Source organism: Bos indicus x Bos taurus, chromosome X (genome assembly GCF_003369695.1).
Source record: "Bos indicus x Bos taurus breed Angus x Brahman F1 hybrid chromosome X, Bos_hybrid_MaternalHap_v2.0, whole genome shotgun sequence".
NCBI lineage: Eukaryota > Metazoa > Chordata > Mammalia > Artiodactyla > Bovidae > Bos > Bos indicus x Bos taurus.
The window spans coordinates 102,411,245-102,699,602 of NC_040105.1; positions in this window are offsets into that span (position 1 = coordinate 102,411,245).

The following is a 288,358-nucleotide window of genomic DNA, read 5'->3' on the forward strand; positions in this document are numbered from 1 at the left end:
CACATCCTACTGAAATAGTCTATAACTAATACAAACTTAATAATTATTTGAGAGACTAAAAGAACCACAATGTATGTTTCAACTAAATAAGACAAAAAGGATAATATTCTATTTCTTAAACTTAAAGCACTTCTTTTAAGTGGTTATTTACATTTCACACACATTGTTGCTTAATTGAATTTAGCCTCCTGATAATTTTTTCCAATACCGTTAAGACAGAATACTGATTTATACATAGACTTCTTAAGGGGAATGCATACACTAATTATTTTGCTTCCTTTTTGGAAAGAGGCTGAACCTCAAAGGAAGAAATATAGAGTAGAATTTTGAGGATTTGGCCAATAGCACATTATTCTACTCCAATGAATGAACTATTGATCAGATCGCTAAGAATTTTAGCATGTTTAAGGCTGGCAGAGAAAGAATTAGGATACGATTGTACAGAATCTTGATGTTTACCCATAAACTTTATACTTTTCTCACAGGGGCATAACATGACTGATTAAAAACTCAACACTGGTATTTCACTAGAGCAACATATGTGTGTATTCAATCATCAATTAAATCCATCGTTTTCATTTTCATCCAAATCTGTTCTTCTTCCTGTCTTCCTTATTCTGTTTAATAATATCATCATTTAAGCTATATAAACCTCTACATTAGACTTATTTTTCTCTCATTGCTAACATTCACTTGCTTTGTAAAGTCCTGTCAATTATACTTATAAAGCAACCAATTTTCTTTCATCCTTATAATTACTGTCATATTTCAGACCATTATCTTCTCTTCAATGATTTTCTAATTGACTATCCTACCTGAAGACTCACCCCATCAAACTCATCCTTCATAACATAACTGTAAAGGGAGTGTTCTCTGGAACCATAGTGTCAGAGTTTATTACCCTGTTTCTGTCACTGCAGAGCAGATCAGATCAGATCAGTCGCTCAGTCGTGTCCGACTCTTTGCGACCCCATGAATCGCAGCATGCCAGGCCTCCCTGTCCATCACCACCTCCCGGAGTTCACCCAGACTCACGTCCATCGAGTCAGTGATGCCATCGATCCATCTGATACTCTGTCGTCCCCTTATCCTCTTGCCCTCAATCCCTCCCAGCATCAGAGTCTTTTCCAATGAGTCAACTCTTCTCATGAGGTGGCTAAAGTACTGGAGTTTCAGCTTTAGTATCATTCCTTCCAAAGAAATCCCAGGGCTGATCTCCTTCAGAATGGACTGACTGGATCTCCTTGCAGTCGAAGGGACTCTCAAGAGTCATCTTCAACACCACAGTTCAAAAGCATCAATTCTTCGGCGCTCAGCCTTCTTCACAGTCTAACTCTCACAACCATACATGGCAACAGGAAAAAACATAGCCTTGACTAGATGAACCTTTGTTGGCAAAGTAATGTCTCTGCTTTTGAATATGCTATCTAGATTGGTCATAACTTTCCTTCCAAGGAGTGTCTTTTAATTTCATGGCTGCAGTCACCATCTGTAGTGATTTTGGAGCTCAGAAAAATGAAGTCTGACACTGTTTCCACTGTTTCCCCATCTATTTCCCATGAAATGATGGGATCAGATGCCATGATCTTCGTTTTCTGAATGTTGAGCTTTAAGCCAACTTTTTCACTCTCCACTTTCATTTTCGTCAAGAGGCTTTTTAGTTCCTCTTCACTTTCTGCCATAAGGGTGGTGTCATCTGCATATCTGAGGTTATTGATATTTCTCTCGCTAATCTTGATTCCAGCTTGTGTTTCTTCCAGTCCAGCGTTTCTCATGATGTACTCTGCATATAAGTTGAATAAACAGGGTGACAATATACAGCCTTGACGTACTCCTTTTCCTATTTGGAAATAGTCTGTTGTTCCATGTCCAGTTCTAACTGTTGCTTCCTGACCTGCATACAGATTTCTCAAGAGGCAGGTCAGGTGGCCTGGTATTCCCATCTCTTTCAGAATTTTCCACAGTTTATTGTGATCCACATAGTCAAAAGCTTTGAAATAGTCAAGAAAGCAGAAATAGATGCTTTTCTGGAACTCTCTTGCTTTTTCAATGATCCAGCGGATGTTGGCAATTTGATCTCTGGTTCCTCTGCCTTTTCTAAAACCAGCTTGAACATCAGGAAGTTCATGGTTCACATATTGCTGAAGCCTGGCTTGGAGAATTTTGAGCATTACTTTACTAGCGTGTGAGATGAGTGCAATCGTGTGGCAGTTTGAGCATTCTTTGGCATTGCCTTTCTTTGGGATTGCAATGAAAACTGACCTTTTGCATTCCTGTGGCCACTGCTGAGTTGGACAAGTTATTTAAACTCTTTGCACCTCATTATCCTTATCTGAAAGATAGGAATCACAGTAATGTGTATTTCACTGGTTTATTCTAAGTACAAAAATACATAGCACATAGAATTGTGCCTGGCACACGGCAAAAGTTGCATATGCATGAGCTAGTGACAGTAGTAATAGTAATAAAACCTTTGTGACCCTATTAGTCCCCTGCTTAATTATTGCTAGGTCCACTTTCCTTATCATGGTACATAAGGCTTTTCACAAACTAAAACCAGCTGATGGATTCCATCTCTATTTCTAGCTACCAAAGAGCCTATATTCTAGCCACACTGAACTACTTAACATTGTCTGAACTAAACAGACAATTGGCAGAACTCTACATTTCTAGAATGTCATCTGGAAAATACTTATCTTTCCTTAAATATTCTCCTCTAGCATTGCCTACTATCTATAAACTTAGCTTACTTTGAAACAAAATATATTGGTTTTTTTTTTTTTTTTGCATCCTCCACAATGCTACTTTATATATTCTTCTAACATTTCCATGGGGTTACAAACAGTTGGACATGACTCAGTTTGCATGCACACACAATATTTATTTAACAGATTATTTAACAAATATTTCAGTTCAGTTCAGGAAATTAATTATCCTGCAGGAACTAAGGCCCCTATCCAAGAGGGGGATGGTAACTACATGCTAAGACCCTACAGCGGTCAGAACTAGAAGGCTGATGATTGAGATTTCAGGAACACCACCCTGTTACCTCAGTCAGTTCAGTTCACTCAGTCATGTCCAATTCTGTGATCCCATGGATTGCAGCATGCCAGGCTTCTCCATTCATCACCAACTCCTGGAGCTTGCTCAAACTCATGTCCATTGAGTCAGTGATGCCATCCAACCATCTCATCCTCAGTTGTCCCCTTCTCCTCCTGCCTTTAATCTTTCCCAGCAACAGAGTCTTTTCATATGAGTCAGTTCTTTACATCAGGTGGCCAAAGTATTGGAGTTTCAGCTTCAGCATCAGTCCTTCCAATGAATATTCAGGACTGATTTCCTTTAGGATGGACTGGTTGGATCTCCTTGCAGTCCAAGAGACTCTCAAGAGTCTTCTCCAACACCACAGTTCAAAAGCATCAATTCTTTGGTGCTCAGCTTTCTTTAGAGTCCAACTCTCACATCCATACATGACTACTGGAAAAACCATAGCTTTGATAGACAGACTTTTGTTGGTAATGTCTCTGCTTTTTAATATGCTATCTAGCTTAGTCATAGTTTTCTTCCAAGGAGCAAGTGTGTTTTAATTTCATGGCTTGCAGTCACCATCTGCAGTGATTTTGGAGCCAAAGAAAATAAAGTCACTGTTTCCATTGTTTCCCCATCTATTTGCTGTGAAGTGATGGGACCAGATGCCGTGATTTTAGATTTTTGAATATTGAGTTTTAAGCCAGCTTTTTCACTCACCTCTTTCACCTTCGTCAAGATGCTCTTTAGTTCCTCTTCGCTTTCTGCCATAAGAGTGGTGTCATCTGCATATCTGAGGTTATTGATATTTCCCCAGCAATCTTGATTCCAGCCTGTGCTTCATCTAGCCTGGCATTTTGTATGAAAAACACTACATAAGCAGGATGACAATATATAGGTTAGATATATTCCCTTCCCAATTTGAAACCAGTCTTTTTTTTTCATCTCCAGTTCTAGCAGTTGCAACTTGACCTGCATACAAATTTCTCAAGAGGCACGTCTGGTATTTCCATCTCTTTCAGAATTTTCCACAGTTTATTGTGATCCACACAGTCAAAGGCTTTGGCATAGTCAATAAAGCAGAAATAGATGTTTTTCTGTAACTCTCTTGCTTTTTTGATAATCCAGTGGATGTTGGCAATTTGATATCTGGTTCCTCCACCTTTTCTAAAACCAGCTTGAACGTCTGGAAGTTCACGGTTCATGTATTGCTGAAGCCTGGCTTGGAGAATTTTTAAGCATTACTTTACTAGCATGTGAGATGAATGCAATTGTGTGGTAGTTTGAAAATTTTTTGGCATTGCTTTTACTTGGGATTGGAATGAAAACTGACCTTCTCCAGTCCTGTGGCCACTGCTGAGGTTGCCAAATTTGCTAGCCTATTGAGTGCAGCCCTTTCACAGCATCATCTTTCAGGATTTGAAGTAGCTCAACTGGAACGCCATCACCTCCACTAGCTTTGTTCATAGTGATGCTTCCTAAGGCCCACTTGACTTCACAGTCCAGGATGTCTGGCTCTAGGTGAGTGATCACACCATCGTGATTATCTTGGTCGTGAAGATCTTTTTTGTACAGTTTTTCTGTATATTCTTGCCACCTCTGCTTAATATCCTCTGCTTCTGTTAGGTCCCTATCATTTCTGTCCTTTATTGAGCCCGTTTTTGCATGAAATCTTCCCTTGGTATGTCTAATTTTCTTGAAGAGATCTCTAGTCTTTCCCATTCTGTTGTTTTCCTCTATTTCTTTGCATCAATCACTGAGGAAAGCTTTCTTATCGCTCCTTGCTATTCTTTGGAACTCTGCCTTCAGGTGCTTATATCTTTCCTTTTCTCCTTTGCTTTTTGCTTCTCTTCCTTTCACAGCTATTTTTAAGGCCTCCCCAGGCAGCCATTTTGCTTTCTTGCATTTCTTTTCCATGGGGATGATCTTGATCCCTGTTTCCTGTGCAATGTCATGAACCTCCGTCCATAGTTCATCAGGCACTGTATCTATCAGATCTAGGCCCGTAAATCTATTTCTCACTTCCACTGTATAATCATAAGGGATTTAATTTATGTCATACCAAAATGGTCTAGTGGTTTTCCAGTTTCTTCAGTTTAAGTCTCAATTTGGCAATAAGGAGTTCGTGATCTGAACCACAGTCAGTTCCTGGTCTTGTTTTTGCTGACTGTATAGAGCTTCTCCATCTTTGGCTGCAATGAAGATAATCAATCTGATTTTGGTATTGACCACCTGTTGATGTCCATGTGTAGAGTCTTCTCTTGTATTGTTGGAAGAGGGTGTTTGCTACGAACAGTGCGTTCTCTTGGCAAAACTCTATTAGCCTTTTCCCTGCTTCATTCCATATTCCAAGGGCAAATTTGCCTGTTACCCCAGGTGTTTCTTGAATTCCTACTTTTGCATTCCAGTCCCCTATAATGAAAAGGACATCTTTTTTGGTTGTTATTTCTAAAAGGTCTTGTAGGTCTTCATAGAACCTTTCAACTTCAGCTTCTTCAGCATTACTGGTTGGGGCATAGACTTGGATTACTGTGATATTGAATGGTTTGCCTTGGAAATGAACAGAGATCATTCTATCATTTTTGAGATTGCATCCAAGCACAGCATTTCAGACTCTTTTGTTGACCATGATGGCTACTCCATTTCTTCTAAGGGATCCTTGCCCACGGTAGTAGATATAATGCTCATCTGAATTAAATTCACCCGTTCCAGTACATTTTAGTTCGCTGATTCCTAGAATGTTGACGTTCAGTCTTGCCATCTCCTGTTTAACCACTTCCAATTTGCCTTGATTCATGGACCTGACATTTCAGGTTCCTATGCAATATTGCTCTTTACAGCATCGGACTTGCTTCTATCACCAGTCACATCCACAAGGGGTATTATTTATGCTCTGGCTCCATCCCTTCATTCTTTCTGGAGTTTGTTCTCCACTGATTTCCTGTAGCATATTGGGCACCTACTGACCTGGGGAGTTCCTCTTTCAGTATCCTGTAATTTTGCCTTTTCATACTGTTCATGGGGCTCTCAAGGCAAGAATATTGAAGTGGTTTGCCATTCCCTTCTGCAGTAACATTCTGTCAGACATTTCCACCATGACCCGTATATCTTGGATGGCCCTACATAACATGGCTTAATTTCATTGAGTTAGACAAGGCTGTGGTCCGTGTGATCAGATTGACTAGTTTTCTGTGATTATGGTTTCAGTGTGTCTGCCCTCTGATGCTCTCTCACAACAACTACCTTCTTACTTGGGTTTCTCTTACCTTGGACGTGGGGTATCTATTCACTGCTGCTTCAGCAAAATGCAGCCACTGCTCCTTACCTTGGACGAGGGGCATCTCCTCATGGCCGCCCCTCCTGACCTTCAACGTGGAGTAGCTCCTCTCCACCCTCCTGCACCCGCACAGCCACCTCTCCTTGAATGTAGCGTTGCTCCTCTTGGCCGCCTCCCCTGGCCTCAGGCTTGGGGTAGTTCTTCCTGGCCGCCGCCCCTGACCTTGGACCTGGGGTAGCTCCTCTCGGCCACCGTCCCGACCTTGGGCAAGGGGTAGCTCACCAAGGCCACACTTCTGCGTGGTCCATCACAGCTGGCTGTCCTTAGTTAGGACAACAACACAGAGCATCCTATGGTATATAATGCTCCTAGAGGTAGATACACTATCAGATGCATCTGAGGCTCCAGGGAAAACAAAGGTCAAATCTTTCATTATTCCCCTCTGCTATAATCTATATGTGCTTAATAATAGCTTAAGACATTTGTCTTCAGTTCAGTTCAGTTCAGTTGTTCAATCTTGTCCAACTCTTTGAGACCCCATGAATCGCAGCACGCCAGGCCTCCTTGTCCACCATCAACTCCCAGAGTTCACTCAGATTCATGTCCGTTGAGTCAATGATGCCATCCAGCCATCTCATCCTCTGTCGTCCGCTTCTCCTCCTGCCCCCAATCCCTCCCAGCATCAGAATCTTTTCCAATGAGTCAACTCTTTGCATGAGGTGGCCAAAGTACTGGAATTTCAGCTTCAGCATCATTCCCTCCAAAGAAATCCCATTTGTCTTACAGTTTGATTATTATTGAGATGGGCATAATAAGAAGTCTCTCTCAGATGAAATATTATTATTCAAAAAATTTAGTCTTATATATAAAATCGTATTTATTCTGTTCATCCTATCGTGCTATTAAACTGTGGTTCAAAAATAACATCGTAGAAGTCAGGAAATGTCTATGCAACGTGCATTTTTGACAAGTGGTATATTTACAAGTATATTTGTCAGGCTTGTAACACTACTTAAAAGTCATATTTTTCATTTGTCTTAAAAGACAAATCCTCATATCAGTGTAAAAGTTACTTTGTACCTATTAATACATAAACACTGGCTTATAGAACATAAGCTACACTTTTGAAATGTAAACCCACACAAAACCTCATGAGTTCTACAGAATTTGAATAAGTACATTTCAATAAATTTAAGCCTAACATATCATTTTAATGTTCAGCTCTGTCTTCCTATCACAGAAATTATGAATAATCCTTTGGAAGGTTAGTTAACTTGTTTTTGTCACTGTCTGGAGGAATCCAGGTAATTGTTGAATAAAATGTGTGACTGGAAGGCAACATATATTAGTCACTTTTGAAAATTTAACCATAAAGACAATATTCTTTCTATCTAGGATGTAATAACTACCAAGATGGGCTTCCCAGGTTGGTAAAAAATCCGCCTGTCAGTGCAGGAAACACAAAAGACAAGGGTTCAATCCTGGGTCTGGTCGATCCCCTGGAGGAGGAAATTACAACTCACTCCACTATTCTTGCCTGGAAAATTCCATGGACAGAGGATCCTGGAGGGCTACAGTCCATGGGGTAGCAAAGAGTTGGACACATACCACTGAGCACAGCTGACTCACAACAACCTATTATTGAATATTTACTATGTGCCAGGCACAATACTAGGCATTTTTCACACCTTATTTTTAGATAAGAAATAAGAAAAACTTTATAAAATGGATATTATTATCCCAGGAAAGATATAAACATCTGAATGCAGAGGTCCAAAGAATTGCAAGAAGAGATAAGAAAGCCTTCTTCAGCAATCAATGCAAAGAAATAGAGGAAAACAACAGAAGGGGAAAGACTAGAGATCTCTTCAAGAAAATCAGAGATATCAAAGGAACATTTCATGTAAAGATGGTCTTGATAAAGGACAAAAATGGTATGGACATAACAGAAGCAGAAGATCTTAAGAAGAGATGGCAAGAATACACAGAAGAACTGTACAAAAAGGATCTTCACGACCCAGATAATCATGATGGTGTGATCACTGACCTAGAGCCAGACATCCTGGAATGTGAAGTGAAGTGGGCCTTAGAAAGCATCACTACAAACAAAGCTAGTGGAGGTGATGGCATTACAGTTGAGCTATTCCAAATCCTGAAAGATGATGCTGTGAAAGTGCTGCACTGAATATGCCAGAAAATTTGGAAACCTCAGCAGTGGCCACAGGACTGGAAAAGGTCAGTTTTCATTCCAATCCCAAAGAAAGGCAATGCCAAAGAATGCTTAAACTACTGCATAATTGCACTCATCTCACACACTAGTAAAGTAATGCTCAAAATTCTCCAAGCCAGGCTTCAGCAATATGTGAACCATGTACTTCCTGATGTTCAAGCTGGTTTTAGAAGAGGCAGAGGAACCAGAGATCAAATTGCCAACATTCGCTGGATCATGGAAAAAGCAAGAGAGTTCCATAAAAACATCTATTTCTGCTTTATTGACTATGCCAAAGCCTTTGACTGTGTGGATCACAATAAACTGTGGAAAATTCTGAAAGAGATGGGAATACCAGACCACCTGATCTGCCTCTTGAGAAATTTGTATGCAGGTCAGGAAGCAACAGTTAGAACTGGACAAGGAACAACAGACTGGTTCCAAATAGGAAAAGGAGTATGTCAACGCTGTATATTGTCACCCTGTTTATTCAACTTATATGCAGAGTACATCATGAGAAACGCTGGACTGGAAGAAACACAAGCTGGAATTAAGACTGTCGGGAGAAATATCAATAACCTCAGATATGCAGATGACACCACCCTTATGGCAGAAAGTGAAGAGGAACTAAAAAGCCTCTTGATGAAAGTGAAAGTGGAGAGTGAAAAAGTTGGCTTAAAGCTCAACATTCAGAAAACGAAGATCATGGCATCCAATCCCATCTCTTCATAGGAAATAGATGGAGAAACAGTGGAAACCGTTTCAGGCTTTATTTTTCTGGGCTCCAAAATCACTGCAGTTGGTGACTGCAGCCATGAAATTAAAAGATGCTTACTCCTTGGAAGGAAAGTTATGACCAACCTAGATAGCATATTGAAAAGCAGAGACATTACTTTGCCAACAAATGTTCATCTAGTCAAGGCTATATTTTTTTCCTGTGGTCATGTATGGATGTGAGAGTTGGACTGTGAAGAAGGCTGAGCACTGAAGAATTGATGCTTTTAAAGTGTGGTGTTGGAGAAGACTCCTGAGAATCCCTTGGACTTCAAGGAGATCCAACCAGTCCATTCTGAAGGAGATCAGCCCTGGGATTTCTTTGGAAATAATGATGCTAAAGCTGAAACTCCAGTACTTTGGCCACCTCATGCAAAGAGTTGACTCATTGGAAGACTCTGATGCTCGGAGGGATTGTGGGCAAGAGGAGAAAGGGACGACAGAGGATGAGATGGCTGGATGGCATCACTGACTCGATGGACGTGAATCTGGGTGAACTCCGGGAGTTGGTGATGGACAGGGAGGCCTGACGTGCTGCGATTCATCGGGTCGCAAAGAGTCGGACACGACTGAGTGACTGATCTGATCTGATTTAACAATGCTAATTGACAGAACAAGGATATGAATCCAGGTTTAGACACAGTGCCTACATTATCAGAATTCTACAATAAGCATAATCTAAATCAAAGAAATCTCCAACCAGTGATAATACATGTTTAACTTGATAGAACATGTTTATTTACAGGATGGTTGCAAAATGATGTAGCCAGTGCTACAGCACTGTTTGAAAGCACAGATCTATTGGTTACATAAAATCTTTTGATATACCCAGAAACTTCTGAGCCTGATTTTTATGTCTATTAGAAGACACCTAAATGCAGAGTTGAGCAAAATGAGTAAATAAAAGATTAAGTTTCATATAAATTATGAAATTATTGATACAAGATGAACCTAAGAAGTCCAGCACACCAGCTGGAACTAGTGTTGATAGATAGGTGTGTGATAAAATAGGCACTGGGCTTCCTCTAGAGATGCTGTATGGATGATTCTTCTAAAGCAGTTGTTCCTAACCTTTTTTTTTTTTTTTCCCCTTATGGAATCTTTTGAGAATCTAAGAGCTATGGACTCTTTCCACTGGGGAAAATATGCAAATATACAGAATTTTAAATAACATTACAAGGAGTGCATTTCCTTCCCAGGTGGCTCAGTGGTAAAGAATCTGCCTGCCCATGCAGGAGCCACAGGGGACACAGGTTCAATCCCTGGAGGAAGAAATGGTAACCCACTCCAGTATTCTTGCTTGAGAAATTCCACAGATAGAGGAATCCAGCAGTATACCATCCATCAGGTCCAAAAAGAATCAGACAAGAATGAGCGACTGAACAAGAACATGAGCCCACAAGGTGTTCATAGCCCTTCTGAATCCCATTTATGCCCTGGCAATATAGACTTAAGAATTCTTACTGTAGAAACCTCTCTGGTGGTCCAGTTGTTAAGGCTCTATACTTCCACTGCAGGGAGCATGGGTTCAATCCCTGGTCAGGGAACTAAGATCCCTATATGACAAAGCCAAAATAAAACCTCTTATTGTATAGCTCTTTTCTTCAGACACTTTCTTTGCAACAAGGATACTTGGACTTATTTGAAATAATAATAATTAACAATAATTAGAGCCGTTGCCTATCAATCTAATTAACAGAAAGATATTTTTACTTTATTATCATTATTATTTCTGAAAGGCATAGCTATCACAACACAAAGTTAAAACTGTATGTTGTGTAAGCCTAAGAAACCAGTTTAGGATAGTTCCTAAGTCTTCTTCTTGTCTCTGATAATGATTTCCCTCATTTTATTTGTAAGTATATTGTCATCTCCTAATCTCAGCTAGTTTAATATACGTAAAAGAGAAAGTATTCTATTCTACCTTCAAAAATATTTTGCAATCAACACATTTTCTTTAATCCAAAACATCGATTTTAGTTTCTACTTAGCTTTCAGTCATTTCAGTCGCTCAGTTTTTTCCTACTCTTTGCAACCCCATAGACAGCAACATGCCTGGCTTCCCTGTCCATCCCCAACTTCCAGAACTTGCTCAAACTCATGTCCGTTAAGTCTGATGACATCCAACCATCTCCTCTGTATTTACTTTTAAATATGGACAAATTAGTCTGGTTAAATAGAAAAAATGCAAAAAATTAAAAACTAAAACCAATTTAATATAATGTGAATAGTATGCTCTATGAATTGTCCACCTCATGAGCCATGAATGTGAGCTCTAGCTAAGATTCAAGGGTTAAGAAATTCACACGATGGGATAGAGACATTTGTAAAGAGTTTGACAGCTATGTGTGAGATAAAAGATACAGCTGCTTTAGTTTTGCTCAAGAACATAAACATGTCTATGAAATAACACTATAGGGGGACTCCAAGTAGATGCAGTCTATCTAGGTGTTAAAGGTCAAATGCTCAGAAGAGCAATTTTCCACTAAAAGTGTCTTAGTTTGATTGAGACACCCAGAACTTTGGTGAGACAGTGGTACAAGTTTTCTCCATGTTCTCATTAGATATATGGAGTCAGAATGAGAATCAAGGTGAAAAACGTGATTCTTGAACAAAATTCAGTATTAAGATGCTCATTTCAACATTATGATTCAGACTATTTTAGGCAAGTTATTTTCCCAAATGTTCTAGACACAGGAATAAAAGCCCACCATCTGCAGATAGTTTTGTTTAGCTTGTACAATATGCTTTGATGAACTTGAATGTCCTTCAATGTGCATTCACTCTCAATTTATCTCAGGCCCCACCACCATCTTATCACTTTATTCTCTCTCCTTCACCTTTTATGGTTATTTTCTTGGGTGTTGAAAGCATTTGAGTTTGAGACCCTATAGCTAGAGTGGAAAAATAATTATTAACACTTTCCTGATATAAGAATTCTTATTTATATAAGGATACTTATTTATTTTGTAACTAAAATACTTTACCTAAATATGAAATTGTGAATTAGAGCTGAAGGTGGGTACAACTCAAACGCTGATGAGATGATCAGTCAGACAACAAATATTTGTTTAGTGAGTGACCATTATTTTCTAGGCAACCCCAGGCATGGGGATAACATGCATCAAAGAGATACGCATGGTTCCTGTCCTCATGGAGTATCCAGTGTGGCAGCGAAGCTTTCAATGTAGAATCACTGAAATGATTAGAGAAAGCCTTAATAAGAAATCCAAAGTACATTTATAAAAAAAAAAATGCAAAAACGTACTGAGATATAGAAGCTACTTTGAGAGAAATACTATGGTCTGATTCAAGAGGAATGAATATTGGAAAAATATGACTTCTTCTCAAATTAATTGCAGCTGTAATACAATCCCAATCAAAATTTAAATAAGATTTTTATGTATTTTGACAAAATGATTCTAAACTCCACATAGTAGAGTGAACAGATAATATAAAATAAAAATTTAAAAAGTGACAGCATTATCAAAACATATTATAAAACTACAGTGAAACAGAGTAATAAAAACTCTTTTTATAATATTCAATTCTTGATAAATGAGGCATCACAAATTTTAGGGTAAATAAAGAATCATTTCAGAACAGTACTGTGATGATTGGTTAACTGTAAAGACAAATGATGTTACATTTTCTTCTCATAAGATATATCACAATGAAAATCCAGATGGTCTAAATAGTTGAATGTAAATCATCTAAATATAACTGGAAAATATAAAATATATAGAAAAACAAGTCATAAAAGAAAGAAACTGAACATTAATCCACCATCTGAATAGTAAGAGCACTATTTTTCTAAGATTAAAAACAAGGCAAGAAAGGAAAATGAATAGATTGGACTATACAGAAATTAAATTTCTGATTCTTAGAGAAGATGATTTATTAAGATGAAAAAAAACTGTTAAAACAAAAATGTTATAATAAAATTATATTAAAACAAAGAATGAAAATCTTAGCTTATATATGTATATAAATTCATGTATATATATACATGAATTTATATATATATATATATATATATATATATATATATATATATATAAGCACTGAAGGCCTCAATAGACAAATGAGCAAGAACATAAATTGATAGAATGTAAAATGTGAATGGGTAAATAAGATAAGAAAACACTTTCAACTTCATTATCAGAGAATTACTAATTGGATGTACTTGTTTATTAATTTAACAATATTTTTCTGGTGAAAATATTCAAGCATGGATTTAATAAAAGAAGATACACATTTTTGCTATATTCATTGGAAGGACTGATGTTGAAGCTCCAATACTTTGGCCACCTAATGCAAATAGCAGACTCATTGGAAAAGACCTTGATGCTGGAAAAGGTTGAGGGCAGGAAGAGAAGAGGGTGACAGAAGATGAGATGGTTTGATGGCATTACCAACTCAATGGACATAAGTTTCAGGAAACTCAGGGAGATAATGAAGGACAGGGAAATCTGGCATGCTGAAGTCCATGTGTTCACAAAGAGTTGGACTTGACTGAATGACTGAATGACAACAAATAAACTGGAACAATTTTTCCATAAGGCAGTTTGTCAATATGCATTAAGAATGATAAAAAGGTTCATATGTTTGACATTTTGCATCATGATATAGAAGCCTACAAAAAAAAAGATCAAATTGCCAACATCTGTTGTCTCAAAGAAAAAGCAAGAGAATTCCAGAGAAGCATCTAAATCTGCTTTACTGATTACTCCAAAGCCTTTGACTGTGTAGATCACAACAAACTGGAAAATTCTTCAAGAGATGGGAATACCAGATCACCTTACCTGCCTCCTGAGAAATCTGTATGCAGGTCAAGAAGCAACAGTTAGAACTGGACATGGAACAACAGACTGGTTCCAATTTGGGAAAGGAGTATGTCAAGACTCTATATTGTCACCCTGCTTATTTAGCTTATGTGCAGAGTACTACGAAATGCCAGCCTGGATGAAGCACAAGCTGGAATTAAGATGCAAGGAGAAATACCAATAACCTCAGATATGCACATGACACCACTCTTATGGCAGAAACTGAAGAGGAAGTAAAGAGCCTCTTGATGAAAGTGAAAGAGGAGAGTGAAAAAGCTGGCTTAAAACTCAATATTTGAAAAACTAAGATCATGCCATCTGGTTCCATCACTTCACAGCAAATAGATGGAGAAGCAATGGAAACAGTGAGAGACTATTTTCTTGGGCTCCAAAATCAATGCAGATGGTGACTGCAGCCATGAAATTAGAAGACACTTGCTCCTTTGAAGAAAAGCTATGACCAGTCTACACAGCATATTAAAAAGCAGAGAGATTACTTTGCCAACAAAGGTCCGTTTATTCAACGCTATGGTTTTTCCAGTAGTCACATATGAATGTGAGAGGTGGACCATAAAGAAAACTGAGTGCTTAAGAATTGATGCTTTTGAATTGTGGTGTTGGGGAAGTCTCTTGTGAGTTCCTTGGATGGCAAGGAGATCAAACCAGTCAACACTAAAAGGAAATCAATCCTGAATATTCATTGGAAGGACTGATGCTGAAGCTGAAACTCCAATAATTTAGCCACGTGATGTGAAGCGCCAACTCAGTAGAAAAGACCCCAATAACTGCAAAAGATTGAAGGCAGGAGGAGAAGGGGACAACCGAGGATGAGATGGTTGGATGGCATCACAGACTCAATGGACATGAGTTTGAGCAAGCTCCAGGAGTTGGTGATGGACAGACAGGGAAGCCTGGTGTGGTGCAGTCCATAGGTCCACAAAGGGTCAGACACGACTGAGTGACTGAACTGATAGAAGCCTACTGGGGCTTCCCAGGTGGTGCTAGTGTTAAAGGACACACCTTCCAAGAGATGTGTGTTTGATCACTGGGTTGATAAGATCCCCTGGAGGAGGGCATGGCAACCCACTCTGGTACTCTTGCCTGGAGAATCCCCATGGACAGAGGAGCCTGGTGGGCTGCAGTCCATAGGGTCTCACCGAGTCAGACATGACTGAAGCAACTTAGCATGCATAGAAGCCTATATTAAGGAACTAAACAGAAACAAAGGAAATCATCAGAGATGCTAGGATTAATTTCTCAAAGATGTTCTTTGATCCACTGTATATAATAGGAACACACTGGAAAGAGCAAAAATATTCAGTGAAAAGAAAATTCAAGTAAGTTATAGAACATTATATAATTATTAAAGTATTTTGCAAAGAGTTTTTAGTAACTTGGAAATAATGGCTAAAGTAATACCTAATAGTAACTATTGCATGCTGATGATGTTCCAGGCATTTTACTATGGGCTTAAAATACATTATTTCATTAAAGAAAAAATAATTTAATGGAGTTGGGGGAGTTGAGGACGGGAGTTGAATACAAAGTCAATATGGTATAACTTCAACAATATTACATATATAGAGAAAAAAAAAAGATTGAAAGAATATATGCACAAATACATTCCCAACATTTCTGGTTTATTTTTTATTTTTTTGTACTTAATTACAGTTAGAATTTCTTAAAGAAATATTTATATATTAACATAATCAGAAACAAACATAGAGATAATGACCATATAAATGTGATACCTCAGTAAAGAGACCTGCTTGACTCTGTTTCTTACCCTCTCTTATGCTCTGATACTTTCATCCTTAATTCATGTCCAACTACATCTATGCAGCAGAATTGAAGAGGTCAAATGTTATGCTTGTCTTCACACAATGTAGAGATTTATATTATATCATTTATTTTTGAATGTAATATAAACTGAATTAGTTAATATCTTATATGTGCTGTGCTGTGCTGGCTCTTCAGTCGTGTTTGACTCTTTGTGACCCTACCAACTGTAGCCTGCCAGGCTCCTTTGTCACTGGGATTCTCCAGGCAAGAATACTAGAGTGGGTTGCCATTCCCTTTTCCAGGGGATCTTCCTGACCCAGGGATAGAATGCTCATCTCTTAGATTTCCTGCATTGGCAGGCAGGTTCTTTACCCCTAGTAGCACCTGAGAAGCCCCAGTTAGTTTACATATGTAAGTAATAAAAAAAAGTCAAGTAAATGAATTCAATTCCGGATATTCTATCAACAAATTAAAACTAAGTATATATAATCCAGTTGCATTCATAGATGCAGAAACAGTGGAAACAGTGACAGACTTTATTTTGGGGGGCTCCAAAATCACTGCAGATGGTAACTGCAGCCATGAAATTAAAAGACCCTTGCTCTTGGAAGAAAAGTTATGACCAACCTAGACAGCATATTAAAAAGCAGAGATATTCCTTTGGTCCATCTAGTCAAAGCTATGGTTTTTCTAGTAGTCATGTATGGATGTGAGAGTTTGACTACAAAGAACACTGAGCACCAAAGAATTGATGCTTTTTTAACTGTGGTGCTCATGCTGTTTGCCGGGGACCAGCTCCGGCTGATCCAGGGTATTGGAAGGAGAGATGGCGTAGGCGAAGATCAGGAAATAATTGCTTAATTAAATGTTAATTAAGGATATAAAGAGTAATAGAATGAGGATAGCTCAGTAAAATTCAGTGAAGAAAAGAGGCTGAAATAAGGATAGCTCAGTGAGGAAATTCAGTGGAGAAAAGAGGCTGAATAATTCAGCCAGAAGGTAAGAGAAAGAACGACATGGTGAGACCAAGTTTTGGTGAACAAGGCCCGCACTTTATTTTCCAAAGTAGTTTTTATACCTTAAGTTATGCATAGAGGATAATGGGGGAAGGGGTAGAGTCAGGCAGCAAGCCATGCTTTCTTCCTGCAAACTTATCATATGCAAAAGCTTAGGTGATTTGCATCATCTTCTGGCCCGGAGGCCTGTTAACATTTTAAGACCCTTTCTTCAGAAAACTTATTTTTCTCTGAAGGTGATAAGTCAAGCGCCACCCTCCAAGAGCATTAGATAAAGTTGCATTCCTACAGAGCAAAGGTGTGGTGGGCTATAACAAGAAAAAGAATTAACTCAAGGGTCCCAGGTTACAAACATTAAAGCTACTACTTACACCAATTATATTAATCAATACACTGCCAGGGACACAGCAGGTAAGGGATATGGAAACTTAGCAGCAAACATTGGCCCAACAAGTGAAAATCCCTTCACCAATACAATTTCTAATCAATCTTTTAACTACTCAAAAGAATCTGTGTTTAGACAGTTTAGAACATCTCCTGCCTCTCACAGTTGGGAGGCTCTGAACAATCACATGTGGCCGGAAAAACCTATTCAGGCAGGCTAGAGGATTTCCAAAGGAGTTTGTAGGTTAAACACTGTCACACCCAGGAATTATTAACTGGAACTGTAAGCTAACTTTTTTTCAGAGAGAGGTAGTGGGGGACAGCCCCCTGTAAAGTCAGAGGTGTAGGTGAAAGCACAAAGCAGAAAGTAGGCAGACTCTGGTTTTGGGGGTATATGCTCGAGAATTTCCAGGGGGACTCCTGAAGCTCGATCCCGCCTTTGTGTATGCCGAGGCTCCTTCCTCATGACCTTTGTCATGGGCAGAGTTCCTCACTGGCTCCCAGAAGTGATAGAATTCCAGTTGAGCTATTCCAGATCCTGAAAGATGATGCTATGGAAAGTGCTGCACTCAATATGCAATATGCCGGCTCCCGGCAGCTGTTCATTGGGTTCTCAAGGCAAGAATACTTAAGAGGTTTGCCATTCCCTTCTCCAGTGTAGAATCCAGGTAGCTCAAACTACTGCAGAATTGCACTCATCTCACATGTTAGTAAAGTATTGTTCAAAATTCTCCAAGCCAGGCTTCAGCAATATGTGAACCATGAACTTCCAGATGTCCAAGCTGTTTTTAGAAAAGGCAGAAGAACCAGAGATCAAATTGCCAGCATCTGCTGGATCATCAAAAAAGCATGAGCATTCCAGAAAAACATCTATTTCTGCTTTATTGAGTACGCCGAAGCCTCTGACTATGTGGATCACAAAAAACTTTGTAAAATTCTTCAAGAGATGGGAATAACAGTCCACTTGACCTGCCTCTCTAGAAACCTGTATGCAGGTCAGGAAGCAGCAGTTAGAATTGAACAAGGAACAACAGACTGGTTCCAAATAGAGAAAGGAGTACATCAAGGCTGTCTACTGTCACCCTGCTTATTTAACTTATATGCAGAGTACATCATGAGAAACACTGGGCTGGAGGAAGCACAAGCTGGAATCAAGATTGCTGGAATCAAGATTGCTGGAAGAAATATCAATAACCTCAGATATGCAGATGACACCACCTTTATGGCAGAAAGTGAAGAGGAACTAAAAAGCCTCTTGATGAAAGTGAAAGTGGAGAGTGAAAAAGTTGGCTTAAAGTTCAACATTCAGAAAATGAAGATCATGGCATCTGGTCCCATCACTTCATGGGAAATAGTTGAGGAAACAGTGGAAACAGTGAGCTTTAAGCCAACTTTTTCACTCTCCACATCAGGGGCGGAGGCCGGGAGGAGCTACTCCATTCCCCCGTGCCCAAGGCCAGGGGCAGCGGCCAGGAGGAGCCACCCCATGTACGAGGCCAGAGGTGTCGGCCGGGAGAACCAACCCCATGCCCAAGGCCAGGGGCAGCGGCTGGGAGGAACAACCTCAGGTCCAAGCAGCCGTGGCTGCATGGGTGCAAGAGGGCGTAGAGAAGCTATCCCATGTTGAAAGTCAGGAAGGGTGGTGGTGAGGAGATACCCCTCATCCAAGGTAAGGAGCAGCAGCTGCACTTTGCTGGAGCAGCCGTGAAGAGATACCCCACACCCAAGGTAAGAGAAGCCCTAGTAAGATGGTAGGTATTGCAAGAGGGCATCAGAGGGCAGACACACTGAAACCATGCTCACAGAAAACTAGTCAATCTAATCACACTAGGACCACAGCCTTGTCTAACTCAAAGAAATTAAGCCATGCCCGTGGGGCAACCCAAGAAGGGCAGGTCATGGTGGAGAGATCTGACAGAATGTGGTCCACTGGAGAAGGGAATGGCAAACCACTTCAGTGTTCTTGCCTTGAGAACCCCATGAATAGTATGAAAAGGCAAAATGATAGGATACTGAAAGAGGAACTCCCCAGGTCAGTAGGTGCCCAATATGCTACTGGAGATCAGTGCAGAAATAACTCCAGAAAGAATGAAAGGATGGAGCCAAAGCAAAAAGAATACCCAGCTGTGGATGTGACTGGTGATAGAAGCAAGGCCCAATGCTGTAAAGAGCAATATTGCATAGGAACCTGGAATGTCAGGTCCATGAATCAAGGCAAATTGGAAGTGGTCAAACAAGAGATGGCAAGAGTGAATGTCGACATTCTAGGAATCAGCGAACTAAAATGTACTGAAATGGGTGAATTTAACTTAGATGACCATTATATCTACCGCTGCAGGCAGGAATCCCTCAGAAGAAATGGAATAGCCATCATGGTCAAGAAAAGAGTCCAAAATGCAGTACTTGGATGCAATCTCAAAAACGACAGAATGATCTCTGAATACGGAATGAAGCAGCGCAAAGACTAATAGAGTTTTTCCAAGAAAATGCACTGGTTCCAACAACACAAGAGAAGACTCTACACATGGACATCACCAGATGGTCAACATAGAAATCAGATTGATTATATTCTTTGCAGCCAAAGATGGAGAAGCTCTATACAGTCAACAAAAACAAGACCAGGAACTGACTGGCTAAGATCATGAACTCCTGATTATCAAATTCAGACTGAAATTGAAGAAAGTAGGGAAAACCACTAGACCATTCAGGTATAACATAAATCAAATCCCTTATGACTATACAGTGGAAGTGAGAAATAGATTTAAGGGTCTAGATCTGATAGATAGAATGCCTGATGAACTATGGAATGAGGTTCGTGACATTGTCCAGGAGACAGGGATCACGACCATCCCCATGGAAAAGAAATGCAAAAAAGCAAAATGGCTGCCTGGGGAGGCCTTACAAGTAGCTGTGAAAAGAAGAGAAGCGAAAAGCAATGGAGAAAAGGAAAGATATAAGCATCTGAATGCAGAGTTCCAAAGAATAGCAGGAAGGGATAAGAAAGCCTTCCTCAACTATCAATGCAAAGAAATAGAGGAAAACAACAGAATGGAAAAGACTGGAGATCTCTTCAAGAAAATTATAGATACCAAGGGAACATTTCATGCAAAGATGGGCTCAATAAAGGACAGAAATGGTATGGACCTAACAGAAGCAGAAGATATTAAGAAGAGGTGTCATGAATACACAAAATAACTGTACAAAAAAGATCTTCACGACCAAGATAATCACGATGGTGTGATCACTGACCTAGAGACAGACATCCTGGAATGTGAAGTCAAGTGGGCCTTAGAGAGCATCACTATGAACAAAGCTAGTGGAGGTGATGGAATTCCAGTTGAGTTCTTTCAAATCCTGAAAGATGATGCTGTGAAAGTGCTGGGGTCCAGCCCCGGCTGATCCAGGGAGTTTGAAGCGTGGACAGCATCAGCGAGGATCAGGATACAATAGCTTCAATTAGATATTAATTAGAGATATAAAGAGTAATAGAATAGCTCAGTAGGAAAATTTAGTGGAAAAAAGAGGCTGAGTAGCTTGGTTTATGCGGGAGACCAATAAAACTTCAAGACAAGAAGTTTGCAGCACTTACGTAGGCTGCAGGCGTCCTTCCTTTCTCCTGAAGGAGAGGAGACACTGAGGCCTCCCTGGTCAGATCTTAGAAGCCCAGGCAGAATTAGTAAGCTTGGTGGGTTCCACGCTCCAGATGGAGACTCAGCCAGAGTTTGAGAGAGAGAGCAACATGGGGAGACCAGTATTTCGAGAAACTGATCCCAGTTCTTTATTTTCCATGGTCTAGGTTTATACACTGAGATGTTATGCAAAAGTCACGCGGGGTCAGCAGTCCTGACTTTTATCAAAGTCAGGTGCTTCATACAAATGTATACAGAGGTCTTAGGGATGTTACATCATCTTCTGGCCAGGGGGCTTGCTGACAATTTATGACCCTCTCCTTGTGATGGCAGTCAGTCAACCAGGACACTTATTTCTCCAGGGGTGATTATTCTTAAAACAGACGCCACCCAAATAAAGTTACAGTCCTATATGGTGAGGGTGTAGTGGGTTTTAGTTAAGGAAAAGAATTTACTTAGCCTAAGGTCTAACGTGATTAATATCAAAGGTTAATACTTATTTCTTCTATATATTCATTAATGCGTATAAGGGCAGGGGATGTGGAGACTTAGCAGTCAGCATTGGCTCAACAAATGAAAAACCCTTCACCAATACAACTTCTAATCAGCCCACTATACTTATACTAATAGTTTTCTAGCTTCTCTAAAGAACCTGTTTTTAGAAGGTTTAAAGCATCTCGTGCCTCTCACGGTTGGGAGGCTGTGAGCAATCACATGTGGCCGGACAAGCCTGTCAGGCAGGCTAGAGAACCTTCAGAGGAGTTTGTAGGTTAAAACACTCTTGTCATGCCCAGGAGTTTTTATTAACTGAAGCTCTAAGTTAACTCCTTCTCCGAAAGAGGTGTTGGAGAACAGCCCCCCATAAAGTCAGAGGTGTAGGTGAGAGCACAAAGTAGTAAAGTAGGCAGGCTCTGGTTTGCGGGGTAGATGCTCAGGGATTTCCAGGGGGACTCCTGAGGCTTGATCCCGCCTTTGTGTATGTCGAGCCTCCTTCCTCATGACCTTTGTCGTGGGTGGAGGTCCTCCTGGCGGCTCCCCGCATGAAAGTGCTGCACTCAATATGCCAGAAAATTTGGAAAACTCAGCAGTGGCCACAGGACTAGAAAAGGTCCGTTTTCATTCTAATCCCAAAGAAAGGCAATGCCAAAGAATGCTCAAACTACAGCACAATTGCACTCATCTCACACGCTAGTAAAGTAATGCTCAAAATTCTCCAAGCCAGGCTTCAGCAATACATGAACCGTGAACTTCCTGATGTTCAAGCTGGTTTTAGAAAAGGCAGAGGAATCAGAGATCAAATTGCCAACATCCACTGGATCATGGAAAAAGCAATAGAGTTCCAGAGAAACATCTATTTCTGCTTTATTGACTATGCCAAAGCCTTTGACTGTGTGGATCACAATAAACTGTGGAAAATTCTTCAAGAGATGGGAATATCAGACCACCTGACCTGCCTCTTGATAAACCTGTATGCAGGTCAGGAAGCAACAGTTAGAACTGGACATGGAACAACAGACTGGTTCCAAATAGGAAAAGGAGTACATCAAGGCTGTATATTATCACTCTGCCTATTTAACTTATATGCAGAGTACATCAAGAGAAACGCTGGACTGAAAGAAGCACAAGCTGGAATCAAGATTGCCAGAAGAAATATCAATAACCTCAGATAAGCAGATGACACCACCCTTATGGCAGAAAATGAAGAGGAACTAAAAAGCCTCTTGACGAAAGTGAAAGTGGAGAGTGAAAAAGTTGGCTTAAAGTTCAACATTCAGAAAATGAAGATCATGGCATCCGGTCCCATCACTTCATGGGAACTAGTTGAGGAAACAGTGGAAACAGTGACAGACTTTATTTTTTTGGGCTCCAAAATCACTGCAGATGGTGACTGCAGCCATGAGATTAAAAGACGCTTACTCCTTGGAAGGAAAGTTATAACGAACCCAGACAGCATATTAAAAAGCAGAAACATTACCTTGCCCACAAAGTCTTTCTAGTCAAGGCTATGGTTTGTCCAATAGTTATGTATGGATGCGAGAGTTGGACTATAAAGAAAGCTGAATGCTGAAGAATTGATGCTTTTGAAGTGTGGTGTCAGAGAAGACTCTTGAGAGTTCCTTGGACTGCAAGGAGATCCAACCAGTCCATCCTAAAGGAGGTCAGTCCTGGGTGTTCATTGGAAGGACTGACATTGAAGCTGAAACTCCAATACTTTGGCCACCTGATGTGAAGAGCTGACTCATTGGAAAAGACCCTGTTGCTGAGAAAGATTGAGGGCAGGAGGAGAAGGGGACTACAAGGGATAAGATGGTTGGATGGCATCACCACCTCAATGGACTTGGGTTTGGGTGGACTCCGGGAGTTGGTGATGGGCAGGGAGGCCTGGCGTGCGGGGATTCATGGGGTCACAAAGAGTTGGACACGACTGAGCAACTGAACTGAACTGAACTGAACTGTGGTGTTGGAAAAAACTCTTGAGAGACCATTGGACAGTAAGGAAATCAAGCCAGTCTATTATAAAGGAAATCAGTCCTGAATATTCATTGGAAGGACTGATGCTGAAGCTGAAATTCCAACACTTTGGCCACCTGATGTGAAGAACTGTGTCATTTGAAAAGACCCTGATGCTGGGAAAGATTGAAGGTAGGAGAAGAAGGGGACGAGAGAAGATGAGATAGTTAGATGGCATCACCGATTCAATAGCCATGAGTTTGAGTAAACTCTGGGAGTTGGTGGTGAACAGGGAGGCCTGGCATACTGCAGTCCATAGGGTCACAAAGAGTCAGATATGACTGAGTGGCTGAACTGAACTGAACTGAACTGAGTCCTGTTACATTCATATTAGGAATATGCATATATATCTCATACATATTCAATACTAATAAGATAAAATTCAGTTATATTCATGAGAAACAAGTTCCCAATAATTTGTGATAGTTAATCTACATGGAACAGCTTCTCAGCTGCCCACTTATTTTATTAAATTTAAACTGCAGTGAAGTTTCCTTAAGGATAGCAAATTGCATCTGCTTTTTGATGTCTTCTTTTTGATCTGCTCTAAATAATAATCCCTACAATATATCTTATTATTGAATACACTGATACCAGTCTGTCATGAGAGTCTTTCAAGATTAAAATCTGTGTTTTCCACAATTTCATCTATAACACCACTTTCAATGTCCTAAAAAAAAAATTATGGACACAAAAAACTGTTTTCCAAAATTCTTACATTCAAGATTTTTCTTTAAACTTTATTATATAATAGATTCAGTAACTTCCCCACTTTGTCTATGAATTTTAATAGATAGTTGTTGTTTACTTGCTACAAGTATATGCAACTTATTTCTATATCTATAGATATGATACCTAAAAAGAAAAATCTTGGTACACCCAAATCAGATAATCCAAGTGTACATGATAAAAAGATATATCTATCTTTCTTAACTCTGTTCCCAGTATTCTAGAATCTCTGTTTGACTGACTTCTTGATGTGAATGTGTAGAACCTACCTGCTTGCATCTTTCCAGTCATTGGAGAAGTGTAGCTTCTAGACATTGAATTTTAGCACTTCAGTGCACATGGCCAGCATACTGATTCATCTTGATATATAGTCATTAGTAACTTCTTTTTCAAGAACATTTTGCTCTCTGATAAAATCTGGAGAAAAAAGATACTACTATTAAATTCACATTTTTTTTTAATTTAAAATCGTTTTCATCCTTGAAACATTGCACATAAGTTAAGAAATATATCTTCCATCCATTAATCCATTTTTTCTAGATCTTTTTAATTCATTTTTCTATCTGTCATGGTTCATTTTGAAATAAAACAACAACAAGTAAGTAATGACATGGCATCAGTATTGTGCAGGGGAAATCTGGCTAAAACTGGGCAGGCTGTGCATTGCTGCACCATATTCTAGAATCTGAAGCTCTCTTTACAGTCTTTATTTACTCTTATCGGTGTTCAGATATATTTAGGAGGACCTGAAATCCTGACTCAAGTTAGTCACATACACAAAAGACCTGCTAAACAACAAAATTCCAAATTATTAATTACCAATGATGAAATAATGACACAGGAAATAAGTATATAAATAAACGCTATATTAATTCATTACCCCCAAATGTCCCTGTATTCTGTACATTTTTTCTCCAGTAGGTCGCCAAACATTGGAAGTTAAATCATATTAGGTTATTATCTGAGTATAGAATCAGACAAAAGGAGTTAGATAAATCAATATTAAATGATAGGAGTTCAATATAATTTAATATATTCTTGCAAATGGAAGCAGAAATTCTCAAAGTCTAATGACTAAGATTCTCTTTTTCTTTGTTGTTCAGTTGCTCAGTCATGTCTGACTCTTTGCGACCCCATGGACTGCAGCACACCAGGCTTCCTTGACCTTCACTGTCTCCCAGAGTTTGTTCAGACTCATATCCATTGAGTCAGTGAAGGCATTCAACCATCCAGATTGGACCAGTGTTAGCCCCTATGGCTCACCATTTTATACAGTTATAATTTCCATATCCATAAGTGTTGATCTTAGGGTTGAAGATCAGTAGTTAAATAGAGTGGGAGCGCACTCACTATAACATATATTTCCTTGCTACTGTGCATATTTCCTGTTGTCATCAGCATTATCAGTCAGTGTCTGGTCAGGGAAATATAAATCACCATAGTATCAATGAAAAATTAATCCGTTGATCTAAGAAAGAACTGGAAAATTTTATTCAAACTAAATTTGAGGATTATAACTTAGGAAGAGCATCCCAGAAAGTTCTGAGCTCTGTTCCATGCATTAAAAGTCAAGACAAAGCTATAAGCTTTTTGAGATAGAGGGCTATACACTAAATGAGATATCATTGACAGTTTACACAACCCAGATCTAAGTGTCATCATGGTGGGTCATGTGACTTCTTACAAGATTCAGAAGAAATGTGGTCTTTTAATAAGCGTTAACACTGGGAGAATTCTGCTCTTTATGATTGAGCCGGTATTTCTGCCAATGGGGGAAATGTGGTTGATGCATAATGCAGATACACAAAGTACAGTGAGGGGAGAGAGGAGGCCAAAAGGCAGAGAAAACTTTTGTGTTTAAATCTTTCTTGTTTTTCCCTAAAATATGAAGTTTATTTCACAATAGCTTTTTCAAACAATGGAAATTCAATTTAGAGACCTGACACCAAGTGTTAAAAGAACTGAAAACCACAAAGGGCCCTAGGTAACACCATTTTGCTTCTCTAGTGTGTTAGTCACTCAGTCATGTCCGACTCTTTGCAACCCCCATAGATTGTAACCCACCAGTTTCCTTTGTCCATGGAATTTTCCAGGCAAGAATACCAGAGTGGGTTGCCATTCCCTTCTCCAGTGTATCATCCTGATGCAGGGATCGAACCCGGGTCTCCTGTATTGCAAGCAGATTTTCTACCTCTGAGCCACCAGGGGAGCCTAGGGATAAATTGGTTCTTCTAACCTTGGATTATTAGTGTGGGATGGAGGAATGTGTTTTTACAGTTGAAATGTCTCTGCTGATTTTTCTCTTGGCATATATATCCAGTTATTACAATATATTTTGTAATATGACAGCCACCTATTATCAAGGTATGAACTGAAATACTTTCCAATTAAAATCAATTTGAAAACGATTATCAATTTCCAAAGGTAATATTCATTGTCTAGCTGCTAAGTTGGTAGTTAAAAGTTTGGGAATATAATATTAGCTATAAAGAAGATCCTTTATCACGTAAAAGAAAACCTCACATAACCTTTGGTCTTTATGACTTCATTACACGAAGATCATTTATTGGAAGATGGGCATTTTATAATGGATAGCAAGGCTCAATAACTGAGCAATAGGCTTGAAAATTCTGGTAGGTAGCTTTAAGCTTTTATTTTGGCTAAATACTGACAATCCACCCTTGTTTTCTTGCCTGGAAAATCCCATGGTCAGAGGAGCCTGGTGGGCTACAGTTCATGGATTCTCAAAGAATCAGACAAGACTGAGCAACTGAGCACACAAATACTTTACTAAGTGACATTACCAGTTATTTTTAAATGTGCATTAAGCTAGATGAGGATGTTGGGAAAATATATATATTTTTGTTTAAATATGAAGTCTATAATTATTTCTACCTTTCATTCTCCTACTCACAAATACTTTGGACAAAATTAGAAAATGTCTCAGGAGACAATTTGGTTTCTGACATAGTTTTTTTTTTTTTCCATTTATAAATGATTATGTATAATTTCAAAATAAAGTCTAAAACATTTGGAGCTTTGCCTTTAATTGTTTTGTAAGTAGCCTAATTAATCTTGCAAGGCATGAATTTGATACCTTACAGTTTACCAATCTCAAAGCTTAAGGACACCTTATGGCAGGGATTGGAAACTCAAGTGCCTAAAGGAGTGAAACAAATATACTGAGTTAATAAAGCTATCAAGCACAGCTTTGTGTTTTTGTCCATAGGTGCAGATCTGCCAATTGTCCATGAGAAGTCAAAAATCCAAATACATATATAAAATCTCATGGTTTTTAAATGATAAAAAAGTCTAAAGTATTTTTTAAGCAGTATAATAAATAAAATATATTTGGTGGTTTTGATTTGGCCCACCGGCCACCAGTCACTAACTGTTGATAATGTACAGGAATAGGGATGCAGTAAGTAAACCAATAGCTCATGTCCCCAGGTGTCCTCCCTGAGGGACCATTATTTTGAGGGGGCAATAAGCCTCTTGCATTACATGAAACTAATACTCACTACATAGCAGATATTATGCTAGGTATTTCATGTGCATTATCTTATTTAATACACGCTTCTTACTCATTAGTAGTTATTGTCTCTGAAGAAACTTAAAAGACTATACAATTTGTCTTGTGCAAGTAATAAAATAGCAGAAAAAAAGACTCAAGCTGGATTTGACTGATTCCAAAGATTACATCTTAATGACTCACTCTACCATACTAGCTTTTAAGAACCCCAGGGTTATGATACACAAAAGCCTTACAGATTAGGGTAAAAATATTCTAGAGCTGGCTGGAAGGAAGGTGAATGATGAGAAAATGGTTGTAAGGAAGAAGAGTAAACAGAAGGAGGAGTAAACAGAAGGAGAAATAAACAGAAGTGTGATTTCAACATCATCACCTATAATCTTTATTTTCCACTCACCCAATTTTATCAGAGACCTAGAGACTCTATCAGCTACCACTCTCCTCCTTGTATCTTTGACTTCTTTCTCTATAATCTCCATCAACATTCAATGCCTACTCTCTCTTATTAAATGAAGAATGATAGTAACAATAACACCTTTGACTCTTCTCCTTCAACTACAGCTCTATCTCCTGTCCTTCATAGCCAAACTTGTAGAATTATCTATTTGTGTTCTTTGTTTCCATTTCCTCACCTATTATACATGATTTAACCCATTTAGTTGATTTTTGTTCCCATTTTTCCACCAAAATTTCTCATACTAAATTTACCAATGACATTTATATCACTATATTCAATCTAGTTGCTCCAGTTTTGACCTCTAAGCATTTGACAGCATTTGATATAACACTGTCTTCACAAGATATTCTCTTCCCTTGACTTCTATTTCCTGAACTTCCTCTTACTTCTTTGTATGTCCTTCTCAGTGCCTTTTGCCAGTTCATCCTCTTTTAGATATGACCCTTAATTGGTAAAGTACCTCAAGACTCTATGTTAGGCTTTATTTTCTTCATACACTCACCATTATTCCTTGGCCATCTCATCTACTCTCATGGCTTTATACACCATCTATATGTTGATATATCTCAATATCATACCCCAAGTTCACCTTCCTTGATTAGTATGCATAACTGCCTACTTAACATTCCTACTTGGATAATTCATGTAGATCTCAAACAGACAAAACCAAAATTTAACAGTTCATCTCTTTCATGTTATTTTCCTCCTAAATCTTTCCCAACTACAGAAATACATCATTATTCATCAAATTTGCTTGAACCAGAAAGCTGAAAGTCATCCCTGATATCACCTCCTATTGTCATACTCTTTACAACAAATTACTCAACCAAGTGCTATTGATTCTATTTCTGAATTATTTCTTAACACTGTCCATTTATCTTAGCCCACACTAATAGCAGTCTAGTCTAACCACTTATCCCCCACCTATTCAATAGGCCTCAATTCGTATCCCTGCATCCATATGTTCTTTGCTTATTGTTATGTTATTTATGTTTTCATGATTGATAAGATCAACCTCATAAGATTATGGATACCTGAACATTTATACAAAGATAAGTAACAAAGGTAGCATTAAACTAACCATTTCCAATTAGACTTCTTGCCTTCCAATTAGACTTCTGTCTCCTAATTTTTAAAAAGACACAGAGAACTAAGTCATCTAGTAGGAGAAGTGAAGTAGTGTATGTCTGTGGGTCTCTACGTTAAAGGCAAGAGCTTCAAGGTATCACTCTGTCAAGTCTCCATTATATTGGCCTCAGAAACCTTAGTGGGAGAAAGAACAAGCAATAGAGTTAACTAACATGTAAGGCCACCAAAACTGTAATTCATAGAGACTTGGGAGGCCATGTTTCAGGAGTTAAGAGTATATGTATCTGAAAGTGATAAGGAAGCCTGACACAGCCTACAGGAATAGGGGAGAGTACAATGGCAGCAGCGAAACTGAATCATACATCTCAGGATACAATTTCTTTAGGATAAATCTTTATAATTGGAATTTATGGGTCAAGTGTATGTGATTTATAAGGTTTTTGTTAATATTCCTAGATTTCCATCAAAAAATTTTGTGGTAATTTATAATCTCACCTGGAGAAAGCAGTGGCACCCCACTCCAGTATTTTGCCTGGAAAATCCCATGGATGGAGGAGCCTGGTAGGCTGCAGTCCATGGGGTCACTAAGAGTCGGACACGAATGAGTGACTTCGCTTTCACTTTTCACTTTCATGCATTGGAGAAGGAAATGGCAACCCACTCCAGTGTTCTTGCCTGGAGAATCCCAGGGACAGGGGAGCCTGGTGGCTGCCATCTATGGGGTCACACAGAGTCGGACACGACTGAAGTGACTTAGCATAGCATAGCATAATCTCACCAGTAGTATATAAGAATATCCATTTCACATACAATATTTGAAATTAAGAAACTGAGTAAAAATAAATTCTTGCCTTTTGCTCATGGCTATGGTTTCACTGACTATATTATTTTATCTCCAGCTATTCTTAAAAAATCCTGTTATTTTTTGCTTAGCTATAGTCTTACAATCATTTCCATATAAAGTAATGGAGAAATAAAAGCTGTCATTTTTGAATGATCACAATATTCCATGTACTATTGTGAAGTATTTCATTAACTTAAAGAATTCTCAAAATAGCCTGGGAAGAAGAAATAAAGCTATTTGTCCACAATCTCTGATAGTAACTGGTAGAGCAAGAATATCAACTTGGATAATCAGACTCCAAATCCTGTGCTGTGGAGCACTGTGCTATTACTATCAGTTTCTCTCTTTCATTATGAAAGATATAACTATAGGATCAGTGGGAAAGTCTATCTATATTCAAATATTTATTATTAAATTGTTTCAGTCCTTGGGCCTATTATAAATTAAATTTGCTCTATAGTAGATGTTCATAGTAACTAATACAAATCAAGAAATGCTGAATGGTCACACTATTTCTAAACAAATTCATCTTCAGTTTTACATATAATTTCCATATAGTTCCTATTTTAAGATATTATTTATTGCATGTGGCAGTTATTTATATCATTTGACAATTCTAAATTGTCCCAATTATAATTATGAAAATCACATAGACAAATATTTGGATATAATTATAATGGGGATGGAGAAAGTAGTCTCATCAATATTACCATACACTACTAAATTACTTTCAACAATTAATTTTAAGACTTTATCCAGTCTCAAGCATTATTGTCCTTATATTGCTAATATATGCTAGAGCTTTTTGGTTTTAAACTGACAATAGGGGAGGAGCCAAGATGGCGGAGGAGTAGGATGGGGAGAACACTTTCTCCCCCACAAATTCATCAAAAGAGCATTTAAACGTCGAGTAAATTCCACAAAACAACTTCTGAATGACAGCAGAGGACATCAGGCACCCAGAAAAGCAACCCAACTCTTCGAAAGGAGGTAGGAAAAAATATTAAAGACAAAAAAAAGAGACAAAAGAGGGAGGGACGGAGTTCCGTCCCGGGAAGGGAATCTTAAAAAGAGAGAAGTTTCCAAACACCAGGAAACCTTCTCACTGCCGAATCTGTGCCGAGCTTTGGAAGCACAGAAGGCAACATAACAGGGAGAAAAAATAAATAAACAATTAAAACTCGCAGATTGCGAGCCCTACGGTAACTCCCCGAGCGCAGGATCGGAGAAGCAGTGCAGACGCCTGCATCCGCCATTAGCAAGCAGGGGCTGGGCAGGGAGGCGTGGCGCGGGCTACATCGCTGAGAGTAAGAATCTGGCCTGAATACCCTGAGAGCTATCTGAGCGAAATAATTTGGGCTAGCAAACCAGACTGTGGGATATCTACCACGCAAAAAGCCAGCCCTAACCTAAGACCGCCAGGCCCACACACAGAACAAAGGACTGAACAGAGATAGCCGGCTGCAGACCTTCCCCCTCCGGTGACAGGCAGCCAGAGCCGGAAGGGGGCAGCCCCAGAGAGACATTATCTATAAAACTGTAAGCAGGCTTCTTTGCTAACTAAAACTTCTTGGGGGTCTGGACGGTCAACATCTGCCTGAGAAGGTGCGCCGGTTTTACACCCAGATAACCGAGTGGCAGGGAGGCGATAAGTTGCAGAATTGGCACTCGCCAAACACCTCATCACCTGAGCTGCTCGGACCTAGGAAGAGCACAAAACGCAGGCCCAACTGAGTCTGCACCTCTGAGGACTACCCGAGTGCCTGAACCTGAGCGGCTTGGACCTGGGAGGTGCATGCAACCCAGGGCCGGCCTCGGATTGTTCCCGGCGGAACAACCTAGAGCCCGAGCAGTGTGGGCAGGGTGGCTACATGCGCCGTGAGCGGGGGCAGACCCAGGGTGGCTGAGGCACTGCGAGCACACACCAGTGTTATTTGTTTGCAGCATCCCTCCCTCCCTCCCCACAGCGCAACTGAACAAGTAAGCCTAAAAAAAAAAAAAAAGTGTCCTCCACCATCCCCTTTGTGTCAGGGCGGAAACCAGATACTGAAGAGACTAGCAAACAGAAGAAGATATAACAGGGAAACGCCTTGGAAGCTACAGGCAATAGATCAAAACCCTGTGGTTACTATGGACTACACAGGAAGGGGCCTATAGATCTTGAGAAATATAAGTCTGACCAAGGAACTAGCCAAAAATGAACTGAACCCACAACACCCACAACAAAACCAAGAAAGTCCTAGATATATTTTTATTATTTTTATGATCATTCTTTCTTTTTTTTTAATTAAAAAAAATTTAAGTCCTCTATTGTTCCTTTAATTTTCACTTTTATAACCTATTACTTTGCAAAAAAAAAAAGACCCTATTTTTTTCTTCTTCAGCAAACTTCATATATATATATTTTATAATTTTTTGACCTTGTTTTTTTTTTTTTCTTTTTTTCTTCTTTTCTTTAACATTGTATATCTGAAATTCCAAACTCTACTCTAGATTTGTAATTTATGCTTTTTGGTATTTGATATCAATTTTGTACCTGTATTTTCTTTATAATTTTTGTGACATTGTTTGTTTTCTCTCTTTATTTTTCTTCTTTTTTTATTTAACATTGTATTTTTGAAATTCCAAACTCTACTCTAGATTTTTAATTTTTGCTTTTATGTATTTGTTACCAATTTTGTACATTTAAGAACCCAATCTTCAGGACCCATTTTCCACTAGGGAGCGAAATTACTGGCTTGACTGCTCTCTCTCCCTTTGGACTCTCCTTTTTCTCCACCAGATCGCCTGTGTCTCCTCCCTAACCCCTCTCCACTCTACCCAACTCTGTGAATTTCTGTGTGTTCCAGACAGTGGAGAACACTTAGGGAACTGATTACTGGCTGGATCTGTCTCCCTCCTTTTCATTGCCCCTTTTATCTCCACTCTACCCAACTCTGTGAATTTCTGTGTGTTCCAGACAGTGGAGAACACTTAGGGAACTGATTACTGGCTGGATCTGTCTCCCTCCTTTTCATTGCCCCTTTTATCCTTCTGGCCACCTCTGTCACCTTCCTCCTTCTTCTCTTCTGTATAACTCCGTGAACATCTCTGAGTGGTCCAGTTGTGGAGTGCACATAAGGAAGTGACTACTGGCTAGCCCACTCTCTCCACTATTGATTCACCTCATCTCATCTGGGTCACCTCTAACTCCGTCCTCCCTCTTCTCTTCTCCATGTAACCCTGTGAACCTCTCTGAGTGACCCTCACAGTACAGAAACTTTTCATCTTTAATGTAGATGTTTTATCAATGGTGCTGTATGGAAGGAGAAGTTTTGAAACTACTGTAAAATTAAGACTGATAACCGGAAGCAGGAGACTTAAGTCCAAACCCTGAATCCAGGGAACTCCTGACTCCAAGGAACATTAATTGACAGGAGCTCATCAAGTGCCTCCATACCGACAATGAAACCAAGCACCACACAAGGACCAATAAGTTCCAGGGCAAGACATACCAAGCAAATTCTCCAGCAACAAAGGAACACAGCCCTGAGCTTCAAGATACAGGCTGCCCAAAGTCACCCCAAAACTATAGACATTTCATAACTCATTACTGGACATTTCATTGCACTTCAGAGAGAAGAAATACAGCTCCACCGACCAGAACACCGACACAAGCTTCCCTAAACAAGAAACCTTGACAAGCCACCTGTACAAACCCACACACAGTGAGGAAATGCCACAATAAAGAGAACTCCACAAACTGCCAGAATACAGAAAGGACACCCCAACTCAGCAATTTAAACAAGATGAAGAGACAGAGGAATAGCCAGCAGATAAAGGAACAGGATAAATGCCCACCAAACCAAAGAGGAAGAGATAGGGAATCTACCTGATAAAGAATTCCGAATAATGATAGTGAAATTGATCCAAAATCTTGAAACTAAAATGGAATCACAGATAAATATCCTGGAGACAAGGATTGAGAAGATGCAAGAAAGGTTTAACAAGGACCTAGAAGAAATAAAAAAGAGTCAATATATAATGAATAATGCAATAAATGTAATCAAAAACACTCTGGAGGCAAAAATAGTAGAATAACAGAGGCAGAAGATAGGATTAGTGAATTAGAAGATAGAATGGTAGAAATAAATGAATCAGAGAGGATAAAAGAAAAACGAATTAAAAGAAATGAGGACAATCTCAGAGACCTCCAGGACAATATTAAACGCTACAACATTCGAATCATAGGGGTTCCAGAAGAAGAAGACAAAAAGAAAGACCATGAGAAAATACTTGAGGAGATAATAGTGGAAAACTTCCCTAAAATGGGGAAGGAAATAATCACCCAAGTCCAAGAAACCCAGAGAATCCAAAGAGGATAAACCCAAGGAGAAACACCCCAAGACACATGTTAATCAAATTAACAAAGATCAAACACAAAGAACAAATATTAAAAGCAGCAAGGGAAAAACAACAAATAACACACAAGGGAATTCCCATAAGGATAACAGCTGATCTTTCAATAGAAACTCTTCAAGCCAGGAGGGAATGGCAAGACATACTTAAAATGATGAAAGAAAATAACCTACAGCCCAGATTATTGTACCCAGCAAGGATCTCATTCAAGTATGAAGGAGAAATCAAAAGCTTTTCAGACAAGCAAAAGCTGAGAGAATTCTACTCCACCAAACCAGCTCTCCAACAAATACTAAAGGATATTCTCTAGACAGGAAACACAAAAATAGTGTATAAACTCGAACCCAAAACAATAAAGTAAATGGCAACGGGATCATACTTATCAGTAATTACCTTAAACGTAAATGGGTTGAATGCCCCAACCAAAAGACAAAGACTGGCTGAATGGATACAAAAACAAGACCCCTACATATGTTGTCTACAAGAGACCCACCTCAAAACAGGGGACACATACAGACTGAAAGTGAAGGGCTGGAGAAAGATTTTCCATGCAAATAGGGACCAAAAGAAAGCAGGAGTAGCAATACTCATATCAGATAAAATAGACTTTAAAACAAAGGCTGTGAAAAGAGACAAAGAAGGTCACTACATAATGATCAAAGGATCAATCCAAGAAGAAGATATAACAATTATAAATATATATGCACCCAACACGGGAGCACCACAGTATGTAAGACAAATGCTAACAAGTATGAAAGGAGAAATTAACAATAACACAATAATAGTGGGAGACTTTAATACCCCACTCACACCTGTGGATAGATCAACTAAACAGAAAATTAACAAGGAAACACAAACTTTAAACAGTACAATAGACCAGTTAGACCTAATTGATATCTATAGGACATTTCATCCCAAAACAATGAATTTCACCTTTTTCTCAAGTGCACATGGAAGCTTCTCCAGGATAGATCACATCCTGAGCCATAAAGCTAGCCTTGGTAAATTACAAGAAATAGAAATCATTCCAAGCATTTTTTCTGACCACAATGCAGTAAGATTAGATCTCAATTAGAGGAGAAAAACTATTAAAAATTCCAACATATGGAGGCTGAACAACACGCTGCTGAATAACCAACAAATCACAGAAGAAATCAAAAAAGAAATCAAAATTTGCATAGAAACGAATGAAAATGAAAACACAACAACCCAAAACCTGTGGGACACGGTAAAAGCAGTCCTAAGGGGAAAGTTCATAGCAATACAGGCACACCTCAAGAAACAAGAAAAAAGTCAAATAAATAACCTAACTCTACACCTAAAGCAACTAGAAAAGGAAGAAATGAAGAACCCCAGGGTTAGTAGAAGGAAAGAAATCTTAAAAATTAGAGCAGAAATAAATGCAAAAGAAACAAAAGAGACCATAGCAAAAATCAACAAAGCCAAAAGCTGGTTCTTTGAAAGGATAAATAAAATTGACAAACCATTAGCCAGACTCATCAAGAAACAAAGGGAGAAAAATCCAACCAACAAAATTAGAAACGAAAATGGAGAGATCACAACAGACAACACAGAAATACAAAGGATCATAAGAGACTACTATCAACAATTATATGCCAATAAAATGGACAACGTGGAAGAAATGGACAAATTCTTAGAAAAGTACAACTTTCCAAAACTCGACCAGGAAGAAATAGAAAATCTTAACAGACCCATCACAAGCACGGAAATTGAAACTGTAATAAAAAATCTTCCAGAAAACAAAAGCCCAGGTCCAGATGGCTTCGCAGCTGAATTCTACCAAAAATTTAGAGAAGAGCTAACACCTATCCTGCTCAAACTCTTCCAAAAAATTGCAGAGGAAGGTAAACTTCCAAACTCATTCTATGAGCCCACCATCACCCTAATACCAAAACCTGACAAAGATCCCACAAAAAAGAAAACTACAGGCCAATATCACTGATGAACATAGATGCAAAAATCCTTAACAAAATTCTAGCAATCAGAATCCAACAACACATTAAAAAGATCATACACCATGATCAAGTGGGCTTTATCCCAGGGATGCAAGGATTCTTCAATATCCGCAAAACAATCAATGTAATACACCACATTAACAAATTGAAAAATAAAAACCATATGATTATCTCAATAGATGCAGAGAAAGCCTTTGACAAAATTCAACATCCATTTATGATCAAAACTCTCCAGAAAGCAGGAATAGAAGGAACATACCTCAACATAATAAAAGCTATATATGACAAACCACAGCAAACATCCTCAATGGTGAAAAATTGAAATCATTTCCTCTAAAGTCAGGAACAAGACGAGGGTGCCCACTCTCACCATTACTGTTCAACATAGTTTTGGAAGTTTTGGCCACAGCAATCAGAGAAGAAAACGAAATAAAAGGAATCCAAATTGGAAAAGAAGAAGTAAAACTCTCACTATTTGCAGATGACATGATCCTCTACATAGAAAACCCTAAAGATTCCATCAGAAAATTACTAGAAATAATCAATGACTATAGTAAAGTTGCAGGATATAAAATCAACACACAGAAATCCCTTGCATTCCTATACACTAATAATGAGAAAACAGAAAGAGAAATTAAGGAAACAATTCCATTCACCATTGCAACGGAAAGAATAAAATACTTAGGAATATACCTAAAGAAACTAAAGACCTATATATAGAAAACTATAAAACACTGGTGAAAGAAATCAAAGAGGCCACTAATAGGTGGAGAAATATACCATGTTCATGGATTGGAAGAATCAATATAGTGAAAATGAGTATACTACCCAAAGCAATTTATAGATTCAATGCAATCCCTATCAAGCTACCAATAGTATTCTTCACAGAGCTAGAACAAATAATTTCACAATTTGTATGGAAATACAAAAAACCTCGAATAGCCAAAGCGATCTTGAGAAAGAAGAATGGAACTGGAGGAATCAACCTACCTGACTTCAGGCTCTACTACAAAGCCACAGTTATCAAGACAGTATGGTACTGGCACAAAGACAGAAATATAGATCAATGGAATAAAATAGAAAGCCCAGAGATAAATCCACGCACATATGGACACCTTATCATTGACAAAGGGGGCAAGAATATACAATGGATTAAAGACAATCTCTTTAACAACTGGTGCTGGGAAATCTGGTCAACCACTTGTAAAAGAATGAAACTAGAACACTTTCTAACACCATACACAAAAATAAACTCAAAATGGATTAAAGATCTAAACGTAAGACCAGAAACTATAAAACTCCTAGAGGAGAACATAGGCAAAACACTCTCTGACATACATCACAGCAGGATCCTCTATGACCCACCTCCCAGAATATTGGAAATAAAAGCAAAAATAAACAAATGGGACCTAATTAACTTAAGAGCTTCTGCACATCAAAGGAAACTATTAGCAGCACATCAAAGGAAACTATTAGCAAGGTGAAAAGACAGCCTTCAGAATGGGAGAAAATAATAGCAAATGAAGCAACCGACAAACAACTAATCTCAAAAATATACAAGCAACTCCTACAGCTCAACTCCAGAAAAATAAACGACCCAATCAAAAAATGGGCCAAAGAACTAAATAGACATTTCTCCAAAGAAGACATACAGATGGCTAACAAACACATGAAAAGATACTCAACATCACTCCTTATCAGAGAAATGCAAATCAAAACCACTATGAGGTACCATTTCACACCAGTCAGAATGGCTATGATCCAAAAGTCTACAAATAATAAATGCTGGAGAGGGTGTGGAGAAAAGGGAACACTGTTACACTGTTGGTGGGAATGCAAACTAGTACAGCCCCTATGGAGAACAGTGTGGAGATTCCTTAAAAAACTGGAAATAGAACTGCCTTATGATCCAGCAATCCCACTGCTGGGCATACACACTGAGGAAACCAGAAGGGAAAGAGACACGTGTACCCCAATGTTCATCGCAGCACTGTTTATAATAGCCAGGACATGGAAGCAACCTAGTTGTCCATCAGCAGACGAATGGATAAGAAAGCAGTGGTACATATACACAATGGAGTATTACTCAGCCATTAAAAAGAATACATTTGAATCAGTTCTAATGAGATGGATGAAACTGGAGCCTATTATACAGAGTGAAGTAAGCCAGAAGGAAAAACATAAATACAGTATACTAACGCATATATATGGAATTTAGAAAGATGCTAACAATAACCCAGTGTACGAGACAGCAAAAGAGACACTGATGTATAGAACAGTCTTATGGACTCTGTGGGAGAGGGAGAGGTTGGGAAGATTTTGGAGAATGACATTGAAACGTGTAAAATATCATGTAAGAAACGAGTTGCCAGTCCAGGTTCGATGCACGATACTGGATGCTTGGGGCTAGTGCACTGGGACGACCCAGAGGGATGGTATGGGGAGGGAGGAGGGAGGAGGGTTTAGGATGGGGAACCTCTGTGGCGGATTCATTTTGATATTTGGCAAAACTAATACAATTATGTAAAGTTTAAAAATAAAATAAAATTAAAAAAAAATAAACTGACAATAGTGATGACTAGCATACCTATAATATTTCCCCAAACACTGTTTTGCTCTCCATACTAGCCCCCTGAGGTATGTCTATTATTGTTATTATCTTAATCATTATAGACAAGTGATTCCTTAGGCGATTCAGCTAATGAAGTGATAAAACCAAGGTTTAAATTCATTGTTTCAAAGCCCAAGCTCTTTCTTCAACAAATATCTGCTTTTCCTCAACATTTTAAGGAGCTGGCCACCTCATGTGAAGAGTTGACTCATTGGAAAAGACCCTGATGCTGGGAGGGATTGGGGGCAGGAGGAGCAGGGGACGACAGAGGATGAGATGGTTGGATGGCATCACAGACTCGATGCACATGAGTTTGGGTGAGCTAGGGGAGTTGGTGATGGACAGGGAGGCCTGGCGTGCTGTGATTCTTGGGGCGCAAAGAGTCGGACATGACTAAGAGACAGAACTGAACTGAACTGAACAAGCAACAAAATAATCAAATATGAAGCAAAAGAGCTGACTAATGATGAATCAGTAAATCAAATTTCAAACACTAAGTAATCCTCATATGACCTCAGACATGGTGGCATGGTAGATTATGAGAGTTTTACTTGAGGACATGCTGTGTTCCTTCTCCAACAAGAACACCTACCTCATTGTGTGATTCAATTGGAAATGAGGAGAGCAGCCAGTATTAATCAAGCTGTAGAGAATTTTTTTTCAGCTTGCTTTTTCTTCAAAGTAGAGCAATTTCCTTGGTCATTTCTTTGTTCTTTTTTCTGCATTATATGATTGCCTTTGGGGCGCTACATACTGAAGAATTGTTATTGAATTGGGCATAAGCTCTTAGTGCAACGTTTTCAAACCAACAGACCATTACAGATTAGTATTTGTTTCAGATTTAGTGATCAAAGAATGACACTGAACATTTAATACATTTTCTTTGGTTGACTGTTCCTAATACCTATACTTCCATAAGTGGTTGGCTGTAGGCTGCCTGGATAAAAAGAACTTTAGAACTGGACAAGAGCTTAGGGAGTACCCAATACTTCATATCTGCAACATTATTCCTCATATCTAATATTTGATTTTGTCTTTTAACTGTCGTTTGAGATAAAGTTTTGGAAATTTTCTACTTCATCAAAAATAACTATAAGAAATATGTACAGAACTGAATAAAACACTCAGGACAGTGGTTATAAACATTTATTACAGTAATAAATTTTACTTTTTTTTGTGATTTTGATTTAATCAAATTTTGCTAAAACAAAATATATAAACTCTTTTTATAAAGTGCATTCTATTTTGAATATGCACACAAAATAAGTATAGTACTAAAAAAAGACCTTGAAATCATCTAGTTGAAGAGTTTTCAAACCTTTTTTCCTATCTCAATGTTTTTGGCAGTGATTCTCAAAAACTACTACACTTCTCCACAGTGCTAATCATAGGGAAATGCAAGTCAAAACCACAAGGAGAAATCAACTCACATTTGTTAGAATGGTTATTGTCCAAATAAAAGAAATAATTTCTGGAAAGGATGTGGAATAAAAGAAAGCCCCACCCATCAACAGAAAAATGGATTAAATATTTACTAAGCCTAGCTCCACTCATTAGAGCAAGACCCAGATTCCACCACAGTCAGTCCCTCCCATCAGGAAGCTTCCAAAAGCTTTTTATCCTTATCTGTCAGAGGGCAAACAGAGTGAAAACCAAAATCACAGAAATATAACCAAACTGATCACATGGATCATAGCCTTGTCTACTCAAAGAAACTATGAACCATGCCATGTACGGCCACCCAAGATGGATGGGTCATGTTGGAGAGTTCTGACAAAACATGGTCCACTGGAGAAGGGAATGAAAAACTACTTCAGTATTCCTCCCTCCCATGAACCATATGAAAAGGCAAAAAGATAAGATAGTCTTCCTAGGTGATCATGCAAAGAAATAGAGGAAAACAATACAATCAAAAAGACCAGAGATCTTTTCAAGAAAATTAGATATACCAAGTAAATATTTCATGCAAAGATGGGCAGAATAAAGGACATAAATGGTATGGACCTAACAGAAGCAGAAGATATTAAGAAGAGGTGGCAAGAATATACAGAAGAACTGTACAAAAAAGACCTTCATGACCCAGATAACCACGATGGTGTGATCACTCACCTAGAACCAGACATCCTGGAGCCCGAAGTCAAGTTGGCCTTAGGGAAGCATCACTATGAACAAAGCTAGTGGAGGTGATGGAATTTCAGCTGAGTTATTTCAAATCTTAAAACATGATGCCGTGAAAGTACTGCATTCAATATGCCAGGAAATTTGGAAAACTCAGCAGTGGCCACAGGACTGGAAAAGGTCAGTTTTCATTCCAATCCCAAAGAAAGGCAATTCCAAAGAATGACCAAATTACCACATGCTTGCACTCATCTGACACACTGGCAAAGTAATGCTGAAAATTTTCCAAGCTAATTTTCCAAGCTAGGCTTTAACAGTACCTGAACCATGAACTTCCAGATGTTCAATCTAGATTTGCAAAAGGCAAAGGAACCAGAGATCAAATTGCCAACATCTGTTGTATCATAGAAAACGCAAGACAATTCCAGAAAAACATCTACTTCTGTTTCATTGACTAAACTAAAAACTTTGACTGTGTGGATCACAACAAATTGTAGACAATTCTTCAGTTCAGTTCAGTCGCTCAGTCATGTCCGACTCTTTGCGACCCCTTGAATCACAGCACGCCGGGCCTCCCTGTCCATCACCAACTCCCGGAGTTCACCCAGACTCACGTCCATCGAGTCAGTGATGTCATCCTGTCATCTCATTCTCTGTCATCCCCTTCTCCTCCTGCCCCTAATCCCTCCCAGCATCAATGTCTTTTCCTATGAGTCAACTCTTCACATGAGGTGGCCAAAGTACTGGAGTTTCAGCTTTAGCATCATTCCCTCCAAAGTAATCCCAGGGCTGATCTCCTTCAGAATGCACTGGTTGGATCTCCTTCCAGTCCAAGGGACTCTCAAGAGTCTTCTCCAACACCACACTTCAAAAGCATCAATTCTTCGGTGCTCAGCTTTCCTCACAGTCCAACTCTCACATCCATACACGACCAGAGGAAAAACCATAGCCTTGACTAGACGGACCTTTGTTGGCAAAGTAATGTCTCTGCTTTTCAATATGCTATCTATGTTGGTCATAACTTTCCTTCCAAGGAGTAATTGTCTTTTAATTTCATGGCTGCAGTCACCATCTGCAGTGATTTTGGAGCCCAGAAAAATAAAGTCTAACACTGTTTCCACTGTTTCCCCATCTATTTCCCATGAAGTGATGGGACAAGATGCCTTGATCTTTGTTTTCTGAATGTTGAGCTTTAAGCCAACTTTTTCACTCTCCACTTTCACTCTCATCAAGAGGCTTTTGACTTCCTCTTCACTTTCTGCCATAAGGGTGGTGTCATCTGCATATCTGAGGTTATTGATATTTCTCACGCTAATCTTGATTCCAGCTTGTGTTTCTTCCAGTCCAGCATTTCTCATGATGTACTCTGCGTATAAGTTAAATAAGCAGGGTGATAATATACAGCCTTGACGTACTCCTTTTCCTATTTGGAACCAGTCTGTTGTTCCATGTCCAGTTCTAACTGTTGCTTCCTGATCTGCATACAGATTTCTCAAGAGGCAGGTCAGGTGGTCTGGTATTCCTACCTCTTTCAGAATTTTCCACAGTTTATTGTGATTGAGATGGGAATATGAGACCACCTTACCTCCCTCTTGAGAAACCTGTGTGCAGATAAAGAAGCAACAGTTAGAACCGGACATGGAACAAGGGACTGGTTCCAAATTGGGGATGTAGTATGTCAAGTCTGTATACTGTCACCCTGCTTATTTAACTTTTAGTGCTTCCCTGAAAGCTCAGTTGGTAAAGAATCCACCTGCAATGCAGGAGATCCCAGTTCAATTCTTTCTTTAGGAAGATCCACTGGAGAAGGGATAGGCTACCCACTCCAGTGTTCTTGTGCTTCCCTTGTGGCTCAGCTGGTAAAGAATCTGCCTGCATTGTGGGAGACCTGGGTTTGATCCCTGTGTTGGGAAGATCCCCTGAAGAAGGGAATTGGCTGAGCCACTTTCACCTTCACTTATTTAACTTCTATTCCCAGTACATCATGTGAAATGCAGGGCTATATAAAGCACAAGCTGGAATCAAGATTCCCGGGAGAAATATTGATTACCACAGACATGCAGATGGCACCATCCTTACAGCAGAAAGTGAAGAGTAACTAAAGAGCCTCTTGATGAAAGTGCAACAGGAGAGTGAAAAAGTAGGCTTAAAACTCACCATTCAAAATACTAAGATTATGGTATTCGATCCCATCACTTCATGACAACTAGATGGGGAAACAATGGAAACAGTGAGAGACTTGATTTTCTTGGGCTCCAAAATCACTGCAGATGGTGACTCCAGCCACGAAATTAAAAAAAAAAAAAAAAAAAAAAAGCTTGCTCCTTGGAAGAAAAGCGTATGGCCAACCTAGACAACATATTCAAAAGCAGAGACATTAATTTACCAAAAGATCTGTCTATTCAAAGCTATGGTTTTTCCAATAGTCATGTATGGTTGTGAGAGCTGGACTATAAACAAAGCTGAACACCTAAGGACGGATGCTTTTGAACTTTAGTGTTGAAGACTTTTGAGAGTCCCTTGGACAGCAAGGAGATCAAACCAGTTAATCCTTGCCGAGGACCAGCCCCGGCTGATCCAGGGTATTCGAAGGGGAGACGGCGTCGGCGACTATTTATTTATTTATCAAAGATATAAAGAGTAATAGAATGAGGATAGCTCAGTAGGAAAATTCAGTGGAGAAAAGAAGCTGAGTAGCTTGGTTTACGCGGGAGACCAATAAAACTTCAAGACAAGAAGTTTGCACCACTTACGTAGGCCGCAGGCGCCCTCTCGAATAGCGGAAGGTGTCTCACCCTAGACACCTTCTCGAGTGGGTCTTAGAAGCCCAGGCATGATTAGTAAGCGTGGTGGGTTCCGCGCTCCAGATGGAGACTCAGCTGGAAGTTAAAAGAAAGAATGACATGGGGAGACCAAGCGTTGGTGAGCAAGGCCCATAGCTTTATTTTTAACAGGGGCTTTTATATCCTAAGTTACACATAGAGGATAATAGGGGATGCAAAGTCAGCAGTCTTTGATTCTTATCAAAAACCAAGGTTTCTTTCCTGCAAATTTATCGTATACAAATGGTTTAGGTGATTTACATCATCTTCTGGCCAGAAAGCCTACTAACATTTTATGACTCTTGACAAGGACTTATCAACAAAGACTTATTTTCTCTAAGAGTAATTATTTTAAGGTTTGGCACCATCTTCCAAAGATAAAATTGCATTCCTATAGGGCGGATGTGTAATGGGCTTACAACAAAGAAAGAATTTATTACCTTAAGGGTCTAAAGTTACTAACACCAAGGCCACTACTTATTTTTTACTATATACCAACTATTAATTAATACACATTCAAGGATACAATTCAGGGGATGTAAAAACTTGGCAACAAGCATTGACTCATCAATGAAATCCTTTACTAGTTTATTCTGACAGTTTTTAACTCTCTGAGAGGCTCTAAGCTATTTGAATATCTTAAGCTTCCCGTGCCTCTGGAGGCTAGGAGACTGTAAACAATCGTATGCACAGCTGCAGGAGTCCGGGTAAACTTGTCAGGCGAGTTAGAGAGCCATCTGAGGGGTTTGGATTTAAACACTCCTAATTGCCCAGGAACTTTATTAATTGGAGCTGTAAGTTAACTCTTTGACAGAGAGAGAGCGAGATGGTGGTAGGGGACAGCCCCCAGTAAAGTCAGAGGTGAGAGTACAAAGCAATAAAGTAGGCAGACTCTGGTTTTTGGGGGGAAAATGCTCGAGAATATCCGGGGGGACTCCTGAGGCTCGATCCCGCCTTTGCGTATGCCGAGCCTCCTTCCTCATGACCTTTGTCACGAGTGGAATGCCTCACCGGCTCCCCACAAATCCTAAATGGAATCAGCCCTGAATATTCATTGGAAGGGCTGATGCTGAAGCTGAAGCTCCAATATTTTGGCCACCTGATGTAAAGAACTGAATCATTGGAAAAGACCCTGATGCTGGGTAGATTGAAGGCAGGAGGAGAAGGAGACAACAGAGGGTGAGATGGTTGGATGACATCACCAACTCAATGGACATGAGTTTGAGCAAGCTCTTGGAATTGGTGATGGACAGGGAAGCCTGACATGCCTCAGTCCATGGGGTCGCAAAGAGTTGGACATGACTGAGGGACTAACACAGTAGAGAAACAAATGGAAAAGTGGTGTTACCTATAGACTTTGTGGTTTTCAGTTCTTTCAACACTTGCTATCAAGTCTCTAAATTTAATTTCCACTGTTTAAAAAAGCTATTGTGAAATAAAATTCATATTCTAGGGCAACACAAGAAAGGTGGCTGGATGGCATCCTGACTCAATGAACATAAGTGTGAGCAAGCTCCAGGAGTTGGTGATGGACAGGGAAGCCTGACATGCTGCAGTCCATGGGTTTGGAAAGAGTCCGACATGAATGAGCAACTGAACTGAACTGTACACCTTTGGTGGGAATGTGAATGGTACTACCATTATGAACCACAATATAGAGTTTTCTCAAAAACTGAAAACTAGAGCTACCATATGATTCAGCAATTTTACTTCCAAATATGTATCCAAAGGAGATTAAACTACTATCCTGAATAAATATCTGCACCCACATGTTCATTGCAACATTATTTACAATAGTCAAGACATGGAAACAATTTTTGTCCATTGATGAATGAGTGTTTCTTATTTTAAAGTATACACACAGAGAGGAATACTATTTAGCTCATAAAAATAAGGAAATTCTGTCATTTGCAACAATATGTATGGACTTTAAGGGCCTTATTCTAAGTAAAATAAATCAGACAGAGAAAAACAAATACTTTTGATATCATTTATATGATGAATCAAAAAAAAAAAAAAAAAAAAGAACTGAACAGATTGGTAGTTGCCAGAGACAAGAACTGGAGTGAGGATGAAATGAGTAAAGGTGGTTGAAATATACAAACTTCCATTTATAAGATTAATGATTCTGGGGATATAATGTCCAGCATGGTGACTACAATTAAAAATACTGTTTTGTAAAAGCTCCCATCACAAGGTAAAAATATTTCTAACTATGTGACATGATGAATATTAACTATATTTATTGTAGTAATCTTTTCACAATATGTACATACATAAAATCCTTATTAAGTACACCTTAAACCAATACAATATTATATGCTAATTACATGTCTAGAAAACTGGGAAAATAATAGACTGTCAAAAAGTTAAACTCACATGCAACAGCCTAGTAAACATGACACTGATTTCTTAAAACAGTCTGAGAATCTTTAATGATTACTCCCTGTCTGCTTGTTCAGGCAAGTAACACTCACTGATGGCCCAAATGCTAAATCTGTATTTATCTACCTCTCTTCGCCTTGTCATTTTTTTCTCTGTGGTGTAAACTGCCTAAACAATTGGATTTTAAGAGATACTTAGCCAACTTATAATTTAAAATACATATATTAAAATAGCTAAAGAACCCATATTTTTCGTGAGAAAGTATCAGAAGCCATGATTATGAGCGGCAATGCCATTTAGGTATGTATTTTGAAAAACCTCAGGGTACTTCTGATACATCCCCTGAAGTGTTATAGCCAGTTTCCATATAAGATTCAAAGATTTAGTTTAACTTCCTTAATTTTTTGAACTAGAAACTGAGGTTCAGAGAGATGAAATGATTTACTCAAACAGCTGTTTTTGAAAATCAGAGTTAAGCCCTTTTCAATATACCATATTGAAACTCCCTATTCAGATATTCATGACTCACAAAAGCTATTTCCTATCCTCCCCAATCTTGCATATTCTTTAGTAACCACTATGGTTTGGGTCAGATTCTGGTATATCACGTGTATTAGAAGAGGATACACTGTCTCCCCAGACCAGAAGACTAATCTTTATCAGCCTAAGTCAATTACTGTTATTTGATTCCCTTTAATCATTCATTTGGAGAAGGCAATGGCACCCCACTCCAGTACTCTTGCCTGGAAAATCCCATTGGTGGAGGAGCCTGGTAGGCTGCAGTCCATGGGGTAGCTAAGAGTCGGACACAACTGAGCGACTTCACTTTCACTTTTCACTTTCATGCATTGGAGAAGGAAATGGCAACCCACTCCAGTGTTCTTGTCTGGAGAATCCCAGAGATGGGGGAGCCTGGTGGGCTTCTGTCTACCAGGGGTCTCACAGAGTTGGACACGACTGAAGTGACTTAGCAGCAGCAATAGCAATCATTTATTGGGAAAGTCACAGTCAATGAGCCAGATGGAAAATTGTACACAGGTAGCTTTTGGGAAAGTTGTTCTCACTCTTAACAGGGATCATAAGGAAGTTTGAGGATATATTAATATCTGCAGTTGCAGCAGCCATTCTGTATTTCAAATACAACAAGCCTAAAGACAAAAGCCAATAAGGTTAAAAAAAAATTGAAGATCATAAAAATATTGAAGAATATGGATTTTTTTTTGCAGACATTGTAGAGTCACTGAACTAACCAATCTTGAAACCACCATATTTCCAGAATTCTTGTTTAGTGAATTAATAAATCTCTATATGATTTACACATTATTTGACATAAGTCTTCTGTGCTTTACTATTTAAAGCATCTTGAATTGGTTTTTTTAGTACTTGGAGTCAAAATAGTTTTGAATACACAAGCTCCAATACTTTGGCCACCTGATGTGAAGAACTGACTCATTGGAAAAGACCCTTATGCTGGGAAAGATTGAGGACAGGAGGGGAAGGGGCGACAGAGAATGATATGGTTTGATTGCATCACCAACACAGTGGACGTGAATTCGAGCAAACTCCGGGAAAAAGTGAAGGACTGGTAAGTGTGGCATGCTGCCATTCATAGGGTTACAAAGAGTTGGACACGACTGAGCAACTGAACAACAACAAATTAGAGGGTTAGAACGTTTATTTATACTTAAAAAAAAGAAAACAATTCTGCAATGCAATATGGTGGAGGGAGAGGACAGTTAATATTAAAGACTAATTAATAAAGACCTTGTTGACTACAGTTTGGGGTCGGGATGACTTGGGAGAATGGCATTGAAACATGTATAATATCATATAAGAAACAAATCTCCAGTCCAGGTTCGATGCAGGATACAGGAAGCTTGGGGCTGGTGCACTGGAATGACCCAGAAGGATGGTATTGGGAGGGAGGTGGGAGGGGCGTTCAGGACTGAGAACACATTTACACCCGTGGCAGATTCATGTTGATGTATGGCAAAACCAATACAATATTGTAAAGTAATTAGCCTCTAATTAAATAAATATATAAAACAAAAAATCATTTTTTTCAATCAAAACAGTGGAGCAATCAGAAATGAAAGTAACTGGAAACCACCATCACAATATCAATTATCTATTGCTTATATTTCCAAATGCCCTGCATTTCTGTAGGTCTTGGACTTACTAACATCACGCTGGATTAATTAAAACAAGATATCTTGAAAGAAAAAAGACCTTGTAATTTAATATGTGTTCCTTTTGAGAGAACATGAGAACTCCAAGAAACAGCTCCTTTAATATAATTTTAATGCTAACAGCAAAGAATATCAATGAGATCTGCAAAGGTTATACTTCTAGGTTTAGTAGTGTTGCTTATCATTATTAAAGTAAAATGAATCTCTATAAAATTTTAATTTTATGCTTAATTGGCATTTTGAAATTTTAAAATTTATCTTCATTACCTTGTATTGCTATGCATCCTTATCCTCTGGCTAAAATAGCCTTGAAATTTGTATACTTCTGTATTTTGTCTTGTTAGTTCTATGCTTGAATAGATATGCAAATATATAATCTGAGATCTGTGAAACTCTTTGCTTCTTCTGTTCTTCCAAGTTGCACTTGAATTATCCAAGACCATAGAGAAAACATCTGAGAAAGATCACAAAACCTTTTCAAATCCTTGAGCTACACAGGGAATCTCAAGACTCATATGCACCAACGTAATATCCAGAGCCTCCAAATTTTCTCTCTTGTAAATATGAACTCTTCTAAATTATAAGATATTGTATAGAAGTGGCTATAAAAAGTGAGCATACCTACCCTGGAGTATAGACTCTACATTGATAGTGTGATTGAAATGTGTCAGAAAGAGTCTCCAACCACCCTAATATCTCTCTATTTGCTGCCATAGGATCTAAAACATCACTGTTACAATAGTTATTGCTCATAACTATTCTCTTTCTTAAAGCCAAAAATTATAAATTAACAATATAGACATTAGTTGATCAGTGGCTAAAATAAAGAATAAATGAGATAAAAAGAATGTGCATCTATCTGTCTATATATGTGTACACACATTTATATTACATATATAACTGAATCACTTTTCTATACACTAGAAATTAACACATAACTGTAAATCAACTACCAGTTCAGTTCAGCTCAGTTCAGCCGCTCAATCGCGTCCAACTCTTTGCGACTCCATGAATTGCAGCACGCCAGGCCTCCCTGTCCATCACCAACTCCCAGAGTTCACTCAACCTCACATCCACTGGGTCAGTGATGCCATCCAGCTATCTCATCCTCTGTCACCCGTTCTCCTCCTGCCCCCAATCCCTCCGAGCATCAGAGTCCTTTCCAATGAGTCAACTCTTTGCATGAGGTGGCCAAAGTACTGGAGTTTCAGCTTTAGCATCATTCCTTCCAAAGAACACCTAAGACTGATCTCCTTCAGAAAGGACTGATTGGATCTTCTTGCAGTCCAAGGGACTTCCAAGAGTCTTCTCCAAGAATACAGTTCAAAAGCATCAATTCTTGGGCACTCAGCTTACTTTATACTACAAATTTTACATCCGTACATGACTACTGGAAAAACCATAGCCTTGACTAGATGGATCTTTGTTGGCAAATGTCTCTGCTTCTCAATATGCTATCTAGGTTGGTCATAACTTTCCTTCCAAGGAGTGAGTGTCTTTTACTTTCATGGCTGCAATCACCATCAACAGTGATTTTGGAGCCCCCCAAAATAAAGTCTGACACTGTTTCCACTGTTTCCCCATCTATTTCCCATGAAGTGATGGGACCAGATGTCATGATCTTTTTTTTTGAATATTGAGCTTTAAGCCAACTTTTTCACTCTCTTCTTTCACTTTCATCAAGAGGCTTTTTAGTTCCTCTTCACTTCTGCCATAAGGGTGGTGTCATCTGCATATCTGAGGTTATTGATATTTCTCACAGCAATCTTGATTCCAGCTTGTGCTTCTTCCAGCCCAGCATTTCTCATGATGTACTCTGCAGAGAAGTGAAATAAGCAAAGTGATAATATACAGCCTTGACATACTCCGTTTCCTATTTGGAACTAGTCTGTTGTTCCATGTCCCATTCTAACTGTTGCTTCCTGACCTGCATATAGGTTCCTCAAGAGGCAGTTCAGGTGGTCTGGTATTCCCATCTCCTTCAGAATTTTCCACAGTTAACTGTGATCCACACAGTCAAAGGCTTTGGCATAGTCAATAAAGCAGAAATAGATGTTTTTCTGGAACTCTCTTGCTTTTTCCATGATCCAGTGGCTGTTGGCAATTTGATCTCTGGTTCCTCTGCCTTTTCTAAAACCAGCTTGAACGTCTGGAATTTCACAGTTCACTTATTGCTGAAGCTTAGCTTGGAAAATTTTGAGCATTACTTTACTAGCGTGTGAGATGAGTGCAATTGTGCTGTAGTTTGAGCATTCTTTGGCATTGCCTTTCTTTGGGATTGGAATGAAAACTGACCTTTTCCAGTCCTGTGGCCACTGCTGAGTTTTCCAAATTTGCTTGCATATTGAGTGCAGCACTTTCACAACATCATCTTTCAGGGTTTGAAGTAGCTCCACTGGAATTCCACCACCTCTACTAGCTTTGTTCATAGTGATGCTTTCTAAGACCCACTTGACTTCACATTCCAGGATGTCTGGCTCTAGGTGAGTGATCACACCATCGTGATTATCTTGATCCTGAAAATTTTTTTTGTACAGTTCTTCTGTGTGTTCTTGCCACCTCTTCTTAATATCTTTTGCTTTTGTTAGGTCTGTACAATTTCAATCCTTTATCAAGCCCATCTTTGCATGAAATTTTCCCTTGGTATCTCTAATTTTCTTGAAGCGATCTCTAGTCTTTCCCTTTCTTTTGTTTTCCTCTATTTCTTTGCATTGATCACTGAGGAAGGCTTTCTTTTCTCTCCTTGCTATTCTTCAGAATTTTGCATTCAGATGCTTATATCTTGCCTTTTCTCTTTTGCTTTTTGCTTCTCTTATTTTCACAGCTATTTGTGAGCCCTCCCTAGACAGCCATTTTGCTTTTTTTTCCATTTCTTTTCCATGAGGATGGTCTTGATCCCTGTTTCCTGTACAATGTCACAAACCTTCATCCATAGTTCATCAAGCACTCTATCTATCAGATCTAGGCCCTTAAATCTATTTCTCATTTCCACTGTGTAATCATAAGGGAATTAATTTAGGTCATATCTGAACGGTCTAGTGATTTTCCTTATTCTCTTCAATTTAAGTCTGAATTTGGCAATAAGCAGTTCATGATCTGAGCCACAGTCAGCTCCCGGTCTTGTTTTTGCTGACTGTATCTAGCTTCTCCATCTTTGGTTGCAAAAAATATAATCAATCTGTTCTATACATCTCTGTGGGAGAGGGAGAGGGTGGGTTGATTTGGGAGAATGACACTGAAACGTGTATAATATCCTTTATGAAACAAATGGACAGTCCAGGTTTGATGCATGATACAAGATGCTTGGGGCTGGTGCACTGGGATGACCCAGAGGAATGGTATGGGGAGGGAGGTGGGAGTGGGGTTCAGGATGGGGAACAGGTGTATACCTGTGGTGGATTCATGTTGTTGTATGCCAAAACCAATACAGTATTGTAAAGTAATTAAAAATAAATAAATAAATAAAAGAATAGAATCAATCTGATTTCAATGTTGACAATCTGGTGATGGCCATGTGTAAAGTCTTCTCTTGTATTGTTGGAAGAAGGTGTTTGCTATGACCAATGCGTTCTCTTGGCAAAACTCTATTAGCCATTGCCCTGCTTCATTCTGTATTCCAAGGCCAAATTTGCCTGTTACTCCAGGTGTTTCTTGACTTCCTACTTTTGTATTTCAGTCCCCTATAATGAAAAGGACATATTTTGGGGGTGTTAGTTCTAAAAGGTCTTGTAGGTCTTCATAGAAGCATTCAACTTCAGCTTGCTTCTTCAGCATTACTGGTTGGGGCATAGACTTGGATTACTGTGATATTGAATGGTTTGCCTTGGAAACGAACAGAGATCATTCTGTCGTTTTTGAGGTTGCATCCAAGTACTACATTTCAGACTCTTTTGTTGACCATGATGGCTATTCCATTTCTTCTAATGGATTCTTGCCCACAGTAGTAGATATAATGGTCATCTGAGTTGAATTCACCCATTCCAGTCCATTTTAGTTCAGTGATTCCTAGAATGTTGGCATTCAGTCTTACCATCTCCTGTTTGACCACTTCCAGTTTGCCTTGATTCATGGACCCGACATTCCAGGTTCCTGTGCAATATTGCTCTTTACAGCATCAAACCTTGTTTCTATCACCAGTCACATCCACAACTGAGTACTGTTTTTGCTTTGGCTCCATCCCTTCATTCTTTCTGGAGTTATTTCTCCACTGATCTCCAGTAGCATATTGGGCACCTACTGACCTGGGGAGTTCCTCTTTCAGTATCCTATCATTTTGCCTTTTCATACAGTTCATGGGGTTCTCAAGGCAAGAATACTGAAGTGTTTTGCCATTCCCTTCTCCAGTGGACCACATTCTGTCAGATCTCTCCACCATGACCTGCCCATCTTGGGTTGCCCCATGGGCATGGCTTAGTTTCATTGAGTTAGACAAGGCTGTGGTCCTAGTGTGATTAGATTGACTAGGTTCCTGTGAGCATGGTTTCAGTGTGTCTGCACTCTGATGCACTCTTGCAGCACCTACCATCTTACTTGGGTTTCTCTTACCTTGGGTGTGGGGTATCTCTTCAGGGCTGCTCCAGCAAAGCACAGCTACTGCTCCTTACCTTGGAAAAGGGGTATGTCCTCACCGCTACCTTTTCTGACCTTCAACATGGGATAGCTCTTTTAGGCCTTCCTACTCCCATGCAGCCACTGCTCCTTGGACGTGGCAGTTGTGACCGGCACACTTAAGCACGGGCGGCTGCAATCGGCACACTGAAGCACGGGTGGCTGCGACCATTACTCAGTCATTAAAAAAAGACATTCGAATCTGTTCTAATGAGATGGATGAAACTGGAGCCTATTGTACAGAGTGAAGTAAGCAAGAGAGAAAAACACCAATACAGTATACTAACGCATATATATGGAATTTAGAAAGATAGTAATGACAACCCTGTATGCAAGACAGCAAAAGAGACACAGACGTATAGAACAGTCTTTTGGATTCTGTGTTTGGGGAGATGATTTGGGAGAATGGCATTAAGACATGTATAATATATAAGAAACGAATCACCAGTCCAGGTTTGATGCAGGATACAGGAAGCTTGGGGCTGGTGCACTGGGATGACCCAGAGGGATGGTATGGGGAGGGAGGTGGGAGGGGGGTTCAGGATGGGGAACATGTGTACACCTGTGGCAGATGCATGTTGATGTATGGCAAAACCAATACAATATTGTAAAGTAAAAATAAATAAATAAATACATATTAAAAAATAAATAAAACTAGCTTGAACATTTGGAAGTTCACGGTTCACGTATTGCTGAAGCCTGGCTTGGATAATTTTGAGCATTACTTTACTAGCGTGTGAGATGGGTTCACCTGTGCGGTAGTTTGAGCATTCTTTGGCTTTGCCTTTATTTGGAATTGAAATGAAAACTGACCTTTTCCAGCCTTGTGGCCACTGCTGAGTGCTCCAAATTTGATGGCATGTTGAATGCAGCACTTTCACAGCATCATCTTCCAGAATTTGAAATAGCTCAACTGGAATTCCATCATGTTCATTAGCTTTGTTCATAGTGATACTTTCTAAGGCCCACTTGATTTAGTTTTCTGAATATTGAGCTTTAAGCCAACTTTTTCACTCTCCTCTTTGTTGTACATCAACGGTAGCTACATCAATTTACATTTCCACCAACAGTACACATGTTCCTTTTTCTTCACATCCTTACAAACACTTACTTGTCTTTTTGATGTGAGTCTCTTTTAGGCAGTATATATATATATGGGGTCTCGTTTTTGTATCCATTCAACCATTCTATGTCTTTTGATTGGAGGATTTAGTCCATCTACATTTACAATGATTATTGATACACATGTACTTTGGCCATTTTGTTAATTATTTTGGTGTTGTTTTTGTAATTCTTTTTTGTTCCCTGACCTTGGAGAAGTGGGCTTACTCAGAAGACGTTCTATATTCCTAACAGTGTACTTCCTTCTGGTCACCAGAGCTGTATGCTCTCGTTGTACCCCTTATATGTGTTGCATGGGCCCTTCTTTTGTGGCAGGTTGACTACTGTGGTCAGTCTATTAGGAATTTCTGGCCCCTGGTCCTGAGTTGTGTAGAGACTGTTAGCTATTGGCGAGTAGGAACCGGGTCTCAGGTAGGTGGTTGTGGATCTGGGGCCCTAGATATAGTGTATGCCTCCTGCTGGGAGTAGCTGGTTCCTGACACAGCTGGTTACAGGGCCTGTGGTATCCCAAAACTGCTGTCATCCCATTGGTGCATGGGACTGTGGCCCAGGGAGTCTCTGGGCTAGTGTCTAGCACCAGCTCACTGGTAGGTGGGAGCTGGTTTCTGAGGAAGCTTTGAATTCTGGGGGTCCTAAGGCAGATGGTGGGTGGGGCTGTTTTGCTGCCCAGCTAGCTGATTGGCCTGAAGTGTTCTGGTGACGGTGCTGGGAAAGTGAGATTCTTTCGCTAAAATCTAGAGGGAAGGTTCCAAAATGGAGTTTGTTACCACCAGTATCCCATTGTAGAACTATCTCCCCAGAATGGTTGCCACAAGTGTCTATGTTACCAGGGTGAGTTCTGGTTGACTGTTGCCTCCTTGGGAGCCTCTCAAAGAGACCCAGAGTCCTTTCAAATTACTGCTATTTTCTAAGTCAGAGTATGTGAGATTCTGTGTGCACTCTATAAGAATGGAGTTTCTATTTGCTACAGTTCCCTACCTCTCTTGAAAGGAAGCCCCATTAACCTTCAAGCCAAGGTATTCTGAAGGTTCACCTTCCAGGTTCAGGCCCCCTAAGCTGGAGACTCCATTGTAGGATTTGGACCCTTCACTCCTTGGGGGGACCTCTGCAATTATAACTATTATTCCACTTGTGGGTCACCCACCCAGTGGTTTGTGTCTCGACCCTACCATGACTCTGCTCCTCCTACCCATCTCATTGTGGTTCCTTCTTTATGTCTTTAGTTGTAGACCTTCTTTGCCAATATTCAAGTCTTTCTCATCAATACAGCAAGTCCCCTACATATGAACAAGGTCCATTCCAAGAGTGTCTTTGTAAGTCCAATTTGTTCTTAAGTCCAACAAAGTTAGCCTAGGTATCCAACTAACACAATTGACTATATAACACTGTGCTGTAATAGGTCTATAATACTTTTCATACAAATAATACATAAAAAAGAACACAAAAAATAAAGCATTTTTAATCTTACAGTACAGTACCTTGAAAAGTACAGCATTATATTACAGCAGCTGGCATGTGGAGCTGGCATCAAGTGGACAGGCAAGAAGAGTTACTTACTGGAGAAGGGAGATGTTAGATCTGAAACATTGTCAGAAACAGGAAATGGGTCACAAACTGCAATTTAACTCACACCTGATGTTGATGGAATGTGTGTCCTCATCTTTGAAATCTTGCAGCTTAAAGGTTCAAGTGTAAGAGACTTACTATTGTGATTTGTAAATAGTTGCAATTTTGTGTGCCTGTGGGAGGAGGTGAGCTCAGGGTCTTCCTACTCCACCATCTTGGCCATTCCTTAGTATCTCAATAGATTTTTTTTAATTGACAAAATCAACATCTATTCATTATAAAATATGTCAAGTAGTAACAGAAGGAAATTACTTCAATATACTAAAGGCCATATAGGAAAATATCACAATTAACATCATTCTCAAAGGTCAAAACCTGAAAGTTTTTCCCCTCAACATCAGGAAACAGACAGTGGTGCCCACTCTAAGCATTTCCATTGAATATAGTACTAGAAGTCTTAGCCAAATAAATTAGAAGTCTTAGCCAAGAAAGGAAGAAGTATAATTACCTGTTTTTAGATGACCTGATCTTTTAAGTAGAATACCCTAACAACTCAAAATAATATGTTAGAAATAATTTAAAAAATAAAAAATTTTGAAGGACATAAAATCAACATTTAAAGGCTAGTTGAGCTACTGTACACTAACAAGTAAATATCTAAAAAGGAAATAAGAAAAAAATAATCCCATTTACAATAGCATCAAAAAGAGTAAAACATTTAGAACTAAATAACCACAGAAGTGAGAAACTTGTATAGTGAAAATTATAAAATGCTGGTAAAAATTATTTTAAAGATAAAAATATATAGAAATACACCTATGTTCATGGATTTTGAATATTAACATTGTTAAAATGTCCATACTACATAAAGCAATCTACATTTTCAATGTATCTGTACCATCACCCCAATGGCATTTTTACAAAAATATAAATATAAATATAAATATATATATATATATATATAATTCATATAGAAGCATAAAGGATCCTGAATAATTAAAACAATCTTGAGAAAGAAGGGTAAAGTTTGAATCATCTTCTGATTTTGAAATAAATTATGAAGATACAATAATTTAAACAATATATTACTAACATGAAGACAGACAGATAGACCAATTGAACAGAAGAGAGACTCCAGAAATAAGCCCATGCATACACAGTCAACTGATATTTAGCAAGAGAGCCAAGAAAATACAGTAAGAAATGACAGTCTCTTCAACAAATGGTGCTAAGAACACTGGATCAGATCAGATCAGATCAATCAGTCGCTCAGTCCTGTCCAACTCTTTGCAACCCCATGAATCGCAGCACACCAGGCCTCCCTGTCCATCACCAACACCTGGAGTTCACGCAGACTCATGCCCATCGAGTCAGTGACGCCATCCAATCATCTCATCCTCTGTCGGTCCCTCCTGCCCCCAATCCCTCCCAGCATCAGAGACTTTTCCAATGAGTCAACTCTTTGCATGAATTGGCTAAAGTACTGGAGTTTCAGCTTTAGCATCATTCCTTCCAAAGTAATCCCAGGGCAGATCTCCTTCAGAATGGACTGGTTGGATCTCCTTGCATTCCAAGGGACTCTCAAGAGTCTTCCCAACACCACAGTTCAAAAGCATCAATTCTTCAGTGCTCAGCCTTCTTCACAGTCCAACTCTCACATCCATACATGACCACTGGAAAAACCATAGCCTTGACTAGACGGACCTTTGTTGGCAAAGTAATGTCTCTAGTTTTGAATATGCTATCTAGGTTGGTCATAACTTTCCTTCCAAGGAGTAAGTGCTTTTAATTTCATGGCTGCAGTCACCATCTGCAGTGATTTTGGAGCCAAGAAAAATAAAGTCAGCCACTGTTTCCACTGTTTCCCCATCTATTTCCCATGAAGTGATGGGACCGGGTGCCATGATCTTCATTTTCTGAATGTTGAGCTTTAAGTTAACTTCTTCACTCTCCACTTTCACCTTCATCAAGAGGCTTTTTAGTTCCTCTTCACTTTCTGCCATAAGGGTGGTGTCATCTGCATATCTGAGGTTATTGATGTTTCTCCCAGCAATCTTGATTCCAGCTTGTGTTTCTTCCAGTCCAGCGTTTCTCATGATGTACTCTGCATATAAGTTAAATAAGCAGGGTGACAATATACAGCCTTGACGTACTCCTTTTCCTATTTGGAACCAGTCTGTTGTTCCATGTCCAGTTCTAACTGTTGCTTCCTGACCTGCATACAGATTTCTCAAGAGGCAGGTCAGGTGGTCTGGTATTCCCATCTCTTGAAGAGTTTTCCACAGTTTATTGTGATCCACACAGTCAAAGGCTTTAACATAGTCAAGAAAGCAGAAATAGATGTTTTTCTGGAACTCTCTTGCTTTTTCCATGATCCAGCGATTGTTGGCAATTTGATCTCTGGTTCCTCTGCCTTTTCTAAAACCAGCTTGAACATCTGGAAGTTCACGGTTCACATATAGCTGAAGCCTGGCTTGGAGAATTTTGAGCATTACTTTACTAGCATGTGAGATGAGTTCAATTGTGTGGTAGTTTGAGCATTCTTTGGCATTGCCTTTCTTTGGGATTGGAATGAAAACTGACCTTTTCCAGTCCTGTGGCCACTGCTGAGTTTTCCAAATTTGCTGGCATATTGAGTGCAGCACTTTCACAGCATCATCTTTCAGGATTTGAAATAGCTCATCTGGAATTCTATCACCTCCACTAGCTTTGTTTGTAGTGATGCTTTCTAAGGCCCACTTGACTTCACATTCCAGGATGTCTGGCTCTAGGTCAGTGATCACACCATCGTGATTATCTGGGTCATGAAGATCTTTTTTGTACAGTTCTTCTGTGTATTCTTGCCATCTCTTCCTAATATCTTCTTCTTCTGTTAGGTCCATACCATTTCTGTCCTTTATCGAGCCTAGGCCTTACACATAGCTGTGCAAAGAAGAGAAGTGAAAAGCAAAGAAGAAAAGGAATGATATAAACATCTGAATGCAGAGTTCCAAAGAATAGCAAGAAGAGATAAGAAAGCCTTCTTCAGCGATCAATGCAAAGAAATAGAGGAAAACAACAGAATGGGAAAGACTAGAGATCTCTTCAAGAATACTGGATATCCACATGCAAAAGAATGGATTCAAACTTTATCCTACAATATGTAGAGATCAAATCAAAATGAATGAAGGACTTAAAATAAGACCTGAAACTGTAAAACTCCTAGAGAAAAAATTGGAGAAAAATTCTTGAAGTTGGCCTCTCAATGATTTTTTGAATACAACATCAAAAGCATGAGAAACAAAAGCAAAGCTAATCATTAAACGAATACTATTTCTAACTAAAACGCTTCTCTAGAGTAAAGGAAATTATCAGTTTGTAATGCAAACCTACAGTATGGGAGAAAATATTTGCAAATCATATATATCTTATAATGAGTTAATACCCAAAATATATAAGGAATTCATACAAAGTCAATAGCAACAACAACAAAAATAAAACCAAGAACAACCACAAAAAATAAAATTAAAAAGGCAAAGGACCTGAATTGACATTTCTGCAAAGAAGACATACAAATGGCCAACCGGTATGTGTAAGTGTGTTCAACATCATTAATCATTAGGGAAGTGAAAATGAAAATCACAGATACTACCTGACACTGTTAAAATGGTGATTACCTGAAACAAATGAACAAATAAAATGATATAAAAATTGTTGCTGAGGATGTACAGAAACTGGAATCCTTGTGCCCTGTTACTGGGAATGTAAAATGGTACAGCCATTGTAAAAATAGTATATTTTTTACACAAAAAATTAAAAATAGTACTACCATATGATGTAATAATTCCACTTCTAGGTATATTTACAAGAAATGAAATCAAGATCTGAAGAGATATCTGTACTCCCATGTATTTTGCAGAGCTATCCACAATAATCAACATATGGAAACAACACAAGTGTCTATTTAGATGAGTGGATAAAGAAAATGTGATATATGCATACAATGGAATATTATTTAGCCTTCAAAAGAAGGAAATTCTGTCATACAAAAAACATAGATTAATCTCAAAGATATTATGGTAAGTGCAATAATCCAGAAGCACATGAACAAATATTATGTGAGGAATTCAAAATAGACTCATCAAAGCAGAAAGTATAATTGTCTTTCTGGGAGCTGAAGAGAGGGGCAAATAGGGAGTTGCTCTTCAATAGGTATAAAGTTTCAATTATATAATTGAGTTCTACCAATCTTCAAAAAATAGTTTAACAGTATGCCTATAGTTTAACAATATGTATTGCACACTTAAAATTTTGTTAGGAGGGTAGGTATTATTTTAAGTTATACTTACCACAATAAGGTAAAAAGAAAAAAAAATCCTCAGTTGAATGCAAAGTGAGTTGTAAAATACAATTTGACAAATTTTGGCCACTAAATCAGGAATAAAGTAATGGTGTCATTTCTCATCATTCCTATTCAGCATTATAATGGAAGCCCTAGCTAATATAATACAGAAAAAGTAAAGAAAAATTATACAGACTGTTAGGAAGAAATAAAAATGTTTCTCTGCAGATGATATGATTATCTGTGTAAAGAATCACATGAATCAACAAAAAATGTCTTGGAACTAATTAACATTTAAGAATTACAACAAGGTTGCAGAATACAGGATTAACATACTAAAGTCAATCATTTTTCTGTATACCATGAACAAATTGAAATTTGAAATTAAAAATAGGATACCAAAATCAACCCTGAAAGTTCACTGAAGAACTGACATTGAAATTGAAGCTCCAGTACTTTGGCCATCTAATGTGAAGTGCCAACTCATTGGAAAACATCCTGATGCTGGGAAAGATTGAATGCAAAAGGAGAAGGGGGGTGACAGAGAATGAGATGGTTGGATAGCTAGCATCACTGACTCAATGGATGTGAGTTTGAGCAAACTTCAAGAGATAGTGAAGGACAGGAAAGCCTGGCCCACTGCAGCCCATGAGGTCATAAAGAGTCAGACATGACTTAGCAACTGAACAACAACAACAACAGTAGCACACAAAACATTGAAATACCTTGGTATAAATCTAACAAAATATATACAAGATCTACATGAGAAAAACTATAAAACAAGTGAAAAAATTTAAAGATCTAAGTAAATGAAGAGATATTCCATGTTCATGGAGGGAAAGGCTCAATATTGCTAAGATTCCAGTTCTTTCCAAATTGATTCTTAGATTCAACACAATGTAATCAGTCTCATTAAGTTGTTTTGTGGATATGCATATTGACAATTTGACTCTGAAGTTTATATAGAAAGGCAAAAGACCCTGATTACCAACACAGTGTTGAAGGAGAACAATCAAAGAGTGCTATGGTCTGAAATATTTGTCTCCTCAAAATTCACATGCTGAAATCCTAATTCCAAATATGATGGTGTTAGAAAGTGGGGCCTTTGGGAGATGATTAGATCATGAGGATGGAGCCCTCTTGAATAAGGTTAATGCTGTTATAAAAGAGATTTCCTAGCGCTCCATAGCCCCTTCCACTATGCTACGAGGAAACGAAATGTCTATAACCTGGAGAGGGTGCTCACTACAACCTGATTATGCTGGGGCCTTGATCTTGGACTTCTAGCTTCCAGAACAGTGAGAAATAAAAGTCTGTTTATAAACTACCCAGTCTATAGTATTCTGTTATAGAAGCTCAAACAGACTAAGAGAGAAGGCTAACACTACTTAACTTCAAGACTTTAAAAGCTACAATAATGAACACAGTGTAGTATTGGTGGTGGTGGTGGTGGTGGTGGTGTGTGTGTATTCAGTCAGTCAGCTGTGTCTGACTCTTTGGGACACCATGGTATTGGTGGAAGAGTAGACAAATAGATCAGTGCAACAGAAAGACACACACACACACACACACACACATATATATATATATACATATTACACTGAAATGTGGCCAATTGATCTTTGAAAAATGAGCAAGTAAATTCAGTGGATAAAGGGAAGTCTTTTAAAATAAATGATGTCAGAACACTTGGGAATACTTAGGTTAAAAAAAAAAGTATCTAGACACAGACCTTACACATTCCATGAAAATTAACTCAGATTGTATCATAACTGTAAAATGAAAAACTAGCAAATAACATTGGAGAAAACCTAGATTTCCTTGGGTTTGGTGATGACTTTTTAGATATGACACCATACCATGAAAGAAAATACTGGATAAATTGAATTTTACCCTATGAAAGACACCATTAAGAAAATAAAAATACAAGCCACAGACTGGAAGACAGTATTTGCCAAATAAATATCTGATAAAGATCTTGTATCCAAAATATACAAAGAATTCTTAAAATTCAACAGTAAGAAAACTCAGTTCTTATGGTAAATAATATAGAAAAGTGCTCAACATTTTGTCTCTTCAGGGAATTGCAAATTACAGTAGCAATTAGATACCACTACATACCTATTATAATGGGTAAAATCAAAAATTCTACCAACACTAAATACTGGCAAGACTGTGATGCCACGGGAATTTATTCATAGCTTGTAAGAGCACAAAATTATACAAGCCACTTAGGAAACAATTTGGCAGTTTCTTGAAATATTAAATATACTCTTACCATATGATCCAGCCGTCACTGTCCTTGATATGCACTCACTCAATAAGTTGAATACATGACCACAAAGAAACTTCCACACAGATGTCTATAGAAACTTTATTAAAAATTCCCCAAACTTGTAAACAAAGATGCCCTTCAATAGATGAATTGATAAGCAATCTGTGCTATAGTCACAATAAAAAGAAATGAGCTATCAAGCCACAAAAAAAAAAAAAAAAAAAAAAGACATGGGGAAAATCTGAATGCATATTGTTGAATGAAAGAAGTTAATCTGAAAGTTTTCATATTGTATGATTCCAACCATATGGCATTTCGGAAAGGCAAAACTATGAATACGGTAGAAAAAGCCATGGTTATCAGGGGTTTGTTGAAAAGGGAAGGATGCATAGATAGAGCACTGGGGATTTTTAAGGAAGTGAAAATATTCTGTATGATACTATAAAGGTGGATATATGACATCATACTTTTGTCCAAATCGATTCAATGTACAAGAAGAGTGAACCTTAATGTAAACTATGAACTTTAGTAATACTATATCAATATTGGTTCATCAATTGTAATAAATGTAGCACATGAATGAAAGATGTTAATAATAGAGAAAACGGGGAGTCGGAGGCGGGGGGCCGGGCAGATGGAGTAGCATACAGGTGCTCTCTGTAGATTATGCTCGTTTTTTAGTAAGCCTAAAACTCCTCTAAAAAATAACTTATCTATTAATCTATCTATGGGCTTCCCCAGGGACTCAACGGTAAAAAATCCGCCTGTCAATGCAAGAGACGCAGGAGGCCTGGGTTCGATCCTTGGGTAGGGAAGATCCCCTGGAGGAGGGGATGGCAACCCACTCCAGTAGTCTTATCTGCAGAATCCCATGGACAGAGAAGCCTGGCAGGCTACAATCTATGGGGTCACAAAAAGTCAGGCACAACTGAAGCAACTGAGCATGAATGTGTATGTGTGTGTATATATATATATATGTGTGTGTGTGTGTGTGTGCTCAGACGGTAAAGCGTCTGTGTGCAACGCAGGAGACCCAGGTTCGATCCCTGGGTTGGGAAGATCCCCTGGAGAAGAAAATGGCAGCCCACTCCAGTATTCTTGCCTGGAAAATCCCATGGGCGGAGGAGCCTTGTAGGCTACCGTCCATGGGGTCGCAAAGAGTCGGACACAACTGAGCGACTTCACTTTCACTTTCATACACTGTGTGTGTGTGTGTGTGTGTGTGTGTGTATTGCAATATATATATTGCATCTTTGGCTTCTTTAGATGATTAGCTATGATTTATCCTAAAATTTAGAGAGCAGTTTTTCCCTATTTCTTCTGGTTTTAAGACCATAAATCATTTTAATCAAGATGTTTTTATACATCATCAGTCTCTTGGTTTAGTTGTTTATAGTCTTCTATAGGCCAATATGACAAATTTGGCGATCTTGAAATCTAAGCAAAAGGTTTATAATAATCAGTACTATATTTCCCTGTGTTTATTTTGCTCTGTTTGCATATTATAAATGTGGCTATACTACTACTCTTTCGACGTTTAGCTTTGTATTTCATGTCATTCAATATCAACTACAATGATCAAAAAGGAAAATAATCAGTGTATCTTTTCAATTTTCCTTTCTCAGTTTATTCATTTTGTCTCACATAATCATTAGTTAATATTTAAAACCTTTATAGGATTCACTTGATTATGACTCATTTTTTTTCTTTCAATTAACAAGACCATGATGAAAAATGACATGCTTTGGACTATGGCATTGAATTTGAAAGGCTTTGTTTCTAGTCTTGGTCTTTATGCAAATGATCTTATTAACCTTGAACAAGAAACTTTTATTCTGTTTCTAACCTTCTGGGAAATACAAATGTCATGTACCTGGTAATTAGTGTCTACTTCATAGCTTTTCTATCCATAATGCTTCTCAAAATAAAGCCTATAGAGATATGAATAGTCTTAAGTAACCTGTAATCTTGCTGCAGTCAGTTTTACTGTGTTTTGTGCATTATAGATAGGTCTTTATATTATCCTAACTACATGCTTGTGTCTCATATATTTATTTTTTCCCTGCTGCTTTCCAAAATCAATTTGATATGTGGACAGGGACTGTTGTGAGTTTATCTCACTTTGATCAGACTCGAGAGGAGATCATTGTGCACTTACACAAAAGATGCTATTGCTTGTGCTTAATTTTTTTTAATGTTATCCTAGGATTAACTCAATAAGGAAAGGAGGGGGGGAAATGTACTTTTAAAATAAGATTGCCTAACATGCTCTAGAGCAAGAGTCAAACTCATACCTACAGAGATCATCAAGGTTTCAGCTATCCAGATATGTAACAATTTTGAGTAGTGGGACTGTGACAAATTGAGTCACAAGCCCCATGTAAAGGTGGTATGCACTACTCTATCCAAGTTGATTGCTTCCATGAATGTCAATATTATTGCATGTTCTTATTTTTTCAAAACAAGCTGAAAATGCAATTTTAAAATTTAAAATAATAATATTTTTAATTTTAAGATAAATTTTACATATATTTGAGTCAAACCAAACAAACCAGTGAGCCAGACTCAAGTCATAAGCTAATTTCAGATTTTAATCTACTTTCACAATATTTTTTTAAGTTTGAAACACACGTTTTCTGCTTTGAAGTATGAATATAATTGAGGCCTGTATAGTCACATAAATTGCTAGGATGTAGCTACAGTGGAATGAGGACTGATTTCTCTGTCTTACCATATCTTTGTACTGGAAGAATTTCATAAAGAATAAAAAGAGCCTGAACTTAACAATAATGGATTTTTAACATAAACAAATATCTAAAAGAAATTACATGCTCCTGATGAAATATCAGATCAGATCAGTTACTCAGTCGTGTCAGACTCTTTGCGACCCCATGAATCGCAGCAGGCCGGGCCTCCCTGTCCATCACCAACTCCCGGAATTCACCCAGACTCACGTCCATCGAGTCAGTGATGCCATCCAGCCATCTCATCCTCTGTCGTCCCCTTCTCTTCTTGCCCCCAATCCCTCCCAGCATCAGAGTCTTTTCCAATGAGTCAACGCTTCGCATGAGGTGGCCAAAGTACTGGAGTTTCAGCTTTAGCATCATTCCTTCCAAAGAAATCCCAGGGCTGATCTCCTTTAGAATGGACTGCTTGGATCTCTTTGCAGTCCAAGGGACTCTCAAGAGTCTTCTCCAACACCACAGTTCAAAAGCATCAATTCTTCAGCGCTCAGCCTTCTTCACAGTCCAACTCTCACATCCATACATGACCACAGGAAACACCATAGCCTTGACTAGATGGACCTTTGTTGGCAAAGTAATGTCTCTGCTTTTGAATATGATATCTAGGTTGGTCATAACTTTCCTTCCAAGGAGTAAGCATCTTTTAATTTCATGGCTGCAATCACCATCTGTAGTGATTTTGGAGCCCAGAAAAATAAAGTCTGACAGTGTTTCCACTGTTTCCCCATCTGTTTCCCATGAAGTGATGGGACCAGATGCCGTGATCTTCGTTTTCTGAATGTTGAGCTTTAAACCAACTTTTTCACTCTCCACTTTCACTTTCATCAAGAGGCTTTTTAGTTCCTCTTCACTTTCTGCCATAAGGGTGGTGTCATCTGCATGTCTGAGGTTATTGATATTTCTCCTGGCAATCTTGATTCCAGCTTTTGTTTCTTCCAGTCCAGCGTTTCTTATGATGTACTCTGCATATAAGTTAAATAAAAAGAGTGAGAATATACAGCCTTGACAAACTCCTTTCCCTATTTGGAACCAATCTTTTGTTCCATGTCAAGTTCTAACTGTTGCTTTGTTTTAATATAATTGATCCTAAATATGCAAGAATAGAAATGAAAAGATTTTCTCTCCCTGAGCCTCTATTCCTACTTCCCAGAAGTATCCATTATCAAGTCTCTTACAGATCCTTTCACAGATTTTATTTTTACAAATAGATTCCTATAATGCATTCTGCTTTGCAACTTAATTTCTCTTAATATCAATATTTATTGGCCATGTTCCATATCATATAATATACATTTACTTTCACTCGTTTTAATGGTATGCAACTGTATGCTTGTAACCATAAATTTACTAAATCAGTCCTCTGTTGATAGACATTATTTTTTATTAGTTTTTTTCTTAATGATTACAAGTACAAAAATGCTATGCTGAAAATCATTTTATGTATATGCTGGCAGACTTTTGCCTGCATATATATAAGATAAATTCCTTACAGAAGGAGAGTATGCATTTTTAAAAAGATGCGTGTTGCCAGATTGGGATTCAGAATAGGCTACAGAAATTTATATTCCTGGCACAGGTAGATGAGTGGTATTTCTTCACTCTCATGCCAATATTTCAGAGTAATCTATCGGCCATGAACATTGTGTATGCCAGGGGCATCAATCAGTATGTCTTACATAGGGAATGAAGAAAATTATCTAATCCAGTGAGTTGTTCAAATGAGGTCAGTTAAAATAGCTTCAAGTATTTAATCCTCTTTATGTCATGTGTTGATAGTTTTTCCCCACTGAACTCTGAATCAAGTAGAATAATCTTAGATAATCTCAATGGAAGTCACACATATAAACTTTCACAGACCTTTGCATGTCCGAATTAAATGCCTTTTGAATAAAATTAAAATTCAGAGGGAAACTGTAGGAATATCTTCTTCATAAAGGCAAAGAACATATGTAATTGTCGTATGAAGATGTCTTAACAGCACTCTAATAAAATAGGCAAAGGACATAAAAGGAGAATTTCCAAAAGAAAAAATACAGCTGACAAGAAATATAAGAAATTATATTCACTCAAGTTAATAACTACAGCTACTCAAATCTACCATGTTTTACTTATAAAATTCTTAAAGGTGAAAATAATTGCTATTTCTCAGTGCTCATGACAATGTAGTGAGAAGATATCATAAATTGGTACAGCAAGCTGTAAAACTTCAAGCCTTTTCAGTATCCAGATTTAACCTGAATTTCCCTAGGCTTCAAAGCCAACTGGAATAAGCAAGTCACAGTAGCATCATGACTCAAATTTTCTTGCCTTTAGGTTCTTACTTATTCAGATTTTTACTCCAGTTCACTGCATAATCTGTCTGTCCTCCACAAGCACTTCTGAGAGTTCCCAGGCAGTGTTTCTTATGCATTCAAAAATGAGAACATATGCTATATACATTTCCTCTTCTATCAGATTTCCACTGGAATTCCACCATATCCAATCAGTGTAGGAGGTAAATAACCACCATCTTCAAAGAATGTTCTGTTTTGTTTTCCTCCTCCTGACTTATTTCACTCTGTATAATAGGTTCCAGGTTCAATGTATGGCAGAAACCAAAGCAATATCGTAAAGCAATTCTTCTTCAATTAAAAATAAATAAAATTTTAAAAAAGGAAGAAAAAGAATGCTCTGCTTTGGAGAGTGCTGCATATACTTTCAAGAAACAGACTCCAGAACTCAGCAATAAAAATGACGACCCAGAGGGAGGGTAGGGGAGGGAGGAGGGAGGAGGGCTCAGGATGGGGAACGCGGGTATACCTGTGGCGGATTCATTTCAATATTTGGCAAAACTAATACAATATTGTAAAGTTTAAAAATAAAATAAAAATAAAAATTATTATTTATAAAACTATTAGAAAATCATCCCATACTATGGATCCCCTCATCCTGCTATTATACCTTCTTATGATAAGGAGATGATGTTGAAAAGGGATTACTACAAAGAAGGCGAAGTATTTATTATGTGATACAGATTTTGACCCTGGGAGTCAAGGACAGTTTTCCAAGAAGTACAATTGAGCATCCTAGTTTGGTTTTATGCACACATATCTAATTATAATTTTAAACTGGTTTAATTTTTCTGTTGCTAACAGTAGACTCTGATGTAACTAGGTTTATGTAAAAAATGAATCATGTTTAGGTCAAAATTAACAGCTTATATCTTCTTTTCATAGGAATATCAGAGAAAGGGTTTACTCCTTAATGCAATTTCGGGAAAAAAAAATTGGCAAGATGAGTACTGAGGAAAACAGTGAGAAGATCAAATATAGAATTTAATATATAGAAATACCTACAATAAATTGTCAGATACAGAAAAAATACATTTAGATATGAAATTCATAGGTTTCTAAGATTTTCTGTTTGGTTAGTGACAACTCTTCTTTTTTGTTATATCATAGTAGATAATGATGGTATTTCCATCAGTGAAACTAAACTAAAATGTATACTTGATAAATGTCTTGGCTCTAAAATTGAATGATCCAATAATTTTCAGGCCTAAGAAAAGTAACTCTAATCTTGAGTGATTTCTATCCCTTCCCCAAACCCCCAAATCTGCTTGTAACTAAAATATTTGGGCCAAAACTGTTTGCAACTAGAATTAAAATTAAAATATAGGAATGTTAGAACCATTAAACTATTTTAAACTATTTTAATTTTTATATTCTTAAGCATTTTCTTATCCTTTCTGGGCCAGGTGGAATTATCCTCGAAGAAAAATATGCAAAGGAAAGAAATCTTAAGAAGTAATTCTTTTCTGTAAACTACATGTAAGCTACCTTAGAAGATTATCTGGAATTCAATAGTTCTAATATTTTCTTACAATTAGATAGAATGCTTTAAAGGCAATAATTACAGTCCAGATGATTGCTTGTTAAGTCTTGCTAGTGCCAATTTCCAGAAATATTAACAAGAACCAAAAATGTCATGTACTTAAGAGTGTAAAACTGTAGAAAAGCAACTTATTTATATAAATTTGTACATTACAAGAGGGAAGGTAATGCTTATCTTACTATTGTTGTTAAAGTAACAACTGAAATCTAACCAATTACATTACTAATGGGTGGAAAAGTACAATGTGTAATTTGATAGAAGAAAGCCCTAATCATCTTGCTCCACGCTTAGCAAAAGTAGAGACTTGTACATCACCAAAAGGAACTGACAAAAGAAAAGGTCTAAATATTTGGTGGAAGCCACAATTCAGCGGCATGCTTTGATTTTCTACAAATGAACTATATAAACCAGAAGAGCAATATCTAAGTTTGAGATCCCCCCCCCCCCGCCAACTTTCTGATACCTGTGTTTAAAATAGGGGATCAAAATCTTACCATTTTGCTGGGTTACCAGATATATTGAATAGGGCCTAGATAGGCTCAGTTTTATTATTAAAATAGTTCTTTTTTATGTATATGCATCCTTTATACCAAAGCCATTTTACACTTTATCTGCATTCCTATATACTGCATAAGTTAATGAATAGAGGGTATATCAGTCATACAAAGTTGCTTCTTTATTCTTATCCTGATATTTTTACTAGGTATCTTCTAAATCAAAATGGTAGGACATAACCACTCTATATAGCCTACAAACTACAAAATAGGAAGGGAAACAGATCCACATTAATGTCCCTTAGTTAATACTTCTCTGGATGGGTGATGTTGCACAGCAAACTGACATGTGTGCTGTGCTTAGTCACTCAGTTGTGTCTGACTCTTTGAGACCCTGTGGATTATAGCCCACCAGGCTCCCCTGTCTGTGAGGTTTCTCAGGCAAGAATACTGGAGTGGGTTGCCATATCCTCCTCAGAGGATTTTCCCAACCCATGGATCAAACCCGTGTCTCATGTCTCCTGCATTGGCAGGCGAACCCGTGTCTCATGTCTCCTGCATTGGCAGGCGGGTTCATTTGCCACTAGTGCTACCTGGGAAGCCCAATCACACTGCAAAATTAAAGACAGCTTTTGTCAGGGCCTTCATGTGGAAATAACTTCCCACCAAAGGAATTTAGCAAAGAAACATTTTTATGTCTAAAACATAAGTCAGAACACAAAGCCAGCAAAGAGAATGAACACAAGGAAGGCAAGAAGCTAAATAAAGCTGGGAGACAACAAACAGCAAATCCATATAAGGCCTGCATTTCACATATTTAAGGATACCATCTATGTTTAAAAGGCTTTTCCCTACTCTGGTACAACAAGCATTCCACTGTGTGGATAAGGCACTTGGGACACAGATGAGTGTGGTATGGTGTGTGCCTCAAGGATTTTACAGTCAAATCAGAAAAGATGATCAAAATCACATGGGATCAATAAAGAAGAATGCTGCCAACTATATGGTCCTTAGGAACACACAAAAAAGAGACATTTCTCCCCTGATTTGGCAGTCCAGGGAAAGCTTTCTAGAGTAGGTGGTATCTTAGTGGAATCTTGAAAGATGAGCAAGCGTTATCCAGAAAGCAATTTAAAGATAGATAGGGAGATGACAGGCTTCCCAGGTGGTGCTAGTGGTAAAGAACCTGTCTGCCAATGCACAAGACATAAGGGACGTGGGTTCGATCCTTGGGTCAGAAGAGCGCCTGGAGAAGGAAATAGCAACCCACTCCAGTGTTCTTACCTGAAGAATCCCATGGACAGAGGAGCCTGGCAGGCTACAGTCCATGAGATCACAAAGGGTCAAACACAACTGAAGCGACTAAGCATGTAGGGAGATGAAGAAATCATAACATGTTTGAAAACCATAAGAAGTTTGAAATTAGATCATCAAAGATGAGACAGGGAAGGGTGAGATATAAGATTGGAGAAATATGGAAACAGATTTTTAACAACCTGGAATAGCAAGCGAAGAATGTGAGGTTTTATTTTGTAAGCAGTGAAAAACCCCAGAATTATCCTAAACACAGAGTAGTATGATCAGTTTTGTATTTACCTATATTCGTATGATGATATGTTATTGTGGGAGGAGTTTGTAATTTCCTGAGTTCTGTCTCGTCACAATAAAAATTCGAAGCAACGGACGGACCAGCATTATAGCTCTTGGATGGCCCAGTGTCACAGCTCCATATTACGGCTCAGTTTTATTCAGAAAGTAAAGGAAAATACATCCTCGAGGCGTGAGGAAATGCCAACCCAAAAGACGTGAAGAGAAGAGAGGCACCCAGCCCAATGTTGGCTCCTTTTCTTTTGTTTTTTTTCTCCTCCCCCTGGACCAGCCCTATGTAAACTGGGCTAGCCAAGTGTACTCTTTCTTTTACCTGAGGTCCTCACTCCAGTCCTTGGACCTTTCTTTGTTCTATTTTTGCAGGTTTTTCTCTTCCTTCTCTTTTAGCCACCACCATTGTGGACTTCTTTTTCCTATTCCAACTACTTAACATTCCCCCCTCAAGAGACAGGAAGCCCAATTCTTTGGGAATAGGGGCATCCATGTATTTCTGGCTACTTTCTGCTGCAATGGGATGGCGAGGGGCATTGGGCCACCCCCTCTTGCTAGTCTCAAGCCTGAGAGTCCAATAAGTCCTATAAGTGTCCATCTAAGGGTGAGTGATATTTTCTATGGTCAACTATAGTTTTATATATCTTTGTTGAATTGGCACTGCATGTTGTAGGTTGTTGACCTGGGCAGAAACAAAAAGGGTTAGACAATTGACAATACATGGGGCAATCCTAAGAAACATCAATATGGTGATAACAATGACTAGGAGGATCATTCAGTTCAGTTCAGTTTAGTTCAGTTGCTCAGTCGTGTCCTACTCTTTGTGACCCCATGAATAGCAGCATGCCAGGCCTCCCTGTCTATCACCAACTCCAGGAGTTCACCCAGACTCACGTCCATCGAGTCAGTGATGCCATCCAGCCATCTCATTCTATGTCGTCCCCTTTTCCTCCTGCCCCCAACCCCTCCCAGCATCAGAGTCTTTTCCAATGAGTCAACTCTTCGCATGAGGCAGCCAAAGTACTGGAGTTTCAGCTTTAGCATCATTCCTTCCAAAGAAATCCCAGGGATGAACTCCTTCAGAATGGACTGGTTGGATCTCCTTGCAGTCCAAGGGACTCTCAACAGTCTTCTCCAACACCACACTTCAAAAGCATCAATTCTTTGGCACTCAGCCTTCTTCACAGTCCAACTCTCACATCCATACATGACCATTGGAAAAACCATAGCCTTGACTAGACGGACCTTTGTTGGCAAAGTAATGTCTCTGCTTTTGAATATGCTATCTAGGTTAGTCATAACTTTCCTTCCAAGGAGCAAGCATCTTTTAATTTCATGGCTGCAATCACCACCTGTAGTGATTTTGGAGCCCCCCAAAAATCAAAGTCTGACACTGTTTCCACTGTTTCCCCATCTATTTCCCAAGAAGTGATGGGATCAGATGCCATGATCTTCATTTTCTGAATGTTGAGCTTTAAGCCAACTTTTCACTCTCCACATTCACTTTCATCAAGAGGCTTTTTAGTTCCTCTTCACTTTCTGCCATAAGGATGGCGTCATATGCATATCTGAGGTTATTGATATTTCCCCCAGCAATCTTGATTCCAGCTTCTGTTTCTTCCAGCCCAGCGTTTCTCATGATGTACTCTGCATATAATTTAAATAAGCAGGATGACAATATACAGCCTTGACTTACTTTTTTCCTATTTGGAACCAGTCTGTTGTTCCATGTCCAGTTCTAACTGTTGCTTCCTGACCTGCATACAGATTTCTCAAGAGGCAGGTCAGGTCAGGGTCATTAGCCAACTCCAAATTCCCCCTCACCAGGAGGAAGATCTCCCAAAAAGAGACTGTTGCCATCCCAAGAACTCTCCAGCTTGTTCTTTGAGATTCTGTAGGGTATGAATTTTTTTTGAGGACTGTGAGACTTTCTTTAACTTAGCTGGAGGGATTCAGCCAGAAACAACACATCTCATTCAAGATGGCTCAAGTCTCTCCTTGTTCAGGGAACAGGAGATCTATCTCTTGTCTGTTTTGAAATACAATACCTGCCAATATGTGTTGGCTCTTTAGAGCTGTCCTGAGAAATTTTGTCATTAGAAACTTAATTTTGGGGATGTTCATTAGAATGACACTCATTTGCAGTCCTCAGTAGGTAGCTGAGATCTCCCAGGAGCTCACAGGTGTATTGAGTGTCCTCTTCTGTTTTCTTCCATGGCTCGACTTGTAAGTAATGAATCCAGGAGTCATGTCCTGGTACCTTGACTGATGTGGGGGTAGAAAGTATTACAGGGTAGAGGCCCTTCCATGTGGGCTGGAGATGAGCCTTTGGGGGCCCATCTTTCTAGACTTTAATTAGAACTTGAGTTCCTGGAGCATATAGTGGTGACTCCTTACAATCTTTTGGGTTCTGGTTGACACACCATAAGCGTATATCCTTTTGGAATTGCCCAATGGTTATGGTATAATATCAGAAGGTCTGGGTCTCTGGATCTAGGAAGAGGTCATTGACATAAACGAAAGGTCTCCCACACAGCATCTCACAAACACTAAGACCAACCTGTTCCTTAGGGGCAATACAGGTGCAGAGGAGATCTATTTGTAGAGCCTCCTTCCATCCCAGAGATGTCTCCTGGGTTATTTTTTTTATTGCTAATTTTAAGAATTGGCTGGCTCTTTCTACTTTTCCTGAAGACTGAGGCCTCCAGGAACAATGGAAATAATAAGTAATGCCCAATGCTTTAGAGACCCTTTGGGTGACCTTAGAAGTAAATGATGTCCAATTGTCACTTTGTAATGACCTGGGCAGAACAAATCTTGGAATGATTTCATGAAGCAGGTTTTTTCCCACCTCCTCAGCCTTCTCAGTCAGGGTGGGAAAGCGTTCAATCCATCCTGTGAATGTATTTATCATGACTAATAGGTATTTATACCCTTGAGAAATTGGCATCTGGGTGAAGTCCATCTGCCAGTCCTCTCCTTGGTAAGTCCCAAGTCTTGGACAGGTTGGGCCAGCTGTGGTCTTTGAGCTCCTTGAGGGTTGTTTAATGGGCAAGTGGGACAAGAGGAGACCACTTGCCTTACAGTTGTTTGGAGGCCTGTTCCTCTGAAGAATCTTTCTAGCAATCTTTAGAGGGCCTTTTCACCTAAATGAGTGGTGGCATGTAAGGAGTTAACCAACTTCCATTGGAAGTTTCCAAGAAAAAAAAGGTTCCTTTTGGAACCACCCCATATGATCTACTTGAAAGCCCTCAGTCTTAGTCTCACCTTCAGTATATGAAGGTGTTTCTGGCAAATTAGTCTGTGGAACTAAGCTAGCAACCCCTATTAGATCGTTGTTCTATAACACTGCTCTCTTAGCTGCCTGATCAGCTGCTTGGTTCCCTCATGCCACTTTCGTGCTCCCTTTTTGGTATCCTTTACAATGGGAGACTGAAACCTCAGTGGGCAGATGAACTACCTCCAAGAGCCTAAGGATTTGATCATCATATTTGATTGGGGACCCTCAGGTGGTCAAGTGGCCTCTTTCTTTTCAAATGGCAGCATGTGCATGTAGCACCAGAAAGACATACTTGGAGTCGTGCAAATGGTTGCTCTTTTTCGTTTTCTCAGCTCTAAAGTTCAAGTCAGGGCTATAAGCTCAGCTAATTGGACTGAAGCACCTGGTAGCAAAGGTTTAGACTCTATGTTCCCCAAATTAGAAACTACTGCATATCTGGGTCTTATTTTCCATCCAAGACAAAGCTACTTCCATCAGTGTACCAGATTTCCTCAGGATTTGTCAGAGGATCTTCCGACAATCCCTCTCAGGGCTTTGTCCAGTGGTCCAAGGTTTCTAGGCAAGAGTGAAAGGGGATAGATCCCTTGGGGGTAGTCAGAAGGGTGGCAGGTTTAAGATCCTCAGAAGGGGACACAGTCAGGCCTAGATTTTCCACCAGTACTACTTGATATCTGAGGATTCTTTGATCAGACATCCATAAATGGTGTCTCCCATTCTAGAGTTGTTTCACTTGGTGCCTGGTAAAAATAGCTAGTTTGCCCCCAAGAGAGAGTTTTAAAGCATCTTCTATCTTGAGATCAGTGGAGAAATAACTCTAGAAATAATGAAGAGATGGAGCCAAAGCAAAAAGAACACCCAGTTGTGGGTGTGACTGGTGATAGAAGCAAGGTCAGATGTTGTAAAGAGTAATATTGCATAGGAACCTGGAATGTTAGGTACATGAGTCAAGGCAAATTGGAAGTGGTCAAACTGGAAATGGCAAGAGTGAATGTTGAAATTTTAGTAATCAGCAAAATAAAATGGACTGGAATGGGTGAATTTAACTCAAATGACCATTATATCTACTACTGTGGAAAAGAATCTCTTAGAAGAAAAGGAGTAGCCATCAGAGTCAACACAGGAGTCCCAAATGCAGTACTTGGATACAATCTCAAAAACGACAGAATGATCTGTTCCTTTTCAAGGCAAACCATTCAATATCATGGTTGCTGCTACTGCTGCTGTTAAGTTGCTTCAGTCGTGTCCAACTGTGTGCAACCCCACAGATGGCAGCCCACCAGGCTCCCCAGTCCCTGGGATTCTCCAGGCAAGAACACTGGAGTGGGTTGCCAATTCCTTCTCCAATGCATGAAAGTGAAAAGTGAAAGTGAAGTCGCTCAGTCATGTCCAACTCTTCACGACCCCATGGACTGCAGCCTACCAGGCTCCTCCGCCCATTGGATTTTCCAGGCAAAAGTACTGGAGTGGGGTGCCACTGCCTTCTCCGAATATCATGGTAATCCAAGTCTATTCCCCGAACAGCAATGTTGAAGAAGCTGAAGTTGAACAGTTTTATGAAGATATACAAGATGTCTTAGAACTAACACCCCAAAAATATGTCCTTTTCATTATAGGAGATTGGAATGCAAAAACATGAAGTCAAGAAACACCTGAAGTAACAGGCAGATTTGGCCTTGGAGTACAGAATGAAGCAGGGCAAAGGCTAATAGAGTTTTGCCAAGACAGCACATTGGTCATAGCAAACACCCTCTTCCAACAACACAAGAGAAGATGCTACACATGGACATCACCAGGTAGCCAACAATGAAATCAGCCAAAGAGGGAGACGGTCTATACAGTCAGCAAAAACAAGGCTGGGAGCTGACTGTGGCTCAGATCATGAACTCATTATTGCCAAATTCAGAGTTAAAATGAAGAAAGTAGGAAAAACTACTAAAGCATTCAGATCAGATCAGATCAGATCAGTCACTCAGTCATGTCCGACTCTTTGCGACCCCATGAATCGCAGCACGCCAGGCCTCCCTGTCCATCACCAACTCCCGGAGTTCACTCAGACTCATGTCCATCGAGTCAGTGATGCCATCCAGCCATCTCATCCTCTGTCATCCCCTTCTCCTCTTACCCTCAATCCCTCCCAGCATCAGAGTCTTTTCCAATGAGTCAATTCTTTGCATGAGGTGGCCAAAGTACTGAAGATTCAGCTTTAGCATCATTCCTTCCAAAGAAATCCCAGGGCTGATCTCCTTTAGAATGGACTGGTTGGATCTCCTTGCAGTCCAAGGGACTCTCAAGAGTCTTCTCCAACACCACACTTCAAAAGTATCAATTCTTTGGCACTCAGCCTTCTTCACAGTCCAACTCTCACATCCATACATGACCACAGGAAAAACTATAGCCTTGACTAGACAAACCTTTGTTGGCAAAGTAATGTCTCTGCTTTTGAATATGCTATCTAGGTTGGTCATAACTTTCCTTCCAAGGAGTAAGCGTCTTTTAATTTCATGGCTGCAGTCACCATCTGCAGTGATTTTGGAGCCAAGAAAAATAAAGTCTGACACTGTTTCCACTGTTTCCCCATCTATTTCCCATGAAGTGATGGGACCGGATGCCATGATCTTCATTTTCTGAATGTTGAGCTTTAACTTCTTCACTCTCCACTTTCACCTTCATCAAGAGGCTTTTTAGTTCCTCTTCACTTTCTGCCATAAGGGTGGTGTCATCTGCATATCTGAGGTTATTGATATTTCTCCTGGCAATCTTGATTCCAGCTTTTGTTTCTTCCAGTCCAGCGTTTCTCATGGTGTACTCTGCATATAAGTTAAATAAACAGGTGACAAAATACAGCCTTGACGAAATTTTTTCCTATTTGGAACCAGTCTGTTGTTCCATGTCCAGTTCTAACTGTTGCTTCCTGACCTGCATACGAATTTCTCAAGAGGCAGGTCACTTGGTCTGGTATTCCCAACACTTTCAGAATTTTCCACAGTTTATTGTGATCCACACAGTCAAAAGCATTCAGGTATGACCTAAATCAAATCCCTTACAATTATAGAGTGGAAGTGAGAAATAGATTTAAGGGACTAGATCTGATAGAGTGCCTGATGAACTGTGGATGGAGGTTCGTGACATTGTACAGGAGACAGGAAACAAGACAATCCCCCAAAAAAAGCAACACAAAAAAGAAAAATGGTTGTCTAAGGAGGCCTTAAAAATGGCTATGAAAAGAAGATAAGGGAAAGCAAAAGAGAAAAGGAAAGATATAACCATTTGAATGCAGAGTTCCAAAGAATAGCAAGGAGAGATAAGAAATCCTACCTCACTGCTCAATGCAAAGAAATAGAGGAAAACAGTAGAATTTTAAAGGAAAGACTAGAGATTTCTTCAAGAAAATTAGAATACCAGGGGAACATTTCATGCAATGATGGGCTCAATAAAGGACAGAAGCTGAAGATTTTAAGAAGTGGCAAGAATACACAGAAGAACTGTACAAAAAGGATCTTCATGAACCAGATAATCAAGATGGTGTGATCACTCACCTAGAGTCAGACATCCTGGAATGTGAAGTCAAGTGGGCCTTAGGAAACATCACTATGAACAAAGCTAGTGGAGGTGGTGGCATTCCAGTTGAGCTATTTCAAAACCTGAAAGATGGTGCTGTGAAAGTGCTGCACTCAACATGCCAGCAAATTTGGAAAACTCAGCAGTTTTCCAGGCCACAGGACTGGAAAAGGTCAGTTTTCATTCCAATCCCAAAGAAAGGCAATGCCAAAGAATGCTCAAACTACTACACAATTGCACTCATCTCACACACTAGTAACGTAATGCTTAAAATTCTCCAAGTCAGGCTTCAGCAATACGTGAACTGTGAACTTCCAGATATTCAAACTGCTTTTAGAAAAGGCAGAAGAACCACAGATCAAATTGCCAACATCTGCTGGATCATCGAAAAAGCATGATAATTCCAGAAAAATATCTATTTATGCTTTACTGACTATGCCAAAGCCTTTGACTGTGTGGATCACAATAAACTGTGGAAAATTCTGAAAGAAATGGGAATACCAGTCCACCTGACCTGCCACTGGAGAAATCTGTATGCAGGTCAGGAAGCAACAGTTAGAATTGGTCATGGAACAACAGACTGGTTCCACATAGGAAAAGGAGTACGTCAAGGCTGTATATTTTCACCCTGCTTATTTAACTTATATGCAGAGTACATCATGAGAAACGCTGGCCTGGATGAAGCACAAGCTGGAATCAAGATTGCCGGGAGAAATATCAATAACCTCAGATATGCAGATGACACCACCCTTATGGCAGAAAATTAGGAAGAAGTAAAGAGCCTGTTGATGATAGTGAAAGAGGAGAGTGAAAAAGGTGGCTTAAAGCTCAACATTCAGAAAACTATGATCGTGGCATCTGGTCCTATCATTTCATGGCAAATAGATGGGGAAACAGTGTCAGACTTTATTTTTTGGGGGTTCCAAAATAGCTGCAGATGGTGACTGAAGCCATGAAATTAAAAGCATATTAGACAGCATATTAAAAAATAGAGACATTACTTTGCCAACAAAGGTCCATCTAGTCAAGGCTATGGTTTTTGCAGTAGTCATGTATGGATGTGAGTGTTGGACTATAAAGAAAGTGGAGCACCAAAAAATTGATGCTTTTGAACTGTGTTGTTGGAGAAGACTCTTGAGAGTCCCTTGGACTGCAAGGAGATCCAACCAGTCCATCCTAAAGGAGATCAGTCCTGGGTGTTCATTGGAAGGACTGATGTTGAAGCTGAAACTCCAATACTTTGGCCCCCTGATATGAAGACCTGACTCATTTGAAAAGACCCTGATGCTGGGAAAGATTGAAGTCAGGAGGAGAAGTGGATGACACAGGATGAGATGGTTGGATGGCATCATCGACTCAATGGAGATGAGTTTGCATAACCTTTGAGAGTTAATGACGGACAGAGATGCCTGGCATGCTGCAGTCCATGGGATCATGAATAGTTGGGCATGAGTGAGCGACTGAACTTATCTGCCTTGATCAGGATTGCAATAGCTGCAAGATTTCAAAGGCAGGGAAACATCTCTTCCCAATAAGGGAGGAGGACACTTAGGAAGCACCTGAGAAACTGGTTGGAAAATATTTGTCAATCCCAGTAACAAAGAAGTACTTGGGTGAATCTTTTAGTAATTGTTTTTTCTGTAGCACCCAAAATGATATAAGTTTGAGAGAAATCTCCGGAGTAGGAGGTCAGGGCAGTGTAGGTAGCCCCTGGGTCAACCAATAAATTCTCAGACCTACCTGCCACATCCAGTTGCACCCTTGGCTCTAGCCCCATGATGGTTATCTGTGACAGGCAGGCTGACTGGAGTGGGCTGCTTCAGTCCTGTTGAACCATTGTGAGGGAAGGCTTGACACTTGACCTTAAGGTTCTTAGGTCCCGAGAACAGAGTACCACCCAATGTCTCAATTGTTGGCATTTTAGCAAGCTGTTTTAGGAGACCTGTCACAGTTTGGACACTCATTGGACAGGCCCAATGCCCCGCCTGTATACAGATTAGGCCTTTGCCTCCTGCTTTGTCCTTCAAGGATTCGGGGTTTGCCATAGGGCTTCCCTGGAGGGCAGCCAGCATCTAGGCATGCCTTCTCTCTCTTTTTTCTCCCTTTCCTGAGCCTCAGCCTCCCTCTCCTGTTCTCTGTTATAAAAGGTATTGGTGGCTGTCTGGACCATCTCATCTAAAGAAGAAGCAGGGTCCTGCTGCTGTAGGTGTTGTAACTTAATTCTGATATCTGATGCACATTGGAACAGGAATTTGTCCTTTAAAATCACCTGTCCCTGATAAGAGTCTAAGTCCAGATTGGTAAACTTTTTGAGGACCTCTTTTAGCCTTTCCAGAAAGGTGATGTGGTTCTCGTTGGGCTCCTGAGTTATTGCTGAGAACCGGGCATAGCTGATTACTTTTTGCTGGGATGCTTTCAGTCCTGGTTTCACACAGATTAGAAAATGATCCCTACCCAGACGTGCTTAGGGTCATTATAATTCCAATTAGGATCTGAGGAGGGGACTGCAGTTTCCCTTACTGGGTATTTATTGCTTGATATGTGAAGCCCCACAGCATATCTTCAGGCTTCCTTTAAGACCTTAGCATGCTCAAGGTCAGATAATGTTTGACTACATATGATCATGATGTCCTTCCATGTCAAGTCAAAGGCCAAGGTAATGTGTTGGAATGTATCTATATATTTGCCTGGGTCATCTGTATAGCTTCCCATGTCTTGTTTATCTGTCTTAGTTCTAAGAGGGAGAAGGACTTATGGGCCCAGATTGGTCCGAATTTTCCTCCAGTTTCAACTAAGGGAAATACTTGAGTTGTCTTTTGTGGAGGGAGTGCTCCCAGATATGGGGGCACGTTTGGATACAAGGAAGGAGCACCAGGCACCTCGGGAGCCATGGGAGGTGACCCTTCATGGTGGGGTTCTTTCTCTTGGTTGTCTGTGCCTAACACCATTTGCCTAGTAGGCTCACTTTTAGGGCATACAACAATCCCATACTTAAGACAGAGTTTCTTCACATCTCTTAGTTGGAAGAAAATTTGAACGTAGGGGATCTCTGTCCATTTCCCTTGTCTTTTGCAGAATAAGTCTTTAGGATGGTATTGTAACTTAAACTCCCATCTTCAGGCCAGTGTTCTTGTCCCCCAGAGGAGACCATGTCCATGCAGTGGCACAAAGTAATTTTAAGCAACTTCTCCTTAGAGTTAGAGGATCAAACAGTTTCCAATTATCAAGGATGCATCTCAAGTGCATCTGTTGGGAAGTGGATTGGTTATTTCCCATTGGAAAGACAGTGATGACAGGGAGGAAAAGAAAAAGAAAAAAGAAAATACCAATAGGCCTCCTTCAATTTCCATGGGTGGACTTCCTTAGGGGTGAGTCATTTTGAAGCTTATCCTACCCAGTACTGTTGCAACCTGCAGATCCCCAGGCAAGCTGAGGCATGACAGCCTCAGGGAGATTGAATCTCCAGGCAGGTCGAGGCAGGTCGGCCTCCTGGGACCCCTGGACTAGCAGATCCCTGAGCAGGTTGAGGCATGACAACCTTTCGAGGGCCAGGTCCTAGGCAAGTCAAGGCAGGTCAAGCTCCTGGGACTCCCAGACTGGAGTTGGGCATCCCCAAGGTCTCCAGCATGACCAGTGTTGGGTAGGATTAAGGGGTTGTAATTTTAACTCATTACCAGTTTATTCACCACAGATGGGAATAGATATCATGATGTAAAGCAATCCAGGCCTGGGCCATGAGACTGGGAACTTAGTGAAGCAGCCATAAACCTTATCCTTTTATTGCTCTAAGGGAATGAAAGTTACTGATTTCCTCCCCAAGTCCTCCATAAGAGCAATTTAGGGTGTTTCCAATAGTAAACATTTCATTGTCATAGAACCACTTTAGGTAATAACAGAATTAGTGACAAAGGAGTGGATAATCTGGTCCTGTTAGAGGCATTAAGAGTATTTTAATAACAAGCTGGGTGGAGCTATGTTGCCTACAGGGGGCAGGGTGTTGGTTGTAGGAGTTAGTAAGTGACTTAAGAACAAACTGATAAGAAGCAACAGACCAGATATTCCATAAAAGTGGAGTGGAGATTTGATCTGGGAGTATGTTTGTAACTTTAGAAGGGTGATAAGGGTTTGGGCCCAAACGGCCTGCAGGGCTAACTCCAAAAGTGGCAAACATTATCCCTGGAAGCCCAAATGCCCTTGAAGGAATGCCACCAACAGATGGACTTCTAGCAGGCATTGTGTGCCTGTCACCTGCCCTTGCGGGTTCACTGAAGGATGCTGTTGTTGCACATGTTGTAGGAAACATGGAAGATGAAGGCCTAACTATCTAGAGGGATTGAATATTATATTGTATTTCCATCCCAAGGGCCAGCTATTTTCTGATTGTCCCTCCAGAAGATTGTAGAGGCAACATTGTAGGCATGCATGGGGCTCAGGAAAAGAGCATGAAACAGGAGGGAAGGGGGCGGGGCACAACTTTTGAAAGAATGATATAGCCCAAGGGCATAACATGAACTGATTAAAATCAAATGGGTCCGAGATGACAAGTCAAATTCAACTAAACCTTGATCCCCAATCTGTAAGCTAAATGTCACACTCAGAGGTGGCAAGAACTGTGGTAAGGCACCGTCAAAAGACAGAAGAGTATGTTGTTCCCCAATGGTTGGGATGATCTTCCCACTCGTTAGCATATGAATTCACCCAGCTTTTGAAAACTAGCCACGCCACATTCCATGGCCACAGCACTTGCTCTCTGTGATGGCCCACACCCTGTGGAGTGTGCTCCTCTCTAAATCCAAACAATCCACCTCTTACCTATCATTGTGTCTCTCACTGAATATTTGCAATGAGACATCAGAGCCTAAATGCCATTAGGTCCTGAAGCCAGGCACCATGGGTTTTGGCTGGGCTCAAGTCCCAGGAGAGAGAAGCTGAAGGACAGGAGGAAAAAACAGTGATAAAAAATATGCGGAGGAATCCCCTTCATAACCTGCTGGAAAATCTGCTAAATACCTGACCTCTGCTCAAAGTTTTCATTAGCCTGATCCTTGGCACAAAGAAGATTAAGGACAGAAGAACCCCCACCAACTTGGGCAACAACTACTGGGGCCCAGCAGATAGTGGAGCCTTTGGGATACAAAAAGTCCCTCAATTGCACCCACTGCCACTCGCCTATTTGCCTTCATTCTGTTAGGCATATGTCCTTCCACCATAGGAGCGAGGACCTCCTACCTTAACCGGAGGTCTTCTGGAATTTAAAACTGAGCCAAGCGAGCTTTCTGCTGAGTTTGTTTTTTGCTGTCCCAGTTTCCAGTATGCTGGGCTTTTTGTCACTTTCCCTGTGCTGGGTTTTCATCATGTTCATCTTCCACCACAGGAGCTTTTGCTGAGTTGGGCTCCTGTTGTGCTTGGCCTCCTCCTTGTGGGGACTGAGCGAGGTTGTTTTAGCCAGGTTAAATCTGAGAAATGGCACCATAGATGTGGGGGAAGTTTGTAATTTCCTTGGTTCTATCTTGTCGCAACAAAAATTTGAAGCAACAGAGGGACCAGCATTACAGCCCTTGGATGTGTTAGGTAGTTAGAATAGGAAACAGGAGTCCAGAATGGCAGTGGCTAAAAGGCAAGGAAGGGAAAAGCCTGCGAAAATAGAACAAAGGAAGGTCCGAAGACCTGAGTGAAGACCTCAGGTAGAACAAACAGCATTTTTGGCTAGCTCAATTTACATAGGGCAGGCCCAGAGGGAGGGGGAAAAAAAACATATAAAAAGGGGAGCCAAAGTTCTCTCTCTCTGTTTCTCCCTCTCTCCCTCGCGTTGGCGCACTTTTCTCTTTGTGTCTTTGTGTCGACATGCCCTTATGCCTCAAAGATGGATTTTCCTGCTATTTTATAAATAAAATAGAGATATAACATGGAGCTGTAACACTGATTTGTCTAGGAGCTATAACACTGTCTGTCCAAGACCTGAGAGCTGTGATGTGCCAAGGGCTTTAATGTCCGTCACTCCAAATCTTTGTTGTGATGAGACAGAACCCAGGAGCATACACTCACCTGACATCTATGGTGTCATGACTCGGGTTTAACCTGACTGAAACAACTTCGGCATGGCCCCCGCAAGGAGGAGGCCAAGCACAGCAGGAGCCCAACTCAGCTAAGCTCCCGTGGTAGAAGCAGAACACGAAGAAAACCCAGCTCAGGAGAAGTGACAAGAGGCCCATCATGCTAGAAACTGGGACAGCGAAAAACAAACTCAGCAGAAAGTTCATGTGGCTCAGTCTCAGATTCCACAAGACCTCCGGTTAAGGTAGGAAGTCCTCACTCCTATGGCTGGAGGGACATATGCCTAACAAAATCTTAATTCCTTTACAATCTCTTGTTTCTTGTTTCCTTGAACCCCCCGTGAACAGGAGGGCATCAGTGGGCGCAATTGAGGGTTTCTGGAGAGGCTACTCTTTGGTATGTCCTAAAGGCACTATCTGCTGAGCCCCAGTAGCTGTTACCCAAGCCAGTGGGGGTTCTTCTGTCCTTACTCTTCTTTGTGCCAAGGAACAGGCAAATGAAAACTGGGAGCACAAGTCAGATATTTAGCATATTTTCTGGAAGGCTATGAAGGGGATCCTTTGGCATGTTTTTCCCACTGCTTTTTCCGCCTGTCCTTCAGCTCTCTCCCAGTACTGGAGCCTGGCCAAAACCCATGGTGCCTGGCTTCAGGACCTAATGACATTCAGGCTCTGATGTCTCATTGCAAAAATTAAGTGAGAGACAAAGTGATAAGTAAGAGGTGGATTTGTTAGGATTCAGAGAGAAGCTACACTCTTCAGGGTGTGGGCCATTGCTGAGGGCAAGGGCTCGGGCCATGGAATGATCCCTGGCTAGGTTTTGCTAGGGAGGTGAATTCATATGCTGATGAGGGGGAGGATCATCCAAACCATTGGGGAACCACCTCCTCCTCTGTCTTTTGACAGTGCCTTAGCACAGTTCCTGCCACCTTTGGGTGTGTCATTTAGCTTACAGATTGGGGATCAAGGTTTAGTTGAATTTGACTTGTCATCTTGGACCCAGCTGATTTTAATTGGTTTATGTTATACCTTTGTGCTATGTCACTCTTTCAAAGGTTATGCTCTGCCCCCTTCCCTTCTGTTTCATGCTCTTTTCCTGAGCCCCATGCAGGCCCACAATGTCACCTCTACAATCTTCTAGAGGGACAACCAGAAAATAGCTGGCCCTTGGGAGGGAAATACTGTATAATATCCAACCCCTCTAGATATTCAGCTCTTCATCTTCCATGTTTCCTACAACATGTACAACAGCAGCATCTCTCAGTGAACCTGCTAGTGTAGGCGACAGACACACAATGCCGGCTAGAAGTCCATCAGTTAGCATCCCTTCAAAGGCAATTGGGCTTCCAGGGATAATGTTTGCCACTTTGGGAGTTAGCCCTGCAGGCCGTTTGGGCCCAAACCCTTATCACCCTTCTCCTAAAGTTACAAATATACCCCTGGATCAAATCTCCACTCCACTTTTATGGAACATCTGGTGTGTTGCCTCTTAACAAATGTGTTCTTAAGCCAATTACTAACTCCTACAATCAGGACCCTGCCCCCGTGTAGACAACATTGCTCCACCCAGCCTACTATTAAAATACCTTAATGTCCCTAACAGGGCCAGATAGCCCACTCCTTTGTCACTACTTCTGTTATTACCTAAAGTGGGTCTATGACAACAAAATGTTTATCACTGGAGACACCCTAACCTGCTCTTATGGAGGACTAGGGAAAGAAATCAGTGACTTACAATCCCTTAGAACAGTAAGAGAATAAGACTCATGACTGTTACACTGTTTCCCAGTCTCAGGGCACAGGCTCATATTGCTTTACATCATAACTATTCCCATCCATGGAGAACAAACCAGCAATAAGTTAAGATTACAACCCCTTAATCCTACCTAGCCCTGGTCATGCTGGAGACCTTAGGGACACCCAACTGCAGTCTGGGGGTCCCAGAAGGTCAACCTGCCTTGACCTGCCTAGGGATCTGGTCCTTGAAAGGTTGTCATGCCTCAACCTGCTCGGGGATCCTCCAGTCCAGGGGTCCCAGGAGATCGTCACGCCTCAACCTGCCTGGGGACCCAATTCTCGGGAGGCTGTCACGTCTTGACCTGCCCGGGGATTCGGTCTCCAGGAGGCTGTCACACCTCAGCTTGCCTGGGGATCTGCATCCTGATCCGGGGATGCCTGGCTCTCAGGTTGCAACAGTACTGGGTAGGATAAGCTTCAAAAAGACTCACCCCTAAAAAAAAAAAAAAAAAAGACTCACCCCTAAGGAAGTCCACCCATGGAAATAGAGGCCTATTCGTTTTTTTTCTTTTTATTTTCCTCCTTGTCATGACTGTCTTTCAGATGGGAAATAACCAATCCACTTCCCGGCAGACACCCTTGAGATGCATCCTTGATAACTGAAAGCTGTTCGATCCTCTAACTCTAAGGAGAAGTTGCTTTAAATTCTTTTGTGCCACTGTGTGGCCACAGTATCCACTAGGGGACAAGGAACACTGGCCTGAGGATGGGAGTTTAAATTACAATACCATCCTGCAATTAGAATCATTCTGCAAAAGACAAGGGAAATGGTCAGAGATCCCCTATGTCCTAATTTTCTTCTGACTAAGAGATATGAATGAACTCTGTCTTAAGTATGGGATTGTTGTATGCCCTAAAAGTGAGTCCACTAGGCAAATGGTGTTAGGCACAGGCAACCAAGAGAAGGAACCCCCCATAAAGGCTCACCTCCCATTCCCCCAAAGAGACTGGAGCCTTCCACAGCTCCTGAGATGCTTGGTGCTCCTTCCTTGTATTCAAACGTGCCTTCATATCCAAAAGCACCTCCTTCACAAAAGCCAGCTCGAGTATGTCCCTTAGTTGAAACTGGAGGAGAATTCAGACCAACCCGGGTCCATAAGCCCTTCTTCTTCTTAGAACCAAGACAGATAAACAAGATGGAAGCTATACAGTTGACCCAGGCAAATATATAGATACATTCCAACATATTATCTTGGCCTTTGACTTGACATAGAAGGACATCATGGTCATATTTAGTCAAACTTTATCTGACCCTTAACATTCTAGGGTCTTAAAGGAAGCCCGGAGGTATGCAACAGGGCTTCACATGTCAAGTGATAAATACCCAGTAGGGGAAACTGCAGTCTCCTCCTCAGATCCTAATTGAAATTATAATGACCCTAAGCACATCTAGGAAAGGGATCACTTTCTAATCTGTGTGAAGGCAGGACTGAAAGCAGCCCAACAAAAAGTAATCAGCTATGCCCCGTCCTCAGCAATAACTCAGCCCAATGAGAACCCCATTGCCTTTCTGGAAGGGCTAAAAGAGGCCCTCAAAAAATTTACCATTCTGGACTTAGACTCTTACCAGGGACAGGTGCTTTTAAAGGACAAATTCCTGTCCCAATGTGCATCAGATATAAGAATTAAGTTACAACAGCTACAGCAGCAGGATCCTGCTTCCTCTTTAGATGAGATAGTCCAGACAGCCACCAATACCTTTTATAACAGAGAACAGGAGAAGGAGGCCAAGGCCCAGGAGAGGGAGAGAAGGAAAGAGACAAGGCATGCCTAGATGCTGGCTGCCCTCCAGGGAAGCCCTATGACAAACCCCAAGTCCTTGAAGGACAAGGCACAAGACAAATGTCTAATTTGTAGACAGTCGGGGCATTGAGCCAAAGAGTGTCCAAACTGTGACAAGTCTCCTAAAACTGCTTGCTACAAATGCCATCAACTGGGACATTGGGCAGCACTCTGCCCTTGGGACCCAAAAGCCTCAAGGTCAAGAACCAAGCCTTCCCTCACAATGGCTCAAGGGGACTGAAGAGGCCTGCTCCAGCCAGCCTGCCTGTCACAGATAACCATCACGGTGCTGGAGCCAAGGGTGCAATTGGATGTGGCAGGTAGGTCCGAGAATTTCTTGGTTGACATGGGGGCTACCTACTCTGTCTTGATCTCCTACTCCAGAGCCTTCTTCTCCCAAACCTGTACCATTTTGGGTGCTATAGGAAAAACAACTACTAAAAGATTCACCCAAGTGCTTCTTTGTTGCTGGAATGGACAAATATTTTCCCACCGGTTTCTGGTGGTCCCTGAGTGTCCTATTCCCTTAATGGGAAGAGACATACTCACTAAACTGGGGACCACCCTTGTGATGGGAAGTGTTTCAGCCCCTGGAACCCTACAGCTCCTGGTTACTACTGAAGAATTAATTACACATTCTCCAATAGAGAGGGACCAAAAACTATGGAAGGACAAACTTAAACCCCAGGTGTGGGACCAGGGGATTCCTGGATGAGCCAACCAGGCTGAACCGGTCATCATTGTCCTCCAAGATGCCACCCGGTTTCCTAACTGGAAACAATATCCCCTCAAAAGAGAGGCTCAGGAGGGACTACAGCATTGAATAAATAAATTCCTTGCTTGTGGGCTATTGGTCCCCACCAATTTGCCACGTAACACCCCAATCGTCTCAGTAAAGAAAACGGACGGACCCTGGTGAATGGTTCAAGATCTCTGGATCATAAATGAAGCTGTAGTCTCCCTCCATTCCACAGTACCCAATCCCTATGTAATCTTGGGGTAAATCCCATCCAGTGCCAAGTGGTTTACAGTCTTGGATCTCAAAGATGCATTTTTTTGCATACCACTGGCTAAAGAATCCCAATGTCTTTTTGCATTTGAGTGGGAGGCCCCAGGAGAAAAACACCAACAGATGACTTGGGCAGTATTACCTCAGGGGTTCAGAGATAGTCCCCACTTGTTTGCACAGGCCCTTACCTAGGATCTCCTAAACCTGGACCTGGGACCTAATGGGAAAATATTACAATATGTAGATGACCTACTAATCTGCTCTCCAGATGAGAAAAGTGCCCAACAACATGCAATTCAGGTTCTAATTTTTTTGACAGAAAGGGTATATAAAGTCTCCCTTGCTAAGGCACAGATGGTCGGGACAAAGGTCACTTACCTGGGAGTTCAGATTGCACACGGGTGCAGGAGGCTGTCTTCTGATCGGGTACAAGGAATCTTCCAGTTGCCCTCCCCCACAACTCGAAAACAATTGTGAGCTTTCCTGGTGCTAACTGGGAATTATAGAATCTGGATACTCAACTATGGTCTAATTGTCCAGTCTTTATATGAAAGCTTAAAGGGACGGGATGATTCAATCCCACTAATGTAGGGAACTCCTCAAAAGAAGGCAGAGGTTACACTAAAACAGGCCTTAACTCAGGTACCTGCCTTGAGGTTGCCAGACACAGAAAAAGCATTCCAACTTTATGTCCATGAAAGAGAGAAAATAGCCTTGGGAGTGTCAACTCAAAGGTTGGGATCTGAGCCCCAGCCTGTAGCTTACTTATCCAAGAGGCTAGATCCAACAGCCTGAGGCTGGCCCCCCTGCCTTCGGAATCTTGCAGCTATTGCAACCATGATAGAAGATGCTTTAAAACTCTCTCTTGGGGGCAAACTAACTATTTTTACCAGCCACCAAGTAAAACAACTCCTAAATGGGAGAGGCCATTTATGGATGTCCGATCAAAGAATCCTCAGATATCAAGTAATGCTGATGGAAAATCCAGACCTCACTATACCTCCTTGTGAGGTTTTTAACCCAGCCACTCTCCTGCCTAACCCAAGGGCTCTCTCCCCTTTCACTCCTGTCTAGAAACTTTGGACCACTGGACAAAATCCCAAGAGGGATTGGCGGAAAATCCTCTGACCAATCCTGAGGAAATCTGGTACACTGATGGAAGCAGCTTTGTCTTAGACGGAAAGAAGAGCTGGATATGCGGTAGTCTAAAACTTTGAGACTCTCAAGCGTCTTCTCCAACAGCATAGTTCAAAAGCATCAATTCTTCGGCGCTCAGCCTTCTTCACAGTCCAACTCTCACATCCAGACATGACCACTGGAAAAACCATAGCCTTGACTAGACAGATATTTGTTGGCAAAGTAATGTCTCTGCTTTTGAATATGCTATCTAGGTTGGTCACAACTTTTCTTCCAAGGAGTAAGCTTCTTTTAATTTCATGGATGCAGTCACCATCTGCAGTGCTTTTGGAGTCAAAACAAATAAAGTCCGACACTATTTCCATGTTTCCCCATCTATTTCCCATGAAGTGATGGGGCCAGATGCCATGATCTTCGTTTTCTGAATGTTAAGCTTTAAGCCAACTTTTTCACTCTCTTCTTTTACTTTCATCAAGAGGCTTTTTAGTTCCTCTTCACTTTCTGCCATAAGGGTGGTATCATGTACATATCTGAGGTTATTGATATTTCTCCCGGCAATCTTGATTCAAGCTTGTGCTTCTTCCAGCCAAGGGTTTCTCATCATGTACTCTGCATGTAAGTTAAATAAGCAGGGTGACAATATACAGCCTTGAGGTCCTCCTTTTCCTATTTGGAACCAGTCTGTTGTTCCATGTCCAGTTGTAACTCTTGCTTCCTGACCTGCACATAGGTTTCTTATGAGGCAGGTCAGGTGGTATGGTATTCCCATTTCTTTCAGAATTTGCCACAGTTTATTGTGACCCACACAGTCAAAGGCTTTGGCATAGTCAATAAAGCAGAAATAGATGTTCTTCTGGAACACTCTTGTTTTTTCGATGATTAAGTGGATGTTAGCAATTTGATCTCTGGTTCTTCTGCATTTTCTAAAACCAGCTTGAACACCTGGAAGTTCATGGTTCATGTATTGCTGAGGCCTGTCTTGGAGAATTTTGAGGATTATTTTACGAGAGTGTGAGATGAGTGCAATTGTGCATTAGTTTGAGCATTCTTTGGCATTGCCTTTCTTTGGGATTGGAATGAAAACTGATCTTTTCCAGTCCTGTGGCCACTGCTGAGGTTTCCAAATTTGCTGGCATATTGAGTGCAGCACTTTCACAGCATCATCTTTTAGGATTTGAAAGAGCTCAACTGGAATTCCATCACCTCCACTAGCTTTGTTCATAGTGATGCTTTCTAAGACCCACTTGACTTCACATTCAGTATGTCTGGCTCTAGGTGAGTGATCACACCATCATGATTATCTGGGTCATGAAGACCTTTTTTCTACAGTTCTTCTGTGTATTCCTGCTACCTCTTCTTAATATCTTCTGCTTCTGTTAGGTCCTTACCATTTCTGTCCTTTATCGAACCCATCTTTGTATGAAATGTTCCCTTGGTATCTCTAATTTTCTTGAAGAGATCTCTAGTTTTTCTCATTCTGTTTTTTCCTCTATTTCTTTGCATTGATTGCTGAGGAAGGCTTTCTTATCTCTTCTTGCTATTCTTTGGAACTCTGCATTCAGATGTTTATATCTTTCCTTTTCTCCTTTGCTTTTCACTTCTCTTCTTTTCACAGCTATTTGTAAGGCCTCCCCAGACAGCCATTTTGCTTTTTTTTACATTTCTTTTCCATAGAGATGGTCTTTGTCCTTGTCTCCTGTAAAATGTCATGAACCTCCGTCCATAGTTCATCAGGCACTCTATCAGATCTAGTCCCTTAAATCTATTTCTCACTTCCACTGTATAACGATAAGGGATTTGATTTAGGTCATACCTGCATGGTCTGGTAGTTTTCCATACTTTCTTCAATTTATGTCTGAATTTGGCAATAAGGAGTTCATGATCTGAGCCACAGTCAGCTCCCGGTCTTGTTTTAGTTGATTGTTTAGAGCTTCTCCATATTTGGCTGCAAAGAATATAATCAATCTGATTTCGATGTTGACCATCTGGTGATGTCCATGTATAGAGTCTTCTCTTGTGTTGTTGGAAGAGGGTATTTGCTATGACCAGTGCATTCTCTTGGCAAAACTTTATTAGTCTTTGCCCTGCTTCATTCCGTATTCCAAGGCCAAGTTTGACTGTTACTCCAGGTATTTCTTGACTTCCTAGTTTTGCATTCCAGTTTCCTATAATGAAAAGGACATCTTTTTTGGATGTTAGTTCTAAAAGGTCTTGTAGGTCTTCATAGAAAAGTTCAACTTCAGCTTCTTCAGCATTACTGGTTGGGGCATAGACTTGGATTACTGTGATATTGAATGGTTTGCCTTGGAAATGAACAGAGATCATTCTGTCGTTTTTTAGTTTGCATCCAAGTACTACATTTCAGACTCTTTTGCTGACCATGATGGCTACTCCATTTCTTCTGAAGGATTCCTGCCAGCAGTAGTAGATATAATGGTCATCTGAGTTAAATTCATCCATTCCAGTCCATTTTAGTTTGGTGATTCCTAGAATGTTGACATTCACTCTTGCCATCTCCTGTTTGACCACTTCCAATTTGCCTTGATTCATGGGCCTGACATTCCAGGTTCCTATGCAGTATTGCTCTTTACAGCATCAGACCTTGTTTCTATCACCAGTCACATCCACAACTGGGTACTGTTTTTGCTTTGGCTCCATCCCTTCATTCTTTCTGGAGTTATTTCTCCACTGATCTCCAGTAGCATATTGGGCACGTACTGACCTGGGGAGTTCCTCTTTCAGTATACTACCATTTTGCCTTTTCATACTGTTCATGGGGTTCTCAAGACAAGAATACTAAAGTGATTTGCCATTCCTTTTTCCAGTGGACCACATTCTGTCATCCCTCTCCACCATGACCCACCCATCTTGGGTGGCCCCATGGGCATGGCTTAGTTTCATTGAGGTAGAGAAGGCTGTTGTCCTAGTGTGATTAGATTTACTTGTTTTCTGTGATCATGGTTTCAGTGTGTCTGCCCTCTGATGCCCTCTTGTAACACCTACCATCTTACTTGGGTTTCTCTTACCTTGGATGTGGGGTATCTCTTCACAGCTGCTCCAACAAAGCGCAGCCCCAGCTCCTTACCTTGGACGAGGGGTATCTCCTCACTGCCACCCCTCCTCATCTTGAGCGTGAAATAGCTCCTCTAGGCCTTCCTGCACCTGTGCAGCCACCACTCCTTGGACTTGGGGTAGCTACTCCTGGGCATCGCCCCTGGCCTTGGGCAGTGGGTAGCACCTCCTGTCCGCCGCCCCTGACCTCGGACATGGGTTAGCTCCTCTCAGCTGCTCCTGTGCTGTCGCAGCCTGGCACTTTCGGCCACTGCCTCTGACCTCGGATGTGGGGTAGCTCCTCCCGGCCACTGCCCCTGACCTCTCCCAGTGTAAAGGACACCAAAAAGGGAGCACAGAAGTGGCACGAGGGAACCAAGCAGGTGATCAAGCAGCTAAGAGAGCAGCATTGCAGAACAATGACCTAATAGTGGTTGCCACCCTAGTTCCACAGACTAATTTGCCAGAAACTCCTTCATATACTGAAGGTGAGACTCTTAAAGCTAAGAGTGAGAGCTTTCAGGATCATATGGGGTGGTTCCAAAAGGAGGGACTCTTTTTTCAGCCTGGGAACATCCAATGAAAGTTGGTTATTTCCTTACATGTCACCAGTCATTTAGGGGAAAAGGCCCTCCAAAGATTACTAGAAATATCCTTCAGAGGAACAGGCCTCCAAGCAAATATAAGGCAAGTGGTCTCCTCTTGTCCCACTTGCCAATTAAACAACTCACCAGGAGCTCAAAGACCCCAGTTGGCCCAGCCTGTCCAACGACTTGGGGCCTACCCAGGAGCGGACTGGCAGATGGACTTCACCCAGATGCCAGTTTCTCAAGGGTATAAATACCTATTAGTCATGATAGAGACATTCATAGGATGGATTGAAGGCTTTCCCACCTGAACCTAGAAGGCTGAGGAGGTGGTAAATAAAAACTGCTCCATGAAATTAGTCCAAGATTTGGTCTGCCCAGGTCATTACAAAGTGACAATTGGACGTCGTTTACTTCTAAGGTCACCCAAGGGGTTTCTAAAGCATTGGGCATTACTTATTATTTCCATTGTGCCTGGAGGCCTCAGTCTTCAGGAAAAGTAGAAAAAGTCAACCAATTCCTAAAATCAGTGATAAAAAGATAACCCAGGAGACCTCCCTGGGATGGAAGGAGGCTTTACCAATAGCTCTCCTCCACACCCGTATTGCCCCTAAGGGACAGGTTGGTCTTAGTCCTTATGAGATGATATATGGGAGACCTTTTGTTTATGTCAATGATCTCTTCCTAGATCCAGAGGTTCAGACCCTCCAGTCTTATACCATGGCCACTGGGCAATTCCAACAGGATATACCATTGTGGGGTATGAACCAGGACCCACAAGATTTCTAAGGAGTCACCATTGTATGCTCCAGGGTCTCAAGTCCTAATTAAAGTCTGGAAACATGGGTCCCCAAAGACTCATCTCCAGCCCACATGGAAGGGCCCCTACCCTGTAATACTTTCTACCCCCATGGCAATCAAGGTTCCGGGACATGATGCCTGGGTTCACTACTCACATATCAATCCATGGAAGAAAACAGAAGAGGATACTCAATACACCTGTGATTCCCTGGGAGATCTTAGATACCTATTCAGAACTACAAATGAGTGCCATACTAGTGAACACCCCCAAAATCTGGTTTCTGGGGATAAGATTTCTCAGGATAGCTCTAAAGAGCCAACACAGCTTGACAGAGATTGTACTCCAAAACAGACAGGAGATAAATCTTCTGATCCCTGAACAAGGAGGGACTTGAGCCATCCTGGTGATGGGAATTTGGAGTTGGCTAATGCACCTACTAGTGCTTGTTGTGCCATATTGATGCTGCTTATGATTGCTCCATGTATTATCAATGGTCTAATCTGTTTTGTCTCTGCCCTGGTCAACAAGCTACAACAAGCAATGCCAGTTCAATAAAGATATTAAACTACAGCCGGCCATGGAAAATATCACTCACCCTTAGATACCCCTATAAAAATTCTGAGGCCTGAGACTAGCAAGAGGGGGAGGCCCAATGCCCCTTGCCACCCCAGTTGAGCAGGAAGTAGCCAGAAAAGATCTCGATGCCCCTATTGCCAAAGAATTGGGCCTCCCATCTCTTGAGGGGGTAATGTTAGGTAGTTAGAATAATAAACAGGAGTCCAGAATGGCGGTGGCTAAAAGTCAAGGAAGGGAAAAGTCTGAGAAAATAGAACAAAGGAAGGTCAAAGGAAGGTCTGAGTACCTGAATGAGGACCTCAGGTAGAACAAACAGCACTCCTGGCTAGCCCAATTTACATAAGGCAGGCCCAGGTGGAGGGAAAAAAACAAACAGACATATAAAAAGAGGAGCCAAAGTGCTCTCTCTCTCTCCCATGCGCTGGAGTGCTCTTCTCTTTGAGTCTGTGGGTCGACATGCTTTCACACCTCAAAGATGGATTTTCCTGCTATTTTATAAATAAAATAGAGCTATAACATGGAGCTGTAACACTGATTTATCTAGGAACCATAACACCGTCTTTCCAAGACCCGAGAGTTGTGACGTGTTGAGGGCTTTAATGTCTGTCACTACAAATCTTTGTTGTGATGAGACAGAACCGAGGAGCATACACTCGCCTGACAGACAGACCTGTGTCACAGCCCTTGAATGGACCAGTGTTACAGTTCCATGCTACAGCTCAGTTTTATTCTGAAAGTAAAAGAAAATACATCCTCAAGGAGTGAGGGAGTGCCAACCCAAAAAACGTGAAGAGAAGAGAGGTCCCTGGCCCAAATGTGGCTCCTCTTTTTATATGTTTTATTCTTCTCCCCCTGGGCCTGCCCTATGTAAATTGGCTAGCCAGGAGTGCTGTCTGTTTTACCTCAGGTCCTCACTCTAGTCCTTGGACCTTCCTTTGTTTTATTTTCATGGGCTTTTCCCTTCCTTGTCTTTTAGCAACTGCCATTCTGGACTCCTTTTTCCTATTCAAACTACCTAACATTATGATGGATGGATTAGAGAGGAAGTGGGAAAAGTAGTTAGTATGTTCTTACAATACTCCATAAAAGAAGCAGCTGAATTTTGCTAATGGAAGTAAAGGTGAAGAGGATGAGAAGAGTCTGAAATACACAGAAATAAAATCAAATACAGTAGATATTGATTGGATGTCAAGAGAAAGACTAGAATGAACCCAGGGTTTCTTATGTTAGTAATTAGATGGGTAGGGAAGCCATTTACCGTGGTCTAGAATGCAGAAGCAAGAATAGTTTTAAGTAATGATGTGAGAATTTCAGATTTGAATATTTGGAATTTGAAGAACCCATAACTTATATTGAAGTGCATACCATCAATAGGTTGGTTATATATATATATATTTGAGCTCAAGAAGGAGATTAACATTGGAGATAAAGATTTTAAGAATTATCCATTCACATTCTTTTTAAAACTGTGGAAATAAATAAGATTTGTCAACTACAAATTGGGACTTGCCAAGATCATTGCTGATGACTAAACAACAAAGGCATTTGCCATCTGCTTCCGTGGAGACTGAACCCTGCACTGTTGCAGCTGTTGACCTTCAACACCCTCTGAGGGAGTTCAGGGTGGAGTAAGGCACTCTGTGTTCCAGGCAATCTGGTGGTACAGGTCTTTAGATAAATGTTTTAGGAACAGATTTTATGATCTCAGTTCTTGCATCTCCTCATATCTAGAAAAACAATAAATCCCTTCTTGGTGACATCAGATCCCAGTGACTAGCAGAAAACTTTTTCTAAAATGAATGCTTAATGCTAATGACTCCCCCCCCTTCACCAAATCCTATATACTGACCTTCCCCTACTACCCCTTTGAAGCAGTCTCTCAGAGTTATCTGATGTGCTGCCTCCAAGACTGCAGTTCTCATTTTGCCCCAAATAAAGTTAACTCACAACTCTCAAGTTGTACATCTTTTTAGTCAACAGATTGAAAGAGAAAAGCATTTTTATATAGGGAGCCCTGGGCAATCCCCATGGTTAAAAGGAGAGAAACCCATGAAGGTGAACAAGAAGAAACTACTAGAAAAGTAGAATAAACTGGGAAATGAAGAGTTAATGAGAATAGGGGAGGAAAATACAAAATGCAAGAGAATTCTAGCAAGACAATGGAAAATGTCCCCTTAGATAACATAGCAATCACTTGAAACCCTTTCAAGAGTAATTGTTGGTAGCGTTGTTGTTAGTGGAAGTTAGATTGTTGTGGCTGAGAAGTAATGGAACTTAAGGATTAAAAGATGATGTGAAAATTACAATTTGAAAAGTCTGACTAAGAAGAGAAGGAGCAATAGGACAATGGCTAGAGTAAAATATATCATCATGAGATGGTTATTTGTAAAAATATCTTTGAGGAACATGAAATTCACCAATTTAAATGAGCAATCAAGTGGCATTTAATACATTTACAATGTTGTGCAACCACCATCTAGATACAGATGTATCTAGTTTCAAAACATTTCCATCATTGCAAAGAAAAATCCCTTAACCATGAAGCTGTTTTGCCCCATTCCTCTATCTGCTAACCCTTGAGAAACACCAGTTTGTATTCTCCCACTATTGGTTTATCTATTTTTTTCATTTAATATAAATTCAGTCATATAATATGTAACCTTTTGTGCATTATTTCTTTCACTTAACATTTGTGAGGTTTATCTGCATTGTAGCATGTATCAGTACTTTATTCTCATGGCTAAATAATATAAAAATTGGAGGTATATACTATAAATTGTTTATCCATTCAAATAGTAATAGACATGTAGGCCACATACACCTTTTGACTATTGTGAATGGGGCTGCCATGAACATGTTTGTCATATATTTGTTTAATTACTTATTTTTAATTTCTTAGGATATGTACCTAGGAGTGGAAATCCAGGGTCATATGGTAATTCAATGCTTGACTTGTTTGAGGAACTGCAAATTGTTTTCCAAATTGGAAAGGAAGAATTAAATTACTTCTGTTCATAAATAACATGGCATTTTATCTAGAAAACCATAATAACAGCACAAAAAAGTGTTAGAATTAATAAACAAATATAGTAAATTTTCAGGATAGAATATCAATATACAAAATCAGTTGCATCTCAATACAACTCTAAATGGATTAATGATTTAAATGTAAAACTTGAAACTTTAAATTCCTAGAAGAAAACATAGAGACAAACCTTTTTAACATTGCTCTTGGCCATACTTTCCTCATATGATATCAAGAGTTCACGAACATAGACAAGTGGGAGAAAATAAACTAAAAGTCTTCTACACAACAAAGGAAACAAAATTCCAATCTTTGTAATAAAAGAAAATATTTGAAAACCATGTATTTAATATGGGACTTAATATCCAAAATGCATAGGGAAATCATACAATTCGATAGCATTAATGCAAATAGCTCAATTTTATAAATGGGCAAATAAATTGAATAGATATTTATTCACAGAAGATGTACCAATTGTCAACACATAAGTGAAAGGTGTTCAAATCAAGGAAATGCAAATTAAAAGGACAATAAGATATCACCTCAGACTTATTAAGATAGTGATTATCCTTAATAATAATAATAATGATAATATAACTATTTTAAAAGATAAGAAGAAAAGATATCTCTTTTAAACTGTTGGTAAGAATGTAAACCGGTGTTGTCATAATGACAAATAGCATGGAATTGCCTTCAAAATTTTAAAATATAATTACCGTATGACCTAACAATCACACTTCTGGGTGTATATACAAAAGAACTCGAATCAGTATCCAAGAGATATCTGAACTCTCATGTTCAGTGTAGAATTATTTACAATAGCCAAGAGGTAGAAACTAAATAACCATCAGCAGATGAATGACTCAAGAATATATGACATATATGTTCAGTTCAGTTCAGTCCTTCAATCATGTCTGACTTTTTGTGGCCCCATGGACTTCAGCACGCCAGGCTTCACTGTCCATCACCAACTCATGGAGCTTGGTCAAACTCATGTCCATAGAGTTCGTGATGCCATCCAACCATCATAAACTCCATTGTTCCTTTCTCCTCCTGCCTATAACCCTTCCCAGCATCAGGGTCTTTTCCAATGAGTCAGTTCTTCACATCAGACAGCCAAAGTGTTGGAGTTTCAGCTTCAGCATCCAATGAGTCAGTTCTTCACATCAGACAGCCAAAGTGTTGGAGTTTCAGCTTCAGCATCAGTCCTTCCAATGAATACTCAGGACTGATTTCCTGTAGAATTGAATGCTTTGATTTCCTTGTAGTCCAAGGGACTCTCAAGAGTCTTCTCCAATACCACAGTTCAAAAGCATCAATTCTTTGGTGCTCAGCTTTCCTTATGTTCCAATTCTCACATCCATACATGACTTGAAAAAGCCATACCTTTGACCAGACGGACCTTTGTTGGCAAAGTAATGTCTCTGCTTATCAATATGCTGTCAAGGTTGGTCATAGCTTTTCTTCCAAGGAGCAATTTAATTTCATGGCTGTAGTCACCATCTGTGGTGATTTTGGAGTCCCCCAAAATAAAGTCCCTCACTATTTCCACTGTTTCCCCATCTACTTGGCATGAAGTGTGGGGACCAGATGCCATGATCTTAGTGTTTTCAATGTTGAGCTTTTAAGCCAACTTTTTCACTCTCCTCTTTCACTTTCATCAAGAGGCTCCTTAGATCTTCACTTGCTGCCATAAGGGTGGTGTCATCTGCATATCTGAGGTTATTGATATTTCTCCTAGCAATCTTGATTACAGCTTGTGCTTGATCCAGTCCATCGTTTCTCATGGGGTACTCTAAATATAGGTTAAATAAGCAGGATGACAATATACAGCCTTGATGTACTCGTTCCCCAATTTGGAACCAGTCTGTTGTTCTGTGTCCAGTTGTAACTGTTGCTTCTTGACCTGCATACAGGTTTCTCAGGAGGAAGGTAAGGTGCTCTGATATTCCCATCTCTTGAAGAATTTTCCAGTTTGTTGTGATCCACACAGTCAAAGACTTTAGCATAGTCAATGAAGCAGAATTAGATGAACTTCTGGAATTACCTTGCTTTTTCTATGAACAAACAGATGTTGGCAGTTTGATCTCTGATTCCACGGCCTTTTCTCAATCCAGCTTGAACATCGGAAGTTCTCTGTTCATGTACTGTTGAAGCCAAGCTTGGAGAATTTTAAGCATTACTTTACCAGCATGTGAGATGAGTGCAATTTTGCAGTAGTTTGAGCATTCGTCTTTCTTTGGGATTGGAATGAAAGCTGACCTTTTCCAATCCTGTGGCCCCTGCTGAGTTTTCCAAATTTGATGGCAAAATGAGTGAAGTACTTTCACAGCATCATGTTTTAGAATTTTAAATAGCTCAAATGGAATTCCATCACCACCATTAGCTTTGTTTGTGGTGATGCTTCCTAAGGCCCACTTTACTTCACATTTCAGGATGTCTGGCTCTAGGTGAGTGATCATACCATAGTGGCTATCTGGGTCATGAAGATCTTTTTTTGTATAGTTCTGTGTATTCTTGTCACCTCTTCTTAATATCTTCTGCTTCTTTTAGGTCCATATCATTTCTGTCCTTTATTGTGCTCATCTTTGCATGAAATTTTCCCTTGGTATCTCTAATTTTCTTGAGGAGATCTCTAGTTTTTACTATTCTATTGTTTTCCTCTATTTCTTTGCATTGATCACTGATGGAGGAAGATCACAAAATGAAGAAGGGCAAAGGCTCATAGTGTTTTGCCAAGAGAATTCACTCATCATAGCAAACACAGTCTTCCAACAAGAGAAGACTCTACATATGGACGTTACCAGATGGTCAATACTGAAATCAGATTGATTATATTCTTTGCTGCCAAATATGGAGAAGCTTTATACAATCAGCAAAAACAAGACCTGGAGCTGACTGGCTCAGATCATGAACTCCTTACTGCAAAATTCAGGCTTAAATTGAATAAAGTAGAGAAAACCACTAGACCATTCAGGTATGATCTAAACCAAATCCCTTTCGATTATACAGTGGAAGTGACAAATAGTTTCAAGGGATTAGGTCTGATAGGGTGCCTGAAGACTATGCACAGAGGTTCATGACATTGTATAGGAGGCAGTGATCAAGACCATCCCCCAGAAAAAATAAATGCAAAAAGGCAAAATGGTTGTCTGAGGAGGCCTTACAAATAGCTGAGAAAAGAAGAGAAGCTAAAGGCAAAGTTGAAAAGGAAAGATATGCCCATTTGAATGCAGAGTTCCAAAGAATAGTAAGGAGGGACATATGTACAATGGAATATTATTCAGCCTTCCAAAAAGGAAATCCTCCCTGTTGTGACAACATAGATGAACATGGAGGACATTATGTTAAGTGAAATAAGCCCGATACAAAAGCACAAAAACTACATTATATCACTTTTATGAAGAATTTAAAATAGTCAAGGTCCTAGAAGCAGAGAGTAAAATGGTGGTTTCCAGGAGCTGGGAGAGGGGGAAATGGTAAGTCAAAAAATACTAACTTTCAGTTTATATGAGATGAAGAAGAAATGGAAATCTACTGTACAACACAGTTCCTATACTTAAGAGTACTGTATTATATACATAAAAGTTTCTTAACAGGGTAGATTTCATTTGTGTTCTTATAATAACAGTAATAGGAACAATAATAATAAATCAGTTGGCTAGGCTGTTTACCAGTCTGCTCTAGCCTTCTTTTCCTGCTTGAATTGATACCAGATATCAGATACAGATAAAAATTCGGAGTCATCTCAGGTCTTTTCTGAACTTGTGTCCTGCATTGGACATATTTGTGACTTTTTAAATTCCAAAACTTTTAGAATATAATAATTTCCTGAATAACCTCTCTCCCTAGCTTTTATTTTTCCCCAGCGAGTACATTATGGAGTTCATTGTCTCAATGGTCACCTTTGCCCCAAGTAAACACTGACTTTTATTTTAACTTACAATATTTTTGAACAAAGCACTTAATTGTAAATTTTGCCTTTTCTCAACCCTGAAGGCATTCAAAGTTAGGCAAAACATAGACCAAGTGCCTAGTGCCATTTCAGGTAGCCTCCTGACTGGTTAGAACAAACAAATAAGAACTTGTGTATAAGAAATGCACTTTTCTTTGGAACCAGGGACTGGGGTTCTACACTTGGAATTGTGACTGGATGTCTTCAAGACCATCTCTGACCTAAGGGCAGGGTAAGGAAAAATCAAGTAAAATGCCTCAAAACTTTCTTAAGACTTTAAGTTGCCTATTCATTGATACAGCATTCACTTGGTTGCTATAAACCTCTGATTGCTTTCCAGAGTTCTGACAAAGTTGGGTTTGACTGTTTCTACTTTTTTTTTTCCTGTGGAGGGACTGGAGTTTGGAGCTGCCTATTCTGCAATTTTACTTATGCCACTCCCCATGAGAAACTTTACTTTGAAATGGAAGAAACCTGAGACTATTTTAAAGCTCAATGAGAGAATCAATGGAGAGGTAAATATTGAATATAGAAAAGAGGAGGTGATAATTGATGAAGAAAGTTACCAGAAAAGCTGAGAGCTAAAGTGTGAAAAACTATAAGGCATAAAGAATTGCAGCTCTTTTGATTGATATGTGATCTTAAACAATTTTATTTTAATAAAGGAATTAGATGGAGGTATGAAGAAGTTGAAAGCATTGCTGACCATATATTATTAATAATTTTAAAGAATTCTCAAGGGAAAGGTTAAAGATTTGTGGGGGTGGAGAGTTCACTAAATGATATTTCTGAAGAGATAAGAGTTTACTAAAAATTAAATTAACAATATGTTGTACATAAAAAATTTAAAGTTTATTGAAATTTCATTTTTCCTTGAAAGAATAACAAAATATAACCACAGAATGTGTTGCATTCAGGTTGGGGAGAGTATAGAATAGAAAGTATACTCATAAACCCTTTGTGGGGTATAAATATTTAGAAGCAATCCAGTTTCGATCCTAATTTAAAATGTGTTCTCCCTTTGACTCAGCAATTATATTGTAGGAATCTCTATTCTTGCAAGCTTACACAAGAATATGTGTATAAGGATATTCACTTCAGCCTTTGTGTAAGGCAACAATTTTAAGACTACATAACTATCCAGAAATATTGAAGAGGAAAAGTTGAAATTTTACATAACCTCCTGCCTGTTCTTCCCCTGTAACTCAGCTTGCTCCTTGCAAAGTCTGGATCACGTAGGTCATGTAGTCTCAGAAAGTGGGGAGTTGCAATACTAGCAACTGGAGCTTATCTCACTCAGCCGTGTCCTTCTCTTTGCAATTGTCCAGCCCTGTTAACCTGCTTAATCATGCCTTCCCGTGTAAAGGTCAGGCATCCCCCTCCCCATCTTGACTGCTGTTCCTGTGCACAAAACCCCTTAGTTTAAACCAGCCTTTTAGAGGGGGAGGTCCTAAGATGGCAGAGGAATAGTATGGGGAGACAACTTTCTCCCCCACAAATTCATCAAAAGAACATTTGAACGCTGAACAAATTCCACGAAACAACTTCTGAATGTTGGCAGAGGACATCAGGCACCCAGAAAGGCATCCCATTGTCTTTGAAAGGAGATAGGACAAAATAAAAAAGATAAAAAGAGAGACAAAAGAGATAAGGACAGAGAGGCATCCTGGGAAGGGAGTCTTAAAAAGAGAGAAGTTTCCAAACACCAGGAAACACTCTTACTGGCGGGCCTGTGGCAAGTCTCGGAATCACAGAGGGCAACATAAATGGGAGGAAAAATAAATAAATAATTAATCAGAGCCACAGATTATGTGCCTAATGGCAACTTCCAGCAGAGAAGCAGCCCAGATGGCAGCATCCACCACTTTAGGGTAAGGACCAGGTCTGAATGCCCCGAGGGCAATCTGAAGGAATTGGCATGAGATAGCAATCCAGACTGTGGGATAGCCAGGGAGAGAGAGGAAAAAGAAAAGAAGAGAGAGAGAGAGAGAGAGAGGACAATCCTGTGAAAAGCCTTAAGCTAAGACACTGCCAGGCCTGCTCACAGAAAAAAGGACTGAGCAGAGCTAGCTGGCTGAAGACCGGCCCATCCCCAGCCAGAGACAGGCATGTGGGGGCAGCCAGAGCCAGAAAGGGGCAATCATGGTCCCAGAGAGGCATCCTCTACCAAACTGCAAGTAGGCTTCATTGCTAACCAAGACTTCTTGGGATTCTGGATGGTTGACATCCACCAGGAGGGTTATAGCCAGAGATCAGCTCCCCAAAAGAGACACGTGGCACACCTGAGAAGGCACGCCCATTGTACACCAAGAAAACTGAGTGGCTGGGATGGGGGAGGAAATAAGATGCAACCCTCACCTGGGGGTGACTGTGCTCGCCAAGCACCTGATCACCTGAGCTGCTCAGACCTGGGAAGGGCACAAAGCGCAGGCCCAACCGAGTCTGCACCTTTGTGAAGTACCCAAGAACCTGAACCTGAGCAACTTAAACCTGGGAAATGGATGGAACCCAGGGCCCATCTCAGACAGTTCCCGGCAGAGCAATCTAGAGCCTGAGAAGTGTAGACCATGAAAGCACACATGCTGTGAATGGGTGCAAACCCAGTACGGCTGAAAGACTGAGAGCACTTCCCACACACCAGTAATATTTGTTTGCAGTGTTTTTCCCTCCCTACAGCATGACTGAACAAGTGAGCCAAAAAACGTGACCACCATCGCCCCCTTGTGTCAGTGCAGAAATTAGACACTGAAGAGACCAGCAAACAGAAGAAGGTAAAAAAATAATAAAATAAACAGAGGGAACAACTTTGGAAGTGACAGGTGAAACAGATTAAAACTCTAGTTAGCATCAATTACACTGGAAGGGGCCTATACATCTTGAGAAGTATAAGCTGGATCAAGGAACTATCTAAAAATGAACTGACCCCACACTGTCCACAACAGTTCCAGAGAAATTCCTAAATATATTTCTACTATTATCATTTTTAATTATTATTTTTTTAAATTTTAAGTCCTCTATTACCCCTTTAATTTTCATTTTTATAACCTATTATCTTGTAAAAAATACCATTTTTTAAAGCAAGCTTCATATATATTTTTTATAATTTTTGTGACTTTTTTTTTAATATTGTATTTTTGAGAATCTAACTTCTACTCTAGATTTTTAATCTTTGCTTTTTGGTATTTGTTATCAATTATGTACCTTTAAGAACCCAATCTTCAGTAATCATTTTTACTTGAGAGTGAGATTATTGCCTTGATTGCTCTTTCTTCTTTTGACTCTCCTTTTTCTCCACCAGGTCACCTCTATTTCTTCCCTCCCTCTTCTCTTCTCTACCCAGCTCTGTTAATCTCTTTGTGTGTTCTTGGCTGTGGAGAGCACTTAGGGAACTGGTTACTGGCTAGATCTGTCTCTCTCCTTTTGATTCTCCCTTTTCTCCTCCTGGACACCTGTGTCTCCTTCCTCCCTCTTCTTTTCTCTGTGTAACTCCATGAACATCTCTGGAGGGTCCAGACTGTGGAGAGAACATAGGAAAGTGATTACTGGCTGGTTTGCTCTGTCCCTTTTGATTCTCCCACTTCTCCTCCTGGTCACCTCTATCTCTCTCCTCCAACTTCTCCATGTAACTCTGTGTACCTCTCTGGGTGTCCCTCACTGTGAATAAACTTTTCATCATTAAGCTACATGTTTTTATCATCATGCTGTATATAAGGAGAAGTCTTGAAGCTACTGTAAGAATAAGACTGAAAACCAGAGGCAGGAGGCTTAAGTCCAAATCCCAGAACACCAGAGAACTCCTGACTCCAGGGAACATTAATTGATAAGAGCTCATCAAAAGCCTCCATACCTACACTGAAACCAAGCACCACCCAAGAGCCAACAAGTTCCAGAGCAAGACATACCAAGCAAATTCTCCAACAACACAAAAACATAGCCCTGAGCTTCAATATACAGGCTTCCCAAAGTCACACAAAACCCATGGATATCTCAAAACTCACTACTGTACACTTCATTGAACTGCAGAGAGAAGAAATCCAGCTCCACCCACCAGAACACTGACACAAGCTTCCCTAACCACGAAACCTTGACAAGCCACCCGCCCAACCCCACCCACAGTGAGGAACCTCCACAAGAAAGAGGAACCACAAACTGCCAGAATATGGAAAGGCCATGCCAAGTACAGCAATATAAACAAGAGGAAAAGGCATAGAGATATTCAGCAGGTAAAGGAACAGGGTAAATGCCCACCAAACCAAAAAAAAGAGGAAGAGTTAGGGAATCTACCTGATAAAGAATTCCAAATAATGAAAGTGAAAATGATCCAAAATCTTGAAAACAAAATGGAGTCACAGAGAAAGAGCCTGGAGACAAGGATTGAGAAGATGCAAGAAATGTTTAACAAGGGCCTATAAGAAATAAAAAGGAGTCAATATATAATGAATAATGCAATAAATTAGATCAAAAACACTCTGGAGGTAACCAACAGTAGAATAATGGAGGCAGAAGATAGGATAAGTGAGGTAGAAGAAAGAATAGTAGAAATAAATGAAGCAGAGAGGAAAAAAGAAAAAAAAATAATTAAAGGAAATGAGGACAACATCAGAGACCTCTGGGACAATGTTAAACGCCTCAACATTCGAATCATAGGTGTTCCAGAAGAAGAAGACAAAAAGAAAGACCATGAGAAAATACTTGAGGAGATAATAGTTGAAAATTTCCCTAAAATGGGGAAGGAAATAGTCACCCAAGTACAAGAAACCCTGAGAGTCCTAAACAGGATAAAATCAAGGCAAAACACCCCAAAACACATATTAATCAAATTAACAAAGATCAAACATAAAGAACAAATATTAAAAGCAGCAAGGGAAAACAACAAAGAACACACAAGGGGATTCCAATAAGGATAACAGCTGATCTTTAAATAGAAACTCTTCAGGCCAAGAGGGAATGGCAGGACATACTTACAGTGATGAAAGAGAAAAACTTACAGCCCAGATTACTGTACATAGCAAGGATCTCATTCAAATATGAAGGAGAAATCAAAAGCTTTACAGACAAGCAAAAGATGAGAGAATTCAGCACCACCAAACCAGCTCTCCAACAAATGCTAAAGGATCTTCTCTAGACAGGAAACACAGAAAGGGTGTATAAACTCGAACACAAAACAACAAAAAAAGGCAACAGGGTCATACTTATCAATAATTAGCTTAAATGTAAATGGGTTGAATGCCCTGACCAAAGACAAAGACTGACTGAATGGATACAAAAACAAGACTCCTATATATGTTGTCTACAAGAGACCACCTCAAAACAAGAGACACATACAGACTGAAAGTGAATGGCTGGAAAAAGATATTCCACAGAAATAGAGACCAAATGAAAGCAGAGGTAGCAATACTCATATCAGATAAAATGACCTTAAAGTAAAGGCTGTGAAAAGAGACAAAGAAGGACACTACATAATGATCAAATGATCAATCCAAGAAGAAGATATAACAATTATAAGTATGTATGCACCCAACATAGGAGCACTGCAATATGTAAGGAAAATGCTAGCAAGTATGAAAGGGGAAATTAATAATAACACAGTAATAGTGGGAGGCTTTAATACCCCATTCACACCTATTGATAGATCAACTAAACAGAAATTTAACAAGGAAACACAAACTTTAAATGACACAATACACCATGTAGACCTAATTGATATGTATAGGACATTTCATCCCAAAACAATTAATTTCACTTTTTTCTCAAGCGCACATGGAAACTTCTCCAAGAGAGATCACATCCTGGGCCATAAATCTAGCCTTGGTAAAAAAACTGAAATCTTTCCAAGCATCTTTTCTGACCACAATGCAGTAAGATTAGATGTTAATTACAGGAGAAATACTATTAAAAATTGCACCATATAGAGGCTGAACAACATGCTGCTGAATAACCAAAAAACCGCAGAAGAAAAAAAAAACAAATTAAAATATGCATTAAAATGAATGAAAATGAAAAATCAAAACCCCAAAACCTATGTGACATGGTAAAAGCAGTGCTAAAGGGAAGGTTCATAGCAATACAGGGTTACCTCAAGCAACAAGAAAAAAGTCAAATAAATAACCTAACTTTACACCCAAAGCAACTAGAAAAGGAAAAAATGAAGAACCCCAGGGTTAGTAGAAGGAAATAAATCTTAAAAATTAAGGCAGAAATAAATGTATAAGAAACAAAAGACACCATAGCAAAAATCAACAAAGCTAAAAGCTGGTTCTTTAAGAAGATAAATAAAATTGACAAAGCATTAGCCAGAATCAACAAAAAACAAAGAGAGAAAAATCAAATCAACAAAATTAGAAATGAAAATGGAGAAATCACAAAAGACAACACAGAAATACAAAGGATCATAACAGACTACTATCAGCAAATATATGCCAATAAAATGGACAGATTTGAGGAAATGGACAAATTCTCAGAAAAGTAAAACTTTCCAAAACATAATCATGAAGAAATACAAAATCTTAACAGACCCATCACAAGCACGGAAATTGAAACTGTAATCAGAAATCTTCCAGCAAACAAAAGCCCAGGACCAGATGACTTCATAGCTGAGTTCTGCCAAAAGTTTAGAGAAGAGCTAACATCTATCCTACTCAAACTCTTCCAGAAAATTGCAGAGGAAGGTAAATGTCCAAACTCATTCTATTATCATCACATAATACAAACACCAGACAAAGATGCCACAAAAAAAGAAAACTACAGGCCAATATCATTGATGAGCATAGATGCAAAAATCTTTAACAAAATTCTAGCAAACACAATCAAACAACATATTAAAAATATCATACATCATGACCAAGAGGGCTTTATCCCAGGGATTCAAGGATTCTTCAATATCCACAAATCAATGTAACACACCACATTAACAAATTGAAAGATAAAAACAAAATGATTATCTCAATACATGCAGAGAAAGCCTTTGACAAAATTCAACATAGATTTATGATAAAAACCCTCGAGAAAGCAGGAATTGAAGGAACATCAGTTCAGTTCAGTCCCTCAGTCTTGTCCGACTGTGACCCCATGAATTGCAGCATGCCAGGCCTCCCTGTCCATCAAGAACTCCCGGAGTTCACTCAAACTCATGTCCATCGAGTATGTGATGCTATCCAGCCATTTCATCCACTGTCGTCCCCTTTTCCTCTTGCCCCCAATCCCTCCCAGCATTGGGCACCTACTGACCTGGAGAGTTCCTCTTTCAGTGTCCTATCATTTTGCCTTTTCATACTGTTCATGGGTGCTGGGGTCCAGCCCCGGTGGATCCAGGGAATTCGAAGCAGGGACGGCGTCGGCGAGGATCAGGAAACAACTGCTTAATTAAACTTTAATTAAGGATATAAAGAGTAATAGAATAAGGATAGCTCAATGAGGAAATTCAGTGGAGAAAAGAGGCTGAATAATTCAGCCAGAAGGTAAGAGAAAGAACTACATGGTGAGACCAAGTTTTGGTGAACAAGGCCCACACTTTATTTTCCAAAGTAGTTTTTATACCTTAAGTTATGCATAGAGGATAATGGGGGAAGGGGTAGAGTCAGGCAGCAAGCCATGCTTTCTTCCTGCAAACTTATCATATGCAAAAGCTTAGGTGATTTGCATCATCTTCTGGCCCGGAGGCCTGTTAACATTTTAAAACCCTTTCTTCAGAAAACTTATTTTTCTCTAAAGGTGATAAGTCAAGCGCCACCCTCCAAAAGCATTAGATAAAGTTGCATTCCTACAGAGCAAAAGTGTGGTGGGCTATAACAAGAAAAAGTATTAACTCAAGGGTCCCAGGTTACAAACATTAAAGCTACTATTTACACCAATTATATTAATCAATACACTGCCAGGGACACAGCAGGTAAGGGATATGGAAACTTAGCAGCAAACATTGGCCCAAAAAGTGAAAATCCTTCACCAATACAATTTCTAATCAATCTTTTAACTGCTCAAAGGAATCTGTGTTTAGACAGTTTAGAACATCTCATGCCTCTCACAGTTGGGAGGCTCTGAACAGTCACATGTGGCTGGAAAAACCTATTCAGGCAGGCTAGAGGATTTCCAAAGGAGTTTGTAGGTTGAAACACTGTCACACCCAGGAATTAACTGGAACTGTAAGCTAACTCTTGTTTCAGAGAGAGGTAGTGGGGGACAGCCCCCGTAAAGTCTGAGGGTATAGGTGAAAGCACAAAGCAGAAAGTAGGCAGACTCTGGTTTTGGGGGTAGATGCTCAAGAATTTCCAGGGAGACTCCTGAGGCTTGATCCCGCCTTTGCGTATGCCAAGCCTCCTTCCTCAAGACCTTGGCCAGGGGCGGAGCTCGCTCCCCGCACATGGGGTTCTCAAGGCAAGAATACTGAAGTCGTTTGCCATTCCTTTCTCCAGTGGACCACCTTCTGTCAGACCTCTCCACCATGACCCTCCTGTCTTCGGTGGCCTCACAGGGCATGGCTTAGTTTCATTGAGTTAGACAAGGCTGTGGTCCTAGTGTGTTAGATTGACTAGTTTTCTATGGTTATGGTTTCAATGTGTCTGCCCTCTGATGTCCTCTCGCAACCTACCATCTTATTTGGGTTTCTCTTACCTTGAACGTGGGTTATCTCTTCAGGACTGCTCCAGCAAAGCGCAGCACCAGCTCCTTACCTTGGATGAGGCGTATCTCCTCACTGCTACCTCTCGTGACCTTGAACCAGGAGTAGCTCCTCTAGGCCCTCCTGCATCCATGCAGCCACCTCTCTTGGCCACTGCCCTTGACCTCGGACGTGGAGTAGCTCCTCCCGGCCAGCATCCCTGGGCTCGGAGGTGGGGTAGCTCCTCTTGGCCACGCTTGTGTGCCGTTGCAGCCACCTGCGCTTGTGTGCCGTCGCAGCCGCCCGCACAATGGAACATACCTCAACATAATACAAGCTATATATGACAAACCCACAGCAAACATTATCCTCAATGGTGAAAAATTGAAAGTGTTTCCCCTAAAGTCAGGAACAAGACAAGGGTGCCCAGTCTCACCACTACTGTTCAACATAGTTTTGAAGTTTTTGCCACAGCAATCAGAGATGAAAGAGAAATAGAAGGAATCCAGATTGGAAAAGAAGAAGTAAAACTCTCACTGTTTGCAGATGACATGATTCTCTACACAGAATACCCTAGAGACTCCACCAGAAAATTACTAGAGCTAATCAATGAATATAATAAAGTTGCAGGATATAAAATTAACACACACACATCCCTTGTATGCCTATACACTAACAATGGGAAAACAGAAAGAGAAATTAAGGAAACAATTCTACCACCATTGGAACGAAAATAAGAAAATACTTAGGAATATATCTACCTAAAGAAACAAAATATCTATACATATAAAACTATAAAACACTGATGAAAGAAATCAAAGAGGACACAAATAGATGGAGAAATATACCATGTTCATGGATCAGAAGAATCAATATAGTGAAAATGAGTATACTACACAAAGCAATCTATAGATTCAATGAAAATCCTATCAAGCTACTGACAGTAGTTTTCAGAGAACTAGAACAAAAAATTTAACAATTTGTATGGAAATACAAAAAAATCCTTGAATAGCCAAAGCAATCTTGAGAAAGAAGAATGGAACTGGAGAAATCAACCTGCCTGACTTCAGGCTCTACTACAAAGCTTCAGTCATCAAGACAGTATGGTAATGGCAAAAAAACAGAAATATAGATCAATGGAACAAAATAGAAATCCCAGAGATAAATCCAGGCATGTATGAACACCTTATCTTTGACAAAGGAGGCAAGGATATACAATGGAGAAAAGACAATCTCTTTAACAAGTGGTGCTGGGAAAACTGGTCAACCACTTGTAAAAGAATGAAACTAGAACACTTTTTAACACTATACACAAAAATAAACTCAAAATGGATTAAAGATCTAAATGTAAGACCAGAAACTATAAAACTCCTAGAGGAGAACAAAACAAAACACTCTCTGACATAAATCATAGCAGGATCCTCTATGACCCACCTCCCAGAATATTGGAAATAAAAGCAAAAATAAACAAATGGGACCTAATTAAAATTAAGTCTTTGCACAACAAAGGAAGCAATAAGCAGGGTTAAAAGACAGCCTTCAGAATGGGAGAAAATAATAGCAAAAGAAGCAATGGACTAAGAATTAATCTCAAAAATATACAAGCAACTCCTGCAGCTCAATTCCAGAAAAAATAAATGACCCAATTAAAAAAATGGGCCAAAGAACTAAACAGACATTTCTCCAATGAAGACATACAGATGGCTAACAAACACATGAAAAGATGCTCAACATCACTCATTACAGATAAATGCAAATAAAAACCACAATGAGGTACCATTTCACGCCAGTCAAAATGGTTGCTGTCCAATAGTCTACAAGCAATAAATGCTGGAGAGGGTGTGGAGAAAAGGGAACCCTCTTACACTGTTGGTGGAAGTGCAAACTAGTACAGCCACTATGGAGAACAGTATGGAGATTCCTTAAAAAACTGGAAATAGAACTGCCTTATGACCCAGCAATCCCACTGTTGGGCATACACACCGAGGAAACCAGAATTGAAAGAGACACAGGTAGCCCAATGTTCATCGTAGCACTGTTTATAATAGCCAGGACATTGAAGCAACCTAGATGTCCATCAGCAGACGAATGGGTAAGAAAGCTGTTGTACATACACATAATGGAATACTACTCAGCCATTAAAAAGAATACATTTGAATCAGTTCTAGTGATGTAGATGAACCTGGGGCCTATTATACAGAGTGAAGTAAGCCAGAAAGAAAAACACCAATACAGTATACTAACACACATACATGGAATTTAGAAAGATGATAATGATAACCCTATATACGAGACAGCAAAAGAGACACAGATGTATAAAACAGTCTTTTGGACTCTGTAGGAGAGGGCGAGGGTGGGATGATTTGGGAGAATGGCATTGAAGCATGTATATTACCATATATGAAATAGATCACCAGTTCAGGTTTGATGCATGAGACCGAGTGCTCAGGGCTATGCACTGGGATGACCCAGAGAAATGGGATGGGGAGCAAGGTGAGAGGGTGGTTCAGGATGTGGAACACATGTACACCCATGACAGATCTATGTCAATGTATGGCAAAACCACTACAATATTTTAAAGCAATTAGTTTCCAATTAGAATAAATAAATTTATATTAAAAATAATAATAAAAATTTAAAAAACAGCCTTTTAGCAGCTAGTTTTTCCAACTATAGTCTGTCTATAAAAACTCTGTAACCCCTGTGCTGGGGCTCAGAGGTTGGAGTGTTAACTCCTCTGGGCCCATTAGCATTATAAACCTGAATTCTCCAACACTCCGAGTATGGTGCTTGGTTTCTCAATTACTAGTTTCTGCAACAATATAAGTAAAAAATTACCCACAAACCTGATGTGTATGTAGTTGGATCCTACATACTGTAGTGTGTATGCCTCTGTGTACATGTTGCTTTAAGCCCAGATGACTGAAAAGATCCATGCCAAAACTTTGTCATTCATCCTAGGGTTTTAAAATGGGGAAGGATTATTTTCACTGCTTACTTTATTTGTATTTACATACTTTTATTTTCACAATGACCATGGCTTACTTTTCAATTAAAAAATGATACTTTATATTGCAAATAAAATTCACAATGCATAGCACAGTATCTTTATGTTACCCATCATCAACCCCAAAGGGATACATGAATTGTCAAGCCTTCTGATGAGAAGTATAACATGGCAAGATGACTGACCCAAGCTTACATTCTATGAAGAAATACTAGACTTTAAGAAAAGCTTCCATTTGTTGAGAAGTAAGCTTTTCTTTTATTTCCCTGTTTCTTTTTTCATGTCCAAACAGAATGAAAGGATTAAGCTTATTTGGTATGTATAAAGTTCTTTATTCAAAATACAGTTCTTTTTCAAAAAACAGTGGTATTTTCTTACCACTGCATAATAGTTTTCCAATTTCTTAAATAAATATTCTATGTGCCTAGCATGTCATTTTCCTTCAGCTGTGTTAACACGTGATTTTTAACACTGAGTTTACAGAATATGGCATTTTCTGTTTCTGGTCATTTTCGCATATATACTGTGGGAGTGCATGCATTCTTTAAGAAATAAAATATATAATTCAGGACTCATGTATATATGTATTACGTTGCTCCCTGTATTCGGATTCAAAACCACTCCTACATGTTCTAGAAATCATTGATTTCTGCAAGTAGATAATTCCCTGAGCATTTTGTGGGGTAACATTTTACTGATGATGTCATCCTATACCCACATAATCGGTTTTTCTGAAGCAGTTCTGCTGAACAGACGGGGCTTATATCACTGTCTGCAGCAATGGAAGAGATTTTTTTTTTTTTTTTAACTTCTCTGAATTTTTTTTAGGTATGATTTGGAGATCAAATTATCTCTCTTCCCCAGCTTTCTTGTTACCATCTGCAGTCAGTATACATTATGCACAGCACAAATCATCCCCAGTTCCCATTTCATTTGTGCACTTTCTCATAATGAAGGACAAAATTGATTTCAGAGTCATTGAGAGGGGCAGCTTTAGAAATTGATATTAGTTGAAGATTTGAGTGTGCTTTGTTCCCAAGAGTGGAAATTAGTTATCAATTTTGATTAAAATCTGTAATAGTTGCAATAAAAATGAAGCAAATTTACTTAAAAAGATAAATTGATTGTCTCTGTCCAAGAAACTGCCCAAATAAACAGAACCTATTTTACTTAAATATTTTCATGTTAATGTATTTGTACACATAAATCTTATACTTACAGGTAATTTCAGAAGCACATTATATGTATAGATAAAAAAGCACTTATTCCAGAAACTATGTACAATTTATGTGCACACAGGAAATTACTACACAATATTCACTTCAGGAATCTGTATTTTGAGAGAAGACAATGTCATAGATGAATGCCCTGCAAATTATTCTATAGTAAACCTGGAGAAAGTCAAAATGAAAATATGATATCAGAATTTTTAAAAAATAACCATGAAATCCCTACAAATGCTACAGCACACCTATATTTCTTTGATGTCAGCATTCATGAATTATAATTTATATATAAGCATGGACTTATTCTTGTCAGAGCTCAAATATTATTAGATCATTCCAATCCGACTTTTGCCATGCAAATTGCTAATGCAATATCATAGCTAAAAGTTACATAAAGCCACCAGAGTACTACTATTATAAAACTGTAAAAATGCAGAGTTACTCAAATCAGAAGCCATTTATAACTCTGCTATTTCAGCTAAAATACATTACAAATTTTCCTTTTTTGACCAAGTTGAGGAAATATATATGTACTATGAAGATGACACCTTTTACAAGGAATAAACTTTTAATATTTAGGAATTAGATTCCTGTATAAGGATTATTAATGATGGTAAGGTAATCAGTCCTTGATCTGTCATCTCCCAAGTTCCCTTATGCTACTCAATAAAAGACAAAACTAGCAAAAGTATTGAAAACAAAAGATTTGGAACAATTCAGTTGCTTGCCAGGGTATGGGGTGAACTCCAACTAGCTTTCACACCAGGGGAGCTAGGCAGACAAAAGTATATATTGGTTGTCTAAATTAGTCCACCACTGAAGAAAAACAGCACAGAGAGCAAAGGTGTAGTCTTTTACTTTGCCCTCCCCAGCCCACGCCTGTCTTACTTACCCATAGGTTTGTAGCAGTCATCTGTTCAGACAGTTCCTAAAACAGCCAGAACTGCTTCATTCTCACAAGCCCAAAGGTTACTTTCTCTCTGCATCGATTTAGAAAGAATAATATATATATACAGCACATATATAAGGGCCATAGAAGCAGAACACACTGTTAATTAATTACAGCTTTTCTACATATAGTAAAAGAAGAATGACATACAATCTAGTGTATAAATTGCTCCCCTCATAAGAAAAAAAACAACAAATAAATGAATAAAACTCTGCAGTGAATATACTGCAATGTTTCCCTCAGTTCAATAGAGCTGTGTCTTTTGGTAGCCTACTGCCCTGCCACTCACTAGCTATATGGCATTGATCAAGCTGTTTAACCCTTCTGAGCATGTTTCATCTTTAAAACGAATATAAAATGACTCTCAGTTGTATGTGAACATAGAGAAATATATATTTAAGTGCCTAACATAGAATTTGGTTTATAAGTGCCCAATAAATATTATTCTCCCTTCTTGTGACATAAACTAATAATATTTGCAAGATTGTTGGGTGTATAGTTTATGTTGGACATGAACTGTGATCCAATAATCTCACTTTGCAGAATCTAGCTTAAGGAAATAATCAGATTTTTAAAACTCTTATCTCATATAGATGCTTCCTGCAACATGATTCAGAATAGTACAATGTAAATATTCTAAATAGCAAAAATAGACAAATATGATGAAATATAGAAAGGCCATTAAAAATATGATTGTGAGAAGTTTTCAGTAGCATGAAAAAATGTTAAATTTGTAATGTTGAAAAGTAATATAAATATTTTATACAAGGAAAAATGCATTACAAATAACAGAAAATAAAATAGTAAAATGTTAATGTTTGCTTTCAGTGGTAGGAAATAGGGTTATTGTATTCAGATAAATACTTTCCTGTTATATTCAAATTTTCTAGAATAAAGATATATATTTTACTTTTACAATTAAAATTCTATTTAAATAAATGCAGGAGAATAGAAATTATTTGTCTCAGAGTATGATTTTACCTGCATTTTACTCTAAACACCTGTATTAGTCTACTAAGACTGCCATAACAAAGTACTACAGATTGGGTGGCTTAGTCCTGGAGGCTATAAGTCCAAGATCAAGGTGTTGGGAGGGTTGGTTTCTTCTGAGGTCTCTCATATTGACTTGTATATGGCTGTGTCCTAATTTCTTCTTATTATATGGACACTGTTCATATTGCATTAGATTCATATTAGATTAAGGCTAACCCTAATGATCTCATGTTAACAATGATTTATTTAAAGACTATCTCCAAATCCAGTCACATTCTAAGATACTGGAATTTAGGACTTCAAAATAATGTATTTGGAGGAACATATTCAGTCCATAATAACACTTATTAGATAATTTACCTGACCTAATTTTTTACTTCATAAAGAAGTCAATTATAAGAGACAAAGTATAGATAACATGATTTACTGAAGTCAACAGATTTGCTTTTTTATCCCAACTCTGTCACTTGGTAACTATAAGACTTTGGTCACGATAGTCAAGCACTCTGAGTCTCAGCTTCCTGACCTGAAAAATGGGGGTTATAACATGTCTTATAGGTTTCTTGTGAATATTAAAATACTTTACATAAGGCAAATATCAAAATATCTAATAAAAGCAAATATTAAACAAATTTGACTTCCTTTTCCTTTTCTCCCTTTAGTGAGGACTGCTTCAATATCATCTCAACTGGAGACATTTTTCAAATTCATCCTTTTTTTCCTGACCTTTTTCTCAGAGACAAAACCCTCTATCCATGTTCTCAGTTCCACTAACTCCAGTCCCCATTGTTGCTTGACTCCATAAAAATAAATTTGAATTCATATATCAGGTCTTTCACTCACTGCCTGTGTGATCTTGGGATAGTCAGTTAACTTCTCTGAGTTCATTCCTCATATGTAGAATGAGGGTAATGATACCTATCTCATAGGTTTGTTGTGCCTGGAATTGTTATCCAGCTTCTGTAAATATTTTGCTAAAATAATATTGATAATAAAAACATTTGTTGAGCATTTATGTATTATATAGTGTGCCAAATATTTTACATATTTTGTTTGATGGAATTTTAACAAGAACTGTACCACATGGCTTAATACATTATTTTTTATTTTGTGTAACTTACAGTAACATGGCCTTTTCTAGCCTTTAGCCAAATAAATTTTATTAATGAAAGAGTAAAAAATTGACATTAAAATATCCAGAAAATAAAGTGCAAGCATTCTTGATATATATATTTCATTCCCACATTTAATACAATGTTATAGAAATATTTTCTTGTAAGAATGAAGAATAACATTTCTATATTCCCTGATGTCCTCACTTCTAATGAAAGAACAAAAGGCAGCCTGGGTCATGAGAGATCAGCATCACAAGAGTGGAAAGTTAGAAAAAGTGTTAAGGATATAAACCATTCTTTGTTTATCTAAAAATTAGTTATATTCAGATACATATATACACACAGAAGCAAAAGGTGTTCTTTCATTGATGTTGGACATTTTAATTTTTTCTGCATTTTTTTCAGCTTCTATTTTTCTTCCATCAAAATATCCTTCTGGGGTCCATTCTCAATAATGAATATTTATTATGAGGATAGTAGACAAAATAAAATTTAAATTTTAATCTGTCATTCTAAATAACAGAGGTGTAGCTCATATATTGTTTTCAGTTCAGTTCAGTTCAGTCACTAAGTTGTGTCTGACTCTTTGCTACCTCATGGACTGTAGCAGTCCAGGCTTCCCTGTCCATCACCAACTCCCAGAGCTTACTCAAACTCATGTCCATAGAGTAGGTGATGCCATCTGACTATCTCATCCTGTGTCATTCCCTTCTCCTCCTGCCTTCAATCTTTCTCAGCATCAGGGTCTTTTCCAATGAGTCAGTTTTTCGAATAAGGTGGACAAAGTTTTGGAGTTTCAGCTTCAGCATCAGTCCTTCCAATGAATATTCAGGACTGATTTCCTTTAGGATGGACTGATTGGATCTCCTTGCAGTCCAAGGGACTCTAAAAGTCTTTTCCAGTCTGTTCAAAAGCAGTTAATAAGACAATGGCACCTGCCATTTTGGATATTATGTACCACCCAAATGACATTGTGTTGAAAAGGAAATATGCAAACTGTGCATCTTTCTGCACAGTGCAAATATTTGAAGACTAATACTGACCACAAGAACATCTTAAGGAAAACTAAGTTGCTTTTTCAGTTCATCTTCTGTCTTCACTTTGAGCTCATAGTAAAAGCCTTAGTAACACACTTCTTCAGCAGTGACTAATTTCTTTTACCTCTTAAATATCTTTTATATATATTCTCTACTCTATTCACACCATCCTCCATGATTCAACCACCATGACATTTCTAAAATTCGAAGCATGTGCCTACCACATTTAAAACTTATTAATCACCCTTCTCACCACCATTACCTTTAGTATAAATTTCAAATTCTTCAGCTGGCAAGGAAGGCCCTTCATGTTCTCACTCCTGCAAATCTCACTTGCCTTTCCTTTGTCTCACCATGCTGTTTTCACAAAAACTCTTTGCCTCAGCTCTTTTGAACATGTTGCAATGCTGTCCTTCAGATGTCAGAATGGCTTGTATCCTCAAATACTTTTCTAGTCAAATACTTTGTTCCAGGGCTCAGGACAGGGTGAGTCAAACAAGGCATCCAGGACACAAAATTTAAGGAAATGCTCACTTTCAGGCTTGTATAATTGCAAGATTAACAACTGAGAGTGAGTGCCTCCTTAAACTGTATGCTTTAAGTGACTCCCATTCCTCAACTTAGTACCAGCCTTCTCAGTTACACCCCTTAACCACTCCATGGCTCAACTGTTACCAAACACAAGTTCATGTACCTGGTGTACTATGAGGCCAAACAAATTTAAAGGTCAGAGTGAGAAAGTTTTGTTGCAGGACCAAGCAATGAGAACAGATGGCTCATGTTCAAAACAACAACAACAAAACCCTAACTCCTCAACAGTTTTCAGAAAAGCTTTTTTAAAAGGCCAAGTAAGGGAAGGGTGTCCCAAGGTATGTGATCAGCTTGTGTACAATTCTCTGATTGACAGTAATCAATCCTTAGGCACCATAAGGTCTGGGGGCTACTGCTAATGATCAAGTATTTCCTTTCTTCCACTTGGTGGTGGTTTTAGCACCTGAAAAACTCAGGAAAGAGGCATCATGTGTTGTTATCTATGTAGTTCAGAGAGGAGCTAAAATAGAGGATATGGGGGAGAGGTCTGTCCCAGAAAGGGCTCACAGGGTCCTTCTCAGTTACACAACATATCTTCCCCACCTTTTTTTTAATTTCCTCATGGAATTAATCAACTTGTGACATATATATTTACTTACAAATTTGTCAGTTTTTTCTGCCTCCAATACAATATAAGCTCTATGAGAACAAGACTTTTAAGTTTTATAGTGCTGTGTATCTAGTGCATAGGATACTGTCTAGAACATAGTAAGTACTCAATACATATTTGTCAAATGAAGGTAGTGCAAATCTACTTGTAATTTCCACAATCCCTTCTCTACCACTTAAATATGCTGTTCTATCTGATCTCATTTCTTCACAGCAAATAGGAGGAGAAAAAATGAAAATAGTGACAGGTTTTATTTTCTTGGGCTCCCAAATCACTCTAGATGGTGACTGCAGTCATGAAATTAAAATTTGCTTGCTCCTCAGAAGGAAACCTATCACAAACCTAGACAGGATATTAAAAAGCAGAGACATTACTTTACCAGCAAAGGTCTGTAGAGTCAAAGCTATGGTTTTTCCAGTAGTCATGTGCAGATGTCAGAGTTGGACCCGAAAGAAGGCTGAACACTGAAGAATTGATACCTTTGAACTGTGTTGTTGGAGGAGACTCTTGAGAGTCCCTTGGATTGCAAGGAGATCAAACCAGTCAATCCTGAATACTCATTGAAAGGAATAATCCTGAAGCGTCAATATTTTGACTACCTGATGTGAACAGCTGACTCATTGGAAAAGACCCTGATGGTAGGAAAGATTGAAGGCAGGAAGAGAAGGAGATGGACGACATAGGATGAGATGGTTGGATGGCGTCATCAACTCAGTGGACATGAGTCTGAGCAAACTCTGGGAGATAGTGAAGGACAGGGAAGCCTGGCGTGCTACAGTCCATAGGGTCTCAAAGACCCACACGCAATTTAGTGACTGAACAACAATAACAACTTCCAGAAATGCCTTCCCTACCTCAATATGTCAGGTTAACTCCTACAAGCTCTTGTGAATTGACTCAAGTCACTTTCTCTTGGAAGCCTTCCCTAACTTTCATTAAGCTTAATTAAGTTCCCTTTCAGCAACACTTAATACTGTCACAATGTATGATGACTGTGTGTCTTGTCCATAGTCCCAACTAGACTGTGATTTCCTTGAAGGCAGTGAATCCCTGACCAGGTCAGCTTGGTATAATATAGTGTCTGAAGACACTGAGACAGAAGCTTGCATTCTGACTTAGCTACTTGTTCAGTGGACAAATCACTTAATCTCAGTGCACATCAGTCTCCTTATCTGAAAAAATGAGGACAATTATGCAAGCCTTATATAGAGGTTGTGAAGGTAAAATGAAGATGTGTACATAAAAAAGCTTAGCATTTTGCCCAACATATAATACTCATTTAAAAATGGTAAATATTATTTTCTCAACCACCCCTCACAAGCACTTAAAAGAATCCCAGTTATAGGGTAGGTGCTCATATGTGTTTAAATCAAGGAATAGCTTCTTCACACTGTATTTACAGGTTGTTGTAATTGTTCAGTCACTCAGTTGTGTCTGACTCCTTGTGACCCCATGGAATGCAGCATGCCAGGCTTCCCTGTCCTTCACCATCTTCTGGAGCTTGCTCAAACTTGTGTCCATTGAATCAGTGATGCCATCCAAACATTTCATCCTCTGTCATCCCCTCCTCTTCCTGCCTTCAATACTTCCCAGCATCAAGGTCTTTTCTAATGAGTCAGGTCTTCTCATGAGGTGGCCAAAGTATTGGAACTTCAACTTCAGTATCAGTCCTTCCAATGATTATTCTGCACATGTCCTCACAATTTAACATTGTAGATCTTCCTTTGCATGGTATTCTAGAGTCAGCTCATCCCAGCTTACAAGAGCTTGAATGTGTGCATCTCTTCTCAATTCTGTGTTTAATATTGTCTTATTATTAGCTTGAAGTCAACAATGATGGGAGAATTTACACAATGTAAATCATTAAATGTTATAAATTAGGGCTTCCCCTTTCCCCTCCCAAATCAGTGTATTGGTCCACCTTTGGTCAGCAATATAAGAAGGAATAGTGAAGATAGTACAGATGATAATGAGTGGAATTTATATAAATTGTGGCAAAGTCTACTAGACTACTACATGTCCAAGTCTAGGTAAGATAATAAGATCATCTAGGTAAAAAACATTGGCTTTTTATAATTCAAATATATTGTAACAAAAAGCATGTTTAACAAAGAAGCAAAGTGAATCATGCTAGACATATTAATTATATGGCGTCTGAAAAGGAGTAAAATTTGTTTAAAGGTAAAATAGCATGATGTGATGAGTTTATAAAATCTCCCTAGGAGATATCTGTGTGATCTAGAGCTAGAGAAGAATATGGCATTTGGGTTTCAGGTAATACAGAAATACTGTCTCTCTTGATTAAAATCAATTATCCAGGTCTGATGAGTTTGAAGGCCTTTCTAGAAGCATAGTATAATGGACACTATAGTAGCCATATCACTCTCTAATCTCAAGCCTATCACTTGACTTAAACCTATCACTATCAAAATAGATCACAAATAAAATGGGATAAGATTTTATGTCTTGGTGAGACAATTGTGAGGATCAAATGCAATGGTGTTTTGAAAAATTTTTGATGAATCTTAACATGCTAATTTAAATTATTAATATGATGATGAGGCTGTGACTGATTTTATGGTCTTTGTTTCATTTTACTATCAGATTAATTGTCTGCTGAATTAATTTCTGCCTCACTAGGAGGCAAGCTGGTAAAATTGGTAATGACTAATGAACTCTGTTAAGAAAGCTGAGCACCGAAGAATTGATGCTTTTGAACTGTGATGTTGGAGAAGACTCTTGAGAGTCCCTTGGACTGCAAGGATATCCAACCAGTCCATTCTAAAGGATATCAGCCCTGGGTGTTCTTTGGAAGGAATGATGCTAAAGCTGAAGCTCCAGTACTTTGGCCACCTCATGTGAAGAATTGACTCATTGGAAAAGACTGTGATGCTGGGAGGGATTTGGGGCAGGAGGAAAAGGGGACGACAGAGGATGAAATGGCTGGATGGCATCACTGACTCGATGGACGTGAGTTTGAGTGAACTCCGGGAGATGGTGATGGACAGGGAGGCCTGGCGTGCTGTGATTCTTGGTATCACAAAGAGTCGGACGTGACTGAGTGACTGAACTGAACTGAACTGAATGAACTCTGACAATAAATATTGGCATTATAAAAATAAAATATACTCAATCTACATCAATTTTATTTTTTAATCATAGTGACCAACAGAGACCTCAGAAGTTCTCTCTTTATAGCCGTTGGTTGAGAGAAATTATTCTTCTATCATGATATCTCTAATACCCCCTTCGAATAGTAGTTCTGAAAAGGGAAGTGGAAAGAAAATTACTTGTTGGAAGAAAGCCTCATTGCTCCCTTATACTGCAATGTTTTTAGCCATATTTATTGTAGATTTTGTCAGATTATAAAAGAATTGTAGATTTATTGGAGAGCTGACTTTAATTCCACTTGTCTTTGTTGCAAAAATAGTCCCTACCTTCTCATAGTTTCCCATCTAAAGCAGGCATCAGTGATTTAGAATAGCTATACAAACACTAAACCTGATCATAAAGGAAGGGAATGTAGTTGGTGTGTTATTATACAGAGAAACAGGATAAGCAACAGAACCAACAAAAGAAAAAAGAATTTCTCATTTAGATTTTGCATTACCTAGGAGCCTGACTTCTGGTTCAATACTCAGCTCTGTTACTGGCACAATACACTGCCTTGGGCAAATCACTTAATCCCCTGTGTGCTTGACTCTGTGAAGAGAGTGAAGAAAAGACACAGCTTAAAGTTTATGCAACACTTAAGATTCCTGAAAGCAGAATGTGACAGCACATTCACACACACACACACACACACACACACACACACACACACACACACACATATATATATATATAAAATGCAGTGGCTTAAAATATTGATTAAAATGCAACAGCATTTGTCTAATGTCTTCTGAATTATGTCAAAATTCAGATACCTTCAAAATCTCTGGCATAGTAATTATCTTTGATAATTATTCCCCATCCAGTCTCCAGTCGTTTTTTTTTTTTTTTTTTAATCAAAGAAGCTTTAAAAATCAAGGACAGATCAATTGATCGAGATTCATAAAGTCTTCCAAGTGAGGTAAAGATAATTCTTGCTTTGTAAATGGAAAATGATTAAGATCAGAGTATTAATAGAAGGCTACAAAACAATATGAATTTCTGTCAAAATTCTCATGCATATTTTCTGCAAAGATTTAGAAAAAATAGAATCCCATGGATGAGTAATATTAGTATATACAATGTTATTTGGAATTATTGTTAAATTGTTCAGATCACTAAGGTACTTTTCAGTAAATTACAACCATTTTGCCAGTATAGTAGAATCCTGACACTGAATGCTTCTCAGAGCATTCAGTTTGTGTAGGACAAACCACCATGAGTTTCCTACTATATTTTAATGTTTTCAGAAAATATTCATATGTCATGTGTTAACATATATGATTTTAACTTTTACATACCATGGCTTATAAGACCATTTATAGTGGGTAGGCATCTAGTTTCACTGCTACTTACGAGTTGTACCGGTGTAAAATGCCTTACTCTTTTGGTGAAACATAATCCTAATTATTCTCTAAACTATAATATTTAATCCCTTTTAAAAGTATTCTTTCAAAATTCACAAAAAAAGCAGTATGTAAAAATAAGATACAAAATAGTTATTTTAGCTGCCTTAAGGCAGCATCATATTCTCACAATCCCAGAAAGACAGTGCTTAATCCTTGCCATCAGAATCTCCAGAGAAGAAGAAATTACAACTTTTCTTTAAATTACGTACAACTGATCAAGTTTCCACTCTATAGTCTTTGGAGCTGAATGCAGGGAGACTAAGTATGGCAGTTTGAAATTTCTAGCCATATTCAAACCCAAACTAATAAGTCTAGAACTTGACAATAAAATAACATGTGTCCCCAGTGACAAGATGAATTTGTTTCATGAATTCCGATATAATATCCTTACACATAAAATGGCAAAATCTTGTTTTGGTAAATCTGGTTCATTTAGTAGAAACAAGGAAGCTATAAGACACATACCAGAAAAGCCTAATTTAGAGGATTATCCTAATGGTGTAAAGCAAAGAAAAATCACAACTGGTTTTCCAAGATGCAGTACAAATAACAGTTCTCCAAATGCTTCAAAGTTTCCTTTTTATCCACAGAACAAAGAATAACAGTGAGTAAATGACACATGCATGTCAAGATTCAGATTTCATCAATATGATTGATGCTTATTTGCTTTAGTCTAAACCAAGGATTCTTAAAAAAAAATTCTCCTTTAGGCATGAATGCTAGATTGGCTTAACTGATAACTTGGGAGTAGTTTCATGTACAAAATGTATTCACTGCTTCTTGTATTTATTCATTCATTTGAAACAGTTTTGAGGCAGTCTCGACATTTATTACACTTAGAATTTTACATAACTGTCATGTTTATAATTTCTTCTTTTCCATTCCATCTATATTTCTTTATCCTTCCGCCAGTTCAGTTCAGTCACTCAGTCGTGTCCGACTCTTTGAGACCCCAAGAATCGCAGCACGCCAGGCCTCCCTGTCCATCACCAAATCCCGGAGTTCATACAGACTCACGTCCATCGACTCAGTGATGCCATCCAGCCATCTCATCCTCTGTCGTCCCCTTTTCCTCCTGCCCCCAATCCCTCCCAGCATCACAGTCTTTTCCAATGAGTCAACTCTTCACATGAGGTGGCCAAAGTACTGGAGTTTCAGCTGTAGCATCATTCCTTTCAAAGAAATCCCAGGGCTGATCTCCTTTAGAATGGACTGGTTGGATCTCCTTGCAGTCCAAGGGACTCTCAAGAGTCTTCTCCAACACCACAGTTCAAAAGCATCAATTCTTCAGTGCTCAGCCTTCTTCACAGTCAAACTCACACATCCATACATGACCACAGGAAAAACCATAGCCTTGACTGGACGGACCTTTGTTGGCAAAGTAATGTCTCTGCTTTTGAATATGCTATCTAGGTTGGTCATAACTTTCCTTCCAAGGAGTAAGCGTCTTTTAATTTCATGGCTGCAGTCATCATCTGCAGTGATTTTGGAGCCCCCAAAAATAAAGTCTGACACTGTTTCCACTGTTTCCCCATCTATTTCCATGAAGTGATGGGACCAGATGCCATGATCTTCGCTTTCTGAATGTTGAGCTTTAAGTCAACTTTTTCACTCTCCACTTTCACTTTCATCATGAGGCTTTTTAGTTCCTCTTCACTTTCTGCCATAAGGGTGGTGTCATCTGCATATCTGAAGTTATTGATATTTCTCCTGGCAATTTGATTCCAACTTGTGTTTCTTTCAGTCCAGCATTTCTCATTATGTACTTTGCATATAAGTTAAACAAGCAGGGTGACAATATACAGCCTTGATGAACTCCTTTTCCTATTAGGAACCAGTCTGTTGTTCCATGTTCAGTTCTAACCATTGCTTCCTGACCTGCATACAAATTTCTCAAAAGGCAGATCAGGTGGTCTGGTATTCCCATCTCTTGAAGAATTTTCCAAAGTTTATTGTGATCCACACAGTCAAAGGCTTTGGCATAGTCAATAAAGCAGAAATAGATGTTTTTCTGGAACACTCTTGCTTTTTCCATGATCCAGTGGATGTTGGCAATTTGATCTCTGGTTCCTCTGCCTTTTCTAAAACCAGCTTGAACATCAGGAAGTTCATGGTTCACATATTGCTGAAGCCTGACTTAGAGAATTTTAAGCATTACTTTACTAGCATGTGAGATGAGTTCAATTGTGCAGTAGTTTGAACATTCTTTGGCATTGCCTTTCTTTGGGATTGGAATGACAACGGACCTTTTCCAGTCCTGTGGCCACTGCTGAGGTTTACATATTTGCTGGCATATTGAGTGCAGCCTTTCACAGCACCATCTTTCAGGATTTGAAAGAGCTCAACTGGAATTCCATCACCTCCACTAGCTTTGTTTGTAGTGATGCTTTCTAAGGCCCACTTGACTTCACATTCCAGGATGTCTGGCTCTAGGTCAGTGATCACACCATCGTGATTATCTGAGTCATGAAGATATGTTTGTACAGTTCTGTGTATTCTTGTCACCTCTTCTTAATATCTCCTGCTTCTGTTAGGTCCATACCATTTCTGTCCTTTATCGAGCCCATCTTTGCATGAAATGTTGCTTTGGTATCTCTGATTTTCTTGAAGAGATCTCTAGTCTTTACCATTCTGTTGTTTTCCTCTATTTCTTTGCATTGATTGCTGAAGAAGGCTTTCTTATCTCTTCTTGCTATTCTTTGGAACTCTGCATTCAGATGCTTATATCCTTCCTTTTCTCCTTTGCTTTTTGCTTCTCTTCTTTTCACAGCTATTTGTAAGGCCTCCCCAGACAGCCAGTTTGCTTTTTTGCATTTCTTTTCCATGGGAATGGTCTTGATCCCTGTCTCCTGGACAATGTCACGAACCTCAGTCCATAGTTCATCAGGCACTCTATCTATCAGATCTAGGCCCTTAAATATATTTCTCACTTCCACTGCACTTTGATGGAGCAGCAGTGAAGAGATACCCCACGCCCAAGGTAAGAGAAACCCATGTAAGATGGTTGGTGTTGCAAGAGGGCATCAGAGGGCAGACACACTGAAACCATACTCACATACTCATACTCACTAGTCAATCTAATCACAGTAGGACCACAGCCTTTTCTAACTCAATGAAACTAAGCCATGCCCATGGGGCAACCCAAGATGGGCAGGTCATGGCGGAGAGATTTGACAGAATGTGGTCCACTGGAGAAGGGAATGGCAAACTACTTCACTATTCTTGCCTTGAGAACCCCATGAACTGTATGAAAAGGCCAAATGATAGGATACTGAAAGAGGAACTCCCCAGGTCAGTACGTGCCCAATATGCTACTGGAGATCAGTGCAGAAATAACTCCAGAAAGAATGAAGGGATGGAGCCAAAGCAAAAACAATACCCAGCTTTAGATATGACTGGTGATAGAAGCGATGCTCAATGCTGTAAAGAGCAATATTGCATAGGAACCTGGAATATCAAGTCCCTGAATCAAGGCAAACTGGAAGTGGTCAAACAAGAGATGGCAAGAGTGAATATCAACATTCTAGGATCAACGAATAAAAATGGTCTGGAATGGGTGAATTTAACTCAAATGACCATTATATCTACTGCTGCAGGCAGGAATCCCTCAGAAGAAATGGAGTAGCCATCATGGTCAACAAAAGAGTCCAAAATGCAGTACTTGGATGCAATCTCAAAAACGACAGAATGATCTCTGTTCGTTTCCAAGGCAAACCATTCAATACCACAGTAATCCAAGTCTATGCCCCACCGAGTAATCCTGAAGAAGCTGAAGTTGAACGGTTCTATGAAGACCTACAAGACCTTTTAGAACTAACACCCAAAAAAGATGTCCTTTTCATTATAGGGGACTGGAATGCAAAAGTAGGAAGTAAAGAAACACCTGGAGTAAAAGGCAAATTTGGCCTTGGAATAGGGAATGAAGCAGGGCAAAGACTACTAGAGTTTTGCCAAGAAAATGCACTGGTCATAACAAACACCCTCTTCCAACAACACAAGAGAAGACTCTATTCATGGACATCACCAGATGGTCAACACCGAAATCAGATTGATTATGTTCTTTGCAGCCAAAGATGGAGAAGCTCTATACAGTCAGCAAAAACAAGACCAGGAGCTGACTGTGGCTCAGATCATGAATTCCTTATTGCCAAATTCAGACTTAAATTGAAGAAAGTAGGGAAAACCACTAGACCATTCAGGTATGACCTAAATCAAATCCTTCCCCCAATATACTGTTATTTTCATCCCACTCTTTGTCTAAACCTTTAATCAGTCACTTTATACTCAGTAAGGGAATCATCCAAATAATCATCTCAACTGTTTTAATTCTATTGCTTATGTTACATATCACCCACTCAAGACATCATCATAAAGCAGTTTTTAACCATACATCTTAATTTTCTAGGAAGTATAAAAAGCTTCCCGTCACTCCTACATACACACAACTATTCTCATTCCCATTCATTCTCTCTGTCTCTACTTCTCTCTCTGCCTTCCACCCTTCCTGCCTCTCACCATCTTTTTATCTCTCCCCAAGAAGTTCTCTTATAAGTTGTGTTGGGAAAGATTATTTTCCAGAGGTACTAATAGAAAATCGGACAAATAATGTCTTAAATATGTAAGAGTCTATTTTTCTCACTTAAAAAGTTATCAATAAGTAAACAGTCCAAGGTTGGTAATGTGGCCTCACTATGCCAAGCTGCCTCCCTTTCTCTGCATTGTTAACTACAGGCAGATGGATAAGGGAAAAATACTCACTGCAGGTGAGTCTCTCTCTCTCTCTCTCTCTCTCTCTCTCTCTCTCTCTCTCTCTCTCTCTATATATATATATATATATATATATATATATATAATAAACAGATATATCATATCTATATATGATATATACATATATATATATCAGATAAACAGTAGCTCTCTTGGAAGACAGCTTGGGTAAAATTCTGCATATATCTCACTAGCCAGAATAAGGTTACAATGGCATGCCTAATGGTAAGGGGGTCTGGTAAATGTATTAATAGCTTTCCTTCCTGAAAATGAAAAACACACTATGTCAGTACCCCCCCCCCAAATATAGCCCTATTAGCAAGGAAGAAAAGAAGAATTTTTAAAAGAATTGATATTAGATAGGCAATTAGCAACAGTTCTTACAAAGATCAGAGAAAAAAATAGCTTAGTCCTCCAAAACATACAAGAGGTTCAGTTAAGAATGAAATATAGTTTTTACTGGGAAAAGAACTTGTCAACGGACTGAGCAAGGGATGTTTTCCTCTCTTAGTTCTCTATTTTTTTTTTAATAGATTAGAAAATGTGAGATTGAGATTAGAAGTCCTAAAAATTGGCCTATGCTGCTCTTGGTGTATAATACCTCCTCTAAGCTACTATTAACATAACAGAGGGAAATGGAAGACAGATCACCTACTTCTTCATATATTTTTCTAGTTATTATGTTGCTTCTTTCAAGTTATGGACAATTTGTAAATATATGAACATTTAAAAAATATTCTCTAATTTGGCCATGACTGATTATAATCAGCATGAAAGATGAGAACCTAACACTGAACCTCAAAGATAAACAGGACCATGATATGAAGAGAAGAGGCTACTCCAAGTATAGGAAACAGGTTTATAAAGGGCTCACACTTACACAAGACCTTGAATTTTCTGATTTAACATTTGTACATGTCTGATTTCATCCACAAGCTTCAATCAAAGAATGATGTGATACAGAAGAAAGAAAATAGAAATGTCATACACCAATCCAGAATCCAAAGCATCATTACTCACTGGCAGCAGGCAGCATTCATAGCTCCAGTGCTACCTGGGGCAGTCCAAAAATCTGTAGGCACTGCATGAAATAAAAAGAGGTCACATCCCTGCTATTTCCTGTTCCCATTAAAGTAACTGAAGACAAATTTTTTCTTGCTAACTAGTACTCTCTGCTTATCAGAATTTATGGTCCATTATTAATTGAATAGTTTTATAGAATGGATGTGTTATATTAGAACACTGAAAAGGTCAATGTTTTAGTTGTTGATATTTTCTACAGAATATAATTCTCACCTATTTTAATGAGTGATAGAACATTTAGTGTGACTAATGCCTAATACCTAATAATAATGATTATGACCACTGTGTTAAAATATGAACAGTTCATTTCTCTGACAACAAAGCACTAAGAACATACCAAAGGCATAATGCAAAACAATGACACGGGTGCTCTTAATGGTATCTTAATGGCCTCCAGCATTGCATACATGCAGGGGGAAAGCAAGGTTATATGGCAGATTTATAGAATACTAAGATTTGAGCAAACACTTTTTTTTTTTTTTTATCAAACCACTCCAAATTCTACAAAGTAAAAATGACAATATGGCAGACTTCAGCACTTTGACAAATTTCATTGTAGAATAACCTGTCAGTAAGATGAATTCACTAATTTATTAAACAAACATTTCAGTGTTTATTATAAATAGAATATTGTACTCATGAATTTGGGATAATGAGTGTGAGGTGGTGTTTATATCCCAAGAGAGTGGATGAGGATAAGAGTGAAGTAGTAGATGGCTACATGCAGAGGTTTATTAATGGTAATACACAGAATATGTTGTGGCATGATTCAGATCCCATTGAGCATAAATATCCTCAGTCTTTCAGGCTAAAAGTGTTTAAAATACTCATCATGTTACCAATTCAGATCTGGGCCAAATATGCCAGGGTCAACTTGTGTGTGGTTAGTGGGCCGACTCAGTAAAGCCAATCTACTGACACAAGGCTGTGGTGAAGGAAAGTTCAGAATTTATTTTAAGGCACCATACAAGAAGTCCAGTACAGCTGGTGCTCAAAAACCTGGAACTCCCTAATGAGTTTCAGGAGAGCATTTTTAAAGGCCAGGTGAGGGAGTGGGGTATGTGATCAGCTCATGCACAATTCTCTGATTGGTTGATGGTGAGGTAACAGGGTAGTGTCACAGGAATTAACATTATCAGTCCTCAGGATCCAGTAGGTCTGGAGGCTAAGTGTTCTTGGTCATCAGGTAGTTAATTTCTTTCATTTGGTTGGGGTTTTCACATCTGTAAAACAACTCAGGAAATGTGCATCAGACGCTGTTATCTAGGTATAACAGTAAGGCAAGGAGCTAAAGCAGAGGGCATGAGGAATGGCCTATTCCAGAAAGGATCTTATTCTGCTACACTCCTATCACCATGGTACCAAAATACTGATGAAATACAGAACTTAGACACAATACAAAGTGCTCAAATAGACAGCCAAAGTAAAATTAACATTCTTAGGTGAATGGTACAAAAAATGGTATTGGGTGCAACACGCTTGATGGAAACAGAACCTCTGAGGTAATTGGATAAATTAGAAGTAATTGAATAAAGATGTGGTCTAAAGTAAGGTTTATGCAAATTCATAAGTAAAAACTGAGATTAAAGATCTTGGACTTATCAATCCCAATGTGACAAGAAGGGCATGCAACTCAGTAAAAACTATCTGTTCCTTGAAAAAGAACCTAGGCACAACCAGATTAGAAGGTATTATATTCATCACATGGTTGACATCTCACAAAGTACTTTGTATGATCGTTGTGGTGAAAGTGAAATTTGTTCAGTCGTGTCCGACTCCTGGCGACCCCATGGACTGTATAGTCCTTGGAATTCTCTAGGTCAGAATACTGGAATGAGTAGCAGTTCCCTTCTCCAGGGTATCTTCCCAACCCAGGGATCAAACCCAGGTCTCCCACATTGCAGGCAGACTCTTTATTATCTGTCATAAAGAACAGACTTTTGGACTCAATGGGAGGAGAGGGTGGGATGATTTAAGAGAATAACACTGAAACATATACATTACCATATGTAAAACAGATACCTAGTGGGAGTTTGATGTATAATGCATTGTACCCAAAGCTCTGTGACAACCTGAAGGGATTAGGTGAGGAGGGAGGTAAGGGGGGTAGTTCAGGATGCAGGGGGGGGAACACATGTATACCTGTGGCCAATTCATGTTGATGTATGGCAAAACCATCACAATATTGTAAAGAAATGATTATCCAATTAAAATAAATAAATAAATTTAAAAAATACTTAGTTTGGAGAACTATATAATACGCACAGGGACAGTCAAACTCAGTTTAACAACGCTTTTGTCTTCAAAAAAACAAAAACCCACATAAGTATTACTGATAGAGATAAAGAAAGACTACATAGTATTCATATAAACAGCCAAACTCAACAAAACCATTATTTTTTTTTAATTGCATGTTTTTGGTGGATATGGAGTCCTAGGCTGGATTAACACTTCTATTACAGACAAGGTTCTGGTTTCCAGGACTAGCCAAATAAAGTAAGAATAATCTTTTACAGATTTTGTCACCAAGGTTAATTTTTGTTTGTATATGCTAATATTAGACTATGTTTTACGGAAAAATTCTTTTCAATTTTTTGTGTCTACCTTTTGGTCCAGAAGTATACTTCTAGGAATCTGTTCCACTGAAAAGCCTACACAGGTGCACAATTATATATACATACAGATTTGTGCATTTTTTACACCATTTGTAATAGGGACAGCATGGGAGCAATCTGAATGCATATCAATGATGACAATGAAAGAGGAGAGTGAAAAAGTTGGCTTAAAGCTCAACATTCAGAAAACTAAGATCTTTGCAACTGGTCCCAACACTTCATGGCAAATAGATGGGGAAACAGTGGAAACAGTGGCTGACTTTATTTTTCTGGGCTCCAAAAACACTGCAGATGGTGATTGCAACCATGAAATTTAAAGACGCTTACTCCTTGGAAGGAAAGTTATATATAAATTTGTATACTGTACAAATTTAAGAAATAATTCAGTAGATCTATATGTACTAAAGAATGCTCAAACTACTGCACAATTGCACTCATCTCACATGCTAGTAAAGTACTGCCCAAAATTCTCGAAGCCAGGCTTCAGCTATATGTGAACCATGAACTTCCTGATGATCAAGCTGGTTTTAGAATAGGCAGTGGAACCAGAGATCAAATTGCCAACATCCACTGGATCATGAAAAAAGCAAGAGAGTTCCAGAAAAACATCTATCTCTCCTTTATTGACTATGCCAAAGCCTTTGACTGTGTGGATCACAATAAACTTTGGAAAATTCTTCAAGAGATGGGAATACCAGACCACCTGACCTGCCTCTTGAGAAATCTGTATGCAGGTCAGGAAGCAATGGTTAGAACTGGACATGGAACAACAGACTGGTTCCAAATAGGAAAAGGAGTACATCAAGGCTGTATATTGTCACCCTGCTTGTTCAACTTATATGCAGAGTACATCATGAGAAACGCTGGGCTGAAAGAAACACAAGCTGGAATCAAGATTGGCACAAGAAATATCAATAACCTCAGATATGCAGATGACACCACGCTTATGGCAGAAAGTGAAGAGGAACTAAAAAGCCTCTTGATGAAAGTGAAAGTGGAGAGTGAAAAAGTTGGCTTAAAGCTCAACATTCAGAAAACGAAGATCATGGCATCTGGTCCCATCACTTCATGGGAAATAGATGGGGAAACAGTGGAAACATTTTCAGACTTTATTTTTTTTAGGCTCCAAAATCACTGCAGATGGTGACTGCAGCCATGAAATTAAAAGACGCTTACTCCTTAGAAGGAAAGTTATGACCAACCTAGATAGCATATTCAAAAGCAGAGACATTACTTTGCCAACAAAGGTCCGTCTAGTCAAGGCTATGGTTTTTCCTGTGGCCATGTGTGGATGTGAGAGTTGGACTGTAAAGAAGGCTGAGCGCCGAAAAATTGATGCTTTTGAACTGTGGTGTTGGAGAAGATTCTTGAGAGTCCCTTGGACTGCAAGAAGATCCAACCAGTCCATTCTGAAGGAGATCAGCCCTGGGATTTCTTTGGAAGGAATGATGCTAAAGCTGAAACTCCAGTACTTTGGCCACCTCATGCGAAGAGTTGACTCATTGGAAAAGACTCTGACGCTGGGAGGGATTGGGGGCAGGAGGAGAAAGGGACGACAGAGGATGAGATGGCTGGATGGCATCACTGACTCGATGGACGTGAGTCTGAGTGAACTCCGGGAGTTGGTGATGGACAGGGAGGCCTGGCGTGCTGCGATTCATGGGGTCGCAAAGAGTCGGACACGACTGAGCGACTGAACTGAACTGATATGTACTAAAATAATAACATAACCGAGGTAAAGTACTAAGTGAAAATAGCCAAACTTCAAGTAGCAAAAGAAATACTTCCTTTCTTTGTCTCTCTCATGCACATACACACAAATACACATCTCAAATCTGATACATATGTGTGTGAGAGAAAGGGGAGACAGAGAGATCTGAGTGGTAAGTGACAAATTACTTTGCATATTTCTTATTTCATGAATTTGTGGTTTGACTTATTTTAAAAGAAACATTTATTATTTCTGTAACTAAAATTATTTAACTGACACAAGTTATTTTGCAAATATCCCAATAAATGATTCCTTTTTATATAGTTTTTCATTGGTCTCTAAGGAGTATATGTCCACATGGGTGCAGTTTCACATGAGTTTACATACACGTATGTTTTACATATAGCCTAAGCTCAATAAACATATGAAAGTATGAGTAAATACACAAAAGAAATGCTCAGGGATAGAACTAAGGAAAGAATAAAATGTTCAGAATTATTGTTTTTATTTAATGAGTTAAAACAGAGTATCCATTATTTTATTTTCTGAAATAGTGTAACTTCCTTTACTTGAATATTCTATCAGACCAAAAAAAAAAAATCAAAAACAAAAAAGACCCTTTTTTGGTTCAGGAGGTATTTTCTTGAATTTTAAATGAAGCAGTTGAAATTATTGACGAAGATATGATTATATACTTATTTTACTTCTGAATCTTATAAAGTCTATTATTCCTTTAAGCAAAATAGCACAGGAAAATTATTTTTATCATAGATGTTTTATCCTCTTTACAGAAAAACATATTTCTCACTGTTCCTATTGTCTCACATAGTTATAAATCCTTTGAACAAATGACTTTGGGATTTCTGGTTCTCTTCCAGGTTGTGGATATAGTACACAGTGTAATATTAATGATTCTAACTGAGATTAAGTTGAGTCATTTGCCTAGCACATTTCATCATTAGTCCAGTAGCATTCTTAGCCATTCTCTGCAGTTCTATCATCAGACACTAATTAAAATATTCTAAGGATAGGTAAGACTTCATTTTTCCTCAAAGTTTCTGCTTCAGAAACTTATTTAAATATATTACTCAAATTCATAGTTTTAAAATACCATCACTTTTAACCCACTCTTATTCAAAGATTTCTAATCACCTGTTTTTATATTTTCATATTTCCCTTGTACCACAAAGTTGCTGCTGTTTTGGTTATGGGATAAAATTGAAAGTGAAAGTGAAAGTGTGTCCTCAGTTGTGTCCTACTCGTTGCGAAACCATAGACTATACAGTCCATGAACTTCTCCAGGTCAGAATATTAGAGTGGGTAGCCGTTCTCTTCTCCAGGGGATCTTTCCAACCCAGGAATTGAACCCAGATCTACCACAGTGCAGGCGGATTCTTTAACAGCTGCGTCACTAGGAAAGTCCCATTATACATAAAAATAAAGGCATATATATATACATATATATATATATATAAATGAAGGAAATACTGGTTTGTGGGACAAAAATATTCAACTTATATATCTTGCAGTATAGAAACAGTTGTTGTCACTCAAGTATACAGAGCATTGCTATTTTTTTCCTCTTTCTTCCTTTAAGGGTAAAATAGAAATAGAAATAAAATATGACAGTGCAATTCTGAACAAAATTTTTGTCTACCAATTGGTTTACCTGCATGTGAATATTTTATCATCACATTTTCTTAGTACAATCACACCACAAACACAGGGAAAATTTACAGCTGTGAATTGCTAGAATATTTTCTAAACTATTATGTGAAAGATGCTTATAACAGTACAGTAGGAGGGACAGTATGTCTGCTCTGAAAGCCATTTGCCTACAGATGGTTTCATTTTACTCAGTGGCTTTAAAACAGGGATAATGATGTGGAAGATCATGCATTTTTCTAGTTACATTTACACATTTATTGGAAGTAGTTCAGATTTTCCAATTTATATAGGGTTTCTATAGTATTTTTATTCCTGAGAGAGATGTTCATAGGAAAAATTTTTACTTAAGCAATTTACTTGTTGAGAGGAAAGTTTCAGAAAAGGGAAGGGACTAGAAAGGCAAAGCATGTCTTTAATTATAAATCACAACGTTGAAAAGAGGTGAGCTGGGGGAGGAATAGCAAAAGTGGGGTAAGGGCATCTTGTTTGTGTGTCAAATACAAAACCCCAGGAGGGAATGATGACGCCATCAGAAATGCACCTTGCTGCTGGCTCTCTGACCTCTCATTTTCTCTGGAGCATATTCAGTATCCCCATAACACACAAAGCAAATTTTCTTATCTTGTTCATGGTAAAAATACAAGCAAGCAGAGTATAAGAAGAGAAGGACATGAGCACAAAGACCAATTTGTGAAGAGAGCAATCATGCCCTTCACTTAATATGCCAAGTACAAAAGGCCTGTTGTTTTCCTTTGTTTTATTCTCACTCCTTCTGCAACAATAGATAGATTTTTTTAAGTATGAATTGTCTGTTAGTATGGATGGTTAGTTTGTACACATATGTTCATAGATTATGTATATGTATTTTAGAGCAATGAAATTTTTGAAAGAATAATATATTTATATTTTTTCTACTGTTTATTTGCTAGAACTTTTTCTTGCTTTAAAATGGATGCCAGGACCATCAACAACATTCTGAATATGCAGAAATTCCCTACACACATAAAACTGTACTTGTGGTAGTTCTTCTTTTTAATAACTTAAACATGTATGTGATTGGAAAGGAGACTCTAGGTAGTGCCCTGGATAACTCCTAGAAGTCCATTCAATTCTCTTGAAGGTTTATTTTACCTTTATCATTAGAAGGCAGTTTACAGATTTCTTAAAGAGCCAACAGATGGCAGCCAAGACTTTCAGATTAGCACAGAAATTTTATTTGCACAATTATCCCCAAGCAGCAATTACATGTCTAAAGACAGAGCTGTCATTTTTAAGCCCAGCAACCTTAAAACTGTTAAAGTATTTTTTTCAGGCAAAAATAATAATTAAAAAAAGTCTCTTTGCTTTTAAAGGATCAAGCCCAGCTTCAGTTTCATAGTTAAAATTTCCTTCTTGTGCGTTTATGTAAGATTTACTAAAAATGATAAACATACCCATATAACATATTTTTTTATTTGCCAATTGAAACAAGAACCAAAATGCACAAGATTTCAGTAAGCCTCACATTTCCATTTAACATAAAACTTCGAGGAGTGCTGCAGTTATGGGAGTTAGTTTTCAGTCCATTTTCCTAAAACTTAAAGAGTGCTGCATTTGCCAAGAGGTTTACATTAGACTGTAATATTAGAAAAATCTGACTTCTGGCACAAAATGATTATTAATATTTTTAATATACTCAGATGAACTCCTTAGAATAAAAATTATTGAGAAAATTAATGTCTATCATCCATTTAAAATGTTCACATCAGTTTATTATGCTCAATGAGTCTCAGCTGAAATACATTTGCAAGGGGAAAAAAAATCACCTGCCAAAGACCATAATACATTTCAAGTTGGCTTTGAGAGGGGGAACTTTTCTATTAGTCTCCAGTATTACTTCATGTCAAAAATATATTACAGGCAATTCTCAATTATTCAGAAATGTATTATCCAGGCCTTTTGTCTGGATTTCTTTATCATCCTACTACCTAACAAATGAATATTTTAATTTATTTAGCTATTAAAATATCTGAAAGTACTTGGGTCTCAACCACTTCCTCATAGTCATTCACTACTTTCCCTGAGCTACCTCTAAAACTTGTAGTTCTATTATGCCTCTCAACAAGTTGACTGAACTTGTTTACATATCTGTCTCACCATCATCAAAACTGTGAGTTCCAGGAAAAATTATGTCATCCATTTCTATATTGCCATTGCTAAGCAAGTAGTTGAAATTCAGAAATAAAGTGAAACTGACTCAAACAACGTGACTTCTTTTCAACACTAGTACTAAATGTTCATTATATTCCGAGCACTTTATTAGGAGATTTAGGAAGATGCAAAAGAAATGGAAAACTTTCTCTGCCCTAGAGATGATAATCATCTTTTAAAATACAGGCTTGCTTAAGAAAAGGTACAAAAATCATTATTTTTTAAAATATAAATTTATTTATTTTAATTGGAGGCTAATTATTTTATAATATTGTATTGGTTTTGCCATACATTGACATGAATCCACCACTGGTGTACACGTGTTCCCCAGTGTGAACCACCCCCCCCACCTCCCTCCCCATACCATCACTCTGGGTCATCCCAGTGCACCAGCCCCGAGCATCCTGTATCATGCATAGAACCTGGACTAGTGGCTCATTTCACATATTATATTATACATGTTTCAGTGCCATTCTCCCAAATCATCCCACCCTCACCCTCTCCCACAGAGTCCAAAAGACTGTTCTATACATCTGTGTCTCTTTTTGCTGTCTCGCATACAGGGTTATCATTACCATCTTTCTAAATTCCATATATATGCATTAGTATACCGTATTGGTGTTTTTCTTTCTGGCTTGCTTCATTCTGTACAATAGGCTCCAGTTTCATCTACCTCATTAGAACTGATTCAAATGTATTCTTTTTAATGCCTGAGTAATACTCCATTGTGTATATGTACCACAGCTTTCTTATCCATTCATCTGCTGATGGACATCTAGGCTGCTTCCATGTCCTGTCTATTATAAACAGTGCTGCTATGATCATTGGGGTACACCTGTCTCTTTCAGTTCTGGTTTCCTTGGTGTGTACGCCCAGCAGTGGGATTGCTGGGTCGTATGGCAATTCTAGTTCCAGTTTTTTAAGGAATCTCCACACTGTTCTCCATAGTGGCTGTACTAGTTTGCATTCCCACCAACAGTGTAAGAAGGTTCCCTTTTCCCCATACCCTCTCCAGCATTTATTGCTTGTAGACTATTGGATAGCATCCATTCTGACTGGCATAAAATGGTACCTCATTTTGGTTTTGATTTGCATTTATCTGTAATGAGTGATGTTGAGCATCTTTTCATGTGTTTGTTAGCTATCTGTATATCTTCTTTGGAGAAATGTCTATTTAGGTTTTTGGCCCATTTTTTTGATTCAGTCGTTTATTTTTCTGGAATTGAGCTGCAGGAGCTGCTTGTATATTTTTGAGATTAATTCTTTGTCAGTTGCCTCATTTAGTATTATTTTCCCCCATTCTGAAGGCTGTCTTTTCACCTTGCTTATAGTTTCCCTTGTTGTGCAGAAGTATTTTTTAAATTTTAATTAGGTCCTATTTGTTCATTTTTGCTTTTATTTCCAATATTCTGGGAGGTGGGTAAAAAAAAATCATTCTAAACACAAATTATTGTGATGCAAATAAATATGCAATTTTAAAGAGCTACAAAGTTTGGGCCAGCTATCTGGAACAAGAGTCAACAATCAAGGCCAAAGTTCAGATTTTGGTTGTCAGGTGGTAGTTTAAACCTTTTTGAGGGATGAAATCTCTGAACTGTTAAAAGATCAAAGATTATACCTTGAAGGGCATCCAGAATTAGAGAGCAGAAGAAATAAAGGGGCTAGCAGACATCAAGAATACAACAGACTGAGAAATATAAAAACAAGAGAGCAACATCCTAGAAGCAAGTGATGGCAAGAAGTTTTAAAGAAGGCATGGTAATAGAGAGATCAAGAACAGCTGACACTAACTGTAAAGAAAAAGAGGGATTAAGCACGATTGCCTAGGATGAAATCCCTAGCGGATGAACTTAGAACAGCTTTTGGTGATTTGTGAAGAGAAGATAACCACTTAGCAGAGAACTGATGCAAGTTTTTTTTTGTTGTTGTTTTTGTTTGCTATTTTTTTCTGTTTCTGTTTATGGGTGTATTTCATTTGCTTCTTTTCTTCTCTCTTTTTTGGGTTGTTTCAGAGAATTTTACCTAGATAAATAAACACAATTAGATATCCTGAAGTGGTGTACAATGAAAGAGAAATCAAACCAGCTTATTGTGTATCATCTATGGCCTTCTTTACAACTAAAGCAAATAAAAAGGGCTTTCTGTTTTAATGTAAAAGTCAGAAAAATGTGATAATTTTTTTTGGTCTCTTTAATATCACACACAGCTACAAGATTTCTAATTACAATAAGAAAAAATTGATATTGGTTTACACATATCCACTTATAAACATAGTGAAAGTGTTAGTCACGTCCAACTCTTTGTGACTCCATAGACTGTAGCCCACCAGGCTCCTCTGTCCATGGAATTCTCCAGGCAAATACCTGGGGTGAGTTGCCATTCCCTTATCCAGGGGATCTTCCTTATCCAGGGATCATACCAAGTTCTCCTGTATTGGAAGTGGATTCTTTACCATCTGAGCCACTCAGGCCATTGTAATAAAAAAGCATAACAATTCCACCTAAGTTCTTAATACTTTTTAGTTTTCACTTATAGACAACGCTGAAGTTGTTCCACTGTACACAATTATTTGTGTGTGTGTGTGTCTTGTTTTACATTTGTTGAAATTTAAGTTTGTGGTTAAAATGAGTCAGTAAATCTATTAACATTGCTTATCCATAATAAAAATTTGGTCTCTACAAATTAACTTAAATATCTACATGACTATTAACATACCTTTTATAAGAAACAGAAAAGGAACACAGAAAAAGTCATTATCTTTTTTTGTTTTTGCAAGACCTAGTAAGAGTAACAATGTCTATTCTGGTCCTCATCTCCATCTTTTGTGAAAGCTCTAGATTTTAAAGGTTCCTCCCAGCTAAATCTGAGTTATCAGAGGTTATATCATGTGTATTAATAAAATAGTTTTCTTATCTACCAATTATCACTACCCATTTCCTTTCTGTCTTCTATAGTTGCCCTCCAGTGCTACAACTACAGTCACTGCAGTATAACCTACTTCTCTGGTTTAGCTCCCTACTCAGGCTAATGCACCTACCCCTTTCCTCCAAGGGCAGTCATCACAAAATAGTGCTCTACACTTAGCTCCCACTTGTGTTTCCCTCAGTGTTGACTATAGCATATGTTCTCAACTCCTATAATGATCTGAGTAAAGCAAGTCCTTTAGAATTGATTCACTTTTTATAGCCCACTCTCTGTGATAACTGGGCATGAATTTGTGGGAACTGTGCTGTAGAACAATCTGGGTGCAGGTGCCATGCTTCACTCAAAATCCTCTTCTTTCTTCAAAGTGGGCAATTCTTTTAGAGTTTATGGTTCAGTTCTCAAGGCTTTGTTTCCAGGGAGAAGGGTTATTTCTTAAGAAGTCTCTTTCCTCATCCCTCACACAAACAAGAACCTAGTGGTCATAACATTAGCTTTGGAGGTATATCTTTTTTCCTGAACTGAAGGCTACTTATCTATCAATCTAGAATAACTATTACAATGTAAAGTACACTTAGTAGCCCTCAATTTCATTACTCTAATCTCTCTTCCCTTGATTTTCAGTGGAATTTGAATATGCAAACAACATCCAAAGAAAGGTGCAGAGATTTGCAGAGCAGGGAAAAAAAATAGAATTTTGCTGATGCAACTGAGCATATGCCCTTTAGAAAATTCTATGTAAGTAAATGTCATTACATATTAGCAAAATTGCCAAAGTAGGGAATTTCAGTAGTAAAACCAGGATTTGCTTGCTGGAACAAAATAGAAATTCTTCTAAACATTGCTGTATATTTTGTGAAATATTAAAAAAAATTCTAAAATATATTTTAAAGGAAACTGTTTTATTAATTAATAACGTAGAAAAATGCTGAATAAACTAGAGCTTGCCCTTACATTTAAGAACTCTACAAATGGTCAAAGAAATGAGAACAGAAAACATGTTAAGCCCTTCTTTGCATCTAGCTACTTTATATTTCCTCTAGCTACTCAATAAACATTAATGGATGAACGAATGTAGAAATGAATAAATGAATGATTTTAAAAGTATGCTAACAAAATAGTGGTTGAAATACTTGATACTGAAGTGTATAATGAATATCCTTTCACTTTTTTTGATACTTATTCTGTTTCTGAGGCAGGAAATGCTCTTCTTCCATCCTTTGATTTTCTGGTGGGTGTGCAGATAATTTTGCCTTTTCATACTGTTCATGGGATTCTCAAGGCAAGAATACTGAAGTGCTCCCTTCTCCAGTGGACCACGTTTTGTCAGAACCCTCCACAATGACCTGTCCATCTTGGGTGGCCCTAAATGGTATGGCTCATAGCTGCATTGAGTTAGACAAGGCTCAGGAGGGCCTAGAGGAGCTATCCCACAGTGAAGGTCAGAGGGGCAGTTGTGAGGAGATAGCCTTCGTCCAAGGTAAGGAGCAACGGCTGTGCCTTGCTGGAGCAGCCGTGAAGAGATACCCCACGCCCAAGGTAAGAGAAACCCAAGTAAGATGGTAGCTGTTGCAAGAGGGCATCAGAGGGCAAACACATTGAGACCATACACACAGAAAACTAGACAATCTAATCACACTAGGACCACAGCCTTGTTTAACTCAATGAAAGTAAGCCTTGCCCGTGGGGCAACCCAAGATGGGCGGGTAATGGTGGAAAGGTCTGACAGAATGTGGTCCACTGGAGAAGGAAATGGAAAACTACTGCACTATTCTTGCCTTGAGAACCCCATGAACAGTATGAAAAGGCAAAATGATAGGAAACTGAAAGAGAAACTTCCCAGGTCAGTAGGTGCCCAATAGGCTACTGGAGATCAGTGGAGAAATAACTCCAGAAAGAATGAAGGGATGGAGCCAAAGCAAAAAGAATACCCAGCTGTGGATGTGACTGGTGATAGAAGCAAGGTCTGATGCTGTTAAGAGCAATATTGCATAGGAACCTGGAATGTCAGGTCCATGAATCAAGGCAAATCGGAAGTGGCCAAACAGGAGATGGCAAGAGTGAATGTCGAAATTCTAGGAATCAGCAAACTGAAATGGACTGGAATGGGTGAATTTAACTCTGATGACCATTATATCTACTACTGTGGGCAGGAATCCCTCAGAAGAAATGGAGTGGCCATCATGGTCAAGAAAAGAGTCCGAAATGCAGTACTTGGATGCAATCTCAAAAATGACAGAATGATCTCTGTTCGTTTCCAAGACAAACCATTCAATATCACAGTAATCCAAGTCTATGCTCCAACCAGTAGCACTGAAGAAGCTGAAGTTAAACGGTTCTACGAAGACCTACAAGACCTTTTAGAACTAACACCCAAAAAAGATGTCCTTTTCATTATAGGGGACTAGAATGCAAATGTAGGAAGTCAAGAAACACCTGGAATAACAGGCAAATTTGGCCTTAGAATATGGAATGAAGCAGGGCAAAGACTACTAGAGTTTTGCCAAGAAAATGCACTGGTCATAACAAACACCCTCTTCCAACAACACAAGAGAAGACTCTATTCATGGACATCACCAGATGGTCAACACCGAAATCAGATTGATTATGTTCTTTGCAGCCAAAGATGGAGAAGCTCTATACAGTCAGCAAAAACAAGACCAGGAGCTGACTGTGGCTCAGAACATGAACTCTTTATTGCCAAATTCAGACTTAAATTGAAGAAAGTAGGGAAACCCACTAGACCATTCAGGTATAACCTAAATCAAATCCCTTATGATTATACAGTGGAAGTGAGAAATCGATTTAAGGGCCTAGATCTGATAGATAGAGTGCCTGGTGAACTATGGAATGAAGTTCTTGGCATTGTACAGGAGACAGGGATCAAGACCATTCCCATACAAAAGAAATGCAAAAAAGCAAAATGACTGTCTGGGGAGGCCTTACAAATAGCTGTGAAAAAAAGAGAAGTGAAAAGCAAAGGAGAAAAGGAAAGATATAAGCATCTGAATGCAGAGTTCCAAAGAATAGCAAGAAGAGATAAGAAAGCCTTCCTCAGTGATCAATGCAAAGAAATAGAGGAAAACAACAGAACGGGAAAGACTAGGGATCTCTTCAAGAAAATCAGAGATACCAAAGGAACATTTCATGCAAAGATGAGCTTGATAAAGGACAAAAATGGTATGGACCTAACAGAAGCAGAAGATATTAAGAAGAGATGGCAGGAATACACAGAAGAACTGTACAAAAAATATCTTCACGACCCAGATAATCACGATGGTGTGATCACTGACCTAGAGCCAGACATCCTGGAATGTGAAGTCAAGTGGGCCTTAGAAAGCATCACTACGAACAAAGATAGTGGAGGTGATGGAATTCCAGTTGATTTATTCCAAATCTTAAAAGATGATGCTGTGAAAGTGCTTCATTCAATATGCCAGAAAATTTGGAAAACTCAGCAGTGGCCACAGGACTAGAAAAGGTCAGTTTTCATTCCAATTCCAAAGAAAGGCAATGGCAAAAAATGCTCAAACTACCACACAATTGCACTCATCTCACACGCTAGTAAAGTAATGCTCCAAATTCTCCAAGCCAGGCTTCAGCAATATGTGAAATGTGAAATTTCTGATGTTCAAGCTGGTTTTAGAAAAGGCAGAGGAACCAGAGATCAAATTGCCAACATCTGCTGGATCATGGAAAAAGCAAGAGAGTGCCAGAAAAACATCTATTTCTGCTTTATTGACTATGCCAAAGCCTTTGACTGTGTGGATCACAATAAACTGTGGGAAATTCTGAAAGAGATGGGAATAGCAGACCACCTGATCTGCCTTTTGAGAAATTTGTATGCAGGTCAGGAAGCAACAGTTAGAACTGGACATGGAACAACAGACTGGTTCCAAATAGGAAAAGGAGTATGTCAAGGCTGTATATTGTCACCCTGTTTATTTAACTTGTATGCAGAGTACATCATGAGAAACGCTGGACTGGAAGAAACACAAGCTGGAATCAAGATTGCTGGGAGAAATATCAATAACCTCAGATATGCAGATGACACCACCCTTATGGCAGAAAGTGAAGAGGAACTAAAAAGCCTCTTGATGAAAGTGAAAGTGGACAGTGAAAATGTTGGCTTAAAACTCAACATTCAGAAAACGAATATCATGGCATCTGGTCCCATCACTTCATGGGAAATAGATGAGGAAACAGTGGAAACAGTTTCAGGCTTTATTTTTCTTGGCTCCAAAATCACTTCAGATGGTGACTGCAGCCATGAAATTAAAAGACGCTTACTCCTTTGAAGACAAGTTATGACCAACCTAGATAGCATATTGAAAAGCAAAGACATTACTTTGCCAACAAAGGTCCGTCTAGTCAAGGCTATGGTTTTTCCTGTGGTCGTGTATGGATGTGAGAGTTGGACTGTGAAGAAGGCTGAGTGCCAAAGAATTGATGCTTTTGAAGTGTGGTGTTGGAGAAGACTCTTGAGAGTCCCTTCGGCTGCAAGGAGATCCAACCAGTCCATTCTAAAGGAGATCAGCCCTGGGATTTCTTTGGAAGAAATGATGCTACAGCTGAAACTCCAGTACTTTGGCCACCTCATGCGAAGAGTTGACTCATTGGAAAAGACTCTGATGCTGGGCGGGATTGGGGGCAGGAGGGGAAGGGGATGACAGAGGATGAAATGGCTAGATGGCATCACTGACTCGATGGACGTGAGTCTGAGTGAACACCGGGAGTTGGTGATGGACAGGGAGGCCTGGCGTGCTGCAATTCATGGGGTCGCAAAGAGTTGGAAATTACCGAGCGACTGATATGATCTGATCTGATCTGTAGTCCATGTGATCATTTTGATTAGTTTCCTGTAATTGTGGTTTTCATTCTGTCTGCCCTCTGAGGGATAAAGATAAGAGGCTTATGGAACCTTCTTGATGGGAAAGACTAACTGTGGGGGAAATTGGATCTTGTTATTATGGGTGGGGCCAATCTCAGTGAATCTTTAATTTTCTGTTAATGGGCATTTCTGAGTTCCCTCCCTGTTGTTTTACCTGAGACCCAAATATGGTGGAGGTAATGAAGATAATGTTGCTCTCATTCAAAAGGCCCCGTGCATACACTACCCCACTCAGTTCCCTCGACCCTGAAACAGGCCACTACCAACTCATACCTCTGCCAGAGAATCCTGGACCCTCATAGGCAAATCTATGTCAGTCTCTTGTGGGGTCACTGCTGCTTTCTCTTCAGTCGTGGTGCACACAAGATTTTGTTTGTACCCTCCAAGAGTTTGTTTCTCCAGCCTCGTGCACGTTCTGGCAGCTCTATATGGGGTTAATGGCAACCTCCTCCATGAGGGTTTATGCCACACCCAGGTCTGCCTCACCCAGAGCCCCTGCCCCTGTAGCAGGCCACTGCTGAGCCGTACCTCTGCAGGAGACACTCAAATACTCAAAGGCAGGTCTGGCCCAGTCTCTGTGGGATCTACAATTAGCATATGAAATTACCTAGCCCATAAAAAACTAACCATGCCACATTCCATGGCTGCCACACTCACCCTCTGCGATGGCCCAAACCCTTGGAGTGTGCATTTCTCTGAATCCAAACAAATCTACCTCTTACTTATTGCTGTGTCTCTCATTGAATTATTTTTGCAATGAGCTTCTGAGCTTCATTAGGTCCTGAAGCCAGGCACAGTGGGTTTTGGCTTGGCTCAAGTCCCGGTAGGATACAACCAATTGACTAAGCATAGCACAATCCATGGCATGTAGGTTTGAGTCCCAATCTTTGGTAAACAGATTCAAACACAACTTTCAGAAATGGAATGAAGATGACCTGCACAATACTTTGTAAGTGGTGGAAGAGATGGAGAGGAGCTGAAGGATGGGAGGGAAAAGCAGTGGTGAAAACAGGTCAAGGAATCACCTTCATAACCTGTCAGAAAATGTGCTAAATATCTGACCTGTGCTCAGAGTTTTCAATGACCTGATCTTTGACACAAAGAAGATTAAGGACAAAAGAACACTCACCACTTGGGCAACAGCTATTAGGGCGCAGCAGATACTGGAGCCCTCAGGACACATGGAGGAGTAGCCTCTGTCAGAGAATGAGATGACTGGATGGCATCACCAACTCAATGGACATGAGTTTGAACAAGGTCCAGGAGTTGGTGGTGGACAGGGAAGTCTGGCATGCTCCAGTCCATGGGGTCACAAAGAGTTAGACATGACTGAGAGACTGAATGGAACTGTGCAGATAATTAACCCACCCTCTTAGACTGAAAATTGAGCAAAGTGACAAAGGGTGGTAAGAGTAGGACATACATGAATCTGGAGCTCAGGAAAAAAGCTTGTCAGAAGACATTCATCACTGCACAACTGGTAGATGAAACCATGGATATGGAGGTCATTGCCTAGGCAAAATGTGTGAGAGAAATGAAAAAAAAAATGAAGTACAAAAGGTTAGTATTTTAAAAGTGTGATTACAAATCCTGCTGAAAATAGAATTTTCCTGCATACTCTCATATGGCAATGAATATTGAGAATAAAAACAAGTCACTCAAGTATATTTATAACATTTAAAAATATTGTTGAGGGGGGCTACCCTGAGATGGTGGAGGAATAGGACAGGGAGACCACTTTATTCCCCACAAATTCATCAAAAGATTATTTGAATGCTGAGCAAATTCCACAAAACAACTTCTGAACGCTGGCAGAGGACACCAGGCACACAGAAAGGCAGCCCATTCTCTTTTAAAGGAGGTAGGACAAAATATGGAGAAGGCAATAGCACCCCACTCCAGTACTCTTGCCTGGCAAATCCCATGGATGGAGGAGCCTGATGGGCTGCAGTCCATGGGGTCTCTAAGAATCAGACACGACTGAGCGATTTCACTTTCAATTTTCACTTTCATTCATTGGAGAAGGAAATGGCAACCCACTCCAGTGTCCTTGCCTGGAGAATCCCAGGGATGGAGGAGCCTGGTGGGCTGCCATCTATGGGGTAGCACAGAGTCAGACACGACTGAAGCGACTTAGCAGCAGCAGCAGCAAGACAAAATATAAAAGACAAAAAGAGAGACATAAGAGTTAGGGATGGAGACCTGTCCCAGGGAGGGAGTTGTGAAAGTGGAGAGGTTTCCAAACATCAAGAAACCCTCTCACCAGCGGGTCTGTGGGGTTTTGGAATCTCAGAGGGCAACATAAGCGGGAAAAAAAAAAAAAAAAACTACAGAATACTCGCCTAACCACAACTCCCGGTGGAGAAGTAGCCCAGATGCTTGCGTTGGCCACCAGCAAGCAGGGGCTGAACAGGGAGGTGCAGGTTGCATGCTTAGGGTAAGGACCGGGCCTGAATGCCCTGAGAACAATCTGAGGGAGCTAACGTGAGATAGCAATCCAAACTGTGGTTTAATCAGAGAGAGAGAAAAGAAAAAAGAGAGAGAGAGAGAACTTTCCAGTGAAAAGCTCTAACCTAAGACAGAGACTGGTCTGCTCATAGAACAAAGGATTGAGCACATACCAGAGGAGAGCTATCCAGCTGCAGAACCGGCCCATCCCCTTGTCAAAAGCAGTGAGGCAGGCGGTAACAGCCAGAGCTGGAACGCAAGGGGCAATCTCGGCCCCAGAGACATATCCTCCATCAAATTGTGAGCAGGCTCCCAGTTGCTAACCAAGTCTTCCTGGGATCCTGGACTGTTGACATGCACCAGGAGGGTCGCAGCTTGAAATCAGCTCCCCAGAGGAGATACATGGCACACCTGAAATGGCACTTTCACTGCAAACACAGGAAACGGAGCAGCTAGGAACGGGGAGGTGATAAGACGCACCACACATCGGGGACAGTGTGCTCTCCAAGCATCTGGTCACCTGAGATGCTCAGACCTGGGAAGGGCACAAAACACAGGGCCAACTGAGTCTGTGCCTTTGTGGGATGCCCAAGAACCTGAACCTGGCTTAGACCTGGGAAGTGCACACAACCTGAACCTGGCTTAGACCTGGGAAGTGCACACAACCCAGGGCCCACTTTAGACAGTTCCCCTACAGAGCAACATGGAGCCTAAGCAGTGTAGATTGGGAATGCACACACGCCATGACTGGGGGCAAACCCAGTGTGGCCCAGATACTGGAGCACTCCCAGCACATGCCAGTGTATTTGTTTGCAGTGTTCCTGCCTCCCCACAGCACAACTGAATGAGTGAGCCTAAATAAAGTGACCACTTTCGCCCCATTGTGTCAGGGCAGAAATTAGACACTGAAGAGACTTGCAAACAGAGCAAGCAAAAACAAAAAAAGAAGAGGGAACCGCTTTGGAAGTGACAGGTTCAAGAGATTAAAACCCTGTAGTTACCATTGACTACATTGAAAGGAGCCTATAGAACTTGAGAAGTATAAGCTGGAACAAGGAACTATCTGAGCATGAACTGCCCTCAACACCTCCAGAGAAATTTCTAGATATATTTTATAATTATTTTAATTTAATCTTTTTTATTTTAAGTTCTTTATTAGTCTTTAATTTTCGTTTTATAACCTACTGTTACCTTGCAAAAAAACCTATTTTTAAAGTAAGTTTCATATATATATATATATATATATATATATATATACATATATATATATATATATATACACGCCAGAGTCCAGCTCCAGCAGCCAGGGATTCAACCTGAAGAGATGGACGTTGTCAGTGATGATGATGTAGCCTCTGACTCATAGTATGGGACTACATGCATATTTCAAGCTTCAGGTTTTCTTTTATACTTTGACAAAAGCATTAGGTCAGAGGTTTGACATTTTTAGTTTCCTCCACCCAGATGTACTGTACTTAACTTGTGATTACATTGTAACTCATGCTACATTCCTCAGTTTATTTCTTATCTTTCTAAATCCTGTTTGCCCCTAGCATCTTAAGATCATTATCTACTAACAATTCTTCTAGCTATTCTTAATTAATCCTAAGCCTTAAACTCAGCAAACTTCTTTTGCCATAAACATTCCCCTCACAAACAGTTCTCAGATAATAATCCTTCCTGTGGCCTCAAGCTGCTCATCCTGGAACAGTCTTTGTAAAGATCCTTGCACAAATGTCAATGGTTATTTTATAGGTATTTTCTGGGCACAACTGTAGAAGGCTTTGTCCTTTCTCATGCTTCTCTCAAGCACCTTAACATTCTTTCCAGCCAACTCAACCAAAGAAAGGAAAGAACAAGTCAGAATCACAAGGCCTAACTCCTTCATCCCAAGACTGTGCCTGCAAGATGAGGAGAGGGGGTTGGGGCCATGCCTCCATTTTGTCATTAATGCCTAATGCAGCTCCTGACATCTCCCCCTTTCTTATTTTTTAGAGCATAAGTATGAAACTCAGTAGATAAAGCAGAGACACTTTGGTTAAGTATTCTGAAAAGGCACGGGGCTATTACACAACTCAGAATCATAGGCATAAGCACATGGCCACATGAATCATTATTATAACAAAGGATCCATGGGAAAGATATCCCTCCAGATTTTCAAAGAGGGAATTAGAAAGCCATTGAGAGGAAAAGTCAGACTCCACCTGCTTCATATTCTGAATATCCTGATGTAACTTATAAATATTAATACTAAAATCTGAATGATTCCAGACGCCTAAAATATGATTCCTAATGTGTTCTCAAGAATGTACAGAATCATTCACTTGTAGAGGGGGAACACACATCTATTTAATTTCAGCATGGCACCTTAAAGACAACTTAATTTTTAAATTCGTAATTTCTTGCCCTATAAGCAGGACTGCTACTTTTAAAGCATTGACCTTATTTTCTATTTTCCTGTCTATAATTTCCTGTGTAGTAAGAGCTACGGAGACATTTCTGGACAGCTGATCGACAAACGAGGCAGTATATATTTCTCTTGACAGGGCAACAGCAGAAACTGTAACTTAAGCAATTATGGCAATCAAGGCAATTATTCCCACAATCAGAGCTGCAATGAATCTCTTAGGTGGAGAAATTAAGCCATTAAATTCATACAAAACTTTCAATGCATAATCATCAAACCATTGTCCCTCTAATTTTACAGGAACCATCAAATATGGTGGTTGCTTTACAATCATCACAGCCTTATAATTACTATAATCATTCCCATCAACACAATTTGATATAAAACAATCCACACCTTCAACATTATAAACAGTTTCTCCTTCAAAACTCTCCTTCAAAACTTCTCAACTCATTCTGATTTCTGGCCAACAAAAATGCATATGGAGAATGTGTGCAGGCCCATACAATATATCTTTGTTCATTTAAAGGTCTATGTAAAATCACAAGTGCCATAGCAGCCAATGCTCTCCATAGTTCAGGCTGCATGGGACCTTTTCCATTGAAACTCACTAAAGGAGGAACCCATCCATTAACTTGCTACCTAGTAATTGCTAAAGGATAAGGAATGAATGAATCATTCCATAGGGATCTATGAGGTTCTTAAAAAATCAAGTTCAATTGTTGATCCGAAAGATAGGGACACCCCGATTCAGTCAGAAAATGTCTGGTGGCAACAGTGGGAATAGATAACTTTATGGCATACATGCATTCTTTCCAACAAGGAAAGCCAGAAATTCTGCTTATGCTTTCCCAGGCCTATAGTCCTTGTTCATCAGAATCCGGAGGAGGGAGTGCACAGCTCAGAAAGTCCTTTAAATGAGGGGCTGCCTGTTTTATGGCATCATATAGTCTTCCCTGCGCCCCTGGCATCAGCAGCTGTAAGGACCAAAAGTCTCTTTTGCCATCACTTCTTGGAGAATCAGTAAGCATGCCTTTTAAGGAAGTGCTAACACATCCATTCAACACCAGAGCTGATCCTTGTAAGGAGGAAGGTATAGCAAAGCAAAAAGGTGGATAAACGGACACGCCTGAAAAATTGAAGGGAGCGCTGACCACTGTTTTAGCATTATTAGGATAGATAGACCTCTGCCCAAAAGAAGAGTATCATTAACAAAAACACAAATGGGCTCATTCATCCAATCAACAGGCTGGAAAGAAGGTGGATTAGGCAAATAGGCCCAATGAACCTTTTCTGCACTGGAAGGCCTCGGCTGACAAGCCAACACAGCAAGCATAGCCACAAACATTACCATAGGAGTGGCCTCATGTCTCCCCCTTTCTATTAATTCTTCAGCCTGTTGAGCGAGATGTTTCAGCTGGCCCCTAGTTGGCACCATGCTGGAGGTAGTTGCTTGAGTATGATGATGGTGATGAGATGGAGCAGAATACGGTTGGACTTGATTAGCATGTCTCTCCTGAAGCGCCAGGTGCCTGAAGCGATGTACTAGCGGTAAAGCCTCAGGTGAAGGGTCACTCACCCTTGGGCTTCTCCTTGGCTCCCTCAGGTCCAGACTCAACGAGCTTCTGATCTCCCCATCTTTCCTCGGTCCCAGGCTCCAGGACCCCAGAGATCTCAGTGACCTCAGGGGTCTTTGTGATCCTGGAGGTCTCATGGGACCAGACACGTTGAATTAGTCTTTCAGGAATCCAAACAGGAGAAGTGGAATCCTGTGGAAACACACAAGCATACCCTCTCCCACAAGTTAGCAACGCATCTGGCCCTCTCCATTCTCCTGTAAGGAGTTCTTTCTACTTGACCAAAGGCAGAGTCATAGCCCCTTCAGGAATCCAGTGTCTCATCATTGCAGTCTGCCCCTGTGTGTCCATGTTTAAATGATTAATTAGAAACAAAGCATGGTGTAAAACATGATGTGAAAAGGAATACTTAAATTCTTCCTGCCTTAGTTTAACTATCTGATTTTTTAAAGTCTGGTGTGCCCTTTCCACTATGGCTTGGCCTTGGGAATTAACTCCTAAAGGTGGAGATGGATTAAATGTTGGGCAATTTGGACACAACTATTTGTCTGGCTGCTTCCCTAGGGATATGAAACTCATACCTTAAATGAGCTGCATTTTGATGGTGAATTTTGTGAAAATTTTTGGCCTTGTCAATCTTTTAATGTAAGTTTAAAGCAATTACTTTAGTTAATGCATCTGCCAAAGCATTTCCTTCATGCAAATGGCCGGGCAAGCTGGAATGGGCTCTAATATGTCACAAAAAAATATTTTTTTCTCTATGTTTAATCTCCTCCTGTAAATCAGATAACAAGGAAAAAATGGTAGTTTAGTTTTCTGGAATATTAGCAGTCTCAATATGGGGAAACAACCCTACAATATATCAGGAGTCAGTCAGAAGATTGAAGGTACAGTCTCTTAAATGTTGAAAAGCCCAAATAACCACCCTCAACTCAGCTCTCTGGACCAATGTCTCTTCAGTTACCTGAACATGGGATTTTCCATCAATAATTGTGACTGCTTTACCGTTAGAGGAACCATCTGTGAAAACTAAAATTGCCCCTTCCAAAGGTTGAATAGAAAATTTCTTCAGAAAAATCAGTGGATGTGCTTTCAAAAAGTGCAAAAGGGGGCTTGAGGGCAAATGAAACAAAATTTGACCCCTGAAATCTATCAGGGCAACTTGCCAATCATCACTATTTTGTAAAAGAAATTGCAGTTGATCATTATTGAATGGAATCACTATATTTGCTACTTCCATTCCAAAAAGTTCCACACTTCTTTTTCTACCTTTTAGAAATTGTGCCACCAAACTGGGATAAGACAAAACTATTTTTCTTGGCATCAGTGGTAGATGGAGCCATTCCAATGGGCCTTCTTGCCACAAACATTTGGTAGGTGTATGTTCCGTGGTGAGAATAATTAAATCCCATTCTCTGGTAATATTATTCCTAATTAACTGATCATTTAAAGCCTCATCCACTTTAACAAGAGCCGATTCGGTCTTACTAGTCAATTCTCTCTTAGAACTGGGATTAGGATCGCCTTTTTTTTTTTTTTTAATTTTATTTTATTTTTAAACTTTACATAATTGTATTAGTTTTGCCTTTTAAGAAATCAAACAGAGGATTTAAATCTGCAGTGGTCAGTTTTAAATGTGGGTGTATCCAATTAATATCCCCTGGAAATCATTTAAAGTTAGTAAACAATCTCTCCACAGCTGCAAAGGGGCATGACTCACAGTATGGGTACTTAATACCCTCCCTAAATAAGAGAAAGGAGGATTTACTTGTATCTTACCTGGAGCTATCTTTAAACCCCAGTTTTCCAAGGCCTCAATAAATTCAGATAAGATTTCTTGCAACAAAGCTCTGTCCTTATGAGCTGCCAAAATATCATCCATATAATGTATCAAATACAGATCTTTATACTTTCCTCTAACATTTTGCACAGCTTGGTCTACAAATTTCTGACACAAGGTGGGTATATTTTTCATTCCCTGAGACAAAACCTTCCATTGAAATCTTCTATAGGGCTGTTTAAAATTAGCTGAAGGGAGACTGAAGGCAAACAGCCAGGGGGATGGTAAAGAAACAATCCTGTAGATCTATGACTATCACATTATATTGAAAAGGCACAGCTACTGGGGAAGGGAGGCCCGACTGGAGGGCCCCCATGTCTTCCATAGTTGCATTTATAGCTCTCAAATCTTGTAACAATCTCCATTTTCCTGATTTATTCTTAATGACAAAACTGGAAGTATTCCAGGGGCTATTAGAAGGCTCTATATGGCCCGCTGCCAGTTGTTCCATAATAAATCCTCAGCTGCCTGCAGCTTTTCAGCTGTTAAGGGCCATTGCTCCACCCATACCGGATCATCAGATTTCCAGGTAATAGGGTCAGCAGCAAAAAAAACAGCCTCTAGGATAAATTTGAATATCCCAGATATTCTCTATTCGTGTTAGGAACTGCCTCTAATGGAGAAGCAATTCCCTGATGATCTTTACCAAGCCTCTTATCAGGATTATACCTCATTTGCAGCATTTGATTAGTAACCTTTCCATCTGGGCTGTTTAAAAGCATTCCCATCTGAAATAATATATCTCTCCCCCATAAAGAAAAAGGTAGTGAAGGAGTCACATATGGACAAAAGGTGCCTTGTGCCCCCTTTTCATCTGACCATGTCAAAATTTGTGAGCTCTTAGCAACAGAGGATACTGACCCTATTCCTACCAATCCAGCATTGGTCAGATGTGTCAGCCAGGATGAGGGCCCATCTTTTCCAGCAATGCAAGAGACGTCTGCTCCAGTATCTAACAGCCATGACATTTTATTTTCTTGAATTAAAACATCTTTCAAAGGCTTAGAAGCTGTAATTTCCTGCACCCCAAAAGCTAGATCAATGGATCTGAATCCTCTGGGGTCCCTAGCTTGAGAAATCAAGGTTTTTCTTGTCTGATAATAAGGTAAAAACAAAAGCTGTGCTATTCCTTTACCTTTATTAATTTGCACAGTTCTGGCAGGTGGCAAGATCAAAACTTTATTTTCCCCAGTATAATCATAATTTACTACACCAGTTCAGTTCAGTTCAGTCACTCAGTGGTGTCCGACTCTTTGCGATCCCATAAATCGCAGCACGCCAGGCCTCCCTGTCCATCACCAACTCCCGGAGTTCACCCAGACTCACATCCATCAAGTCAGTGATGCCATCCAGCCATCTTATCCTCTGTCGTCCCCTTTTCCTCCTGCCCCCAATCCCTCCCAGCATCACAGTCTTTTCCAATGAGTCAACTCTTCGCATGAGGTGGCCAAAGTACTGGAGTTTCAGCTTTAGCATCAGTCCTTCCAAACAAATCCCAGGGCTGATCTCCTTCAGAATGGACTGGTTGGATCTCCTTGCAGTCCAGGGGACTCTCAAGAGTCTTCTCCAACACCACAGTTCAAAAGCATCAATTCTTTGGCACTCAGCCTTCTTCACAGTCCAACTCTCACATCCATACATGACCACAGGAAAAACCATAGCCTTGACTAGACGGACCTTTGTTGGCAAAGTAATGTCTTTGCTTTTCAATATGCTATCTAGGTTGGTCATAACTTTCCTTCCAAGGAGTAAGCATCTTTTAATTTCATGGCTGCAATCACCATCTGCAGTGATTTTGGAACCCCCCAAAATAAAGTCTGACACTGTTTCCCCATCTATTTCCCATGAAATGATGGGACTGGATGCCATGATTTTCAGGCACTACCAAAATTCCTTGAAGAGAGAGAGAGCGCTACACCCTAGCACAAGCCCTACAATGCCCTCAGGCAGGGGGCCAGCCACTCCTGTTGGAATCAGACTAACCAATACATCAGGGTTGGTTAATATTGTTGCCATGGTGGAACTGAGGTCCAGTCCTGCACTACCTGAGGTTGCTCTAAGGAGTTCCGAGACGGAACAAAGGGAACAAAGGGATTCAACGCAACTGCCCTTATGGTTGTCTGGGGCCGGGGCTGCCCCTTCTGCCCATTTCCCTGAAACAGGGAAAAGTTACTTTCTTGTACTTGGAGGGTGAGCGTAGTCCCATTCTTATGAAATTTAGATCTACAGTCTTTTGCCCAGTATTTCTGGCACTGGGGGCAAAGTGCCTTTGGGGGGTTGGTATTTGTCTGTATTGTCAAGGCTTGTTTTCCCTGCTTGGCAGGACATTTCCAGCAAAAAAGCCCCATTTGGCCACAAGAAAAACATTTTTTATTTGTAGAATCATTTCCATTAGGATTAATCTTTTTTTTTTTTTTCTTTAGCCTGGGTGAGGCCCCTCGAGGGGGTTTTCTCCAAGGAGCAGGCTCTGTATATTGTGCATGCTTCTGCTTTAAAAGCTCCATTGTTTTTTTTTTAAAAAACTCTTTAATCTTTCTGAGCCTTAGGCAATGCTCTGGGAGGCTTTGGGGGCAAAGTGGGGAACTCCTAGGCCCTGGGAGGCACAAGCGGAGGTGGTGGTGATTGTCTTGAACCAGAAAGTAGTGAATAAATTTTTAAAGGTTTGCGTAGAGGGGGAGGGGGCTCGCCAGTGCACCTGGCCGCAGCGTCCTGTAAGCCCTCTCCTTCTTCGGGAAGAAGTCTCGAGGGAGGAGCACAGTCTCCCTCCTTTTCTTCATCAATGGCAGAAAATATGATCTGCGCAGAAGGTGGAGACCCACCATCGACCACTATAGCTTCCCCCATAAGCTATCTAACAGCCTCATGATGGGAGTCCAGGATGTTTCTAATCATATTACACAGAGCAAAAGAATCTACAGGAACCTTTTCTGGCCCATGCAAAGTATAAAACAAACGTAGAAATTTAGACAGCCTTCCTGTGCTTACTTTAACGCCTCTGCCTCTATGGGCTAACATATGAAGTAATATTTCAATAAACATTTGTCTATTCTTAGATGCAGAGAAACCCATTCTTCTAGAGAATATTCTTATTCATTCTGTACCCTCCTCACCCTGCCTAAACTGCAGAGGGGTGCCAGTCCCCCACAGGTACAATCCTAAGTGTCCTGCGTTACAATCACAAATTACTTACTATTCAGTGTCCCCTGTTTGGGTGCCACTTGCCGGAGTCCAGCTCCAGCAGCCAGGGATTCAACCTGAAGACACAGATGGTGTTGGTGACAATGACATAGTCTCTGACTCATAGTATGGGACTACCTGCTTATTTCAAGCTTCAGGTTCTCTTTTATACTTTGACAAAAGCATTAGGTCAGAGATTCGACATTTTTAGTTTCCCCCACCCAAATTTACTGTGCTTAACTTGTGATTACACTGTAACTCATGCTACATTCCTCAGTTTATTTCTTATCTTTCTAAATCCTGTTTGCCCCTAGCATCTTAAGATCATTATCTCCTAAAATGGCTTCTAGTTATTCTTAATTAATCCTAAACCTTAAACTCAGCAAATTTCTTTGCCAGAAACATTTCCCTCAAAACAGGTCTCAGATAATAATCCTTCCCATGGCCTCAAGCTGTGGCCTATGTGCTCATCCTGGGGCATTCTTCATAAAGATCCTTGCACAAATGTCAATGGTTATTTTATAGATTATTTTCTGGGCACAACTGTAGAAGGCTTTGTCCTTTCTCATGCTTCTCTCAAGCACTTTAACATTCCTTCCAGCCAACTCAACCAAAGAAAGGAAAGAACAAGTCAGAATCACAAGGTTTAACTCCTTCATCCCGGGACTCTGCCTGCAAGATGAGGAGAGGGGGTTGGGGCCATGCCTCCATTTTGTCAGTAAAGCTTAATGCGGTTTCTGACATATATATATATATATATATATATATACACACACACACACACATATATATACATACACATTTTTTAGTTTTTCTGATTTTGTTTTGTTCCTTTTAAATATTGTATTTTTGAGAGTCTACCCTCTATTCTAGATTTGTAATCTTTGATGTTTAGTATTTGTTATCAATTTTGTACCTTGAAGAATGTAACCTTCAGTATCCATTTTTACTTAGGAGTGCAATTACTGCCTTGATGGCTCTCTCCACTTTTGACTCTCCTTTTTCTCCTGCAGGTCACATCTATCTCTTCCTGCCCCCTCTCTTCTCTATCTAACTCTGTGATTCTCTTTGTGTGTTCTGGGCTGTGGAGAACACTTAGGAAACTCATTGCTGGCTAGATTTGTCTCTCTCCTTTTGACTCCCCCTCTTCTCCTCCTAGTCACCTCTATTTCCTTCCTCCCTCTTCTCTTCTTTATGTAACTCTCTGAACCTTTCTGGGTGTCCCTCACAGTGAAGAATCTTTTCACTATTAACCTAGATGTTTTTACCATCTGTGCTGTATGGATCGAGAAGTCTTGAGGCAACTGTAAGAATAAGACTGAAAGCCAGAGGCAGGAGGCTTAAATTCAAAACTTGAGAATACCAGAAAACTCCTGACTGCAGGGACCATTAACTGACAAGAGATCATCCAAAAGCCTCCATACCTACACTGAAACCAAGCTTTACCCAAGAGCCAACAAGTTTCAGACCAAGACATACCACACTAATTGTCCAACAATGCAGGAACATAACCTGGAGCATTAAATTACAGGCTGTCAAAAGTCACATCAAGCACATAGACACCTCAAACATCAATACTGGATACTTCAGAGAGAAGAGATCCAGGTCCAACTACCAGAACACTGAAGCAAGCTTCCCTAAAAATCTAGAGTAGAGGTTAAACTCTCAAAAATACAATATTAAACAAAAGGGGGGGTAGTCCTAAGATGGCGGAGGAATAGGATGGGGAGATCACTTTTTCCCCCACAAATTCATCGAAAGAACATTTGAACACTGAGCAAATTCCACAAAACAACTTCTGAATGCTGGCAGAGGACATCAGGCACCCAGAAAGACAGACCATTGTCTTTGAAAGGAGGTAGGAAAAAAAATATAAAAGATAAAATGAGAGACAAAAGAGGGAGGGACAGAGATCCATCCTGAGATGGAGTCTTAAAAAAAAAAAGTTTCCAAACACCCAGAAAAACTCTCAGTGGAGAATCTGTGGTGAGCCTTGGAATCTCAGAGGGCAACATAACTGGGACAAAAAATAAATAAATAATTAAAACCCACAGATTACATACCTAAGGCAACTCCCAGCAGAGAAGCAGCACAGACACTTGCATCTGCCACTAGCAAGTGGGGGCTGGGCAGGGAGTCGTGGGCTGCATCACGTAGAGTAAGGACTGGGCCTGAACGCCCCAAGGGCAATCTGAGGGAACAAACTTGAGATAGCAAAACAGACTGTGGGATAGCTATACCACAAAAAGCCCTAACCTAAAACACTGTCAGGCCTGCTCACAGAACAAAGGACTGAGCCAAGTTAGCTGGCTGTGGACCAGTCCATTCCCCCCCGGGAGACAGGCAAGCGAGGGCAGCCAGACCCAGAAGGGGGCAATCACAGCCCCAGAGAGGCATCATCTACCAAACGGCAAGCAGGCTTCATTGTTAATCAAGACTCCTTGGGATTCTGGGCGGTCGACATCTGCTGGGAGGGTCACAGCCAGAGATCAGATCCCCAGAGGAGACACAGGGCACACCTGAGAAGGCGCGCCCATTGTAACCCAGAAAACCAAGCGGCTGGGACGGGGAAGGAGATAAGTCACAGCTCGCCAAGTACCTGGTCACCCGAGCTGCTGTGATCGGGGAAGAGCGCAAAACACAGGCCTAATCAAGTCTGAGCCTTTATGGAGTACCCAAGAACCTGAACCTGAGTGACTTTGACCTGGGAAGTGCACTCAACCCAGGACCAGCCTCAGACAGTTCCTGGCACAGCAATCTAGAACCTGAGAAATATAGACTGGGAAAGCACAGACACCGTGAGTGGGGGCAAACCCAGTGTGGCCGAGACACTGGGAGCACTCCCCACAGATGCCAGTGATATTTGTTTGCAGTCTTCCTCCCTTGCCACAGCATGACTGAACAAGTAAGCCTTAAAAAAATGACCACCACCGCCCCCTTGTATCAGGGTGGAAATTAGCCACTGAAAGGACAGCAAACAGAAGCTAAAATAGAGGGAACCACTTCAGAAGTGACAGTTGCAATAGATTAAAACCCTGCAGTTAGCACCAACTACATAGGAATGGGCCTATAGATCTTGAGAACTGTAAGCCGGATCAAGGAACTATCTGAAAATGAACTGACCCCACACTGTCCACAACAATAACAAGAGAGAAAGTCCTAGATATATTTTTACTATTTTATATATATATATATATATATATATATATATATATATATATTTAATTTTTAAAAAATTTAAGTCTTCTATTACTCCTTTAATTTTAATTATATATATAATTTTTGTGACTGTTTTTTTTTTCTTTAATATTGTATTTTTTAGAATTTAAACTTTACTCTAGATTTGTAATCTTTGTTTTTTGGTATTTGTTATCAATTTTGTACCTTTAAGAACCCAATCTTCAGTACCCATTTTTACTTGGGAGTGAGATTACAGGCTGGATTGCTCTCTCTGCCTTTGGACTCTCCTTTTTCTCTACCAGGTTGCCTCTATCTCTTCCCTCCCCCTTCTCTTCTCTACCCAGCCCTGTGAATCTCTTTGCATGTTCCAGGCTGTGGAGAACACTTAGGGAACTGATTACTGGCTGGATCTGTCTCTCTCCTTTTGATTCCCCCTTTTATCCTCCTGGCCACCTCTATCTCCTTTCTCACTCTTCTCTCCACTGTGTAACTCCGTGAACATCTCTGAGGGGTGCAGACTGGGCAGAACACATAGGGAAGTGATTACTGGCTAGCTTGCTCTCTCCTTTTTTGATTCCCCCTCTTTTCCTCTTGGTCACCACTATCTCCCTCCTCCCTCTTCTCTTCTCCATGCAACTCTGTGTACCTCCCCAGGTGTCCCTCACTGTGAAGAAACTTTTCATCATTAACCTAGATATTTTATCATTGGTGCTATATAGATGGAGAAGTCTTGAGGTTACTGTAAGAATACGACTGAAAACCAGGGGCAGGAGGCTTCAGTCCAAATCTTGAGAACACCATAGAAATCCTCATTCCAGGGAACATTAATTGATAGGAGCTCATCTGACGCCTCCATACCTACACTGAAACCAAGCACCAACCAAGGTCCAAAAAGTTCCAGAGAAAGACATACCACACAAATTCTCCAGCAACACAGGGACATAGCCCTGAGCTTCAATATACAGGCTGTCCAAAGTCACACCAAACCCACTGACATCTCAAAACTCATTACTGGACACTTCAGTGCACTCCTGAGAAGCGAAATCCAGCTCCACCCAACAGAACATCAACACAAGCTTCCCTAACCAAGAAACCTTGACAAACCACACATCCAACCCCACCCACAGTGAGGAAACTCCACAATAAAGAGAACTCCACAAACTGCCAGAATACAGAAAGGCCACCCCAAACACAGCAATATAAACAAGATGAAAAGGCAGAGAAATACCCAGCAAGTAAAAGAACAGGATAAATGCCCACCAAACCAAACAGAAGAGGAAAAGATAGGGAATCTACCTGATAAAGAATTCCAATTAATGATAGGGAAAATGATCCAAAATCTTGAAAAAAAAAATAGAGTTACTGATAAATAGCCTTGAGACAAAGATCGAGAAGATGCAAAAAATCTTTAACAAGGACCTAGAAGAAATAAAAAAGAGTCGGTCAATAATGAATAATGCAATAAATGAGATGAAAAACACTCTGGAGGGAACTAAGAGTAGAATAATGGAGGCAGAAAACAGGATTAGTGAGGTAGAAGATAGAATGGTAGAAATAAATGAAACAGAGAGGGAAAAAGAAAGAATTACAAGAAATGAGGACAACCTCAGAGACCTCTAGAACAATGTTAAATGCCCCAACAATCGAATCATAAGAGTCCCAGAAGAAGAAGACAAAAAGAAAGGCCATGAGAAAATACTTTAGGAGATAATAGTTGAAAATTTCCCTAAAATGCAGAAGAAAATAGTCACCCAAGCTCAAGAAACCCAGAGAGTACCAAAAAGGATAAACCCAAGGCAAAACACCCAAAGACACATATTAATCAAATTAACAAAGATCAAACACAAGGAACAAACATTAAAAGCAGCACAGGAAAAACAACAAATAACACACAAGGGAATTCCCATAAGGATAACAGCTGATCTTTCAATAGAAACTCTTCAAGCCAGGAGGGAATGGCAAGACATACTTAAAGTGATGAAAGAAAAGAACCTACAGCCCAGATTACTGTACCCAGCAAGGATCTCATTCAAATATGAAAGAGAAATCAAAAGCTTTACAGACAAGCAAAAGCTGAGAGAATTCACCACCCAACCAGCTATCCAACAAATGCTAAAGGGTCTTCTCTAGACAAGAAACACAGAAAGGGTATATAAACTCGAACCCAAAGCAATAAAGTAAAATGCAATGGGATCATACTTATCAATAATTACCTTAAATGTAAATGGGTTGAATGCCCCAACCAAAAGACAAAGACTGGATGAATGGATACAAAAGCAAGACCCCTATATATGTTGCCTACAAGAGACCCACCTCAAAACAGGGACACATAGAGACTGAAAGTGAAGGGCTGGAAAAAGATATTCCACACAAAGAGAGACCAAAAGAAAGCAGGAGTAGCAATACTCATATCAGATAAAATATACTTTAAAACAAAGGTTGTGAAAAGAGACAAAAAAGGACACTACATAATGATCAAAGAAACAATTCAAGAGGAGATATAGCAATTATAAATACATATGCCACCAACATAGGAGTAGTGCAATATGTTAGACAAATGGTAACAAGTATGAAAGGGTAAATTAATAATAACACAATAATAGTGGGAGACTTTACTACCCCACTCAAACCTATGGATATATCAACTAAACAGAAAATTAACAAGGAAACACAAACTTTAAACTATACAATAGACCAGTTAGACTTAATCGATATCTATAGGACATTTCACATAAAAACAATGAATTTCAACTTTTTCTCAAGTGCACATGGAAACTTCTCCAGGAGAGATCATATCCTGGGCCATGAATCTGGCCTTGGTAAATTCAAAAATTTGAAATCATTCCAAGCATCTTTTCTGACAACAATGCAGGAAGATTAGATGTCAATTAGAGAAGAAAAAATTTTAAAAATTCCAACATATGGAGGCTGAAGAACATGCTGCTGAATAACCAACAAATCACAGAATAAATTTTAAAAGAAATCAAAATATGCATTAAAACGAATGAAAATGAAAACACAACACCCCAAAACCTATATGACATGGTAAAAGCAGTGCTAACAGGAAGCTTTATAGCAATACAGGAAACAGGAAAAAAAAAAGTCAAACAAATAACCTAACTCTACACCTAAACCAACTAGAAAAGGAAAATAGAAGAACCCCAGGGTTAGTAGAAGGAAAGAAATCATAAAAATTAGGGCAGAAATAAATGCAAAAGAGACAAAAGAGATCATAGCAAAAACGAACAAAAGCTGGTTTTTTGAGAAGTTAAATAAAATTGACAAACCATTAGCCAGATTCATCAAGAAACAAAGGGAGAAAAATCAAATCAATAAAACTAGAAATGAAAATGGAGAGATCACAACAGACAACACAGAAATACAAAGAATCATAATAGACTATTATCAGCAATTATATGCCAATAAAATGGGCAACTTGGAAGAAATGGGGAAAAAAAATTCTTACAAAAGTAAAACTTTCCAAAACTGAACCAGGATGAAATGGAAAATATTAACAGACCCACCACAAGCATGGAAATTGAAACTGTAATCAGAAATCTTCCAGCAAACAAAAGCCCAGGACCAGACGGCTTCACGGCTCAATTCTACCAAAAATTTAGAGAAGAGCTAACACCCATCCTACTCAAACTCTTCCAGAAAATTGCAGAGAAAGGTAAATTTTCAAACTCATTCTATGAGGCCACCATCACTGTAATGCCAAAACCTGACAAAGATGCCACAAAAAGAAGAAAACTGCAGGCCAATATCACTGATGAACATAGATGCAAAAATTCTTAACAAAATTCTAGCAATCAAAATCAAACAACATATTAAAAAGATTATACATCATGACCAAGTGAGATTTATCCCAAGTGAGATTTATCCCAGTGATGCAAGGATTCTTAAATATTTGCAAATCAATCAATGTGATATACCACATTAACAAATTGAAAAATAAAAACCATATGATTATCTCAACAGATGCAGAGAAATCCTTTGACAAAATTCAACATCCATTTATGATTAAAAACCCTCCAGAATTCAGGAATAGAAGGAACATAGCTCAACATAATAAAATCTATATCTGACAAACACACAGCAAACATTATCCTCACTGGTGAAAAATTGAAATCATCTCCCCTAAAGTCAAGAACAAGACAAGGGTGCCCACTCTCACCACTACTATTCAACATAGTTTTGGACGTTTTGGCCATAGCAATCAGAGCAGTAAAAGAAATAAAAGGAATCCACATTGGAAAAGAAGAAGTAAAACTCTCACTGTTTGCAGATGACATAATCCTCTAAATCGAAAACCCTAAGGATTCAATAAGAAAATTACTAGAGCTAATTAATGAATATAGTAAAGTTTCAGGATATAAAATCAACACACAGAAGTCCCTTGCATTCCTATACACTAATAATGAGAAAATAGAAATAAAAATTAAGGAAACAATGCATTCACCATTGCAATGAAAAGAATAAATTACTTAGGAATACATCTACCTAAAGAAACAAAAGACCTATATATAGAAAACTATAAAACACTGGTGAAATAAATCAAAGAGGACACTAAGAGTTGGAGAAATATACTGTGTTCATGGATCAGAAGAGTCAATATAGTGAAAATGAATATACTACCCAAAGCAATCTATAGATTCAATGCAATCCTTATCAAACTACCAATGGTATTTTTCACAGAACTAGATCAAATAATTTAACAATTAGTATGGAAATACAAAAAACCTCGAATAGCCAAAACAATCTTGAGAAAGAAGAATGGAGCTGGAGGAATCAATCTGCCTGACTTCAGGCTCTACTACAAAGCCTCAGTCATCAATACAATAAGATACTGGCACAGAGACTGAAATATACATCAACAGAACAAAATAGAAAGCCCAGAGATAAATCCACACACCTATTGACACCTATTCTTCGACAAAGGAGGCAAGAATATACAATGGAGAAAAGACAATCTCTTTAACAATTGGTGCTGGGAAAACTGGTCAACGACCTGTAAAAAAATGAAACTAGAACACTTTTTAAGACCATACAAAAAAAATAAATTCTAAATGGATTAAAGATCTAAACGTAAGGCCAGAAACTATAAATCTCCTAGAGGAAAACATAGACAAAACTCTCTTCGACATAAATCACAGCAGCATCCTCCATGACCCACCTCCCAGAATATTGGAAATAAAAGCAAAAATAAACAAATGAGAACTAATTAAAATTAAAAGCTTTTGCACAACAAAAGAAACAATAAGCAAGATGAAAAGACAGCCTTCAGAATGGGAGAAAATAATAGCAAAAGAAGCCACAGACTAAGAATTAATCTAAAAAATATACAAGCAACTCCTGCAGCTCAATTACAGAAAAATAAGTGACCAATCAAAAAATGGGCCAAAGAACTAAACAGACATTTCTCCAAAGAAGACACACAGATGGTTAACAAACACATGAAAAGATGCTCAACATCACTCATTACAGAGAAATGCAAATCAAAACCACAATGAGGTATCATTTCACGCCAGTCAGAATGGCTGCTATCCAAAAGTCTACAAGCAGTAAATGCTGGAGAGGGTGTGCAGAAAAGGGAACCCTCTTACACTGTTGGTGGGAATGAAAACTAGTACAGCCACTATGGAGAACAGTGTGGAGATTCCTTAAAAAACTGGAAATAGAACTGCCATATAACCCATCAATCCCACTGCTGGGCATACACACCGAGGAAACCAGAATTAAAAGCGACATGTGTACCTCAATGTTCATCGCAGCACTGTTTATAATAGACAGGACATGGAAGCAACCTAGATGTCCATCAGCAGACGAATGGATAAGAAAGCTGTGGTACATATACACAATGGAATATTACTCAGGCATTAAAAAGAATACATTTGAATCAGTTCTAATGAGGTGGATGAAACTGGAGCCTATTATGCAGAGTGAAGTAAACCAGAAAGAAAGACACCAATACAGTATACTAATGCATATATATGGAATTTAGAATGATGGTTATGATAACCCTGTATGCGAGACAGCAAAAGAGACACTGATGTATAGAACAATCTTTTGGATTCTGTGGGAGAGAGCAAGGGTGGGATGGTTTGCGGGAATGGCTTTGAAACGTGTGTATTATCATATGTGAAATGGATCACCAGTCTAGGTTTGATGCATAATACAGGGTGCTCGGGGCTCGTGCACTGGGATGATGCAGAGGGATGGGATGGGGACGCAGGTGGGAGGAGGGTTCAGGATCAGGAACACATATATACCAGTGGCAGATTCATGTTAATATATGGCAAAACCAATACAATATTTTAACATAATTAGCCTCCAAAAAATAAATTAATTAATTAAAAATTAAATAGAGTAAAAACAAAATCACAAATGTTATAAAATATATATGATATTTACCTTAAAAACAGGGTCTTTTTTTGCAAGGCAATATTAGGTTATAAAAATGAAAGTTAAAGGAGTAATGAAAGACTAAAATTTTAAAAAAATTAAAAATTTATAAAATGATAATAGTAAAATCTATCTAAGGATTGCTCTGGAGCTGTTGAGTGCACTGTGGGTTCAGTTCAGTTTCAGATAGTTTCTTGTTCCAGCTTATACTTCTTCTCAAGGTGTATAGGCCCCTTCCAATGTATTTGGTGCTAACTACAGGGTTTTAATCTGTTACACTTGTCACTTCCAATGCGGTTCCCTCTGTTTATTTTGACTTCTTCTGTTTTCAAGTCTCTTCAGTGTCTAATTTCTGCCCTGACACAAGAGGGCAAAAGTGGTCACTTATTTAGGTTCACTTGTTCAGTTGTGCTTTGGGGAGGGAGAAAAACTGCAAAGAAATATCACTGGCATGTTGAGGAGTGTTCACAGTGTCTGGGCCACACTGGGTTTACCCCTGCTCATGGCGTGCATGCTTTCCCTGTCTACACTGCTCAGGCTCCAGGTTGCTCTGCAGGGGAACTTTCTAAAGTGGGCCCTGGGTTGTGTGCACTTCCCAGGTCTAAGCCACACACATTCAAGTTCTGGGGTACTCCACAAAGGCACAGACTCGTTTGGGCCTGCACTTTTTGCCCTTCCCATGTCCGAGCACCTCAGGCAACCAGGTGCTTTGAAAGCACACTCTTCCCAGGTGTGGCGGTGAGTCTTATCACCTCCCCCATCCCAGCCGCTCGGTTTCCTGGGTGTGCAATGGGAGCTCTGTCTCAGGTGTGCTGTGTGTCTCCTCTGGGGAGCTGATCTCTGGCTGCCACCCTCCTGGTGGATGTCAACCGTCCAGGATCCCAGGAAGACTTGGTTAGCAACTAGGGGCCTGCTCACAGTTTGGGAGGATGCCATCTCTGGTGCGGAGATTGCCCCTCTCCCTCTGGCTCTGGCACTTGCTTGCCTGCCTCTCTGCCTCTGGTGGTGGGTGGGCCAGTCCGCAGCGGGCTAGCTCTCCTCTGGTATTCTCTCAGTCCTTTGTTCTGTGTGCAGACCCGGCAGTGCCTTAGGTTAGAGCTTTTAGCAGGAAACTTCTCTCTCTCTCTCTCTCTCTCTCTCTCTTTTTTTTTTTTTCCTCTCTGGCGAACCCAAACCATAGTTTGGGTTCCTATCTCACCGTAGTTCCCTCAGATTCCCCTCAGGGCATTCAGGCCTGGTCCTTAACTTAAGCAATGCAGCCCATGCCTCCCTTTTCAGTCATCACTTGCTGGTTGCTGATACGAGAGTCTGGACTACTTCTCTGCTGTGAGTTGCCATTAGGCATGTAATCTGTGGATTTCACTTATTTATTTATTTTTCCTCCCCATTATGTTGCCTTCTGGCAGTCCAAAACTCCCCACAGACCCGCCAGTGAGAGGGTTTTCTGGTGTTTGGAAACTTCTCCTCTTTTAAGACTCCCTTCACAGGATGGGTCTCCATCCCTAACTCTTTTGCCTGTCTTTATATCTTTTCTATTTTGTCCTACCTCCTGTGGAAGACAATGAGCTGCCTTTCTGGGTGCCTGATGCCCTCTGCCAGCATTGAGAAGTTGTTTTGTGGAATTTGCTCAGCGTTCAAATGTCCTTTAGATGAATTTTTGGGGAGAAAGTGGTCTCCCTGTCCTATTCCTCTGTCATCATAGGACTTCCACCACTGCTGGAGCCTTTAATACCCCCACTCACACCTATGGATAGTTCAACTAAGCAGGAAATTAGCCAGGAAACACAATTTTAAATGATTCACTTGACCAACTAGACCTAATTGATATCTATAGGACTTTTCACCCCAAAACAATGAATTTCACCTTTTTCTCAAGTGCATGTTGAACCTTCTCCAAGATTGATCACATCCTAGGCGATAAATCTAGCCTTGGTAAATTCAAAAAATTTCAAATCACTCCAAGCATCTTTTCTGATCACAATGTGGTAAGATTAAATGTCAACTAGAGGGGGAAAAAAAACCCTATTAAAATATAAACATATGGAGGCTGGATAACCAACATATCACAGAAGAAATCAAAAAGGAAATCACAGTATGCATATAAATGAAATAAAATAAAAAAATAATACCCAAAACATATGGGATTCAGTAAAGGCAGTGCTAAGGGGAAGGTTGATAGCAATGCAAGCTTACTTCAAAAAACAAGAGAGAAATCAAATAAATAACCTAACTCTACACCCAAAGCAACTAGGAAAAGAAGAAATGAAGAACCCCAGGCTTAGAACAAGGAAAGAAATCATAAAATTTAGGGAGGAAATACATGAAAAAGAAACAAAGGAGACTATAGCAAAAATCAACAAAACTAAAAGCTGGCTCTTTGAGAAGATAAATAAAATAGACAAACCATTAGCCAGACTCATCAAGAAACAAAGGGAGAAGAATCAAATCAATATAATTAGAAATGAAAATGGAGAAATCACAACAGAAAACACAAATACAAAGGATCATAAGAGACTACAATCAGCAACTATATACACAAAAAAATGGACAACTTTGAAGAAATTAACAAATTCTTACAAAAGTATAACTTTCCAAAACTGAATCAGGAAGAAATAGAAAATCTTAACAGACCAATCACAAGCACAGAAATCGAAACTGCAATAAAAAATCTTCCAACAAACAAAATTCCAGGACCAGACGTCTTCACAGGTGAATTCTGCCAAAAATTTAGAGGAGATCTAACACCTCTCCTATTCAAACTCTTCCAGAAATTTGTAGAGGAAGGTAAACTGCCAAACTCATTTGATAAGGCCACCATCACCCTGATACCAAAACCAGACAAAGATGCTGCAATAAAAGAAACTACAGGCCACTATCACAGATGAACACAGATGCAAAAATCCTCAACAGAATTCTAACAAACAGAATCCAACAACATATTAAAAAGATCATACATCATGACAAATGGTCTTTATCCCAGGGTTGCAAATATTCTTCCATATTCACAAATCAAACAATGTGATACACCACATTAACCAACTGAGAGATAAAAACAATATGACTATCTTAATAGATGCAGAGGAAGCCTTTGACAAAATCAAAATCCATTTATGACATAAAAAAAAAAAACCTCCAGAAAGCAGGCATAGAAGGAACATGCTGCTGCTGCTGCTAAGTTGCATCAGTCATGTCCGATTCTGTGCGACCACACTGACGGCAACCCACCAGGCTCCACCATCCCTGGGATTCTCCAGGCAAGAACACTGGAGTGGGTTGCCATTTCCTTCTCCAAGAAGGAACATATCCCAACATAATAAAAGCCATATATGATAAACCCGCAGCAAACATTATTCTCAATGGTGAAAAATTGAAAGCATTTCCCCTAAAGTCAGAAACAAGACAAGGGTGCCCCCTCTCACCACTATTATTCCACATACTTTGGAAGTTTTAGCCACAGCAATCAGAGAAGCGAAAGAAATAAAAGAAATCCACATTGGAAAAGAAGAAGTGTAACTCTAACTGTTTGAAGATGACATGATTCTCTACATGGAAAACCCTAAAGACTCCACCAGAAAATTACTAGAGCTAATCAATGAATATACTAAAGTTTCAGGATATAAAATTAACACACAGAAATCCCTTGGATTCATGTACACTAACAATGAGAAAACAGAAAGAGAAATTAAGGAAACAATTCCATTCACCATTTCTAGAAAAAAAATAAAATACTTAGGAATAAATCTCCCTAAAGTAACAAAAGACCTATATATAGAAAACTATAAAACACTGATGAAAAAATCAAAGAGTACACAAATAGATGGAGAAATATACCATGGTCATGGATCAGAATAATCAATCTAATTAACAGAATATACTACCCAAAGTAATCTACAGATTCAGTGCAATCCCTATCAATCTAACAATGGTATTTTTCACAGAACTAGAACAAATAATTTCACAATTTGTTTGGAAATGCAAAAAACCTCGAATAGCCAAAGCAATCTAGAAAAAGGAGAATGGACTGGAGGAATCAATCTGCCTGACTTCAGACTATACTACAAGACACAGTCATCAAGAAAGTATGGTCCTGGCACAAAGTCAGAAATATATATCAATGGAACAAAATAGAAAGCCTAGAAATAAATCCATGCACCCAGTGGAGGTGATGGAATTAAAGTTGAGCTATTTCAAATCCTGAAAGATGATTCTGTGAAAGTGCTGCACTCAATATGCCAGCAAATTTGGAAAAGTCAGCAGTGGCCACAGGCCTGGAAAAGGTCAGTTTTCATTCCAATCCCAAAGAAAGGCAATGCCAAAGATGCTCAAACTACTGCACAATTGCACTCATCTCACACACTAGTAAATTAATGCTCAAAATTCTCCAAGCCAAGCTTCAAAAATAAGTGAACCGTGAAATTCCAGATGTTCAAGCTGGTTTTAGAAAAGGGAGAGGAACCAGAGATCAAATTGCCAACATCTGCTGGATCATCAAAAAAGCAAGAGAATTTCAGGAAAAAAAAAAAAACACATTAATTTCTGCTTTATTGACTATGCCAAAGTCTTTGACGGTGTGGATCACAATAAACTGCGGAAAATTCTGAAAGAGATGGGAATACCAGACCACCTGACCTGCCTCTTGAGAAACCTATATGCAGGTCAGGAAGCAACAGTTAGAACTGGGCATGGTACAACAGAATGGTTCCAAATAGGAAAATGAGTACTTCAAGGCTGTATATTGTCACACTGCTTATTTAACTTCTATGCAGAGTACATCATGAGAAACACTGGGCTGGAAGAACCACAAGTTGGAATCAAGATTGCCGGGAGAAATATCAATAACTTAAGATATGCAGATGACACCACCCTTATGGCAGAAAGTGAAGAGGAACTAAAAAGCCTCTTGATGAAAGTGAAGGAGGAGTTTGAAAAAGTTGGCTTAAAGCTCAACATTCAGAAAACTAAGATCATGGCATCTGGTCCCATCACTTCATGGGAAATAGATGGGGAAACAGTGGAAACAGTGTCAGATTTTATTTTCTGGGGCTCCAAAATCACTGCAGATGGTGACTGCAGCCATGAAATTAAAAGACGCTTACTCCTTGGAAGGAATGTTATGACCAACCTAGATAGCATATTCAAAAGCAGAGACATTACTTTGCCAACAAAAATCTGTCTAGTCAAGGCTATGGTTTTTCCTGTGGTCATGTATGGATGTGAGAGTTGGACTGTGAGGAAATCTGAGCTCCGAAGAATTGATTCTTTTGAACTGTGGTGTTGGGGAAGACTCTTGAGAGCCCCTTGGACTGCAAGAAGATATAACCAGTCCATTCTAAAGGATATCAGTCCTGGGTGTTCTTTGGAAGGAATGATGCTAAAGCTGAAACTCCAGTACTTTGGCCACTTCATGCGAAGAGTTGACTCATCGGAAAAGACTCTGATGCTGGGAGAGATTGGGGGCAGGAGGAGAAGTGGACAACAGAGGATGAGATGGCTTTATGGCATCACCGACTCGATGGATGTGAGTTTGAGTCAGCTCCGGGAGATGGTGATTGGCAGGGAGGCCTGGTGTGCTGCAATTCATGGGGTCACAAAAAGTCAAGCACAACTGAACAACTGAACTGTACTGAACTGATGGACACCTTATCATTGACAAAGGAGGCAATAATATACAATGGAGAAAAGACAATTTCTTTAACAAGTGTTGCTGGGAAAACTTGTCAGCCACTTATAAAAGAATGAAACTAGAACACTTTCTAACACCATACAAAAAAAAAAAAAACTCAAAATGGATTGAAAATCTAAATGTAAAAGCAGAAATATAAAACTCCTAGAGAAAAACATAGGCAAAACAGCCTCTGCCAAAAATCATAGTAGAATCCTGTATGACCCACCTCCCAGATTAATGGAAATAAAAGCAAAAATAAACAAATAGGACCTAATTAAACTTAAAAGATTTTGGACAAGGAAGGAAACTTTAAGCAAGGTGAAAAGACAGGCTTCAGAATGGGAGAAAATAATAGCAAATGAAGTACCTTACAAAGAATTAATCTCAAAATATATAAGCATCTCATGGAGTTCAATTCAGGAAAAATAAGCGATCCAATAAAAAAAATGGGCCAAAGAACTTGACAGACATTTCTCCAAAGAAGATATTACAGATGGCTAAAAAACACATGACCAGTGCATTCTCTTGGCAAAACTCTATTAGCCTTTGCCCTGTTTCATTCCGTATTTCAAGGCCAAATTTGCCTGTTATTCCAGGCGTTTCTTGACTTCCTACTTTTGCATTCCAGTCCCCTATAATGAAAAGGACATCTTGTTTGGGTGTTAGCTCTAAAAAGTCTTGTACGTCTTCATAGAACCGTTTAATTTCAGCTTCTTCAGCGTTACTGGTTGGGGCATAGAATTGGATTACTGTGATATTGAATGGTTTGTCTTGGAAATGAACAGAGATCATTCTGTCATCTTTGAGATTGCATCCAAGTACTGCATTTCGGACTCTTTTCTTGACCATGATGGCTATTCCATTTCTACTGAGGGATTCCTGCCCACAGTAGTAGATATAATGCTCATCTGAGTTAAATTCACCCCTTCCAGTCCATTTTAGTTCGCTGATTCCTAGAATGTCAATGTTCACTCTTCCCGTCTCCTGTTTCACCACTTCCAATTTGCCTTGATTCATGGATTTGACATTCCATGTTCCTATGCAATATTGCTCTTTACAGCATAGGACCTTGCTTCTATCACCAGTCACATCCACAACTGGGTACTGTTTTTGCTTTGGCTCCATCCCTTCATTCTTTCTGAAGTTACTTCTCCAGTGGTCTTCAGTAGCATATTGGACACCTACCGACCTGGAGAGTCCCTCTTTCAGTATCCTATCATTTTGTCTTTTCATAGTGTTCATGGCGTTCTGAAGGCAAGAATACTGAAGTGGTTTGCCATTCCCTTCTCCAGTGGATCACATTCTGTGAGACCTCTCCATCATGACCAGTCCGTCTTGGATGGCCCCACAGGGCATGGCTTAGTTTCATTGACTTAGACCAGGCTGTGGTCCGTGTGATTAGGTTGACAAGTTTTCTGTGATTATGGTTTCAGTGTGTCTGCTCTCTGATGCCCTCTCACAACACTTAGCATCTTACTTGGGTTTCTCTTACCTTGAATATGAGGCACCCTTCATGGCTGCTCTAGCAAAGGGCAGCCGCTGCTCCTTACCTTGGACGAGGGGTATCTCCTCACCACCGCCCCTCCTGACCTTCAACGTGGAGTAGCTCCTCTCCACCCTCCTGCACCCATGCAGCCACTGCTCCTTGGACATGGAGTTGCAAAGATGATGCTGTGAAAGTGCTGCACTCAGTATGCCAGCAAATTTGGAAAACTCAGCAGAGGCCAAAGGACTGAAAAAGGTCAGTTTTCATTCCAATCCCAAAGAAAGGCATTGCCAAAGAATGCTCAAACTACCACACAATTGCACTCATCTCACACGCTGGTAAAATAATGCTCAAAATTCTCCAAGCCAGGCTTCAGCCGTATATGAACCATGAACTTCCAGATGTTCAAGCTGGTTTTAGAAAAAGAAGAGGAAGCAGAGATCACATTGCCACCATCCGCTGGCTCATGGAAAAAGCAAGAGAGTTCCAGAAAAACATCTATTTCTGCTTTATTGACTATGCCAAAGCCTTTGACTGTGTGGATCACAATAAACTGCGGAAAATTCTGAAAGAGATGGGAATACCAGACCACCTGACCTGCCTCTTGAGAAACCTATAAGTCAGGAAGCAACAGTTAGAACTGGACATGGAACAACAGTCTGGTTCCAAATAGGAAAAGAAGTACGTCAAGGCTGTATATTGTCACCCTGCTTATTTAACTTATATGCAGAGTACACCATGAGAAATGCTGGACTGGAAGAAACAAAAGCTGGAATCAAGATTCGCGTGAGAAATATCAGTAACCACAGATATGCAGATGACACCACCCTTATGGCAGAAATTGAAAAGGAGCTAAAGAGCCTCTTGATGAAATTGAAAGAGGACAGTGGAAAAGTTGGCTTAAAGCTCAACATTCCGAAAACTAAGATCATAGCATTTGGTCCCATCAATTCATGGGAAATAGATGGAGAAACATTGGAAACAGTGTTGGATTTTATTTTTCGGAGCTCCAAAATCTCTGCAAATGGTGATTGCAGCCATGAAATTAAAAGATGCTTACTCCTTGGAAGGAAAGTTATGACCAACCTAGATAGCATATTCAAAAGCAGAGACATTACTTTCCCAACAAAGGTCCGTCTAGTCAAGCTATGTTTTTCCCAGTGGTCATGTACGGATGTGAGAGTTGGACTGAGAAGAAAGCTGAGCACCGAAAAATTGATGGTTTTGAACTGTGGTGTTGGAGAAGACTCTTGAGAGTCCCTTGGACTGCAAGAAGATCCAACCAGTCCATTGTAAGTGAGATCAACCCTGGGTGTTCTTTGGACGGAATAATACTAAAGTTGAAACTCCAGTACTTTGGCCACCTCATGCAAAGAGTTGACTCATTGAAAAAGACTCTGATGCTGGGAGGGATTAGGGGCAGGAGGATAAGGGGACAACAGAGGATGAGATGCCTAGATGGCATCACCGACTCAATGGACGTGAGTTTGAGTGAACTCTGGGAGTTGGTGATGGGCAAGGAGGAGTGGTGTGCTGCAATTCATGGAGTCACAAAGAGTCGGACATGACTGAGTGACTGAACTGAACTGAACAAACACATGAAAAAATGCTCAACATCACTCATTATCAGAGAAATGCAAATCAAAACCACATTGAGGTACCATCTCATGCAGTCAGAATGGCTGCTATCAAAAAGTCTAAAAACAATCAGTGCTGGAGAGGGTGCAGAGAAAATGGAACCCTTTACACTGTTGGTGGGAATGCAACATAGTACAGCCACTATGGAGAACAGTTTGGAGATTCTTTAAAAAACTGGAAAGAGAAATGTCGTAATACCCAGCAATCCCACTGCTGGGCATACACGCTAAAGAAACCAGAATTGAAAGAGGCACATGTACACGAATGTCCATCCCAGCACTGTTTACATTAGCCTGGTCATGGAAGCAACCTAGATGTCCATCAGAAGACGAATGAATAAGAAAACTGTAGTACATATACACAATGGAATATTATTTAGCTATTAAAAATGCATTTGAATCCGTTCTAATGAGGCAGATGAAACTGGATCTTATTATCCAGAGTGAATTAAGTCAGAAAGTAAAACACCAATACAGTATATTAATGCATCTATATAGAATTTATAAAGATGGTAACGATGACTCTATATGTGAGACAGCAAGAGAGACACCTATGTAAAGACCAGATTTTGGACTCTGTGGGAGAAGGCAAGCATGGGATGATTTGAGAGAATAGCATTGAAACATGTATATTACCTTATGTGAAATAAATCACCAGTCCAGGTTCAATGCATGAGGTAAGGCACTTAGGGCCAGTGCACTGGGATAACCCTGAGGGATAGAATGGGAGGGATGTAGGAAGGGGGTTCAGGATGGGGGACACATGTACACCCATGGCTGATTCACACCAAACTGTGGCATATACCACTACAATACTATAAAGTTAAAAAAAAAAAAGAAAGAAAAAATAACTTTATGATATATCTATTCTGTGGAACATTGTGCAGCTGTGAGAAAGGATAATATAACGTTATGCTATGGACTGGCCTCTAAAGCAAAATATAAAATAATGCTCATCAACTGCTTCCATTTGTATGCAAAAATAATGAAAAGGATATTTTCATTAATATAACAAAATGGAATATAGTGGGCTGGCCATAAATTTCCTTCAGGGATTTTTCTAAGATGGTATCAGTTCAGTTTGGTCACTCTGTTGTTTCTGACTCTTTTTGACTCCATAGACTGCAGCACGCCAGACTTCCCTGTCCATCACCAACTCCCAGAGCTTGCTTAAACTAATGCCCATGGAGTAGGTGATGCCATCCAACCATCCTATCCTTTGTTGTCCCATCTCCTCCTGGCTTCAATCTTTCCCATCATCAGGGTCTTTTCCAATGAATAAGTTCTTTGCATTAGGTGGCCAAAGCATTGGAGTTTCAGCTTCATCATCAGTCCTTCCAATGAAGATGGTATGGAAAAATTAAGATAGTAAGATGGTATGGAAAAGTCCAAATGAACTTTTTGGCCAACCCAATGCTATATGTCAGGCATCACACTAAAGATTAATCTCAGTTAATCTTTAAACAAATAATAAATTCACATGGCATTTCTGTCTCCATTTTACAGATGAGGAACCTAAGGCTAAGAGGTCAGAAAACCTCCCCAAATTCATCAAATATTTATTGAGCACTTAGTATATTCCAGACATTCTCCTAGGAGCTGAGGATGTATCAGTGAACATACAAGGATGTTTGCCTTATGGTGCTTATGTCCTAGTGAGGAGAGATGGGCAATAAAAACAAACATAATAAATAAGTTAATCATTAACATTAGAATATGATATGTGTTATGAAAAAAATGGAGCAGGGCAAGGGGAATTGGAAAGGAATATAGGGTTGGCAGATTTCTATTTTTAATAAAATAACCAGAGTAGGTCTCAATGAGAAGGTGGCATTTGACTTTAGGCCTAGAAGGAGGTAAGGCAGCGAGCCATGCTGATATCTGAATGAAGAATATTTCAAGCAGAAAGGACAGCCAATCCTAAGGCCCCGAGACAAGAGTGTTAGAACAGCCAATGTTGCTGGAACCAAGTGGACCAATGAAATAATATCTAATCCAGGAATCAACAAAGTTGGTTTTTTTTTTTTTTTTCCTGTAAAGGACAAAGTAGTAAATATTTTAGATTCATGACCATATAGTCTATGTCACTACTCAACTCTGCCTGTGGCATGAAAGCAGCCATAGACTATATGGAAATGAATGAGAGTAGTTGTGTTCCAATGAAGCTATTTATGGACACTGAAATTTGATCTTTATATAACTTCACATGTAACTAAACATTGTGTTTGATTTTTTTCAAATATTTAAAAATATAAAAAAAAAATTCTTGGGTTGTATAAGAACAGACCACAGACTGGATTTGGCCTAAAGACAATATGTTGCTAACCTAGATCCAGGAGATGAGCTCAGAGATATAATAGCATAGAGGGAAGGAAATAATGGTTTAATGGCTCTCCGAGCTTCTTCTAGTTTTTTTTTTTTTCTCTCATTTTCCTCTCACAGATACTCATGTTAATAAAAAGTATTTCATAAGCAATCCTGTTTTTGTGTTTTGGCATTTACTTCTCAAACGACCCAAACTGGCAAAAGTGGGGCCAGGAGTGGTCCAAGAAAGCAAATAGTAAGGTATGGATTTGGAACAGTCTTATCTAGCATCTGGGAGCAAAGAGAACAACTAGTTAGTAGGTAATCACATATAGTCACTGGGACAAGATGGTGACTCAATCACTAAATATTTTACCATGGTTGTCTTAAGAAAATGTCCCAATCTCCATTGGGACAATGGAGAATATAATGATGTAAACATGGAAAAGTCTTAGTCCATTTATGCTGCTATAGCAAAGTACCACAGGCGGAATAGCATTTAAACAACAGAAATTTAGTTCTCACAATTCTGGAAGCTGTAAGCTCAAAATCAGTGTGTCGGCATGGTAGAGTGAGAGTCTTGTTCCAGGTTGGAGATTTCTTACTGAACCTCACATGGAAAAGGGGACAAAGTAGTTCTCCTGGGCTTCTTTCATCAGAGCACTAATTTTATTCTTGAGGGCTTTACCCTGATAAACTAATCACCTCCCAAAGACCACAACTCTATAGCACCGGGCATTTGGATTTCAACATGCATTTTGGGGGAACACAAATATTTAGACTAGAGCAAATGCCTACAAGAATAGCAGAGCTGGCTGGTTAATAGTAAGTCATATTGACACTTTGTAAAAGGATAAAAAGAGACTAAGGACCATTAACAAGTAATTAATACTTAAGTATTACAGCCATAGGCCTCTGGTCATTTTCAAGTACTTAGCTCTTAGGTAGAAGGGGAGACAAAAATGAGTGGCAGGATGAATATCTAATTATTATGTTTACATAACTTTTATTGAAGGCAAGTCAGTTATGGAAAAGTCAAGGCCTTGATAGAAAAAAAAAAAAAAACCTGAAATCTCTGAACCTTTAAAAGAGCGTATCTGGATATATGCCTTTAATGCTGTTGGGTCTACAGTTGGTGGACCCCAAAAAATTCTGTGGCCCTGAAGACATGGCCTAGCTTTCTTCTGTAAAATCTAGCACTTCCCCTGTGCTAGAGGACAATGATAAGAACTATTTTTCACAAAGCAACCAGTGAATATTCTCAGAAACTGCCGACATCTCCTGTCCTGATTATCAGGATGATAACAGATTGAATCCAAGAATAATGCAGCTGAGAACATGTTGGGCCTTCAAAGAAAGAGAAAAGGTCATAAAGAGTTACAGAAAGTACCTATGTTCTGCAAGATCCAGTGAGTACTCCTCAGATAGGACTTGGAGAGTGTTTTATCTAAAGAGGCTGGAATGTAAGACTGGATATGCAAGAATTAGTTATCCTGTGAGCAATTCTTTGGGAAATGGGCTTTAATATCCTAGCAAGTATCCCAGGGAATGAAGGACCTCTTTTCTGATGGTGATTCTTAGAAACATAGAGAAAACAATGTCCCATGATGAAGAAGTGGAGATGACTAAGGCTCTCTCACATAAAATAGAGGAAGAAATACAAAGTCTCAGGGAGGTGAGCAGAATGAAAAGACTATATTCCAATATGCCAAAGGACCCAGCTGAGGATGATATGAACCCAGCTGAGGATGATATGAATGACCCAGAGGATAGACCATTCCACCAATGTCACAGGAATATACTGGAGAGAGGGGCACCAACCACACTAAAAAGTATAGTGATGGGTCTCCTGTGCAGAGTAGGGATGATGATAGGAAAAGTGGTCACAGAACTGGGCTGGTTAGTATCCATGGGGATGATAAGGTCCTGAAATAACAGAGTAGGGCATGGCTTAACTGCCAAATGCCACAGCAAACAACAATATTACAATGGCAACTAGGAAAGCTTTACTCATAGTGAGTTTTGAATTTAGTTAATAGAGGCAGGTAGATGAACATAAGAGTGGAAACACAGTGTATAAAATTTTTTGAATCACACAGTAATGCTCACCAGAAAATGCTGGGGTCCAGCCCCGGCTGATCCAGGGTATTAGAAGGGGAGATGGCATCAGCGACTTATTTAAATATTCAACAAAGATATAAAGAGTAATAGAATGAGGATAGCTCAGTAGGAAAATTCAGTGGAGAAAAGAGGCTGAGTAGCTTGGTTTACGTGGAAAATCAATGTAACCTATGACACCAGGTTAGCTCTAACCACGGAGGCCACAGGCGCCCTCTTGAATAGCAGAAGATGCCCCACCTTAGACACCTTCTGGAGTGGGTCTTAGAAGCCCAGGCAAATAAATGGTCGCAGAGGACCTCTGCGCTCCAGGTGGAGACTCAGCCAGAATGTGAAAAGAAAGAATGACATGGAGAGACCTAGCTTGGGTGAGCAAGGCCCGTAGCTTTATTTTCAACAGGGGCTTTTATACCCTAAGTTACACATAGAGGATAATAGGGGATGTGAAATCATGCAAAGTCAGCAGTCTTTGATCCTTATCCAAAACCAGGGTTTCTTTCCTGCAAATTTATCCTATACAAATGGTTTAGGTGATTTACATCATCTTCTGGCCAGAAGGCCTATTAACATTTTATGACTCTTGACAAAGGTTTATCAACCTTAAGACTTATTTTCTCTAAGAGTAATTATTTTAAGGTTTGGCGCCATCTTCCAAAGGTGTTAGAAAAGTTGCATTCCTATAGGGCAGAGGTGCAGTGGGTTTACAACAAAGGAAAGAATTTATTACCTTAAGGGTCTAAAGTTGCTAACACCAAGGCCACTACTTATTTTTTCTACATACCAACTATATTAATTAATACACATTCAAGGATACAATACAGGGGATGTGGAAACTTGGCAGCAAGCATTGGCTCATCAATGAAATCTTTTACTAGTTTTATTTTGACAGTTTCTAAATCTCTGAGAGGCTCTAAGCTATTTGAATATCTTAAGCTTCCCGTGCCTCTTGAGGCTGAGAGACTGTAAACAATCGTATGCATAGCTGTAGGAGTCCAGGTAAACTTGTCAGGCGAGTTAGAGAGCTATCTGAGGGGTTTAGATTTAAACACTCCTAATGCCCAGGAACTTATTAACTGGAGCTGTAAGTTAACTCTTTGTCAGAGAGCGAGATGGTGGTGGGGGACAGCCCCCAGTAAAGTCAGAGGTGAGAGCACAAAGCAGTAAAGTAGGCAGACTCTGGTTTTTGAGGGTAGATGCTCGAGAATATCCAGGGAGACTCCTGAGGCTCGATCCCACCTTTGTGTATGCCAAGCCTCCTTCCTCATGACCTTTGTCATGAGTGGAGTGCCTCTCACCAGCTCCCGGCAAGAAAACATCCACCACAGAGAGGCACTGAACAGCCAAGTACTCAAAATGAGTACAGTAGTAATGTTAACCACTCAGTGGTGTCCAACTCTTTATGACCCCCCCAGACTGTAGCCCACCGGGCTCCTCTGTCTTTGGAATTCTCCAGGAAAGAATTCTGGAGTGGATAACCATTCCCTTCTCTAGGGGATCTTCTTTACCCAGGGATCGAACCCAGGTCTCCCATATTGCAGATATATTCTTTACTATCTAAAGAATATGGTAAGGGAAGCTCACAATGACTGTACCAGTTGATATTAATTAGCCTTTATCATCAGCCAGCTCACACTTAAACAATGGACACATGGATATCCACTTACCAAAACTAATCTAACATGGCCTCTGAATGTCCAAACACTGAGCAGTAGGAACCAAACCTGAAACCCCTGTATGGCACTATTTACTAAGGAAATCAAATTGAATATATTTGACTCCTTTCATCTTGGAAGGACCAGCAGTTTATCTTCACAGGAATAGATAGCTATTCTGGGTATAGGTCTTCTTTTCTTGCTCTCAGAGCCTCAGCCTGCACTACTACTTATAGGTTGGCAGAATACCTGCTCATGGCAAAAATTCCATATACCATAGCATCTGACCAGATGACTCACTTCACAATGAAAAAGGTGCAGTAGCATGATCAATATACCTCACTATCCATAAGTAGCTGAACTCAGAATTATGGACTTGGTTTATGAAGGTGTAACTGAAGCATGAAATCTAAGGCAAAACTTTCAAAGAATGGAGTGCCATACTTCCAGATGCAGTGTATTCATTAAATCAGATACCCCTATATGGTTTTATGTACCCAGTAGTAAGAATACTTCCCAGGTGGCACTAGTGGTAAAGAACCCATTTGCCAAGGCAGGAGATGTAAGAGACTTGGGTTCAGTCCCTGGGTTGGGAAGATCACCTGGAGGAAGGCATTGCAACCCATCCCCGTATTTTTACCTGGAGAATACCATGGAAAGAGGAGTCTGGTGTGTCCATAGGTTCACAGAGTCGGAGATGACTGAAGCAATTTAGCATGCACCCATGCACAGGAAGAATACATGGGTCCTAGGACCAAAAGATAGAATCAAAAGTGGGTTCACTTACCATCACTTCCAATGACCCATTATGGGATTTTGTGATTCTTGCCCCCACAACGCTGGACTCTGCAAGTTTAGAGTCTGGTCACCAAAGAAGGTATTTTGCCAGGGGACACAATAAAAGTTCCACTGAACTACAGATTGCAGCTGCTACCAGGACACACTTACTTGCACCTAGGAAAAAGGAGGCAAGAAGAGGAGTCACATATCTTGGCAAGTATCATTGAGCTTAAACAGCAGAGCTTCTTTTATGAAATGGATAACAGGAGGAATGTATGGAGAAATCAATTGATCCATGAATTGGTCAATTGGAAGGTCCCTCCCTTCACTTCCTTGATCCATCAAAACTCTGAGCAGACAAGTACAGAAGTTGAAGACCGAGGAGACCATTATCATCAATGGTCCAGACTCCTTGAGAATGAAGGTTTGAACCCCACCATTAAGACCTGCAAAAGTAATTCAGGAGGGTGAAGGGAATTTAGAGTAGAAGAGGAATAGGATGCGTTTCAGATGTGGCCCAAAGATCAATTGCAGAGTCTGATGGTGAAGTTCATCCCACTAACCTCTGTATTCTAAGTTTCCTCTCAGATAGAGAGCATAGGAACTATAGATAAGCTTCTTCTCATACATGTGTGGAAGAGTAGAGGTGTGGGCCCAGAGGTTGACTGTGGTAACCAAGAGAATGCATCTTCTAGATCTCTACTACAGGGTGCATTGTTGATCAAGAGGCCCATCTACTCTGTCTGGAAATACATGACAATGTTTAGGCCAAGGCCCATAGTTTCCAAGGGCTTATCCCAGCCAGTGATTGAGTACAGCTGAGAAACTAAAGCAGGCCTGTCTCTAGGAGATGTGGGCCTCTTATAATGGGCTACTTTGGATTCAAGATTTCTTGACAGCTTTGTGAAACTTTCCTTGAACTGCATTACAGTTGAAAATGCTTCCACCTGACCTCCTTCCCTTCCTTCCCTCTTTTCTTAACTGGGAGTCAGACTTCCATAGTCTGTCAGTGTCCTTATGGACTATCAGTTTTTCCAGTCACTACCATCTCCCTCCCTGCTTTTTCTAAGGGACGTTTCCTTTGATAAATTTCTTACATGGTTGAATCCATCTTGGTGTCAGTTTTCTTGGAGGACCAGCTGTAATACACTGTGTAACCAATAGGATACTGCAGAAATAACAGAGTGTGATATCTGACACTAGGATCAAAACAAGTATTATGACTTCTACCTTGCTGTCTCTTGGATCATTAATTCTAAGTAATGCAGTTAATTATATCATGGAGATACCCTAGCAGTCTTAAAAACAGAGCAAGTAAGGAAAAGTTATAGACTTTCATTCACAGGTAGCACTGATTTGTCTGCCATATGAGAAAGCCATATTGGAAGAGGATCCTCCAGTTTTAGTCAAGCTTTCAATAGACTACAACCCCAGCAGACATATTTACCACAGCTTCATGAGAGATCTTGAGCCAGAAAGACACAGTTAAACCCCTCCCAAATCACATTCACCATTGCAACGAAAAGAATAAAATACTTAGGAATATATCTACCTAAAGAAACTAAAGACCTATATATAGAAAACTATAAAACACTGATGAAAGAAATCAAAGAGGACACTAATAGATGGAGAAATATACCATGTTCATGGATTGGAAGACTCAATATAGTGAAAATGAATATACTACCCAAAGCAATCTATAGATTCAATGCAATCCCTATCAAGCTACCAACGGTATTCTTCACAGAGCTAGAACAAATAATTTCACAATTTGCATGGAAATACAAAAAACCTCTAATAGCCAAAGCAATCTTGAGAAAGAAGAATGGAACTGGAGGAATCAACCTGCCTGACTTCAGGCTCTACTACAAAGCCACAGTCATCAAGACAGTATGGTACTGGCACAAAGATAGAAATATAGATCAATGGAATAAAATAGAAAGCCCAGAGATAAATCCACGCACCTATGGACACCTTATCTTTGACAAAGGAAGCAAGAATACACAATGGATTAAAGACAAACTCTTTAACAAGTGGTGCTGGGGAAACTGGTCAACCACTTGTAAAAGAATGAAACTAGAACACTTTCTAACACCATACACAAAAATAAACTCAAAATGGATTAAAGATCTAAACACAAGACCAGAAACTATAAAACTCCTAGAGGAGAACATAGGCAAAACACTCTCTGACATAAATCACAACAGGATCCTCTATGACCCACCTCCCAGAATATTGGGAATAAAAGCAAAAATAAACAGATGGGACCTAATTAAAGTTAAAAGCTTCTGCACAACAAAGGAAACTCTAAGCAAGGTGAAAAGACAGCCTTCAGAATGGGAGAAAAAAATAGCAAATGAAGAAAATGACAGAGAATTAATCTCAAAAATATACAAGAAACTCCTGCAGCTCAATTACAGAAAAATAAACGACCCAATCAAAAAATAGGCCAAAGAACTAAATAGACATTTCTCCAAAGAAGACATACAGATGGCTAACAAACACATGAAAAGATGCTCAACATCACTCATTATCAGAGAAATGCAAATCAAAACCACTATGAGGTACCATTTCATGCCAGTCAGAACGGCTGCGATCCAAAAGTCTGAAGCAATAAATGCTGGAGAGGGTGTGCAGAAAGGGAACCCTCTTACACTGTTGGTGGGAATGAAAACTAGTACAGCCACTATGGAGAACATTGTGGATATTCCTTAAAAAACTGGGAATAGAATTGCCATACGACCCAGCAATCCCACTGCTGGGCATACACACCGAGGAAATCAGAATTGAAAGTGACACGTGTACCCCAATGTTCACTGCAGCATGGTTTATAATAGCCAGGACATGGAAGCAACCTAGATGTACATCAACTGATGAATGTATAAGAAAGCAGTGGTACATATACACAATGGCATATTACACAGTCATTAAAAAGAATAGTTTGAATCAGTTCTAATGAGGTGGATGAAACTGGAGCCTATTATACAGAGTGAAGTAAGCCAGGAAGAAAAACACCAATACAGTATACTAACGCATATATATTGAATTTGGAAAGTTGATAATGATAACCCTGTATGCGAGATAGCAAAAGAGACACAGATGTATAGAACAGTCTTTTGGACTCTGTGGGAGAGGGAGAGGGTGGGATGATTTGGGAGAATGGCATTGAAACATGCATAATATCATATATGAAATGAATCGCCAGTCCAAGTTCGATGCATGATACTGGTTGCTTGGGGCTGGTGCACTGGGACAACCCAGAGGGATGGTATGGGGAGGGAGGAGGGCGGGTTCTGAATGGGGAACCCGTGTATACCTGTGGCGGATTCATGCTGATGTATGGTAAAACCAATACAATATTGTTAAGTAATTAGCCTCCAATTAAAATAAATAAATTTATATTAAAAAAACTGTGTGCAACAGCAAATACTTTTAATTACTTTAAGCTGCTAAATTTAGGGGCAATATGTTGTGTGTTCAATAGACAATATACCTTGAAGTGATATACTCTTTTTTTAAGTGATGTAGATTCAGAAACAAATGACCATAAATATATTCTCTTGTTCATAAGTAAGGAGGTGAGAAGATGATTTCTATATAAGTTAAAATCCATAGGCTAATTCAAAATTCAGTACACCTTTAATGAGTGAATTCTTTGAGTGCTGTTACAATGGTCTCAGATAAAATTTTTATATTAGAACTGTGAATTTAAAAAAATCTTATTTAAGAATAATAAACATTTCTATATGTAATTTCCCATCAAGCTTAAGGTCTTGTTAGCCTACAATTATTCAAGGAATACACTCTGGATTTCCCATAATGATCATGTATTGATTTTTCAAGAACCAATGCCCAATCAGTAAAACATGCCAGTAGGAAATGGTAGCTTAAAGAAAAAGGCATATTATATAGTCTTAGGATGAAAGAGCGAGAGAGAGAGTGAAACTAATGACTTCTTTGTATTCCTCAGACAGCCAGAGAGGTAGGCTGGAAAATGGATTTCAGCAGTCTTCACCACTAATCTTCAGTTGGCATGCTTTAGTGCCATTCCCGTCTATCACACAAAACCCTTTATATGTCCATGGGGAAAAAAGTCACATTTCACACTCAGAATTGATTGCTGCTATCCAGAAAGAGCAATGAAAGTGTAAGCAACACTGCATAACTTCTAAATTAAAAAAATCTCATTTTAGTATAATTGATATATAAATGACTGACATTTAAACAAATGTTTCAAAATAGTTCTGAATAATTAGAAGCCATTACCAATTTATGGAAGCTCTGCTATTTTTATTCTTATGTTAGCCTTTTCATCTTTAGCAGGGTTCTCAGTGGGGAGGAAGATTTTGCCCCCTGGAGACATTTGTCTATATATAGAGATAGGTTTTGGTTGTCGGAGCTGGGGAGAGGGTACGACTGACATCTAGTAGGTAGAAGTCAAGAATGCCAATAAACATCCTACAATGCACAAGATAGCCCCCAAACGCAAAGAATGATCTGTTCCAAAGTGTCAACAGTCCCCAGGTTATTAAATCCTTAATTAAAGAGTCTGTGGTACGGTGTGATTCAGGTCCAACTCTTTGTGACCCCATGGGCTGTATCCTGCCAGGCTCCTCTGTCCATGAACTTTCCCAGGCAAGTAGAGTGGAGTGGGTTGTTGTTTCCTTCTCTGAAGAGTCTAAATATTCTCTTTAAGTTGTTTTTGAAGGCAAGCACAAAAGTTAAAGCTTACTCTCAATTGAGCTTTAGTAATTTAGCTGACAAGTGTTCTATAGATTAAAAGGGTAAACAAAAGTTACCACTATGAAGTCTATTAGATAAAAATGTTCAACTTTCTGGAAAAAGTTGAAAGGTATGCTAAACAGATGAAGGACTAAAATGAAAAAAAAAATATCAGCTGATTGTGGTTGTTTTCACAACCTATTAATCACAAAGTTGATTTTTTTAAAATTTATTTATTTTTAATTGAAAGATAACCACTTTACATTAATGCATTTGTTTCTACCAAACATCAACATGAAACAGCCATAGTTTTACCTATGCCCCCTCCCACCTGAATCTCTCCCACCTTCCTCCCCATCCCACCCCTCTAGATTGTTACCTACCAAGCCCTGGTTTGAGTTCCCTGAGTCATACAGAAAATCCCCATTGGTTATCTGTTTTAAATATAGCAATGTGTGTTTCCATGTTACTTTCTCCATTCCTCCCACCCACTCTTTCTTCCCCTCCCCAGCTATGTCCATTAAGTCTGTTCTCAATGTCTGCATCTCTATTCCTATTCTGCAAAAGTTCATGATTTAAAACCATACAAATTTATTTCTCACAATTTCGTAGGTTGGAAGTCTGACCCAAGTCTCACTGTGACAAAATGAAGGGGTTGGCAGGGCTGTATTTCTTTCTGGAGGCTCTAGAGGAAAACCCTTGCCTTTTCCCGCTTGTAGAGACCACCAGTGTTCTTTGGTTCATGGCCCTTTTCCTCCATTTTCAAAGCCAGCAAAGGCAGGGCAAGTCATTCTCCCATAGCATCATTCTGAACCCTTCCTTTGCCTTCCTCTTCCACATGTGATTACATTGGTGCCACCCAGATGATCCTTAACTCCTCTCTGTCATGTAATGTCACATATTTATAGATCCAGGGGAGTTAAGACATGAACATCTTTGGAAGGGACATTATTCTACTTAACACAATATCTAAAGAAACCTGAAATATTAGATGGTTCAGCATTTACCAATGAGTATAATAAGAAGGTAGTTTGTGTTCAACAAACTCTCAATTAGCTGTTTTGATATTATACTTAAAAACCAATATGCCAACCTTGATCTGATTAACTCCTTGGTTGTAAGTCCAAACAACTTTTTCTTACAGAGAGAAACACACTCTAACTTATTAAGTTCCAATGAGTGAATAGTGCAAATATAATCTCTATATAACTGAAGGAGGGCATGGCAATCCACTCCAGTATTATTGCCTGGAGAATCCCCATGGATAGAGGAGCCTGGCAGACTCCATGAGGTCACAAAGAGTCAGACACGACTGAGTGACTAAGAACAGCACAGTCTCTATATCATATTGAAATCAGAAACTATCTTCAACTTTTGAACTTTGTCCTCTATTTTGCTGTAAAATTTGTTAATGCTGTCATAATTGTTTCTCTATCTCTTTCATATCAGCTTCTCTAAGTTCATCTTATTAGGGAGGTTGATACCAGAGGAAAAATCCCTCCAGACTGCTTTATATTTCTAGAAATAATCCATGTAACATCTCTTTCTGTTATATTGGTCTCTGTGGACCTAAAAATATTACAAAGATGTTTTTAATAAGGGGAAAAAAGTCATGTGTTAATGACTGACATCTGCAATCATAATAAAAAATATCAAAGAGGCAAAGAAATATCTGTGTTGTAAAAGACTGTAATTTTTCCAGGTTCCAGGTCTATATGCAATTTCCTCCTTCTTACACATCAGATAATCCAACATGAAATGCCTCAGGATGGTCATTATTGGTAAGTTATTGTGTGATCTCAGTTCAAAAATTACCAGACTAGAAACAAATTGTCTAGGTCCAGGAGAAAAATAATAATAAATAGCTCTTAGGTGTTAATTTCTCTGTTACTCAGAGCCACTGAAAAATGGATGAAATGACAGTTCTTACAATTTGTCTATCTGAAATTATGATTCAGACTTTCAAGGATGACTTCTTGACTTTAAATATCATAAGAAAATAATTAGAAAGTGTTTTCATGTGTTCTTCTATATACCATTTTGAGTCTTTTGGAATAAAAGTACTTGTCCAAAAAACAAACAGATGCTATCATAAACTCAACCCCACATAAAGTTACATATCAGCAGAGACATAGACAAACTCACATCTATGGTATTAGTGTCAGAAATTCATTTGGTGTGCACCATCACAAATCTATCAACTCACTCATATTAGTAAAGAGATATATTGCTCATAAATGTTTATGACATGATGTACATTTCTATATAGGGCAGTTGGTGGCTAGGCTCTTTTTTTAAAGAACAGAGAACAGTCAACAGGACATAAATGACAGTGCTGATAGATACTTTTACAGCATCTACCTCTGTGTGCTGCTGATGCTAAGTCACATCAGTTGTGTCCAACTCTGTGTGACCCCATAGACAGCAGCCCACCAGGCTCCTCCGACCCTTGGATTCTGCAGGCAAGAACACTGGAGTGGGTTGCCATTTCCTTCTTCAGTGCATGAAAGTGAAAGTGAGGTCACTCAGTTGTGTCCGACTCTTTGTGACCCCATGGACTGTAGCCCACCAGGCTCCTGCATCCATGGAATTCTCCAAGCAAGAGTACTGGAGTGGGTTGTCATTGCCTTCTCCACTGACTCTGTGTACATATACTGAATTTAGTGATTAGAAACACATTGGAAGAAAACATGCACACTTCATTATCTGGTATAATTGGTATTGGACATACTATCTAAGCTAGCTTTTATCATACTGTCAGAACCAATGAATATCAAAGACAGTTTCAAACTGAAATAAATGCACTTCAGCAATAACTGCTTCAGGAGACAGTGACTTTACGTAATTCAATATTCCTATCTTGGAACAATTATGTTAGCAGCAAGTTGTTCTTACCTTGGCTAGACAGCATGACATTGGTGTCATCCATTCTGTCAGAGCGACCTTCTAGAGATGTTAGTAGGTTTGTCATGGCCATTTGTGTGATCAACTTTTGACCTCTCTGAAAGAACTCTTCACGGAACCAAATCATTTCTGTAATCATTGGTGTTAGCTAAGAGAAAGGTTTAAGACTAAGGGCCAAAAATTTGTGAGATAGCCTCCATTTTAGGAAATAAATCTGTAACTCCCAAATGGTGTTGCCTGCCAACTTACTTCAATAGCAATTGGCCAATTACCAATTATTAGGACTTTTTTAAAAAGACAGAACAAACGACTGATACCACAACCTGAATAGGTCTGATCTTGACACAGTTTCTATGTGATATCTCCATTTAAAAAATGACTTCATACTCTATTTTCTCCTTGTTCAATATTTGCTATTTTATCAAAAAGCTAAACTATACTGGGAAAAAAATCATGATATCTCTATAATCAAATGGTTTCCATTTAGTCATTTGTCACTTCTCCAATAAATATTTGGATTTAGTTGCTTTTCCCATTTAACTACAGATATGTGATAAGATTGTATTAGAAAATTAGATAAGTATTTAAATATCCATGTATTTCTAAAGACAGACTTTGAAAGATTCAGATCAGGACAAAATATTGACTTTTTAAAATTTTACTAACTATTATATAGTTAGTAATATATTAGTTATATTACTAACTATTCTATCTTGACCCATAGGCCAGTATCCATGTACATCTCATATTGGTATTAATCAATATTTATTTCAACTCTTTCCATTACATTGTCTATTTTGTTCATTAAAATGTAAAACATAAACATAGGTAGTCCCCACTATAGTGCCTGACACATAGTAGGTGATGAACAAACTTTACCTATTTTCATTTTTACACATCTATATACAACTGTTGACTAAAAAAAATGCACAACTTAAAAGTTGAGGATTATGTTTTAATTGGAAGCCGTGCTGAGGACTTAAGCCTAGAAAACAACCTCACATATAGCTCTGAGGGACTGCTCCAAAGAGGTAAGGGAGGAGCCAGGATACATAGGAGATTTTGCAACAAAAATCAGGCAGTCAGAACATGCAAAGATACTGTAAGTTGGAGAAAACCAGACATCTCAATGTAGTGCTTTTCTATGTATGGGAAGATGCAAGAGTCTGGGCTCATTAAAATCATTCTTTCCGTATGCACCTTACCTATCCACAACAGGCTTCCCTGGTAGCTCAGCTGGTAAAGAATCTGCCTGCAATGCAGGAGAACGCAGTCCAATTCCTGGGCCAAGAAGATTCCCTGGAGAAGACACAGGCTACCCACGCCAGTATTATTCTTGGGCTTCCCTGGTGGCTCAGACAGTAATGAATCTGTGTGCAATGCAGGAGACATGGGTTAGATTCTACTCTTCTCCATCCTGAATCCCCTCTGGGGGCACAGTTGGGACTGCTACAGTGGCTGATGGCTTGATAGCTACAACATGCTTTGTTTGCTGCCATGGCAGGCAAAAGTTTTCTCCACACAGCCTTAAGTTAGACATATGTCTTATCAGATGACTCACTTAGACAGCAAATGTCATGCAACATTACTACAGTATTCATCCTTGACCACGCCATCCACATCATTTCCCAAGATATATATATATATATATATGTGTGTGTGTGTGTGTGTGTGTGTGTGTGTGTGTGTGTGTACAGTGGTTTGAATTGGAGTAGGAAAACAATGAAGCACTACTAGTTTAGTTAACTTTGTCAAGCATCATGGTAAGCCCTTCACATACTGCTATAGGTTAAATGTTTGTATCCCAACCAGAATTTATATCTTCAAAACCTAATTACTGATACAGGACACCCAGGTGTGACCCCTGAGTTGGGAAGATCCCCTAGAGAAGGGAATGGCTACTCACTCCAGTATTCTTGCCTGGAGAATTCCGTGGTCAGAGGAGCCTGGAAGGCTATAATCCATAGGGTCGCAAAGAGTCAGACAGGACTGAGTGACTAACACACACATACACACACACACACACACACACACACACACACACACACTTGTACTAGGAACAGGCATAGGCAGATGTAAAATCTCCTAAAATGGGGGTGGGGATGGGACCTTTGGGAAGTAATTGGAACACATGCATATAACCCTTAAGATTGGATTAGTGTCCTTATAAGAAGAGACAGAAGAGAATTTGCTTTCTCTCTCTCTCTACTCTCCATCCTGTAAGTGTGATACAGGATGTCCTGGCACTTCAATCTGGTGTTTCAGAATGGCAAAAAATAAATGTTTGTTTAAGCCACTCAGACTACAGTGATTCTGTTATAGCAGCTCAAACTAAGACACATACATTATGACATTTAATACTCACAAAAAACCTCAATGAGTTTGGTCATATAATTAATGTCATTCTACAGATAAAGAAACTGAAGCACAGAAAACATCAACAGCATGCCCATGATCACATAATTTGATCAGCAGGTTGAGTATGTGACATGAGCTTCTGCCCATAGGACCTCTAAATCAAGCCAAGTCAAAGAGAAAGTCTAACAACTATAGCCACCTTTTTCAAATCATGTCTGATAAATTGTTATAATGTGAAGTGACAACTACTCCCAACTTCTCCATGACATTAGGATAACATTAAAGTTGTAATAAAAAGACAAGTCAAAGCATGTCTTCTATTTTTTATATGCCCTGGTTGTCTGCGGTGGGATGTTTTTACACAGAAGAGTTTCAACAAGTTCATGTGCCTTAATATCTTTGAGGGCAGAAGTAGGTTCTATCGGATAGACAAAACAATGTATTGAGTACCTACTCTATTCATAGTCCTATACTTAACCTTGTGGGAAGGAATAAAAAAGTATAGACACAGTTTGTATCAGTTTGTATAAATTCAACAATTTGATTGAATGAAAACTGATAGAAACATTTGCAAATATGTTTCCTTTTGAGGCACTAAAATTGTATTATCTTTCATGTCAGCCACATGAAACATTTGACTATTAAAGACATAAACATGTGGCTAATGCCACAGCTGACATATACTATTTTGCTTCTATTGGGTTCAGTTCAGTTCAGTCACTCAGATGTGTCCGACTACTTGTGACCCCATGAATCGCAGCACACCAGACCTCCCTGTCCATCACCATCTCCCAGAGTTCACTCAAATTCATGTCCATCAAGTCAGTGATGCCATCCAGCCATCTCATCCTCGGTCATCCACTTCTCCTTCTGTGCCCAGTCCCTCCCAGTATCAGAGTATTTTCCAATGAGTCAACTCTTTGCATGAGGTGCCCAAAGTACTGAAGTTTCAGCTTTAGCATCATTCCTTCCAAAGAACACCCAGGGATGATCTCCTTTTGAATGGACTGGGTTGGATCTCCTTGCAGTCCAAGGGACTCTCAAGAGTCTTCTCTAACACCACAGTTCAAAAGCATCAATTCTTCAGTGCTCAGCTTTCTTCATCAGTTCAGTCACTCAGTCGTGTCCGACTCTTTGTGACCGAATGAATCGCAGCACGCCAGGCCTCCCTGTCCATCACCAACTCCCAGAGTTCACCCAGACTCACTTCCATCAAGTCAGTGATGCCATCCAGCCATCTCATCCCCTGTCGTCCCCTTCTCCTCTTGCCCCCAATCCCTCCCAGCATCAGAGTCTTTTCCAGTGAGTCAACTCTTCACATGAGGTGCCCAAAATACTGAAGTTTCAGCTTTAACATCATTCCTTCCAAAGAAATCCCAGGGCTGATCTCCTTCAGAATGGACTGGTTGGATCTCCTTGCAGTCCAAGGGACTCTCAACAGTCTTCTCCAACACCATTGTTCAAAAGCATCAGTTCTTCAGTGCTCAGCCTTCTTTACAGTCAAACTCTCACATCCATACATGACCACAGGAAAAACCATAGCCTTGACTGGATGAACCTTTGTTGGCAAAGTAATGTCTCTGCTTTTGAATATGCTGCCTAGGTTGGTCATAACTTTCCTTCCAAGGAGTAAGCGTCTTTTAATTTCATGGCTGCAGTCATCATCTGCAGTGATTTTGGAGCCCCCAAAAATAAAGTCTGACACTGTTTCCACTGTTTCCCCATCTATTTCCCATGAAGTGATGGGACCAGATGCCATGATCTTCGCTTTCTGAATGTTGAGCTTTAAGCCAACTTTTTCACTCTCCACTTTCACTTTCATCAAGAGGCTTTTGAGTTCCTCTTCACTTTCTGCCATAAGGGTGGTGTCATCTGCATATCTGAGGTTATTGATATTTCTCCCAGCAATCTTGATTCTAGCTTGTGTTTCTTCCAGTCCAGCGTTTCTCATGGTGTACTCTGCATATAAGTTAAATAAGCAGGGTGACAGTATACAGCCTTGATGTACTCCTTTTCCTATTTGGAAGCAGTCTGTTGTTCCATGTCCAGTTCTAACTGTTGCTTCCTGACCTGCATACAAATTTCCCAAGAGGCAGATCAGGTGGTCTGGTATTCCCATCTCTTTCAGAATTTTCCACAGTTTATTGTGATCCACACAGTCAAAGGCTTTGGCATAGTCAATAAAGCAGAAATAGATGTTTTTCTGGCACTCTCTTGCTTTTTCCATGATCCAGCGGATGTTGGCAATTTGATCTCTGGTTCCTCTGCCTTTTCTAAAACCAGCTTGAACATCAGGAAATTCATGGTTCACATATTGCTGAAGCCTGGCTTGAAGAATTTCGAGCATTACTTTACTAGCACGTGAGACGAGTGCAATTCTGCGGTAGTTTGAGCATTCTTTGGCATTGCCTTTCTTTGAGATTGGAGTGAAAACTGAGCTTTCTTCATAAACAGATGTTATTCTTAAAATTAATTTCACTAGTTTCTTTTTATTTTTTTTAATGTGGTAAATACTAGACAATGTAAAATTACATATGTAACTCATGTTCAATTTCTATTGGAATGTATTAAGACTGAAACATGATATAAAACACACAGAACTGTATTTTGGTGTTGGTATGATAGTAATTTCATGACCAGTTCTTTCATTTTTTTTGTTTTGTTTGTTGCTCACTTGGAACCTGTGTGTGCATGATTGGATGGTATTCATTAGTACCCCTTATGTATTTTGTAATAACTTTATACTCTTCATCATGTGCTCCTTTCCAGAGGATTAGGCTTTTCTTATATTTATGGAAGACTCAGTTACCACAAATCAGGGAAAGCAAGGCAGGAAAACAAATGTCTTAACTACCTTAATCAGTTACTGTAGGTTTTTAACAGGAGGATGGAATCTTGTGTTCATTTCATTACAGAACAGTCCTGATCCATAATCCAGTCATGATTTTTCTAGTTTATTACAGAGAATCAATTGTTCTTTAAGTTATGCTGTGATGGGGCCGTGCTGTTTTGCCTAATTCCAAATAGAACACAGTCATTATGAAAGTGAGAGGGCAGTTGTTTTGAATTGAATCCATACTCTGTTGCTTACTCAGTGGGGATATAACATATAACATAACTGAATAGTTTATTCTCTTTCATATTATGTTTATTTCTATTAGTTTCAAAACAATAGTCAATTATATTCATTACATTGAAGGATATAACTTAGTTTAATGGAAGTCTGAAGATAACAGGGCTTCCTATCATATCATCACACACAGTATTTATTGAGAAATCTAAATGTGCCAAGAGCAAACAACAAAAATAAACACAACAGAATGTTTGAAGTTTGCAGTGTATGGTTGTGTAAATTCAGTAAAGATAGAAATCTGTGTAGAAACTTTAATAAAATACACAACTGCATGACAGATTATGGGGTAGTGGCTAGGAGCATGGACTTCAGAATCAAAATATTTGAGTTTTAGTGCTGGCTCCATGACCTCCTAACTGTCTGAACTTTGGCAAGTTATATATCTATAAAACGTGTCTTAAAGTTCCTTATTTGTCAGATCATGTGTATAATAGGACCTAATTATAGGACTTATTGTAGAGATTGAGGCAATGCATCTAATAGGGTATACAAAGCATAGCACCTGGCCAAAATGTATTCCTTACTCAGTGTTAGCTATCATATCATTAAGTGAAGGGGAACATTGATATAATACATTTCAAGCTATATATAACATGATCAGATCAGGACTGCAACTGGTTAATAGGAAGTAGCTTCATTTTGAAATAAATATATCTAAAACAATTATATGAATTCCTATACTTTATAGACCCTGAACCATACAACTCAAGACCTGATTACTACTGACTTATATTATTTTCTCCTTGTTTAATTTATGTATGGCTCTTTTCTGGCTTTTAAGAAGCATCTTAGGAAATATGTCAGGCACACCATAATAGAGGCAACACAACCAGGTATTGGTATACTTCGGTAACCTTCTGAATTTGATTAGAAAATGTAAAACTTTCAGCTCAACTTTTTCCCTCTTAAACGAATCTTTTCTAGTCCTTCAACATACTTACTTATGTTGTACAACCATCTTACTGCAAACATGGCCAGTGTGAGGGTTCTGACAACCTATTTATAAACATACATGTTCCTTCCACATTTGTGCTTCCTGCCAGTCAAGATGATCTTGCTGTTTTGTTTAAAATCTATACTTGAAAAGAGAAATGTGTCATTAATCATCTTTCTTTCCATCCAAATATTTCTGATCTTTTCCTTACACCTTTTCTTCTGTTGTTTTTAAATACATGTTAACTACTTTTTTATGATCTTCTGTTACCTAATACTGCTTATTGACTTTCAATCATTTTACATTTATTTTTAACAAAGTCAAGTTATTTTTGAAAACTATGTTATATTTGAATTTTTGGCTACTGTGCATACCTGACAGCAGCTATACACTTAATAAGTATTTCTTCTGCTTTTCTTCTTCTACTTATAAATTTTAGACTAGATCCTCATGAATGCATAAACATAAAGTACTAAAGTAGCAGTCTCATGTTTTAGTGTGCATGTAAGCTAAGTGGACGTCTTATTAAAATACAGACTCATGGTACCAATCCCCAAGGATTTTGACTCAACTTTAGGCTCAGCCCCAGAAATTTCCACCTTAATAGGCAGACCCCAACTGATTTTAATACAAGGAAGCAATTTATACAAGGAAGACACTTTAAAAACCATACTTTAAAAAGCATGTATGGTTTAAAAAGCAAGGTATGTTTTATCTCCTAAAACATACCAAGTTGAAGAAAGCAAAAATATAGTCACATATCAGTCTCATAAGCCTTTCTTTCTCATTTTCATATATACTATTTTCACATATACTATTCTCCCCTGGACTTTACTAGCAACTACTGTAATGTAATAAGCTATACATATTCCTCCATCACTCTGATTTTTCAAAAAAAGCTGAGAAGAAATGAGGAAGGATATTGACTGATTTTTGTGTTGTTTATCAGTTTGAGGTTTTTGTTTTTGTCTATTTGGTTAACATTTAATGATTGCTTACTATTTGCAAGCCATCATGATAGATCATTGCCTAGACCTACTATCACATTTAATATTCACAGTGATCTAGTGAAATATGTGGTATTATAAGCTCTGTTTTATGGATGACAACTAAGTTTAAGTTTGCCTTACCCTATCTGAACATTCCAAAATCCCAGATTGCAAAATTATCTAAAAATGTGTTCTTTAGCACAAACATCATGATATTCACTATCTCTCAGTTTTAAATTGATGGGAGTAAATTTCTGGTACATTCCAGAATTTTAGTGCAGGAAGGAAAGAGTAAAATAAAGAATTGAGACAAAATAGCTGTAACATAGAATATTTGTTAAATTTGGTGTGCAAAAACTCCATTTGAGAACAATTGTAGATATATCAAAAGGAAGTTTATTTATTTTGGATTCTAAAACAACAAACTGGGAGAAAATTGATCACAAATCAAATTATTGAAATGATTTAAAATTTTTCTTCTCTATGCACAGGTCAAATCCATGTATAACAACTTTGATAATTCAAATCTTACCACTTATTATAATTTTATGGCATTGAACATAGTTTGCAACAAGCAGGCTAATTAATGTTTTCACATAATGTGCAAAATTTGTACTTTGTAGTTATTTCTGTGAAGACTGAATTCCAGCTTTGCTCTGGGCATGGTGACATGTAGGGATGTCCTCACATAAGGCTAAGGGATTTTCCTGAAAGGGGAGACCCGTTTTACAAAAGACCTGTGTGATGGAGAGGGAGGTGGGAGGAAGGTTCAGGATAGAGGGACACATGTGCACCCATGGCTAATTAACGTAGATATATGGCAAAAACCATCACAATATGCAAAGTAATTATCCTCAATTAAAATAAATTAATAAATAAAAATAAAAAACTAATAATTTTTGTAGACTTAAAAAAAAAAAAAAAAAGAAAGACCTGTTTCCAGGAAGAGTTGGGTGGAATTCAGCGTGCAAATCCACATGCCCTTTAAAGAAGACAAAGTCAACCCTTCCTAGTGCATCTTTACCCTGTGGACTGATCCATTTGGGAAGTCTGTGTATGTAAGAGTTTGCTGAAAGCAAGGCAGAGACTGAAACAAATCACTGTAGGCACCTGCATGTAGCTGTGATCAGATGCGCACACAATCTGTGTTGTGTGAATTCTATAGGATGAGTCATAAGTGAGGCTGGTAATTACAATATAAATATACATACCAGTGTTTTTTTCTTCCCTTGTAAAAGATTAATGAGCATGACCTCCTCTCAAAACTTCATTAAATAAGGATTAGGTCATCAGGGAAAGCAGTAGTTTGTTTCTTTTTCCAAAGTCTGCAAGTTAGAACTGGTTTCTAAACAATTCAGGCCAGTGTAGCTGGAGGAGGTTGGCAGGGAGGGGCTGAAATGGCTACAGTGAAGACTAAGGAAGGTGGGAGCAAAGTAAAAACATGGGAAAAGAGAGAGAAGGCAAGAGCAGGTGATATGGGACCCAGGGAGGCCCCAAAGAGCCTTGTTCCTCAAGCAGAGGAACTCCAAAGGTGCAGGGAAAGCTGGGGTTTCTTCCTAGGCCCCCCCAGGCCCAGTCCTTAATCTCAAGCTGATGCTTGTAAATAAATGGAAATATTAGCCTCTGGAGATGCTGCTGGGCCCTGCCTTAGGCTCTGGGTGGCCATGTTAGTTAATTCTGGAAATAACAGAGGCAAGAGAGAGCAGGCTGCAATTCTGGTGAGGATTTCAGCCTCGGGGAGCTGACTTTGGTTCTCTTCTCCTTCCCCATTTCCTTCCCCTGCACAATGGTCCATGACAAAGACTGGAATTCCTGGACCTGTGCAGTCTGAATGGGCTTAAGAGAAGCAAGACCCTCAGGATGCCCAAGCCCTGACCTGGGACAGGTCCACTGGGTGACTTGCCTGGACAGGGAGGCAGCCACTGACAAGAGCTGCCCACAGCAACTGCAGAGCAGTTGGGGCTTGTGCAAGCATGTATAAATGCCTCCATGACACACAAATGATGTGCTGAGAGCCACAGTCACAGATACAGCAGAAGATAAACATTTAGGAACAGTCCACAGCAGGGGCTGGAGTCTCTGGTCCCAAGCAGGTGGGAGCACTGGGAAAGTATTCAGGAAGGTCTTCGGGGAGGCTCAGTGGTTTCCCTTGGCCAGAATCTCATCAGGAAGCATGACATTTCATTTTCCCGATTTGGAAGTAGGCTTGGCTCCCAGATCATGGACCAGTGTAGGGGCCACCCAAAGTAAAGAAAATGCCCACATCACTTGTTGGAGATTGAGTCTGAGCCCAGGTAGGGTATTTGAAATCTGAGGTCCCCTCTCTGGGAAGGAGAAATCTAGATAAGGCTGTGACCAGAAGAAACCAAGTCTGGACAGTGCCCAGGAAGTACAGCAGAACTGTGGGCCAACCCTGAGCATCCTGCTTAACGCCCAGAGTCCTGCTAGCATCCTACTTGGAGAGAGAGTTTCCTCTGATGCCAGGTCAGGTGAACAGGAACCAGGGTTTGGGGAATATAAGACATTCCCTTATAAGGTAAGGAACATAAGACAGAGGCTGTCCCTATCACTCTGCACCTGATGTGTTCCCAGTGACCTTTGACCCCAGTGTGGTCAGAAAAAGCAGCTGGTCCAGGTAGGGAATGAGGGTGAGGGATGGAAGGCAGGGGCACTGGGTGTGTAGACATCGAACGGGGAAGCCTCTCTGGGACTCGGCACCAGCTGGGGCTGAGAATGCAAAACTCCTACAAATAACTGCTCTCTTCACCTCTCCAGTTGGACTTATTAAGGGTGAAGCAGCAGAGGACTGGGGAGGGATCATTTTCTACAGGATGCTATGCACGTGCTATATAATCCAACACACACACACATATACTCATAATCCAGCAGCCCGCATCTCTCATCGTGGTGGACAAACTTAGCTAGTGCCAGAGGAGAGGGAATGGAAAAGGATGTCCTAGAACTTTCTCCTCCCAGAACGCCCAGTTCTCAGGGCTCAGACCAGAGTGTATCACGAGTGGAGGCCAGCTGTAAGGAGCCCCCAGAAGTCATCTTGGTCAGGGAGCTTTCTGAATGGCTGAGTGGAGGTGTGGGAGGTAGGCAGTGAGGAAAAAGAAATGAGGTGGTCACATAACAGAAGGCGGCAGAAATGGACAAGCAAGCATGCCCCAGAGAGGTCCAGAGTGCAAATGCCATGCATTTCCAAGCAATGTGCATGTGCTGTGCTAAGTTGCTTCAGTCGTGTCCAACTCTTTTTGACCCTATGGACTGTAGCACATCTGGCTCCTCTGTCCATGCAGATTATCCAGGCAAGAATATGGGAGTGGGTTGCCATGCCCTCCTCCATGGGATCTTCCCGACCCAGGGATTGAATCACATTTTTTATATCTCCTGATTGGCAGGCAGGTTCTTTACCACTAGGGCCACCTGGGAGCAATATGCAAAAGTGCCCAAACTTCGACAGTCTTGGGGTGGGGCCTCTGAGAATAGATGTTTGCAAAGGAACAGCTGAACCCCTCGGCCAGATCTCAGGACCACCACCCTTCAACTGTTCCCTCCACTAAGCTGGCACTCAGCTCTGCATCACTGCCCCATCTTTTGCTGTAACCTACCATGCAGACATCTAAAGAGCCCAGGACTGCTGCTTGTCAAGGAGAATTGAGAGCAGATGGTGTCAGGCACATAGACAAGCACACACAGACTGGTCCCATGAGCCTGCCAGCATGAACCTTTTGCCCTAGTCTCCACAGCCCAGGGGCTCCACATTCAGTGTAATTTTCCTGTCTCTACCATCCCCTAGGCCCCACTGATCAACTCTACGTCTTCCTGGAGGGTCCCCTGGGTTTGCAGCCTTGAGGGAGTGAACAGGCATAAGTCTAGGCTGCGGGGAAGTCACTGGGCTTAGGGATCGAATGCTCCTCTCGTGCATTAGCAGGTGGGTTCTTTACCACTGAGCCACCAGGGAAGCTCTCTTAAGGTTAGTTGCTGCTGCTGCTGCTGCTGCTAAGTCGCTTCAGTCATGTCCAACTCTGTGTGACCCCAGAGATAGCAGCCCACCAGGCTCCCCCATTCCTGGGATTGTCCAGGCAAGAACACTGGAGTGGGTTGCCATTTCCTTCTCCAATGCATGAAAGTGAAAAGTGAAAGTGAAGTCACTCAGTCGTGTCCGATTCTTAGTTACCCCATCGACTGTGGCCCACCAGGCTCCTCCATCCATGGGATTTTCCAGGCAAGAGTACTGGAGTGGGGTGCCATTGCCTTCTCCGCTTAAGGTTAGTGGTACCTGCTAATTGTCAGAAGAAGGAGGGCATAAAATGCCATTGCCTTCTCTGCTTAAGGTTAGTGGTACCTGCTAATTGTCAGAAGAAGGAGGGCATAGCAACCCACTCCAGTATTCTTGCCTGGAGAATCCCCATGGACAGAGGAGCCTGGCAGGCTACAGTTCATGGGGTCACAAAGAATCGGACAGGACTGGGTGACTAAGCACAGAACAGCACAGCACACATTTGTCAAAAAACAGTGGCTTATTTTCCTTCCTCATTCAACTTGGCCTCTCTGCTGACTTTAACACTGCTAATTCTCTTTCCATTCAAGAAATAAACTAGTGCAGTGCTACCAGGCCAGCTAGGCAACCTTACCCTCTAATGGTACGTCTCTGGCCTCCTAAGCTGGTAGAGGTCAGAGTAGGGGAGGAGAAGTGGCTTGGGAGCTGAGGCAGCTGAAAGCTGTTCCCTTGTCCAATGGTCACAGCTCTGTAGACCTCCAGAAATGTCCAAGGTGAGACAGACAGTGGTTTTGACTTGGCAGTTTCTCCAGTATGTCTACTGTGAGCTTGGTGAAGCTTCCCCCACTGATTTAAATTGCTATCCAAACTTTAATATATTCTCTAAGTCTGAATGAATATGGCACTGTAAATAAGGAGAGAAAGCAAAGGTCAGATTTGGGTGATATTTGACGTAGAAAACTCAGGAATTGATAATGAGAGTAGGATGAAAGAAAGCAAAGTTATGTGAGGTTTGTACCTTGTGAGACTGAATGAATGGGTGACATTCTTAATCAAGTCTGATAGTATAGGAAGAAGGTTATGTTTAGGATAGAAGATAATTTTCTTCTGTTTCAGTATGTCACTATGTCTTTTGGAATATTAAGTTGGAGATGTGAAATAGGCAGTTAGTTATATGAATCTAGAACTTAGTATAGGATGTGAGCTGGTATTTGGATAACCATCAGCTTGTTGATAGTAAATGAAGCCATTGGAACAATTTGGATAACCTAGGTTGAGTGTATGTATAAATATAGATATAGATATAGATATAGACATAGATAGATCCGTAGATAGATAGTCAGAGATAACCCAGTAATGATTCCTGGGAAATTCCAAAATTTGAGGAATTTGCAATGAGAAGTAACAAACTTAATTGAAAAGTATGGTCAGAGTGGTAAAAAGAAAATCCAAAATAGTACCATATATGAAAACAAAGGGAATAATTTCTTGAATGGAAAAGGAATTAGCAGTGTTACATTCAGCAGAGAGGCCAAGTTGAAAGAGGAATGAAAATAAGCCACTATTTTTGACAATTAGCTGGTACCAATAACCTTAAGGGGATTTCTCTGGTGACTCAGTGGTAAAGAACCTGCCTGCTAATTCAGAAGATGCAAGTTCGACCCCTGCATCAGGAAGATCCCCTGGAGAAGGAAATGGTAACCTACTCCAATATTCTTGCCTGGGAAATCCCATGGACAGAGAAACCTGATGGGCTACAGTCCATTGGGCCACAAAAGAGTCAGATATGACTAAGGAACTAAACAACAGCAACAATAACCCTAAGAAGAATTTACATATAGTAGCTGAGGAAGAAGCAATATTCTAATCTTTTGATACTAATATTAATATCATTGTCTTATATATCATATGCCTCATGTCTTCACCCTTAAATATTTATTCCTAACAGATTCATGAGTTATATTACTAATAGCACTTTATGATATTCAGCCTCAGAGAGGTGAAAACAATTGCACAAGAGGTCATTCAGTTAGTGAATGCTGGGGTCAAACCAATTTCTTTATTGAAAAAGCCTTACTCGAATTCACAAACATCAGTTTCTTTTCTATCCTCCTGAAAGAAATATGAAAATAAACTCATTTTTTTCTTTTTTAATCTTTTTTTCTGACTTCAAATATTATGTTCTTTCCATTTTACCACATTGTGTTTCTGATATACTGCTTTTGGAAGATGTTTTGTCCTGGTGCTGGGATGGGAATGGTAGTACTTAAAAAAAAAAATGTAGTCTCATGGGAGAGTTTAAGATGAAGGAGATTTAAGCACACTGATAAATTGGAGTGACAGAAGCAAAGGATCCAACTGAATACAGAGGAATAAGGAGATTATTGGGCTTCCCAGGTGGTGCTAGTGGTCAAGAACTTGCCTGCCAATGCAGGAGATTTAAAAAGATGTGGGTTCAATCCCTTGGTTGGGAAGATCCCCTGGAGGAGGACATGGCAACCCACTCCAGTATTCTTGCCTGCATAATTTCCATGGACAGAGCAGCCAGATGTGCTATAGTCTATAGAGTCGCAAAGAGTCAGACATGACTGAGCACAGCACAAGGAGATTATTAATGGAGGATGCAGGAAGCTTTGGGATAGACAGCACAAGCAACTTAATTTCAGACAAAATGTTACATTCTTTTTATTCTGAGACAAGAGGGTATGACTACATTTTCATCATACCCTCTACCGTAGAGGGAAGTTGGTGTTCCCAGCTTTATTTTCTCTGTGACTAAGGGACATTTTTGCCTTATATTGTGGGTGACAGACGTAGAGGCTAAAGGAGAATGATAAAACTCTGAACCAGCTGCCATGGGAAGTGTGATCAGGAGCTGCCTAAGAATTACCAAAAACATTATTAAGCAGTAGGGGAAAACTAATTGAGAAACAACCTATTCATAGTGCTTCCAAGTTTCAGTTATGTGGCTAATTGCAAAAGTGGCCCCAAACTTCCACTCCTATCTATACCCACTTCCCTTGCAATGTGACATTGCAGCCCTTACTATCAAAAAATGGAATATATTTCTCCACTTTTTGAATCTTGTCTGGCCTTGTGATTTATTTTAGCAAATAGGATGTGGTATAAATGACATCATATCAGTTCTGAGTTTAGATTTCAAGAGACCCGGCAGACTCCAACTCTCCCTCCTGGAACTCTTCTGTCACCATGTGAACAAGACCACTGTATCTGATAGATGATGAGAGACATGATGTCTGGTTGCCCTCCATTACCCGAGGTGAGAACCAGCCAACACCTAGAAGCAGGGGCATCTTGCTGACACTTGAGGAAACACAGTCAAGGTCAGAAGAAGCTCACATATGGACCTGAGCTAAATTGCCAACGCAGAATCATGAACTAAATGAAAGACTGTTGTCATAAATCATTGAGTTTGCAGGTGCTTTTTAATACAATAATCACCCAATGATATGAGTATGTGATTTCTCACCCTCCAAACACCTAGAAGTCTTGCTGTAGGATTGGTGAATAAGTAGTTGAATTTATTCAGTCAGCATCTTGGACTCTTGCAGAGGTGGGCAATAGGACAAAGGGACAAGAGAATTATGTTTCAGAACTTGTTTGTAAAGTGATCAAACACAAGGTCCAGACAGGCAAGGGATGTAAATGAAGCCATGGATTCACTAACAGGATAGACTAAACTTGGGGGAGAGGGAAGGCGTTAAGGGATCAGCATCACAAACATATGCCTTGACTTTTAAGACATGTCCTTAGTACAAAGGCAAAGACATTTATATTGTATGTCTTTATGGGGAAAGACAGCAGATAAGCAAACTTTCCTTCTAAATCTAAACTGCTCATTACCTATTAACTATCACTTTAATTGCAAACAAATGGCTAATGTATGTGTCTGAACACTGTAACAAGAATTCCAAAAACAAATATATTTTTTTAAGATGCATTATACTTTAAGAATTAGTGACATAACAAATGCATTCAAGTTAACATAATATGATGAAAATGTCATTCATTTTAAAGCAATTCACAGGGAGCATATTAATCAGTCCTAGGTTGCCTTGAAAAGAATACATTACATTTTTTTTTAAGGAACACATTATTTCCACTGTGTGAAAATAGGGAAAAAATAAAAAAAAAAAGCATGTCATTTGATGAAATCCTTTGGTCTGAACATGAGAAAGAAGTCAAAAGGATTTGTAATTTGCTCTCTATAATCTTCAGAAATGGCTGCCTGGGTAGCTCAGCTGGTAAAGAAACCGCCTGCAACGCAGGAGACATTGGTTCCATTCCTGGGTCAGAAAGTTCCCCTGGGGAAAGGAAAGGCTACCCACTCCAGTATTCGTGGGCTTCCTTGGTAGCTCAGACAGTAAAGCATCCCCCTGCAATTCAGGTGACCTGGGTTCAGTCCCTGCATTGGGAAGATCCCCTGGAGGAGGGCATAGCAACCCACTGCAGTATTCTTGTCTAGAGAATCCCATGGGCAGAGGAGCCTGGAGGGCTAATAGTCCATGGGGTTGCAAACAGTCAAACATGACTGAGTGGCTAAGCATAGCACAGCACAGCACAGCACAGCAAATTTCTGAAAACCCTACAACTTCTGAAACAAATTGAATTCAACAGACCATACCTAACCACAGTTAGCTGTCAATAAGCACATGTGTATGCTTATTTACTGCGTAAGAAGACCACTTTGTCCAGAATTACTGAAAATCATGTACTGTACTTCCAAAATCGACTTCCAAAAATGGAAAGAAATGTAACTTCCAGTGAATTACCCAAAGGACTCTTTCTGTTAACTACCAGTTGTGTCATCTCTCTGAGCCACTTGGCATGGCCTGAATATTGCAATGAGGATAAGGAAAGGTCCCTGGTGACTTAACCACCAATACACAAACCTCCATTTTGTATGCACAATAGAAAATTAGTTTGGCAGCCACAAAATTTGTCTCCTAAGAACTGGCTGGTTTTCATGTTATGAATGAGCAAGATTCATTTTTTTATTGAGGAAGTCCTCATTATATCTGTAAGTACCCATCTAATTCTATTTCTTCTAGAAATAGACTAGGGGCACTTTCTGTGTCTCTAGTTACCTCAAACTCTACCTTTATCTCTTTTTCTTTATCTCCAGATCAGTCTCTTGCTACCTCAATCTCCCTCTTGTCCAATTGCTACACACACACACACACACACACACACACACACACACACACTGGTTTGTAGTACTAAAGGTAATTATCAAATGTGGCTCACAAATATTTGTCAGTTTGAACAAGAAAGTCCCCTTAGATCATGTGTTAATCTAAGGAGTTTGATAACACATACAGATTCCTTGGCCCCACCCTCAGAGATATAATTTCTATACATCTAGAATTAGATGCCAGTAGTCATATCTTTTAAGTTTTTTACATGATTTTCATGGTCAATCAGGCTTGAGATTCACTTCCTTGTAGGTATAAAGAGGCCACTCCTATTCTTTACTGCACTTTCAAAATACCATCTCCCTCAGATAATTTCTCTTTATGTCTGGATGCCTACCCAAAGAAATGTTCAAAAAAGTAGAGGCTCAATATTCCCTACTCTTTAGGAAAACCTATCTTTGGGGGAAAATATCCTCCCACAGACATATGCTTGCAAAAGGAAAAGAGGGCCTGCTTCACTACACAGGTTCAAACACTTGTCTATCTACCCTATCCCTTCAATAGCAAATAGGATAAGGAAAGGGGAAGAGGAGATAATATTTGCTAAAGCACCAAAATATTTGCCAAAATATGAGCTAGAAGGTTTTGCATAATCTCATTTGATTTTTCTAACAAGTGTACAAATTAGTATGAGCAAACCCAACTTATGGATCAGGAAACTGATGCTCAAAGAGAACGAATCTACTCATAATGGCATAACTAACATGGAGTAGAACAGAGATTCAAAGCATGTTGTCATTGACCTATATTTAGGAAACCACCCTGATAGTCACAGCCTCCATACACGCTAAACATATATTTCATTTTTCAGCCTAAAAGGCATACAGTGTACTGGAATGAACAGTGTGTTAGAATGAAATAAGAGTACCGAACTCTGGTTTCCAGCCACAGTTCTTCCCCTAATTAGCTTTTGTGACCTTTGTGAACATTCTTACATTTTTGGGGCCTCATATTTCTCATCTATTAAATAAAGATGGGGTGGGATGTAATTTCAAATTTGTCACCCTTAAATATCTTTGCCTCCTCTACTCTTCTCTATCCTTGAATGTCCAGTACAGACTATATTGCATGCATTACCTGGCATTTTTAGAACATGTCCTTCCTAAACACAGAATAAGTCTGAGGCAGTGAATGTTCATCTCCCCTTATATATTTGAAATGTTTTGTATTACGTCCTATTGTCCCTCATACATGATTCAGTACTGGTCAATAACTGTCAAACTCACCACCCCTAAAATATCTCAGTTCACTCATCTGTTTCAGGATGCATTCCAATTCTGATGTCTGTTGCTTACTTTGTGTTTGTAATGCATATAAGTAGAGGTTATTGTAGGGTTTCTAATTATAGAACTACTCTTTGGAGAAATATTTTTGTTCTTTTGCAAAACTGACTATGCTTCAGAGCAGTGCATTAGGAGAGAGCCTCCTCCACATCAAAAGGTATATCCTAAGCAGAAGTATTAGCACCTGGAAAGAAAATACTATCATGAACACACAAGTGAAATACACAGACATGTTTAACTAGAAAGAATACTGCAAAAATTGTGAAGGGACCTGAACCTGAGTTCAAGTTCAGCTACTACTAGATGTTTAACCTTGGATAAGGCATTTGACTTTCCAAGATTCACCTCTGTAAATGATTCTCCAAAGGCAATGAAATATTTGAGCACAAAATAGGTGAGCTTGAAGATCTCTGCAATCCTCTAGGTTTCCCCCAGACAATTCATTATCCCTTTCTCCTCTCTACTCAAATCTCTAACACCTTCTTTTTATTTCCTATTTCACTAAGGAAACAACAATGAGAAGAAAACATCCACAAGCTTCCAACACAATGTCTTCATCTGCCTGCATCTGTGCTCATATACTCTGACTTCTTTCCTGTTACAGTGAAAGACAAATATCCAAAATAAGACCAACACTCCATTTGTGCACTGAATCCTGAGCCCCTGGTCCTTACTCAAGGCCTCTGATCCTGCAACTTCTCTCCTGTGTCACATATTTCTCCCTTCTCCTAGATCATTCTCATCAACTAACTTGTTCTCATATTCTAGGATCTCTTTTTAAATTAAAAAAAAAAAAAACTTTTGAAAACACTTTGAGCCTCATGTCCTTCTCTAGGTACCTCCAAATTATCTTTACAGCAAGACTTCTCTAAAGAGTGGTCTATATTTTCTTCCAAGTCCTCTCAACTGACTCAAAGATCACTTTTTTGTTCTTTATTTCACGTCTTAACAGGATTTGACAGAGTGAGCCACTCCATTCTTCCCTTGGCTTTCAGACATCACACTGTCCTGACTTCTCTCCTGTTTCAATGGTTACTCCATTTCAGAGCTCAATACTCTATATATCGAACTCTAGTTTCATGATGCAAAACATCATCAGTGTGCTGTGCATGCTCAGTCACTTTGGTTTTGTCTCTTTTTGAAAATATGGACTGTAGCCCTCCAGGCTCCTTTGTCCATGGGATTCTCCAGGCAAGAACACTGGAGTGGGTTGCCATGCCCTCCTCCAGGGGATCTTCCCAACCCAGGGATTGGACTGGTGTCTCCTGAGCCACTGAGCCACCTGGGAAGCCCCATAAGTGTGCTAACAGCCCTCCAATTTATATCTCCATATAACACTTCTTTAATGAATGCCATATTCATATATCCACTTGCTTACTCAATAACTGGAAAGGCATTAGCATTTACTGCTGTAGAATATGGGCTTCCTAGGCAACCCCATGACCTGTGTAGGACCCCTCCATGAGTAGTCTTTGTATTAGAGCTCCCCGGTGGGGCTAGTTGAGACTTTCTCAGGGTTGTACTCAGTGTGAGGCAACTTCCTACCGAAGGTATCCTAAGCTCAAACCTGGCAGCCAAATGTACTCTAATAGCAAGTTATTTCTTGAAGGGAGATTTGATTGAACACTTTCAGGGCTCCCACAAAAGCTACATCTTTGAGCTCAGAGTCACCAGCACTGGCAGTGAAGTACCTCTTCCTCAGAGGTCTGAGTTTCAGCTGGGGGAGGATCCCCCTCTAAGCTTTGAATGTATAATCATTCAACCTCTTTCCTTTTGTTCCAGTCTTAGGGGTGATAGCTCTTTCCCTTATTTGCTACTTGCATGATACCTCAGAATTCTCTTTTGACTCTTTCAGTTGCCTAGTTAAAATGACTAGTTAAATACTTAGTTTAAAAATTGTTTAAAATTCTCTCCATTCAAATAAGTGGTGTTTTTATTTCCTGTTTGGACTTTACTTGATGCCAGCATTATCTAATGACTTTCTCTTGCAGTTAATGAAGATTCAACTGTCTTTCCCAAACCTTGACCCATATTCGCTAAACCTAAGCATATTTCTCATTCCCCAATCTTAGTTACATTCTATCACTGTTATATCATAAATCAGTTCAATGTTTAAACTATTTGACTATGCTAAAAGCTAGTCTCAATTCAACCTCATACCTGACCAGAGAGCTTTGGGTTTTGTTTGAGCTAATGATTGTCTTGATTTCTATATATGATACCTTTCTTAATCTCAACCAGCACTCTTCCTTGATTATATAAATGTTCTCCAATATGTTCAAACATATTTTATTATTATTACTCTCTTGAAGACCTCTATCAGAGCCTTCTATATCTGGGAATTCTGATTGTTCCCTAGGCCAGCTATATAACTGTTGTCTCGGGAATTCCTGTCACCAGTTCCTATCACCCTGGAGCTTTTTTGGAGCCACCCTTTCGTGTGTTGGATCTTCTGTTTACACCTATTTTTAATCAGACCCTTCTTTAATACACAAGACAGCAGCTGATTGACAGTGCCTATCAATATCATAAATTTTAAAGCTAAAAGAAATGAAGATGAAATGTATAAAATTTCAGTTGAAGTAATGGAAAGTCAAGGCAGGAAATATTTACTAACAACGTGAGAGATTGTAATATGACTTTTGGACTCTTATGCATATTTCATCTTCTTCAATGTCTGATCTACAAAGAGCCTGAATAACAAGAGGAATTTGTCAGATGCTCACTCACTACAAAACTAATTTCAAAGAAACTAAAATGTCCACTTCGATTATGTGCTCAAATTATATTCAGAGCAGTAATGCCACCACCATTAAATAATTTCTAATTGCCTCATTAGCTAGAATTTGCAGAAAATGCAGTGGACCAGAAATCTGCACTTGTATGTATCTGTTTTTCTTTGTAAGTTAAGATATTGGCCATGAGCATGTGACAAAAGTAACTGAAACAGGAAACGGTTACTATTTTAATAACAACTAACTTGGCTCAATTGACTTTGAAATTCGTTTGCAAAGAGGCTCCCATAGAAATAAATAAATTCCATATCCAAAGTAAAAAGAAAACAAAACAAGCCAAAAGGGGTTGGAAGTGGGGAAAGGATAGGCACAAATGCCAAGGAGAAAGGTCTAATATCAAGTTCAGTCCACAAAAATATGATGTCATGTCATGCACAACAAAGACAAACTAATTGTTTCAGATTGATTTCAACAAAAGTGTGATTGGTTTCATTCTTGAGGAAGAAAGAGAAGGAAAGAACTATCAATTGTTTTGACCAGGAGAGAAACATTATATTTTAAACCATTGGCCTGAATTTGTGTTATAACAAAGATAAAATTACAATAAATCTTAATAGTAATGCCAAATAGAAAGTCTTATTAGGACTTAGAAGCCAGTCTTTTAAAACTAAACATTCTCCAAAAGATGTTTTCAACTAGCTGCACCCTTTTTGTTGTTACTTTAAAAGCTACCACAAGAGGGCAATAGCTCTAGGCCTCACTGCAGCTTCCTTCCGTTTCAAACTACAGAGGGTCAGGTTTTTTCAGATAACAGCCTGGAGATGGCTCACATTTTTCCACAGTGCAAGTGTGTCTGCAAGGTCTTACAGCTCACAGTTAGGCAGCATCCACTGAAGTCCAAAACTTATATAACACTGTATTGTGCTATTGCAGTAGTTCTCTTCTCTGACTCTGCATTAGTGCCATCTGGGGTGCTTTAAACACACACACACACACACACACATACACACACACACAAATGATGCCTGAAGAATGTCTCATTCAGTATTGGAATACTTAAAAAATTTCCTCAGTAAGGCTGTCACAGATAAGAACAATGTGAAACCCAGCCTCAGGATATTAGAAAACAGTATTAAGGAATTTGAGGATTTCACATTCGTGTGAGTACCCTTTCCTTATTTTATCTGCAGTCATTTCAGGGGATCTTATAATGAAGGAAAAGCTTGAATCATCTTTCTGACTATTTATTTTATTCAGCCCAATAGTTTAGATTAGGCTGCCTGTATCAGTCTACCTTTTATAATAAAAGGTTTATGCTCATCTGGAAACTTAAATACTTTTTAAAGGGGGCAACAACATTTTATTATTATCTCTAATAAATTATTGCTAGGAAATCTTTAGCAGAATTCATGTTGCAGACTGTCAATCCAGCTCAATGCCACAGACATCACCTTAATGTAAGAAGGAGCAGAGATGCAAATCCTTATGTGAACAATGATCAAATTAATAAAGGATATTTGTTCTAATTAACACAGATCTCATTCCAATTTTAACTTCATAGACATTACAGAAATAAAATGTTTTGGAACTCAGAGTGAGTCTAAAGTCTTCGTGAATAATTAAAGATTTGTTTTCAAAGCCATTAAAAACAAAATTCAAAAACCAGATTCAACAGCTAAAAAAAGGAGAAACATACCAAAGATTCTATTGCTATAGTTTGAGCAAAGATGACAGGCTGATTTATCTAGATTATCTATTGTACTACTAGTATATAACAAATGGTAGAAAGAGGTTTTGTGTCAGACAAATGTTTTTAAAATCCTGATTTATAAATTTCTTAACTATGCATCATAGGTAAAATACTTAACCTCTCTGTTTTTTCTTGTGTAATAATGGGACTAATTACTACATCACACCATTGTGTCAATGAAATGGGGCAATCAATGCAGAGAAAATGCCAATAGGTAACTTAGTACATGGCAGATGGTATTAGATACTGTTCTAGTAACTGACTTTTCAAAGTCTGGAATGTTCTATAGTTGCTGCAACTGCTGTTCATTGCTTGATCCTTAGGTAAGGCCCAGGATGATTAATGTCTGATCACAAGCTTTATGCTCACAATATGGTGTTTCCCATTCAGCTGCTGCTATTCACAGCTCACTGCACCCCCCTCCCCCACAAAAACCACCCTTCACCAGGGCTTAATCATGATGCATCAGTGAAACTACAACCAGATGACTGACCAAACAACAACAACAACAACAAAACAGTGAAACAAAGTCACGTTGAAATGTTAATGGGGACAAGTTCTGCATTTGCCCATCTCTTGGAAGCAAATGGATTTTCAATTAACATTTCACTGTCAGATTGGGATAGGTCTGTCTTATCGTATCTTTGTGACCCTTTCTCCTCCAGAAGTGAATAGAGCAGCAGCATAAAATAGGAAGTATAAGTTATATTCTATTGAAAGTGTATATTTACTTTAACATTTACTAACATGTGTCCAAGTTATCTGAGCAAGCTCCTCAGAAGCAGAAACTATGTCTATTCATCTCTGCATTCTGTTCAAGCTCAAGAACTGGTACTAAAGATATGCAAATTAAAATAAGACTATCCATCCATCTAGTTTGCAAAACCTGAAAAGTATGAAAATATCCATTTCTGGCAATAATCCAAACCTTTTTGGAATCAGTGATATGTTTAACAAGCCTTAAAAATACCCTTGCCCTTTGATATGGCAATCACAGTAATCAAGCCTAAATGGAGATTTAGAGAATGTTGAAAGTTAGAGTTTCAATGTTCACACAGTGTTGCTTATAATACAAAAATAAACTAAGACTACTGGTGGGAGACTAGTTAAATATAGTGCATCTATAAGATTAAATACTATATAATTATCAAAAATGATGTCAAGGGAACTATTTCCTGGCTTTGAAAAGATATGTTCATAATATACTAAGTGATAGAAGCATACCACAAATAGTACAATCACATTTTTGTCTAAAATAAAATAATATTATATATACTTGAAACTATTCTGGGAGCCTGGGAGTATATACTCTAAAATATAAACAATCATAACTTTAAATGATGAAATGACAAGGGACTGTTTACTTATTTATACATTTCTGCATTAATTTCTATAGCAAGTATGTATTAGTTTCTATTCAATTGAAGTTTAGATATTTGGAAATATTCAGATAGATAGAAAACTACAAAGAGTAATGAAACAATTACCCTTGTAAGCTTTATTCAGAATAGATATTAACATTTTGGCAAATCTGTTTCATCTCTCTCAATAAAAATAAAAATGTGATACAGCTATTCCTTTCTGCTTCACAGAGGTAAACATTACTCTCAAAGTTTATGTGCATCTTTCCTGTGAATATATATTTTTCTATGTATTTATAGATAAATTATTATTTTGTTTTAATTTTCAAACAAATAATGCTATTGTCATTATTATCATAACCATCATCATCACTTTAGTTAAGCTTTATCAAGCAGCTTTACCAGTATAAACTCATTACATTATGCTGTACTGCCTCACTATACAAATTTACTTGGATAAATTTTATATGTTTTTGTGTTGAAGTGGTATGTACTGCTACCCCAAAGTGAATCTAATTTGCACTTTATTTAATTTCTCTTGAGGCAAAGGTTTTCTGTTTTGTTTAATTTATTATTTTGCTTTGTATTTGTGAATTCTCTTTTCATTTCTTTGATAGATTCAATATATTGAACATAATATTATTTATGTATTCAATCTTATATCAGCAAAATAGCTAGATAATTAACACCCTTTTCTTTATTCTTTAGAATATGTAGCATTATGTAGATAGAGACTTCAGGTGCCTCAGGTCAGTACTTTTGTTCAGGGGGGAAAATTTCTATTGATGTTTGAGATTGAAATATTCATACAAAAGAAAGATCTTATTTGGCAGTGATATAATTCATCTTAAGTCAAGACACATTTCATTATTTCAGTTGAGAAGCTATATTTTATTTATAATGGCTTTCCAATGCTAAATGGCAAAAATCTATTTTATAAACTAATAACAAAATAAAAATGAGAATTGCCCTTATCCTTCCATTTTCAATTTGAACCTAATCTCATCCTCATTCTTAGTAAAGTTTCAAGGCCCAATGTCACAATTCTTGTTGAATTTCTTATCCTTTTTGTTCTTTTCACATATGACATAACCTTTCAACCACACCTGGTATTTATGCGGCTCCTCAGATTTGGTCAACATGTGCCACTTAAAGCCTTAAAAGAGGAGGATGGGTATCAGTGAGTTGAAAAAAAATGAAAGATAATGGAAGAAGTATTGATCCATTTGACCATTTTCACAGATGTAGCCTGGAGGATTGCTGGTTCTATTTCAAATAATAACTTTCAAAAGCTTCCATAAGATGTGAAGCTGTATACACAAGAGACTATTCATTCCTTATTGACCTAATTTAAAGAAACCATACTTTACCCTCACAAAAATAGAGAAAAAAACAATTTTTTAACCCTAACCTGAAGCACCTTAGGATTTAACAGCCTTTCCATTCTTTTTAGAGTTTTTAAGGAAGACAGACAAGGAATCTAATGTGGGAATTTGCCTTTAGACTCTATCAACTATGATGCTATGTTCTAGTCATAATTGACTAGGTAATCCTATAAAGAAATAAAATTTGGGTGTCTGCTCTTAGCCTAAAGTAGAAACATGTTTAATCCTATTTAGACATCAACTATCATGTTAGATAATTTGTAACGATGAGGTATCTATTACTTGCTGTTATGTAGCAAGATTAACATTTATACCTGTGAGGCCTAAAAATCTTGTGTGCTAAAATAATTCATTTTGTGGAAAGGGATAGTTAAAGACTTTTATCCCACAAACTTTTCATTGTTCCAAGGAGCATTATAAGCTATATTCTCAATGTGTCTATTTCATATATTTTTTATTTTAAGAGATACTTCTATATAACAGTTAGCAGACATCTGAACTTTGAAAATGTGATTTCCCATTCCCAACTCTTGGGTACACTTTTACAGCTTAGTGAATCTCAAATTATGAAATCTATGCTTTTTCAGTTGACTGGACTCATTATCTTACAAAGGTTAAGAGAGCAAGCCTTGAAGTTAGCTCACCAGGGACTGAATCACTGATCCGTCTCTTCATTGTGTGACTCTGGAGAAGTTATTTAACCTCTCCTTGCCTCAGTATACTCATCTGTAAAGTGGAATCAATAACAATACCTATTTCTAGGGTTGTAAAATGAAGATTAAATGAATTAATAAGCATAAAGTATTGTGAACAGAATGTGGCATGGAATAAATGCTACATAAGTATTAGTATTCTGTACATTCTTCACATTATGATCTTGGTTTCTGACATTTCTTCATAGAAATTCTCAATTTGCAAGTTTGAAAGTATCTAGATCAGAATCATTTTAGGTACAGATTATCTATGTTTTTGTTTTTGCATTTTTACATTTTTTTCTTGGTTTTTTTTGTTTCATTATTTGACTTTTGTAGATAAGAATGATCAAGAAAATCTGGAACAGCAAAAAAAAGTTTGCTGTTCGCTCCATTTTAATTTGAGGAGTAAAACATGCATCAATTTTCTCCTGTGAGAACAGTATTATTAGTTGAATTTGTTAGCAAGAATGCTACTCACTAAATTACCATTTACATTGATTATTTGCTCTTGCAGGTTTCTGGATCATTTCTATTGCTATGCTTGTTTTGTTAGCCATGAATTTGCCTTCTTTTTCTTTCTTTTTTTTTTAAATTTATGCTAATTTTATTTTAAATTTAATTTTATTTTTTAACTTTACAATATTGTATTGGTTTTGCCATATATCAAAATGAATCCGCCACAGGTATACATGTGTTCCCCATTCTGAACCCTCCTCCCTCCTCCCTCCCCATACCATCCCTCTGGGTCGTCCCAGTGCACCAGCCCCAAGCATCCAGTATTGTGCATCGAACCTGGACTGGCAACTCGTTTCATATGTGATATTATATATGTTTCAATGCCATTCTCCCAAATCATCCCACCCTCTCCCTCTCCCACAGAGTCCAAAAGACTGTTCTATACATCAATGTCTCTTTTGCTGTGTCATATACAGGGTTACTGTTACCATCTTTCTAAATTCCATATATATGCGTTAGTATACTGTATTGGTGTTTTTCTTTCTGGCTTACTTCATTCTGTATAATAGGCTCCAGTTTCATCCACCTCATTAGAACTGATTAAAATGTATTCTTTTTAATGGCTGAGTAATATTCCATTGTGTATATGTACCACAGCTTTCTTATCCATTCATCTGCTGATGGACATCTAGGTTGCTTCCATGTCCTGGCTATTATAAAGTGCTGCAATGAACATTGGGGTACAGGTGTCTCTTTCAATTCTGGTTTCCTCAGTGTGTATGCTCAGCAGTGGGATTGCTGGATCATAAGACAGTTCTATTTCCAGTTTTTAAAGGAATCTTCACACCTGTGATTTTGTCCTGGCATTAGTTCTGGGATCTACTCATTGATAGCTGTCAAAATTTAATTTTACTGTCAAAAACATAATGAAAATTTAATCTGTATTGCAGAATGTTCAGACATATGCGATGTTCAGGAAGAGTAGAGAAGTTCTTAACAAGTCTTCTTAACATATCTAAGCTTGGTGCTCTTCTACTTAGACTGTGAAAGTCCACTTAAAGTGGAGGGCAGGGTAAAAACAATTTGCCTACAAATATTAGAAACACCTACAAAATTTGATTTTTCATTTACCTCTTACTTGATGATGACCACTTTTCCTATTACTTATTAAATCTTGAAATACTGAGAAAAATTTGGAGAAATAAGAAAAGTCCCTTTTACTTGACATCTTTTGATCCCTGAATATCTTACTAAAATCCTAATAATATTATTGGCTGTTTATTTATGCACATACAAGAAGGCAAGCACTGCTATATAGATAATTTGAATAGTTTAAATATTTTATTCTTATTTTACAGAGGTCAAAATTGAGACTCTAGAGGTTAAAAAACTTGCCTAAAGTTATGTACCCTGGTAAGTAACAAAACTACAATTGTTGTGCTCTTTCTATTTCACTTAGTAATGGTGAGATAGAGAAATTTGGAAAATATGACCTAGATCTCGGAGTATTGCATGCCCATTGACATTTTTGTCACTCCTATTACACACACAAAGACACATGCCTCAAATGAGTTTACTACTACTATTTTCCTACAGAAATAGCTGTCTTCATCTATCAAAATTTTAAATTTAAGCTTCAATCCATAACATATAGTTTTCAAAATATAGTAATACTACAGTAAGACAGGCTATAATAGAGACTGTGTGTGTGTGTGTGTGTGTGTGTGTGTGTGTGTGCGTGCTTCTCCCACACCTCCACTCCTGGCCTTCCTCCAGAAGACAGAATACTAAACACTTCATTTTTGCCCTAGACAGCAAATTTGAGTTTTTCTATTTGTTTTGATTTGAGAAAACTGAGTAAAAAAAGATTATAGAACTTTTCAAAAGCCAGACAATGATGAAACTAAATCTAAGAATCTTAATGCTGATAAGTCCAATATCAAACCTATATGCAAACCCTTACATCCTCCAATTTTTTGGCTGTAAGCATATGATGCACTTTTTTCTTTTTCACGTTAACTAAGAACAATGTCTATAGTATAGTTAAAATATAATAAAAATGATAATATAGGTTTGAACAAATGTAAAATTACATATATCCATCATTATGATATGAAACAATATTTTCACTGCCCTAAAAATCCTCTGGGCTCTGCCACTTTATCTCTCCTCCCTTCTCACCCCTGACAACCACTGATTTTTTTATTGTCCTCATACTTTTACCTTTTCCAGAATGTCATAGTTTTGGAATCATATAGGACATAGCCTTTTAAGATTGGCTTATTTCACTAGGTAATATGCTTAGAGTAAACCCTAAGACAGACTATGAACTTTGGGTGATTATAAAGTGTCAATATAGGTTCATCCTTGGTGAAAAAAAAATACCATTCTGATGACCGATGTTGATAATAGGCTTTCTGATAGGGCTTCCGTGGTAGCTCAATTGGTAAAGAATCTGCCTGCAATGCAGGAGATTCCAGTTCAATTCCTGGGAAGGGAAGATCCCCTGGAGAAGGGATAGGCTACCCACTCCAGTATTCTTGAGCTTCCCTTGTGGCTCAGCTGGTAAAGAATCTGTCTGCAATGTGGAAGACATGGATTCGATCTCAGTGCTGGGGAGATCCCTTGGAGAAGGGAAAGACTACCCACTTCAGTACTCTGGCCTAGAGAATTCCATGGCCTGTATAGTCCATGGGGTTGCAAAGAGTCAGACACAGACTGAACAACTTTCACTTTCATACATGTGTGAGAGCAGGAAATATATGGGGGTTTCTCTTATATGTCTGTTATGTCCCTCTCAATTTTGTTGCAAACACAAAAAAAGCTTTACAAAATAACAAAATAAATAACAAAATAAAGTTGTTTAAAAAAGGTAATGTCTTTGGGAAAGTAGATATACAAATAAATTAATCTTGAACAGGAAAATGATTTAAGATATAAATAGCTACATAAAATAAGATCTCTAGAATATAATAACAGGTTGATTTTAAAGAAGCAAAAGTAATATCAAGATGTGAAAAAATGGACAGAGGAAATTTAATGTATTTTTAAATTTTTATGTTTTATTTTTTATTGTAGGATAATTACAGTATTGTGATTTAAACAGAAAATGTTAAATCTCTGAAACCAAAATGAGATTTATTTAATAACTAGTCAAGAAAGTGAAGTTGTTCAGTCATGTCTGAAGCCTACCAGGCTCCACCATCCATGGGATTTCCCAGGCAAGAATAATGGAGTGGGTTGCCATTTCCTTCTCCAAGGGATGTTCCCGACCTAGGGATCAAACCCAGGTCTCCCACATTGCAGGCAAACTCTTTACCATCTGAGCCACCAGGGAATCTCAACTAGTCAAGGTGTCACATAAATCATTACAACTAGCAAATGGGATAACTTTCAATTAGTATGTATACATGTATAATGATAGAGCAAAAGAGAGAGAGAGAGAGACCATGTTTATTCTGTCTGTTACAAGGACAGGGGAGCAGGAAAGAAGAGCTCGAGGAGAAATCATTCCAGTAATCAGTGAGCAATTTCAGACACCCATGTACACATCTGGCAAGATAAGCAGATCCATAAACTCTGCCCAGCAGATCTCATTAGTGATTTTGAAAGGGATTAGATATCAATCATCACCTCTATATGCTTCCTGCATAACAGTCTGCTTGATACAATATGCATGACTCATAAGGCTAGTAGAGTCTTAGGTAAAATATGAATGAAAACATATTTATGTATAGAAGTTAAGCTCTCTTCAAAGCATATAGAAGGGCATTCAGTTTATGTCTCTCATTATCATCACCAAAGGGATTTACTGTAAACACTTCCATTGATTGTCAAATGACATAACAATATATCATGTGTTCTGATTTAAGAAAAATAGGGCTTAAATGTTATTACAAATGAGATTTAATTTGAAACAATAAATCCTGTAATTGGATAGATTTTAACAAAATGAAAACCAAAGACACTTGCTCCTTGGAAGAAAAGCTATGTCCTACCTAGACAGCATATTAAAAAGCAGAGATGCTACTTTGCCAACAAGGGTCCATCTAGTCAAAGTTGTAGTTTTTCCAGTAGTCATGTATGGATGTGAGAGCTGGACCATAAAGAAAGCTGAGCGCCAAAGAATTGATGTTTTTGAACTGTGATGTTGGAGAAGACTCTTGAGAGTCCCTTGGACCACAAGAAGGTCCAACTAGTCAATCCTAAAGTAAATCAGTCCTGAATATTCATTGGAAGGACTGATGCTAAAGCTGAAACTTTAATACTCTGGCCATTTGATGCAAAGAACTGACTCATCGGAAAAGACCCTGATGCTGGGAAAGATTGAAGGTGGGAAGAGAAGGGGACGGCAGAGGATGAGATGGTTTAATGGCATCACTGACTCTATGGACATGAGTTTGAGTAAGCTCCGGGAGTTGGTAATGGACAGGGAAGCCTGTCATGCTGCAATCCATGGGTTGCAAAGAACCAGACATGACTGAGCGACTGAACCGAAGACAAATTTTCTGAGAAACTGATGTTTCCAATGACAGGCTATAAGCGGTTTATAACTTTGGTCCAGTCTGCACATTATTTATTTTACTGTAAGGAATATGGGGCTACATCTAAAGTAATCCCCACTCCTCAGTAGGCGACCAAAGCTGCATATACTTCTCACCATGCAGGGCTTATTTTCAGCACAGGAAAAGACTGAACCAACAACCCAGGCTGTCAGAAAAACAGCAGGGGCAGAACCATGATGGAAACATGTTTAAAATAGTAAACACCCCCTACTCACTACACATTTGACAATAAACTGTGCCCTGCAGGGAACAAAATTATTTGAAGTGTAGTCCTCCAAAAAATGGTTAGAAACCATTCCCAGTTGTACTTTTAGTGTTCTAAAATTGATTGCAGCTGCCTAGTTATTGCATAGAGACTGAACTTTGCAGTTGCAATCAAGGATGTCAAACATCTTATAGAATATTAAATATAAAAATGTGAGTCATGAATTTTAAAACCAAGGAGAGAAAGGAAGGAAGGATAAAGGGAGGAAGGAAAGGAGGGAGGGAGATAAAGAAAGAGGGAAGAAGGAAGGAAGCAAGGAATGAAACCAGTCAGGGATATATGAGCTGTTTTTTGCTTTATGTAATAAAGACAAGCTATTCAAATACTGTCAAAAGAAGAGGAATTGATAAAAAAAAAAAAAACTTAAAAATGGTAAATACACAATTTATCAGCCAAATCAATTCTGTATTACTTGTACAATAAGAAACAAATGAGTAAAAACTAAGGGATATAAAAGGAGGATGGAAAGGCATAATGGGAGACTCTCTTGGAGTTGCTTTTGACAGTAAACACTCTCTTTATGTATATTGTAAGTTTAATGTTGACCACTGACACCTAGGAGAAAAGGAAAGATATATCCACCTGAATGCAAAGTTCCAAAGAATATCAAGGAAATATAAGAATGCCTTCTTCTGTGACCAATGCAAAAAAAAAAAAAAAAATAGAGTAAAACAGGAGAATAGAAAAGTCTTGAGATCTCTTTAAGAACATAGAGATACCAAGGGAACTATTCATGCAAAAATGGGCACAATAAAAGACAGAAATGGTATGGACCTAACAGAAGAGGCATAAGATATAAAGAAGAGGTGGCAAGAATACACCAAAAAAACTATACAAAAAAAGATCTTAATGATCCAGATAACCAGAATGGTGTAGTCACTCACATAGAGCCAGACATCCTGGAGTGCAAGGTCAAGTGGGCCTTAGGAAGCATCACTATAAAGAAAGGTAGTGGAGATGATGGAATTCCAGCTGAACTATTTCAAATCCTAAAAGATGATGCTTTTAAAGTGTTGCACTCAATATACCAGCAAACTTGGAAAACTAAGCAATGGTCATAGGACTAAAAAAGGTCAGTTTTCATTCCAATCTGAAAGAAGGGAAATGTTAAATAATGTTCAAACTACAGCACAAATGCCCTCATCTCTTGCACTATCAAAGTAATGCTCAAAATTTTCAAGCTAGGCTTCAACATGATGTGAACCAAGAACTTCTGGATGGTCAAGCTGGATTTAGAAAAGGCAGAAGACCCAGTGATCAAATTGTCAACATACACTGGATCATAGAAAAAGTGGGAGAATTCCAGGAAAACACCTACTTCTCCTTCACTGACTACACTAAGTCTTTGACTATGTGGATCAAAACAAACTGTGGAAAGTTCTTAAATAGATGGGAATACCAGAAAACCTCACCTCCCCCTGAGAAATCTGTATGCAGGTCAAGAACCACCAGTTAGAATGACATGTGGGCTCTGTTTTGGGGTTGTCCTAAGATGGCAGAGGAATAGGACAGGGAGACCACTTTCTCCCCCACAAAGTCATCGAAAGATCATTTGAACACTGAGCAAATTCCACAAAACAACTTCTTAACGCTGGTGGAGGACACCAGACACTCAGAAAGGCAGTCCATTGTCTTTGAAAGGACGTAGGGTTGCATAGAGTCAGACACGACTGAAGTGACTTAGCAGCAGCAGGACAAAATATAAAAGATAAAAAGAGAGTCAAAAGAGTTAGGGACAGAGAACTTTCCCGGGGAGGGAGTTACAAAGAGAAGTTTCCAAACCCCAGGAAACCCTCTCATGGGTGGGTCCGTAGGGAGCTTTGAAATCACAGAGGGCAACATAACTGGGAGGAAAAAATAAATAAAACCCACAGATTACACGTCTAACCACAACTTCCAGCAGAGAAGTAGCCCAGACACTCGTGTCCAGCACCAGCAAGTAGGGGCTGAACAGGGAGGTGTGGGCTTCACTGCTACGGGTAAAGACCAGTCCTGAATGCTCTGAGGGCAATCTGAGGGAGCTAATGTGAGATAGAAACCCAAACTGTGGTTTGAGTTTGCCAGAGAGGAAAAAAAAAAAAAGACAGAGAGAGCGGACTTTCCTGCGAAAAGCTCTAACCTAAGGCCTGCACACAGGTCTGCACACAGAACGAAGGACTGAGAGAATACCAGAGGAGAGCTAGCCTGCTGCGGACTGGCCCATCCACCACTGGAGGCAGAGAGGAAGGCAAGCAACAGCCTGGGCCAGAGGGAGAGGGGCAATTTTGGCACCAGAGACAGCATCCTCCACCAAACTCTGAGCAGACCCCAAGTTGCCAACCAAGTCTTCCTGGGATCCTGGACGGTTGACATCCACCAGGAGTGTTGCAGCCAGAGATCAGCTCCCCAGAGGAGACACACAGCACACCTGAGACAGTGCTCCTGCTGCACACCCAGGAAACCAAGTGGCTGGAATGGGGGAGTTGATAAGATGCACTGCCACACCTGGGAAGAGTGTGCTCACCAGAGGTGCTCGGACCTGGGAAGGGCACAAAATGCAGGCCCAACCGAGTCTGTGCCTTTGTGAAGTACTCCAGAACCTAAATGTGTGTGGCTTAGACCTGGGAAGTGCACGCAACCCAAGGCCCGCTTTAGACAGTTACCCTGCAGAGCAACCTGGAGCCTGAGAAGTGTAGACTGGGAAAGCGCACAAGCTGTGAGCGGGGGTAAACCCAGTGTGGCCCAGACACTGCAAGCACTCCTCATACATGCCAGTGATATTTGTTTGCAGTTTTCCTCCCTCTGCAAAGCACAACTGAACAAGTGAGCCTAAATAAGTGACCATCTCCACCCCCTTGTGTCAGGGGCGGAAATTAGAGACTGAAGAGACTTGCAAACAGAAGAAGCCAAAATAAACAGAGGGAAGTGCTTTGGAAGTGACAGGTGCAACAGATTAAAACACTGTGCTGCTGCTGCTGCTAAGTTGCTTCAGTCATGTCCGACCCTGTGCAACCCCATAGATGGCAGCCTACCAGGATCTCCCGTCCCTGAGATTCTCCAGGCAAAAACACTGCAATGGATTGCCATTTCCTTCTCCAATGCATGAAAGTGAAAAGTGAAAATGAAGTCGCTCAGTTGTGTCTGACCCTCAGCGACCCCATGGACTGCAGCCTTCCAGGCTCCTCTGTCCATGGGATTTTCCAGGCAAGAGTACTGGAGTAGGGTGCCATTGTCTTCTCCTAAAACCCTGTAGTTAGCACCAAATACATTGATAGGGGCCTATAGACCTTGAGAAGAAGTATAAGCTGGAACAAAAAACTATCTGAAACTGAACTGACCCCACAGTGCACTCAACAGCTCCAGAAAAATTCCTAGATAGATTTACTGTTATCATTTTATAAATTTATAAAATTTATATTTAAAAATTTTAAGTCCTTTGTTACTCTTTAAACTTTCATGTTTTTTAATTTAAATTTATTTATTTTAATTACAGGCTAATTACTTTACAATATTGTATTGGTTTTTCCATACATCAACATGAATCTGCCATGCGTATACTTATAACCTACTATTGCCTTGCAAAAAAAGTCCCTACTTTTAAAGTAAATTACATATATATATATATATTTTTTTTTTTAATAATTTTTGTGATTTTTTTTAATATTGTAATTTTGAGACTCTAACCTCTACTCTAGACATTTAATCTTTGATTTTTGGTATTATGAATTTTTTACCTTTAAGAATCCAATCTTCAGTACCCATTTTTACTTAGGAGTGTGATTACTGACTTGATTGCCCTCTCTCCCTTTTGACTCTCCTTTGTCTCTCCCAGGTAACCTCTATCTCCTCCCTCTCCCTTCTCCTCTCTACCCAACTCTGTGAATCTCTTTGGGTATTCTGGCCTGTGGAGAACACTTAGGAACTGATTATTGGCTAGATCTGTCTCTCTCCTTTTGACTCCCCCTCTTCTCCTCCTGGTCACCTCTATCTCCTTCCTCCCTCTTCTATTCTATTGTAACTCTGTGAACCTCTCTGAGTGTTTCAGGCTGTGTAGAGCACATAATAAATTGATTACTGGCTAGTTTGCTCTCTTCCCTTTTGATCCCCTCCCTTCTCCTCCTGGTCACATCTATATCCCTCCTCCCTCTTCTCTTCTCCATGTAACTCTGTGAACCTCTCTGAGTGTCCCCCATTGTGGAGAATCTTTTCTCCATTAATCTAGATGTTTTATCATCGATGCAGTATGGATGGAGAAGTCTTGAGGCTACTGTAAGAATAAGACTGAAAAGCAGAAGCAGGAGGCTTAAATCCAAAACATGAGTAGACCCCAAAACTCCTGACTCCAGGGAATATTAGTCAACAAGAGCTCATCCTAAAACCTCCATACATGAACCAAGCTTCACCCAACAAATTTCAGAGCAAGACATACCACATTAATTCTCCAGCAACACAGAAACATAGCCCTGAGCATTAAACATACAGGCTGCCCAAAGTCACACCGTATCCATAGACACCTCAGAACTCACTACTGGACACTTGATTGCACTCCAGAGAGAAGAGATCCAGCTCTACCCACCAGAACACTGATGTAAGCTTCCCTAATCAGGAAACCTTGACAAGCAACTCATCCAACCCCACTCACAGAGGGTAACCTCCACAATAAAGAAGAACCACAAACTCCCAGCATACAGAAAAGCCACCACAAACACAGGAATCTAAACAAGATGAAAAGGGAGATAAGTATTCAGCAGGTTAAGGAACATGATAAATGCGCACCAAATCAACCCAAAGAGGAGGATATATGGAATCTACCTGAAACAGAATTCAGAATAATAATAGTAAAAATGATCCAAAATCTTGAAAACAAAATGGAGTTACAGATAAATAGCCTGGAGACAAGGATGGGGAAGATACAAGAAATGTTTAACAAGGACCTAGAAGAAATAAAAAAGAGTCAGTCAATAATGAATAATGCAATAACTGAGATAAAAAACACTCTGGAGGGAACCAACAGTAGACTAACTGAGTCAGAAGATAGGATAAGTGAGGTGGAAGATAAAATGGTGGAAATAAATGAAGCAGAGAGGAAAAAAGAATTAAAAGAAATGAGGACAACCTCAGAGACCTCTGGGACAATGTCAAACGCCACAACATTCAAATCATAAGAGTGCCATAAGAAGAAGACAAAAAGAAAAGACATATGAAAATACTTGAGGAGATAATAGTTGAAAACTTCCATAAAATGGGGAAGGAAATACCCACCCATGTCCAAGAAACCCAGAGAGTCCTAAACAAGATAAACTCAAGGCAAAACACCCCGACACATTTTAATCAAATTAACAAAGATCAAACACAAAGAACAAATATTAAAGCAGCAAGGGAAAAACAACAAATAACACACAAGGGGATTCCAATAAAAATAACAGCTGATCTTTCAACAGAAATTCTTCAGGCCACAAAGTAATGGCAGGACATACTTAGAGTGATGAAAGAGAAAAACCTACAACCCAGATTACTGTGCCCAGCAAGGATCTCATTCAAATATGAAGGAGAGATCAAAAGCTTTACAGACAAGCAAAAGCTGAGAGAATTCAGCACCACCAAACCAGCTGTTCAACAAACACTAAAGGATCTTCTCTAGACAGGAAACAAAGAAAATGTGTATAAACGCCAAACTAAAACAACAAAGTGAATGACAACGGGATAATACTTATAAATAATTACCTTAAATGTAAATGGGCTGAATGCCCCAACTAAAAGACAAATACTTGCTGAATGGATACAAAAACAAGACCCTTATATATATTGCCTACAAGAGACCCACCTCAAAACAAGGGACGCATACAGACTGAAATTGAAGGGCTGGAAAAAGGTATTTCATGCAAATGTAGTCCAAAAGAAAGCAGGAATAGCAATACTCATATCAGATAGAATAGACTTTGAAATAAAGGCAGTGAAAAGAGACAAAGAAGAACACTACATAATGATGAAAGGATCAATCCAAGAAGAAGATATAGCAATATTAAATATATATGCACACAGCATAGGAGCGCCACAATATGTAAGGCAAATGCTAACAAGTATGTAAGGGGAAATTAACAATAACACAATAATAGTGGGAGACTTTAATACCCCACTGACACTTATGGATAGATCAACTAAACAGAAAATTAGCGAGGAAACACAAAATTTAAATGATGCAATGGAGCAGTTGGACCTAATTGATATCTATAGGACATTTGACCCCAAAACAATTAATTTCAGCTTTTTCTCAAGTGCACACAGAACGTTCTCGAGGATAGATCATATACTGGGGCATAAGTCTATCCTTGGTAAATTCAAAAAATTCACGTCATTCCAAGCATGTTTCTCGATCACAATGCATAAGAAGACTAGATGTCAACTACAGGGGAAACAAAACAAAACAAAACTATTAAAAATACAAACATATGGAGGCTAAAAAACACACTTCTGAATAACCAACAAATTCAAAGAAGAGATCAAAAAAAATCAAAATATGCATAAAAATGAATGAAAATGCAAACACAACAGCCCCAAACCTATGGGATTCAGTAAAAGCAGTGCTAAGGAGAAGGTTCATAGCAATACAGGCTTACCTTAAGTAAGAAGCGAAAAGTCAAATAAATAACCTAACTCTACACCCAAAGCAACTAGAAAAGGAAGAAATGAAGAACCCCAGGGTTAGTAGAAGGAAAGAAATCTTAAAAATCTGGGCAGAAATAAATGAAAAAGAAACAAAGGAGACCATAGCAAAAATCAACAAAGCTAAAAGCTGATTCTTTGAGAAGACAAATAAAATAGATAAACCATTACCCAGACTCATCAATAAACAAAGGGAGAAGAATCAAATCAACAAAATTAGAAATGAAAATGGAGAAATCACAACTAACAACACAGAAATACAAAGGATCATAAGAAACTACTATCAGCAACCATATGCCAATAAAATGGACAACTTGAAAGAAATGCCTGAATTCTTAGAAAAGTATAATTTTCCAAAACTTAACCAGGAAGAAATAAATAATCTTAGCAGACCCATCACAAGCACAGAAATTGAAACTATAATGAGAAATCTTTTAGCAAACAAAATCCCAGGATGAGATGGCTTCACAGCTGAATTCTACCAAAAATTTAAAGAAGAGGTAACATGTATCCTACTCAAACTCTTCTAGAAAAATGCAGTAGAAGGTAAACTTCCAAACTCATTCTATGATGCCACCCTAATACCAAAACCAGACAAAGATGCCACAAAAAAAGAAAACTACAGGCCAATATCATTGATGAACATAGATGCAAAAATCCTTAACAAAATTCTAGCAAACAGAATCCAACAGCATATTAAAAAGATCATACACCATGACCAAGTGGGCTTTATCCCAAGGATGCAAGGATTCTTTAATATCCACAAATCAATCAATGTGATACACCACACTAACCAATTGAAAGATAAAAACCATATGATTATCTCAATAGATGCAGAGAAAGCCTTTGAAAAGATTCAACATCCATTTATGATAAACACTCTCTAGAAAGAAGGAATAGAAGGAACATACCTCAATATAATAAAAGCCATATATTATACACCCACAGCAAACAATATCATCAATGGTGAAATACTGAAAGCATTTCCCCTACATTCAGGAACAAGACAAGGGTGTCCACTCTCATCACTACTATTCAACATAGCTTTGGAAGTTTTAGCCACAGCAATTGGAGCAGAAAAGAAATAAAAGGAATACAGATTGGAAAAGAAGAAGTAAAATTCTCACTGTTTTCAGATGACATGATCCTTACCTAGAAAACCCTAAAGACTCCACTGGAAAATTACTAGAGCTAATCAATGAATATAGTAAAGTTATAGGCTATAAAATTAACACACAGAAATCCCTTGCATTCCTATGCACTAACAATGAGAAAACAGAAAGAAATTAAGGAAGCAATTCCATTCACCATTGCAATGAAAAGAATACAATACTTAGGAATAAATCCACCTAAAGAAACAAAATATCTCTATATATAAAACTATAAAACACTGATGAAAGAAATCAAAGAGGACACAAGTAGATTGAGAAATATACCATGTTCATGGCTCAGAAAAATCAATATAGTGAAAATGAGTACACTACCCAAAGCAATAAATAGATTCAGTGCAATCCCTATCAAGTTACCAACAGTATTTTTCAGAGAACTAGAAGAAATATTTTCACAATTTGTACGGAAACACAAAAAACTTCGAATAGCCAAAGCAGTCGTAAGAAGAATGGAACTGGAGGAATCAACCTGCCTGACTTCAGACTCTATTACAAAGCCACAGTCATCAAGACAGTATGGTACTGGCACAAAGACAGAAATATAGATCAATGGAACAAAATAGAAAACCCAGAAATAAATCCATGCACCTATGGACACCTTATCTTTGACAAAGGAGGCAAGAATATACAATGGAGAAATACAATCTCTTTAACAAGTGTTGCTGGGAAAATTGGTCAACCACTTGTAAAAGAATGAAATTAGAACACTTTCTAACACCATACAAAAATAAATAAATAAATAAATAAACTCAAAATGGATTAAAGATCTAAAGTAAGACCAGAAACTATAAAACTCCTAGAGGAAAACGTAGGCAAAACACTCTCTGACATAAATCACAGCAGGATCCTCTATGACCCACCTCCAAGAGTAATGGAAATAAAAGCAAAAATAAACAAATGTGACCTAATTAAGCTTAAAAACTTTTGCACAACAAAGAAAACTATAAGCAAAGTGGAAAGACAGCATTAAGAATGGAAGAAAATAATAGCAAATGAAGTAACTGACAGATAATTAATCTCAAAAAAATATAAGCAACTCCTGAAGCTCAATTCAAGAAAAATAAATGACCCAATCAAAAAATCGACCAAAGCAGTAAACAGACATTTCTCTAAAGAAGACATACAGAAGGCTAACAAAGGAAGACATGAAAAGATGCTCAATATCACTCATTATCAGAGAAATCCCAATCAAAACCACAATGAGGTACCATCTCATGCCAGTCAGAATGGCTGCTGTCAAAAATTCTACAAATATAAACGCTGAGAGGTTGCAGAGAAAAGGAACCCTTGTATACTCTTGTTGGGAATGCAAACTAGTACAGCCACTATGGAGAACAGTGTGGAGATTCCTTTAAAAACTGGAAATAGAACTTCCATAAGACCCAGCAATCACACTGCTGGGCATACACACTGAGGAAACCAGAATTGAAAGAGACATGTGAACCACAATGTTCATCACAGCACTGTTTACAATAGCTAGGACATGAAAGCAACCAGATGTCCATCGGCAGAGAAATGGATAAGAAAGATGTGGTACATATACACAATGGAATATTACTCAGCCTTTAAAAAGAATGCAATTGTATCAGTTCTAATGAGGTGGATGAAACTGGAGCCTATTATCCAGAGTGAAGTAAGTCAGAAAGAAAAACACCAATACAGTATATTAATGCATATATATGGAATTTAGAAAGATGGCAAGGATGACTCTATATGTGAGACAGCAAAAGAGACACAGATGTAAAGAACAGTCTTTTGGACTTTGTGGAAGAAGGCGAGTGTGGAATGGTTTGAAAGGGTAGCGTTGAAACGTGTATACTATCATATGTGAAGCAGATTGCCTGTCCAGGTTCAATGCATGAGACAGGGTTCTCCGGGTTGATGCACCAGAATGACCCTTGGGGATGGATGGGAAGGGAGGTGGGAGGGTGGTTCTGGGTGGAGAACACATGTACACTTGAGGTTAATTCATGCTGATGTTTGTCAAAAACCACTACAATATTTTAAGGTAATTAGTCTCCAATTAAAATAAATAATTTTTTTAAAAGGAAAAAAGTACCACACGTGGAACAATGGACTGGTTCTAAATTGGGAAAGGAGTACATCAATGCTATATATTGTTACCCTACTTATTTAACGTATATGAAGAATATATCATGTGAAATACTGGGCTGGATAAAGTACAAGCTGGAATCAAGATTGCCAGGAGAAATATTAATAATCTAAGATATGCAGATGACACTACCCTTATGGCAGAAAGCAAAGAGGAACTGAAGAGCCTCTTGATGAAAGTGAAAGAGTGAGTGAAAAAGCAGGCTTGAAACTCAGCATTCAAAAAACTAAGATCATAGCATCTGGTCCCATCACTGTGTGTCAAATAGATGGGGAGTCAATGGAAACAGTGACAGACTATTTTCTTGAGCTTCAAAATCACTGCAAATATTGACTGCAGGCATGGAATTAAAAGTCACTTACTCTTTGCAAGAAAAGTTATGACCAACACAGACAGCGTATTAAAAGCAGAGACATTACTTTGATGACAGCTATGGTTTTACCAGTAGTCATATATGGATGTGAGAGTTGGACTACAAAGAAGGCTGAGCAGCAAAGAATTCATGCTTTTGAACTGTGGAGTTGGAAAAGAGTCTTGAGAGTCCCTTGGACTGCAAGGAGATCAGACCAGTCAATCTAAAGGAAATCAGTTCTGAATATTCATTGGAAGCCCTGATGTTGAAGATGAAGCTCCAATATTTTGACCACATCATGTGAATAACTGACTCACTAGAAAATACCCTGATGCTGGGAAAGATTGAAGGCAGGAGAAATGGATGGCAGAGGATGAGATGGTTGGATGGCATCACTGACTCAATGGAGATGAGTTTGAGCAAGCTCCGGCATTTGGTGATGGACAAGAAAGCCGTGTGTGCTGCAGTCCACATGGCTGGAAAGTGTCAGACATGACTAAGCAACTGAACTGAACTGCTATCTGATTCTATATTAAGGATCAATAAAAAAAATAAGAAAGATTTGAAAAGATAATTTTACTGGACTCAACATATCTTTGAAAAAATAGCTCTACTCATTTTCAAAGATAACCCCAAGGGAGAGCTGGGGAGGATTGTGTTAGCAAAAGTCTTTTCTAATACTATCTTTGAAAAAAGAACAGACTTGAAGGAAACTAATAGTCAAGTGACACTTACTGCTATAATTTTGCTGTCCTTTCAATCCAGGTTTGCTTTATTGATTTAATAGTATGGATATTTCTTAAGCTAAGATAATAATTACATATAAATACTATATAAAATGTACTGTGTACATATAGTCAGTTCTGCTACAATGCTATAACATAGAGTATGTGTTCAGAATATCACTGTACCATACAAATTGTGCAGTAAAATATACGGGGTTCATGGGAAAATGGGGTTAGGATGAAGTCTTTAAGTTTTGTGTGCCTATTCTTCTTTTTCCATGATCCTTATCATTTTTACTGTGCAGTACTGTACAGTGATTTCTAGGAATACTTATGTATTGGAATAAAATCATACTTTCAAAACAAGCATTATAGCAAAATCTCTTGGATACGTATAGCATATATCCAACCCAGGAAAAAAGCCCTCCTTTCCTCACCCCAGGGTTTCAAACTTAACATGATTGTTCACCCATTAATCTCTTGTATTGAAATAATTATCATCACAGTTTTGAGTGAATACTAAGTTCAATCTCTTCGTTTAAGTGAAGTACCCAGATGGCTGGTAAATAGACTGCATCTTTAAATTAGAATGACCCAAACATTTCTTTTCTGATTTACTATCAAGTAACTGATATTCTATTGACAAAGAACTGTTATATACCTTAATCCAAATTGCTGCATAAGGACTCTGAATAGTAAGAAAATAAAAAGATTTCGAAAAATGTGAGTTGTGAATGATCAGTTCTTATTTCATATGCTGCTGCTGCTGCTAAGTCACTTCAGTTGTGTCTGACTCTGTCCGACCCCATAGACGGCCTCCTACCAGGTTCCTCTGTCCCTGGGATTCTCCAGGCAAGAACACTGGAGTGGGTTGCCATTTCTTTCTTCAATGCATGAAAGTGAAAAGTGAAAGTGAAGTTTCTCAGTCGTGTCCGACTCTTAGTGTCCTCATGGACTGCAGCCTACCAGGCTCCTCTGTCCATGGGATTTTCCAGACAAGAGTATTGGAGTGGGGTGCCATTGCCTTCTCATATGCAGGTTTTTCTTAATATATATTTTTATTCCATCAGCTGGGCTTAAAATTTTACATGGATATTGCATTATTCTATTTATAGCAGCATATTTAGAATAAAATTAGCTTAAATCTATACTCTGATTTTAGAATATTATAGGGGGAAGGCCAGGAGGAGCTACCCGATGCCCCCACACCCGAGACCATGGGTGGCGGCCAGGAAGAACAACCCCACGTCCAAGGAGCAGTGGCTGCGTGGGCGGAGGAAGGGCTAGAGGAGCTATCCCACACTGAAGGTCAGGAAGGGCAGCAGTGAGGAGATACCCCTCATCCAAGGTAAGGAGCAGCAGCTGCGCTTTGCTGGAGCAGCCCTGAAGAGATACCCCATGCCCAAGGTAAGACAAACCCAAGTAAGATGGTAGGTGTTGCAAGAAAGCATCAGAGGGCAGACACACTGAAACCATACTCACAGAAAACTAGTCAATCTAATCACACTAGGACCACAGCCTTGTCTAACTCAATGAAACTAAGCCATGCCAGTGGGGCAACACAAGATGGGAGGGACATGGTGGAGAGATCTGACAGAATGTGGTCCACTGGAGAAGGGAATGGCAAACCACTTCAGTATTCTTGCCTTGAGAACCCCATGAACAGTATGAAAAGGCCAAATGATAGGATACTGAAAGAAACTTCCCAGGTCAGTAGGGGCCCAATATGCTACTGGAGATGAGTGGAGAAATAACTCCAGAAAGAATGAAGGCATGGAGCCAAAGCAAAAACAATACCCAGCTGTGGATGTGACTGGTGATAGAAGCAAGGTCTGATGCTGTAAAGAGCAATATTGCATAGGAACCTGGAATGCCAGGTCCATGAATCAAGTCAAATTGGAAGTGGTCAAACAAGAGATGACAAGAGTGAATGTAGACATTCTAGGAATCAGCAAACTATAATGGAATGGAATGGGTGAATTTAACTCAGATGACCATTATATCTACTACTGCAGGCAGGAATCCCTCAGAAGAAATGGGGTAGCCATCATGGTCAACAAAAGAGTCCGAAATTCAGTATTTGGATGCAATCTCAAAAACAACAGAATGATCTCTGTTCATTTCCAAGGCAAACCATTCAATGTCACAGTAATCCAAGTCTATGCCCCATCCAGTAACGCTGAAGAAGCTGAAGTTGAACGATTCTATGAAGACCTACAAGAACTTTTAGAACACCCAAAAAAGATGTCCTTTTCATTATACGGGACTGGAATGCAAAAGTAGGAAGTCAAGAAACACTTGGAGTAACAGGCAAATTTGGCCTTGGAATACGGAATGAAGCAGGGCAAAGACTAATAAAGTTTTGCCAAGAAAATGCACTGGTCATAACAAACACACTCTTCCAATAATACAAGAGAAGACTCTATACATGGACATCACCAGATGGTCAACACCAAAATCAGATTGATTATATTCTTCAGAGCCAAAGATGGAGAAGCTCTATACAGTCAACAAAAACAAGACCAGGAGCTGACTGTGGCTCAGATCATGAACTCCTTATTACCAAATTCAGACTTAAACTGAAGAAAGTAGGGAAAACCACTAGACCATTCAGGTATAACCTAAATCAAATCCCTTATGATTATACAGTGGAAGTGAGAAATAGATTTAAGGGCCTAGATCTGATAGATAGAGTGCCTGGTGAACTATGGAATGAGGTTCATGCCATTGTACAGGAGACAGGGATCAAGACCATCCCCATGGAAAAGAAATGCAAAAAAGCAAAATGTCTGTCTGGGGAGGCCTTACAAATAGCTGTGAAAAGAAGAGAAGCGAAAAGCAAAGGAGAAAAGGAAAGATTTAAGCATCTGAATGCAGAGTTCCAAAGAATAGCAAGAAGAGATAAGAAAGCCTTCCTCAACTATCAGTGCAAAGAAATAGACGAAAACAACAGAATGGGAAAGACTAGAGATCTCTTCAAGAAAATCAGAGATACCAAGGGGATATTTGATGCAGAGATGGGCTCGATAAAGGTCAGAAATGGTATGGACCTAACAAGCAGAAGATGTTAAGAAGAGGTGGCAAGAATACACAGAAGAACTATACAAAAAAAGTCTTCACGACCCAGATAATCATGATGATGTGATCACTGACCTAGAGCCAGACATCCTGGAATGTGAAGTCAAGTGGGCCTTAGAAAGCATCACTACAAACAAAGCTAGTGGAGGTGATGGAATTCCAGTTGAGCTATTTCAAATCCTGAAAGATGATGCTCTGAAAGTGCTACACTCAATATGCCAGCAAATTTGGAAAACTCAGCAGTGGCCACAGGACTGGAAAAGGTCAGTTTTCATTCCAATCCCAAAGAAAGGCAATGCCAAAGAATGTTCAAACTACTGCACAATTGAACTCATCTCACATGCTAGTAAAGTAATGCTTAAAATTCTCCAAGTCAGGCTTCAGCAATATGTGAACCGTGAACTTCCTGATGTTCAAGCTGGTTTTAGAAAAGGCAGAGGAACCAGAGATCAAATTGCCAACATCCACTGGATCATGGAAAAAGCAAGAGAGTTCCAGAAGAACATTTATTTCTGCTTTATTGACTATGCCGAAGCCTTTGACTGTGTGAATCACAATAAACTGTGGAAAATTCTGAAAGAGATGGGAATACCAGACCACCTGACCTGCCTCTTGAGAAATCTGTATGCAGGTCATGAAGCAACAGTTAGAACTGGACTTGGAACAACAGACTGGTTCCAAATAGGAAAAGGAGTACGTCAAGGCTGTACATTGTCACCCTGCTTATTTAACTTGTATGCAGAGTACATCATGAGAAACGCTGGGCTGGAAGAAACAAAAGCTGGAATCAAGATTCGCGTGAGAAATATCAGTAACCTCAGATATGCAGATGACACCACCCTTATGACAGAAAGTGAAGAGGAACTAAAAAGCCTCTTGATGAAAGTGAAAGTGGAGAGTGAAAAACTTGGCTTAAAGCTCAAAATTCAGAAGACAAAGATTATGGCATCCGGTCCCATCACTTCATGGGAATTAGATGGGAAACAGTGGAAGCAGTGTCAGACTTTATTTTTGGGGGCTCCAAAATCACTGCAGATGGTGACTGCAACCATGAAATTAAAAGAGGGTTACTCCTTGGAAGACAAGTTATGACCAACCTAGATAGCATATTCAAAACTAGAGACATTACTTTGCCAACAAAGGTCCGTCTAGTCAAGGCTATGGTTTTTCCTGTGGTCATGTATGGATGTGAGAGTTGGACTGTGAAGAAGGCTGAGTGCCAAAGAATTGATGCTTTTGAAGTGTGCTGTTGGAGAAGACTCTTGAGAGTCCCTTGGACCGTAAGGAGATTCAACCAGTCCATTCTGAAGGAGATCAGCCCTGGGATTTCTTTGGAGGGAATGATGTTGAAGCTGAAACTCCAGTACTTTGGCCACCTCATGCGAAGTGTTGACTCTTTTGAAAAGACACTGATGCTGGAAGGGATTGGGGGCAGGAGGAGAAGGCGATGACAGAGGATGAGATGGCTGGATGGCATCACTGACTCAGTGGACATGAGTCTGAGTGAACTCTGGGAGTTGGTGATGGACAGGGAGGCCTGGCATGCTGCGATTCATGGGGTCGCAAAGAGTCGGACATGACTGAGCGACTGAACTGAACTAAGGGGGAAGGAGAATGAAAGAGCTGAGAGGTGTTAATACACAAAATATAACCAAAATATAACATTAATTTTAAAAATTTAAATTACAAAGGGCAAGAGGGAAAAAAAAAATCAACCCATATGGGCTTTCATAGTTTAAATAACAGGAGTTACCATAGTTTGTTCAGTTATACCTTTGCAGCTGTTTTCCGTAAAAGGAAAGATAGTTTCTTAGAAAAATCTCTATGTTAATCAATGCTAAGAGGTAACATAACAGGAACCATCATCTATTGCTAGTAGATGTGCACAATGATACAACTACTTTGGAAAACTGACAGTTTATATACAAACTTAAACATATATCTACCTTATGAACCAGAAATTCCACTCTTAGGTTTGCATCCAGGAAAAGGGAAAATATCTGTCTGCCAAAAAAAAAAAAAAAAAAAGTTTTGTATAAGAATGTTTATGGGAATTCCCAGGTGCTCCAGTGATTAGGACTCCCACTTTCACTGTCGTGGCCCAGGTTCAGTCCCTAGTCTGGGGACTAATATTTTACAAACTGTGTGGCACAACCAAAAAAAAAAAATAATAACAGAAAAAAAGTATTATAAAAGAATATTTGTAGCAGCTTTATTTGTAATAGCTAAAAAATAAACATAATCCAAACATCATTATATGGGAAAATGGGAAAAACCTGTGATATATTCATGCTGCAGATTACTCTTCAGCACTAACATGAAATGAACAACACAAAGAAAAAAGGTCAATCTTGTAGATATTACTTTGAGCAAAATAAGGCAGACACAAGATCACACATCATATGACTACATGGATATGAACTGAAGAATATGTAAAACTAATCTACCTTGGTAGAAATTACAATAGTGGTTACTGTTGCTACATGATAATAAATTACTGTGACCTATAAATCCATTAGACAGTGTAAGTATGTGATGTATGTGATGTGAGATCAAGAAAGGAATCTACTGATTCATGAGAAATTGAAGGCCTGAAAAGTGGTCAGAAGTGATCAATGCAACAAGAACTCAAGCAGTGTGGTAGGGGAGAGTCTGAATCTAAAGGAGAAAAGAAAATGGTGATCTTGAGATGAAGTAGTTAAAACAAATTCTTTTCCTCATCAAAGAATAATAGTCTCTGGGTGCTCTATACTTAATTTCTGGGTTTCAGGATAATTAAGGGAGGCCTTTGAATAACCTGTTTGTCTCAGCAGTCTGAGAAAAGCAAGATAGAGATAACTCATGAGGTTTAAAAAATGAATGACTGAATATCAGGAGCCCACGTTCAAGAGATAATGCAATTCTTTTGGAACAACACCTCTTGCTTTTAGCCTTTGTAAGTGAGATGAACAGCATTTAAAAGACAGACATCTGGCAAGCTAGTATAGAGGTCTTGCCAGCTTCATATACTAGCTACAAACTTATGATAAGGTCTTTATAAAGAAGTGATTAAATTAAAATGAGCCTATTAAAGTGGGGCTTAATCCAAATATGGCTGGGATTTTTATTTTAAAAAAAAAAGAGACACCATGGACGTATGTGTACAGTGGAACTATCATGTGAAGAGGCATCAAAAGGGAAGTCATCTGTAAGCCAAGGAGAGGATTCAGAGGAAACCAACCATCCTGCTACCTTTATCTTTTATTTCCAGCCTCCATACATGTTAGAAAATAAACCTCTTGGTTTATGCCTTCCAGTCTATGGCATTTTGTTATGGCAGCCCTAGAAAACTAATGCAGATACTACACACACACAACATACAAATAATGATTGAATACAGCTCACCTTTTGAGATTGGAGAAAAAATTAGTATAGCCACTATGGAGAACAATATGGAGGTTCCTCAAAAAGCTAAAAATAGAGCTACCATATAACTCTGCAATCCCTTTCTTGGGCATATATTCATATAAAAACATGATCTGAAACAATACATGTATCCCAAAGTTCATTGCAGCACTGTTTAAAGTAGCCAAGACATGGAAGCAACCTAAATTTCCATCAACAGATAAATGGATAAAGAAGATGTGATATATATGTACAATGGATTATTATTCAGCCATAAAAAATAATGGGGCAATACCATTTGCAGCAACATGTATGGACCTAGAGATTGTCATACTAAGTGAAGTCAGTCAAGCAGAAAAGTGGTATCATGATATCACTTATGTGTAGAATCTTTAAAAAAAGTTGTGCAAATGAATTTATTTACAGAACACGAGTAGAGTCACAGACATAGAAAACAAAATTATGGTTACCAAGGGGGAAAGGGGGGAAGATATAAATTGGAGATTGGGATTGACAAATACACACTAGTATATCCCTGTTAGCTCAGCTGGTAAATGAGCCTGTCTGCCAATGCAGGAGAAGTGTGAGGTTTTGGTTTGATTCCTAGGTCAGGAAGATCCCCTGAAGGAGGAAATGGCAATCCACTCCAGTATTTTTACCTGGAGAATCCCATGGAACAGGAGCCTGGCACCCTGCAGGCCATGAGGTTACAAAGAGTTGGACATAAATTTGTAACTGAGCATGCCCACACATGTATAAAATAGATAATAATAACCTACTGTATAGCACAGGGAACTCAAAACTCTGTAATGACCTATACGGGAAAATAATATAAAAAAGAGTGTATGTATGTATGTATGTATATATAACTGAATCACCTTGCTGTACAGATGAAACTAACATAACATTGTAAATCAGCTATATTCCAATAAAAGGTAACTGAAAATAAATAAGTTATTTTTTTTTAATTAGCCAAACTAAAACTAACTAAATAAAAGATCCTTCAGTTGGGAGATGAAATCAGAGGCCTTGTGAAAAGTAGAATATTGTTTCTTCTGAGAGAATATTGTTTCTTCTTTCTTTCAGAAGAAACCAGCTAAAAGAGCACTTAAAAATATTGTATAATTTCAAATATAGAGATTCCATTTCTTTCACAATATTGGTTATGCAGACACCATCTCTTACAAATTGATAAATAGCAAGTTTACAAATAAAACAAACAATTCTGTAAATGATTATATTTGAAACAAATAGCAATTCTAACCAAAGTGTTGAGCCCCTTACTTAGACAAATAAGAAAATCTACTTTGGAACAAATAGCTAATAAACTTTTAAAATCAATACAAAGTTGCTATGCCTAACTCTTCAAGGATCATTTTAAAATAAAAATCATTAGATTGGGAAGAGAGAGAAAATATGTTAAAGTGAGGAATTATTTACAACATCCTCAGAAGTACTATGTATGTCTAGAAACCCAGTAGGCTAACTGAATATTAGAAGTCCCGGAGAGAATTTTAAACTGTGCATGTTCACTATAAATCCAGACACATTTTGGTTATTTTTAGCTGAGGAGTCAACCTGACATGGTTCTTTCTTTGCAGGAGGGGCTAACCATGAGCTTCATGGGAGGTAGAAAAGCAGGGCATATTGAAGCAGAAAGCCAGTCCCTCAAAATTGTGATCCTTAAAGTCTTGGGGAAAAAAATGTCTCTGGCCATCCATCTGTCCTTCTCCGGGAATCTGGTTAAAAATGAACTGTCCCTGAGTTAAAAGAGTATTAGGGTACATGAAATTTATCCAAAACAATGATTTTTGGAAAGTGAGGAAGTATAATTGTGCTTAAGAGTTTATGTTCTCCAGTTTACAGGGGCTTGCTGCTAGAGATTAGGAGATGTGAAGAGAGATTTTAAGAAGTAAAGAAAAAAATTGATCATGTGTGACTTAATAATATAGAAAACTCTCCAATTAACAGTATGCATTTACTGAGCACCTACTGTACACCAGCTATCTTGAAAGGTGCTGGATATACTAAGACCAAGATGGCATAGTTTCTGAGTTTATTCCTTGAAACAGATCTAGCATGATTTTCCTCAAGAGAAATTGAATAAAGACAGCCATGGACTACTGACTCCCTTATAATGTTTATCTATTGTCCTCCCTCTGAGCACTTCAAGAAAAATTCAAATCAGTAAAGGAAATATGAATCCTATGAAGTTTCAGAGATCTCTTAATATATACTCTTAATATATATGAATACATCCAAATTATACTGGTAACTACATTCTTTATTTCATACCCTGTTAATACAAGCCACCTTTTGCATTCATTTATTCACTTACTAATCACCTACTGAGATTCAACTGTGTGATGGGGCACTGGGCTGGACACTGAGGATATGATTAAGAACTTAATGGAGCTCAGAGTCAAGGTTAAAATAAAAAGTCGATAACAACATGCCAACCGAGATATCATTTATATGTATATATAAATTAGTAACCCTTGACCATTATAACTTTAAATTCCAACTTACAAATCTTATTATATTCTCTAAGCAGATTTCATTTGAGCTGTATTATATGGAAATGGATGATTCCTTTAAAAATAAATTACTTTTAGTAGCTAAAATCAGAACTGCTAATTGAACCAGCTGTTAAATAATCAAATTGCTTACAGTTATTCATTTCCTTTACTGTAACAGAATAATGCGCTCCCATGCTCACCATGTCATTTGTAAGACCTACTTTTAGGTGAAGTACACTTCCCTATCCAATTAACAGGGGTGACCATATGACATGCTTTGGTCAATAGAATGCAGATAGACATGATAGACTCCATGTCCTATAAGAGGCATTCAATTGGATTATATACCCTTTTTGCTATGTTCTGAGAATTAGAAACAAATGCTGACCTACAGTCTACATATAACATGAAGAAAAAAATAAGCCCTTGCAATTTTGAGACTGTTTATTACAGTAAACCTTACTAATACCTGACTTTTACTTGGATTTCAATTGACATAATCCAGAGTAGTTTCACAAGTTAATATGCTAACGTAGGTATAAAGAGGGGAGAAGGCTCATCCTTCTTTGAAAGGTACCAGCAGACCAAAAAATTGAAATTTAAAATGGCTATGTGATCCATGCTAATCAAAACCTTTGAGTAATATTATTAATGGGAATAAGTAAATAGCTAATGATTTTTTGGCTTTCAAAATTATACCAACTCATCTGTTATCTTTCAATGATTAGTATTTAGATATTTTGTAACAAATGATGGAAATTCAGTTTTAAATGTCTAATTTTCCTAATTTAAAATTTAATGTAGCTTTCTAAACAAAATTAGTTTTATATCCATTATAGAGAGTCCCTAAGTATTATACATTGATTGCAGTAGTGTTTCTCAGTGTGTGGTTGAAAGAACATCTAAATGCATAGTAATCACTGGAGATGCTTGTTAAAATGCAATTTCACATCCAACCCTACCTCAAACTTCTTGAATCAGAATCTAGCAGTGAATGAACAGAAAGTCCTTAAAACATTTTAAAGAAGCTCTCCAATATTTCCGATGCAAACTTGAGTTTGAAAATTATCTGTTTTAACTTTCCTGTTATTGTTCATATCAGTGTTAGTGAATTCAACTATCCCCTGTCTTCAACCTAAGTGCAGTTTCAATTGTTTTAGCTAGAAAGCATCTTGAGTTGAATAAACAAATATAACGTTGTAAAACAGTAAGCTTTGCTTATAGATAAAAAAAAAAAAAAAGTGGTGCTTGTAATTGTTATCAATAATCATGCCAAGGTGGAGAACGGGAAGAGTTCTCAGAAGATTGTCTTGAATTGTTTGTGGAATAGTGGAACCGTTTAAGTTACTTATATATCCACAGAAAGTCTTGTTTTAATTACCCAGCAAAAGTACACTATGAGCTCTGCCAAACAAAGTCCTCATTTTCTGAAAGTACCTTCTCATGGATTCAGGAGATATTTTCATTACTCCTTTAATGATCAAATATAATTCATTCCTCAAAAGCACTGCCCTCCTAAATTATAATCATGGGCCTAGGTTTGCAGAATTTTGAAATTAGAAGGGACTTTAGAGATTATCTAGCTCAATGATATCATCTAGTAGATGAATAAAGTAAGATTTGCAAAGACATGAGATAGCTTAACTGCAGGCCTGCTAACTAATTATTATATTTTATAGCCAGACACTGGAAATAACAGTCCAGGATCTGTAGACCATGGAATTCTAAAAAGGTTTATTCCTTGGTGTTGGGAGCCACATTAGGCATTACTGACAAAATGGAGGCATGGCCCCAACCGCCTCTCTTTGTCCCACAGGCACTGACCCAGGATGAAGGAGTTAGGCCTTGTGATTCTGACTTATTGTTTCCTCTCCTCAGCTGAGTTGACTGGAAAGGAATATTAAGGTGCTTATTGTTCCTGAGAGGAGCATGAGAAGGCACAAAGCCTTCTGCAGCTGTGCTCAGAGAATAATTCATAAAGTTAATCATTGACATTTGTTCAAGGACTTTAACAAAAGAGTGTTCCAGGATGAGCACATTGGCCACAGCTTGAGGCCATGGGAGGGATTGCTATCTGAAGCCTATTTGTGAGGAAAATGTTTATGGCAGAGGAGTTTATTGAATTTAGGGCTTAGAGACAATTAAAATAGTTAGAAGTTAAAGATTTAAGGATTGTTGCAATGTTAGCATATTTTACTATAGCTTATAGAGGTTAGGAATTTTAGAGATACTAATAGCTAGAAGCCTTTTTAAGAGAGTGAGCTCAGGATGTTAGGGGCAAACAGGATTTAGAAAGATAAGAAATAAACTGAGGAATGTAGCATGAATTACAATGTAGTCACAAGTTAACTATAGGACACATAAGAGAAAGTAGATAATAGATGGTAAAGCTGACTCCGAGAGAATCACTGAAGCAGGAACTCTGAAGGGCAACAATGATTTATGGAGATAATAAATCTGGGTGAGGGGGAACTGAAAATGTCAAACCTCTGACCTAATGCTTTTGTAAAAGTATAAAAGAAAATCTTAAACTTGAAATAAACGCACAGTCCAAGAAAATTGAGAGGCTGTGTCGTTACCCACCGACACCGTCCCTCCCTTCAGGTTGAATCCCTGGCTGCTGGAGCTGGACTCCAGCACCTTGGGATAAAACAAGGAATATAAATTCATCCAACAAACAAGTATTAAGCTTCTACTCTGTGATGGGGGCTTTGTTAAACCCTTAGCAGGCAAGGATAAATAAAAGATAATCCCTGTTCTGAGAATTCATAATTGGTTAGAGAATAATGGTTATTCCTCAGTGCATGACAGAGACTGTTATTCGGTTTATAGATGGAGAAACTGAAGCACAGAGAGATTATGCAAACTGCCTGAAACCTCATAGCTAGCCTACCAAGGGACTGTACTAGTTTGCTAGCATTGCCGTAACAAAGTATGACAAACTGAGTGGCTTAGAACAACAAAATTGCATTGTCTCACAGTTCTGGAAGTTAGATGTTGATATCAAAGCAGCAATAGGGTTGGTACCTTGCGACAATTGTGGGAAAGAAATTGGTTCCATGCCTCTTTTCTGGTATCTCATCATTTCATAATATCTGGGCCTTTCCTGACTTCTGCTGCAGCACCCCAATTTCTGTCTTCATCTTCACATGGTGTTCTCTTTGTGTGTACATCTATGTCCAAATTTTTCCCTTTTTTAAAATTTTATTTTTTATTATAAATTTATTTATTTTAATTGGAGGCTAATTAATTTATAATATTGCATTGGTTTTGCTATATATCAACATGAATCCACCAAAGGTATACACGTGTTCCCCATCCTGAACCCCCGTCCCACCTCCCTCCCCGTACCATTCGTCTGGGTCATCCCAGTGCACCAGTCCCAAGCTTCCTGTATCCTGCATCGAACCTCGACTGGCGATTGGTTTCACATATGATATTATACATGTTTCAATGCCATTCTCCCAAATCATCCCACCCTCGCCCTCTCCCAAAGAGTCCAAAAGAGTGTTCTATACATCTGCGTCTCATATATATGCATTATTATGCTGTATTGGTGTTTTTCTTTCTGGCTTACTTCACTCTGTATAATAGGCTCCAGTTTCATCCACATCATTAGAACTGACTCAAATGTATTCTTTTTAATGGCTGAGTAATACTCCATTGTGTATATGTACCACAGCTTTCTTATCCATTCGTCTGCTGATGGACATCTAGGTTGCTTCCATGTGCTGGCTATTATAAACAGTGCTGCGATGAATATTTGGGTACACATGTCTCTTTCAATTCTGGTTTCCTTGGTGTGTATGCCCAGCAGTGGGATTGATGGGTCATATGGCAGTTCTATTTTCAGTTTTTTTAAGGCATCTCCACACTGTTCTCCATAGTGGCTGTACTAGTTTGCATTCCCACCAACAGTGTAAGAGGGTTCCCTTTTCTCCACACCCTCTCCAGCATTTATTGCTTGTAGACTTTTGGGTAGCAGCCATTCTGACTGGCGTGAAATGGTACCTCATTGTGGTTTTGATTTGCATTTCTCTGATAATGAGTGATGTTGAGCATCTTTTCATGTTTGTTAGCCATCTGTATGTCTTTGGAGAAATGTCTGTTTAGTTCTTTGGCCAATTTTTTGATTGGGTCATTTATTTTTCTGGAATTGAGCTGCAAGTGTTGCTTGTATATTTTTGAGATTAATTCTTTGTCAGTTGCTTCATTTGCTATTATTTTCTCCCATTCTGAAGGCTGTCTTTTCACCTTGCTTAGAGTTTCCTTCCTTGTCCAAAATCTTTTAAGTTTAATTAGGTCCTTTTTAAAAAATTTTTGCTTCCATTTCCAATATTCTGGAAAGTGGGTCATTGAGGATCCATCCTGCTGTGATTTATGTCGGAGAGTGTTTTGCCTAAGTTCTCCTCTAAGAGTTTTATAGTTTCTGATCTTACATTTAGATCTTTAATCCATTTTGAGTTTATTTTTGTGTATGGTGTTAGAAAGTGTTCTAGTTTCACTCTTTTACAAGTGGTTGACCAGTTTTCCCAGCACCACTTGTTAAAGAGATTGTCTTTTCTCCATTGTGTATTCTTGCCTACTTTGTCGAAGATAATGTGTCCATAGGTGCGTGGATTTATCTCTGGGGTTTCTATTTTGTTCCATTGATCTATATTTCTATCTTTTTGCCATACTGTCTTGATGACTGTGGCTTTGTAGTAGAGCCTGAAGCCAGGCAGTTTGATTCCTCCAGTTCCATTCTTCTTTCTCAAGATTGTTTTGGCTATTCTAGTTTTTTTGTATTTCCATACAAATTTTGAAATTATTTGTTCTAGCTCTGTGAAGAATACCGTTGGTAGCTTGATAGGGATTGCATTGAATCTATAAATTGCTTTGGGTAGTATACTCATTTTCACTATATTGATTCTTCCGATCCATGAACATGATGTATTTCTCCATCTGTTAGTGTCCTCTTTGATTTCTTTCACCAGTGTTTTATAGTTTTCTATATATAGGTCTTTAGTTTCTTTAGGTAGATATATTCCTAAGTATTTTATTCTTTCCGTTGCAATGGTGAATGGAATTGTTTCCTTAATTTCTCTTTCTGTTTTCTCATTATTAGTGTATAGGAATGCAAGGGATTTCTGTGTGTTGATTTTACATCCTGCAACTTTACTATAATCATTGATTAGTTCTAGTAATTTTCTGGTGGAGTCTTTAGGGTTTTCTATGTAGAGGATCATGTCATCTGCAAATAGTGAGAGTTTTACTTCTTCTTTTCCAATTTGGATTCCTTTTATTTCTTTTTCTGCTCTGATTGCTGTGGCCAAAACTTCCAAAACTATGTTGAATAGTAGTGGTGAAAGTGGGCACCCTTGTCTTGTTCCTGACTTTAGGGGAAATGCTTTCAATTTTTCACCATTGAGGATACTGTTTGCTGTGGGTTTGTCATATATAGCTTTTATTATGTTGAGGTATGTTCCTTGTATTCCGGCTTTCTGGAGGGTTTTTTTTTTTATCATAAATGGATGTTGAATTTTGTCAAAGGCTTTCTCTGCATCTATTGAGATAATCATATGGCTTTTATTTTTCAATTTGTTAATGTGGTGTATTACATTGTTTGATTTGTGGATATTGAAAAATCCTTGCATCTCTGGGATAAAGCCCACTTGGTCATGGTGTATGATCTTTTTAATGTGTTGTTAGATTCTGACTGCTAGAATTTTGTTAAGGATTTTTGCATCTATGTTCATCAGTGATATTGGCCTGTAGTTTTGTTTTTTGGTGAAATGTTCGTCACGTTTTGGTATTAGGGTGATGGTGGCCTCAAAGAATGTGTTTGGAAGTTTAGCTTTCTCTGCAACTTTCTGGACGAATTTGAGTAGGATCGGTGTTAGCTCTTCTTGAAGTTTTTAGTAGAATTCAGCTGTGCAGCCATCTGGACCTGGGCTTTTGTTTGCTGGAAGATTTCTGACTACAGTTTCAATTTCTGTGATTGTGGTGTTTCTGCTAAGATTTTCTATTTCTTCCTGGTTCAATTTTGGAAAGCTGTACTTTTGTAAGAATTTGTCCATTTCTTTCACGTTGTCCATTTTATTGGCATATAATTGCTGATAGTATTCTCTTATGATCCTTTGTATTTTTGTGTTGTCTATTGTGATCTCTCCATTTTAATTTCTAATTTTATTGATTTGATTTTTCTCCCTTTGTTTAACTAATCTGGCTAATGGTTTGTCAATTTTATTTATCCTTTTAAAGAACCAGCTTTTGGCTTTGTTGATTTTTGCTATGGTCTCTTTTGTTCATTTTGCATTTGTTTATTCCCTCATTTTTAAGATTTCTTTCCTTCTCCTAACCCTGGGGTTCTTCATTTCTTCCTTTTCTAATTGCTGTAGGTGTAGAGTTAGATTATTTATTTGACTTTTCTCTTGTTTCTTGAGGTATGCCTGTATTGGTATGAACCTTCTCCTTAGCACTGCTTTTACAGTGTCCCACAGGTTTTGGGTTGTTGTGTTTTCATTTTCAATTGTTTCTATGAGTATTTTGATTTCTTTTTTGATTTCTTCTGTGATTTGTTGGTTATTCAGCAACGTGTTGTTCAGCCTCCATATGTTGTAATTTTTAATAGTTTTTCTCCTGTAATTGAGATCTAATCTTACTGCATTGTGGCCAGGAAAGATGCTTGGAGTGATTTCTATTTTTTTGAATTTACCAAGGCTAGTTTTATGGCCCAGGATGTGATCTATCCTGGAGAAGGTTCCATGTGCACTTGAGAAAAAGGTGAAATTCATTGTGTTGGGGTGAAATGTTCTATAGATATCAATTAGGTCTAACTGGTCTATTGTATCATTTAAAGTTTGTGTTTCCTTGTTAATTTTCCATTTAGTTGATCTATCTATAGGTGTGAGTGGGGTATTAAAGTCTCCCACTATTATTGTTTTATTGTTAATTTCCCCTTTCATACTTGTTAGCTTTTGTCTTACATATTGTGGTGCCCCTATGTTGGATGCATATATATTTATAATTGTTATATCTTCTTCTTGGATTGACCCTTTGATCATTATGCAGTGTCCTTCTTTGTCTCTTTTCACAGCCTTTGTCTTTAAGTTTATTTTATCTGATATGATTATTGCTATTCCTGCTTTCTTTTGGTCTCTATTTGTGTGGAATAGCCTTTTCTAGCTATGTGTATGTGTCCCCTGTTTTGAGATGGTCTCTTGTAGACAATATATATAGGGGTCTTGTTTTTGTTCCATTCAGCCAGTCTTTGTCTTTCCGTTGGGGCATTCAACCCATTTATGTTTAAACTAATTATTGATAAGTATGATCCCATTGCCACTTACTTTATAGTTTTGGGTTCGAGTTTATACACCTTTTCTGTGTTTCCTGTCTAGAGAAGATACTTTAGCATTTGTTGGAGAGCTGGTTTGGTGGTGCCGAATTCTCTCAGCTGTTGCTTTTATGTAAAGCCTTTGATTTCTCCTTCATATTTGAATGAGATCCTTGCTGGGCACAGTAATCTGGGTTGTAGGTTTTTCTCTTTCATCACTCTTAGTATGTCCTGCCATTACTTTCTGGCCTGAAGAATTTCTATTGGAAGATCAGCTGTTATCCTTATGGGAATCCCCTTGTGTGTTATTTGTTGTTTTTCCCTTGCTGCTTTTAATATTTGTTCTTTGTGTTTGATCTTCGTTAATTTGATTAAAATGTGTCTTGGGGGGTTTTGCCTTGGGTTTATCCTGTTTAGGACTCTCTGGATTTCTTGGACATGGGTGGGTATTTCCTTCCCCATTTTAGGGAAGTTTTCAACTATTATCTTCTCAAGTATTTTCATATGTCCTTTCTTTTTGTCTTCTTCTTATGGCACTCCTATGATTTGAATGTTGTGGCGTCTGACATTGTCCCAGAGGTCTCTGAGATTGTCTTTGTTTCTTTAGTTCTTTTTCCCTCTCTGCTTCATTTATTTCCACCATTTTATCTTTCACCTCACTTATCCTATCTTCTGACTCAGTTAGTCTACTGTTGGTTCCCTCCAGAGTGTTTTTTATCTCAGTTATTGCATTATTCATTATTGACTGACTCTTTTTTATTTCCTCTAGGTCCTTGTTAAACATTTCTTGCATCTTCTCCATCCTTGTCTGCAGGCTATTTATCTGTGATTCCACTTTGATTTCAAGATTTTGGATCATTTTCACTATTATTATTTGAAATTCTTTTTTTTTAATTTTATTTTATTTTTAAACTTTACATAATTGTATTAGTTTTGCCAAATATCAAAATGAATCCATCACAGGTATACATGTGCTCCCCATCCTGAACCGTCCTCCCTCCTCCCTCCCCATACCATCCCTTTGGGTCGTCCCAGTGCACTAGCCCCAAGCATCCAGTATCATGCATTGAACCTGGACTGGCATCTCGTTTCGAAATTCTTTATCAGGTAGATTCTCTACCTGTTCCTCTTTTGTTTGGTTTGGTGGGCATTTATCCTGTTCCTTTACCTGCTCTATATTCCTCTGTCTCTTCATCCTGTTTATATTGCTGTGTTTGGGGTGGCCTTTCTGTATTCTGGCAGTTTGTGAAGTTCTCTTTATTGTGGAGTTTCCTCACTGTGGCTGGGGTTGTACAGGTGGCTTGTCAAGTTTTCCTGGTTAGGGAAGCTTGTGTCGGTGTTCTGGTGGGTGGAGCTGGATTTCTTCTCTCCGGAGTGCAATGAAATGTCCAATAATAAGTTATGAGATGTCAGTGGGTTTGGAGTGACTTTGAGCAGCCTGTATATTGAAGATCAGGACTGTGTTCCTGCATTGCTGGAGAATTTGCTTGGTATGTCTTGCTCTGGAACTTGTTTACCCTTGGCTGGTGCTTGGTTTCAGTGTATGTATGGAGGCATTTGATGAGCTCGATTAATGTTCCCTGGAGTCAGGAGTTCTATGGTGTTCTCAGGAATTGGACTTAAGCCTCCTGCTTCTGGTTTTCAATCTTATTTTTACAGTAGCCTCAAGACTTCTCCATCTATACAACAATGTTGATAAAAAAACATCTCCTTTTGAAGACAATGGGCTGCTTTTCTGGGTGCCTAAGTCATCTGCTGGCATTCAGAAGTTGTTTTGTGGAATTTACTCAACGTTTAAACGTTCTTTTGATGAATTTGTGGGGGAGGAAGTGGTCTCCCGTCCTATTCCTCTGCCTTCTTAGGACCGCCCCAAATGTCTCCCTTTTTATAGACATACCAGTCATGTTGGATTAGGGATTGTTTGTTTGCAACCTTAGGAGTTCTCGTGTTAAATATGAAACTGGGCCACATACTTGGAGGACAACGAGAGACTGAAGAAAGAATTAGACCACCCCAGATTGGTAGATGGCAGTTTTAATAAGCAAAGGAACTTAAATATGAGGTTTGTCCTGGGTGGCCACAAGACAAGTAGATCTCTGCACTTATCAGCCAGAATCTTACAAGTTTATAGGTAGACCTTGATGGGGTTGTCATTTACCTAGTCCAAATGATGTCAACAATACATTGTTATCTCAAGGATGCATTCTTGAAATATCTCCTAGCATAAGAATGGTGGGCAGAACATACATTCCAAGGACAGAGGAGGAAGTGAGGAGCCTCCAATCACCCAGGTCCAACTCCTGGGTCAACAAGCAGTCACCTCTTCTTGATGACCTCCTTATATAGCACCCTCCAACTTCAGTATGACCTCACCTTAACTAATTCTATCTGCAATAACTCTATTACAAATTAAAGCCATATTCTCAGGCACTAGGGTTTAGGACTTCAACACAGGAATTTAGGGGACACAATTTAACTCATAATAATCCATCCTCTAGCCCTCAAACATGCATAGCCTTCTCATATGCAAAATGCATTCACCATCTTACTACATCCTCAAAGTGTTAATCCATCCTATCCAGTATCAACCAGACGTTGAAAAACTCATTCACATATTATCTACATCAGGTATAGGTGAGACTTGGGGTAAGATGCATCCTGGGGCAAAATCCCTCTCCATCTGTGAACCTGGAAAACCAGATAAAAAATTTTGTGTTTCAAAATACAGTGGTAGGAAAGGTACAGGATAGACCTTCCCATTCCAAAAGGGAGAAATCAGAAGAAAAAGGGGGTCACAAGCCCCTAGCAAGTCCAAAAGCTAGTAGGTAAATTTCTTTAGCTTTTACTGTTTAAGAATAATAATCTTTGACTTGAAGCTCTGTCCTCTACACCAACTAGAGTTACAGCCATATCTCCTCAGGTCTGGATACAGACCTTGTATCCTCAGCCCTAAGTAGCAGCCTTGCCTCATGGAACAAGGCTAGCCACTGAAACACTTTGGGGTCATTTTGCTGAAAGGTAACTCGGTTTTCAGCCAAATATCTTTATAGATGTATTTTCTTCATATATAATCTCAGGAATCTAGCAACCTTCCTTCGTTTCCTCCCCTCTGTCTCCTTCAGTCCAAGGTGGCAACATTTCTCCTGAGATGGTGATTGGATACAAAAGGCACACACCTAATCTCTTTAGCAAATGGTTGTCCAGTCACAACCTTAATGTTCTTTCCACAGCATACTTTTTTTACATTTTCGGTAATAGGGACAGGTTTAGAATTTTTCAAACCTTCAAGTTATGGGTTTTTTAAACTTTTTTTTAATATTGGAATATGTTTGATTAACAGTGCTGTGTTCGTTTCAGGTGTACAACAAAGAGATTCAGTTATACAAATACAAATATCTACTTTTTTCAGATTATTTTCCTATATGGGTTATTACAGAATATTTAATAGAGTTCCCTGTATTGTACTGTTATTCAGTAGGTCCTTGTTGTTTAATTTTTTTTTTCAATCTGTCTCTTTCCTTTCACATTATGTGTGGCAAGAAGAAATCAGGCAACATCTTCAACACTTTGCTTAGACGTCTCATCAGCTAAGTATCTAAGTTCATCCCTTATAAGTTCTACTTTTCTTTCAATAAAACAAAATTTAGCCAGGTTCTCTGCAGCTTTATAATAAGGGTTGACTTTACTCCAGTTTCCAATAACGTTTTCTTCATTTTTACCTAAGATTTCAGCAGAAGTATCTTTAATGTTAATTTTTCTTACAGCATTCTTGTCATGATGATATATGCATTCTCTGACAATAAGAGCTTTCTCTACAAATCACTTTTCATTCTGAATCCTCATCAGAATCTCCTTTAACATCCATATTTCTATCATCAGTCTCCTCAAGGTAATCTAGTCTTCTTCTATCAAGAGCCTCAAAGCTCTTCTATCCTCTACCTTTCCTTACCCAGTTGGAATGTTCGAAGTCACTTCCACATTTTTAGATATTTGTTACAGAAGGGTTCTGCTGATGAACCAAAATCTGTTAGTTCACTAGGATTGCAGAAACAAAGTACTACAAAGTGATCACTCAGACAACAGAAATTTATTGTCTTGCAGTTCTGGTGGCTAGAAGATGAGATAAAGATGTTGGTAGGGCTGATTCTTTTTCATGGCTTTGAGAAAGAAATCCATTCGATGCTACTCTTCTAGCTTTTGTTGGTTTGCTGGCATTATTTGGCATTCCTTGGCTTATAGAAGCATCACCCCCATCTCACATTCATCTTTGTATGATGTTATTGTTTGAACATGTCATTGTCCAAATTTACCCTTTTTCTTAAAGTCAGCTGTCATATTGGATTAGGAGTCCACCCCATTGCAGTATGACTTCATCTTAAGTAATTATTTCTACAATGACATTATTCCCAAATAACGTCATGATATGAGGCACTGGGGGATTGGATCTTAACATATGAATTTTCAGTTCAGTTCAGTCATTCAGTCATATACAACTCCTTATGACCACATGAATCGCAGCACACTAGGCCTCCCTGTCCATCATCAACTCCCGGAGTTTACCCAAACTCATGATCATCGATTCGGCAATGCTATCCAGCCATCTCATCTTCTGTCATCCCCTTCTTCTCCTTCTCCCAATCCCTCCCAACATCAGGGTCTTTTTCAGTGAGTCAACTCTTTGCATGAGGTGGCCAAATTACTGGAGTTTCAGCTTCAGCATCAGTCCTTCCAATGAACACCCAGAACTGATCTGCTTTAGGATGGGCTGGTTGGATCTCCTTCAGCCCAAGGGACTCTCAAGAGTCTTCTCCGATACCACACTTCAAAAGCATCCATTAATTTAGCTCTCAGCCTTCTTCACAGTCCAACTCTCACATCCATACATGACCACTGGAAAAACCATAGCCTTGACTAGACGGACCTTTGTTGACAAAGTAATGTCTCTCGTTTTTAATATACTATCTAGGTTAATCATAATTTTCCTTCCAAGGAGTAAGCATCTTTTAATTTCATGGCTGCAATCACCATCTGCAGTGATTTTGGAGCCCCCCAAAATAAAGTCTGACACCGATTCCACTGTTTCCTTATCTATTTGCCATGAAATGATGGAACCAGATACCATGATCTTTGTTTTCTGAATGTTGAGCTTTAAGCCAACCTTTTCACTCTCCACTTTCACTTCACCAAGAGGCTTTTTAGTTCCTCTTCACTTTCTGCCATAAGGATGGTGTCATCTGCATATCTGAGGTTATTGATATTTCTCCCGGCAATCTTGATTTCAGCTTGTGCTTCTTCCAACGCAGCGTTTCTCATGATGTACTCTGCATATAAGTTAAATAAGCAGGGTGACAATATGCAGCCTTGACATACTCCTTTTCCTATTTGGAACCAGTCTGTTGTTCCATGTGCAGTTCTAAATATGAATTTTAAGGTCATACAAGTCAACTCACAATAAAGGTAAAGGCAGGATCTCATTTCAAACAACCTAATTCCGGGGTTTGTACATGGAAACACTCTGTTAAATATGTGCTATAGTAAAAGTACTAATCTCTATATGAACCCAGATGAATAAGCAGTTACTTATATCTAGTGAACAGTGACTGGAGATTGGAGGATACTTTCCAAAGAGGTAATGATTGAGCTGAATTATGAATCAGAGTTCACAACACAGAAAGAAATGCATGAGTAAGGGCACAAAAGTGAAAAGGTAATTAGTACACCACCATGACTCCCTCATACTACTGCAATAGCCCACTAATTGGTTTCTTTGTTTCAGTTCCTGCCCCAGTATGGTCAATTATGTATCAGCAGCCAGAGTAATCTTTTTCACAAAGGCAAGTTATATCATGTAATTTCCCTGCTCTCAACTCTCCAATAATTTCTCATCACAGTTGGATGAGTTAGAGTATTCACCAGACCCACAGGAGCGATATGATCTGACCTGTACCTAGCTTTCAAACATCAATTCCTGCCACTCTTGACCTAGCTTTTTATGACATAGTTAAACTGCTCTGTCCCCTGGCTGTTTCCAATTTCAGAATATTTTTCTCCAGATTTTCACGTGATGAATTTCTTCTCATCATTCAGGGTTCAACTCAAACGTCAATTTCTCAAAGAGGCCTTCTCTGATCAGTCAGGCTAAGTAACCCTCTCTCAGTCATTCTTTATCTCATCTTACACTATTTTTTTCCATTGTGGCACTGGGCTGTGTCACACAAATAAATCATTGTGTATTTACTTGTTTCTTTATTGTCTGTCTTCCTTCTCCAGAATGTCAGCTCAATGAAATCAGCTCAATGAAATCAGCTCAATGAAATCAGTCTTATTCATGGTTCTATCTCTTACATACCTGACACTTTATAAATGCTAAATAAATGCCACTATTCAAGAACATTTGACAGAGTTATACTGGCAGAAACCACAATAGAATAGGAAGAAGGGTAAATAAGGGTAAAAAGTAGAGCAGTGAGCACAGATACCTTTTTAAAGGAATCTGTGTGTTGAAGAAGAGAAACTGGTTTACAGCTAATATGATTAGTGAGGATTAGGGGAGATTTTTATTTTTGGTTCTTGGTTGTAATTGTCATCACAGATTACCACATACAGAAACTAATTAGGAGAAAATGAAGAGGTGGTGGAAGGAAAAGGAAGAGGAAAGGGAGGAAAGGAAGATATAAAAAAAAAGGAGAGAAAAGAGAGAGGGAGAAAAGGAGAGAGAGAGAGAGGTTAGCTATATAGGAAAAAGAGGATAATAGATTAAATAAAGTCCTGGTGGAAATGGATGGTATGAGTTCAAGAGCACCAAGAATAGGTTATCTTTAGAAGAGAACAGAAGCACATCTTCCTCTGAGACAAAATTCAGTGAGACAGACAGATGTGAAAGTACAGGCATATTTGAAAGCTAAGGGATGTTGAAGAATATCACTGAGTTAGGCTGCTAAACCCTTTGTTAAAATGAAGTGTAGAAAGGGCAGGGATCTTAATAAAATTGGTAAGGTTTAGAACAGCTATTGTGGGGTACAGAAAAGGGAACCAAGTAGGACTGTGTAGAAAACTTCTTAGCTGTCTTGACAGCTGAAGTTGAGGATCATAAATTTGTATTGGATCTAATCTAAAAGGATACATGCTTTTCCTCCAGGATAACTCTATAGCCCTGAAGCACAAGAGGGAAAAATTGAATGTTGCAGAGATGGTGATTACCAGGACAAGGTGAACAGAATATTCAGAGAGCTGGAAAGAATATAGTTGAAGTATTTAGCCATTTTAACCAATTAGTGAAAGAAGTAGAGCTAGAAGGAAAGCAACAATCAGGAGACCTATAAGATGTATACTGGAAGCAAGGAATTGTAAAGACACTGTGTTGTGACCAGAGAGTTGGAGGCAAAAATTTGAAGAAAAAAGAAACAAATATGAACTGAAGGAAGGATGAATGTCAAGGAGATAGCAAGAATTTGGGGGAAAAAACTGTTCTCCATCTTGATTGTGATATTGGTTTTTTGGCTATATACAGCTATCAAAACTTATATCAGTTTGTACATTTTAAATGAATGTGCTTTATTGTATATGAGTTATTCCTCAATCTAGCTTATATGAGAAAAGTATTTTTTTAGTGAAAAAAAGTAAGTAACAGCAATTTCAGGTTGAAGTCATGTTGCTATAATATAATATTGATGAAAGTCACTAAAATAGAAACTTAGAAATTGCAAAGCCAGGTATTGGCAGTTGCCAAAGATTAGTAGGGGTACTGAGTAAGTCAGATTCACAGTCCCCAATGCCCATCTAGTAATCTGGGTGCAGGGTTTTTGAAGGAAGAAGTTTATCTGCTTTTCTTTGCTTTTATCCTTCCAGTTTTATTGAGATACAAATGACAAGCAGCACTGTATAAGTTTAATGTACAGTGTAATAATTTGACTTATATACATCAAGAAATGATTATATAAGTTTAGTGAACATCCATCATTTCATGTAGATGTAACATTAAAAAATAGAAAAAAATTCCTTGTGATGTGAGCTCTTAGAATTTACTCTGTTAACAACTTTCATACAATGAATATTTTATCATGTTGTTTATTACATCCTTAGTACTTATTTATCTTATAACTGGAAGTTTGTACATTTTGACTACCTTCATCCAATTCTCCCTCCCTCTCTTTTTTTTTAAATTTTATTTTATTTTTCAACTTTACAATATTGTATTAGTTTTGCCAAATATCGAAATGAATCCGCCACAGGTATACCCGCGTTCCCCATCCTGAACCCTCCTCCCTCCTCCCTCCCTTACCCTCCCTCTGGGTCGTCCCAGTGCACCAGCCCCAAGCATCCAGTACCGTGCATCGAACCTGGACTGGCGACTCGTTTCATACATGATATTATACATGTTTCAATGCTATTGTAGAAAGATGGTAACAATAACCCTGTGTATGAGACTGCAAAAGAGACACCGATGTATAGATCAGTCTTATGGACTCCCTCCCTCTCTTTCCCCACCTCTGGTAACCACAAATCTGATCTCTTTTTATAAGAGTTTGTTTGTATGTATGTTTTGGGCATATAATTGACCTACAACACTTTGTTACTTCCTGATACACAACATATTGGTTTGATATTTCTGTACATTTCAATATGATCATTATGATGTTGCCATTTGTTACCATGCAAGGATATCACAAAATTATTGACTATATTCTTCACACTGTGCACTTCATGTCCATGACTCATTTATTTCGTAATTGACTTTGTACCTCTTAACTCCCTCATCTATTTTTCTCCTCCAACCATTACCCTCCCTGTGGCAACAATGTTTGTTCTTTGTATCTATAACTCTGTGTTTAGTTGGGTTTGTTCATTTGTTTACATTTTTAGATTCCACATATAAGTAAAATCATAAAGTATTTATTTCTCTTTTTGGAGTTGGTGTTGCCCCACAGATGAGCAGGGGTGGGGTGGGGTGGTCTTGGGGTCACTGGGGGCTCAGGGAGCCTAAGACAGCTAGAATGCTAGTGGGTGGTGCTGTGTCCCTGCCCAGGGAGCTGCTTGGCATGTAGCATCCCAGGACTGGTGCTGACAATAGTGGGCCAGGTCCCACCACTAATAAAGTAGAGGGAGGATACCAAAATGGCATTGCCAACACCAGTGTCCTCATGGAGGCATAAGCTTTAAAAAATATCTGCTGCCAGCATCTATGTCAAGACAGTGAGTCCCAGTTGCTGCCTGCCTCTCTGGGAGAATCTTCCAGATCAGCAGGTGAGTCTGACCCAGGCTCCTTTCAAATGACTGCTTCTGCCTTTGATGAGTACATAAGATTCTGTGTGCTCTCTTTAAGAGTGGAGTCTCTATTTCCCACAGTCCTCTGGCGCTCCTGAAATTAAGTCCACTAACCTTTAAAGCCAAAAATGATGAGGGCTCATCCTCCTGGTGCAAGACCCTTGGCTTGGAATATTGATGTGTAGCTTGGATCCTTGGATCCTTTGGGATAACCTTTGCAATTATAATTATCCTCCCATTTGTGGGTTACCTACCCAGTGGTATGGGTCTTGGCTGTATTGTATCTCTGCCCCTTCTACCCATCTACTTGTGGTTCTTTCTTTGTATCTTTAGCTGTAGATTTTTTCTGCCATTCTTCTATTTTCATTGATATTTGCTCTGTACATTGTTGTAACTTTGATGTGCCTATGGGAGACACGAACTCAGGTCTTCCTACTCTGCCATCCTGGCCACTCCATTCACTGAAGTTTTGAAGGAAGCATTTTAATTGTCCAGTTATTATATCATTTGTTTGGGTCAGTTTAGTTCCAATTGACAAGTCCAGATTATATAGGTGCAATACTGTCAAAATTATTTATAAGAAATGCAAATATAGTCAATAAAAGCTCAAAGGAAAGGTGAAGTATTAAAATCAGGATTATTACCCTGTATTGAAGAAACCAAAACCACTATATGAATCAACACAAAATACCATTTACATGACTATGTTTCTTGTAATGAAAGTTCTCTTTCTTTGGGATGTTGCTTTTTCTAATCAGGTTGCTGTTTTAAGTCTTATCTTTTATTACCCATTTTCCTACCTAAACAAATATAAAAATCTCATTCTTTTTCAGGACACTAGGTTTCCTCAATTCATTCTCATAATGAAATATTATGAAATATAGAATACAGAAAAATAAGTAAATTAGTTTCCAAAATTAGAATTTGTCTTAAAAAAAAAACTGTAAGCATATTTCTGGCCAGAATATAACAGATTTTTCATGCAATCATTAAGATATCTGTCTTATAACTGTCAATTTATTTGAAAAAAAATAGCATTTCCACTGAAGGAGTAACAATCTAAAAGTTGCATTCCAGATATAAAAATAAAATGACTTCATTTTCATTCAAATGTACATATACATAAATACATACAAATTCTACAATCAGATATAGTATAATAAGGAAAATAAATTGATCATTTAGTAATCATTATAAAAAATTTTCAGAAGAATCTCACTCCACTGTCCATTTTATTGTGTATCACAAGGTTTGAATAATTACCTGCATGATTTTTCCCCTCTTCCTAAAATACACACACACACACACACACACACACACACACACAGAGTTTGTTGGTTTGTTTGTTTGTTTTTTTCCCACCAAAACGAAATTCAAAATACAGTAAACTCTCAGTGTATGTGCAGCCTGGATGGAAAGCAAGTTTGAGAGCGAATAGATACATGCATATGGCTGAGTCCCTTCACTGTGCACCAGAAACTGCCACAACATTGTTAATCAGCTGTACCCCAACATAAAATTAAAAGTTAAAAAAATACAGTAATGACAAGTCAAGAAAAGAAACAATTGCAGTAAAATGTGATATGAAAAAAATTGTGAAGATTTCACATACTTTGAAAATTCTTGATTATCTCTAAGGCAAAAAAGAAGGACCAACATTAATTAATCTTGAACATGGTATTCTGATTTAAAATTAATTTTTTTTAAAAAAGAAACAGTGATGAAACATCAACTATAGTACCACAATCCAGAGATAATCAATGCTACACTGTGTATATATAAACTTTCTATCATTCAATGGGTATATGCACATATCCAAGTATACCATATACAATCTATATATGTTTGTATATAAGTGTTGTAAATTTGCATTACACTGTACATGATTTCTACAATTTTCTTTTAAAATTATTTGTACACTATAAATATTTTATTAAAATGTTTTATAAAACATTTCTTTAAATGGCTTCATAGGACAATATGCATATATTATAAGCTATTTGCTGTCGTTTTTTTGTTGTTGTTGTTGTTTTTGTTGCTGTTCAGTTGCTCAAACCTGTCAGACTGCGATCCCAAAGACTGCAGCACTCCAAGCTTCCCTGTTCTTCATCTCCCAGAGCTTGCTCCAATTCATGTCCATAGAGTTGGTGATGCCATCCAACCATCTTGTCCTCTGTCATCCCCTTCTCCTCTTGCCTTCAATATTTTCCAGCAACAGTCTTTTCTAATGAGTTGGCTCTTCCCATCGGCTGTCCAAAGTACTGGAGTTTCAGCTTCAGCATCAGTCCTGCCAATGAATATTCAGGATTGATTTCCTTTAGGATTGACTGATTTGATTTCCTTGCAGTCCAAGAGTCTCTCAAGAGTCTTACCCAACACCACAGCTCAAAAGCATCAATTCTTCAATGCTCAGCCTTCTTTATGGTCCAAATCTCACATCCATACATGACTGCTGGAAAAACCAGAGCTTTGTTAGACAGACGTTTGTTGGCAAAGTAATGGCTCTGTTTTTTATATGCTGTCTAGGTTGGTCATAGCTTTTCTTCCAAGGAGTATGCACCTTTTAATTTCATGGCTACACTCACCATCTGCTGTGATTTTGTATCGTTAAGAAAATAAAGGCCTGTCACTGTTTCCATTTTTTCCCCATCTATTTGCCATGAAGTGATGGGACTGGATGCCATGATCTAGTTTTTCAATGTTGGGTTTTAAGCCAGCTTTTTCACTCTCTTCTTTCACTTTCATCAAGAGGCTCTTTAGCTTCTGTACACTTTTTGCCATAAGGGTTGTGTTATCTGCATATCTGAAGTTGTTATTTCTCCCAGCAATCTTGATTCCACCTTGTGCTATGTCCAGCCTGACATTTCACATGATGTACTCTGCATATAAGTTAAATAAACATGGTGACAATATACAACCTTGACATACTGCTTTCCCAATTTGGAACCAGACCATTGTTCCATACCCTGTTTCTACTGTGCTTCTTGACCTGCCTACAGGTTCTCAGGAGGGAGGTAAGGCGGTCTGGTATTCCCGTCTCTTTAAGAATTTCCCAGTTTGATATTCTTTGCGCCATATTTTTTTTCAATTCGGGATTATCTTTCTTTTATCTCTTTTAATCCTCACATTATTTTCAGTTAGATAATGATATTATTTTTACAAAGATAAACCTAGCATGACCAGCTGTCTTTGTTTCCTCATGACTTTTCCAATTTTGGCACTTAAAATACAGAATCCCTGGATACCTTTAGTCACCCACAAATTGGAATGATTTGTCACACTAGAATTGAGGTTGAGGCACTTACATGGTTCACTCAAAGTAGCCCAACATGTATGTAATTGATGGAGCTGAGGTTAAATCCAGTTCAGACTCCAAAGCCCATATTTTAACATTTGTATACATTCATATGATCAATGTGGTATTATAAATCTTACAGAAAAACTTGCTGGAACGCTAGCTGACCAGAGACAAAAAATTAGATCATACTAATCCCTTACACTAGAATAAATTATTGATGAATAAAAACATTAAATGCAAGCTCTGGATGAAAACATGATGAATACATGGCAATCTTGGGTAAATACAGAACTCTAAACATTGCACAAAGCTAGAAACCAGAAATGAAAGAACAAAATAAATATTATTTCACTAAAACACTTATCAGTAGGGGCTTCTCTGTTGGTCCAGTGGCTAAAGCTCCATGTCTAATGCAGGGGACCTGGTTTTGATCACTGGTCAAGGAATAGATCCCACATGCCATAATTAGGAGTTCACATGCTGCAACTAAAAATTCACACCATGCCACAGCAAAGATCAAAGATCTTACATGCCACATCTAAGACCTGGCACAGCAAAAAATAAATAAATAAATACTTTAATAACTTAAATAAAAAACACATTTATAACTTAGAACATGACAACAACTTTTTAAAAGGATAATAGGGAAAATACTTGCAAACATAGATGTAAATGATTAATGACTGAATATATAAAAACCTAAAAATTAACAGGAAATAGCTAAATTCTATTACAGAAGAGTGGACAAAGGACATTAATAATCACTTCAAAAAGAAGTATGAATGACTAAAAACACATGAGTAAAATGTTACAATTTTAGTAGTGACAAAATTTACAAAAATTACAAAATGCTGTTTTTCCTAAAGCAGATTAACAAAGATTTAAAAGATGAATAACACCTAGTGCTGATGTTGTATGGGTAAAATGGGTCCATCATACAAACACGGTGCACGTATAAAAAACAGGAAAACATGCAATGCATTTTGTAATATAAATCAGAAGCCTTAAAATGCATTTTTTAATCCAAAATATCCCCTTTCAAGATGCTACCTAAGAAATAATCTGACAAATTTACAATATATATTATACACACACACCACACACACATATATATATTATACACACACCACACACATATATGTATTACACACACAAAAAAATGTTTCATTCTATCACTGTTTATATATCATATAACTAAAACAACTTAATACTATCCATTTGGATTAGCTTCATAGATTTGGCACATTCTTGCAATGCAATTGCTGTTTCAGTCCTCAGTTGTGTCCAACTGTTTATGACCCCATAGGTTTCAGCTTCAGCATCAGTCCTGCCAATGAATATTCAGGATTGATTTCCTTTAGGATTGACTGATTTGATTCCTTGCAGTCCAAGAGTCTCTCAAGAGTTCTTTACCCAACACCACAGCTCAAAAGCATCAATTCTTAAATGCTCAGCCTTCTTTATGGTCCAAATCTCACATCCATACATGCACTGCTGGAAAAACCAGAGCTTTGGTTAGACAGACGTTTGTTGGCAAAGTAATGGCTCTGTTTTTTTAATATGCTGTCTAGGTTGGTCATAGCTTTTCCAAGGATATGCACCTTTTAATTTCATGGCTACACTCAACCATCTGCTGTGATTTTGTATCGTTAAGAAATAAAGCCTGTCACTGTTTTCAATTTTTCCCCATCTATTTGCCATGAAGTGATGGGACTGGATGCCATGATCTTAGTTTTTCAATGTTGGTTTTAAGCCAGCTTTTCACTCTCTTCTTTCACTTTCATCAAGAGGCTCTTTAGCTTCTGTACACTTTTTGCCATAAGGGTTGTGTTATCTGCATATCTGAAGTTGTTATTTCTCCCAGCAATCTTGATTCCACCTTGTGCTATGTCCAGCCTGACATTTCACATGATGTACTCTGCATATAAGTTAAATAACATGGTGACAATATACAACCTTGACATACTGCTTTCCCAATTTGGAACCAGACCATTGTTCCATACCCTGTTCTAACTGTTGCTTCTTGACCTGCCTACAGGTTTCTCAGGAGGGAGGTAAGGCAGTCTGGTATTCCCGTCTCTTTAAGAATTTCCCAGTTTGTTGTGACCACACAGTCAAGGCTTTTAGTGTAGTCAATGAAGCAAAAGTAGATGTTTTCTAGAATTATCTTGCAGATGTTGGCAACTTGATCTCTGGTTCTGCTGCCTTTTCTAAATCTGGCTTGAAACATCTGAAAGTTCTCAGTTCATGTATTGTTGAAGCCTAGCTTGGAGAATTTGAGCATTACTAAGCTATTTAGGCATTCCCAGTTCATGTATTGTTGAAGCCTAGCTTGGAGAATTTTGAGCATTACTAAGCTATTTAGCCATTCATGTGTAGGTATGTAGGTTCTTTCCAGTTTTCTCTTAGCATAAATAAGACTTAGAGAAAGATTCACCTATATCCTTGTGCATAGTTCTGATTATTCACAATAATTTTCTAGAAGCACAATTTAGGGGCAAGGCAATAGGACTGATTTTATTTCATTTTTCATATTGAAATATAGTTGATTTACAATATTAGTTTCAGGTACGCAAAATTGTGATTCAATATTTTTATAGAATATATTCCATTTAAAATGATTAAAAATAGTTTATTTCCCTGTACTGCATAATATATGCTTGTTGCTTATTTATTTATACATAGTAGCTTCTGTTTCTTAATCCCTCCTATCTCTCCCCTCACCCTTTCCCTCTCTGCACTGGTAACCATTAGTATATTATCAATAGCTGCTTCTGTTTTGTATACACACACACACACACACACACACACACACACATATAGATTCCACATATAAGTGATTACATACAGTATTTGCCTTTCTCTGTCTGATTATTTCACTAAGCTTAATACTCTCTTGATCCATCCATATTTGTAAATGGCAGAATATAATTGATTTTATGGCTGAGTCATATTTCACTATCGTATATATACTTACACATCTTTACATATTCATCTGTTTTTGATGGGCACTTAAATTGCTAACATTGGAGAAGGCAATGGCATCCCACTCCAGTACTCTTGCCTGGAGAATCCCATGGACGGAGGAGCCTGGTAGGCTGCAGTCCATGGGTCGCTAAGAGTAGGACATGACTGAGCGACTTCCCTTTCACTTTTCACTTTCATGCATTGTAGATGGAAATGGCAACCCACTCTAGTGTTCTTGCCTGGAGAATCCCAGGGATGGGGGGGCCTGGTGGGCTTCCATCTATGGGGTTGCACAGAGTTGGACATGACTGAAGTGACTTAGCAGTAGCAGTAGCAGTATGTTGCTAACATATCTTGGCTATTGTAAGTAATGATGCTGGAACATTGGGGTACATGTATGTTGTCATTTTCATGTATTTTTTTTTTGGATACCTACCCAGTAGTGGAATTGCTGGATTATATGGTTATTCTATTTTTTAGTTTTTTGAGGGACCTCCATGTTGTTTTTCATAGTGGCTTCACCATTTTAAAATCCCACAACAATGTACTATTATTCCCTTTTTCTCCACATCCTCACCAACATTTGTTACTTGTAGACCTTTAAGTGAACCCATTTTGATAGATGTGATGTGATGTCTCTTTGCAGTTTATTTGAATTTCTCCCAGGACTAGCTGTTTTCAGCACTTTTCTTTCTTGTGTCTGTTGGCTATCTGTATATCTTCTTTGGAGAAATGTCTGTCCATTGAGGTCTTCTGCTTTTTTTCAATCAATTTTTTTTTAATGCTGAGTTGTATGAATGCTTTATATATGTTGGATATTAATTCCTTATAGGTCATATACTTTGCAAATATTTTTTTTCCAATTCAGTGGATTATCTTTCTTTTATCTCTTTTAATCCTCACAATTATTTCAGTTAGATAATGATATTATTTTTACCAAAGATAAACCTAGCATGACCAGCTGTCTTTGTTTCCTCATGACTTTTCCAATTTTGGCACTTAAAATACAGAATCCCTGGATACCTTTTAGTCACCCACAAATTGGAATGATTGGTCACACTAGAATTGAAGGTTGAGGCACTTACATGGTTCACTCAAAGTAGCCCAACATGTATGTAATTGATGGAGCTGAGGTTTAAATCCAGTTCAGACTCCAAAGCCCATATTTTAACATTTGTATACATTCATATGATCAATGTGGTATTATAAATCATTACAGAAAAACTTGCTGGAACAGCTAGCTGACCAGAGACAAAAAATTAGATCAATACTTAATCCCTTACACTAGAATAAATTATTGATGAATAAAACAATTAAATGCAAGCTCTGGATGAAAACATGAATGAATACATGTGCAATCTTGGAGTAAATACAGAACTCTAAACATTGCACAAAAGCTAGAAACCAGAAATGAAAGAACAAATAAATATTATTTCACTAAAACACTTATCAGTAGGGGCTTCTCTGTTGGTCCAGTGGCTAAAGCTCCATGCTCTAATGCAGGGGACCTGGTTTTGATCACTGGTCAAGGAATTAGATCCCACATGCCATAATTAGGAGTTCACATGCTGCAACTAAAAATTCACACATGCCACAGCAAAGATCAAAGATCTTACATGCCACATCTAAGACCTGGCACAGCAAAAAATAAATAAATAAATACTTTAATAACTTAAATAAAAAACACATTATAACTTAGAACATGACAACAACTTTTTTAAAAGGATAATAGGGAAAATACTTGCAACATAGATGATAAATGATTAATGACTTGAATATATAAAAACCCTAAAAAATTAACAGGAAATAGCTAAATTCTATTACAGAAGAGTGGACAAAGGACATTAATAATCACTTCAAAAAGAAGTATGAATGACTAAAAACACATGAGTAAAATGTTACAATTTTAGTAGTGACAAAATTATACAAAAATTACAAAATGCTGTTTTTCCTAAAGCAGATTAACAAAGATTTAAAAGAATGAATAACACCTAGTGCTGATGATTGTATGGGTAAAATGGGTCCACTCATACAAACACGGTGCACGTATAAAAACAGTAAAACATGCAAATGCATTTTGATAATATAAATCAGAAGCCTTAAAATGCATATTTTTAATCCAAAAATATCCCCTTTCAAGATGCTACCTTAAGGAAATAATCTGACAAATTTACAAATATATATATACACACACACACACACACATATATATATATATACACACACACACACACATATATGTATATACACACACAAAAAATGTTCATTCTATCACTGTTTATAATATCATATAACCTAAAACAACTTAATATCTATCCATTTGGATTAGCTTCATAGATTATGGCACATTCTTGCAATGCAATTGCTGTTCAGTCCCTCAGTTGTGTCCAACTGTTTATGACCCCATAGACTGCAGCACATCAGGCTTCCTCATTCTTCACCATCTCTCAGAGCTTGCTCAAACTCATGCTGATTGAGTCAATGATACCATCCAACCATCTCATCCTCTGTTGTCCCCTTCTTTTCCTGCCTTCAATCTTTCCCAGCATCAGGGTTTTTCTAATGAGTTGGCTCTTCACATCAGTGGCCAAAGTATTGCAGTTTCAACTTCCGCATCAGTCCTTCCATTGACTATTCAGGACTTATTTCCATTAGGATTGACTGGTTTGAACTTGCAGTCCCAGGGACTCTATAAAGAGTCTTTTCCAACACCTCAGTTCAAAAGCATCGATTCTTCAGTGCTCAGCCTTCTTTATGGTTCAACTCACATCCATACAGGACTACTGGAAAAACCATAGTTTTGACTAGACAGATCTTTGTTGGCAAAGTAATGTCTCTGCTTTTAACATGCCGTCTAGGTTTGTCATAGCTTTTCTTTCAAGAAATAAGTGTCTTTTAATTTCATGACTGCAGTCACCATGTGCAGTGATTTTGGAGCCCAAGAAAATAAAGCCTGTCACAGTTTTCATTGTGTCCCTATTTGCAATGAAGTGATGGGACCAGATGCCATGATCTTAGTTTTCTGAATGTTGAGTTTTAAGCCAACTTTTTCACTCTCTTCTTTCACTTTCATCAAGAGGGTCTTTAGTTCCTCTTCGCTTTCTGCCATAAGTGTGGTATCCTCTGCATATCTGAGGTTATTGCTATTTCTCCCAGTAATCTTGATTCCAGCTTGTGCTTCATCCAGCCCAGCATTTTGCATGATGTACTCTGCATATAAGTTAAATTAGCAGGGTGACAATATACTGCCTTGATGTATTCCTTTCTGAATTTGGAACCAGTCCATTGTTCCATACCTAATTCTAACTGTTGCTTATTGACCTGCATACAGATTTCTCAGGAGGCAGGTAAGGTAGTTTGGTATTCCCATCTGTTTAAGAATTTTCCAGTTTGATATGATCCACACAAGGCCTTTAGCATAGTCAGTGAAGCAGAACTAGATATTTTTTGGAATTATCTTACTTTTTCTACAATCCAACAAATGTTGGTAATTTGGTCACTGATTCCTCTGCCTTATTTAAGTCCAGCTTGTACATCTGGATCCTCAGTTCACATACTATTGAAGCCTAACTTGAAGGATGTAAGCATTGCCTTGCTAGTATGTGAAATGAGTGCAATTGTGTGGTAGTTTGAACACTCTTTGGCATTGCCCTTCTTTGGGACTTGAATGAAAACTGACCTTGATGGAAATAAATAAGAGGCTGAGAGAGGTTAGCAGAAGGACTTAGATCCATATTTATTTATATGCAGGGCTTAACTTCCTCTGAGTAGACACATGTCAAGGATTCAACTACATGGAGTAATCAAATTTGTTTCAAGACATGCTTAATATGTGCTATAATCAATCAAACCCCTTATGATCTGAGAGTCTAGAGAGCAGAGCACACATGACAGTTAAAAAGTCTTTACAAAAGGGTGGTGAATTCTGTCTGTATCCTATAATCAACAGAGATATCACCACCAAACTGCCTGAATATTCAATACATGTGAATTCTGCTCCAGTACAGCTTTTTCTGGACTGTGACATTGATCACCTGCTCAGACTCTTCAATTTGTCTCTTCTTCTATATTGATCTCTGACTATTTGCAGGTCATCCCCTTCAAGTATATTAAAATATAAGAAATTGCCAATATTTATCCATTTTGTACCAACTGAAAAGACAATTCCACATGTTCAAACTTCCTATTTGAAAGCAAAACAAAACAATTCCTCCATGTCAACATTCTGAAATACTTTTTTTTGCACTCATTGAGGCAAATGTCTTGCTCCTCTGCTGCCTGCATTGCAGATACTACAAATGAGCTGTAAGTTGCTGCTGTTGGCAATGTGAATGAAGAAGGTATTCATCAAACTTATTGTACAAATTTTAATATTTATAGAGATTTCAGTAAAGCTAGTCACTATTGCTACAAGTCTGACAAGTTCACATCCATGAACAAATTTTCAAGTTATTGTTCTCATCTTAAAGCAGGGATAAGAATGGAACCTGCCTCATATGATTATTGTTGTTTAGCTGTTCAGTCATATCTAAATTTTTGTGAAACCATGGACTATAGCCTGCCAGCCTCCTCTGTCTATGGGATTTCCCAGGCAACAATATTGCCATTTCTTTCTACAGGGGAATCTTCCTGAGCTAGGAATCATGCCTGCATCTTTTGCGTTGCAGGCTGATTCTTTACTGCTGAGCCACCAGAGAAGCCTAGGATATTTACATGAGATAATACATGTGAAACATATTTAATACAGGCAGACACATAACAAATGCTCAACTAAGAGCTTTCTAGCCTCTTAAAAAAAAACATTTTTTATTATTTAGCATAATCTTAATCATGAGATAGAGTCTAGACACCAGAATTGCAAAATAGGCAGCCCTTTGCAATTTGCAGTGGGAAAAAGGCAGAGGAAATGCTTTGCTCTAAAGTCTCCATGAAAGGGCCCAGCTATTCAGCATCTGACCAGCCATTCTACTCGCCTTTCAATCCCAGTGAAAGTGAATTATACAGTCATTTGAAGTACAGACCGAATTACAGGGCAAAAGAGAGCTCCCCTTTCTACAATTACATCTAGGGAATATTATTTTGTCTATGCAAAGAAGAAACATTATTCTTAGAGAATTATTTACCACAGTTTATAAACTGACCTTGTAAGATTTTAAAAAATGCAATCCTCAATTAGGCCTTGAAAATATAAAGTGGATATAGCTACAGTTGAAGGCACTTCATTTGGGTTTACAACAGCTCAAGTAACTCATTCCTTTTTATGGCTGAATAACATCCCATTGTATATATGTATGTACCATGACTTCTTTATCCATTCATCTGTTGATGGAAATCAAGGTTGCTTCCACGTCCTGCCTATTGTAAATAGTGCTACAGTGAACATTGTGGTATCTGTGTTGTCTTTTTCATTTTAATCATTCTCATGGGTTGATAGTGGTATTATATTGTGATTTTTATTTACATAACCAGAAGGGCCAATGAGATAGGGAGAATATAGTTAGACTTTTAGAGAATATAGTTCAGACTTTTTCCCCACTTGGATATTTTGTTTGTGAGTATATATTCAAGTATTTTCTCATTTCTCTTTTGGACTATCTGCTTTTCTATGTATTTTTAGGAGTTTTAAAAATACTAGATATGAGTTATTTATGTTATCTATTTTTCAATGAAATTTTCATTTTAGAATAATTTTAAATTAATAGAAAAATTGGGAGAATAATACAGAGAGTTGACCCCCCATCTAAGATATCATCTTATTAAAGTCTTAGAATGGTACACTTGTGAACATGTATTGATTCATTATTATTGACTAGACTCTGTGCTTTATTCATATTTCATTGGTTTTCCTCTGGAGGTACCTTTTATATTCCAGTATCCCATCCAGATTATCACATTACATTTGCTTATCACATCTCCTTAGACTCCTTTTGGCTATCACAGTTAGTCAGACTTTTCTTGTTTTTTTATGAACTTGACAGTTCTGAGGAGTACTGGTCAGATATTTGCAGAATGTCCCTCAAGTGAGATTTTTGACTGGCTTTTTATTTTCAAATATATGATGCCCATATATTTCTCCAGTAATATTTCTTACCATAGCATCTTCATGATATTATATTATATTAATATGCTATATAATAGCATATTCATGATATTATTTTAGCTATATCAATTTTCTTTTGAAATCTACTTGCATAGTACATCTTTTTTTGTGATTTTATTTATTTTTTTTATATTTTTTTCCTATAGCTAATACTTTTTTTTTAATTAATTTTATTTTATTTTTAAACTTTACATAATTGTATTAGTTTTGCCAAATATCAAAATGAATCCGCCACAGGCATACATGTGTTCCCCATCCTGAACCCTCCTCCCTCCTCCCTCCCCCTACCCTCCCTCTGGGTCGTCCCAGTGCACCAGCCCCAAGCATCCAGTATCGTGCATTGAACCTGGACTGGCATCTCGTTTCATACATGATATTTTACATGTTTCAATGCCATTCTCCCAAATCTTCCCACCCTCTCCCTCTCCCACAGAGTCCATAAGACTGTTCTATACGTCAGTGTCTCTTTTGCTGTCTCATATACAGGGTTATCGTTACCATCTTTCTAAATTCCATATATGTGCGTTAGTATAACTGTATTGGTGTTTTTCCTTCTGGCTTACTTCACTCTGTATAATAGGCTCCAGTTTCATCCACCTCATTAGAACTGATTCAAATGTATTCTTTTTAATGGCTGAGTAATACTCCATTGTGTATATGTACCACTGCTTTCTTATCCATTCATCTGCTGATGGACATCTAGGTTGCTTCCATGTCCTGGCTATTATAAACAGTGCTGCGATGAACATTGGGGTACACGTGTCTCTTTCCCTTCTGGTTTCCTCAGTGTGTATGCCCAGCAGTGGGATTGCTGGATCATAAGGCAGTTCTATTTCCAGTTTTTTAAGGAATCTCCACACTGTTCTCCATAGTGGCTGTACTAGTTTGCATTCCCACCAACAGTGTAACAGGGTTCCCTTTTCTCCACACCCTCTCAAGCATTTATTATTTGTAGACTTTTGGATTGCAGCCATTCTGACTGGTGTGAAATGGTACCTCATAGTGGTTTTGATTTGCATTTCTCTGATAAAGAGTGATGTTGAGCATCTTTTCATGTGTTTGTTAGCCATCTGTATGTCTTCTTTGGAGAAATGTCTATTTAGATCTTTGGCCCATTTTTTGATTGGGTCATTTATTTTTCTGGAGTTGAGCTGTAGGAGTTGCTTGTATATTTTTGAGATTAGTTGTTTGTCAGTTGCTTCATTTGCTATTATTTTCTCCCATTCTGAAGGCTGTCTTTTCACCTTGCTAATAGTTTCCTTTGATGTGCAGAAGCTTTTAAGTTTAATTAGGTCCCATTTGTTTATTTTTGCTTTTATTTCCAATATTCTGGGAGGTGGGTCATAGAGGATCCTGCTGTGATGTATGTCAGAGAGTGTCTTGCCTATGTTCTCCTCTAGGAATTTTATAGTTTCTGGTCTTACGTTGAGATCTTTAATCCATTTTGAGTTTATTTTTGTATATGGTGTTAGAAAGTGTTCTAGTTTCATTCTTTTACAGGTGGTTGACCAGATTTCCCAGCACCACTTGTTAAAGAGATTGTCTTTAATCCATTGTATATTCTTGCCTCCTTTGTCAAAGATAAGGTGTCCATATGTGTGTGGATTTATCTCTGGGCTTTCTATTTTGTTCCATTGATCTATATTTCTGTCTTTGTGCCAGTACCATACTGTCTTGATAACTGTGGCTTTGTAGTAGAGCCTGAAGTCAGGTAGGTTGATTCCTCCAGTTCCATTCTTCTTTCTCAAGATCGCTTTGGCTATTCGAGGTTTTTTTTATTTACATACAAATTGTGAAATTATTTGTTCTAGCTCTGTGAAGAATACTGTTGGTAGCTTGATAGGGATTGCATTGAATCTATACATTGCTTTGGGTAGTATACTCATTTTCACTATATTGATTCTTCCAATCCATGAACATGGTATATTTCTCCATCTATTAGTGTCCTCTTTGATTTCTTTCACCAGTGTTTTATAGTTTTCTATATATAGGTCTTTAGTTTCTTTAGGTAGATATATTCCTAAGTATTTTATTCTTTCCGTTGCAATGGTGAATGGAATTGTTTCCTTAATTTCTCTTTCTGTTTTCTCATTATTAGTGTATAGGAATGCAAGGGATTTCTGTGTGTTGATTTTACATCCTGCAACTTTACTATAATCATTGATTAGTTCTAGTAATTTTCTGGTGGAGTCTTTAGGGTTTTCTATGTAGAGGATCATGTCATCTGCAAATAGTGAGAGTTTTACTTCTTCTTTTCCAATTTGGATTCCTTTTATTTCTTTTTCTGCTCTGATTGCTGTGGCCAAAACTTCCAAAACTATGTTGAATAGTAGTGGTGAAAGTGGGCACCCTTGTCTTGTTCCTGACTTTAGGGGAAATGCTTTCAATTTTTCACCATTGAGGATACTGTTTGCTGTGGGTTTGTCATATATAGCTTTTATTATGTTGAGGTATGTTCCTTGTATTCTGGCTTTCTGGAGGGTTTTGTTTTTTTATCATAAATGGATGTTGAATTTTGTCAAAGGCTTTCTCTGCATCTATTGAGATAATCATATGGCTTTTATTTTTCAATTTGTTAATGTGGTGTATTACATTGTTTGATTTGTGGATATTGAAAAATCCTTGCATCTCTGGGATAAAGCCCACTTGGTCATGGTGTATGATCTTTTTAATGTGTTGTTAGATTCTGACTGCTAGAATTTTGTTAAGGATTTTTGCATCTATATTCATCAGTGATATTGGCCTGTAGTTTTGTTTTTTGGTGAAATGTTCGTCACGTTTTGGTATTAGGGTGATGGTGGCCTCAAAGAATGTGTTTGGAAGTTTAGCTTTCTCTGCAACTTTCTGGACGAATTTGAGTAGGATCGGTGTTAGCTCTTCTTGAAGTTTTTAGTAGAATTCAGCTGTGCAGCCATCTGGACCTGGGCTTTTGTTTGCTGGAAGATTTCTGACTACAGTTTCAATTTCTGTGATTGTGGTGTTTCTGCTAAGATTTTCTATTTCTTCCTGGTTCAATTTTGGAAAGCTGTACTTTTGTAAGAATTTGTCCATTTCTTTCACGTTGTCCATTTTATTGGCATATAATTGCTGATAGTATTCTCTTATGATCCTTTGTATTTTTGTGTTGTCTATTGTGATCTCTCCATTTTAATTTCTAATTTTATTGATTTGATTTTTCTCCCTTTGTTTAACTAATCTGGCTAATGGTTTGTCAATTTTATTTATCCTTTTAAAGAACCAGCTTTTGGCTTTGTTGATTTTTGCTATGGTCTCTTTTGTTCATTTTGCATTTGTTTATTCCCTCATTTTTAAGATTTCTTTCCTTCTCCTAACCCTGGGGTTCTTCATTTCTTCCTTTTCTAATTGCTGTAGGTGTAGAGTTAGATTATTTATTTGACTTTTCTCTTGTTTCTTGAGGTATGCCTGTATTGGTATGAACCTTCTCCTTAGCACTGCTTTTACAGTGTCCCACAGGTTTTGGGTTGTTGTGTTTTCATTTTCAATTGTTTCTATGAGTATTTTGATTTCTTTTTTGATTTCTTCTGTGATTTGTTGGTTATTCAGCAACGTGTTGTTCAGCCTCCATATGTTGTAATTTTTAATAGTTTTTCTCCTGTAATTGAGATCTAATCTTACTGCATTGTGGCCAGGAAAGATGCTTGGAGTGATTTCTATTTTTTTGAATTTACCAAGGCTAGTTTTATGGCCCAGGATGTGATCTATCCTGGAGAAGGTTCCACGTGCACTTGAGAAAAAGGTGAAATTCATTGTGTTGGGGTGAAATGTTCTATAGATATCAATTAGGTCTAACTGGTCTATTGTATCATTTAAAGTTTGTGTTTCCTTGTTAATTTTCCATTTAGTTGATCTATCTATAGGTGTGAGTGGGGTATTAAAGTCTCCCACTATTATTGTTTTATTGTTAATTTCCCCTTTCATACTTGTTAGCTTTTGTCTTACATATTGTGGTGCCCCTATGTTGGATGCATATATATTTATAATTGTTATATCTTCTTCTTGGATTGACCCTTTGATCATTATGCAGTGTCCTTCTTTGTCTCTTTTCACAGCCTTTGTCTTTAAGTTTATTTTATCTGATATGATTATTGCTATTCCTGCTTTCTTTTGGTCTCTATTTGTGTGGAATAGCCTTTTCTAGCTATGTGTATGTGTCCCCTGTTTTGAGATGGTCTCTTGTAGACAATATATATAGGGGTCTTGTTTTTGTTCCATTCAGCCAGTCTTTGTCTTTCCGTTGGGGCATTCAACCCATTTATGTTTAAACTAATTATTGATAAGTATGATCCCATTGCCACTTACTTTATAGTTTTGGGTTCGAGTTTATACACCTTTTCTGTGTTTCCTGTCTAGAGAAGATACTTTAGCATTTGTTGGAGAGCTGGTTTGGTGGTGCCGAATTCTCTCAGCTGTTGCTTTTATGTAAAGCCTTTGATTTCTCCTTCATATTTGAATGAGATCCTTGCTGGGCACAGTAATCTGGGTTGTAGGTTTTTCTCTTTCATCACTCTTAGTATGTCCTGCCATTACTTTCTGGCCTGAAGAATTTCTATTGGAAGATCAGCTGTTATCCTTATGGGAATCCCCTTGTGTGTTATTTGTTGTTTTTCCCTTGCTGCTTTTAATATTTGTTCTTTGTGTTTGATCTTCGTTAATTTGATTAAAATGTGTCTTGGGGGGTTTTGCCTTGGGTTTATCCTGTTTAGGACTCTCTGGATTTCTTGGACATGGGTGGGTATTTCCTTCCCCATTTTAGGGAAGTTTCAACTATTATCTTCTCAAGTATTTTCATATGTCCTTTCTTTTTGTCTTCTTCTTATGGCACTCCTATGATTTGAATGTTGTGGCGTCTGACATTGTCCCAGAGGTCTCTGAGATTGTCTTTGTTTCTTTTAGTTCTTTTTCCCTCTCTGCTTCATTTATTTCCACCATTTTATCTTTCACCTCACTTATCCTATCTTCTGACTCAGTTAGTCTACTGTTGGTTCCCTCCAGAGTGTTTTTTATCTCAGTTATTGCATTATTCATTATTGACTGACTCTTTTTTATTTCCTCTAGGTCCTTGTTAAACATTTCTTGCATCTTCTCCATCCTTGTCTGCAGGCTATTTATCTGTGATTCCACTTTGATTTCAAGATTTTGGATCATTTTCACTATTATTATTTGAAATTCTTTTTTTTAAATTTTATTTTATTTTTAAACTTTACATAATTGTATTAGTTTTGCCAAATATCAAAATGAATCCATCACAGGTATACATGTGCTCCCCATCCTGAACCGTCCTCCCTCCTCCCTCCCCATACCATCCCTTTGGGTCGTCCCAGTGCACTAGCCCCAAGCATCCAGTATCATGCATTGAACCTGGACTGGCATCTCGTTTCGAAATTCTTTATCAGGTAGATTCTCTACCTGTTCCTCTTTTGTTTGGTTTGGTGGGCATTTATCCTGTTCCTTTACCTGCTCTATATTCCTCTGTCTCTTCATCCTGTTTATATTGCTGTGTTTGGGGTGGCCTTTCTGTATTCTGGCAGTTTGTGAAGTTCTCTTTATTGTGGAGTTTCCTCACTGTGGCTGGGGTTGTACAGGTGGCTTGTCAAGTTTTCCTGGTTAGGGAAGCTTGTGTCGGTGTTCTGGTGGGTGGAGCTGGATTTCTTCTCTCCGGAGTGCAATGAAATGTCCAATAATAAGTTATGAGATGTCAGTGGGTTTGGAGTGACTTTGAGCAGCCTGTATATTGAAGATCAGGACTGTGTTCCTGCATTGCTGGAGAATTTGCTTGGTATGTCTTGCTCTGGAACTTGTTTACCCTTGGCTGGTGCTTGGTTTCAGTGTATGTATGGAGGCATTTGATGAGCTCGATTAATGTTCCCTGGAGTCAGGAGTTCTATGGTGTTCTCAGGAATTGGACTTAAGCCTCCTGCTTCTGGTTTTCAATCTTATTTTTACAGTAGCCTCAAGACTTCTCCATCTATACAACAATGTTGATAAAAAAACATCTCCTTTTGAAGACAATGGGCTGCTTTTCTGGGTGCCTAAGTCATCTGCTGGCATTCAGAAGTTGTTTTGTGGAATTTACTCAACGTTTAAACGTTCTTTTGATGAATTTGTGGGGGAGGAAGTGGTCTCCCGTCCTATTCCTCTGCCTTCTTAGGACCGCCCCAAATGTCTCCCTTTTTATAGACATACCAGTCATGTTGGATTAGGGATTGTTTGTTTGCAACCTTAGGAGTTCTCGTGTTAAATATGAAACTGGGCCACATACTTGGAGGACAACGAGAGACTGAAGAAAGAATTAGACCACCCCAGATTGGTAGATGGCAGTTTTAATAAGCAAAGGAACTTAAATATGAGGTTTGTCCTGGGTGGCCACAAGACAAGTAGATCTCTGCACTTATCAGCCAGAATCTTACAAGTTTATAGGTAGACCTTGATGGGGTTGTCATTTACCTAGTCCAAATGATGTCAACAATACATTGTTATCTCAAGGATGCATTCTTGAAATATCTCCTAGCATAAGAATGGTGGGCAGAACATACATTCCAAGGACAGAGGAGGAAGTGAGGAGCCTCCAATCACCCAGGTCCAACTCCTGGGTCAACAAGCAGTCACCTCTTCTTGATGACCTCCTTATATAGCACCCTCCAACTTCAGTATGACCTCACCTTAACTAATTCTATCTGCAATAACTCTATTACAAATTAAAGCCATATTCTCAGGCACTAGGGTTTAGGACTTCAACACAGGAATTTAGGGGACACAATTTAACTCATAATAATCCATCCTCTAGCCCTCAAACATGCATAGCCTTCTCATATGCAAAATGCATTCACCATCTTACTACATCCTCAAAAGTGTTAATCCATCCTATCCAGTATCAACCAGACGTTGAAAAACTCATTCACATATTATCTACATCAGGTATAGGTGAGACTTGGGGTAAGATGCATCCTGGGGCAAAATCCCTCTCCATCTGTGAACCTGGAAAACCAGATAAAAAATTTTGTGTTTCAAAAATACAGTGGTAGGAAAGGTACAGGATAGACCTTCCCATTCCAAAAGGGAGAAATCAGAAGAAAAAGGGGGTCACAAGCCCCTAGCAAGTCCAAAAGCTAGTAGGTAAATTTCTTTAGCTTTTACTGTTTAAGAATAATAATCTTTGACTTGAAGCTCTGTCCTCTACACCAACTAGAGTTACAGCCATATCTCCTCAGGTCTGGATACAGACCTTGTATCCTCAGCCCTAAGTAGCAGCCTTGCCTCATGGAACAAGGCTAGCCACTGAAACACTTTTGGGGTCATTTTGCTGAAAGGTAACTCGGTTTTCAGCCAAATATCTTTATAGATGTATTTTCTTCATATATAATCTCAGGAATCTAGCAACCTTCCTTCGTTTCCTCCCCTCTGTCTCCTTCAGTCCAAGGTGGCAACATTTCTCCTGAGATGGTGATTGGATACAAAAGGCACACACCTAATCTCTTTAGCAAATGGTTGTCCAGTCACAACCTTAATGTTCTTTCCACAGCATACTTTTTTTACATTTTCGGTAATAGGGACAGGTTTAGAATTTTTCAAACCTTCAAGTTATGGGTTTTTTAAACTTTTTTTTAATATTGGAATATGTTTGATTAACAGTGCTGTGTTCGTTTCAGGTGTACAACAAAGAGATTCAGTTATACAAATACAAATATCTACTTTTTTCAGATTATTTTCCTATATGGGTTATTACAGAATATTTAATAGAGTTCCCTGTATTGTACTGTTATTCAGTAGGTCCTTGTTGTTTAATTTTTTTTTTTCAATCTGTCTCTTTCCTTTCACATTATGTGTGGCAAGAAGAAATCAGGCAACATCTTCAACACTTTGCTTAGACGTCTCATCAGCTAAGTATCTAAGTTCATCCCTTATAAGTTCTACTTTTCTTTCAATAAAACAAAATTTAGCCAGGTTCTCTGCAGCTTTATAATAAGGGTTGACTTTACTCCAGTTTCCAATAACGTTTTCTTCATTTTTACCTAAGATTTCAGCAGAAGTATCTTTAATGTTAATTTTTCTTACAGCATTCTTGTCATGATGATATATGCATTCTCTGACAATAAGAGCTTTCTCTACAAATCACTTTTCATTCTGAATCCTCATCAGAATCTCCTTTAACATCCATATTTCTATCATCAGTCTCCTCAAGGTAATCTAGTCTTCTTCTATCAAGAGCCTCAAAGCTCTTCTATCCTCTACCTTTCCTTACCCAGTTGGAATGTTCGAAGTCACTTCCACATTTTTAGATATTTGTTACAGAAGGGTTCTGCTGATGAACCAAAATCTGTTAGTTCACTAGGATTGCAGAAACAAAGTACTACAAAGTGATCACTCAGACAACAGAAATTTATTGTCTTGCAGTTCTGGTGGCTAGAAGATGAGATAAAGATGTTGGTAGGGCTGATTCTTTTTCATGGCTTTGAGAAAGAAATCCATTCGATGCTACTCTTCTAGCTTTTGTTGGTTTGCTGGCATTATTTGGCATTCCTTGGCTTATAGAAGCATCACCCCCATCTCACATTCATCTTTGTATGATGTTATTGTTTGAACATGTCATTGTCCAAATTTACCCTTTTTCTTAAAGTCAGCTGTCATATTGGATTAGGAGTCCACCCCATTGCAGTATGACTTCATCTTAAGTAATTATTTCTACAATGACATTATTCCCAAATAACGTCATGATATGAGGCACTGGGGGATTGGATCTTAACATATGAATTTTCAGTTCAGTTCAGTCATTCAGTCATATACAACTCCTTATGACCACATGAATCGCAGCACACTAGGCCTCCCTGTCCATCATCAACTCCCGGAGTTTACCCAAACTCATGATCATCGATTCGGCAATGCTATCCAGCCATCTCATCTTCTGTCATCCCCTTCTTCTCCTTCTCCCAATCCCTCCCAACATCAGGGTCTTTTTCAGTGAGTCAACTCTTTGCATGAGGTGGCCAAATTACTGGAGTTTCAGCTTCAGCATCAGTCCTTCCAATGAACACCCAGAACTGATCTGCTTTAGGATGGGCTGGTTGGATCTCCTTCAGCCCAAGGGACTCTCAAGAGTCTTCTCCGATACCACACTTCAAAAGCATCCATTAATTTAGCTCTCAGCCTTCTTCACAGTCCAACTCTCACATCCATACATGACCACTGGAAAAACCATAGCCTTGACTAGACGGACCTTTGTTGACAAAGTAATGTCTCTCGTTTTTAATATACTATCTAGGTTAATCATAATTTTCCTTCCAAGGAGTAAGCATCTTTTAATTTCATGGCTGCAATCACCATCTGCAGTGATTTTGGAGCCCCCCAAAATAAAGTCTGACACCGATTCCACTGTTTCCTTATCTATTTGCCATGAAATGATGGAACCAGATACCATGATCTTTGTTTTCTGAATGTTGAGCTTTAAGCCAACCTTTTCACTCTCCACTTTCACTTTCACCAAGAGGCTTTTTAGTTCCTCTTCACTTTCTGCCATAAGGATGGTGTCATCTGCATATCTGAGGTTATTGATATTTCTCCCGGCAATCTTGATTTCAGCTTGTGCTTCTTCCAACGCAGCGTTTCTCATGATGTACTCTGCATATAAGTTAAATAAGCAGGGTGACAATATGCAGCCTTGACATACTCCTTTTCCTATTTGGAACCAGTCTGTTGTTCCATGTGCAGTTCTAAATATGAATTTTAAGGTCATACAAGTCAACTCACAATAAAGGTAAAGGCAGGATCTCATTTCAAACAACCTAATTCCGGGGTTTGTACATGGAAACACTCTGTTAAATATGTGCTATAGTAAAAGTACTAATCTCTATATGAACCCAGATGAATAAGCAGTTACTTATATCTAGTGAACAGTGACTGGAGATTGGAGGATACTTTCCAAAGAGGTAATGATTGAGCTGAATTATGAATCAGAGTTCACAACACAGAAAGAAATGCATGAGTAAGGGCACAAAAGTGAAAAGGTAATTAGTACACCACCATGACTCCCTCATACTACTGCAATAGCCCACTAATTGGTTTCTTTGTTTCAGTTCCTGCCCCAGTATGGTCAATTATGTATCAGCAGCCAGAGTAATCTTTTTCACAAAGGCAAGTTATATCATGTAATTTCCCTGCTCTCAACTCTCCAATAATTTCTCATCACAGTTGGATGAGTTAGAGTATTCACCAGACCCACAGGAGCGATATGATCTGACCTGTACCTAGCTTTCAAACATCAATTCCTGCCACTCTTGACCTAGCTTTTTATGACATAGTTAAACTGCTCTGTCCCCTGGCTGTTTCCAATTTCAGAATATTTTTCTCCCAGATTTTCACGTGATGAATTTCTTCTCATCATTCAGGGTTCAACTCAAACGTCAATTTCTCAAAGAGGCCTTCTCTGATCAGTCAGGCTAAGTAACCCTCTCTCAGTCATTCTTTATCTCATCTTACACTATTTTTTTCCATTGTGGCACTGGGCTGTGTCACACAAATAAATCATTGTGTATTTACTTGTTTCTTTATTGTCTGTCTTCCTTCTCCAGAATGTCAGCTCAATGAAATCAGCTCAATGAAATCAGCTCAATGAAATCAGTCTTATTCATGGTTCTATCTCTTACATACCTGACACTTTATAAATGCTAAATAAATGCCACTATTCAAGAACATTTTGACAGAGTTATACTGGCAGAAACCACAATAGAATAGGAAGAAGGGTAAATAAGGGTAAAAAGTAGAGCAGTGAGCACAGATACCTTTTTAAAGGAATCTGTGTGTTGAAGAAGAGAAACTGGTTTACAGCTAATATGATTAGTGAGGATTAGGGGAGATTTTTATTTTTGGTTCTTGGTTGTAATTGTCATCACAGATTACCACATACAGAAACTAATTAGGAGAAAATGAAGAGGTGGTGGAAGGAAAAGGAAGAGGAAAGGGAGGAAAGGAAGATATAAAAAAAAAGGAGAGAAAAGAGAGAGGGAGAAAAGGAGAGAGAGAGAGAGGTTAGCTATATAGGAAAAAGAGGATAATAGATTAAATAAAGTCCTGGTGGAAATGGATGGTATGAGTTCAAGAGCACCAAGAATAGGTTATCTTTAGAAGAGAACAGAAGCACATCTTCCTCTGAGACAAAATTCAGTGAGACAGACAGATGTGAAAGTACAGGCATATTTGAAAGCTAAGGGATGTTGAAGAATATCACTGAGTTAGGCTGCTAAACCCTTTGTTAAAATGAAGTGTAGAAAGGGCAGGGATCTTAATAAAATTGGTAAGGTTTAGAACAGCTATTGTGGGGTACAGAAAAGGGAACCAAGTAGGACTGTGTAGAAAACTTCTTAGCTGTCTTGACAGCTGAAGTTGAGGATCATAAATTTGTATTGGATCTAATCTAAAAGGATACATGCTTTTCCTCCAGGATAACTCTATAGCCCTGAAGCACAAGAGGGAAAAATTGAATGTTGCAGAGATGGTGATTACCAGGACAAGGTGAACAGAATATTCAGAGAGCTGGAAAGAATATAGTTGAAGTATTTAGCCATTTTAACCAATTAGTGAAAGAAGTAGAGCTAGAAGGAAAGCAACAATCAGGAGACCTATAAGATGTATACTGGAAGCAAGGAATTGTAAAGACACTGTGTTGTGACCAGAGAGTTGGAGGCAAAAATTTGAAGAAAAAAGAAACAAATATGAACTGAAGGAAGGATGAATGTCAAGGAGATAGCAAGAATTTGGGGGAAAAACTGTTCTCCATCTTGATTGTGATATTGGTTTTTTGGCTATATACAGCTATCAAAACTTATATCAGTTTGTACATTTTAAATGAATGTGCTTTATTGTATATGAGTTATTCCTCAATCTAGCTTATATGAGAAAAGTATTTTTTTAGTGAAAAAAAGTAAGTAACAGCAATTTCAGGTTGAAGTCATGTTGCTATAATATAATATTGATGAAAGTCACTAAAATAGAAACTTAGAAATTGCAAAGCCAGGTATTGGCAGTTGCCAAAGATTAGTAGGGGTACTGAGTAAGTCAGATTCACAGTCCCCAATGCCCATCTAGTAATCTGGGTGCAGGGTTTTTGAAGGAAGAAGTTTATCTGCTTTTCTTTGCTTTTATCCTTCCAGTTTTATTGAGATACAAATGACAAGCAGCACTGTATAAGTTTAATGTACAGTGTAATAATTTGACTTATATACATCAAGAAATGATTATATAAGTTTAGTGAACATCCATCATTTCATGTAGATGTAACATTAAAAAATAGAAAAAAAATTCCTTGTGATGTGAGCTCTTAGAATTTACTCTGTTAACAACTTTCATACAATGAATATTTTATCATGTTGTTTATTACATCCTTAGTACTTATTTATCTTATAACTGGAAGTTTGTACATTTTGACTACCTTCATCCAATTCTCCCTCCCTCTCTTTTTTTTTAAATTTTATTTTATTTTTCAACTTTACAATATTGTATTAGTTTTGCCAAATATCGAAATGAATCCGCCACAGGTATACCCACGTTCCCCATCCTGAACCTTCCTCCCTCCTCCCTCCCTTACCCTCCCTCTGGGTCGTCCCAGTGCACCAGCCCCAAGCATCCAGTACCGTGCATCGAACCTGGACTGGCAACTCGTTTCATACATGATATTATACATGTTTCAATGCTATTGTAGAAAGATGGTAACAATAACCCTGTGTATGAGACTGCAAAAGAGACACCGATGTATAGATCAGTCTTATGGACTCCCTCCCTCTCTTTCCCCACCTCTGGTAACCACAAATCTGATCTCTTTTTATAAGAGTTTGTTTGTATGTATGTTTTGGGCATATAATTGACCTACAACACTTTGTTACTTCCTGATACACAACATATTGGTTTGATATTTCTGTACATTTCAATATGATCATTATGATGTTGCCATTTGTTACCATGCAAGGATATCACAAAATTATTGACTATATTCTTCACACTGTGCACTTCATGTCCATGACTCATTTATTTCGTAATTGACTTTGTACCTCTTAACTCCCTCATCTATTTTTCTCCTCCAACCATTACCCTCCCTGTGGCAACAATGTTTGTTCTTTGTATCTATAACTCTGTGTTTAGTTGGGTTTGTTCATTTGTTTACATTTTTAGATTCCACATATAAGTAAAATCATAAAGTATTTATTTCTCTTTTTTGGAGTTGGTGTTGCCCCACAGATGAGCAGGGGTGGGGTGGGGTGGTCTTGGGGTCACTGGGGGCTCAGGGAGCCTAAGACAGCTAGAATGCTAGTGGGTGGTGCTGTGTCCCTGCCCAGGGAGCTGCTTGGCATGTAGCATCCCAGGACTGGTGCTGACAAATAGTGGGCCAGGTCCCACCACTAATAAAGTAGAGGGAGGATACCAAAATGGCATTTGCCAACACCAGTGTCCTCATGGAGGCATAAGCTTTAAAAAATATCTGCTGCCAGCATCTATGTCAAGACAGTGAGTCCCAGTTGCTGCCTGCCTCTCTGGGAGAATCTTCCAGATCAGCAGGTGAGTCTGACCCAGGCTCCTTTCAAATGACTGCTTCTGCCTTTGATGAGTACATAAGATTCTGTGTGCTCTCTTTAAGAGTGGAGTCTCTATTTCCCACAGTCCTCTGGCGCTCCTGAAATTAAGTCCCACTAACCTTTAAAGCCAAAAATGATGAGGGCTCATCCTCCTGGTGCAAGACCCTTGGGCTTGGAATATTGATGTGTAGCTTGGATCCTTGGATCCTTTGGGATAACCTTTGCAATTATAATTATCCTCCCATTTGTGGGTTACCTACCCAGTGGTATGGGTCTTGGCTGTATTGTATCTCTGCCCCTTCTACCCATCTACTTGTGGTTCTTTCTTTGTATCTTTAGCTGTAGATTTTTTCTGCCATTCTTCTATTTTCATTGATATTTGCTCTGTACATTGTTGTAACTTTGATGTGCCTATGGGAGACATGAACTCAGGGTCTTCCTACTCTGCCATCCTGGCCACTCCATTCACTGAAGTTTTGAAGGAAGCATTTTAATTGTCCAGTTATTATATCATTTGTTTGGGGTCAGTTTAGTTCCAATTGACAAGTCCAGATTATATAGGTGCAATACTGTCAAAATTATTTATAAGAAATGCAAATATAGTCAATAAAAGCTCAAAGGAAAGGTGAAGTATTAAAATCAGGATTATTACCCTGTATTGAAGAAACCAAAACCACTATATGAATCAACACAAAATACCATTTACATGACTATGTTTCTTGTAATGAAAGTTCTCTTTCTTTGGGATGTTGCTTTTTCTAATCAGGTTGCTGTTTTAAGTCTTATCTTTTATTACCCATTTTCCTACCTAAACAAATATAAAAATCTCATTCTTTTTCAGGACACTAGGTTTCCTCAATTCATTCTCATAATGAAATATTATGAAATATAGAATACAGAAAAAATAAGTAAATTAGTTTCCAAAATTAGAATTTGTCTTAAAAAAAAAACTGTAAGCATATTTCTGGCCAGAATATAACAGATTTTTCATGCAATCATTAAGATATCTGTCTTATAACTGTCAATTTATTTGAAAAAAAATAGCATTTCCACTGAAGGAGTAACAATCTAAAAGTTGCATTCCAGATATAAAAATAAAATGACTTCATTTTCATTCAAATGTACATATACATAAATACATACAAATTCTACAATCAGATATAGTATAATAAGGAAAATAAATTGATCATTTAGTAATCATTATAAAAAAAATTTCAGAAGAATCTCACTCCACTGTCCATTTTATTGTGTATCACAAGGTTTGAATAATTACCTGCATGATTTTTCCCCTCTTCCTAAAAATACACACACACACACACACACACACACACACACACACAGAGTTTGTTGGTTTGTTTGTTTGTTTTTTCCCACCAAACGAAATTCAAAATACAGTAAACTCTCAGTGTATGTGCAGCCTGGATGGAAAGCAAGTTTGAGAGCGAATAGATACATGCATATGGCTGAGTCCCTTCACTGTGCACCAGAAACTGCCACAACATTGTTAATCAGCTGTACCCCAACATAAAATTAAAAGTTAAAAAAATACAGTAATGACAAGTCAAGAAAAGAAACAATTGCAGTAAAATGTGATATGAAAAAAATTGTGAAGATTTCACATACTTTGAAAATTCTTGATTATCTCTAAGGCAAAAAAGAAGGACCAACATTAATTAATCTTGAACATGGTATTCTGATTTTAAAATTAATTTTTTTTAAAAAAGAAACAGTGATGAAACATCAACTATAGTACCACAATCCAGAGATAATCAATGCTACACTGTGTATATATAAACTTTCTATCATTCAATGGGTATATGCACATATCCAAGTATACCATATACAATCTATATATGTTTGTATATAAGTGTTGTAAAATTTGCATTACACTGTACATGATTTCTACAATTTTCTTTTAAAATTATTTGTACACTATAAATATTTTATTAAATGTTTTATAAAAACATTTCTTTAAATGGCTTCATAGGACAATATGCATATATTATAAGCTATTTGCTGTCGTTTTTTTTGTTGTTGTTGTTGTTTTTGTTGCTGTTCAGTTGCTCAAACCTGTCAGACTGCGATCCCAAAGACTGCAGCACTCCAAGCTTCCCTGTTCTTCATCTCCCAGAGCTTGCTCCAATTCATGTCCATAGAGTTGGTGATGCCATCCAACCATCTTGTCCTCTGTCATCCCCTTCTCCTCTTGCCTTCAATATTTTCCAGCAACAGTCTTTTCTAATGAGTTGGCTCTTCCCATCGGCTGTCCAAAGTACTGGAGTTTCAGCTTCAGCATCAGTCCTGCCAATGAATATTCAGGATTGATTTCCTTTAGGATTGACTGATTTGATTTCCTTGCAGTCCAAGAGTCTCTCAAGAGTCTTACCCAACACCACAGCTCAAAAGCATCAATTCTTCAATGCTCAGCCTTCTTTATGGTCCAAATCTCACATCCATACATGACTGCTGGAAAAACCAGAGCTTTGGTTAGACAGACGTTTGTTGGCAAAGTAATGGCTCTGTTTTTTAATATGCTGTCTAGGTTGGTCATAGCTTTTCTTCCAAGGAGTATGCACCTTTTAATTTCATGGCTACACTCACCATCTGCTGTGATTTTGTATCGTTAAGAAAATAAAGCCTGTCACTGTTTCCATTTTTTCCCCATCTATTTGCCATGAAGTGATGGGACTGGATGCCATGATCTTAGTTTTTCAATGTTGGGTTTTAAGCCAGCTTTTTCACTCTCTTCTTTCACTTTCATCAAGAGGCTCTTTAGCTTCTGTACACTTTTTGCCATAAGGGTTGTGTTATCTGCATATCTGAAGTTGTTATTTCTCCCAGCAATCTTGATTCCACCTTGTGCTATGTCCAGCCTGACATTTCACATGATGTACTCTGCATATAAGTTAAATAAACATGGTGACAATATACAACCTTGACATACTGCTTTCCCAATTTGGAACCAGACCATTGTTCCATACCCTGTTCTAACTGTTGCTTCTTGACCTGCCTACAGGTTTCTCAGGAGGGAGGTAAGGCGGTCTGGTATTCCCGTCTCTTTAAGAATTTCCCAGTTTGTTGTGACCACACAGTCAAAGGCTTTTAGTGTAGTCAATGAAGCAAAAGTAGATGTTTTTCTAGAATTATCTTGCAGATGTTGGCAACTTGATCTCTGGTTCTGCTGCCTTTTCTAAATCTGGCTTGAACATCTGAAAGTTCTCAGTTCATGTATTGTTGAAGCCTAGCTTGGAGAATTTTGAGCATTACTAAGCTATTTAGGCATTCCCAGTTCATGTATTGTTGAAGCCTAGCTTGGAGAATTTTGAGCATTACTAAGCTATTTAGCCATTCCATGTGTTAGGTATGTAGGTTCTTTCCAGTTTTCTCTTAGCATAAATAAGACTTAGAGAAAGATTCACCTATATCCTTGTGCATAGTTCTGATTATTCACAATAATTTTCTAGAAGCACAATTTAGGGGGCAAGGCAATAGGACTGATTTTATTTCATTTTTCATATTGAAATATAGTTGATTTACAATATTAGTTTCAGGTACGCAAAATTGTGATTCAATATTTTTATAGAATATATTCCATTTAAAATGATTAAAAATAGTTTATTTCCCTGTACTGCATAATATATGCTTGTTGCTTATTTATTTTATACATAGTAGCTTCTGTTTCTTAATCCCTCCTATCTCTCCCCTCACCCTTTCCCTCTCTGCACTGGTAACCATTAGTATATTATCAATAGCTGCTTCTGTTTTGTATACACACACACACACACACACACACACACACATATAGATTCCACATATAAGTGATTACATACAGTATTTGCCTTTCTCTGTCTGATTTATTTCACTAAGCTTAATACTCTCTTGATCCATCCATATTTGTAAATGGCAGAATATAATTGATTTTATGGCTGAGTCATATTTCACTATCGTATATATACTTACACATCTTTACATATTCATCTGTTTTTGATGGGCACTTAAATTGCTAACATTGGAGAAGGCAATGGCATCCCACTCCAGTACTCTTGCCTGGAGAATCCCATGGACGGAGGAGCCTGGTAGGCTGCAGTCCATGGGGTCG